Here is a 288,358-nt window from a genome sequence, read left to right as displayed (position 1 = left end):
AGACAGACAGACAGACAGACAGACAGACAGACAGACAGACAGACAGACAGACAGACAGACAGGCAGGCAGGCAGGCAGACAGACAGACAGACAGACAGACAGACAGACAGACAGACAGACAGACAGACAGACAGACAGACAGACAGACAGACAGACAGACCACCTCCACCATCAAAACCCTCCTCACAATACAGAGAGCGAGAGAGAGAGAGAACCAGATGAGACCAGTCAGAAAAGCGAGAAAAGTATTGGCGATAGACAACATTGCCTCTGTTTGACAGTTTCATTTTGAAACCCTATTGTTACAACCAATGTGTATTATATGAATCAGCCAAGCCATTGAAATACCACTCTGCATAATCTCAAACAACAAAACGGAGCGACGTTTCTCTGTGAGAAAGCAGCCAGCGAAAATAAATCCCTCCGCATTTGAGAAGAAACAAATTTACTTCAATCGATTTCCCCCTTATGTCGTTTACTTCTCCTGCATTGTCGTCCATCCATTCCACACATCTCGTACAAGCCCCTTATTCCTCACTCGTTTTCCTCTCTGTTGCTTTGACAGCCCAGCTTGACACGGAGGAGTCGTAACCTAAGCTGACATTTCTCTTTGTACGTCCAGTAAATGTACAAGTTCATTCTAATGAGCAGGAGGGGGTATTTTTCTTTGGGAAAATGCAGGTATGATTATGTAAGATTATTGTCTGTGTTTTCGCAGAAGGTTACCTGAGTTTATGGAACGTCAGATTTACTTCAGTCGGAGATTGGACTGTCTAGGAGGCTGTGTACATTCAGAGACATAGACCTGGTTAGAATACTTAAAAACAGCATCCTTTCTTCCTCCCTTCCTTGAAGTAATTATTGATCAAACACGGTGTCATGGACTCAAGCAAGGGCTTTCTCTAAGGGCTCTCAGAAATGTACACAATAGAGCAGAGCCATATATAGAGATATTTATATACAGAAGGCTATACAACTTTGCAATGGAGGATTGGGAGACATGTGCATTCAGAGACCTTCCTTTTGGTTCAGAATATCCATGTACTATCCAGTCACCTTAACATTGGGGAATTTCAGATGAAGAACCACTTGAGCACGTAATCATATGAGTACACTGTAAAAGTTCATTCATTCTGCTAACAACATTTTTTGGGGTGTAAACTCGCTGCCTATAACCATCTGAGTAAACCAATCCAAAGTATGTCAATACTTAAAGCAATAAAGTGACATCGCCCATATGGTTGCAAATACTTAACTGTTTCGTTTTTTTTAATTAACTTTTTGACACTAAATTGCATTATGTATTCTGAACTATCGGGATTGAAGTTACTTGAACATGAATATTTCTTTGTAGGAAACATACAAACGTCTTCAGTCTTCATTACACATTTTTGTCAAGTGTTAAGCAGTTCTGAATAGTAGTGTTCAGTTGTCATGTCTTAATGTTTAACGTTGTTTTTGGTATCTGACGACTTAGCAAGCATTGTTGAACACGCTACTCATTCTAGTAAGTTGTAAGCATTACAGGATACTGCATTAGCCTCTGTCATTAAGAGTGGTGCACATGACCTTCTTCGTCTTCTTCTGTACTGAAGTGTGAGGCCAGTCACAGCCTGCCTACTTTCAATTCTATTAATTATTCCTGTTCCTAAAATGAAAAAAGTGCACCACTTACTAACCCTACACCTTTATACCACTATTTCATAAACATAAAGGTCACCACACCATTAACTCTTCTGCAGTAAAATCTCGTACACCCAGGGACTTCTCTGCAGCTGCCACATACACTCATTAAAACCCCACCTCCCCATTCCACTACTTTGCTCCTATTTGCTCCTGCACCATGCCAATGGCCTGGGAGGACAGGATCACCACCTCTCAACACACCCTGTAACTCTTCTGATGTCAAATCTCATATACCCAAATACCTTTCTGCAGCTGCCACCGTAACATCTATTCTCTATGACTTATAGGTTCCATTTCTGCGGTACATTTGATAACCATTGCTATGAACGCTAAGAAGCCAACCTGACTGAAGCATAAAATCAGTCATTGCCCTATCCCTCTGCGCTTGCACAAATCTAAGTACTCACCCTTGACCCATCATCCTCCTCTACTTTCTTCACTGCCTCAGCATACGACACCTTCTGCAGTACTCTGACTCTGGCCACTTCCACCTGCCTCTATTGCACCGGGCTCTTCCCATCCTCAGCAACATGAGCACCCCAACAGTTGACACACACAACCTTGTCCACCAAAACCACACAATCCTCCGTTTTGTTTTTATACATATATATTTGTATTTTATTTTACCTGGTAAGTTTACTGAGAACACATGGTAATTTACAGCAACGACCTGGGGAATAGTTACAGGGGAGAGTAAGGGGGATGAATGAGTTTAGGATGAGGTGGTCATGATGGAATGAGGCCCAGATTGGGAATTCTGTTCCATGACCTTCTCACATTTCCGACATCATGGAATCCCCCTCCTACACACTGCCGCAACGTCACCATAAATGTTGCACCTGAAACTGCACAGTGGGTTCTCCCGAGTGGAGCAGTGGTCTAAGACACTGCATCTCAGTGCAAGAGGTGTCGCTGCAGTACCTGGTTCAAATCCAGGCTGCATCACATCTGTCTGTAATTGAGAGTCCCATATGGCGGTGTACAATTAGTCTGGGGTAGGCCATCATTGTAAACAAGAATTTGTTCTAAATTGACTTGCCTAGTTAAAAAATAAAATAATAATATTCTGCACAAATGCTCTAACAGGTTAACTGATATATCCTAACAAGACTTTGTCTAATAGAGACTGACTCAAAACTCAAAAGAACTGACAGTGACTCCTCTGTTTCATCATGCTCCCCACCAGGTCTGTCTTGCAACAAACAGTGGGCATCACAAACACCAGGAATTTTCAACTTCAATTGCTTCACCTCTACACGCTGCCCCAGAAAACCCTGCTTTTAACGGTGCTCTGTTCCTAAGAGCAAAGCAAGAAACAGATCTTAACCCAGGTTGCGTGACATGGAGCACCTTCTCCCTGTGAAGGGAAACACAAACAAATATCACAAGTTCACTACATGTTACCTTCACTGATTCAACTGCACCCAACTCCTTTCTCACCCACCAGAAACCACAAATGGATGCGCCAAAAGGCAAGGGTCCACTTTCTCAAAAAAATGTATTTATCATGTCTGGCGTCATTCTTCCTCAACACACATCTTCCCAGTACACTCGGCTCTTCTTCTTTTTCTTTCTCGCTGTCTATAACCACATCTAGCCGTTCACCACACTCTTGTTGCGCCTTCATCCGCTACATTGCTTGCAGAGCAGGCACTGATGGCGTTTCTCCAAAACCCAACTTCTGTTCCTTTGCCCAATATACAAGTCTGGCTTCCTTCACCTCCACACACATCCTTTGAGCCAGTTATCCATTCCCATATTGATGGTGGAAAATGGCTTGACTCATTATTGAATGTCAATTTGCTTGACGGTTTTGATATCCATTCATCATGATCAATTACACCTCATAGCACAACAAACTGCTTAATACTATTTTAGAAATATACTTTTCTGTCTTCAAACATTCATGCACCATTGTGTAAAAGTATGATAAAGTCCATTTTTATAAACTACCGACACTCCTCTAAAAACAGATTCACCTGGCACTATTAACGCTGCATTGTGTAACTTTTGGGGTGACCGACAAAAATTCACAGAAATGTGAGTCATAGATCTGTCATTCTCATTGAACGTAAGTCTAAGAAGCGGTAAATCTGTTCTATGTGTGCTTTTTCTAATAATTTTTTTCCAAGTTTCGTTTTTGCATCTTTTACTTTCGGTTTTGTACACCAGCTTCAAACAGCTGAAAATACAATATTTTTGGTTATAGAAAACATATTTCGCAGCTCTTTAGATGGTACAATGATTCTCTACACTATATTTGCTTGTTTTGTCACAAACTGAAATTAGACAAACTATAATAATTTTAGTAACCAGGAAATGGCAGAGCAACTTCTGCGTAATGCATCTTTAAGTATTCATAACTTCCAAAATGTAATGATTCTATATCAGCACAACACAGATAAATAAAGTGTTTTTTATTCAAATAGCAATGTCGACTACTACTTTATTATGTTAAGTAAAGACGTTAAACATAATAGAATCAAGTAAGAACTAGTTACTTAATAAATGTAAGATGAAATAATCATAACTTGTAAAAACTCTACTTTGGATTAGCAGAACTCAGATAAATAAAGTTAGATTTACTCAATGACCTAATATGTGTTAAGAATACTCAAAAGCATTCAATAATAGTAATCTGATTGAAATCTGAGTGAGTACCACTTCAATGATTTGAGTTCTACAGGCAGTTGGAGATGTTTGAGTAACCACTACTCAATTGCTTTAATGAGTTAGGCAATTACTTTCAGTGACCAGGTACTGATATAAATTAGGTAAGATAATATCATGTTTCCATTAGTGTATTAAAATGAGAGTTAGGATGATGTCACTCTATTTCCTTAATAATGAATCCAAGTGTGTGACATGGGTGAGGGGGCTGGTAACTTTATGATCAAACTTTGTTCTGGTTTCATCCAAATATCATCCAATTTCATGAAAAACATAGTTTTGACTGTTCGTGACCTTTAACATGTGTTGCACAGCACTATATCACCTCAGGAGGCCGAGGACAGCTGTCACTCCATGGCTTAACATTAAAATGACTGAGATAAGCAGGGACCAGGAGTTTTTCCTCACCATGTACTATAACCTGACCAGGAAAAACTCCAGGCCCAAATTATAGGGTATCTATCTCAATCAGGTCACATGGCCAGGAAAAACTCCTGGCTCTATGATCTTAAAGGCTGCACACATCCCAAACTCTATTGCACTGGGCCTTGAAAGGGGAAATCTGCAGTTGCCCCTTGAACTTATAAATTAATGCTATGTACCCATTGATTCTTGAAGAATATAACTTATAAATGCCTCGTGAATTTAGTTCAACTGTCATACCCCATCAGAACACAAAACATACGTTTTTAGAAACATAAGGTTTGTAAACAAAGTAAATTTAAACATACACTATATTGCCTTAAAACATGGTTAAAACTATCATGTTGATATCATGGATGGCCAGTCCTAGCATCCATAGCAGTGTAAATTAATTTGAGAGTAAGAGTGGTGGGTACATTTTTCTAGCCCCGTCCCTCAGCTTTTTACCGAAACAGGGTTGGGGAGTTCGCTTTTTTATTGTTTAAACTGCTGATGCCACTTTAAGTTTCACAGAAGTAGAAGTAATTAGAGTGAATCAGAATCCGTGATCTAATTTGGCCATGGATTGCTCTTGACCCAAGAGATGCTGCATGCATGCAGAGCCAGGGCCACAGCCGCCCTCCTTTGTTTTCAGCCATGGATGGCTCAGTTAGTGAGGGGAGGACTGACAGCAGTGAGGACGGCCTCAGAGCAAGTGTGTGTGCATCCCAAATGGCACCCGATTCCCTACACTCTTAGAACTAGTGGTGACTCGAGGAACCGTGAAGATCCTTAAGGAAACCCTGGAGTTTATCAGGGAACCATTTCTAGTCAATGGTTCATATTTGCACCTTCGGTTAATTCAGGGTTTCTTCTTCTTCCTTTAATGGTTCTTGGAAGATGGACTCTTGGAAGATTAGTCCAAATGAGGACTAAAAGAGATCCTAATAAAATCAAATGGTTCAATGTAGCAACGGATTCCTGTAGAAAGCCTGTAGTGGAGGCGTGGCTTAGTAGTGGTGTGGATTTAAGTATAATCTTTTTTCGGCCAACCGCTAGAGTAAATGTCACTCTTATTCATGTGTTCTGTCATCACATTATAAGGTTGAACACTGACAGTTTTATAGCTTTAATGACATCAACAGTAGGGTATGAATTCCTGTAGAGCCCAACTAAATCCCTAAATTGGAATTGTTACCACTATATCTACATTTGAGCAGATGCTCTTATCCAGAGCAACTTTCAGCAGTGAGTGCCCACATTTTCATAATTGTGAGTACTGGTCCCCTGTGGGAATCAAACCCACAACCCTAGTGTTGCAAGTGCCATGCTCTGCCAACTGAACCACACGGGACCACAAGTGATATTACGTTTGATACCGGAGCTCTGTGTCAAAATAGCTAAGCAGTTTATTTCGGACAGTATGCCGATGCTTGTATCATTTTATTAGAAGCACATGATCAATGACGTCCAGAGCTTCGTTACGTCAAACAACTACCTGATAGGTTTGGTAGAAGACAAAAAGGATACACTGTGCACGCGCTATGGCGTGTGCGACATCATCTATAATTTGTCTGTTCTGAATTATCTGACCAGAAGCTAGTGTACACTGTGTGTTGATCAATGCCTAGCGTAATGAACCTATTCTAGACACAATTGGTTGGAAATGCTCAACACTTCAGGAAGCTTCATTTTATCATCAGTAGTTATGACTTTATTACTGTATGTAGTTAGCAATATTAATATTATTAATACTATATTAGAATATGTAATATGCATAAATGTTCAAGAAATATTTTCAATTTGCAGTGTACAAACTAAACACGACGAACAGCAATGACATTTATGTTAACGGGTGGCCAAAAATAACTATTGGAAAGCCACGCTTCCAATAAGCCATGCCTCCAATCTGATAGGCTGCCACCTCTACAATATATTATTAAAAAGATTCAAAATTGAATCGCTCCCATCACAAAAAGGTTCCGGTTCAAACCTTTACACAGGGGTTCCTCGAAGACCCTTTTCAGAGGGGTTCCTCGAGGAACCTTTTTCAACTTGCAAGGTTCTGCCGGTGTGGCAACCCAAGAGGTTCTTCCAGGCACCTTTACTTATAAGAGTGTATATATAGGGCACTACTTTTGACCAAAGCCCTAAGGGTCCTGGTCAAAAGTAATGCACTATGTGGGGAATAGGGTGCCATTTAAGACTCTGCCTGTGTGTTTTGAACAACACTGGATCCCGAGGTCTCACTGGCCCAGATATGGCTGACTCCTCTTACTGTTCTGCACAACTAATCTCAGAGGCTGGAGGCCAATGAACACCGCTTCTTTCCACAATAACCCAACAACATATCTGTTTTTTTTACGTTTTGCTTCTTCTTCTAGGGTTGCGGCCTAAGGACTGAAATCGGTTTAGAGAAGGAAGGAGGAAATGCTTTCTCCAAATTCCCCAAACCCTGTCCTCCTTCTTTATAGTTTTCTTTACTTTCTTGCTCCTGATAATGAACCTGACCTTCACTCTTTTTGCTACTTGATATTTCAACACAGCACTTTGAATACACTGTCAGTATCTCAAGTACCTACCTTCAGAATTGCTGTTATGTCATTTCCAAGGCTTTTATTTTCCTTAATTCAGTGCATACATCCATATGTTCATGGAACAGTGGATATCCTGTGGACTGGGCCCTCTCTTGTCTGCTCGGTATGGCCATGATACAAACATCCACTGTTATAAAACAAGAGTTGGAGGCTTGAACACCATGGGCTGACACTGAGCTGCCAAGGAGGAAGCGGAAGACTCACACAAACATTTACATTGTGTAACATGACATTGCTATGTGTATACAGTACATACTGAATCATGAATGAGTCTGCGATAATGATAATAAATGTTTTGTGATAAATTCAATAGGAATAATTTAAACACTACAGTCCAAAAACAATGGGGGAAAAATAAGTATACGAAGCTTGAATTCTATGGACGTAACATTCATGTTATTCATGTTAATAAATAAAAAAAACGACAAGCCATATTGCAGCGCCACCATGCAGCACTGTGCACGTAGCTTTGTGAATTCATAGCCTACAGTGGTATGAACTGCAGGAAAAACCAAATATGGTCCGGCTCCTGCAGATACTTTCTCATGCTACAGACACTGTGAGACGGACCAGATGAGACAGGATGTGGAATAGTGCCAGAGAGGATGGTCCGTTATCGCCACCAACAGCAAGGGGGGTCAACTTACATTTAGAATTAGAAGCTAGGTACTAGCTAATCAAATCAAATCAAATCAAATCCAATTTTATTTGTCACATACACATGGTTAGCAGATGTTAATGCGAGTGTAGCGAAATGCTTGTGCTTCTAGTTCCGACAATGCAGTAATAACCAACAAGTAATCTAACTAACAATTCCAAAACTACTGTCTTATACACACAAGTGTAAGGGGATAAAGAATATGTACATAAAGATATGAATGAGTGATGGTACAGAGCGGCATAGTCAAGATACAGTAGATGGTATCGAATACAGTATATACATATGAGATGAGTATGTAAACAAAGTGGCATAGTTAAAGTGGCTAGTGATACATGTATTACATAAAGATGCAGTAGATGATATAGAGTACTGTCACGTTCTGACCTCTATTTCCGTTGTTTTGTATTTATTTAGTATGGTCAGGGCGTGAGTTGGGTGGGCAGTCTATGTTTGTTTTTCTATGTTTTGGGGCATTTCTATGTTTTCGGCCTAGTATGGTTCTCAATCAGAGGCAGGTGTCATTAGTTGTCTCTGATTGAGAATCATACTTAGGTAGCCTGGGTTTCACTGTGTGTTGGTGGGTGATTGTTCCTGTCACTGTGTTTGTTGTCACAGGATAGGACTGTTTTGCGGTTTCACATTTCTTGTTTTTGTTAGTTTGTTCATGTGAAGTTATTTATTAAAACATGAATCAAAACAACCACGCTGCGCTTTGGTCCGCCTCTCGTACAGACGAACGTCGTTACAGAATCACCCACCACAACAGAACCAAGCGGCGTGGTAATGGGCAACGGAAAAAGCAGCAGCAGGAGCAGCAGCAGCAGCAGTGGGAGAGGCTGCACTATTTGGAGAGATGGACTTGGGAGGAGATTCTAGACGGGAAAGGACCCTGGGCAGAGCCAGGAGAATATTGCCGCCCCAAGGCCGAGCTGGAGGCAGCAAAAGCAGAGAGGCGGCATTATGAGGAACTAGCACGGCAGAGCGGATGGAAGCCCGAGAGTCAGCCCCAAAAATGTCTTGGGGGGGGGGGGCTCACAGGGAGTATGGCTACGCCAGGTAGGAGACCTGAGCCAACTTCCTGTGGTTACCGGGGGGCTAGAGAGACCGGGCAGGCACCGTGTTATGCTGTGGAGCGCATGGTGTCCCCAGTGCGGGTGCACAGCCCGCGTATCGGCCGGGCTAGAGTGGGCATCGAGCCAAGTGCCATGAAGCCGGCTCTACGCATCTGGTCTCCAGTGCGTCTCCTTGGGCCGGCTTACATGGCACCAGCCTTGCGCACGGTGTCCCCGGTTCGCCTGCATAGCCCAGTGCGGGCTATTCCACCTCGCCGCACTGGCAGGGCGACCGGGACCATTCAACCGGGTAAGGTTGGGCAGGCTCGGTGCTCAAGAGCTCCAGTGCGCCTGCACGGCCCAGTCTATCCGTCACCACCTCCACGCACCAGCCCTCCGGTGGCAGCCCCCCGTACCAAGCTGTCTCTCCGGCCCATCCTTACAGGGGCTCCCTCCTCTCCAGCGCTGCCGGAGTCTCCCGCCTCTCCGGCGCTACCAGAGCCTTCCTCCTGTCCAGCGCTGCCGGAGTCTCCCGCCTGTTCAGCGCTACGAGAGCTACTCAGTCCGGCGCTTCCAGAGCCTTCCTCCTCTCCAGCGCCGCCAGTGCCGCCCGTCTGCCCAGCACCGCCAGTGCCGCCCGTCTGCCCAGCGCCGCCAGTGCCGCCCGTCTGCCCAGCGCCGCCAGTGCCGCCCGTCTGCCCAGCGCCGCCCGTCTGCCCAGCGCCGCCCGTCTAACCAGCACCGCCAGTGCCGCCCGTCTGCCCAGCGCCGCCAGTGCCGCCCGTCTGCCCAGCGCCGCCCGTCTGCCCAGCGCCGCCCGTCTGCCCAGCGCCGCCAGTGCCGCCCGTCTGCCCAGCGCCGCCAGTGCCGCCCATCTGCCCAGCGCCGCCAGTGCCGCCCGTCTGCCCAGCGCCGCCAGTGCCGCCCGTCGGCCAGGAGCCGCCAGTGCCGCCGGTCTGCCCAGCACCGCCAGTGCCGCCCGTCTGCCCAGCGCCGCCAGTGCCGCCCGTCTGCCCAGCGCCGCCAGTGCCGCCCGTCTGCCCAGCGCCTGTGCCGCCCGTCTGCCCAGCGCCGCCAGTGCCGCCCGTCTGCCCAGCGCCGCCAGTGCCGCCCGTCTGCCCAGCGCCGCCCGTCTGCCCAGCGCCGCCAGTGCCGCTGTCTGCCCAGCGCCGCCAGTGCCGCCCGTCTGCCCAGCGCCACCAGTGCCGCCCGTCTGCCAGGAGCCGCCAGTGCCGCCCGTCGGCCAGGAGCCGCCAGTGCCACCCGTCAGCCAGGGGCCGCCAGTGCCGCCCGTCAGCCAGGGGTCGCCAGTGCCGCCAGTCAGCCAGGGGCCGCCAGAGCCCCTCCGCCCAGAGGCGCCGCTGCCCCTCTGTCCCGAGCAGCTGCCCCTCTGTCCCGAGCAGCTGCCCCTCTGTCCCGAGCAGCTGTCCCTCTGTCCCGAGCAGCTGTCCCTCTGTCCCGAGCAGCTGTCCCTCTGTCCCGAGCAGCTGTCCCTCTGTCCCGAGCAGCTGCCCCTCTGTCCCGAGCAGCGGTCCCTCTGTCCCGAGCAGTTGTCCCTCTGTCCCGAGCAGCTGCTTCACCTCCGTCCCGAGCTGCCCCTCTGTCCCAAGCAGCCCCTCTGTCCAGTGGGGTCATTGAGAGGGGTGGGCATGGTGAGTAAGCCTCGGAGGCGGACAATAAGGCGGACTAAGACAATGGTGAAGTGGGGTCCGCGTCCCGCGCCAGAGCCGCCACCGCGGACAGACGCCCACCCAGACCCTCCCCTATAGGTCAAGGTTTTGCGGCCGGAGTCCGCACCTTTGGGGGGGGTACTGTCACGTTCTGACCTCTATTTCCGTTGTTTTGTATTTATTTAGTATGGTCAGGGCGTGAGTTGGGTGGGCAGTCTATGTTTGTTTTTCTATGTTTTGGGGCATTTCTATGTTTTCGGCCTAGTATGGTTCTCAATCAGAGGCAGGTGTCATTAGTTGTCTCTGATTGAGAATCATACTTAGGTAGCCTGGGTTTCACTGTGTGTTGGTGGGTGATTGTTCCTGTCACTGTGTTTGTTGTCACAGGATAGGACTGTTTTGCAGTTTCACATTTCTTGTTTTTGTTAGTTTGTTCATGTGAAGTTATTTATTAAAACATGAATCAAAACAACCACGCTGCGCTTTGGTCCGCCTCTCGTACAGACGAACGTCATTACAAGTACAGTATATACGTATGCATATGAGATGAATAATGTAGGGTATGTAAACATTATATTAGGTAGCATTGTTTAAAGTGGCTAGTGATATATTTTACATCATTTCCCATCAATTCCCATTATTAAAGTGGCTGGAGTTGAGTCAGTGTGTTGGCAGCAGCCACTCAATGTTAGTGGTGGCTGTTTAACAGTCTGATGGCCTTGAGATAGAAGCTGTTTTTCAGACTCTCGGTCCCAGCTTTGATGCACCTGTACTGACCTCGCCTTCTGGATGATAGCGGGGTGAACAGGCAGTGGCTCGGGTGGTTGTTGTCCTTGATGCTCTTTATGGCCTTCCTGTAACATTGGGTGGTGTAGGTGTCCTGGAGGGCAGGTAGTTTGCCCCCGGTGATGCGTTGTGCAGACCTCACTACCCTCTGGAGAGCCTTACGGTTGTGGGCGGAGCAGTTGCCGTACAAGGCGGTGATACAGCCCGCCAGGATGCTCTCGATTGTGCATCTGTAGAAATTTGTGAGTGCTTTTGGTGACAAGCCGAATTTCTTCAGCCTCCTGAGGTTGAAGAGGCGCTGCTGCGCCTTCTTCACGATGCTGTCTGTGTGGGTGGACCAATTCAGTTTGTCTGTGATGTGTATGCCGAGGAACTTAACTTGCTACCCTCTCCACTACTGTTCCATCGATGTGGATAGGGGGGTGTCCCCTCTGCTGTTTCCTGAAGTCCACAATCATCTCCTTAGTTTTGTTGACGTTGAGTGTGAGGTTATTTTCCTGACACCACACTCCGAGGGCCCTCACCTCCTCCCTGTAGGCCGTCTCGTCGTTGTTGGTAATCAAGCCTACCACTGTTGTGTCGTCCGCAAACTTTGATGATTGAATTGGAGGCGTGCGTGGCCACGCAGTCGTGGGTGATCAGGGAGTACAGGAGAGGGCTCAGAACGCACCCTTGTGGGGCCCCAGTGTTGAGGATCAGCGGGGTGGAGATGTTGTTGCCTACCCTCACCACCTGGGGGCGGCCCGTCAGGAAGTCCAGTACCCAGTTGCACAGGGCGGGGTCGAGACCCAGGGTCTCGAGCTTGATGACGAGCTTGGAGGGTACTATGGTGTTAAATGCCGAGCTGTAGTCGATGAACAGCATTCTCACATAGGTATTCCTCTTGTCCACATGGGTTAGGGCAGTGTGCAGTGTGGTTGAGATTGCATCGTCTGTGGACCTATTTGGGCGGTAAGCAAATTGGAGTGGGTCTAGGGTGTCAGGTAGGGTGGAGGTGACATGGTCCTTGACTAGTCTCTCAAAGCACTCTCAAAGCACTTCATGACGACGGAAGTCGTTTAGCTCAGTTACCTTAGCTTTCTTGGGAACAGGAACAATGGTGGCCCTCTTGAAGCATGTGGGAACAGCAGACTGGGATAGGGATTGATTGAATATGTCTGTAAACACACCAGCCAGCTGGTCTGCGCATGCTCTGAGGGCGCGGCTGGGGATGCCGTCTGGGCCTGCAGCCTTGCGAGGGTTAACACGTTTAAATGTTTTACTCACCTCGGCTGCAGTGAAGGAGAGGCCGCATGTTTTGGTTGCAGGCCGTGTCAGTGGCACTGTATTGTCCTCAAAGCAGGCAAAAAAGTTATTTAGTCTGCCTGGGAGCAGGACATCCTGGTCCGTGACGGGGCTGGTTTTATTTTTGTAATCCGTGATTGACTGTAGACAATGCCACATACCTCTTGTGTCTGAGCCGTTGAATTGAGATTCTACTTTGTCTCTATACTGACGCTTAGCTTGTTTGATTGCCTTGCAGAGGGAATAGCTACACTGTTTGTATTCGGTCACCTTGCCCTGATTAAAAGCAGTGGTTCGCGCTTTCAGTTTCATGCGAATGCTGCCATCAATCCACGGTTTCTGGTTTGGGAATGTTTTAATCGTTGCTATGGGAACGACATCTTCAACGCACGTTCTAATGAACTCGCACACCGAATCAGCGTATTCGTCAATGTTGTTGTCTGACGCAATACGGAACATATCCCAGTCCACGTGATGGAAGTAGTCTTGGAGTGTGGAATCAGATTCATCGGACCAGCGTTGAACAGACCTCAGCGTGGGAGCTTCTTGTTTTAGTTTCTGTCTGTAGGCAGGGATCAACAAAATGGAGTCGTAGTCAGCTTTTCCGAAAGGAGGGCGGGGCAGGGCCTTATATGCGTCGCGGAAGTTAGAATAGCAGTGATCCAAGGTTTTGCCAGCCCTGGTTGCGCAATCGATATGCTGATACAATTTAGGGAGTCTTGTTTTCAGATCAGCCTTGTTAAAATCCCCAGCTACAATGAATGCAGCCTCAGGATGTATGGATTCCAGTTTGCAAAGAGTCAAATAAAGTTCGTTCAGAGCCATCGATGTGTCTGCTTGGGGGGGAATATATACGGCTGTGATTATAATCGTAGAGAATTCCCTTGGTAGATAATGCGGTCGACATTTGATTGTGAGGAATTATAAATCAGGTGAACAGAAGGACTTGAGATCCTGTATGCTTTTGTGACCACACCACGTCTCGTTAGCCATAAGGCTAGTGTGTACTAGCTAGTGTGTACTAAGCTAGCAAGTGTTGTACTTGCTAACTAGTGTGTACTAGTGTGCACTATCTAGGTAGCTGGTGTGTGCTACCTAGTGTAGTGTGTACTAGCTGCACAAAACAACAGTGGTTGACATAGCACCCTGGGCCAGAGCTAGTGCGCCGTTTGGTATGTACGTAGCACACTGACGCCCTGGAACAAAGCTACTGACTCAAGCGATACGCGAGACCAACAAAAGTCCAGAGGTTGCACACGCATATTTGAGAAGCAAAAATACACTCTGAGATACATTCTGATGGCTTTGACCTTCGCAGACCATGTGGCGTAAATGCGTATAATCTTCCGATGGATTCTTCTCTGAAAAACTATACATGAAACACAATCCCATAAGAGAGCAATAGGTCTTAAAGGGATCATGTTCTGGAATCAATATTAATCGTCTCACACGACTCCCCCCCTCACCGCACTGCATTTCAATAGGCTAAAATGTATTTGTATATCCCTATATACTGTATATTCACTATGGGCCCTGGTCAAAAGTATTGCACTATGAATGGAATAGGGTGGCATTTGGGATGCAGTTGATTCAGAACTCAACTGTGTGGTTTGTACTGCATGCATAGAGGAGCCATGGGCAGGATGACTCATCATAGCCCTGGTGCTTACTGCTTAGCTCCGGGGACATTGTGTTACAGACAGCAGGACTGACTGTATCACTCTCCTCCTCTCCAACATACTCATAAACAAACATGTTTTCACCCGTGTTTATGTTTTCCAATGCATAGGCAGAATTAGTTTAGGATATGCAGTACTTATCAAACATTCAGTGGTGCATCAGTGATGATAGCATGGTATCCATTGTATCCAAAGCCAAAACACATATTTTTCAAGAAATGTCTATAAGTATCCAGTATCGGGTCCATAATGTAAAGCAAGTCTTGACTTCCTACAACCACGGAATAGCCCGTAAAATCAAACATTTCCTAAATAAAGTGAAGAGCATTTGCAAGCTGGTATTTTGGCTAATGTACAAACTCCAACGGAAAAGTCATAGGGCTAATGAATGTTTTGCCCTCACGTAAATCCAATGCCAAAGATTGATGTGCACAATTTGCTGAAGTGCTTCTAATGATAAAAAGAGCTAGGATGCACAGAACTGCACAAAACCTCATATATCATTTCAACAGCTTTGAAAAGAGAACCAATGCTCAGCTGTGCCATAGCTCCCTATTCAGAAACAGTAGCTCCAAAATAGGACAATAGCACTTCAAAATACAATTGCAGAATATTGCATAACAACGAACACACTGCTTGTACAAAACTCTATTCATTAGCCTTAGGCATGATTATTCCTCATCAAATACTACACAAATCCTCATTAAGGTTTTTAGTAGAGTGCAGAAAATGTTTGATTCGTTACAGCAGGTTATCTTTTTCATTAGCCAAAAAGATTAATCATTCAGTAACCACACACTTTAATAACAGAGGCTACGACACTTTCAAATAATGTAATTGCTACGACTGAACAAAACACGCACAGAGGCTAGGGTTTCACATATTCTGGTACAAAACAAAACGTGATAGAAACGTGAGTGGCATGACAATGAATCAATGTAGGTGTCATCCTTCAATGTCAACATCAACGACAACAAGGCAAGTTGCGAAAGCTCTTCTTTTGTAATAGATAGATGACAAATATACAGTACGTTGGCATCTGTATATATTAGCTCACTTGAGTCATTTCAACTCAATTTCATGAAAATGTTCACCATTGATTGTGTTCACACATGTACAGCATATGTTTGGGCAGAAAGACAAAGAAAGAAAGCCCTGCAAATGCTGTCTTCCACGCCAAACATCATCCAACATGATCAGCACAGTCGTTCGAGTCACATGATGTTTGATCCTGACAGCTCATCCGTATCCAGGGAGATTGGTTTAATTTCCATGCACACTCAAACATTCTAATGAGGATGTGCTGGAAGACACAGAAACAGTAGCGCTTGCTTTAGCACAGGCAGGCCTGCCAAGGAACTCAACTAATCAGCATAGCTATATACAGCTACATTCTCCCATTTACCTCTCAATGCAAGCTAGCAAGTTTCCATTCACTAATCACCTTTAGCATGACAAAGGTTGTGTGCTATAATTATGGCGAATTATGATGAAGTCACATGGTGGTAATTGTTTAATGTTAGTGTCAGTTGAGGAGGAAGCAGGAAAGCTCCCACTAATTTCACGAGTAGATGAGGATGGGGAGACAAGCTCAGCTCGCAGCTATAGATCCGGGCCCTAGACCCGAGCCGAGCGTGACAGGCCTGACTCGCGAAAATGAGATATTTCCCAAAACAAAAGGAGACAGAGAGAGAGAAACAGAATGTGCTGAACAAGAAGAAACTAGATTTAAAACCCCTCCAAATCCCAGTGATTCACGACAACACATGCAGAATTAACAGGATCAAACAGCATGTATAAACACGGATGCGTATTTTCACCACAATGTACTAGCTTCTAAAAAACATCACATTACATTAGCAATAGATCCAAATCAAAATCAAGACAGTGAAGCAAACTGGATAGAATTGCTTTCTCATATAAGGCTCCCACCCTATAGAGGCCTATATGCAAAAGATACGCCTGCACAAAGCAAAGAAAACAATTATTTGCGTTCACTGAGGTTTACATGTGAATACATACATAAATGCAGGACCATGCATCTCTTTAATATTATAATACATTACATTTGTCCTTCCAATAGATAAACTCCTGTTATGCAATATGAATGGTTCACATGTTGTAAATAGACGCGGTAATGCATATATTAGGGCTTTTAGCATGTCACATGCCCTCTGCAAAGCTGGTTTTATGAAGTATGATGTTTCTCCTTCCCCAAAGTCAATAATACTCCATGGGCAGGGAAAACCTCTAAATATTTCAAAACAGTTAGATCAAATGTTTGCAGTAGTTCTTGAACTGTAGTAATGTATCTCCTTCCAGATTTGATATGTTTTCAGTACGTTAGCGACAGTGAAATAGGGAGCACGTACAGCACGTACAGCACGTACAGCACGTACACTTGTTGCTTGCAGGGAGGTTTTCTTTCACTATATAACCCACAATCAGGGATACCCATTCAATTTTCATGTGACCTAAATATTCCTTTTCATCTGCTGACTAGATATTTTCCACATTTCTCCACATTTCACACCAGCACATCTACTGTGTGCTAGACTAAATTCATCTCCATAACCCAAGTTACAGTTAAGATGATAATCTACACAGACAGAAAGACGACTCACTGGTCTCTGGATGTTTAATCTATTGGGAAAAAAAGACAAGGCATTAGGATCTATCATTAGGATCTGAGTCAGAAACACATTCAGTGAAGATGATGACGATGATGACGGATGACTACGATAACAATGAGCATGACGATGGTGACATTTTGTATCAGACCCATTGATTTCCCCATCAAGATTTGGACAGCACGATGTGTATCATGGGAGACTTTAATCTAGCATGAAAGATGCAAGTAATCCTTGTGCGGATTATACCTAAACCAAGCTAAGCCAGCATTCTCCACTCATTCTAACATGCAAACCTCACCGGACACATTGCCTGCGCAGGCTTTAGTATTTTTTTTTACACATACATGTTATTCAATCATTTCACACACACACCGCTCGAACGTGTGAACGAGTGTCTGCGTAGCCAGGCGCCAAAGTACAAGAACTTGGGTCCTATTTGAGACGTGCCACGCTCTGCAGGCCTTACTGGATATCAGGAAGATACAAGCCCACGTGGATGCTTGAATGACAAACTGAGGAGAGATGAATTAAAGATAAGCAACAAAAAACGGACTAGGTTTCCCTTTTTATCTGTGGATTAATCGTCAGAGTTGAGGAACACAAGATTTTGCATGACTCCGGGTCAAAATTCTACAAAGAACCAGCTAGAAAGAGGACGACATGCGTGTCAGATAAAACAACAACCCAATGCTCATCTCCCAGGACAAACTAGCTAGGAACAGCTAGCTAGCTAAATGTCCATGAATGTCTCATGTGTGTTTCGACCAGCCCCTAAATGAATATAGATTAATAATTGGTTTTGATATTTTAACCTGATCGTGTCTGCTACGGATAGACAAAATCAACATGCACACGGACGCATGCGTATGGCCGGTGTAGTCAGCATGTAACTTTACAACATGGTAAGACAGCATAGGCTTGTCCACCATTCTCTGACCAATATCCACCCACAACCTCAGTCTTCAGGGTCTATGATATTCTGCATACCCCTAGCCTAGTCCCAAATCTGTTTGTATTTTAGTCAACTCCTCTATCATTTGCTGACATGTCATAACCTACGACAAGGAACACAACATTGGCTGAACCACGAGATTGATCTACCAAGCTAGCCTCCCCTTGACTGTGCCTGAGTATACACAGTACGTTTGCACCGACCATCCCCTGTGGCCAGTGGGTAAAACACCACAAAATGGGGCACAACTGGTTGAAATGGTGGCATGATAAAAAAAATGGTTGTAATGATGTCATTTCAACGTGTTTTGACCGCTGGGACAAGACAAGACTGATACACAGTCTCCATAGCCCCATAGCCCCATAGCCCCATAGCACCATAGCTCACCCCCCAAACTGATACATGGCACCCTAATCCAGCTTGCAGGTGAGGAGGACAGAGAACACCCATCAATCACCCTGACAGTGGCATCCCTCCCCATGGTGCCATTGAAGTCCATGTCTGCACACCACCACAGCAAGTAAATAAATAACAAGCCAAGTAAATAGACAGATACACAAATACTGTGGGTGAATAAATAAATAAAGTCGCCCTCCTGCCTGTCAAAATATCCTCTGCCTTTACCAGGTGAGAAGTGAGTGATTCTGCCCAGCCTAAATCCCCTGCAAGTTTGTGTAATGTATCTCCTGAAAAAAATATCCTTGTGCCCCTCTAAATCCCACATTAGAGAGAGAAAAATGCTGTTTAAATATGCAAGGCGAAACCTTTGAAGCATCATCCACAATTTAATCAGTTGACATTTAAAACGGAGATATTCTTTCTTTAAGCCAGAAGCATGGTGACATGGTGGCCTGGGGAAAATAAAGAGTGTTTAGTTGGTCATTATTGACAGATATCTTCTCTATCCATCACGCCCACATGCAAATCTATTGGGAAAAAACATCTGCTTGATCATTTGTATTCAAAGGCCTGAGTCCCCCATAATAGATATCAGCGTGTTAGGCGATAAATACAGCAACACATTTTCAAGGCCGGCCCCTAGGGAATGATAATCATCATCTTGTATTTTATAGCTCACTTTCATTCCAGCATCTCCATCTACCATATTTCCCTTTCCATCAACCACCCCGCTACACATATTATACATCATATTAGACAATATGCTACATTTATATTTGACCACACATATTTTTAGGGCCAGCATGTCTCTAAACGGATTTGAACAGCATCAGTCCAGCTGTTTTGTTATCAGATCACAACAGCTGAACTCGGCTGGTTTAATACCATAGTAGCTTAAAAAAAAAAATGACAATGAATTATGAATGGACATAAAGAGCAGAAAGGACCTTACACTTTAAACCTACATTAATCTTTAGAAAGGCAGGCAAAGCCTCTGGTGTGAAACCGATGCATTATTTCCCCTTCACACAGTGTTTATAACACACACATTACACACAGTAGGATGCAATGATCCCCACATTATCCTTCACTTACAGTATCGATTAGCAGTTTACACATTAGTCATACAAGACAGTAGGCTATAGGGTGCCTCCTGGTAAAGGAAAATAATTACCCTCTGGATGCTAGACCCTGGTAGAAACAGAATTACTGCAGCTCTATCCCTGGAAACATCGATAACTCTTAGACATGTATGTGATATTTTACAAAGGAGGCTGATGGAATCGGGGACGTTGAGGCCCCTGTCGTGCTTTATAGCGTCTTCTAACAGGCCGGTAATCGAGTGGCCTAGCTCCCTACTGCTTTGTACGGCCTGTGTGATGCATTGGGGAGGGTACAGTAACACAGAAAGGCCACAAAGAACAACACAATGGCACATCTGGCTTCTAGCAGAGCCACACACGGCTGTGTGTGTGATATGTTGAGTCATGAAAAGCAGAGCCGTATTCTCCCTTCACTTTCCTGCGCCGAGTAGTTTGTCTTGTCAAGGGCTGAGTCGTCCAATGGCAGCTTTCCATTTCCGAGCGCTTGTCGGCAAAGACCCTTTAACCAAGCTTTAATTAAGAGCTGGCTTACATATTTTTATTTTTTTTAACACTCAAGTTTGCAAAAAAAGGCTGCCTCAAATGAATTATTCCCCACCAAAAAGCAAATGTGTCAGAGTTAACAGAGTCAGATTATCAAATGAGGATCTGGGTGAGACTATGTTTTCATATCCATTGGCAGTCCATGAAAATGATACTTAATACCACTGAGATATACAAAGAATTTGATTCTTCATTAGAAGATCACTGTCATTTTTAAGGGTAGACCCAAGAGAAGTTCGCAGATCTGAGATAAATTCCTTTCCACCATCAACAAAATCAATGGGAAAATGCTTTTCAAAGTAACATTCAATGTAAAATATAAATTCACAGTGATACATGGATAAAAGAAAGGTTTGATTGTAATATTTTATACTGGCGGTAAATACCTGGGCCAAAGTATTCTTTGTATTCTGTGCTACACAGTTTCTTGTGAAACCACCACCATATAGTAGATGTTCAGTCAATGGCAATGAATGTCCTTTTACAGAAAGGAGAAAACAAATTCAAGAAGACCCAATAGACAATGTGATGAAATAGTCCCATTACTTTCATGACCACAAACGGCATGTTACTAAAATTAACATCATGTGATAGGTGATAACCATTGCAGTCATCCCTGGCCCATAGCTAAATGTGACTGACCGGCTCAAATCGGTCTTATGTAGCAATTTTTTGTAAACATTTTTTTTTTTACATTGGATAAAATTAGAGACTCAGAGCTACAAAATGGTTTAATAGTATATTATACACTGCATTTAAGGCATGCAAAATGTCCCAGTTAAAATCCCACAGCCACAGAGCAACCACTTCAATCCTAGCTCCATACAAGACAAGGTTGGGTTTTCCTCATTTTAGTCCTCCTCTCACTCCTGTCAAAATGTCATAACATTTCATTAAACACTAAACAAAACAAGACTGCTGTCACTGAAAGCAAACAAACACAGTGTTAGATACAAACTAGGGCCGATGTCATTTCTGGCCACGATCTATTCCTGACAACCTCCCATTATCAACATAAAAGGGTCTGTAATGATTGCATCCAGAGAAAACTGACAAATGCAAATAGATTGCAAGACCCATATAGTAACTGACAGAGACCTTTTGGGGTGCACTAATGACATCTCCGACATAATTAGTTGCTTACCCTTGCTATGCAAAAAGGCCCTCAAAAAGATTTTCAGGTCAACTGCACCTTCGCAATTTGGCTGTCTTGTTTACAAGCAAGCTTTCCATGATTTCAGCATCGTCTTTTGTTTTTCGCAAGCAACTGGGCTAAGGTCATTTAATAATTCTTTGAGACTGGCATAGAAACGAAGATGCTTAAATACACGTTCCACAAAAGCAGACGATAAAACAGTGAATGAATGGGAAGCCTTCAACACAATTAAAGCATACAACTCAATTCACTACCAATACATCTAGACAAAAGAGAAGCAGATTGGCAATTAGAAATTAATACAAATTGAATAACTGAAATATGGTTGTTGCATTCACCCCCTTTGTTTAGGCAAGCCTAAATTAGTTCAGGAATACATTTTGACATAACAAATCACATAATAAATAATAGGGATTGACATTATTTGTTCATGACTACTCCTTCCTCTATCCCCCATACATACAACATACAGTATGTAAAGTCCCTCAGTCAAGTATTGAATTCCAAGCACAGATTAAACTACAAAGACCAGGGAGCTTTTCAAAAGCGTCATAAAGAAGGGCAGTGATTGGTAGATGGGGAACAATAACAAATCAAACATGAAATATCTCTTTAAGCATTGGTCAAGTTAATAATTATGCTGTGGATGATGTATTAAACCACCCAGATACAACAAAGATACAGTCTTCCTTCTGAACTGAGCTGCAGCACAGGAAGGAAGCTACTAAGGGATGTCACCATGAGGCCATTGGTGATCGGGGCAGACTAGTCGCTAAGCTTGTCTATTGTTAGACCAGTGGACCTGTCTAACTTGGGTTTTTGTATAAAATAATAATTATCTGGATAATAATGGGGCCTGAAGGACTAAAATGGGCTGTTGTTGGGTCATTGAGGAAAATAATGGATCGGTGTGTTAGGTATGCCAGGGACGATTTCTGATCCCAGTCCGCCCCTGATTGGGGATTTTAAAACAGCTACAGAGTTCAATGGCAACATTGTAGTTATTTCACAATAATGACATAAATGACATAGTGAAAAGAAGAATACAATATACAGAATGCATCATGTATGCAACAAGGCATTAAAGTTATACTGCAAGAAAACATGGCAAAGGAATACACTTTTTGGCCTAAATGCAAAGCCTTATGTTTAGGGCAAATCCAACACAACACATTACTGAATAACTGCCTCCCTTTTTACAAGCATGGTGGTGGCTGCATCATGTTATGGGTGCGCTTGCCATCGGCAAAGACTGGTTAATAATTCAGGATAAAAAGAGAAACGGCATGGAACTAAGTACAGGCAAAATCCTAGAGTAAAACCTGCTTCAGTCTGCTTTACACCAGACACTGGGAGAGGAATTCACCTTTCATAAGGACAACAACCTACAACACAAGGCCAAATCTACACTGGAGTTGATTACCAAGAAGACAATGAATGTTCCTGAGTGGCCAAGTTACAGTTTTGACTTAAACCTGCTTGAACATTTTTGGCAAAACTTGAAAATTGCTGTCTAGCCATGACCCCAAACACCTTGACAGAGCTTGAGGAATTTTGAAAATAATAATGGGAAAATATTGTACAATCCAGGTGTGCAATGCTCTTAGAGACGAACCCAAGAAGCCTCACAGCCGTAATCGGTGGTGAAGGTGTTTGTGACATGTATTGACTCAGGGGGGTGAATACTTATCTAATCAGGGTATATTAGTGTTTATTTTTTCACAATTTCTAAAGAAATCTTTGATTTTATTCCCCCATTTTGACCTTAAAGAGTATTTTGTGTAGATCATTTACAAAAAAAATGACAATTAAATCTATTTTATTCCCACTTTGTGACAAGAAATCCAAGAGGGGTGAATAGTTATAATACCCACTGTATTGGGGAAGTACTATGAAACTGTACCTAGGGAAGAGGATTTATAGTTTTCTATTTCTTTTGATACAACATAGATTATCGGATGGAATCAAAAAAATCTAAACAAGTGTTACAAAACATCAGATTAAAGTTTGGGATTTTTGAACAGTGATCAAATCTCTTGACTTGGTCAAACATGAAGGCCAGATTGAACATGAAATCTCTGTCAGTGAAAGGAAAAAAACAAGTTTGCAAAATGTAAAATTTTATTTTCAAAAATTGAAGCAACAGATTACACAGTTAACTTTCAGCAAATGCAATCCTAATTTAAACTGTACTCACATTCGGGACTTCAAAATGAAAGACTCACATACTTACACACAATCTATCTATAATATACGAAAAATAATACAGAATAAATATTAAAATGGCCACAAGAGAAAACGTAAGTTATTGAAAACAATCAGTAGAGAGCAAATGTAGGGAAAGTATAAACATGACGGTGTGCCTGAAATGTTTTTTTCCTTTAACACTTTTTACAAATTGTGCAAGATTTCATACTAAGGCTCTGGTCTTGAAGTGACAGTTGTCTGAAGATTCACACACACGTGTCCGCACACACCCACACACACACACACACACACGCTCCCTGTGCTCTGAGCACTCTGTGGGGTGTACATTGCAAACCATTGCAGAATATAAAATGGGCTACTCTGCTGAGTGTACGACCTGTGATGCTTATGAGAGTGGACCAGCTTTTTTTTAAATGAACATGCACTTGACATTGATGTGAAAAGAATAAAGTACTTTTCAGGAGTGGATAAGAAAACCCAACAACTGAAAAACAGAACAATATCAGAACCATTAAGGCAAGAACACCTGGAGTGGCTTCAGCAATACTGTAACAATATTTCAGTGTTTAGGTAACATGGATGTGACACATTTAAGTATATCTTCACTGTCTTTTTTTAAGGTTTGTTTGTTCTCAAAAAACAAGTTTTTATCCAAACACCATGTAATCTGTTTTTTTTTTGTTTTTTTGTCAAATGTGAGCAGATTCTGAAAAATAACTACTCCAAACAATAGGGACTTATGGATCATACAACTACAAGAAATCATTTATAGATTTAAGTTGCAACTTCAAAACCACACATCATTATTCCCTTCATTAAGCCCCCCACCCCTGCCCCCCTCACCCCCCAAAATAAAAAAAGATATCACTTACATTAAAACCAATTTAATCCTCTTGTGAAGGTGTATTCCAACAGTTAGTCACCCAACATTGTTTTGCTTTACATACAACGAATGGGGTGTCATTTGCAAATTAAAGCATTCATTGTTTAGTTAGAGGGAAAACCAAGTTGTCCTTGCACCTTGCAATGCAACCGTTGATCAAAAAAAGCATCTTTACATCTTCTTTTTAGTGCAACTTTTAAATGTAAAACAATTCCAGTGACTCCTTAGAGGAAATGGTTTCTTAGTTTTCAGTTTTTTTTCACCGCAATCTTTTACCTCACTGAATTATCTTCAAAATATCCAAAGCAAGGGGTCAGTCCTTTGTTTTTGTAGTTTCACCATTTTTTTGTTCTTCTCTGCTTCTAAATTACTTTCCACAGCAGTTGTTTACTAGAACATAAACATAGGAAGGGTTCTCAGCTACCTGCTTATTCATTCCCTTCAACCTCCATGTATGATGTTCAATCACAGAACCAAGGGAGTGATTGACAGTCCAACTTCTGCCTCAGAAGAGAGGGAAGGAGTAGGAGGAGAAACAGGAGGATGAAGAGAAAGAGAGCTGTACAATGGGACAAAACCCAAATTTATGTCAATCAGTGGAGGAGTGGAAGGAAAAAAACAACCCAAGCCTTCATATAACGCAGTAGGGTTCCCTAGGTAACCTGGACTTTCTGCAGTAAAGGAGAGTGGTGCTGAAGCAGCGCCGGAGCTCCCTGTTGGAGAAGATGCAGATAAAAGGGTTAACTCCCGCCTGGGCGAAGCTCATCCACACCGCCGCGGTCAAGTACCCCCCTGGTACCGCGGGGCCCCTGGCAAACACCCTCCAATAGCAGGCCACTAGGTAGGGGCCCCAGAGCGTGAGAAAGAAGAAGGTCATGATGAAGAACATCCTACTTATCCTCTTTTCAGTCTTAAACTCGTCCAGCACCAGCAGGCGTCGCCGGCCCACTGCATTGCTGTTCTGCCTGATCCCCAGCAGGGTAGGCGGGGTGGGGCCCCTGCCGAACCCCGCCAGCCAGTTAGCCGCTGCTTGGCCGCTGGCCCCGGGGCCATGGAAGGTCCAGTTTTGGCTGACGGCAGGCACAAACTGGACTGGTTTCATCTTCCGGCGGTCATGAACGAAGAAGATTAGCTTGAGGTAGACAAGCTGTGTGGCCAGAAGGATCAGGGCGAGGAGCAGCATGAAGCCCAGGGAGTCGTTGGCTCGAAACGAGCGGTGCTGGAACGTACACTGGTCCTCCTCCCTTATGAAGGAGTACGTCCCCACGTCCAGCACCGGGGGAAAGGCCATGGCCACCGACAACGTCCACACCATGCAGATGACTGCCAGACACGTCCAGAAGGTGAGCCTCTTGGTGTAGAAGCGGTGGTGGGCTATGGCCAGGTAGCGTGTCACACTCACACAGAAGAGCATGAATGCTGTGTGAAAGCAGGACAGCACCCCCAGGAAGGCTATCACTTTGCAGGTAAGCGTGCCGTACGTCCAGGTGGAACCATTCTTGACGGAGGTGAAAACAAAGGGGAAGCAGATGGCGGAGCGCAGAATGTCCGAGGCGCACAGGTCCAGCAGGAAGTAGTACGGTGCGCGGTGCAGGCTCTTGTCTTTGACCAGTAGGATGGAGATCAGGAGGTTGCCAACGACGCCGACTCCAATGATAAAACCCAGGGATGTCAGTTTAAGAAACGTGGCGAGAGGAGAGACATTCTGCAAGATGTTGTGGTCCCCTGCATGGCTATAGTTCGCCATAGATGGAGGAGGGATCATAAAGATGTAGTAGCTTCAGCCAAGTATCATTATCTAGAGGCGGCAGGGGGAGGCGATAGATCCATTTGTTGTGCTTTGAAGCAGATTCCCGGCTTGTAAGCAGCCTCTCTTCTACGGCATCCTTTGTTCTTTTGTCTCATCACACCTAAAAATACCTGAAAAATACCAGTCACTGATCAGGATTCACTCATACTTTTTTTACATTGCATTGCACCCTCTAGCCTGTATCTGGGTGTATGATAAACTACAATTTCCCCTAGCCGTTGTCTTTTATTTTCCATTTTCAGTTGAATTGCTCATTGCATTAATAATGGTATGCAATCAGTACAGAGCAGTGCCCTAGCTCGAATAGTTAGTCCACAGATGAGCTTAATAAGACACAAGCATTAATCCTGGTTACAATAATATACTTTATTTTATGGGCCACCCTTTTAGAAATGACAGAATATTATAGAAAATACAAGAAATATTATGATAAGACAACGTTTTAAGTCACTATTAAAGGGGAAATGCATATCATCTTATGTCTGGTAGGAAAGGGGGTAAACAAAAGGGTTCCATTCGATGTTTGGTCGTTTTATTATGTCGTAAAACGTGTTTAACATTATGCAGCAAGAAAGCTGTTGATCACACCCAAAGACCCTGCAGAATTGATCTGACCAGGGGATGCTTACAATAAACTCTGCCTGTGTCTTCATGATTTGTTGAAAATTAACGGATATTGCATACAGAATAAAAAGCATCCATGTTTTTGTCTGATTAACAGTTGACTGGAATTACACGGCCGACGTTATAATAAACTATTCACCTGATTAAGGCGGTTTATTGACCTGGGCTTTTATCTATTTCCCAGCTCATCTTTGATTTTAGGCGATAGACTATCGAATCTCACGAGCATATTAACAAAGAACACCGTCTAGTCGAAATTATATTTGATACCCTATGAATGGTTTATTGATGCTTATAACAATGAGGTGATAAATCCAATTCTGCATTTCGATGCAAATGAATCACGAATTAAATAAACAATTCAATACTAGACAGCTATGCAAAAACATGGCATATTCGGTTATTTAAATTTTAATATATATCAAACAAAGGCTATTCGTGACGGTTATTTTCCGAATTATGTCATTATTGCAGAGATGCACTTTAAAGCATTATATATTCTTCGGATGAGCGTTATACGAGCGGTTCCCATGCATTTTGGTTATAATTCATTCGATTACAATATATATTTCTCACCGTTCACTGTTGGATTGAACATTACAGTGTAGCGAATCCGCACGTCCATTAGGCAGAAGAATTTCCAAGAACCCGCTATGAATTGAAGGGAATCCAAAACCACAGAAAATAAGCGAATAAAAATCGAAATAACTGCTAAGATATAAATTAAAAGCATACCTGTTGATATCCCTTTTGGTTTCCCTGGAGCGTATTTACATTGTAGAAGCCACTTTGCTGTAAAAAGCTTGGTTTGTTGCCTGCCTGCCCTTTTACCACAGTGAATATACAGTAAACGGAACAGACGGAGCATGCGCACGGATCCTATTTGTGATCCAAGACGTGTCTTGTCTCTTGTTGCAGCACTATAGTCTCTCGTGGCAACATCTGCTCAGTGGGTGCAGCATCACAAGTCCTCTCGTTACCTTCGTAAGTCATTATAGCCTACAGTGGGAGAGAGTGCGACCGGATCACTCATTCTGAGATTCATTGCAATAGATTCCCATTTCTGCATAATATGCGTTTAGGTTATAGTCGACCTATATAGCTTATCAATTCTACTAATCCTATATGCAGCTGCCACGTTCCTGTGCACTAGGCCTACACCCAACTCTAATTTAGAAGCAAGGATTAACAACAATCAATACCAGTACATGTAAAATGTGGTTTTTAGATAATGCTATATTACATTGCTACATGTATCATGTCATTAATTAATATGTAACAGTAACTGAGGGGTTCAACTAGGTGATGGTTCACCTAAGGCTAGACTGACTTCTCATATGTATAATTAACAAGCACTTCATACAGTATGTGTGTTGGTGTGCATGCAAATAGCATCTCCGTTGTAATTGTTGTGCTTTTCACTTCAAGGCTATGTCAGTAGAATACAGTGATGTCATACCCGACACCCACAGGCCACAGGCTATTGTGAAAGAATATTGACTTTCAACATCCATGCAACCGCTGAAATATTGTAAATCTTTCATTGTTTATGGATTGTTGGTATTTTTTGAACAGTGTTGTGTAGGCTTTTCTATAGTCTAGTTCAGGGGTCACCAACTGGTCATGGAGAGCTGCAGTGTGTCGAGGATTTTGTTCCAGCTCAGCTCCAACACATCTGCTTCAAATGACTGTGGTCTAATTATTTTAATTGGCAGCAGTGTTTGTGCTAGACTGAAACACTGCACTGCATCTCTCCTTTACCCCCTGAGCCATGGAGAAGGTTGTTTAGTATGGAGAAACTCAATACTAGTGTTCAATCTTTACACTGTCAATTGTTTTACAGCATAGAAGCTAAGGACATGACATTGATGGTTTAAATATTAGAAGGCCACAAATTCCCTTTTGTGAGCAATATAGAAAAGGACACTGGTCATTTACATGTATGTGTGAAATGAAGGGCCCATGATGCAATTAACAAAAGGTATTTATTCTCTATCAAGCAGATGTTTTAACAGTGTTAGCTATAAGAACGGTGAAAGCACTTCTGACAGAACACACTTTAGCTACTGTGCTTGTAACAGTTGACAGATGGCAATTCACCTGGCATGGCAATGTCAATATTTAATGAAAGGACAGATAATCATCACAATCTCTTTGGAGGGACATACATTATTCAGAGGTACAGTATCTGAAGATATTCAAGTCCAAGCAAAATCAAATGTTGTCATATTATGGTAACATAGCCTACTATGTATTGTCCAAAATGTGTCATGTCTCAGGGCCTTGGTCGTATTGTGATAGGCAGTAACCTACAGGTACATGTATGTTATTTGGTCCTGCAAATCCAACAGTGCGCATGCTCCCAGTTCCTGTTCTCAAATTCCTGGTTTTGTAGTTCGTTGTTTGTCTTCTTCATTCAGGCAACTTCGTACATTTCAGCAAAATAAGGCACACGACTCTTGTTCTGTCAGTCAAAAATGACCCAGGATAGTCAAGATACTGTAGACTGCGGAGAAACATTTCCGGATACAGGCCAGCAGCCAGTTCCTCGAGCCGTTTTGGTTTCTCAGAACTGTCCATTTCTCTGTCGTGTGTACCAGCCGATGCACGCGCAAACGCCCACCACCGATATGATAACCCCGAGCAGAAGTGCAACGGCGTCCCCTCCGTCAAATGCCTCCGCGGAGGGAATGAGCGAAACAAACATCACCAACAGCATCGCTAGAACTTTAGGGAGCTCGGGCATGGGAACCATGTTACTTCCAGTGCAGATCAGATGATTGCTGTGACGCACGACGTAGTCAGATGATATGGGAGCATTTCCTCATTCGTCTGTCGACCAATTAAATTGCTGCATTATTCCTTGTTTTGCCGCTCGTTTTCACTCTCAGACGGGATTTGAATAGTTTTGTTACACATTTACACTATACGTACCATGCAAAAGTTTGGACACACCTACTCATTTAAGGTTTTTTCTTTATGTTTTACTATTTTCTACATTGTAGAATAATAGTGGATACATCAAAACTATGAAATAGCACAAATGGAATCATGTAGTAACCAAAACAGGTTTAAAGAAATCAACATATATTTTAGATTTTAGATTCTTCAAAGTAGCCACCCTTTGCCTTGATGACAGCTTTGCACACTCTTGGCATTCTCTCAATCAGCTTCATGAGGTAGTCACCAGGAATGTGTTTCAAATAAGAGGTGAGCCTTGTTAAAAGACAATTTGTGGAATTCCTTTCCCTCTTAATATGTTTGAGCCAATCAGTTGTGTTGTGACAAGGTAGGGGTGGTATAAAGAAGATAGCCCTATTTGGTAAAATACCAAGTCCATATTATTCCAAGAACAGCTCAAATAACAAAGAGAAACGACACTCCATCACTACTTTAAGTCATGAAGGTCAGTCAATGCAGAAAATTTCAAGAACTTTAAAAGTTTTTCTAAGTGCAGTCGTAAAAACCATCAAGCACAATGATGAAACTGGTTCTCATGAGGACCGCCACAGGAAAGGAAGACCCAGAGTTATCGCTGCTGCAGAGGATAAGTTCATTAGAGTTACCAGCTTCAGAAATTGCAGCCCAAATAAATGCTTCACAGAGTTCAGGTAACAGACACATCTCAACATCAACTGTTCAAAGGAGACTGCGTGAATCAGGCCTTTATGGTCGATTTACTTCAAAGAAACCACCACTAAAGGACACCAAAAATAAGAAGAGACTTGCTTGGGACAAGAGACACGAGCAATGGACATTAGACCGATGGAAATCTGTCCTTTGTTCTGATGAGTCCAAATTTGTGATTTTTGGTTCCAACCCCCGTGTCTTTGTGAGATATGCAGAGTAGGTGAAGGGATGATCTCTGCATGTGTGGTTCCCACCGTGAAGCATGGAAGAGGAGGTGTGATGGTGTGGGTGTGCTTTGCTGGTGACACTGTCGTGATTTATTTAGAATTCAAGGCACACTTAACCAAAATCAAATCAAATGTTATTTGTCACATGCGCCGAACACAACCGGTTGTAGAGATTTCAGTGAAATGCTTACTTACAAGGCCCTTAACCTAGAATGCAGTTTTAAGAAAATACCTAAAGAAAAGTAGAGATAATAATAACAAATAACTAAAGAGCAGCAGTAAATAACAATAGAGGGGCTATATACAGGGGTTACCGGTACAGAGTTAGTGTGCGGGGGAACCGGTGTCGAGGTAATTGAGGTAATATGTACATGTAGGTAGAGTTATTAAAGTGACCATGCATAGATAATAACAGAGAGTAGCAGCAGCGTAGAAGAGGGGGGTGGACAATGAAAATCGGTCTGAGTAGCCATTTGATTAGCTGTTCAGGAGTCTTATGGCTTGGGGTAGAAGCTGTTGAGGAGCCTAGACTTGGCGTTCCGGTATCGCTTGTTGTGCGGTAGCAGAGAGAACTTTCTATGACTAGGGTGGCTGGAGTCTTTGACAATTTTTATGGCCTTCCTCTGACACCGCCTGGTATAGAGGTCCTGGATGGCAGGAAGCTTGACCCCGCTGATGTACTGGGCCATACGCATTACCCTATGTAGTACCTTGCAGTCGGATGCTGAGCAGTTGCCATTCCAGGCGGTGATACAACGAGTCAGGTTGCTCTCGATGGTGCAGCTGTCAAACATTTTGAAGATCTGAGGACCCATGCCAAAACCTTTCAATCTCCTGGGGGGAATAGGCTTTGTTGTGCCCTCTTCTTGTCTTGGTGCGTTTGGACCATGATAGCTTGTTGGTGATGTGGACACCAAGAAACTTGAAGCTCTCAACCTGCTCCTCTACAGCCCCTTTTCCTGTAGTCTTTAATCATCTCGTTTGTCTTGATCACGTTGAGGGAGAGGTTGTTATGTTTGCACCACACGGTCAGGTCTCTGACCTCCTCCCTATAGGCTCATTCATTGTTGTCGGTAATCAGGCCTACCACTGTTGTGTTGTCGGCAAACTTAATGAGGGTGTTGGAGTCGTGCCTGGCCATTCAGTCATGGGTGAACAGGGAGTACAGGAGGAGACTGAGCACGCACCCCTGAGGGGGCCCCGTGTTGAGGATCAGCGTGGCAGATATGTTGTTATTTACCCTTACCACCTGGGGGCAGCCCATCAGGAAGTCCAGAATCCAGTTGCAGAGGGAGGTGTTTAATCCCAGAGTCCTTAGCTTAGTGATGATCTTTGAGGGCACTATGGTGTTGAACGCTGAGCTGTAGTCAATGAATAGCATTCTCACATAGGTGTTCCTTTTGTCCAGGTGTGAAAGGGCAGGGTGGAGTGCAATAGAGATTGTATCATCTGTGGATATGTTGGGCCGGTATGCAAATTGGAGTGGGTCTAGGGTTTCTGGGATAATGGTGTTAATGTGAGCCATGACCACCCTTACAAAGCACTTCATGGCTAAAGACGTGAGTGCTACAGGTCGGTAGTCATTTAGGCAGGTTACCTTAGTGTTCTTTGGCAGAGGGACAATGGTGGTCTGCTTGAAACATGTTAGTATTACAGACTCAGTCTGTAATGTTGGTATTACAGACACTTTCTAGTTGGTCAGCGCATGCTCGGAGTACACGTCCTGGTAATCTGTCTGGTCCTGTGGCCTTGTGAATGTTGGCCTGTTTAAAGGTCTTACATCGGATGCAGAGAGCGTAATCACACAGTCGTCCGGAACAGCTGATGCTCTCCTGCATGTTTCAGTGTTGCTTGCCTTGAAGCAAGCATGGAAGTAATTTAGCTTGTCAGGTAGGCTCGTGTCACTGGGCAGCTTGCTGCTGTGCTTCCCTTGTAGTCTGTAATAGTTTGCAAGCCCTGCCACATCCGACGAGTGTCGGAGCCGGTGTAGTACGATTCAATATTAGTCCTGTTTTGATGCTTTGCCTGTTTGATCTTTTGTCGGAGGGCTTAGCTAGAGTTCTTATAAGGGTCCGGGAGAGAGTCCGCTCCTTGAAAGCGGTAGCTCTACCCTTTAGATATACTACAAAGTAGGTGGACACCTGCTCGTCAAACATCTCATTCCAAAATCATGACATTAATATGGAGTTGGTCCCCCCTTTGCTGCTATAAAATCTTCCCCTCTTCTGGGAAGGCTTTCCACTAGATGCTGGAACATTACTGCAGGGACTTGCTTCCATTCTACCACAAGAGCATTAGTAAGGTCGGGCACTGATATTTGGCGATTAGACCTGGCTCACAGTCGACGTTCTAATTCATACCAAAGGTGTTCAATAGGGTTGAGGTCAGGGCTCTTTGCAGGACAGTGAAGTTCTTCCACACCAATCTCGACAAACCATTTCTGTATGGACCTTGCTTTGTGCACGGGGCATCGTAATGCTGAAACAGGAAAGGGCCTTCCCCAAACTGTTGCCAAAAAGTTGGAAGCACAGAATCATCTAGAATGCCATTGTATGCTGTATGTAGCGTTAAGATTTCCCCTCACTGGAACACAGGGGCCTAGTCTGAACCATTAAAAACAACCCCAGACCATTATTCCTCCTCCACCAAAATTTACAGTTGACACTATGCCTTGGGGCAGGTAGCATTCTCCTAGCATCCACCAAACCCCGATTCTTCCGTCGGACTGCCAAATGACAAAGCGTAATTCATCACTCCAGAGAATGTTTCCACTGCTACATAGTCCAGTGGCGTCAAGCTTTACACTTGGCATTGCTCATGGTGATCTTTGGCTTGTGTGAGGCTGCTCGGCCATGGAAACACATTTCATGAAGCTCCCGATATACAGTTCTTGTGCTGACGTTGCTTCCAGATGCAGTTTGGAACTCAGTACTGAGTGTTGCAACCGAGGACAGGTGATTTTTACGAGCTACGCGTTTCAGCACTCGGCGGTCCTGTTCTGTGAGCTTATGTGGCCTACCACTTCGTGGCTGATCCCTTGTTGCACCTAGATGTTTTCACTTCACAATAGCAACACTTACAGTTGACTGGGGCAGCTCTAGCAGGGCAGAAACTTGACAAACTTACTTATGAAAGTCACTGAGCTCTTCAGTAAGACCATTCTACTGCCAATGTTTGTCTTTGGAGATTGCATGGCTGTGTGATCAATTTTATACATCTGTCAGCAACGGGTGTGGCTGAATTAGCCAAATCCACTCATTTGAAGGGGGGTCCACATACTTTTGTATATAAGGTACCAGTCAAAAGTTTGAACACACCTACTCAAAACTATGGGATTTTCTTTATTTTTACTATTTTCTACATTTTAGAATAATAGGGAAGACATCAAAACTATGATATAACACATATGGAATAATGTAGTAACCACCCCAAAAAAGTTGCCACCCTTTGCCTTGATAACAGCTATGCACACTCTTGGCCTTATCTCAACCTGCTTCACCTGGAATGCTTTTCTTGAAGGAGTTCCCACATATGCTGAGCATTTGTTGGCTGCATTACCTACACTCTGCGATCCAGCTGATCCCAAACCATCTCAATTGGGTTGAAGTCGGGTGATTGTGGAGGCCAGGTCATCTGATGCAGCACTCCATCACTCTCCTTCTTGGTCAAATAGCCATTACATGAAAAACAAATGATAGCACCACTAAGCCTAAACCAGATGGGATAGCGTATCGCTGCAGAATGCTGTGGTAGCCATGCTCACTACAGAGGGTAGTGCATATGGCCCAGTACATCAGCGGGGCCAAGCTTCCTGCCATCCAGGACCTCTATACCAGGCGGTGTCAGAGGAAGGCCCTAAAAATTGTCAAAGTCTCCAGCCACCCAAGTCATAGACTGTTCTCTCTGCTACCGCATAGCAAGAGGTACTGGAGCGCCAAGTCTAGGTCCAAAAGGCTTCTCAACAGCCTCTACCCCCAAGCCGTAAGACTCCTGAACAGCTAATCAGATGGCTACTCAGACTATTTTCATTGCCCCCCCCCCTTCTACACTGCTAATGTTCTGTTGTATACCTGTTGTATTCGGTGCACGTGACAAGTAACATTTGATTTGATTTTGGTTAAATGTGCCTTGAATTCTAAATAAATTAGGACAGTGTCACCAGCAAAGCACACCCACACCATCACACTTCCTCTTCAATGCTTCATGGTGGGAACCACACATGCGGAGATCATCCCTTTACCTACTCTGCGTCTCACAAAGACATGGGGGTTGGAACCAAAAATCGCAAATTTGGACTCATCAGACCAAAGGACAGATTTCCACCAGTCTGATGTCCATTGCTCGTGTCTCTTGGCCCCAGCAAGTCTCTTCTTATTATTGATGTCCTTTAGTGGTGGATTCTTTGCAGCAAATCGACCTTGAAGGCCTGATTCACGCAGTCTCCTCTCAACAGTTGATGTTGAGATGTGTCTGTTACCTGAACTCTGTGAAGCATTTATTTGGGCTGCAATTTCTGAGGCTGGTAACTCTAATGAATTCATCTTCTGCAGCAGAGATAACTGATTTGAATTGATGTTTTTCGAAATTAGTTTAGCTTTTGTGTGTTCCTTTATCTTCGGATGAACATTTTGCAGCGACATGCTGTTGCTATGGCATTCGTTCTACTTCTGTTATGGTCGACTGCTCATAGCTTTATTATTTAATTTAACAACTTTTGTCATGTAAAATACCTGTTCCATCACCATACACAATTTATATTCTTATATTAAATATATAATTCTTTTATTTTTCACAAACTATACTTATTCAGTGAATTTTTGAATATATTTTTTTACCTTATTCCTTTGCTTATAGTCTTTCAATATTCATCTCATCACACAGTGAACCAAGCTCATTAGCTAGTCTTGTTTGAACTGAAAACCTCAATTAGATAGGCCTATGTGAAGTGGAGATGAAGAAATGCACTCTGCACTATACGTTGGATGTGCGTCAATGTTTGTGAGTTTCCCTATGTTGTTTCACAGTTCTGAGGGAGAAATAGTCAAAGGAGTTGGCTACATTGACGTTTTCAAGGCTAAGGGAGAGAATGACAGCCACGTGTACAATATTAACTCCTCTGTGGGAAAAGGACTGACCAAGAGATGACATCATCAGAGGAGATGTGTCAAGTAGGACCTGGGTGAACCCTTCTGATGTTTCTTGACAATCTTGAATTATAGCCTGATCTTCTAAAAAGCATGTGGTTTGTATCTGTAACAATATTTATACCTCTTTGGTCATGAGGGCATTAAAAAACGTATGCCTTTTTAAACCCTGTTTGTGTCGCAAATACTTTACCTGTTGACCACAAATAGACTACACATGTTATGTTGTTGATATTGAACAAACGCTAGGCCCTACTATTGAAATCAAAATGGCTAACGTGAAATCCACACACACTAACGCACTGGACTTCGTATTTGATCAATGGGCAGCCAGCCTAGTTATGCTAATTTCGAACATGCCCCCATCCCCTGCTCTGCTTACTGTAGCCTATTCTTGTGAGATGAAACGCATTGAAACTCATCCAAATCAGTCATGTTTCCCCTAACTGACACGCTGTGCTACGTTTCACCTCGTGCCACAAATTAATTGGCATATGGTACGACGATGGTGCGGGAGTTTGTATATCTCTCTGCTTGCTCACGTGCGATGCCATGCTGCGGAGTTCTAGTAATTTAATTAGGATGCACCAGCCAAGCTAAAGTATTGACCTTTGCCATGCCACAATACTTGACCTGTTCCACCCCCGCTCCCCTCTCCTCTCCACCTCACCCCTCTCCCTGTGACACCCCAGCAGCATGCCACACACATACACACAAACAGATACACAGTTTTGTATTGCTATCCTTGTGGGGACAAAATAATTGATTCCTATTTTCCCTAACACCTAACTCTAAATCTAACACTAAGCCTAACCTTAATGCCAAACTCTTAACCCTAAAACTATACCTAACCGTAACTCCTAACCCTAAACCTAACCGTAATCCCTAACCCTAATTGTAACCCTAATTGTAACCCTAAACCTAACCCCTAAACATAAATTAGCATTTGTTCTCTTGGGGACCGGCAAAATGTCCCCACTTGTCCAAATGTTCCTTGTTTTACTATCCTTGTGAGGACTTCTGGTAGCCACAAGGATAGTTATACAAAACACACACACACATACACACATACCAGCAGCACACAGGGCCTGCAGAATTGATAACCCATGTGGAATGGTGAGCCTGGCATAGCGTACTGATGAGGACATTACAATGCAGAACATCATCCCAGAGAGATTAATGGTACTGTCCTGACCCGTTAGACAAACACTCTAATTTCTATATATTCGCTCATCCCCGGTGGTGATCAATTACCAGCTCCAGTGAGAGCCTGGGAGGCTGAAGGCTGGAGTGAGTGGTGTGGGATCTGGGGTGGTGTGAAGGCTGGCAGGGTGGAGGTGGTACTGCATTGTGGTAATTGTGTCAGTCCCCTAGTCCTGTCTTTCCTGTCCCAGCTGACCAGCTCTCCGACGGCCTTCAGATGGGCACTTGTCCCCCGGAACTGATAAAGCTCCAAACAGTGCTGGAATCCTTCATGGTCATCTGTCTGTCTGTATGGATTTAAGTACTTGCATAGTCATACATGCATGTGTGTGTGTGTGTCACTGGGCTCCATGGCTGTGATTGGAATGCATATTTAGTCATAGAATCCGCCACTGCCCAAACCACAGAGATTTTGTCAGAAATAGGATGAATTATACACAAAAAAAAGAGGTATAAAAGGACTCTTAAAAGTGATTGGTGCTTTTGTAGTGGCCTTTGGAACGGCCATTACAAATTCCTGTGTAGGCGGACATGACAAATGGATTGTCCTGTGGTTTTTGTTCTAATGTGTTTGATGTTAAATACTTAACAGGGCCTGAATCATTGGCTCAGAATTAAAGACGGGCAACTGGTCCTACGGTCCTTCTGAATTGCACCATGCCTGGACACGGACGTAAGGGATGTAAGACTTTGAATCGTGCAGGGATGAGGGATCTGAAACCATGCATCACAAACCTCTGAAACAGACTGAGACATACTAATTATCTAGTCGCACGCTATCTGTTTATGCTGCCTGTGAGGACGCTCACTGCTCACCAAGAGACCATCCTCCTAGCAATCCTTGACAGTTGAATAGCACTCAAAGGGTAATCGGTTCGTTTAATTACAATGTGAAATGATCAAACAACAGACTACATTTTTCCCCAATGGCTCCCATTTTCCAGGTTACAACGAAATGGCGTTCAGTTCCCAAGTTGGTGGAGTAAGTGTGAACCTTTTATGGCATTTATATGTTTGTTGTTTTTTTTTCAATCCAAACCACTTTGTTTTCTTGTTTTTGGTCGTGTTATGGACGATATGTATTTTTTCTTCAAACTAAGATAAATGACACCCTAGAAACATAGATGCACGGAGAGCCCTTTACTTGTATTGATGGACATGTTCTAAAAGCGAGTGATGAGAGTTAAGAAGTGTCTGTGTTGTTTATAAGTCGGCTACAGGCGCTGGAGGGGTAGTGTTTCTTCAGGAGACTACCGTGTGTATGCGTGCCCTCGTGGGTGTGTGTGAGTATGTGTGTGAGTGTCCCTGTGTGTGTGAATATATATACATACAGTACGAGTCAAAAGTTTGGACACACCTAATCATTCAAGGGTTTTTCTTTCTTTTTTACTATGTTTTACATTGCAGAATAATAGTGAAGACATCAAAACTATGAAATAACACAAATTTAATCATGTAGTAACCAAAAAAGTGTTAAACAAATCAAAATATATTTTAGATTCTTCAAAGTAGCCACCCTTTGCCTTGATGACAGCTTTGCATGCTCTTGGCATTCTCTCAATCAGCTTCACGAGGTAGTCACCTGGAATGCATTTCAATTAACAGGTGCGCCTTGTTAAAAGTTAATTTGTGGAATTTAATTCCTTTTTAAGACGTTTGAGCCAATTGTGTTGTTACAAGGTAAGGGGGGGGGGGGGGGGGGGTATACAGAAGATAGCCCTATTTGGTAAAAGACCAAGCCCATATTATTCCAAGACTCGCTCAAATAAGCAAAGAACATGTCCATCAACTTTAAGTCATGAAGGTCAGTCAATGCGGAAAATTTCAAGAACGTTGAAAGTTTATTCAAGAGCAGTCTCAAAAACCATCAAGCGCTATGATGAAACTGGCTCTCATGAAGACCGCCACAGGAAAGGAAGACCCAGAGTTACCTCTGCTGCAGAGAATAAGTTCATTAGAGTTACCAGCCTCAGAAATTGCAGACCAAATAAATGCGTCACAGAGTTCAGGTAACAGGCACATGTCATCATCAACTTTTCAGAGGAGACTGCATGAATCAGGGCTTCATGGTTGAATTGCTGCAAAGAAACCACTCCTAAAGGACACCAGTAAAAAGAAGAGACTTGGTTGGGCCTAGAGACACAAACAATGGAAATTAGACCGGTGGAAATCTGTCCAATCACTGCCAGTGATTTATTAAGAATTCAAGGCACACTTAACCAGCACGGCTACCACAGCATTCTGTAGTGATACGCCATCCCATCTGGTTTGTGCTTCGTTGGACTATCATTTGTTTTTCAACAAGAGACACACCTCCAGGCGGTGTAAGGGCTATTTGACCAAGAAGGAGAGTGATGGAGTGCTGCATCAGATGACCTGGCTTCCACAATCACCCGACCCTAACCCAATTGAGATGGTTTGGAATGAGTTGGACTGCAGAGTGAAGGAAAAGCAGCCAACAAGTCCACAGCATATGTGGGAACTCCTTCAAGACTGTTGGAAAAGCATTCCTCATGAAGCTGGTTGAGAGAAAGCCAAGATTGTGCAAAGCTGTCATCAAGGCAAAGGGTGGCTACTTTGCAGAATCTAAAATATATTTTGATTTGTTTAACACTTTTTGGGTTACCACATGATTCCATGTGTTATTTCATAGTTTTGATGTCATCACTATTATTCTACAATGTAGAAAATAGTAAAGATAGGGAAAGACCCTTGAATGAGTAGGTGTGTCCAAACTTTTGACTGGTACTGTGTTTGTGGGATGGATACCTCCTCATGTATCCTGTCGTAGCCTAAATGACATGGCATGATGAGTGAGCACAACCCTCTGCATCTGCATTTGCATTTATCTATCTCCATGGGAACTTTTCTTTTAAAGTCAGACAGACAGCCGGCTCTCCTCTTCATCTGGATATGTAATCTAATGTCAGAATGGCTTTATAGCTGGATAATCCTGATTATTCTCAAATGCCATATTTTGTTATGTTTTGAACAGTTGGTTTCTTTGTTTAAAAAAAAAAAGTAAAATAAATTATTGGACAAACAATGGATGCCCAAGAATATCAGTGACAGATTGGAGCTAATTCAGATTTTCTTTCAAATAATGAATTAACAATTTATTAGCGTAGCATGATGTACTGCATACCATCGTGGGTATTGTCGTTAAAGTATCAGAGCCCATTTGATATTCCTTACTGCTGCTTTTCAGTCATTTTTGGGGAATGAGGCTTGAGGGATTTGGAGGTGGGGAACAGTCTTCACTCTGTGGGTTAATGACTACAGTGCCCCTGCTACGGGAGACTGGGAGCTGCGAGGTGGAATGGGATTTCTGAGAGAGAGAGCGGATGCACAAAGAGACAGATGCTGCTGGAGATAGATTGTGCTCCCCAAGTGTGCTGGGTCAGAGAATATTCACTATTCCACTGGACTGGCTCAGATTCCTCTCTCTAAGATACAGTAAATGCATGGACTCTTCCATCTGCGTCTAGCCTCAGTCTTGCCTTCCATTCAGTCCGCTTTCCATAAATTAAATAAATACCTACAGAGAGATTGCTGCCGTCTTTCAGTTGACGTGCATGCTAACATGCTAATAGTGTAGCTGACAGTTTGCTCAGTTACATAACATAAGATAATTATGCAATATTATCTCCAGTCACTCAAGGAGCTTCTTGGGTTAACAGGTGGATAAAATTCATCTGGCTTAAATCCTCACCTTCACGATTTGCTTGTAATTCCAACATTATTTGTGTTTGCATACCTATATTGTATCCAAGTCACATTTGAATTAGGAAAATGATTGCCATCGTTGATTTTTATGTGTTAAATGGTTTGGTAAAGTGCAGAGAAAGGGCACCATCTCTGTGATATTTCTGTTTCCATGGTGACCCAGTTTCAATTGTCTCTCGCTAGTGGAACGCGTGCGCCCGTGCTGACCCCTTTTAAAGTTCACTGCATGTGGTAATAAGAATATCATGATTATCAAACGTGACTCGTACTGAATGCCCTTGGCTGTGGATCTAAACAAAATTATATATTTTTTTTATCTAGAAAACAATACCGTGCGTAACAACCCAATATGGGTGCTTTATAAAAGAAAATGATGCCATACACAATGATTCAATATGACTCCTTTATAAAGAACAAAATATATGACTTAATATGATAATAATAATAATAATTATTATTATTATTATAGTAATAATATAACCTTATTTTCACCCAAAAATATTTATATATATATACATATGGGCATGTAAGCCAAACAGAAGACAAAGAATGTCAAAGAAGGTCAATGTGGTCATAAAAAGCTGAGATACAGCTGTTGAAATATCTATTACTTGGACTAGGAGAGCCTAACCTGCTTTCTTCACAATGTTGTGTCTGGGGCGTTGGTGAGAATTTCTTGTTTCTCGCCACACCACTTGCTAATGCATTCCATTTTAACCAAAGCTCAATGGTCCCCGCTTTTAGAGATGGAGATCTCTGGTCTCTACTCGCTCTATTTTAGTAATCGTTCTGCCATAGCGGTTGGCAGAGCACGAGCAGGCCCGTCCCTTTCCCATGCATAATGTCTGATCACGCAGTAAACAACGTATTAGGAGACCATTTGATCTGGGCCAATTCCGCTGGCTCACTCACCTCAATTACTTTGCCTGGATGTCTGTGCTCAGGAATGCTTCTGTTCGGTTTGTTGCTTAATCGATGACTTGGCAGGAATCCCTCATTCTCTCCCTCCCCACACAAGAAGAATGGGTTATGATTACTTTACAATAATATCTAGTTTGCAAAAGGTCATTTGGGAGGAAAAGAGATGAGCATTGCATTGTGGCCTTTTTCCAAAAGCCATGGTTCTTTCGTCCTTTCCTTCTCTTTTCTCTCCTTAGCAAAACTATTCTCTGTTATTTCTCCGCACATGAAGATGTCGCAGCGACGACATAGGCCACCGACATATATTTGTAGGGGATCTAGTGTGAGCTGTGAGATGAGGAATGTGCACGGATGTCAGTTCCATTTACTTATGAAGTTGTAGCAGTGCATTTCCTGCAAATGAGCCATCAGCAGTTGTCAGGGGTGGGGAATTAACGATGCTGCTGATTACACTGCTGGTAATTACAGAGTGCGGCCAAAGCACTGCTGTGTCAAAGCTGCGAGTTATTTTTTAAGCTTACGTCTCCTCTTTATCCCAATGACCTGGAGCAGCTAATGCACTGCCAAAGGATCAACAAGGATCAAAGTGTCCACTTGGGTGAATGATTGGCCCAGAGGTATAGGCTACTGGAGTGGAGACATTACTTGGGATTGGGAGGTCCTTTGGCTATAACCTGAAAATGGCAGATATAGGCAGAGATTAGTTAAGCACAGATAGGCAAAGAATTCAATATTTGGAATCCATTTGGACCTTTGTTTATTAATCAATCAATCAATCAATCAATCAATCAATCAAATATAAAGCCCTTCTTCCATCAGCTGATGTCACAAAGTGCTGTACAGAATGCAGTGCAGGTGTAGAAGCACGGTGGCTAGGAAAACTCCCTAGTAGGGCCAGAACCTAGGAAGAAACCTAGAGAGGAACCAGGCTATGAGGGGTGGCCAGTCCTCTTCTGGCTGTGCCGGGTGGAGATTATAACAGAACATGGCCAAGAAGTTAAAATGTTCATAGATGACCAGCAGGGTCAAATAATAATAATCACAGTGGTTGAAGAGGGTGCAACAGGTCTGCACCTCAGGTGTAAATGTCAGTTGGCTTTTCATAGCCGATCATTCAGAATATCTCTACCGCTTCTGCTGTCTCTAGAGAGTTGAAAACAGCAGGTCTGGGACAGGTAGCACATCCCGTGAACAAGTCAGGGTTCCATAGCCGCAGGCAGAACAGTAGAAACTGTAACAGCAGCACGACCAGGTGGACTGGGAACAACATCATGCCAGGTAGTCCTGAGGCATGGTCCTAGGGCTCAGGTCCTCCGAGAGAGAGAAAGAAAGAAAGGGATACACTATGGCCCCGTCCTACGATACCCCCGGACAGGGCCAATAGGGTGTTATCGTTGTTATTTGAGTGTGAATACATTTGATAGAATGATGTTCTCTAGTATCATGGTTCATTAGATGTCCTCAACTTGTCAATTGCTCAGTACACTTCAAAGATACCATTACAAGTCAGGAGGAACAGTTGTGATGTGGTCATTCGAATTCTGTCAGTGCTCTGTTGGCCTTGGCAACAAGGACTTTCAGGGACGAAGGGGGGATCAAAAAAACAAGAACACCAAAACAAAGCGAGGTAAATCAATAAGGCAGTAGGACATGACGGTTTGGGAAACTTGGGAGATCGGAGAATTTCAAGCTTTGTCGTCATCAGAGGGCACACTGCAGTGTTTGTGATTCCCAATAGATTGTGTCTCAGAAAACAGAACAGGGTTTAGAGACAAACACATGACTGGGACTCTATCAGTATAGCAGATTATAGTTGGGGACTGGAGAAGGCGAGGATAGAAATTGGAGAGTAGGTTGTATTGATGTTGTTAAAGACCTTTCTATTTCTTTGGCAGTTTTTTTTTACATTCACTATTCATTGCACAGTGTTCAATCATTATTTTTTATTTATTCTTCATTCTGTCTTCACCTTTTATTATTTTTCGTTCTTCAACTTCTAAAGGAACTGCACCTAGGCTATTTATTTTTGATTTCGACCGACTTCACAATTTCCAAGTTTGCGTGTACTGTAAAGAAAAACCAAAAATTGTGTAAACCTAAAGATCATCATATCCTCAGTGTCAGACAGAACCAATCAATTCAGTACATCCTACATACAGTACATGGTGTCCTGTTTGGATCAAGAGTTCTTTGTAGGGATTGTTCATTCTGAGCAGCTTCTACTGCAGTAAAACCTTGGGTGATGTGTTTGACAAATGGCATTCTGAATGGTCCTAACAAGAGGCAGAGCTCTGATTAGATATTAAGTGTAGGGAGTGGGGAGAGGGAGGAAAGAGGGGTTTGAGGAATGAATGACATCCATCTTATTGTCAAATGGACAGTGGACATAGAGGAGTATGACTCAGCTCTCTCTCTCCCTCTCTCTCTCTCTCTCTCTCTCTCTCTCCTCTGATAGGCTACATGCTGTGATGATGACACCGTCCTTACTGGACTGACTGGTCCCACTGAAGAGGCTTACATAATGGGAGAGAGAAGCTAATCAAACCTAATGGCGTTGTCTTAACCATCATGGAGGAAATAGGCCCAGTTCACTGTGACGTTTCTTTTTTTTTATGTCAAGTTCTGAGAATGATGATGTTTGAAGTTGTATTTCCCTCTTAATTGACGCAGGGAATGCGGGACTAGCTTACTTTATTAGCCTGTGTTCTATTGTTTTGATGTCATGCCAGGATAGGATTTCATCAGTTCAGCTCAGGCCGTTATTGTGAGCCCAATTGAGTGTATGTGTTTACAAGAACGCCAGGCAGCCTTGTACTGTATTTGAGGCGATGCTCATTTCCGTGTGAATACCAAACCCGAATAAATGGCATATATTTCCATTGGTTGAAATCACACTCTGGCTCCTCTTTTTTGAACGCCATTAGGCCCATTCGCTTCACACTGCAAATTGCCACGCACACAACAAACACCATAGCAATGTTCGGCAGCCTAATAATTTCTTATGGGAGAGGCAAAAATGAAATATGCCACGTAGGGGAATAATGAATAGTAAAATAGAGCAGTTCTTTAACAGCAGAGAATTTCCACCATCTTTGAGGTCAGGCTAATTTTTGCCTGGGAGGTGCATAAGAATAGAATTTCATGGAAGAAGAAGGGCGATTGGCACAGGGCATCCGCCTTCACTCGGTTACTCTCTGTGGTTTGGGGCAAAGTGTTATGTAATGGCCCTCTCAGTATCCTCGCCTCCCATTGGTCAAAGCAGGCAGGGGAGGGAGGGGCCGACCAGGCCAGCTGTCATTGTGTGTGTGTTTGTGTGGGTGAATACGCTAAGGTTCTCTTTGATGGTGATGTGTGTCAGATGTCAGATGGGGACATGGGAGCGAAGCAATCTCCGGGATTTAATAACATAATCCTAACCACCTCATGAGCAGAGTGGAGGAGAAGTTCTCTTTGGTTTCTAATTTAAAGTCACGCAACCAACAGAAAACTATCATTTTCCCTCTCTCTAATTGATTTTCTTCTGTTGTACCTTGATTTGTATGGCAACGCCGTCCTTCGCCTGGGAGATATGTTTGGAATACCATTAATTCATGAAAATGAAATACAACAAAGATTTGGATTTATCTGTTTGTTAGGCTCTGGCTTAATGATTTCAAACACAAGGCTTGCATAGATTTCCAGAGCTTTGCCATTGATTTTGCTTGTAATTTACAACCTCTGAAAACCTTCGGGCTATTTTCATCATTTCCTTTCTATGTATGTCGAAAAATGCGAAACAATGGAGAAAACAATTACTGTTCACAGTTTTTGCTTTAAAATTACTAAGAGTTTGAAGGAAAAAAATATATAATTCATGAACCTGAGACAAGTTGGAAAGAGAAATGTTTTTACAGTATAATTTCTTTCAGCGAATTGATTCAAGATTAGAATCTTGAACACTTTTAAGGAGCAATAAGCAGTTGAAACACTGAGAAAGCGTTCTCCCCACCCCTGTTTCGATAAAACGCTGAGGGATAAATTGAACCACTCTCAAATTCATAGACAGAGCTATGGATTCAAGGACTGACCGTTCATGATGTCAACATTATAGTTTAACCATGTTTTGAGCCTATATAGTGTTTGTTTACATTTGCTTTTTATTTTATTTTTACAAACCTTACATTTTGGGTTCTGATGGAGTACAACAGTTGAACTAAGCTCATTTACAAGTTATATTCATCAATAATCAATGAGTACATATCATTGATTTATAACACATTGATGTAGAAGCCATCATTGTAAATAAGAATTTGTTCTTAACTGACTTGCCAAGCTAAATAAAGCTGAAATAAAAAAGAAAGAAAAGAAAAATAACTTCAGATTGCCCTTTAAATAAATACTAAAATCTAAACTGAGAACATTACGAAGAGCCAACAACAGCTGTTTAGCCTTGTGTTTGACCTCGGGTCTCCAGGGGGAAATCCTGGCTTGGGCCCAAGTCAAGGCCCAAGTTACATGCTCTGGGCTTGATCTGGAGGGCTGCACCCCTGAAACACACACACACGCACGCACGCACGCAAGCACGCACGCACGCACGCACACACGCACACACGCACACACGCACACACACACACACACATGCATGCATTCACACATGCAAATACACACACCCCCCCACACACACAGAGGTATAGGACGTGGGGAAGGACTCAACCTTGAAATGTAGAAAACCAGAAGGAATTCACTCCCTGAATTGGCTGCTTGAGTAAGCTTGAACAATCCTTCAACCCTTCAATGCTCCTTTACAATGTAAGGGAGGAATGACACCCTCATTCACATGTCCCGGAAGGAATGTCCCGGAAGGAATGACATGACACGGCAATGGATGGTGTTGACTTTCTGATGTTTGACAAGACCAACGACAACCCATGCTTGGAGAACTTATTCAAACACAAGACACTCCTGCTCGATAGACCTGCACCTATTTCTCTTACAGTCAAAAAGGAAATCCAGCCATGTCCCAAGAAGGAGACTTCGATTTCGTACGTTTGAAAATGTCCCCAGAGCGTCGATTTACAGTGGGGCAAAAAAGTATTTAGTCAGCCGTCAATTGTGCAAGTTCTTCCACTTAAAAAGAGAGAGAGAGAGGCCTATAATTTTCATCATAGGTACACTTCAACTATGACAGAAAAAATTAGAAGAAAACATTTCAGAAAATCGCATTGTAGGATTTTTAATGAATTTATTTGCAAACTATGGTGGAAAACAAGTATTCGGTCAATAACAAAAGTTTATCTCAATACTTTGTTATATACCCTTTGTTGGCAATGACAGAGGTCAAACGTTTTCTGTAAGTCTTCACAAGGTTTTCACACACTGTTGCTGCTCTAGAGCAGTGATGTTTTGGGGCTGTTGCTGGGCAACATGGACTTTCAACACCCTCCAAAGATTTTCTATGGGGTTGAGATCTGGAGACTGGCTAGGCCACTCCAGGACCTTGAAATGCTTCTTACGAAGCCACTCCTTCGTTTCCCGGGCGGTGTGTTTGGGATCATTGTCATGCTGAAAGACCCAGCCACGTTTCATCTTCAATGTCCTTGCTGATGGAAGGAGGTTTTCACTCAACATCTCACGTTACATGGCCCCAGTCATTCTTTCCTTTACACGGATCAGTCGTCCTGGTCGCTTTGCAGAAAAACAGCCCCAAAGCATGATGTTTCCACCCCATGCTTCACAGTAGGTATGGTGTTCTTTGGATGCAACTCAGCATTCTTTGTCCTCCAAACACGACGAGTTGAGTTTTTACCAAAAAGTTATATTTTGGTTTCATCTGACCATATGACATTCTCCCAATCTTCTTCTGGATCATCCAAATGCTCTCTAGCAAACTTCAGACGGGCCTGGACATGTACTGGCTTAAGCAGGGGGACACGTCTGGCACTGCAGGATTTGAGTCCCTGGTGGCGTAGTGTGTTACTGATGGTAGGCTTTGTTACTTTGGTCCCAGCTCTCTGCAGGTAATTCACTAGGTCCCCCCGTGTGGTTCTGGGATTTTTGTTAACCGTTCTTGTGATCATTTTGACCCCACAGGGGGAGATCTTGCATGGTGCCCCAGATCGAGGGAGATTATCAGTGGTCTTGTACGTCTTCCATTTCCTAATAATTGCTCCCACAGTTGATTTCTTTAAACCAAGCTGCTTACCTATTGCAGATTCAGTCTTCCCAGCCTGGTGCAGGTCTACAATTTTGTTTCTGGTGTCCTTTGACAGCTCTTTGGTCTTGGCCATAGTGGAGTTTGGAGTGTGACTGTTTGAGGTTGTGGACAGGTGTCTTTTATACTGATAACAAGTTCAAACAGGTGCCATTAATACAGGTAACGAGTGGAGGACAGAGGAGCCTCTTAAATAAGAAGTTTCAGGTCTGTGAGAGCCAGAAATCTTGCTTGTTTGTCGGTGACCAAATACTTATTTTCCTTCCTCTGTGCTCTGATAGTTGATTTAAACAGTGCGTCGTTTTTTATTATTTTGTTTTCAGCCTTTCCCAAACCACAGTGCTGAGTGATAAAAAAAATAGACGTTCATCCGCAATACGTCGAATTTAAAAGGGAAACTATGAGATCTTGCTGAGGAAATCAAGAAGCCGATGCTTTTCTCAACCTGATGATCAGCTCCAACTTACTGTTCCATATTAATGTTCCATTTACCTTCATTCCATCCGAGTAGTAGCCTAGATGTATTTATTTTATTTTATTTATTTCACCTTTATTTAACCAGGTAGGCAAGTTGAGAACAAGTTCTCATTTACAATTGCGACCTGGCCAAGATAAAGCAAAGCAGTTCGACACATACAATGACACAGAGTTACACATGGAGTAAAACAAACATACAGTCAATAATACAGTAGAAACAAGTCTATATACGAGGTGAGATAAGGGAGGTAAAAGCAAAAAAGGCCATGGTGTCAAAGTAAATACAATATAGCAAGTAAAACACTGGAATGGTAGATTTGCAGTGAAAGAAAGTGCAAAGTAGAAATAAAAATAAGGGGATACAAAGGAACAAAATAAATAAATAAATAAATAAAATAAATACAGTAGGGAAAGAGGTAGTTGTTTGGGCTAAATTATAGATGGGCTATGTACAGGTGCAGTAATCTGTGAGGTGCTGTGACAGCTGGTGCTTAAAGCTAGTGAGGGAGATAAGTGTTTCCAGTTTCAGAGAGTTTTGTAGTTTGTTCCAGTCATTGGCAGCAGAGAACTGGAAGGAGAGGCGGCCAAAGAAAGAATTGGTTTTGGGGGTGACCAGAGAGATATACCTGCTGGAGCGCGTGCTACAGGTGGGTGATGCTATGGTGACCAGCGAGCTAAGATAAGGGGGGACTTTACCTAACAGGGTCTTGTAGATGACATGGAGCCAGTGGGTTTGGCGACGAGTATGAAGTGAGGGCCAGCCAACGAGAGCGTACAGGTCGCAATGATGGGTAGTATATGAGGCTTTAGTGACAAGACGGATGGCACTGTGATAGACTGCATCCAATTTGTTGAGTAGGGTATTGGAGGCTATTTTGTAAATGACATCGCCGAAGTCGAGGATTGGTAGGATGGTCAGTTTTACAAGGGTATGTTTGGCAGCATGAGTGAAGGATGCTTTGTTGCGAAATAGGAAGCCAATTCTAGATTTAACTTTGGATTGGAGATGTTTGATGTGGGTCTGGAAGGAGAGTTTACAGTCTAACCAGACACCTAGGTATTTGTAGTTGTCCACATATTCTAAGTAAGAGCCGTCCAGAGTAGTGATGTTGGACAGGCGGGCAGGTGTGGGCAGGTGCGGGCGGGTGCGGGCGGGTGCGGGCAGCGATCGGTTGAAGAGCACGCATTTAGTTTTACCAGGATTTAAGAGCAGTTGGAGGCCACGGAAGGAGTGTTGTATGGCATTGAAGTTTGCCTGGAGGGTTGTTAACACAGTGTCCAAAGAAGGGCCAGAAGTATACAGAATGGTGTCGTCTGCGTAGAGGTGGATCAGAGACTCACCAGCAGCAAGAGCGACATCATTCATGTATACAGAGAAGAGAGTCGGTCCAAGAATTGAACCCTGTGGCACCCCCATAGGGACTACCAGAGGTCCGGACAGCAGACCCTCCAATGTGACACACTGAATTCTATCAGAGAAGTAGTTGGTGAACCAGTTTATGCAACATTTCCAACAACAACCTGGGGCAGCGGTGCACTGGTGTATATTGGAGTATTGGGGAATTGGCCTACACCCCAAAAGCTGTACAGTAGCTAAAATGTGGGTTTGGCTTTGTCCTTGGCTCAACCTGCCCCAAAACGGGTATACATTTGCATGCATTAGCGATCTACTGTGGTCTGCCCGCCCCCACCACACAGCCAAGCCTGATTAATGATCTATGTGTGCCACCACCTCTCTAAGCCTCTCAGCACAGCTAGCTCAAAACACAGTCACACACACACACACACATACACACACACACAGACAGACAGACAGACACACACACACACACCAATCCACCCACTCCTCCCACTCTTGCTCCTGCACCTGCTCCATCAATGCCCAGGGCTGCATTATTTCACATGTAATCACAAGCTTTCTTAAAGACATCTTCACTCAACAGCTGTGGTGTTATCCAAGGGTTCTCCCAGACACCAAACGGCTGTAGTTTTCAGTTTACTCTGGTTCTGAAGACTGAATTGATGAGTGATGTAACACAACAAAGAGCCTATGCTATTTCAAAGATTATCAAGTGTACACATGCCAATCCTTATTTTGTCCGAAATGGCATTGCAAATAGCATAGAAGCTATTCTGAGGTCTTTATTTGCTATGGTCTAGTACTTCTCTAATTAGTTTCAATATGATATACTGACAAACATCATCCTCGGTGTACATGTTCTATCTTCTAGCTGACTGGTGATGGACATCAGTCACATAAAAATAACATTCACATCCTGAAGCAACAATCAGATACACCATCAACCTACAGTGCATTATTTACAGTACATCTAAGCTACATACGTTAGCCTAATGTCAGAGAAGAGGTGATGAATATTCCCTCCATTGAAAACATTAGCAGAATAAACAGCAGAGATCAGAGAGGGGCTGGTGTTATGTAGTGTATGTGTAGTAGCCAGATGGATTGGCTGCTAAATCCAGACAAATTGTGAGTGTGTCGGCCATTTGGAACGAGCGTTCGCAGTGAGCCCCCGTGCACACACAACCAGTCCTGTTGCGTTTATTAGCTATTTGACATTCAGACAGGGGCGGAGGAGAGGGGAGAGAAATGGAGGGAGGGATGAAGGGAGGCGGGGGAGAGAGGGGTAGCCTTTGAAACCCCCAGACTCTCACTGCATATGCTAGCTGCCATTGGTGGAACGGTCTCTGTGTTCCTGATAAAGATTTCATAGTCTGCAGATGGCTCCCGAGTGGCGCAGCATCTAAGTCACTGCATCTCAGTGCAAGAGGTGTCACTACCGTCCCTGGTTTGATTCCAGGCTGTATCACATCCAGCTGTGATTGGGAGTCCCATAGGGCGGCGCACAGTTGGCTTTGGCCTGAGTAGGTCGTCATATAAGAATTTGTTCTTAACTGACTTGCCTAGTTAAATAAAAAAATAAAAACATGGAGAGAGGATGCCTCTGTTCTGCTCCCCTCGCTATCTTTCATTCTCCTCTGTCTCTAGGTCTCACTCACTCTCTCCCTCACACTCTGTCTCCCCTCCCTCCCTCTCTCCCTTGAGCCTTAGTGCGCCTGCCTGTTCAAATAGGAATCCCCATCCCCCTTTCAAAACGAGGGCAGGTTCATTTCTGGTGATTCACAAATGGAGAGAGAGCCGGAAGATGTGCTTTGAAAAGGGCAGTTTCTTTAATATATTTCTTGTCAGCCGTCCCCATGTTTTCTGTGCCATTGGGATAGTAAAGGAATGTCTTTCAGTTTTATCATCATCTGTGTGGCACTCAATTCTCACTGGATTTGGCAGGTCTACTTCACACTGAGATTAATGTGATCTCTATCACTCTCCTCTGTGGTTGTAGATCATGCCATGAACTGCAGTAGGTCTTGTGAAGTGTGTGAGAGAGAGAGAGAGAGAGAGAGAGAGAGAGAGAGAGAGAGAGCGAGAGAGGGAGAGAGAGAGAGAGAGAGAGAGTTTGTCTGTATGTGTGTATTTGTGTGGCTATGCATCTATTTGTGTATGCATGGATGTGTGTCTGTGTGTGGGCGGGGGGGGGGGGGGGGGCTGCTACGGAGCGCAAGCAAAATAGACGGATGTTTGTCTGTTCTTTTAGTGTGTGTTGACACCATCTTCAAACCTGCAACGGACCGGAGAACAACATGCAGTATAAGCGACCTGAGGACTTCATTGATTTTAGAGTGAGTTATATACAGTAGGTCCCCACTTTCTCAACTAATCTTCAAAAATGGCTACCGGCCAAGATGAAAAACCTCCCCACCTTTCCTCCTCCTCCTAGCAGCACCACAGGGGTTATTCCATCTTTCTCTCGTCAAACTCTTTTCATCTCAGTGGGACTACACCTGAACCCATTGACATTAATGCAAATAATTTCCGATGTGTAATGCTCTGTTAATGTGTCTAATGTCTTGTGTGCATAATTCACACGGCGGAAGTGAATGAGACACAGCTCTACGTCTTGCCTGCTCAAACGTTCCATCTACGTCGAAGCAGATCGCATGCAGCCCCATGGAGCGACCTAATCGCTAGCTTTTACACCGATTCAATGCAAAGACAGTCACTATGGCAACACATCAGTCCTGCATGTAGAGTCTTTCCGGGCACCCTTGCGCTGCTCCTAGACGAGGTATAGGGTCGCTGTAAGCTTTGTGATATGTTTGCCTTTCCATAGCTTAGTGGCAGTTGGGAGAGAGGCAACTCATTTCCTAGACTTGTCTCGATGCTATTGCTTCTTCATTTGGGAGTTATGAAACCATTCAAGGCTTTAAATGGGTTTCAATGAGGTGTGTTGAAGTTGAAGATTGGTATAGAGATACTCCTAAAAGGCACAGCCATGTGTTCTAATTGTGGCTTACTTGGGACAAGATGCTTCCTCTGTATTGTGAGTGAGTGAGTGAGTGAGTGAGTGAGTGTGTGAGTGTGAGTGAGTGAGTGAGTGAGTGAGTGAGTGAGTGAGTGAGTGAGTGAGTGAGCTCTTTACAGTGAGCCGGCTCGTTCGGCTCAGCTCACCAAAAAGAGACGGCTCTTTTGGCTCCCAAACGGCTCTTTAAAAAAAATATGTGATAATATGCGACAGCGATAGTTTGACTATGATTGGTGTTAAAACAATTCTACTTAAATTATTACATAAAATCATACTCTACCTTAACCACAATGTATTTAAAAATGCATTGGTTTGTTTTTTTTACCTTTATTTAACTAGGCAAGTCAGCTGTAGTGTCTTAACAATTAGTACTTATTTATATAATAAGAAAGACTCTGAATACAAGCAATTGAACTGGAGCTTCACATTTACTCAAACGAGTTAGTACCAGAATAACATAAAACAACACTGCGCATGACCAAGGGTGCTCCATCCTTAAAGGGGACATCAGTAATTAACAGAACATAACATTCCTTCTCTTTTACAATCAGAGTTACTTTTACCAAACCACAACTGAAACATTTCCCAGAACTTGTTGTAGTTATTTTGCATCTTTTAATTTGAACTTGAACAGTTCGTTTTTGTTTGTTTATAAGTCTAGTCTGTCTGGTGGACGGTGCCTTCGTTCTGGGTAGCGCCTCGGATTGTCTGGAGGCTCCTGAACATCCTCAGTGTGTGCTTGTTCCATTATAGCTTCTGCTATAGCAGCACCTTCATCAACACATTCCCTTCTTTCAGCCTGGGGTCTCTTTACTGCCCCCACCCGTCCTCTTCAGTTCCCTGTGTGTCACTCTCAGGATCTCTCTGTGCCTGTTCTCTTTCGATTGTTGTGCTGTTTTCCATGGAATGCATTTGGTTAATGTGATGCCGCCACATTATGTCTGGGCTCACTTGAACCTGGTAAGTTCTGGATCCTGTTTGTGTATGTACAGTCCTTCTTGTCCATTTCCCTCCCCTTCTGTAGTCTCGCACCATCACTTCCTGTCCTGTTTGGAGATGGCACTCCCAGCCACCGGAGAGCATCTTGGCTTGTTTGTTCAGCACTTCATTACGCCTGTTTGGCTTCATGATGTCCAGCTGTGTGCGGAGAGGCCTCCCGAACATCAGTGCGGCTGGGCTTTCATTTGTCGTGGCATGTGGGGTGATTCGGTAGGAGGCCAGGAACTTGGCCAGTTTTGTTTGCAAAGCCCCTGCAAAGTCCCTTCGTCTCGTTTTGCTGCACGGAGTCCTTGCTTTAGGGTTTGCACAAAGCGTTCTACCAGCCCATTTGTGGCAGGGTGGTAGGGAGCTGAGGTTGAGTGTTTGATTCCATTTACTGACATGAATCTTCTAAACTCGTCACTTACAAAAGCTTGCGCTTTGTCACTTACCAGCTGCAGTGGCAAACCGAAGCGTGCAAACGTTGTTCTGAGACACTCTATCGTCTGAGCGGAGGTGGAGGAGTCAGTGCAAAACACCTCTGGCCATTTGGAATGGGCATCAACTATAACCAGAAACATGTGCTTTTCAAAGGGACCAGCGTAGTCCACATGAATTATCTGCCATGGCTCTGCGGGCCATTCCCCTGGGTGGACTGGGACAGGAGCAGGCCTGTGAAGGGTTTCCAAACATCCGCTACAGTTCTTCGCCATATTTTCTATCTGTTGATCCAGACCGGGCCACCAGAAGTGGCTCCTTGTGAGCAGCTTCATTTTGACAATTCCAACATGACCTTCATGTAGTTGCTGCAAGACTAGATGTTGGCATTTCTGGGGTATCATGACTCTCATTCCCCACATCAAACATCCTTGGTGCGTTGTAATTTAGTTTCTCCGCTGGAAATACGGAGTCAGCTCCTTTCTGCCAGTAGCTGGCCATCCTGACATGGTGTAGGTGTACACTTTTGACAAGGTCACATCTTTCCTTGTCTCCTGTTTGATAACTGTGCTTGTGACCGGTAGGGCCTCGAGCTGAGCGGTATGGAACATGTCCACTGCATCCACCCTCCTTTGTCTTTCTCTTGTACACATATCGCTGTAACCTGGCTGCTGTCATTGCCGGAATACCTTTCTTTGGACTGAAAATGGAAAGCAACGGCTGGTGATCTGTAACCAGTGTGAAACGCTTGCCATATAGGTATGCGTGGAATTTCTTGACGCCCCACACTAGTGCCAGTGCTTCTTTGTCGATTTGTGAGTAGTTTTTCTCTGCATCATTCAATGTTCGTGACGCAAATGCAACTGGCCTCTCTGACCCATCTTTCAGTGTGTGTGAAAGGACGGCCCCTAATCCATAAGGGGACGCATCACAAGCCAACTTCACTGGCATTTCAGGGTCGTGATGCATCAGGGCATGTTCAGATGTTATGAGCCGTTTTGCCTCCAGAAATGCATTTTCACACTGCTCTGTCCACTGCCATGTCCTATTCTTTTCCAGGAGCTGATTTAGAGGCTGGAGTACTGCTGAAAGGTTTGGGAGGAATCTTCTGTAGTAATTGATCAGTCCCGTGAAAGATCTCACTTCTGTGATATTTTGTGGTCGTTTGTGGTCGTACCACTGCCTTGATTTTGTCCTGTGTTTTGTGCAATCCAATGCAGTCAATTTCATGTCCACAGAAGACAATCTTGTCTTTGAAGAACTCACACTTCTGTAAGTTTGCCTGTAGACCATACTCTTTCAGTCTTTTCAGGACCTCTTCCAGGTTAGCCAGGTGCTCTTTTTCGGTGCGTCCTGTTGTGATCATGTCATCCAGGATACACTGGGATCCTGGGATTCCTTGCAAAATCTGGTCAATAGTTTGTTGCCAAATGGCTGGAGCTGATGCAATGCCAAAAACCAGGCGGTTATACCTGTATAGACCTTTGTGTGTGTTTATTGTCAGGTACTGTTTGGAGCTCTCTTCAACCGGTAGCTGCAGGTGAGCCTGTTTCAGATCGATTTTACTGAAGTGTTTCCCACCAGCTAGTGCAGCAAAGATGTCATCCAGACGTGGTAGGGGGTGTTGGTCCACATGCAACATTGAATTCACAGTTACCTTGAAGTCCCCACACATTCTAACAGACCCGTCTTTCTTCACAATTGGAACTATGGGTGTGGCCCATTCGCTTCTGTCCACTTTCATCAGGACCCCTGTATCCTGCAAGCGATCGATTTCCGCTTCCACCTTTGGTCTCAGGGAGTATGGAACAGATCTGGCTTTGCAGAATTTCGGGGTTGCGTCATCTCTTAGTACAAGTTTTGCTGTGAAGCCTTTTACTGTTCCCATCTGATCACTGAAGACTGTGTTGTATTTCTTCTGCAAGTGTTCCAGTGTTTGGTCTGTACCATTCTCTTTGGACTGGAACGTGTGGAGCATATTCAAGTCACACCAGTTCAGCTTTATTTTTTAAAGCCATTCCCTGCCAAATAATGGGGGGCCAGTTCCAGGCACCACATACAGCTGTAACTGCTGTGTTTGCCCCCCATAACGCACTCTGACCTGCAACGCCCCCAATGGGCTCAATCTCTGTCCAGAGTAGGTCTTCACCAACACATTTGTGTTCTTCAGCTTGATAGCCTTGAAGTGCTCATTGTAGACGGTAGTGAAAATTATAGACACTGCAGATCCTGTGTCCAGCTCCATTTTGAGGGGTTTGCCTTCGATATCTGGTGCCACCCATATTATGCTACTGCTGGGAGAAGTCACTGTGTTTAACTCCATTGTACCAATTAATCGTTCATCTGAATCACTGCCACTGTTCTCTGCTAGTGCATTCACAGACCCTTTAATTTTCTCAGTTTTCCTTTTGTGACTGAATTTTGCTTTGCATGCTCTTTGAATGTGCCCCCCTTCTACTGCATTTGTGACAAATTTCGTCTTTGAAACGGCAGTCCTCTGCTCTGTGACACCTGTTGCATTTTTCGGCGACACGGGGACGCTGTCTGCTGCGTGAAAACCTGTGCAGGGAAATTTGTGACAGGTCAGTACTTCTTTTACTTTGCAACCCAAATACATATTTAGTCGCGATTTCCATAGCCCCAGCAATTTCAACCGCCTTTGCAAACGTGAGCTCTGATTCTGTGAGCAAACATTTTTTGAATGTGTTCATGTTTCAGTCCACAAACAAATCTATCCCTTAATGTGTCATTTAGGTTCTCTCCAAACTGGCTATGTTCAGACAGTTTCTTCAACTCTGCTACATACAGTGCCTTGCGAAAGTATTCGGCCCCCTTGAACTTTGCGACCTTTTGCCACATTTCAGGCTTCAAACATAAAGATATAAAACTGTATTTTTTTGTGAAGAATCAACAACAAGTGGGACACAATCATGAAGTGGAACGACCTTTATTGGATATTTCAAACTTTTTTAACAAATCAAAAACTGAAGAATTGGGCATGCAAAATTATTCAGCCCCTTTACTTTCAGTGCAGCAAACTCTCTCCAGAAGTTCAGTGAGGATCTCTGAATGATCCAATGTTGACCTAAATGACTAATGATGATAAATACAATCCACCTGTGTGTAATCAAGTCTCCGTATAAATGCACCTGCACTGTGATAGTCTCAGAGGTCCGTTAAAAGCGCAGAGAGCATCATGAAGAACAAGGAACACACCAGGCAGGTCCGAGATACTGTTGTGAAGAAGTTTAAAGCTGAATTTGGATACAAAAAGATTTCCCAAGCTTTAAACATTCCAAGGAGCACTGTGCAAGCGATAATATTGAAATGGAAGGAGTATCAGACCACTGCAAATCTACCAAGACCTGGCCGTCCCTCTAAACTTTCAGCTCATACAAGGAGAAGACTGATCAGAGATGCAGCCAAGAGGCCCATGATCACTCTGGATGAACTGCAGAGATCTACAGCTGAGGTGGGAGACTCTGTCCATAGGACAACAATCAACAATCACTCCCAGCCACCTGGGAGACACACCAAACATGTGGAAGAAGGTGCTCTGGTCAGATGAAACCAAAATTGAACAATGCAAAACGTTCTGTTTGGCGTAAAAGCAACACAGCTGAACACACCATCCCCACTGTCAAACATGGTGGTGGCAGCATCATGGTTTGGGCCTGCTTTTCTTCAGCAGGGACAGGGAAGATGGTTAAAATTGATGGGAAGATGGATGGAGCCAAATACAGGACCATTCTGGAAGAATGATGGACCTGATGGAGTCTGCAAAAGACCTGAGACTGGGACGGAGATTTGTCTTCCACCAAGACAATGATCCAAAACATAAAGCAAAATCTACAATGGAATGGTTCAAAAATAAACATTTCCAGGTGTTAGAATGGCCAAGTCAAAGTCCAGACCTGAATCCAATCGAGAATCTGTGGAAAGAACTGAAAACTGCTGTTCACAAATGCTCTCCATCCAACCTCACTGAGCTCGAGCTGTTTTGCAAGGAGGAATGGGAAAAAATGTCAGTCTCTCGATGTGCAAAACTGATAGAGACATACCCCAAGCGACTTACAGCTGTAATCGCAGCAAAAGGTGGCGCTACAAAGTATTAACTTAAGGGGGCTGAATAATTTTGCACGCCCAATTTTTCAGTTTTTGATTTGTTAAAAAAGTTTTAAATATCCAATAAATGTCGTTCCACTTCATGATTGTGTCCCACTTGTTGTTGATTCTTCACAAAAAAATATAGTTTTATATCTTTATGTTTGAAGCCTGAAATGTGGCAAAAGGTCGCAAAGTTCAAGGGGGCCGAATACTTTCGCAAGGCACTGTACGTAGTAACACCCTCCCCCTCATTCTGATCTCTCTTGTGGAAACGAAAACCTTCCGCGATGAGGAGTGGTTTAGGTGATCGGTGATTTTGCAAAATCTCCACAATCTCTGTGAATGTTTTATTTGAGGGCTTCAGAGGGGCAGTCAGATCTCTTAGCAAACTGTACGTATTTGGGCCCATTACACTCAACAACGCTGGTGCTCTCTTGTTATCAGCAATGTCGTTTGCAATGAAGTACTGTTCCAGTCGTTCAATGTAAGTTGCCCAGTTTTCTTGCGTGTCATCAAACACATCTATTTCCCCGATGATAGCCATTCTCTTTACCCCCGGCTCCACGGGTCTTTGATCTGCCTACCTCGTTCTCGTCAGCTCTCCCCTCGTCGTCACTGCTTGCCAGCTGTTGTACTACAGGGTCAAAATCGTCCTCCCTTCCTACGAGCTCCATCTGTATTCGTGATGCACACTGCAGGTAATCATCCTCGTCGCCATTGTACTGTCTTAACACTTAGTACTTATGTATATAATGAGAAAGACTCTGAATACAAGCAATTGAACTGGAGCTTCACGTTTACTCAAACAAGTTAGTACCAGAATAACATTGAACAACACTGTGCATGACCAAGGGTGCGCCACCCTTAAAGGGGACATCAGTAATTAACAGAACATAACATCAGTTAAGAACAAATTCTTATTTTCAATGACAGCCCAGGAGCAGTGTTCAGGGACAGAAAAACAGATTTTTACCTTGTCAGCTCGGGGATTTGATCTTGCAACCTTTCGGTAACTAGTCCAACACTCTAACCACTAGGCTACCTGTCGCCCCTCTCACACTCTCTCTCCCTGAAAAAGAATGCTGCAGTTCCCACAAATTGAAATAAATGTAAAAAAAGAAGGAAGCTATCACACATGTGCATTTAAAGTATAACTTTCTTTATGTATATAAACAAAATGCATATGAATGTAACAATTCAAAACGAATACAATCTGAACAACATAATAATATAATGTGCAAAACTGCAGCATCCCACTTAAAACATCAAACTGGTCCCCCTTTTCTCTCCCTTCTTTATTGCCATGTTATAACCAGCAGCACACAGCTATGCTGGCCATATTTTGCTTTTATGAGAGATTTGCATTCAGAAATGCAAGCTGCCTCCCTTTCGAGGGCTGATGCGGTTTCTTCTCTCAGTAATTATTTGTCCCGTTTTCGAGAAGACCCTCTCAGAGGGAACGAATGTGGCCACTATGCAGAGTCTCCCTGTCATGACTTTAGTTTGGAGGGGCTCCTCCAAATAGGATCAGACCTGCATTATGACATCTGCTGAGGGATTCCTTCGTGCTGCATCCCCAGTTACTCTCTCATCAAACAGCATCTAAACAGCAGACATTTGTGGCACTACTGCTGGTGCTTCTGCTCCATCTGATCCCTCTTCTTCCTGTTGCCCTGTTGCCCTGGTGCCTGAGCCAGCTGACTGCTGGGGCTGTCCCTCCCTGCTGCTGAGGTTATTCTTTGAAGAGCCTCATCAATCGCTCTGGCATCACTGAAGGCTAACTTCTTTAACCTGGGTTCAAGTGCAGCAGTTTCTGATAGCGATTATATTCCATTCTGTGGAACTTTCTGTCCGTTGAGGAACATAGGGTGTCCATCAACACTGTCACATGTCCTGTGGTTACATTTGCTTCTCTCTGGCGGCTGGCTGTGATTCGCCGCAGACCCTTACACAGGAGTATTATTTTTGAGGCTGTCACATAGCTGAAAAGAGAGAACAGTAACTTATTAGTTCAGGTTCATGTTTTGTCTACTGATACTACATTCTCATCTACTTATCATATACATATATAATACTGGATTAAATAATGATGTAGTAATAACTGGGTTCCAGGACTCTCCACACCTCCTCCACCACCTCCCATTCCTCTTGGGTCAGAGCATTAACAGGTGCATTGACAATGGCCAGGGTAGAGAGGATGGCATCCGTATACTTAAGAAACCGCATCAACATGTAAAATGTTGAATTCCACCTTGTAGTGCAGTCTTGTTTAGGCCTCAGCTCAGGGATCCCCATCTGGCGTTGTGTAGACTTTAGTTTTTCAGCACCTACTGTGCTCCTGTGGGAGTATTCCACAGCTGCTTTCACTTTGTCCACAGTGGGATTCATCACCTTCAGAGCACCTCTTACAATCAGGTTGATTGTGTGGGCAAGACATGGATGATGGGTCCATTTAAAAATGTTTGTGGCTTTGGTTATGTTAGCTGCATTGTCGCTAACACAACAGACCACTTTTCCATCTACTTGCCATTCTCTGGCCACTCTCAACAGTTCCTCTGCCAAGTTCTCTGAGGGGTCTGTCGCTGAACTCAAAGCAGTCCAGAAGACAGCTAGATATCGGAAAATCTTCAATGAAGTGACATGTAACCAACATGTAAGAAGTGGTTACCCTTGATGTCCAGCAGTCAGTGGTAAGGCAAACTGCAGTAGCTTTTTGGACTCTTTCCCACACTGCAGCCTGTGTGCTCTCATACAGCTGTGGAATAAGTGTTTTTGAAAGGGTTTTCCTGCTTGGAATTGTGTACATTGGATTTAGACTGTTGCTATAATTTCTAAAACCTCTGTCCTCCACGATCGAAAATGGCTGGAAATCGGTGGCAATCATTTTAGCCAATGCAATACCAATTTGGCTTTGTTTTGCTACAGACATTGGCATAAACTGGTCCAAAAGAAGACTGCGTTGTTGTGGGTCGCGAAATATGCCTACTTAACTGAGTGGATACATCTCCACGTGTGGAGGTGCTGGCTCCACCACTATCACTAGCAGGCCCGCTAGTTTCTCAAAGCTCCGCTACAGCTCGTTTGCGAACGACCCATCACTAGAGTGAGTGAGTGAGTGAGTGAGTGAGTGAGTGAGTGAGTGAGTGAGTGATTGCACAAATGGGTGAGTAAGAATGAATGATGGCAGGAGAAACAAAAGGGGGGAGTAATTGAGGGAGGAATTGAAGCAGCAATTCACAGAAACTGACAGCAACAGGCCGAGGTCTTGTTTCCCCTGGCCTGTCACTCAAGTCTGAAATCAATTGGTGTAAAGCGACAAGGAAAACTGCACACCCAGAAACCTTGATCTACTCTTCACATCCCCATCACACAGTAGCCAGTGCCTAGAGAACCGAGCCCAACCCTTTCTCTGACTATCTCCTTGTTAGAAAGATCTCTGAGAGTCATGGCTAATTTCACACTGCCTAGATCAGTGGAACACAAACTTTTTATAGTCCCGTACCCCTTCAAACATTCAACCTCCAACTGCGTACCCCCTCTAGAACCAGGGTCAGCGCATTCTCAAATGTTGCTTTTTGCCATCATTGTAAGCCTGCCACACACACACACACGATACGATACATTTATTAAACATAAGAATGAACGTGAGGTGTCAACTCGGCTCGTGGGAAGTGACAAAGAGCTCTTATAGGACCAGGGCACAAATAATTACAGTGCCTTGCGAAAGTATTCGGCCCCCTTGAACTTTGCGACCTTTTGCCACATTTCAGGCTTCAAACATAAAGATATAAAACTGTATTTTTTTGTGAAGAATCAACAAGTGGGACACAATCATGAAGTGGAACGACATTTATTGGATATTTCAAACTTTTTTAACAAATCAAAAACTGAAGAATTGGGCGTGCAAAATTATTCAGCCCCTTTACTTTCAGTGCAGCAAACTCTCTCCAGAAGTTCAGTGAGGATCTCTGAATGATCCAATGTTGACCTAAATGACTAATGATGATAAATACAATCCACCTGTGTGTAATCAAGTCTCCGTATAAATGCACCTGCACTGTGATAGTCTCAGAGGTCCATCAAAAGCGCAGAGAGCATCATGAAGAACAAGGAACACACCAGGCAGGTCCGAGATACTGTTGTGAAGAAGTTTAAAGCTGGATTTGGATACAAAAAGATTTCCCAAGCTTTAAACTTTCCAAGGATCACTGTGCAAGCGATAATATTAAAATGGAAGGTGTAAGATTAGTGGAATCTGTGTGAGTAGCTGGACAGGTAGGATGACTGACAGTGAAGGTGAACAGGTCATGTGTCAGGTGACAGAGGAATGGATGAGACTTAGGCAGGAATTCCTTTAACCATAAAGTGGTATATTTACTGAGTAGTCTGTGCTGCATCACAAAGGAACAAATAACATGTATCCAATCAGATTCATAATCAAAGATCAAATCATATCATTCATTATTAACACAAGTTAGGGAGGTCAACAGTTCAGTTCATTAAGTCAATAGTAATCATCCGCGAGTCATTTAGGCTCGTAACTATTTATCATAAATCATGAAAGAATACAAACAGTGAATGGTTATGCAAACTATAATCCCCATCAAAGTCAATCAGTTAGCAAACAATGACGTTTCTCATTTCACTCTTTCAATTGTCTTCATGTGTACATATAATTCATTTCAATACATATGAACCATATCGATTGCATAATTGGCCTATGAGGATCCGTAGGGCCGTGATCATTGACAATTCACATTACACAATATGTTTGAAGCGTGCGCTCCAAGCCGCGCTCCGCGGTAAAACCTATAAACAATAACTGAATGGCCCACTCTCCCGTGGTCACAGATAATTCAGATGAAAGGTAACATAGTTGGTGGACTTATGTGGATTCATGGACGCACAGAACTTCTGGATCAGATGGAGTTAAGGAAGAGAAAGCAGCGAGATCAGGCGATGGCAATTTCCTCCTTTTATGGAGTTGAGATCTGTCGGACATTTCCACCTGACCTAATTAAAGCGCCCCTGGCCCAGCTGAGTAAATGGCAATGAATTAAATGAGTATTCCACCAACTCCATGTGCCTTTTCTACAGAAGGAGTATCAGACCACTGTAAATCTACCAAGACCTGGCCGTCCCTCTAAACTTTCAGCTCATACAAGGAGAAGACTGATCAGAGATGCAGCCAAGAGGCCCATGATCACTCTGGATGAACTGCAGAGATCTACAGCTGAGGTGGGAGACTCTGTCCATAGGACAACAATCAGTCGTATATTGCACAAATCTGGCCTTTATGGAAGAGTGGCAAGAAGAAAGCCATTTCTTAAAGATATCCATAAAAAGTGTTGTTTAAAGTTTGCCACAAGCCACCTGGGAGACACACCAAACATGTGGAAGAAGGTGCTCTGGTCAGATGAAACCAAAATTGAACTTTTTGGCAACAATGCAAAACGTTATGTTTGGCGTAAAAGCAAAACAGCTCATCACCCTGAACACACCATCCCCACTGTCAAACATGGTGGTGGCAGCATCATGGTTTGGTCTGCTTTTCTTCAGCAGGGACAGGGAAGATGGTTTAAATTGATGGGAAGATGGATGGAGCCAAATACAGGACCATTCTGGAAGAAAACCTGATGGAGTCTGCAAAAGACCTGAGACTGGGACGGAGATTTGTCTTCCAACAAGACAATGATCCAAAACATAAAGCAAAATCTACAATGGAATGCTTCAAAAATAAACATATCCAGGTGTTAGAATGGCCAAGTCAAAGTCCAGACCTGAATACAATTGAGAATCTGTGGAAAGAACTGAAAACTGCTGTTCACAAATGCTCTCCATCCAACCTCACTGAGCTCGAGCTGTTTTGCAAGGAGGAATGGGAAAAAATTTCAGTCTCTCGATGTGCAAAACTGATAGAGACATACCCCAAGCGACTTACAGCTGTAATCGCAGCAAAAGGTGGCGCTACAAAGTATTAACTTAAGGGGGCTGAATAATTTTGCACACCCAATTTTTCAGTTTTTGATTTGTTAAAAAAGTTTGAAATATCCAATAAATGTCGTTCCACTTCATGATTGTGTCCCACTTGTTGTTGATTCTTTACAAAAAAATACAGTTTTATATCTTTATGTTTGAAGCCTGAAATGTGGCAAAAGGTCGCAAAGTTCAAGGGGGCCGAATACTTCCGCAAGGCATTGTATACCAGGAGCTGTGCCAGGCTCGCCACATCTGTTGACTCATCCAACTGTAACGCATATAATTCACTGGCTTGTTTGCGAAGCAGTAATTGTTTCAAAACATATTCTGCCATGTCACTGATGCGTCGTGAAACAGTGTTGTTTGATGAAGACATTGTCTGTATAGTTTTTTGGGCCTTTTCCCCCAGCATTGTCCCAGCCATATCCGCAGTAGCAGGAAGAATTAAGTCCTCCACAATAGTATGGGGCTTGCCTGTCCTAGCCACTCGGTAGCTCACCATATAAGATGCTTCTAGCCCCTTCTTATTAATGGTATCTGTTGCTTTTATTCATGTCTTACTACTCGAAAGTCATCTTTATTCTCGCTCAAAAAAATCCTGTGGCTTATTTTTCAAATTGCCATGTTTAGTTTCTAAATGTCTGTACAAGAGTGAAGGTTTCCCGCGAGAGAGTAACAGTTAATGTGATTGGATGTTCATTATTTGACGAGGCTACCTGTATTTGGCATTGTGTTGTTATTTCGCTGAACACTAGAGGGTTTAATTTTATTTTTGGCCGTGAAATGAGGGCTACTCAGGCGAGAAAAAATCCAAGAGGCCTAGAGTATACAGTACAGGCCAGACTTTTAGCATAGTTTCAGAGAGCATGAAAGGTAGTGAAGGATTCAGTGAAGAGCAGAATGAGCAGAAGCTCAGAGGGCAGAGGTGAGGCTGAAAGATGGCTCAGAGCTTGGCTTGACTACCATGGCTTACATGACTGGTTGAATAAGATTTTTTGATAGTTCATTATTGTATTTTAGTTGTATTTGTTACTGTTCCATGATACAGATTCACACAAATCATATCATATAAACCATTGTTAAACGTACACCAATCTACCGCACGTTTTAGTAACCCAGAGCCATCCTTACTTTATCTGCTGACTACGCATTTCCACTTCACAACTATATTTTCTGCCTTCAGATCCTTATCCTACTTCTTCATTTCAGTCTGGTAAATCTAAATTGTTCCCATGGCACTATTTCCCTCAAGCATTCTCTCTCTCCTTCCTTCCTTCCCTCCCTCCCCCTCTCTCACTCTCTCTCTCTCCCTCCCTTCCCTACATTCTCTTTTTCTCCATCCCCCCTTTTCTCTCTCATGATGCAGTGCAACATGACAGTAACATGTTCCCACTCAGCCCACGTCTCCTCCCGAGTCAATCATGGGCCTTCCCAATGTCTCTCTCTTTTTCGGGATGCCTGTCTGGGATCAGCTGATGAGCGTGCACACTCATAAAAAAGGACAAGAACACACACACACACACACACACACACACACATACAGAACAACCAGACCAACAGGCCCTGCTAGCCTTGCTGCTTGAGCCCTTATCGGCTGATGTTGTGAGACAACACAGATGTTTGGGCTCATTATCATCCAGCCTTCAGAGCCCATGATGTTATGTGTGTACATGTTTATGATGTCTGTGTGTAATTGTGTGTGTGTTGCGTAATAAAGACAGTTAAAAAACATAATTTACGTGCTGCACTCACCAGACATAGAAGCACACACACACGCACACGCACGCACGCACACACACACACACACACACACACACACACACACACACACACACACACACACACACACACACACACACACACACACACACACACACACACACACACACACACGCACACGCACGCGCGCACACACACACACACACAAAACCCTTACATACATACTGTCATGACATTACCTGTCTTGGCCAATAACCACACCATCCCCAGTTCAGGGACATTGTCAGTGGGTTTCTGCCTGTCACAGAGTGATGGCAGTAGCTATGGCACGCAGACCCAGAACTGTGCAGCGTGTATGTTGGTTGGAGATGGAGTGTGTGCTGGAAGTGGTCTCCCATTGGGAGCACTGTGGAGAGAGCATTAATCAGGCCCACCAGGACCCCTCTCATTGACAGGGCCCACTACACAGGGGGCCTGGGCCCCAACACTGCCACACTGACTCCCTGACTCCCTGACAGGCTGGTGAGAACTGATGGAGCACCATATGGCACAACAACCATACACTCTGTCTTTTCTCTCACTCACTCACTCACTCACTCACTCACTCACTCACTCACTCACTCACTCACTCACTCACTCACACTCTCTCTCTCTCTCTCTCTCTCTCTCTCTCTCTCTCTCTCTGTCTCTCTCTCTCTCTCTCCCTCTCTCTCTCTCTCTCTCTCTCTCTCTCTCTCTGTCTCTCTCTCTCTCTCTCTCTGTCTGTCTGTCTGTCTGTCTCTCTCTCTCTCTCTCTCTCTCTCTCTCTCTCTCTCTCTCTCTCTCTCCCGTCTCTCTCCTGGAATTGGAAATTGATTGCATTACCTAGTGCTTGTCCTACAAGTTACAGTGTTTTACAATACAAGATGTTTAGAGGTTTTATATTGTGGCGTAATGTACGGTCACATTTCAGTCACTCAGGTCCTGGGAAATGTGTGTGGGGGTAAAAAGAAGGAGAAGGAAGATGGATTTCATGACGGGGGCCGTGTTTTGTGAGGCAGCGATAACAAAGCATTACTCAGTGGCACCTGCACTGAGCACTGAAACATTGTGCGGATGGTTGTGTAGCTGTTCCACAGAAAATCAATCAGATCCAGGGTCACCTCCTAGTCGCCAGGCAGGGAACACAACAGTCTTTTCCTCTTATCCCTCACTCTATCCCTCACTCGATCTTTCCTTCTATCTCTTCTCTTCCTCCTTCCTCCTTTCTCATCTATTCCCATCTCCTTACTACCCCACTTTCACCATCCCTTCTTCCTCCCTCTGTCATCTCCCTGCTATGGGCCTAGTGGTGAGGGAAGAAAAAGGGGGGCACGACAGGATTAATGCCAAGGAGTGAGTGAGGGGAGAGAGGGATGGAGGGAGGGAGGGAGGTGATAGAGAGGGGCAGCGCTGCTGCTAATGACCTTCCCCTTCAGGAGAGAGAGAGACACAGCTCCGCATCCCAAATGAAATCCGTTCAGGTGAAGCGGTCAGTATTGTGTTGTGTCTCAATATGGGACTTCGCTCTGTGTGAACTTCCACAGGACACACTCACTCACACACAGACAGGTAGGCAGGTGCAGAGGATTGATCTAGCACACACACACACACACACAGTTTCACTGGGACGAAAGAGGGGGGCACGACAGCCCAAGCTATCTCTGACCACGAAGGATTAATGCCAAGGAGTGAGTGAGGGGAGAGAGGGATGGAGGGAGGGAGGTAGGTGATAGAGAGGGGCAGTGCTGCTGCTAATGACCTTCCCCTTCAGGAGAGAGAGACACAGCGTCGCATCCCAAATGAAATCCGTTCAGGTTAAAGGGTCAGTATTGTGTTGTGTCTCAATATGGGACTTCGCTCTGTGTGAACTTCCACAGGACACACTCACTCACACACAGACAGGCAGGCAGGTGCAGAGGATTGATCTAGCACACACACACACACACACGCACACACACACACACATGCACACACACACACACACACACACCACACACACACACACACACACACACACACACACACACACAGTTTCACCTCATCTCTGAACTTTGGATGAATCACCCAGAAATCACCCCTTTCTGTCCAAGATTCTCAATCTCGCAATCCTACTGTTCTGTATATTGTACCCAATATTGCATACTAAATGTGTCCTTTGAAAATTTCAATTAAAAGGCTTTACGTTATTGTGGTTAACGTTGTGTCAATTCTACTTTAAACTTAAAAAAGCAAATATTACAATGTATTAATAAACATAATACTGTTTTTCAATTCACAAAGGGATTAACGAAAGCTATTAACATATTTTGCATGAAAACAGAACAAAACTGTTTTGAAGCCAGGCTCAAATATCTGCCTCAGGCCATTAGGAGCAAAGTCTCTGTGATTGAACCCTTCTGTCACCTGAACGCTATGCCAACATCAGTGCACAGCTGTCCATGAAGAAGTGTAGGACAGCAGCCATTACTAACCCAGTGCCCTCACTGTTACACGTTACTCTGGCATTTAGGTCAATCTGGCTTCTATGGAACTTCTGGTTTTTAGACAGATCTAGGGGTTACATTTCTACAAAAGGCTGTAAGATTATCCACACACTGTTATGGGCTTTGGGGTCATCCTCAACAGAACACCCTGTTCTTACAGTAACCATACGTTAACCATTGGGGCGGCAGGTAGCCTAGTGGTTAGAGCGTTGGACTAGTAACCAAAAACCAGATCCGTGATGAAAACCTCAGACTGGGGCGAAGGTTCAACTTCCAACAGGACAACGACCCTAAGCACACAACCAAGACAATGCAGGAGTGGCTTCGGGACAAGTCTCTGAATGTCCTTGAGTGACCCAGCCAGAGCCTGTACTTGAACCCGATCGAACATCTCTGGAGAGACCTGAAAATAGCTGTGCAGCGACACTCCCCATCCAACCTGATCTGCAGAAAAGAATGGGGGAAACTCCCAAAATATAGGTGTGCCAAGCTTATAGTGTTATACCCAAGACTCGAGGCTGTAATCACTGAGTAAAGGGTCTGAATACTTAAGTAAATGTAATATCTTCGTTTTTTACTTCGAATAAATTTGCTAACATTTCTAAAAACCCGTTTTTGCTTTGTCATTATGGGGTATTGTGTGTAGACTGATGAGGGAAAAAAACATTTCATACATTTTAGAATAAGGCTGTAACGTGACAAAATGTGGAAAAAGTCAAGGGGTCTGAATACTTTCCGAATGCACTGTATGTATAGGGGAAAGGTAACTAAACATCAGGATGTAAGATAAACAGCAGCGTAAATTAAGACTGTATGTGAGTGTGTTCGTGTGTGTAGATAAATGTGTGTGCATGTTATGTGTGTGTTGTAGTGTCAGTGTGTGTGAGTGTGTCGAGTCCTGTGAGTGTGCATAGAGAGCGTAAATACAAGGATCGACTCAGTCCGTTTAGCCATTTTGTTAGCTACTTAGCAGTCTTGTGGCTTTTGAATAGAAACTGTTCAGAAGCCTGTTGGTGTCAGACTTGATGCACTGGTACCGCCCGTGGTGCGGAAGCATAGAGAACAGTCTATAGCTTGGGTGGCTGGAGTGGTTAACAATTTTCTGGGCCTGTGTGTGTAGACCATTTTAAGTCCTTAGTGATTTGGACCCCCAAAGGAACTATAAGATCTCGACCCACTCCACTGCAGCTCCGTTTATGTGGATGGGGGCTCGCCCCCCCCCCTCCCTGGTCTTACTCACGTTAAGGGGTAGGTTGTTGTCCCAGCACCACACTGTAACATCACTGACCACCTTCATGTAGGCTGTCTCATCATCGCCGGTGTCGTGTCGTCAGCAAACTTGATGATGGTGTTGGAGTCGTGCGGTCCTTGTGGATCTCTGATTAATCTAGGGCCTGGGTGATCTATGGTGGCTCTGTGGCTGTCACAGTGGACTTGATGACAAAGGGACAGACAGGATAGCCAGGGCCGTACAGGGGTTTTATGAAGAGTTCAGGCCGGGCCAGGGCAAGTGCCCCGCGGGACATTTCCTCAGGAACGGCTTGTCTCCTTGCATTAGGAGCCCTGGCTAAGCCGTGGCTCACAAAAACAACTTATCATGATTCACTCACTTGCTAGAGCCGTTGCTGCCATTGAGAACCTCGGGGGACCTCGGCTCAAACCCTTCCTCTCCTGCCTCCCTCCCTACCGCCCTGCTTCCTCGAAGCTCATCGAAAATGCTGCTCACCAACAAACCCACCTCATTTCCCCCTCACACATCCTCCACCTCATCCCCTCGTCCCTCTGTTTCCTCTCCTTCTTATACCTTATCGTCGTGACATGAAACAAACACACTTGACACTACTAAGGATGACATAAACAACATTGGATCACTTTGATGCCTGCTGAAGATAAATGCAAAGCAGCTTGAAGCATCATGATGAGTGCTATAGTCTAATACCCCACTGTCCAGGCATACATACATACATACATACATACACACACACACACACACACACACACACACACACACACACGCACACGCACACGCACACACACACACACACACACACACACACACACACGCACACACACATACACACATACATACACACACGCACACACACATGTACTTCCGGCGCCGACAGAGATGGCCGCCTCGCTTCGCGTTCCTAGGAAACTATGCAGTGTTTTGTTTTTTTACGTGTTATTTCTTACATTAGTACCCCAGGTCATCTTAGGTTTCATTACATAGAGTCGAGAAGAACTACTGAATATAACATCAGCGTCAACTCACCATCAGTACGACCAAGAATATGTTTTTTGCGACGCGGATCCTGTGTTCTGCCTTTCACCCAGGACAACGGAATGGATCCCATGCAGCGACCCAAAAAACGACTCCTAAAAAGAGGGAAATGAGGCGATCTTCTGGTCAGACTCCGGAGACGGGCACATCGTGCACCACTCCCTAGCATTCTTCTCGCCAATGTCCAGTCTCTTGACAACAAGGTTGATGAAATCCGAGCAAGGGTAGCATTCCAGAGGGACATCAGAGACTGTAACGTTCTTTGCTTCACGGAAACATGGCTCACTGGAGAGACGCTATCGGAGGCGGTGCAGCCAGCGGGTTTCTCCACGCATCGCGCCGACAGAAACAAACATCTTTCTGGTAAGAAGAGGGGCGGGGGCGTATGCCTTATGGCTAACGAGACATGGTGTGATGAAAGAAACATACAGGAACTCAAATCCTTCTGTTCACCCGATTTAGAATTCCTCACAATCAAATGTAGACCGCATTATCTACCAAGAGAATTCTCTTCGATTATAATCACAGCCGTATATATCCCCCCCAAGCAGACACATCGATGGCCCAGAACGAACTTTATTTGACTCTTTGCAAACTGGAATCCATTTATCCATTTATCCGAAAAACCTTGGATCATTGTTACTCTAACTTCCGCGACGCATATAAGGCCTTGCCCCGCCCTCCTTTCAGAAAAGCTGACCACGACTCCATTTTGTTGATCCCTGCCTACAGACAGAAACTAAAACAAGAGGCTCCCACGCTGAGGTCTGTCCAACGCTGGTCCGACCAAGCTGACTCCACACTCCAAGACTGCTTCCATCACGTGGACTGGGACATGTTTCGTATTGCGTCAGATAACAATATTGACGAATACGCTGATTATGTGTGCGAGTTCATTAGAACGTGCGTTGAAGATGTCGTTCCCATAGCAACGATTAAAACATTCCCTAACCAGAAACCGTGGATTGATGGCAGCATTCGCATGAAACTGAAAGCGCAAACCACTGCTTTTAATCAGGGCAAGGTGACTGGTAACATGACCGAATACAAACAGTGCAGCTATTCCCTCCGCAAGGCTAGCAAACAAGCTAAGCGTCAATACAGAGACAAAGTAGAATCTCAATTCAACGGCTCAGACACAAGAGGCATGTGGCAGGGTCTACAGTCAATCACGGACTACAAGAAGAAATCCAGCCCAGTCACGGACCAGGATGTCCTGCTCCCAGGCAGACTAAATAACTTTTTGCCCGCTTTGAGGACAATACAGTGCCACTGACACGGCCTGCAACGAAAACATGCGGACTCTCCTTCACTGCAGCCGAGGTGAGTAAGACATTTAAACGTGTTAACCCTCGCAAGAATGCAGGCCCAGACGGCATCCCCAGCCGCGCACTCAGAGCATGCGCAGACCAGCTGGCCGGTGTGTTTACGGACATATTCAATCAATCCCTATACCAGTCTGCTGTTCCCACATGCTTCAAGAGGGCCACCATTGTTCCTGTTCCCAAGAAAGCTAAGGTAACTGAGCTAAACGACTACCGCCCCGTAGCACTCACTTCCGTCATCATGAAGTGCTTTGAGAGACTAGTCAAGGACCATATCACCTCCACCCTACCCGACACCCTAGACCCACTCCAATTTGCTTACCGCCCAAATAGGTCCACAGACGATGCAATCTCAACCACACTGCACACTGCCCTAACCCATCTGGACAAGAGGAATACCTATGTGAGAATGCTGTTCATCGACTACAGCTCGGCATTCAACACCATAGTACCCTCCAAGCTCGTCATCAAGCTCGAGACCCTGGGTCTCGACCCCGCCCTGTGCAACTGGGTACTGGACTTCCTGACGGGCCGCCCCCAGGTGGTGAGGGTAGGCAACAACATCTCCACCCCGCTGATCCTCAACACTGGGGCCCCACAAGGGTGCGTTCTGAGCCCTCTCCTGTACTCCCTGTTCACCCACGACTGCGTTGCCACGCACGCCTCCAACTCAATCATCAAGTTTGCGGACGACACAACAGTGGTAGGCTTGATTACCAACAACGACGAGACAGCCTACAGGGAGGAGGTGAGGGCCCTCGGAGTGTGGTGTCAGGAAAATAACCTCACACTCAACGTCAACAAAACTAAGGAGATGATTGTGGACTTCAGGAAACAGCAGAGGGTACACCCCCCTATCCACATGGATGGAACAGTAGTGGAGAGGGTAGCAAGTTTTAAGTTCCTCGGCATAGACATCACAGACAAACTGAATTGGTCCACTCACACAGACAGCATCGTGAAGAAGGCGCAGCAGCGCCTCTTCAACCTCAGGAGGCTGAAGAAATTTGGTTTGTCACCAAAAGCACTCACAAACTTCTACAGATGCACAATCGAGAGCATCCTGGCGGGCTGTATCACCGCCTGGTACGGCAACTGCTCCGCCCACAACCGTAAGGCTCTCCAGATGGTAGTGAGGTCTGCACAACGCATCACCGGGGGCAAACTACCTGCACTCTAGGACACCTACACCACCCGATGTTACAGGAAGGCCATAAAGATCATCAAGGACATCAACCACCCAAGCCACTGCCTGTTCACCCCGCTATCATCCAGAAGGCGAGGTCAGTACAGGTGCATCAAAGCTGGGACCGAGAGACTGAAAAACAGCTTCTATCTCAAGGCCATCAGACTGTTAAACAGCCACCACTAACATTGAGTGGCTGCTGCCAACACACTGACACTGACACTGACTCAACTCCAGCCACTTTAATAATGGGAATTGATGGGAAATGATGTAAATATATCACTAGCCACTTTAAACAATGCTACCTTATATAATGTGACTTACCCTACATTATTCATCTCATATGCATACGTATATACTGTACTCTATATCATCGACTGCATCCTTATGTAATACATGTATCACTAGCCACTTTAACTATGCCACTTTGTTTACATACTCACCTCATGTATATACTGTACTCGATACCATCTACTGTATCCTGCCTATGCTGCTCTGTACCATCACTCATTCATATATCCTTATGTACATATTCTTTATCCCCTTACACTGTGTATAAGAGAGTAGTTTTGGAATTGTTAGTTAGATTACTTGTTGGTTATTACTGCATTGTCGGAACTAGAAGCACAAGCATTTAGCTACACTCGCATTAACATCTGCTAACCATGTGTATGTGACAAATAAAATTTGATTTGATTTGATTTGACATACACACATACACACACACACACACACACACACACACACACACACACACACACACACACACACACACACAGTCTTCTGGGGTATACCCTGGGCTTTCAAAACATATTGGTCCTATGCGCTTTGTCCACAAGCATATTTTTAGACAAATCATCTCACACGGTGTTGGCTTAGGCTAATTATCAGTGAAAGTGGTCCCACGCAAACAGTATTAAATGCCAAGTGGCAAAAGCAAAAGCAGAAGCACTAGCTGTTTCTCTGATGTGCAGCCAAATCCTGTGCAGTGTTGATTCAGAGGGGGACAAAGTGAGACGAGAGAGAGAGAGAGAGAGAGAGAGAGAGAGAGAGAGATGAAGAAAGATACTGTAGAGGGAGAGAGGGGGGATAAAGAGAGAGAGAGAGAGGTGTGTGGGCCAGCTTGGTCCCCAGTCTGTCAGGAGATCATCGGTCTGCCCAGAGAGCTTGACAAACAAGCCTCTGTCTGTCTCTTATGCAACCTCGTGTCCTCAAAAGTACTTGATTACTCACATATACCTAACAACACGCCAGATAGTTATATTATAGTTCAAATAGGTCTTTATGTCTTTAAATAAGCCTCATGATTATTCGTGTCAAGGATTTCAGTTCACATGAGGTTAGTGTGTTATGCTCATATTACATAATATATATTTGCATTGGGAAGGTTTCTGACGCTTTGTTACTTCACCGCTGATTAAAAACTTGTGCTGCAGTTCCATCTGCTGGTGGTAAGGGTGAATTGCACTTTTATTTGGAGGATTATGGCTTTTGGGTGCATTGTGGTAATTTAGGCATATTTGTTAAAAAATGTAACCTATATTTAACTAGGCATAAACCAGGTAATAAAATAAATAATTGTGTGCAGATGTCACTAATTCAGATATTTCTGTATATATATTAATATATATATATTTAAAAAAAGCAAAAAAAGAAACGTCCTTTCACTGTCAACTACATTTATTTCCAGCAAACTTAACGTGTGTATATGTTTGTATGAACATAACAAGATTCAACAACTGAGACATAAACTGAACAAGTTCCACAGACATGTGACTAACAGAAATTGAATAATGGGGGGGGGGGGGGGGGTCAAAATCAAAAGTAACAGCCATTATCTGGTGTGGACACCAGCTACATTAAGTACTGCAGTGCATCTCCTCCTCATGGACTGCACCAGATTTGCCCGTTCTTACTGTGAGATGTTACCCCGCTCTTCCACCAAGGCACCTGCAAGTTTCCCAATATTTCTGGGGGGAATGGCCCTCACCCTCACCCAGTGATCCAACAGGTCCCAGACGTGCTCAATGGGACTGAGATCCGGGCTCTTCGCTGGACATGGCAGAACACTGACATTCCTGTCTTGCAGGAAATCACGCACAGAACGAGCAGTATGGCTAGTGGCATTGTCATGCTGGAGGGTCATGTCAGGATGAGCCTGCAGGAATGGTACCACATGAGGGAGGAGGATGTCTTCCCTGTAATGCACAGTGTTGAGATTGCCTGCAATGACAACAAGCTCAGTCCGATGATGCTGTGACACACCGCCCCAGACCATGACGGACCATCTATCTACAAATTAATCCCGCTCCAGAGTACAGGCCTCGGTGTAATGCTCATTCCATCAACGATAAACGTGAATCCAACCATCACCCCTTGTGAGACAAAACCGTGATTCATCAGTGAAGAGCACTTTTTGCCAGTCCTGTCTGGTCCAGCGACGGTGTGTTTGTACCCATAGGCGACGTTGTTGCCGGTGATGTATGGTGAGGACCTGCCTTACAACAGGCCTACAAGCCCTCAGTCCAGCCTCTCTCAGCCTATTGTGGACCGTCTGAGCACTGATGGAGGGATTGTGCGTTCCTGGTGTAACTCGGGCAGTTGTTGTTGCCATCCTGTACCTGTCCCGCAGGTGTGATGTTCGGATGTACCAATCCTGTGCAGGTGCTGTTACACGTGGTCTGCCACTGTGAGGATGATCAGCTGTATCTCCCTGTAGCGCTGTCTTAGGCGTCACAGTACGGACATTGCAATTTATTGCCCTGGCCACATCTGCTGTCCTCATGCCTCCTTGCACGCAGATGAGCAGGGACGCTGGGCAGTAGAAAAGCCTCTTTGGTGTCCTATGTTTTCATATCTGTGACCTTAATTGCCTACCGTCTGTAAGCTGTTAGTGTCTTAACGACCGTTCCACAGGTGCATGTTCATTAACTGTTTATGGTTCATTGAACAAGCATGGGAAACAGTGTTTAAACCCTTTACATTGAAGATATGTGAAGTTATTTGGATCTTTGAAAGACACGGTCCTGAAAAAGGTCAGTTTCTTTTTTTTGCTGAGTTTATACAGTTGAAGTCAGAAGTTTACATACACCTTAGCCAAATACATTTAAACTTAGTTTTTCACAATTCCTAACATTTAATCCCAGTAAAAATTCCCTGTCTTAAGTCAGTTAGGATCACCACTTAATTTTAAGAATGTGAAATGTCAGAACAATAGTAGAGAGAATGAATTATTTCAGCTTTTGTTTCTTTCATCACATTCCCAGTGGGTCAGAAGTTTACATACACTCAATAGTATGTATAGTATTTGGTAGCATTGCCTTTACATTGTTTAACTTGGGTCAAATGTTTCGGGTAGCCTTCCACAGGCTTCCCACGATTCCTCCTTACAGAGCTGGTATAACCGAGTCAGGTTTGTAGGCCTCCTTGCTCACACATGTTTTTTTATTCTTCCCGCAAATGTTCTATAGGATTGAGGTCAGGGCTTTGTGATGGCCACTCCAATACCTTGACTTGTTTTGCTACAACTTTGGAAGTATGCTTGGGGTCATTGTCCATTTGGAAGACCCATTTGCGACCAAGATTTAACTTCCTGACTGAGGTCTTGAGATGTTGCTTCAATATATCCGCATAATGATTCATGATTCCATCTATTTTGTGAAGTGCACCAGTCCTTCCTGCAGAAAAGCACCCCCACGACATGATGTTGCCACCCCGTGCTTCACGGTTAGGATGGTGTTCTTCGGCTTGCAAGCCTCCCCCTTTATCCTCCTAATGTAACAATGGTCATTATGGTCAATCAGTTGTATTTTTCTTTCATTAGACCAAAGGACATTTCTCCAAAAAGTACGATCTTTGTCCCCAAGGTGCAGTTGCAAACCGTAGTCTTGCTTTTTTATGGCGGTTTTGGAGCAGTGGCTTCTTCCTTGCTTGCTTTCAGGTTATGTTGATATAGGATTCGTTTTACTGTGGATATAGATACTTTTGTACCCGTTTCCTTCAGCATCTTCACACAGTCCTTTGCTGTTGTTCTGGGGATGATTTGCACTTTTTGCACCAAAGTACGTTAATCTCTAGGAGACAGAACGCTTCTCCTTCCTGAGCGGTATGACAGCTGCGTGGTCCCATGGTGTTTATACTTGTGTACTATTGTTTGTACAGATGGTACCTTCAGGCATTTGGAAATTGCTCCCAAGGATGAACCAGACATGTGGAAGTCCGCAATTTTTTTTCTGAGGTCTTGACTGATTTCTTTTGATTTTCCCATGATGTCAAGCAAAGAGGCACTGAGTTTGAAGGTAGGCCTTGAAATACATCCACAGGTACACCTCCAATTGACTCAAATTATGTCAATTAGCCTATCAGAAGCTTCTAAAGCCATGACATCATTTCTGGAATTTTCCAAGCTGTTTAAAGGCACAGTCAACTTAGTGTTTGTAAACTTCTGACCCACTGGAATTGTGATACAGTGAAATTATAAGTTAATTAATCTGTCTGTAAACAATTGTTGGAAAAAATATCTGGGTCATGCACAAAGTAGATGTCCTAAACGACTTGCCAAAACGATAGTTTTTTTTTTTACAAGAAAGGATCCTAGAGTAAATATATATATATATATATATATATATATATATATATATATATATATATATATATATATATATATATATATAATTGTAATTAAGCTTGTGTACTATAAACTCAATAAATCCACTTAAAGCTGTGTGAAGTAGGCCTAGTCCTATAAATGGCAAAACCGGACATGATCGATCTAAAAATATCATACAAAACCTTGACTAGGGGAACAACTTAGCAGGAATGGATGACCCAAAACCATGAATTTACTCTAGGATTCTTTTGAGAAAATTCCTCGTGACACAGACATGAGAGCAAGAGAGAACGAGAGAGCATTTGGGGTCAAGACAAGAAGCCTTCGCCAAATCTGTACAGAAACGTATCCCTGAAAATATCTCTCACATGATGGCTACTACTGTCCAATTATAGGCCACTCTCTTTCACTCACACATGTCCTTTTTATAGCTGCTGCTGAGGGGCGTGTGTCACGCCCTGACCTTAGTTATCTTTGTTTTCTTTATTATTTTGGTTAGGTCAGGGTGTGACGAGGGTGGTTTGTTTAGTTTTTGTATTGTCTAGGGGGTTTTGTATGTCTAGGGGTTTTTGTATTGTCTAGGGGTTTTTGTATTGTCTAGGGGTTTTTGTATTGTCTAGGGGTTTTTGTATTGTCTAGGGGTTTTTGTATTGTCTAGGGGGTTTTGTATGTCTAGGGGTTTTTGTATGTCTAGGGGGTTTTGTATGTCTAGGGGTTTTTGTATTGTCTAGGGGGTTTTGTATGTCTAGGGGTTTTTGTATTGTCTAGGGGGTTTTGTATGTCTAGGGGTTTTTGTATGTCTAGGGGGTTTTGTATGTCTAGGGGTTTTTGTATTGTCTAGGGGGTTTTGTATGTCTAGGGGTTTTTGTATTGTCTAGGGGGTTTTGTATGTCTAGGGGTTTTTGTATTGTCTAGGGGTTTTTGTATGTCTACGGGTATATATGGTTGCCTAGATTGGTTCTCAATCAGAGGCAGCTGTTTATCGTTGTCTCTGATTGGGGATCATATTTAGGTAGCCATATTCCTTGGGTATTTTGTGGGTTGTTAGTCTATGTTTAGTTGCCTGTTTGCAATAGTCATATAGCGTCACGGTTCGTTTTGTATAAGTTTTGTTCAGTGTTCGTTCTTCCATTAAAAGAAGTATGTACGCCTACATCGCTGCACCTTGGTCTCCTCTTTATGACGACCGTGACAGCGTGTGAGGTGGGATGGTTCTGTAAAAAATGACTCTTTGGATCAACCTAAAAATATAGATATTCAACTGGTTACATGTATTAGCTATATTCAATTGAAAAAAATCGGAATATTTTGAAAACAAATATATTATTAAATTCAACTGTTTTATTTGATTATTACCAAACCTATATTTGAAGATGCAACCTATTTCTTTCAACACTCAACTTACTTTTCTCCTTTGGTTAAACCTAATAAACAACAAATATAAAGTCATATTTAATGTAAATACAACCCATTTTTTTATATTGTTTCAAGTTCACTTTTAATTTGTAATTACCTATCCACGTTTTTTAAATTTGGTAACAAACAATTAAATACATTCCCTGTAGATCAAGAAATGAAGTTGGTTCAATAACTTGAAATAATGTTTCCAAACATAAGACGTTTAGTAGCCACAATATTGAAACCAAGCACTGGCTAGCTTAACATAGAAAGTTTATAAGGCTAATTAGTATCACATGCACTTATGAAATGGTCAATATAGTTTAAAATTTGAATAAGGAAGACAATAGACCACAATCACTCTCAGGGGTGGGTAAAAATAACAAACTGAAAGCCACGCTCCATTAAGTCACGTCCCCAACACTTCTGATAGGCTGCTGTCACTACATTGCCCCCACCACTATTCAATGCACAAAAGGGTGTTGAAAGCAATTCAGAAGCTTTCATTCAATTTAAAAAATCACATTGATGTTTCGAATTTATTTGATTTCAGACAAATGTTATAGAATAGGTTGAATGAAGCAAACCGTACTTTTCAATCATTATAATCATTAAAAGCACTTCAGATTAACAACAGCATCGATCCACATTTTACACTGTATTTCAGCCTAGTCATTATATCTATCATGTGATTTGGGTCAAAGCCAACAACCTTTGGTCAAAGACCATTTTTCTTCCTATGGTGGCTCATCTTTTGGTGTCTCTGTGTGTGGCCAAAATGGCATCCAAGCTTGGGTCAAGGTAATCAAACATGCATTTGGACTGTGACCTCTGCAGAGCCATCAAACAATCAAAAGGACAATATAGGAACAAGGTGGAATCATATTGCACAGGCTCGGACGCCCGTCGCATGTGGCAGGGGCTATAGTCCATTCCGGATAACAAAGGAAGACCCAGCCATGATCTACTCAACGATGCCTCTCTACCAGACAAACTGAATGCATTTTATGCACGCTTCGATAATAAGAACACAGAGCCGTGCACGGGAGCCTCAATTGACCCATGGGACTGGGTGATCTCGCTCTCCGAGGCCGACGTGAACCTTAATCAGGTCAACACCCATAAGGCCGCGGGGTCGAGCGATATTCTTGAACACGTTCTCAGAGCATACGCATAACAGCTGGCAGGCATATTCATGGTCATTTTCAACCTCTCCTGGACCCAGTCTGTAATCCCCACATGTCTCAAGCTGACCACCATCATTCCTGTTCCCAAGAACTCTTAGGCTACCTGCCACAATGACTACCACCCTGTAGCACTCACATCTGTAATCGTTAAGTGCTATGAGAGGCTGGTTATGGCACACATCAACTCCATCATTCCAGACACCCTAGACCCACAATTTGCACACCGCTCAACAGATCCGTAGACGATGCAATCTCAATTGCACTCCACACTGCCCTCACTCACCTAGATAAGAGGAATACCTATGTGCGAACGCTGTTCGTTGACTACAGCTCAGCCCCACAGAGGTGTGTGCTTCGTCCCCTCCTGAACTCCCTGTTCACCCACAACTGCATGGCCACACACGACTCCAAAACCATCATTAAGTTTTCTTACGACATGACGGTGGTAGGCCTGATCACCGGTGACCATGAGACAGCCTACAGGAAGGAGATCAGTGACCTACTGTTTGGTGCCAGGACAACAACCTCTCCCTCAATTTCAGTAACTTTTTTAACTCTACAAAAAAATTGCGGCACCCCCAACCTTAAACTACTTCCCATGGCTATGGTTGTAGCCTAGTGAGCTAAAAATGTACACTGCTCAAAAAAATAAAGGGAACACTTAAACAACACATTGTAACTCCAAGTCAATAACACCTCTGTGAAATTAAACTGTCCACTTAGGAAGCAACACTGATTGACAATACATTTCACATGCTGTTGTGCAAATGGAATAGACAACAGGTGGAAATTATAGGCAATTAGCAAGACACCCCCAATAAAGGAGTGGTTCTGCAGGTGGTGACCACAGACCACTTCTCAGTTCCTATGCTTCCTGGCTGATGTTTTGGTCACTTTTGAATGCTGGCGGTGCTTTCACTCTAGTGGTAGCATGAGACGGAGTCTACAACCCACACAGGTGGCTCAGGTAGTGCAGCTCTTCCAGGATGACACATCAATGCGAGCTGTGGCAAGAAGGTTTGCTGTGTCTGTCAGCGTTAGTGTCCAGAGCATGGAGAAGCTACCAGGAGACAGACCAGTACATCAGGAGATGTGGAGGAGGCCGTAGGAGGGCAACAACCCAGCAGCAGGACCGCTACCTCCGCCTTTGTGCAAGGAGGAGCACTGCCAGAGCCCTGCAAAATGACCTCCAGCAGGCCACAAATGTGCATGTGTCTGCTCAAATGGTCAGAAACAGACTCTATGAGGGTGGTATGAGGGCCCGACGTCCACAGGTGGGGGTTGGGCTTACAGCCCAACACCGTGCAGGACGTTTGGCATTTGCCAGAGAACACCAAGATTGGCAAATTCACCACTGGCGCCCTGTGCTCTTCACAGATGAAAGCAGGTTCACACTGAGCACATGTGACAGACGTGACAGAGTCTGGAGACGCCGTGGAGAATGTTCTGCTGCCTGCAACATCCTCCAGCATGACCGGTTTGGCAGTGGGTCAGTCATGGTGTGGGGTGGCATTTCTTTGGGGGGCCGCACAGCCCTCCATGTGCTTTCCAGAGGTAGCCTGACTGCCATTAGGTACCGAGATGAGATCCTCAGACCCCTTGTGAGACCATATGCTGGTGTGGTTGGCCCTGGGTTCCTCCTAATGCAAGACAATGCTGGACCTCATGTGGCTGGAGTATGTCAGCAGTTCCTGCAAGAGGAAGGCATTGATGCTATAGACTGGCCCGCCTGTTCCCCAGACCTGAATCCAATTGAGCACATCTGGGACATCATGTCTCGCTCCATCCACCAACGCCACGTTGCACCACAGACTGTCCAGGAGTTGGCGGATGTTTTAGTCCAGGTCTGGGAGGAGATCCCTCAGGAGACCATCCGCCACCTCATCAAGAGCATGCCCAGGCGTTGTAGGGAGGTCATACAGGCACGTGGAGGCCACACACACTACTGAGCCTCATTTTGACTTGTTTTAAGGACATTACATCAAAGTTGGATCAGCCTGTAGTGTGGTTTTCCACTTTAATTTTGAGTGTGACTGCAAATCCAGACCTCATGGGGACACTACGTCACCTCAAAATCTACGGGTAGAGCTCGGAAATTCAAGCCCCTTGGGTGCTGCCATAGACTTACATTAGAAGTGCCCATCCAAGAAGGCTCGAGGTCTTTGGCCACAGATAAAAAAATATGTCAAATCACGCTATATCTTCTGTAGCTTTGATTGGACTGATCATGTTAACATCATACTTTCAAAATCTTAGCTAGCAAGCTAGACAAAAGCAGTCATCATCAAGTCGACAATCTACTGACAAATCCTTTTCAATCTTTGTCATGTGAAGATAAATGATAGATAAAACATATCGGTACTCATCGGCCATTGGACATAAACATTACACAACAAGTTGTAAATCGTAAATCCAACAATGAGTGCTCAGGCGCAACTGAAGCCTCGGGCTCGATCCCAGGCTGTGTCACAGCCGGCTGTGACCAGGAAACTTATGGGACGGCGCACCAATGGCCAAGCATCGTTTGGGTTGGGGGAGGGTTTGGCCGGCCGGGAGTCTCATGCTACTCCTTGTGGCGGGCCGGGAGCCTGCAGGCCGACTTCGGTCATCAGTTTGATTGTGTTTCCTCTGACACGTTGGTGCGGCTGGCTTCCGGGTTAGAGTGTAGTCAGCTGTGTGTGTAGAGTGTAGTCAGCTATGTGTGTAGAGTGTAGTTAGCTGTGTGTGTAGAGTGTAGTCAGATGTGCTGTAGTCACATGTGCTCTGGTCAGCTGTGCTGTGTGAACCCGTTGCAGCCAGTGCCACTGTGCTTTCCAGATTCTGAATCTGTCCTCCTTGTTCTCCTGTAGGCAGAACCAGGCTGGGTTGGACTAGCCGGACTCGGGCAACTCTGTGATTGCTCCAAGCAGTTTCCTGACGAGCAGCTCCAACTATGCCAGCCCTGGACTCGGATCAACGCCAGCCCACCAAAGGTCAGCAGTCACAATGCAGCAGACTGGATCAAGTGACTCTCCTTACTGCAGTATCAGTCAAACCACTGCTTTATTTAACACTCAAAGGTGAGTACGTGCACACGCACTAACACACACACACACACACACTATCTTTCACACTCTCTCTCTGTCTTTATTTCTATTTCTCTCTCTCTCACACACACACACACACCTACATTCACATAGTTGCACATAGAATACTTCCTTCTGAACTCTGAAGGATGTCAGTGTGCTTTATCAGTTTATTAAATGAGGTCACGAAGGTGGATGATGGGAATGCTGAGTCAACAATAGGAATACCTAATTGTATGTGCATGACCTGCATGCATTTTAAAAAGCGACTGAACACACCCCGATTCCGACGGGGAATCTGAAATTTCAGACGGAATCTGACATTTCAGAATTCGGAATTGGAATCTTGCATGTGACAAGATTCCAGTCTTTGGGATGTGGTTCTATCTGGCAGTTACTGATGTTTGTCCCCCATGAGACACCATAGGAACAAAGTCAGAATTACTTCCTCAAAATAGAAAGAATCTAAGATAATAAAAAAAATCTGTAATACATTTTTAGGTTTTTGAAGAGGAGGATTTATTCACGCTATCTTACATCTAGCTAAGGTGTTTGGTGCAGTATTTCTCAAGTAAAGCCATGCCTGCCAGATCTTTCAACGCCTTGATAGGTATATTTACGTATCAGATAACCACATCATAATGTATTTTATAGCAATCTGTCAGTTGATGACACAGTTGATGACGTGGCACGCAACCATTGGTTGGTGCATGCAATGTCTGAGCAGGGGATTGTGGCCATTGTCTGCAGTACGATTGGTTAAAGCGCAGCTGTGTATCCCGTGTTAGTGGGCAAGTGAGCATTATTTTGAAATCAAAACCCAACCCTCAAGTAAGTCACGATGAACCCACTCACAGTACATCACCTGCCAACTCTCCTGTGATTTAGCACTAGCGGCCCTCTATGGTTCGTCTGAGGACAGCAAGCACTTTGGGACTTGGGCAACGGAAGACATATCACGTCCACCACTTTACAAGAAGCTATTGCAGTGGACTTTCTGTTTCTTCATATCATGATTAATAATACTCAGGAAAACGTTTTTGTGAAACTTTAGTGGAATTTCTGAAAACATTTGCAGGAAAAATGTAGTCTGTCAAAGTCAAATACAGGACTTTTAATGGAAAGACAAAGCCACAGAAATCACACAACTTATTATATCATCATCATCATCATCATCATCATCATCATCATCTCCAATCCTTACAATGATTAAATGGTGAAAAAGTGCAGTCCATTTGACCTTACTGTCTGTAGGCTACAAGTCTGAGAAAGATAGGTCAGATAGGGGCCAGTAAGTGATCTCCCAGGATCAGAGAGATATTGTAATATTATGTCTGCCTAAAGTATACTCCAGCCCAGTCAACTGCTGCCAACACGGATGTGTGACTTATACATTTCAAGTTCACTACAGAGGAGCGACATGATGACCATACAGATCAGCTAGTCTAAATGAAAACATTTGAACTACTGTGCAGCAATGACTATGCAAGGCACTCTTTAGTCAGCTTCTAGAGCCGAGGAAAATCTGGACAGCTTTTTCTTGAAGCTCGTATGTTATCGTTGTTGAGAAAGAAAAAAAAACTTAAAATAAATAAAGAAAGAAAGAAACTTCACTTTCAAATCTCCAATGCCCCACTCGGTTTAGCTAACCCTTTTTGTCCTCTATTGGAATAATGGATTTCATTCCCCTTTAATAACTTTGGTACATTTTCACCTTTGATATTGGGCCCATAAAACACTGCAACAAACTTAAACAAATCATGGTAACTCTATATTGAGTTGCTCTCATACCTCTGTTGAAACACTGTCATTATGCTGGTAACAACATTGTATAAACAACTGCATTATAATTACAATAGCTAATACTGAAGTACTATGTACGGTAACAATAATGTTGCCACAGTAGAAATGACAGTGTTACTACACAGGTATAAGAGCAACTTCATGTAAAGTGTTACCCAAATCATACACACACATGCGCACGTGCACAATATTATTATTTTATACACACAAGCACTTCATCTCTCCCCATCTATTCTGTCAGTCCCTGTCACGCGTTGCCTATCTGCCACACAGCACCACCAATACAGTGAAAACAAGTAGAGGCCAAAGCACACTGGGAAATTATACACAAGAGTGGTAAAGACAAACACTGCTACCAAAAGGGCATAAACCAATGCTCTGGTTACGCTACTGAGAGAGAAGAACACCCTCAGCCATGCCAAGACGCTGCTGGCAGCATCCTCCACTTTCTCTGAGGGAGGAGGGCTCGTACGGCTGCTGAGGGTCTCCTGATCCTCCCCTAATGACGATAGGTTTTGGGTTGACCCCTTACTGAATCCTGACTCACTCCCTTCACTGACCACTGTGTTAAATCTTGTGCTTAGAGATGATGAACGAGAGAAGACAGTTGTACCTCTGTTTGAAAGAGGTACATCTCCCATAGAGGGCTCTGCATTGCTACTGGGTGTAGTTTGGCTACGGCCTGGTCTCGGTGGAAAGGTCAAATTGGGAGCTGTACGTGCCTTCATGAGAGAATCTACCTCGGAGTCTATGTCTGTCACCACTTTCTGAGTGAAGCGTTTTGGCTGATGGATCGGCACATTTTGAACGACTTCAGGCACGTCTGACAGTTTCTCCTCTTCCTCATTGTCTTGTTCGGCTAAAGGACAATTATCAACCGACTGCAAATATAGCACCTCTTCTAACGTTTCCTCATTCAAACCTTTCTGTTCTCTGAAATATTCATCTTCGCCCAACTCTACCTCTTTTCCCAACCATTCTTTATCATCCTTCACAATAAGTTCTTTTGACCCTTCTGACAACTTTCCATTTTCATCTTGTCTTGGACATTCAACGTTTTCCATTGTCACCTCATGCTCTCCTTCCTTTTCCGTTGACACGTCCTCACTCTCATTTCCAGTGTTTGCTGTATCGTCCGTTAAGTCCTCCTCTTCCTCCTTCGCTGGAGTTTTGAAACTTATTTCTTCATGTATCTGTTCGGTGTCTCTCTGTCTGGACATTTCGGGCATGACATTGTCTGTCTTTTCCACTTCTCCTGTGGTCTTTTCCCTATATACTTCAGGCTCTGGTAGGTTGTTTGTTGATGATTCTTCATCCATATCAATGTCTCTGTATAGCTCCTCTTCATTTAGGCTCTGATAGATATCTTCTTCTTGCCTTGTATTTGACCAGAATCCCACTTCGTGTGTTTGGTTGGATCTGAATTCTTCAACCTCTTCTAGGTTGTCTCTGTCTCTCAGTTCTTCATCAAACTGACTCCGTCTGAATTCCTCAACCTCTTCTAGGTTGTCTCTGTCTCTCTGTTCTTCATCAAACTGACTCCGTCTGAATTCCTCCAATTCATTTGATCTGAATTCTTCATTGAGTGTTTGGTTCGGTCTGAATTTTTCAGCAAATGTCCGGTTCGCTCTGTCTATCTCTTCATCCTTATGATTCAGGCGCAATTCTTTGTCTGTATCGCTCCGTCTGTCATCTTCTTCGCCCTGATGGTTTGGGGAGAATTCCTCTTCCATCTCAATTTTGTTCGGTCTTAATTCCTCTACCTCAGTTTGGTTCCAGCTGAATTCATCATCGAATGTTTGGTTCAGTCTCGATTCCTCTTCATCTTTTTGATTTGATCTGAATTTCTCTGCCTCTGATTGTTTTGGTTTTAATTCATCTTCCACTGTATTAAATGGTCTGATTCCAACTTTGTCTGATTTGTTTGGACTGAGTTCCTCTTTGTGTGTTTGTTTCAGGCTTGATTCTTCTTTTTCTGTTTGATTGAGCCTGAATTCATCTTCATACGTTCGACTCGGCCTGAATTCTTCAAACTGTGTTAGGTTCAGTTCTAAATACATTCTCTCTCTTTGGTTCATTCTGAATTCATCTTCCACTGTCTCACTCTGTTTATGCAAAACGTCTCCTGTGAGGTCTTGTGTGAATTCTTTTTCCTCTGGTTGGTTCGGCCTGAATAGCTCATCCTCTTTGTAGGCCTGTGTGAATCCCTCCTCCACTCCATAGCTCTGTGTGTTTGTTTTATCCTCTGTCCTCTCTCCGACTGTCTCCCTAAATGTCACAGTATCATCAGCTGCTTTGTGCACATTGCCTTTAACCTCTGCTTCCACGTCGGAAGAAAGCGTCTTGTCTTGCCTTTCTCCCTGCCAGATTCTATCTACTGCATTGGCATTCTGAGATTCTGCCATTGCTGTCATATCTGTTGTCTCAGTCTCCCCAGAGCTTGTTACCGGCTCTGCTTTATATGGTGTGAAAGGCTCCTCTTCTCTTCTTCTCCCCCCCTCCACATGCTCGTAGCACTGAGCCGTGCTGTCAACAGAGCCCCCGACCACCCTTGCAGCACCCGAGGGAATGGATTCCTGTAGAGTGTATGTTACAGGGATAGCCTCTGACCTTTGGGAAGGATCATAAACCAACGCTTTGTCGTCTCTGGGGACGGTGACACCCGAGCTTGACAGTGGCTCCTTGGCAATGACCACAGGCATCACATGATCGTGAGCTCCCAACGTCAGTTCATCTACTGTGCAGTCTGTGTACCTTCGTGTATTTGAGTCCAAGTCATCCTCCAGCTGGTTCTCGACATTTGAGGATGTCTCAAAATCCTCCGTTTCAATTGACGGGCAAACTGAAGTTGCTGACTGTAGCCATTCAGACTCTGGCACACTGGTGGTATCTTTGGGATCTGTGCCATTGAGAAAGGCTTCCCACAGATCACAAACAGAGGTTTGCTCTCCCAGATTGTCCTCTGACTTGTCTGATGTGAGCTGAGCTGTGGTCCTTGTTCTAATCCAGTCATCCTCATCTGGAGTCCCCACACGCACGTTATCTTTGCCCCAGTCCAGGGATAGTAGGGGTATCTGGTGGTATGTCATTATTTGAGGGGTATCATTGGTTTGTTTCTGCTGGCGTGATCGTAGGAGACTGGAGGCGCTGTCCCCTAGGGGTTTGATTCTGATGTCAGGCAGTAAAGGTGGTTTCTCCAGTCCATTATGTGGTAGCCCATTGGAAATGTGTTCCCGTCTTGCTGCCTGCTCTCGCTGAGAAAAGCATTCCTGCACTCGTGCTGAACGGGCCGCCCTTCGCCTGCTCCTCTGACTATCCCCCTGTCAGTCAACAAGAGAAGGAAAAGGTCATATTTAGGTTTGGACTTACTTAGTTGCCTACACTAAAATGTGTTTTAACATCTGATCTAACAAGGACTAATATAAAACATATTTTAACTTATTGCAATAAATCAAATATGTAAATGTTGTAGAATATTGCAATGAGATTGGAACTTAGGGTGCAATACCATTTTTTTTTTTTACATACTTGCCCTCAGCATTTACCAGTAGTACACATGACTGCAATAAAAGAACGTATGGTATGCTCTCAAGTATCATGTAAAATGCCTCACAGCCTCCTCACGTACAGTAGGTTACACCGACTCACGCGTAACTAGCTGTACAGACATACCTTACTGCAGAAAGAGCATGGTTGGTAATGATACTCAAACACGTATTAACTATCTGTATTTTATGGTGAGAAATGTGTTAAATACTATTTTCTGTAAAAATGTGTATGAGAAAGTAGCATAGCACCCCACCCAGGACATATCAAAATGTTTGTCAGCCCTTTAGTACAAATGATTGACCTCACCAAATGTTTGAGATGGTAATCCTCACGATGCAAATTAGGGAGCAGATGCTCTGCGTTGTCCACCGTTTTCCTGCCAGCCCCCTCTGCTCTATGTGTAGCTGAATCTGGAAAAGAAATGGCTCAAAGACTCAGATCCACAAGCATGGTGTTCAGATTTCACAGACATAATATGAGCGATGCACACCTGGTGCGTCTGTAGTGGTCTCCAAGGGGTTCTCCTCAGCGCTGTTCATCTTACTGTCAACAGAGGAGAGATCAAATTACATGTGTAATTTATAGGGCAAAACAATACTGTTATGGGGTAAAAAAAAGGAATAGTGTTCCTCAAGAATCAAAACACAGGTTGTTAAGCTTTTGGTCCTAAAGTAAAAAAGGAAACCTGTTTTTTTTTATATCCCCAGTCAATATCAGACGTAATGGAAAGATGGAGTGACAGTAGATCCCCCGACACTAGATCACATGGGGAGCTATTTGATACGGTATTCTAGCACAATGGAAATCTCTGATAAAGCTAACTCCAACAATCCAACAATCATGCACAGGTGATCCATCTAGAATGATAGAGAATACTTATATATAAATGAATGTCACACTAATAATCAAATGTTTTCCTATTTCACTAAGAGATAATAATATGCTTTAGGGCTATTACTCAATTTGCTGGCAGAACTACGACTTGTTTGTAATCTTATGGTATAGTGATTAATACTTAGTTCTTTAATACTTCAGTGATAGTGTGTTTCTACCGTTTACTGTCAGCAGCGGGAACAAGAATAGGACCGGGATGACTCCTCACCTGTTGACTTTCAGACAGCTTCTCTTCTCTCTCCAGTTATTTACTTCCTCTAGCTGAGCCTCCATCGCTGTCAGGCCTCTGCCTCCCTTTTTGTGGCAGAACAGCACGTAGTTCATGTCCCTGTTGTTTGCCCAAAAAGTTCCCATCGATGTCTCGTATCTGAGGCAGAACTCCACTTTGGTGCCCTCCATCGCAAAGGGAGGCACGAGGGTAAGCCTGAACGCAAACCTGTCCGTCGTTCCATCGCTGGAGCCCGGGACGTACTCAGCCAGCAGGTCAAAGCTGGTCTTCCAGCTATCCAGAGTGATCCGGATATAAAGGGATTTATTGTAGCACAGGTTCACCACCCTGATAATTCCCCTGAGCGCGGTGGTGCCAGGAAGTAACTCAATACTCTCCAGCTCCAGCTTCTGATCCTGGAGTCTCTGTTCGAGTTCCTCCGGAGACGAGGGCACGGTAAACAAAGATGACAGGTAATACTCGTCCGGTTCTTTAACTTTGACCTCGGGCTCCGGGGGGTCAACGACCTCTGCCCCCGTCAGGTCTGTACTGTCAAACTCCTTGACGTACACCAGATCTAGACCGAAGGCGTCAGCAAAGGACACCTTCCTACAGATGACGGCCGGGGGCTCGGGCTCCGAACCATCTGACTCGTCCGACTCGTTCATGGCGTTTTTCTGTGGGGGGAGGCTTCCTCGCTCCTCTTCCTCCCTCACTCCCCCCTCTTTAATATCCCTGCTGCCCCAGGTTCTGGTGTCTGGAGCCTCCATGAAGTTTGAGGGCCCGAGAGGCCTTGGATCGTCTGCAGACAACAGTGGGCTGACTGTCTGTCTACATTGGGAAGGGAGGACAGAACCAGAGCGCTGTGACGACACTCGAGAGGACGTGACTTGACATATGGGGTCCAATTACAGCTGAATATTGTGGTGTAAGCCAGGCCTATTAATAGGTCTCATATAATATGCTAGTCTGGCCCCTGCAGTCATCTGTCACAACATAACGTCTCTCATATCTGTTGCAATAAAGAAATATACCAGTATATTATAAAATATAACAAATTTAAGACAGAGGCAAACATGTACAGTCGTATGAAAAAGTTTGGGCACCCCTCCTGAGGCTGCATAATAATTTACTCTGTCATCACAGAAAATGACCACAGTGGCATGCCATTCATTTTCTAATAAAAGCTGAGTACTGGGGTATTGTCCAGACAATGATTTTTAGTGTAGCAATATTAAGTTGTATGAAATTAAATCAGATGTGAAAAATAGGCTATGCAAAAATGTGGGCACCCTTGTCATTCTGTTGATTTGAATACCTGTAACTACTTAGCACTGATTAATTGGAACACACAATTGGTTTGGTGAGCTCATTAAGCCTTGAACTTCTTAGACAAGTGCATCCAATCATGAGAAAAGGTATTTAAGGTGGCCAATTGCAAGTTGTTATTCTCTTTGACTCTCCTCTGAAGAGTTGCAACATGGGGGCCTCAAAACAACTCTCAAATGACCTGAAAACAAAGATTGTTCAACATTATGGTTTAGAGGAAGGCTACAAAAAGCTATCGCAGAGATTTAAGCTGTCAGTGTCCACTGTGAGGAACACAGTGAGGAAATGGAAGACCACAGGCACAGTTCTTGTTAAGGCCAGAAGTGACAGGCCAAGTAAAATATCGGAGAGGCAAAGGCGAAGGGATGGTGAGAACGGTCAAAAACAGCCCACAGACCACCTCCAAAGACCTACAACATCATCTTGCTGCAGATGGTGACACTGTGCATCGTTCAACAATTCAGTGCACTTTGCACAAGGAGAAGCTGTATGGGAGAGTGATGCGGAAGAAGCCTTTTCTGCACACACGTCACAAACAGAGTCACTTGAGGTATGTAAACGCACATTTGGACAAGCCAGCTTCATTTTGGAATAAGATGCTGTGGACTGATGAAACAAAGATTGAGTTATTTGGTCATAACAAGGGACGTTATGCATGGTGGCAAAAGAACACAGCGTTCCAAGAAAAACACTTGCTACCCACAGTAGAATTTGGTGGGGGTTCCATCATGCTGTGGGGCTGTGTGGCCAGTGCCGGTACTGGGAATCTTGTTAAAGTTGAGGGTCGCATGGATTCCTCTCAATATCAGCAGTTTCTTGGGAATAATGTTGAAGAATCAGTCACAAAGTTGAAGTTATGCCGGGGCTGGATATTTCAACAAGACAACGACCCAAAACACTGCTCAAAATCTACCCTGGCATTTATGCATAGGAACAAGTACAATGTTCTGGAATGGCCATCCCAGTCCCCAGACCTGAATATCATTGAGAATCTGTGGGATGATTTGAAGCGGGCTGTTCATGCTCGGCAACCATCAAACCTAACTGAACTGGAGATGTTTTGTAAGGAGGAATGGTCCAAAATACCTTCATCCAGAATCCAGACGCTCATTAGAGGCTATGGGAAGCGTCTAGAGGCTGTTATTTTAGCTAAAGGAGGCTCTACTAAATATTGATATTATTTTTCTATTGGGGTACCCAAATTTATGCACCTGTCTAATTTTGATTTGATGCATATTGCACATTCTGTTAATCCAATAAACCTCATTTCACTACTGAAATATCACTGTGTCCATCAGTTATTTGATAGATCCAAATTAAATTGCTGATCCAAACACCCAATTATTTATGAATGGAAATAATGGAAATTGTCAGGGGTGCCCAAACTTTTTCATACGACTGTATATTGAACTCATCTGTGCAGATATATTAAATAACAGAATAAGATACATTTGCTTTCAATTACCGATGGTGGACGGTGTTTATGGTTCCTCAGACCGCAAATGTTGCGTGCAGGTCACTTGCAAGTGTCGATGAAGTCCTTCAGTCATGGATCAAAAGTGGAGCCAGGGCCAAGTCTCAATCCTCAACAATGGATTCCTCATCTGTCCAATACCCTCTTGTCATCGTATTACTATAATTCCCCAAGTCTCAGGTTAGTGAGGGCAAGGAGATAGGACTTGGAAAATAAAGCAAATTCAGGGTAAATTATTGTATATTAGCCAAGCTCTCCCTGGCTCTCAAGCAATCACCTCTCTGATTTTGATGTAAGAGTAACATCTACTTTGTGTAACGGCCGTTGGTGGAAGAAGGTGAGGACCAATGCGCAGCGTGGTAAGTGTCCATATTGATCATTTATTATCACGAGAACACTAAACAACAAAGGAGAATGAACGAAACAGTCCTGTCTGGTGTAGACACAAAACAGAAAACAATCACCCACAACTCAAGGGTGAAAAACAGGCTACCTAAGTATGGTTCTCAATCAGGGACAACGATTGACAGCTGCCTCTGATTGAGAACCATACCAGGCCAAACACAGAAATACCAAATCATAGAAAAACTAACATAGACAACCCACCCAACTCACGCCCTGACCATACTAAAACAAAGACATAACAAAAGAACTAAGGTCAGAACGTGACACTTTGTAAAATGACATTTTCATTCCTTGAATCTGGTCAGATAGGAGATGTAAGTATACCTGTAAATCTAAGATACCCCTTTCAATAGGCTGTAGGCCTAGTTATACAATACAGCCCAGGTATGTAGACCGGTTTCACTCTGAATGGATTCTTTGTGCAAGGTTGTTGGGGCTAGATGGATTTTTTTAGTCTTGAATTTGCAGGTTTTGTTTTCAACATTACAACAAAGCAGTGAATTGGTATTTCTACATAAAATGTCATGAAACTGACATGAGTATGATATTTACTGTACTGAATAATCAGATCAGTAGATGGCAGTGTATGACTAAAGCCTGATTTCATCCATGCCCAAGTACTTTGATACGGCATGAGGTCATCTATTCAGCACACCATGTTTTCCCTCAACATATATTACTTTTTATCGCTTATATGCATTTCAACATCATCAAATGCATTAGGTTAGGTAAAGTCAATAATATCTAGATAAACAACACACATTTATTAACCTGTTATAAGACATGCAGTACATACCTGTGACCCGTGTGAATGGAATACACTAAACTACCAGTAAGTGGCAGCAAAGCACCATTTTCCACACATAAATGTATACGTTTTTTTTTTATATACTTCATGACATCCAAAATGATCTTTCCTCCTATTTATAGAAATTATGATGGAATGCTCAATCTCACTTAGAATCTTCAAAAATGTCATGGAATTGGATCTTTTACGAAAAATGTATTGTATTTTAAACACTTTAAAGATTTAAATCGTACTCGTTGATACCGTTTATAAAATCTATAAGAATTTATTTAATTTTGAATGTACACTATTCCCTTTTATATATTTATCATATCTGCACATACAGATTAACTAGTGTGAATTGCAAGTTTGAAATTGTTTACAAGTTTGACAATGATATGTAATTTGTTTTTAAATGAAGAGTATTGTTCATTTGTTGTGCATAACAAAACGGAACAATAAAATACTAAAAGCATATCCCTAACATTTAACATTTAAACAAAGCAGATGTTTGAACGTCACATTGAAAATAATGTACCTTCTTTTTACACATAAAAACGGATGCAAATTATTTCAATCAAGCTTTAAATCAATACAAATTTGTTTCAGTTTCATTACGCCGACTTTATAATTTAAAATATATATACGTGCATTAGGAAAAACGTGTTTTTCCTGTGTAGGTAAAATAAACAATTTTCACCCAATATTTTATCTATAGGAAGAGTAAATAAACGTAACATACAGCAGGACAGACCTTGAACGTCAATCTCTTCGGTCCACACCGGTCAATGTAGGTTCATTGCAGTGAGGAGTAGACAATGCGTTATAGCAAATAGCTTTAACATTTATAAAGGTTTAAAACAATAAGATATTTCTTAATATATTGATGTCTAGCATTGGTCCAATTTTAAATGTTTACAAACAAGACTGATCAAACTGCAATGGCACAATGATGACTATTAAGTAGATTGATCACACATCAATAGATCAAACGATCAAACGTCATCACCATTTACATTCCAACATTAGCCATATGTATAGCTTATTCTGATGAGTTTGTGTGTTTATCTAATCTCATCATGATTCATAGCCTATTTTAACATATTTATTCTGCACATGAAAATATAGTAAACAGTGGGCCTATATAAATTCTCCTTTCAAAAGAGTTAAATGAACAAAAATATATTAACAAACCGTTAGGCTATATATTTTTGCTAATGCATTTTCTTTGCGCTGACATTACCAATATGCACCCTTATTTGGGACTGATTAGTTTGTAAATGTGCTCTAAACGTTTTAGTAATTGCTGTTTTGTTGTCTACATAATTTATTTCCATGGTGTGCACATTCCTTCCAAATAAACATCCGTGTTGATGCTCACATTGATTAATATCTGTTTAAGATCAGTAGGTTAGTCTACAAGTAACAATGCATATGTTTATTATAGAATAGATTACACCTTATTAGGATATTTAAATACTTCATTTTTCACACTATTGTCTTTCTCCAGTGGCCAACTGTATAGATCTCGGAGCTGGCTTCATCTGGAAACACGATTTACATGGAAATGTGACTGTTTGCTTATCTTTGACTTCCAAAAAGGAACATACACATAACTTGCAAATAGTTTTTTGTTTACATAGCAGGTGGACATGACGTCACATGGGGTCGTAGCACTCCGAAAAATAACAAGATTCAACTCCGGGTAAGTGCCTACCCCTGGGGCTGCATTCTAATAAGCTAGTCCAAAATAGTTCGTGGAATACATCTTGATGTATTGAATCGCGTTGCAAAAACAAGCTACTTCTTCGCATTACGCGTCATGCGAGCGCATTCAAACAGGACTCAGTGTACAGCTTTTTCTGTTACATTAGTAATAACAGCAGCATTGACTGAAGACAGCAGGAGCGCAAAGACAACCCTTGTATCTCTGAGTGCAGCGCCAACGGAGGAATATTTGAGCTTTTATTTACTCTACGGCTTGTTGTTCATTTTTTTCTGCTTTATGGTTACTTGTACAGTCACGTGTGACGATTTCTTGAAGCTGAACGTACACCGACTTCTTCTCACCTGGAGGCTCTTGTTTTCCTATTGGAAATAACGCTGCGTTTTGGTAAGTTTGAACCAAAGTGTTTATTTCTTTCCACCCTCTTGAGTGTCACTGATTCTCTTTATCGATTATTGCTGTCTACTAACTGAAAATATGAAGCCATAGTTTGTGCGGATGATTGTGAACAACTTCAAATCCTCCCAACAACTATATATTGCATATGTATATATATATATATTTCATGTTTGTTTCTTGCCGTGTACGTCACACAATAGTCTGCTGTGCTTTTTCGTTGCCAAGGACCCTCATGCAACACTGTCCGGCGTGTGCAGCCAATAGGGAGGATAGAACTCTTCTATAGATGACCACTGACTCGCTGAAGCCGACATGCAGCATTGTATCCTATGCATCTTTCATTTCAGTATATCAGAGATGGAACTACGTATTGCCATTAGCACTAAATACAATAAAACGTTATGAAAAACATTTTTGCGTAAGTTGAAAAGTCAGATAGAATAGTTGTGGGCAACTAGTTGAAAGTAGCCTACCAAATTCAGAGATGCATTAACTTATTCTGATGTTTTTGATCTACTCATAAAATATCATATTGGTTAGGTGTAGTAATAAAAAATAAAAAATGTCATTCATTCACTGGAATTGAATCTCAAAGTATTCTCATTTAAATGTAACAATGAAAGTTTGAAATGCAGATACATTTATTTTTGGCCATTGTTCCAATTATAATTTGGAAAGTACTGCATTCACCACTATCATATTAATATGCAATTATTGGAAAAGTATTTTCTCTCAAACTGAACGTTATTCTATTATAACTGATTCATTGATAATAATGTATTGCAATCTAGTTTACTATCTGTGGTAATGAGAATTATTTTGTAGTGTCGTTATCAGTTGTGCCACAATTCTTACTATTATCATCACCTATGCCTAATACTACTATAGTACTATTACAGTAACTTACTGTACTAGTTTACTATTAACCAATGTTCCTTTTACACTACAGCTACTACATTACTACTGTTGCTGCTCAGACTACCAATGCTTAAAATGAAGGCAAACGTATAATAGTATAACTAGTTGTTGATGGGGATGATGATGAAGATCAATGGTTAACACCTTACCGTTTACATTCTTGCTCCATTCCTAGCTACAGCATATTCCATATCTTCATAGCCCAGGTATAACATGAGAGACCAGTTTCAGCATTATCCTCATAGTTCTTAATGAGCATGATGGACTTGTAGTTTGGACGATGGGTTTCTACACATCGGTTATGGGCCTCCCTAAAAACACTGGAAAGTACCTCACTACTTTAGTTAGCACTGCACCTAAATCGATAGCCTAGGTGTAGCTTTTTTTCTTCTTCTAGAAACGCTAACAAGGTGCCCTCAGTGCTGCACCCCTACGCATGCCCTTGGATCAGTTTTCACCCCTGGTGGCTTAACAGGACTGGACCCATTTGTTCAAGCCGTGGGTGCACAGGTGTTCCCCAGCCTGAAATGCAGGTGTGCTCCACTGTTTCATCACTCAACACTTTTGCCCTTCAACGCATGTTGTGAAATGTTTTAGGACCATACCCTATCAGCCCCTTGTTTGGAACCTCTGTAATCATTGCCTGGTAGGAACTATATAAGTATGTAGCTATAGAGGCCCTGTTTCAGTGCTTTTTAGTTTGTTGTTGAAGTTTACTTTTGGGAAAGTAACCTAATATTTCACTCTGCTGTCTGCATCAAGGCTATATGGTTGAATGTGGACAAAGGGTATCTGGCCAGCATTAGTAGCACGGGCCACTTATTATTGTGCCACTCTGCATACATTTTCTGATTGCTGCATTTATCATTTTGCGGTTTGCTGCTACATTATGGTAATATGAAAATGAATGTCCTCCCAAGGATTGATAAGTATACATTTATCATACCTTTTAATCATTTATCAAAATTGAAGCTGCCATATTTATCTTTTTGGGCAACCTGACAAAAAATCACATAGAAATTTGAGGTATAGATCTGTCATTCTCATTGAAAGCAAGTCTAAAAAGCGGTAGATCTGTTCTATGTGCACCAATTCTATGCTTCCGTTCTTAAATTTCGTGTTTGCATCTTTTAGTTCCGGTTTTGTACACCAACTTCAAACAGCTGAAAATACAATATTTTTGGTTATTTAAAATATTTTCCACAGCTGTTTAGATGGTACAAGGATTCTCTACAATCTAAAGTATACATTGTTGTTTTGTCACATAAGCTCTATTTAGGCAAACTATTAGAATTTTAGCAAACAGGAAATTGTGGAGTGATTTCTGCATATTGCACCTTTAAGTTTAAGATTTCAGCCAACCAGTCACAGGTTAATGCAAGATGTATGCTAGTAACTGAGAAATAGTAATGACTTGTACTGTTTTGCATATATATTGAGTCTTAATTTAAATAATCAAAGGACATGTCATGTAGTGCAATCTGTATTTTGAATAAAGTACACATTGTCTTCTTTTCATTTAAAAACAAATACCTACTTTTTCCTTTAACTGAACTCTAGCCTCTCTCTTAGCTTTTGTATCATACCACCACCCATCCCCCAACATCTTATTTGTTATAAAACTGGCAGCTTGCTCAACCTTAGAGGTGTTGCTCTGTTTTGGGGGGAAATGGAACAACAAAAGGGTGGAGCACCATAGTTTCATTTGTCTAAATATGAGCCCTGTACCCTGTCTGTGTTTTAATGTATGGGCATGTCAACTCTGCTCTCTAAGTCTAATGGCAATTAAACTGGAAAGCTCTCTGTTTTTATCCTGTTAACTCCATAGAAATGTTTCCATGACAACCTCCATGCAAGTTAAAGCAACCAGAGGTGATCAAGTCTTTTTTTTCTCCCTCCCTCCCTCCCTTCAGTAAGAATGGAATTTGTTTTGACAGTTTTGGCCTTTAATGGCACTTTTGTGCTGCGTGAAAGTATTTGTTTACCTGGATCATGTGCTGCTAGCTGTCAGCCTAGAAGAGATTGACTTCTTAAGATAAAAGAGTATATAACATGCTTAAGAGGCCCCCAGGCACTGTAATAATCCCCATAATGGTAATGGTGTTTTGTGTGCCCCAGTAACTAAGAGGCCGAGAGCTCAGACTTTTTTAGTTACCCTCTGGGTCACTTCTATAAGCTGGACTTTCTGCTGTTGTGGGTAAGAAACACTGTGACTTTTGGCCAAGAAAAGCTTTATTGGGTGGGGTCTGAGGATATGGATTAAACTGAGATTGCAGTCTGACTCAAGACTTAAGGCTGTGTTAAGTGTTGTCTTTGAAACAAGTCTCAACCCCGACGTGTTTATTTTCCACTGAGCGTTTGTTTGACTTTCCGGACAAGTTTGAAGGAGTGTCTTATTGCTCGTTGCGTTATGATTCATTTTAGAACGATGGGATGCTGATAACCGTTCTCACTTGTCAGTTTGAAACACTTGCCAATATTTATATTTATGTATCACAGTCCTAAATGCCGTGTTTCTAAGATAGGCTTCTAAATATCACCTTGTACGTCACCATGCCACGATCTCAGGGTTGTTGCTCTACAAACAAATGACCCAAAACATGTGAACTGCAGGTTCAGCGGGTTCCCAAAACCTCATTATGACTCCTGTACTTTGACAAAGAATAGAACCTGCAAACTGCAGCCAGACTTGTGACTGATGTAAACAAACTTGCTTTACCACTAACCAACAAAGCATTGTTACCATTGCAGTCTACCAATGCAGTCCTGCCGTATCGGCAAAGGTCTAGCAGTAGATGCTTGATCATGACCTTGACAATTGAACCACCAGTTGACCCTTTAAAAGGCCATTAGTTCTACCTGTTACGTGCACTTGCTGCGTTTCAACCTGCATTATCTATGAAATTGTGCGATCTCTCTTTTAGTGGTTTGATTGCCAAACGAGAATATTGGATCACTTCTTGTTCACATTTTCCCCTGTTTTGTGCAGCCAACACTTGTTTACTCTACATGACAGGGATGACAGTCCTCAGTGGCCTGGAGTGGTGTCACACCTTTTCCCCATCCCTAGCAAACACAACCGATTAAAGGAATTTCATTTAAAACGGAAGATCATGATTAGTTGATTACCGGAGTCAGGTGTGTTAGCGGGGGCTGGGGCAAAAGTGTGACACCAATCAGGCTCCCGAGGACTGGAGTTGCCCACCCCTGCTCTATGCTATGGACACAGCGGTGTAAAAGAATGACAGCTTTTGCGTTTCTTTAAGCCACGGTAGGATGGAGAAAGAAGGGACAGTGTATTGGGCTGGTGTGAAAGAATGTGTTGTTTGCAGGGTCTTGCCCTGAATCAAAGATGGATGGTCACTCATAGTGAACGGCAAGGTCGCCATCACTCAGGCGAAATCTGCCACAAGCCTGTCTGTGTCACTGTAAACAACTACTCACATCAGACAGATTGACTCCACTAACTCTACAATTGTTAAACGGTTAATTAAGAAACAGGTCACGCTCACAAAATGGTGGAATAAGTCATGTCTAGATCTGAGTGCTAGCTTCACCTTACAATCTGATTATATTGTTGGTAAAATGAACATGGCTTTTTAAACATCTGGGGCTCATTGAAGTTCTAGGGAAAAGGGAGGGAATGGCTAGTATTGATTTGAAGCAGGCATGTGCTGCTCAAACAGCAGGAACACAAACAAACACGGACCTTCCTCTCACTGGTGCTGTGTGTCTCTGTGGACAATTCTGTTGGGGAGAGAGAGAGAGATGGCAACAACAAAAAAACGGTTTATTTCAAACATGTTGTAAAAACACAGGATTTGTGAGGGTAATGCTTTTTGACAGGCACATTAGGCTGCAGAAAGAGCATCGAGCTCGGGGCTGGGGGCATATGGTGCTGCCTTCTGCCGGCGTTGCTCTACAACAAGTTACAACACTCTGGCAGGGTCACGACTGTCTCAGGTTTGTTCCTTCTGTCTCGCTGGCTCGTCAAAATAAAAACAGCCAGGGAAAAAACAATAAGGCCTTTACAGCTTTTGTCTTTCAGAAATACGTGGACACGTTTTAAAGGACAAACATGACATTCTTGGCTATGATATTTTACAGTGATATAAAAGGGAGGCAATTTTCTGAAATATGCCCTAGCTATTTGTTGTTGTGTTTTTGATATCATGGCCACATTATAATATCTACTGCATGTTGGCTAGTTGATTAGATCATAAATGTCTCTAAGAGTCCTATTAGCACATTCTAATACTTTTAATACTTTAATGATTGCCAATGAATAACACAGAGGTGACATTACAAGCTTATAAGCTATTTACTAGCTATTAGTAACACTTCGTACCAACATTTTGCCCGCTATAGAGTTTCCTCAAACGTGTACTTGGACAGTAGGCCTAGTCCTTTTGTCATAGGGCCATAGTTTTATTTCCTGTAATTTCAGAGGGATGTACTTGGGCATGATGAAGTGAGATGCTGACGCAGTGCTCTGATTAGAACAGAGGGGATTGGTTGAGAGTAATTACAGGCTACTGTGTTGCTTGTAGGGTTTCCCCTGGATGACAGGGCCATGAGCCTTCATTCAGCCACTTTTATAAAAGAAATGGCCACAACATATGGGCAACACAATGGTTTATTTTTATGATATTTGATGGGTGGTTTTTGATTTAGATTGTCACTTCTGGCAACCAGCAAGGCAGATGGTGTAGACTTGAGTGCCCATCAGAGCCTAAATACCTTCGGGCAGCTGTTGCTAATAAACTTTTTTTTGTGTGCATTTTATTCCTTCTAACATGGTTTAGGTCAAGAGGAGTCAAACCTGTTACAACACCTGTTTCTGCATATGTAAATCTGTTGTTTTGTCATTTCATTAGACAAGAAAAAAAGGCAGAGGTCCCTCGTGGTTGCAAACGCGACTGGCACTGGGCCCACTTGGCACGGTACAAAGACAAAAGGGAACATACCAAGAGAGAGAACGAGGGATGGAGGGTTTCTGTAGGGAAGCCATAGGATGCCTCCTCTGTTGTAAGCTCTCTATCTGGAAGGTTGCCTGCAATTCTGAGGAGAATGGAGTGGGTCCCAGAGACTACTGGACAAGGAAGAGAAGGCGTTCTCTCTGTCTCTGTCTCTGTCGCTCTCTCTCCCTGTGAGAGTAGCGATGAGGCAGGACATGCCCAGGAGCCAATGACTGGCACACGCGTGGCTGCCACGCGCCACACGCTTCCCTCCCGACCCACCCATCATCTGGTGTGCCCCTGTGGCTCTTGCCTCTCAACCACATGTGCCAGGGTCTGCTTGGACTCAGGGGGGCTAATTGTTCTTTGGTAAACCTAACGGCATGCTTGTTGGATCCCGACATTAAAACCGAGACGGGAATGAAGATCGTGATCTTTTTAATGCAGTTATTTGTCATGAAGTCTTGAAGCTTTCGTTTATAATCTGGTCTGTGTAGCTGAATGTAACAAATGCACCATGAAATTAAAGGTTATTGCCTGAACGTTGTTCGAAAGCTTGGAAGATTAGTGTTTCTCTGTGCAGAATTAGAGCAGGGAACTTGATATGGCTCATTCTTGCATTTGGATGTTATGCTCCTTGAGAGAAATGGACTGACATGCGTCCAGAAACAATGTTTATTGCCTTGTCTTTCCATCGGTCCTCCATCCTCTGGTGATAATGAGGTATTTGAGGCACTTAATGTTGAAGTGTTGCTGATGTTGATGCTGTGAAGCCAATGTGTAATAGAATATATTCTATTCCATCCCACTCTATTCCACTGTCTTCAGTATTCTTGACAGACCTGGGGTTGTATTGGCCCCATGCAGTGAGCTGGTCTAATGTGGCCCTATAGAGCCACTCCTCCAATAGCTGTGGGTTGTTCTGATTTGTAGCACTTCCTCTTTCCCTTCACACAAGCAGCCAGACAGGCAGCATTAAAAACAGGCACAAACCCCCTCTGATACAGGAGTTCATTAGAGATGGGCCTTTGATGGGCAGCCTTTTTATGTGACTACGGTTTCAAATACCTTGATGTAGAAGCTTAAGAATCCATTGTGCTGTAAGCCTTCCTTTTGATGCGACTTATTTAGATCTGCATAGTAAATCAAGGAGAGTAAATAACGAGGCAGCAGATGGAAGCAAGGAGATAAGGCCCCGGCCGAACAATCACATTTGTATTTTGTTATGATGTTGACAGCAGCTAAAACTCACTAATCTAGCTCCACTGATCTGCATTTCAAAGAAATCTCATTTAGCAGCGGGGAGGATAAAGTTCTTCTCATTGTGTCCGTTTTATTGCGTTCTTCGTTAATTTATCTGCTGGCAGATTTAACGCTCGCCGGTGCTCGGGGAGGAGAGAAGAGAGAGCGGCGTGCGCTGTGGCGGTGGCGTTGCAGAGAGATGGGGTCTTAAATTCTGTGAAAGCGGTAACGTCTAGACTGCGAGCCCAGGGTAATTACACGTCCGGTGATGAATGGAATGAGTTTGAGGACTCATCTTTGTTCGGGGGCCTGAATTGCTCGCCTAACACCGATAAGGACCATTTGGTTCCCTGTAGAAAATATTATTGCCGGTGACTTTTCCATAATGCCCCCCCACCCCCACCGCCGTAACACAAGGATGGTATTTACGTTAAAGATAAAATTATTGTGTACAGTAATCTGACTTGTTAGCATAATGTCCCTCTTTCATCCCCAGACCCTTCTATAGCTGCTGTGGAGGTATTTCTGCCCTCCATTTTAAATAGTTTATCTTGACTAAGTGCAGCGCTTTATGTAAGTAGCCAATGGTATTATTAGGCCCTTTGAATGCTTGAATGCAGACTGTATTTATACGTTGATAGAATTTAAAGATCATTTTTTTGCATTTAGGCTAAGCATAAAGATATGTGTGATATTTGTAAATCTCTTGAATTGGAGGTCACATAGACTAATAGCATTCTTGTTGCTTTTCCTCTGAATAGAGTATTACATCTTCACAGACCACCGCGGTATTGAAGTAAACTCAGCAAGTCATTTTGGATGAATGGAACATTAACTCAAAATTATGTTTTTATCCAACTTATAAGGATGTTGCATTTTACTTGAACGTTTATTCACACAAATATAGCTAAGTGTTAAGTAGTTTGATGCAGATTTGGTGGTGTGTTATTAGTCTTTTATTACATGTTTACTTCGCCTTCATGCTAGTACTAAACAGTATAGTATTTTCTTTTGAAATACATCAGTACTAGAATAGATGATTGTGTACGGTAACAGAAACATCACCATGCCTATTTTCGCAATAGACAGTACAGTAGATGGAAGGGGAGATTTGTATCCTCTTCCCACTGCATAAGTGTTACACGGCAATCTGTGTGTGCACTGTGCAACACTTCTTTCCCCAAACTCAAACAGTAAAAATAATGACACTTGGCAGGCTTTGTTTTCCACGGTGCTCTTCGGGCTGAGGGCTTTTTTTGTACAGTTCAGAGAGCACATTCTACTGGATTCAGCAGTTGCTGGTTGCCTACAGGGGTCAATTGGAATTTGGGAAGGAAAAAAAAGAAAGAAAAATCTACAGGAACGTCCAGGCTAGGCCATTGGTCCATGTGTCTTAAGTATCAGAGAGAGAGAGGCTGCTTGTAAAACGCTCGCTCAACGACGAGGGGAATTGAAATGTTGCGAGGGGTCAAGCGCTTAAGCACGATGTATAGGCATTAAAAGCTTCTGGGAGGTTATGTGGCTGCAGTTTGTAATTTATACGGTAATGTAATCAAATATTACAAACTTTCGAAAGATGCATGTGAAAATAACAGATTGATGATTGAGGATTGTTTGATACAGAATTGCAGTTAGGTGTATTATAGGGACATGGAACATGTCATTATTGTCATTAAAACCTGTATTACTGGTTGATCATTTGATCCTTCAAGACACTGCTACCTTTTGTTTGGGGAAGAAACACTTCACATATATTTCTTTAATGTGTGCTGTACATTACCTAAATTCAGAAGATCACCCCTCATCTTTCTTGCACAGCCACACACCCACACACACACACACACACGCACACACACACACACACATACACTCGCATGCACCCACAAGTACACCCCTCCTTTTTTTTGCAAACTTCACATTTCCCTAATATAGGCTACTTATCATAATGAACAATATCTGCAAAAGGCCTGCGATAAGTTATAGGTATGGTCGGTGTTGATAATTTTTGGTTTATCGTCCCAGCTCTAACATGTACACACAGGTACATATTCACTCACATGCATATAGTCATCTAACAGGCAAATCCAGTTGTACTTTGTTGTTCCCAAGTTTATTGCTTTCCCCTAAAAGCCATGCTAATAACACTCATGTGAAAGAAAACCTACCCACATTTATCCTGTACATGTTTGAGGCAACACCATTTACAATTTACTATGTGAATTGGAAACTTGGTTGATAATGTTTTACTGTATGGGAACATGCTTTTGAGTAATGATTTCTCTCTAATCTGCTCTCCCTCTGCAGATCCTCTACAGACATCTCTGGACTGGAGTCCTTCCCATCCTGAGACAGACGGACAACAACCACACGTTTTCACCCTCAGGGTAAGTACTATAGCACAACCTTTCATGTCCTGTCAAAGGTTTTCTGCCTTTGGACTGATGAGGCAGAATTGGACAATTGTAACGTGCTGTGGGTAACTGTGTAACTATTAGTGATGCACCGATTTTACATTTTTGGCCGATACCGATATCTGATATTTTCCTTGCCGATAAAACCTGATACCGATAACCGATATTCAAAAGTTTTGCGGCCTTTTAAGCATTCTAGTACAGTTAAATAGTTAACACACACACATGGACGCAGCGGTCTAAGGCACTGCATCTCAGTGCAAGAGGCGTCACTACGGTCCCTGGTTCGAATCCAGGCTGTATCACATCCGGCCTTGATTGGGAGTCCCATAGGGTTGCACACAATTGGCCCAGCGTCGTACGGGTTTGGCCGGGGTAGGCTGTCATTGTAAATAAGAATTTGTTCTTAACTGACTTGTCTAGTTAAATAAAGGTTACACACACACACACACCACACTGACCAAAAAGTTATTTAGTTGGCATTTACGTATGTCCACATTACCAGTAAAACATCATCAAAACCTATTTCTTTCACTTACTTGCTGTGCTGGTTCATTGTTCATTTGTTCAGTTGTTTCATTCTCAACCAGGGTTTCTATGGAATGCCGTTTGGGTCTTTGCATGTCAAATAACACTATTTGACGTATCTTATAAGCTTGTTGACCAATCAGGACCTGAATATGACTGCACGTCACATAATAATTTAACGAGTTCATTCATTTTTTACGTAGTTATTACACATTGATTACACTATCACTCGTATTTCCTATGTCACAACGATTCATCGATACGTATGCTATGATGCTGGTAAAGTTGTCTCGCGCACCTACAGTGATGGTCATAAAAAAAGCTAGCTAGCTCATGGATGCAAACAATGTTCTTCCCCACAAACATAGATAGCTAGCTAACTATATACTGTAGCTAGGTGTCATCATCTAAAATAACCCTAATTTATAAGACAGTTCTTATTTGATTAATGGTGGTCGGACCCATCTATGTGAAGCTAGCCACAATAAGGATTAGCCACAATAGTGGACTTTGCGGTTACCCTTCAAAATAAAAGTATGTCATTGGCAGCGATGCAAACGCATACAAATAGTAGAATTATGCCATAATTGAATAGATCATGCACGAGGTTGGAATGTTGTTATATAAAATTAACAAAAGACAATAATTTGTTAACTTGACAAAAATCTGTTGAAATCACACTGGATGTATTATAATTTAGAATTGCTTTGGGGGCATTCTTATGTCACTGTACAGCCTTACCTATGGATTGTGGATCAATGACATGGGGTCTCAGTCTACTCAGTGACACCAAGAGAACAGTAGGATCGTAGCTCTTATTGCGAGTCTCTGAAACAACTGTGAATTGAGCCACATTTATTGTCAACCTATGTGTATTGAACACTATTCTCAAGGAAAAACAAAACTGTGTGGATGTTTTGGAGTCTGATAACTCTGAGGAGGACGTTGGGGTAAAATATCTTGAGTATTGAGTAGACTGTTACCCCATTTCATTGAGCCCCAATCCTTAGGTAAAGCTGTACAGTGCAATATGAATGTCAATACACACAATAGGCTGACTGGGGAGGTAATTTCACACAGTCACAGTCCCGCGATAAGAGCTACAACGCTAATATTTGCATAAACTCTTCACAGTTGTGTTCTGTGGGTGTCACCGAGTAGACTGATACCCTGTTTCATTGCTTCACATTCCAACCTTGTTTAACATTATCTAGTCTAAATATGGCATGATTCCAACAATTGTAACCTTCTGCATCACTTTCAAAAATGTACTTTTATTTTGAAGGCAAACCGCAAATTCCACTATTGTGCCTAATCCTTATTGTGGCTAGTTTCGAAACACATAACCTGGTCAGGTCGAGCCTACCTAGACAGATGAAGCTAGCTGGCTGCTTATAACATTAGCTTTGGGCAACAGTGTAGCTGGCTAGCTATTTATTTACATGAACTGAAGTTCAATTTCAATAGGCAAAAATCAAGTGGCTACCTAGCTAAGCTAGGATTCCTAAATCATTGCTAAGAGTAGTGAAATTGACTGCAGTTTCTACTGGTCATTGTTTTCAGGCTGGTTGTATTGGGGCTAGCTAGGTACCAAGCTAAAGCTAGCTAGCTACCCCAGAAGTTGCGGTCAAACAAATAACGCTTTATTACCAACGCAGTATTGAAAACACATCATTCGTGGCTGGTGTTTGCTTGTTTGCAGACTTTTTTGTACAGCTTGACAGTGCTACTTATAGTAGTGGTGGCGCTTGGTTTGCACGTGCAAATTCAGAACACACAACATTCTATAATAGAACTGTGTTATTTGACTTGTCAAATTAAAAGCTTATTTAACGGGTCAAATAGTGTTATTGTCAAATAATGTTATTTGACGTGTATCTTTTTTGACTCGCAAAGACCCAAACAATGTTCCATAGTATGTTGTGAAGCTAATAGCAGTGACGCTATTACTGTGTAACTCCGGTAGGGCAACATCTGAACAATAGCGCACTTGGCAACGTTAGTGTGTACCGGTGCTTGACCAGTCGCGAAAGCCAACGTCACCCACGACAGAGAATGGTTGATTGTCAAGGGCAATGAATTCCATTATCTTGGCGTTTTTACTCTTTCAAATGGCTGCTCGACTTGTTGACTGCTCGATCTACACAGCAGACGTTGTGGGCTAGGTTAGGAATGCTGTATTGCAGTTGTAGAGCAAAATTGTACGTCATGTACCTACGTTATATAGGTATGCACGTCACCTTTCACATCAGTTTTTGACATCGGCATTAAACTAGACATCGGGCCGATACCGATGTTGGCATATTTAGCTAATATAGGCCGATTCCGATATGTTCATCGATCTATATCGTGCATCCCTAGTAACTATACTTAATATTTCCATTAATCTCAGAGGCGTCATGCATTGCTTTTTTTTGCGAGTGGGCACTGATGGCCAAATCTTTGATTTAAAATAAAAAAATAAACATAAAATAAACTATAATTTCTCAGTTTTCAGTGTACAAATGGATGAAACTTGCCTCTGCCTCCTCATTTTCAATGGGCATGACATCCTTAATCTTAAGGACAAAGGTGTTTAATTTTGCTGTGGTTTTAAAAAAACTTGTACCTGGGTAGGAGTGTTACTGCTATAGCCCAGCTGAGGCACAGTTACCACCGTAGAATATAACAAATCTTCATCTATCCACCATGATAGAATTCCACCTCTGCAATGAAACCTTTCAGGTTGTGCCTGTTTGGTCTTCACACTTCATAGCCTTCCAATCTACTGTAGCTTTGAAGTTATGATATGTATTAGATTCAACCAATGTGGACTGGGAGGAAGGATATCGGAAAGTCTTCTTCGTGAATGTTGGGAAAGTTTTCTAGACACCCATGTTTAATTGAGAATGACCTGTCCTAACACATCACAATAAACAGAGATCATTAACACTAAGAAGCTTGAAGTGTTGGAATGTATTATGTGTACATGCATGAAGGTGGTGTTGAACATGCACCAGAATGTTAGCTCATAACACATGTTCATTTGTTTAGGATGAAATATGCATCGGCTGTGAGAAGAGCACCCACATTCTGAAGTCCAAAGTGGTGAGTCACAGTCTTTTGCTCAAATCTCCTGCATGCCCCTGCGTTGTGTGTTTGCTCTGGTTATTATCCGATCAGAACAGTCACATTACTGCCAATTCATAATGAGGTCAGCTCGAGGGATTCACGTACACTGGTCTTTTGAGGCTTGAGGTACAAGACGAGACAACTCCTGTGAAGTGACGAAGCTCACTCAGAACTTCAAACTGAGAAGTGTCGATGCATGAATCACCGGGAGACACTGTTTATAAGTCAATCCTCCGTGCACAATTCGACATACAGTAGTAAGTGAGAGGTGCGTGTGCATGCTACAGTACTGTAACGTCACCCAGTGGCAACACACACACACAGTTTGCACAACTCAGAGCTTCTGTAGTCCCCTTCGATTCCCCTCTATGAGACGCTCAGCTTCTGTATTTGAAGCCCCTTTAGATTCCCAATGAGATGCTCTACGAGACATCCAACGGTGATAACTGAGGCAGTTTGTCGTCACCAAGTCAGTACAAAACGAGCCTAAAGAATCCCAGCCAGCACAGTAAGTGTGACACACACTGATTATGTGACTGCTACTACGGCGGAGGCCTGCCGTCATTACTAATGTGTCCCCACAGCAGCCAGACTGAGACAGACACACAGGTGGTGTCTCAGACTGAACAGAACATTGCCAGACGGTAAACTGCAGTAGCGATGGGGAGGAGAATCCTCATCGTGAGGGGAATGAGGGAATGGAATTTTAGCTGTAATTGGATGGGAGATAGATATCGAATGCTAACTTGACAATGGGTGATTGTTCAGTGAGCACAGAACAGTTGAAGTGAATTGCTTTGCAGGTAAAATCAAGTAGTCCTCCATAACTTCTCCACTATCAATTATTAGTGTAATTAAATGTATGTTGCATATATTATAGAAGTCACCCCATAAAGTCTATTTATCTCCGTATTCAGCTGCAGAGTTTTGCCTTTTGAGGTCCAAGTATGATTCAAGCGAGGCAGCTAGGAGCCAAGCGGGGCGAGAGGCTGGGTTAGGGTGGCTCAGCTCAGCTGTAGGCCTTAGCCCACATCCCAAGAGTCATCTTCACAAGACTAAGCAGAACCGAGATTCCCTTCCCTCTTCTGCCTAAAAGAGATTTGAATATTAGTTTTTAATTTGTTGAGTATCCCATTTAAATCTTCAAAGATGAAAAACTTTGAAGTATATCTGTTCTGGAACAGAAGTACTCTAATCATCCCAAAGAAGTATAATTGACCTAACTTTCGCATGACTGTAAATGTACACATATATACAATCTACAGCAATTAAAGCATATCTCTGGCTAGTTTAAAGAAGCAGGCCACAGACGGATGGCTTTTCCTCAGACTTCCAATTTGGAATTGATTTCTAGTTATAGATCAGAGCTTCTGTCATTTCATTTCCAAACCCCTAAAGGGTTTTCTGAGCCAAGGAGCCCGGCTGGCTTCCCCCTGAGTAGGAGAGGGTAACCTCCACGGGTCTTTACCCTGGACACCCTGGCTACTGGGGAGGGAGAAGAATCAAAGGGACTTGAGTCGTCCCTGTTGGCAGGCTCCATTGTGGGTCTGATTTGGGATTGGAGGGGATGGGGATGGAGATCAGGCTAGCGCCCGTTTTTTTAATCTTTATCCACCATTAACCCCGGCGCCCAGTGTGCGGCTGGGATCAGGTCATTGGTCAATCCCCCATTCAGAAACACTCCGGAATATTTCAAAGTTAAGCCCCGTCTACAACAAAAAAAGTATTACTCATCAAACGTTCACTTTCTCACTCTCCAGTCCTTCCAAGGATCTGCCTGCCTCTCGTTCTTCCCTTCCTTCTTATATTCCTCTCTTTATGGTTCACTGTTTTGTATTCCCACTTGGAGGGGGAAAAAGTTTTGGAACTTCCCCAAGTTTCCATATTCCAGTTTAATGAGGTTTGGTTTGGGGTCTGATAGTGTCATGCCGTGAGCAAATTGGACCAAGAGTGGACCCACGTCCTACTCTTTACAACTCTTTGGTTGGATTAGGAGTTGGGAGTTTTTTAAAATAAGATTCTGGAATTGTACTTTGCCTCACAGGAAATATATATTCACACCTGATACATCTATTTTCAACCTTCCCCTTGTCCTTCACTTGGTGCAAGCACACCATGTGTAACCTATTGCTTCTCTACAGTATGTTCCTTCAGTTTCAAAAGCCTAACAAGGTAGACTTTAAAAATAAAATAAAAACATTCAAATCTGCTTTATCAAGAAAGACCTTGGCGCTGATATGTTATCTCCTTACCTTTTCGATCCATTTTGCTTGTTCCAAGGTTTATTTGCCTCTCCTCCTGCCTGTTCAGAAGAGGAGTAATGAGGACCCAGAATGAAAAGGAGAAGAGGAGTCCAGAATAGATAGAGAGTAGAGGAGTGTTTGTCTGGAGTGGACAGTTGCCATGAGAATAGAGTTACAAAAGGGGGTGTCTCTACCTAGCTGCCATCACTCCTGATGGAGAAGACACACTGACTCAATGAGATTATTGATCCAGAGAGGAAAGGAAGGGGGTATGCTAATCAACAGTGTGAATGGCCGTGGATGCAGTCTTGGCGGGCGGCTGGTCAGTCAGCCAGTCTGTGTCTCTCTAAATGTCTCAAAGGCTGAGCAGATCACACTGGGGGTTGTGGCCCCTTATAGACTACTCATAGGAAAAACTATAGGACTTAAGTCCACCTCCCCATTCAGCATGCATTGGGTCCCTGCTTGCTAAGTACTTTGGACATGACTGATGGCGGATATTGTACGCACAATCGTCATTTTTTTAAATAAACGAGACACATCTAGTGTTTCACATGTCATTCTTTCCCTCTGACCTCGTTTGGAAAGAGCCTTGGTGCGGAAGCCCAGACTGATGGCATGTTTCCAAGTGCCTGAGATTATTGTGAAACAAAACCCTCAAAATGCATGACATCAGAGCGGCTTGACATCGGTTTGAACTCGTTATTTCAGGTGGGAAGAATTACGAGTCGCTTCAGTTGCAGGTGATCGTGTCCAGTGAATTGGTTTCACATAGTTGCACGTTCTTTGTGGCAGGTCTAATGTTGATTATCTCGACAGTTTGAACCTGTGTGTTAATCGCCGCAGCATTCAGGAAACACAGTCATTTTTCCCAAACGTATACAAAGCCTCTGTTGTTATCTTTTGCTATCTGCTTCCTTTGAATTACGATAGGTGGGGATTTGTCAACACAATGTTGACCAATCAGGTTGATAGAATGTATGTGTTTTATGAATACATGTGCTCCTCCTAGCTCCTTAAATATAGTCATAAATCAATATATGTGCAGCGCAGAAAAGAATACCCATGACCCATTTTGAATGAACTGTGGCTGAATCCTATGTGGAAGTTGAACCAAAGTGAAAACATTGTGTAAATGATGTCATAAAATAAATACACTATTAACAGCAGTTGGTTTCTAAGAGTCATACATTTTTATAGCTTTGAAGCAATGGAGTCTGAAGGATTCCGGCCTCCTGTGGTGTTATAAGACTCTCAGATTATTGGAATAATTGGCCACAAAGAAGGTTCATATAAATGTACACGATAATACGTGTGTTCAGTTTCACATTTTGTATATTATGCAAACTTTTTTTTTTTTTAATACTAATCCAAATTGAGTAATTATTCACCAACACCACCAGGTTTACATCTTTCATTTTGATCTTATACGTCAGTAGTTGTCCAAAGTGTAACACCTTTTTGTTTTGAAACAATAAAGAAAGCTTAAGATGATTAAGATTACAAATTTGGCATCAAACTGTAGCGTTGTGTTGGCTCTTCAAGTTAAGATCCTGTAGATAACTCTTATTTCACAAGCTGTTTCTCCTTGCTTCAAATCGAGCCCCAGTCACAGCCGTTGCAAAAGCTTTGACCTCAGAGGCAACAAGCCAACTGCTTTGTTCATTACGATCATTTGATCGGGGCTTGAAAAGAGATGCAGAGGGGAGGAAATACTACAAGCGCCTCGAATCCCACTTCCCTGTCCACAAACCACAATCCAAGACAAAATGTCACGTGCTACCTTGCTTTTCCCAGGATGGGAAGAAAGCGTCTGTCTCTGTGTCGAGACGACAAGCCGACAACTCGCTTGATTTGGGTCAGAACCCCGACAGGAGTTGGAATGTGGAATCTATATATGTTGACAAACTTGGCTACCCCTCTGAATGGGGTTTCTGATTACACCTCATCATGCGTGGGAATTTCAGCGTGTCCCCAGCCCTCTCCGAGAGGTGCCTCTCGGGCAATCATGTGGTCATACTACCTGACTCTGTGCTGCTCAGAGTGCAGTTGACAAAAACAGCCTGAGGCACATCATGTGGAAAAGATTCAGTCTGCATACATACATCCTGTCTGCAGCACCTCTCCAGTTAAGTGAATGAAGCACCAGGCTGTCTGTTGGTCCTGCTCACCTGTGAAGGGAAATGGTGTGTGTGTGTGTGTGTGTGAGTGTGTGTGTGTGTGTGTGTGTGTGTGTGTGTGTGTGTGTGTGTGTGTGTGTGTGTGTGTGTGTGTGTGTGTGTGTGTGTGTGTGTGTGTGTGTGTGTGTGTGTGTGTGTGTGTGTGTGCGTGCGTGTACTTGTGTGTTTTTCCAACTTTCCCCCCTAGAGAGCCTCTCAGTTATACTCTGCCGCAGCAGTTGAGTTCCACTCCTTCTCATGTCATGTAAAATGAAGGTCCCGGTCAGTGAGAGCTTTCACTTGTCAGTCATCCTGAAGAGGTCCTGGGGTGTAGAGCTGCTCGCCTGTGTTTATTGTACACTTTCTCGACCTTACTTGTTTGTTCCTTTCTTTCTCTCTCTCTCTCGCTCTCTCTCCCACGCTTATCTCATCCTCTCTCTCCATTTTACCCACTCTTTCTCTCTTCCCTCCCTCTCCCTCCCTCTAACGATCTCTAGTCTCCCTTCTTCCCTTCACTCTCCTCCCTCTGTCCCCTTCTCCCTCCCTCCCGCTCTCCCTCCCTTTGTGTTATTAGAGCCCTCTCACTGCACTCGGTTGCTTGCAGCTCAGCCTGTCTGCAGCGTTGCTCCCTCCGCTGCACCTCGCAGAGCACACACACTGCTGCGCTGGCTTTAACGCAGACTGACGCCGCTGCCATAGGACTGATTGAAATTCGTGTCTCAAAGTTGCTAATGCTCACTGAACCATTTTATTGAAGATAAAGTAAATAAAATAGGTTGCCATATGAGAATTCTCTGGAATAGACTGGAATGATCTGGCAGGTAAAACACACTCACTCACAGGCAGGCCGGCAGACAGGCTCACACGCACGGATGCACACACGACCGCATACGCGTACGCGCACACAAACACTCACACGCACGGAGTGTGAAGAGGTACTATTGGCTCATGGAGTTTTGTTGATGGACTGGGTGGTGGAGGCGGGGTGGTGATCAGGAGGTTTGAGGGAGAGAGAGGTATTTTCTATGGCTCAGGAATTTCACAAGTCCAATGTTTTTTAAGAAGCTTTGCAGAAAGCTAACAGTTTGATTTAAAGCCAGTTCCAGGGAATGCCACCTATACATTCACAAACTATAGATTGTACGGTACAGCGTCCTTGTCTAGCCCATACTTTTGCGATGAGGTACTGTACATACGTATGAATGTATGGTATGTGGATGAATGACTATCCTAAATCATTGTATGCTTAGGGTGGATGACACGTGTATTGCTAGCATGCAGAAGTATTTGCATGAAAAAGGAGAATGTCCTCAGGGCTCTCATCTATTTGTATTTTGTTGGTTAGTGGCAGGAAACTGTCCCAAACCAAATAGCCCCTGACGACAGTCTCAACTGTGTCGTAAAACTCTTATTGACTGTAAATACAGAGTTTTTCCATTACTCTTCAACTTGTGCCTACACAAACAGCCCGAAGGCTGCACGTCAGCCAAAGAAGTTCATATCATTTTTTTTCCTGTTGAACTTTAAACCTCCTTTGCCTTTTCTTTCCCATTAATATTTCAATATATTTTCTGAATAGATGGACTAAGTGTGTCGGTTGAATCCCTGACCCAGTCATTGTTACTTCAGGCTTAACCAAATCACATCAAAATGATCATTGTGTTCATTTCTTAAACTTCTTGTAGACCACTATGGACCCCTCGTTTAAAGAAGCTAGCTACCTTTCATATTCTCAACCAGAATGATGTCCAATTCCCCTTGTGTTTGATACGATTCCTTTCTGCACTGTAAAGTGGTATAGGTGACAAGGTAATACTTTTGCCATTGTGCTCAATAATAAATATTCTTCCAGGTCTTACTCAGTTGGCTGCTCACGAAAGAGCGTTTGGGCTGTGTGTGCATTGTCGCAAGGCGCCGGGGTCATTGGGAATTCAGTCTCTCTTGCTTTTGTCAAATATTTCTGTGCTGTGATAGTTTTCTCATTTATTTAGTGAATAGTTGGGGGTGGATGGAGAGAGAGAGAAATAGTTTTTACATTATGTAAATGATGGAATGGGTCTCATAATCTCACATGTATTCAGCATAGCAGACATTGGACCCTGTGATACTGCCCTCCATTTTTACCATTGTTCGCATTTCACCCCTCTTACTGTTCCTCTCAATGGCTGTACCAGGCTTTAATCCAACCTGCCTTTCCAATGACAATGTTTACCACCTATCATTCAATAAGAGACCGAGAAGAGCACAATTGCCTTTGTAAGTAAATGCTACATGAATGCACCCGAGCCAGCCACAGAAGAAAGGGATTGTTAGCGGTATGAGGATAAGGTTGAAAGGAAAGGTTAGTTTGGTGTGTGTGTGTGTGTGTATGTGTGTGTGTGTGTGTGTGTGTGTGTGCGTGCTCGTGTGTGTGTGTGTGTGTGTTAACCCCTCACATGTGTTAACCCTTAAACCGTTAAAAGGCCTAGAACTCTTCAAGAAGAGGGCTCCACAAGGGTTCTGCAGCTGTCCTCATAGGAGAACCCTTTTTGGTTGAAGGTAGAGCTCTCTGTTGAAAACGTTCTACCTGGAACCAAAAAAAGCGTTCTTCAAAGGGTTCTCCTATGGGGACAGCGAAAGAACCCTTTTTGGTTCTAGATAGCACCTTTTTTTTCTAAGAGTGTGTAGTTCCACGTAGGCTAGACAGCAGCATATGTTTCTGGCATTAGCTAGAGATTAACCTGTACAGGCCCTTTGGAAAGTTGTCTGTCTACGGAACAACAAACGGACATCACAACATCAGGTGATTATTGCCTGTAAGTAGGGATTAGATTGTAGATGTTGACAGTTAATTGGCCCTCCGCATGTGTGTTTAATGCACCTTTGTATGGATCAGACACACTAAGGCACACAGGCCAAAGTGTCTGCAGGCACATACTAGAGTAAGCCTCACCACCAGTGTCCCTCCCCTCCCGCCCCTTCCTCCGTTTTTACAGATCACATATGTCTTTATGTTTCCCGCCTGCCGCGTTGTCGTGTCTCTTTCTGTTTGTGAGATTGTGCATTATAAGTGAGCTAATGAGGTTTCTAAATATAACGATTTGTTCAGACTCCTACAGTGTGATGAAGGCCAGATGTTTGTCTTGGCGTGTTCTTTTTTCTCTCTTTTTTTTCATAAATTGTTTTCCCTTCAAGAGTCTTGACAGCATTAAAGATTAGCACTACAGTATAGCTGCTAACAACCATTAAGTATTTTCACCATTGTGTCACACAGTGTTTCTCAGTGTTTCTCTCCACCCCCCCACCCCCCCCCACCCCTTCCTTCGCGCCGAAGCAGGGAAAATGAAAAACAATCATTCTGACCTCTGGCGACCCCTTTGTGACGCACAGTCAGTTAAATGGTTTGTAAGACGTTTAATTACCAAATGGTATAATCGTTATTCATCTCATCATTAGATGTATGATATTAACTGAATCGCCTCCCCTGAGTACTGTGTTTCACAGATCAATAGATTTAGACAGGGCTGGAAGGAAGGGGGAGGTTTAAACACTGGATATGAACAGACACTCTTTCTCTCTGTGATACCCTCACTCATTTATTTATGTAATTAGCTTTTATATAGGTTTAATTATGCAAATTGTCATTCCACACTCGGGGATGGCGGCAGTGTCTACACCTCGTTTTCCATGGTCTATACATCCTGGAGTGCATATTTTTCCGGGTGTAAGGACGTGTAACAATGGGCAAGGTTATGGATTTTCATATAAAACATTTGATTCTCTTGTTAGTTGGAATTCTTACGTTGCACTGTACACACAATACAATTGATATGAGCATTGTTTTGAAGGCATTTCATGATTCTTAATTATCTGTGTCCCCAAGAGGTGCTAAGAAACGCTTACTGTTAGATAGTGAGCATAAACCAGTGTGAATCTGGTAGATTGGGGACCTTGGTAGACTGGGGACCTATTCATTGGTTGCACCTCCGGCACTTGGTTGCGCCATGCCGTGGTTATGAGCGTTCTTAAGCCGCCCTCCACCATAGTGGTGCTCAAGAATCGTAATAAGCCCAGGCCGATGACTGTTTCATCTAAATCACACTATAGTGCTTGGAAATACGATGACATTGCTGAAGTAGGCAAAATATTTAGTAGGAAACAACTTCGCCGTCATTATCATGTCGTCAAAATGTACTTTAGACAGATGTCAATCAAATCAAATGTTATTTATCACGTGCGCCGAATACAACAGGCACCTTACGGTGAAATGCTTAACCAACAATGCAGTTTTAAGAAAAAAACAAGTGTTACGAAAGTATTTATTCAAATTAACTGAAGTAAAGATATATTTTTTTAAATAACAAATAATTAAGGAGCAACAATAAAATAACAATGGCGAGGCTATATGCAGGGTGTACCGGTACAGAGTCAATGTGCGGGGGCACCGGTTAGTTGAGGTAATTGAGGTAATATGTAGGTAGAGGTCAAGTGACTCTGCATGGATAATAAACAGAGAGTAGAAGCAGCGTAAAAATGGGGGGTGGGGACAATGCAAATAGCCTGGGTATCCATTTGATTAGCTGTTCAGGAGTCTTATGGCTTGGGGGTAGTAGCTGGTTAAAAGGGCTTTTCGGACCTAGACTTGACGCTTGTCATTAGCTAGCAAAGTTTGTAAAAAAAAATTGCTAGCAATGCTAACGTTAGCTAACTAAAATCCGATGGCCTCACATTATACTGCATCTAAAGTCAATCTGCCGACATAAACGTGAGACAAAAGGTTTCTCCAAAAATGATTTTCCTCCGTTTGAAATGTCATTGTATTTCCCAGCCACTGTTATGCACTTCTGATGAAATCTTCAACAGCGCTCATTGACAATCCATTGAGTAGAAATATCTTGTGCCTTCAACTTCCACTGGACTGTATTAACACCTTCACGGTCTACTGAACAACCCATCTGTACCGGCTATATCTGTCTTCTATCTTTCGTCAGATTTATGAAGATGTCTATTTCAAAAACCTCTGAATACCTGTAAATATGTGCAAGTCAGTCAGTGGTAAATATCTATTGTTGTTAACACAAACACTGATCACTACAGTGAAGGCTTAAGTATCTATTACTGTTACTGTCAGAGCCCTAATCAGAAGGGGGGGGGGGGGGGGGGATCTGTCTGTCTTAGCACTTGAGGAATCCTCAGAAATTTCACTTGATGGCACTGTTTCCTTTTTCCTCCTCTGCGCCCCCGGCCAAAGCAACAGGGGATTTTTTTTATGTATGTTCCGCACGCTCCAAAAGAGCCGGGATCCCTCTTCTACTCCTGAGGCAGAGTGGCTTTCCCTATCTTTATCTATGGCTCAGGGAAACAAGTTAAGGAGGAACTCTCACAAACAAAACAATAATTGAACTTGTTAAAAGGTAGGTTATTATATTACTACAAACCTGATAGTTGAGTATTAGTGTGACATATACAGTATAGTTCTGGCCTCAGGCTTGTCTTATTTCAGGTGCCTCACTGAGTGTAAAGGAACAATTTGTTTATTTATTGGATGATATTTTCGACATAATGTTCTTAAAAAGTGTTAATGATGTATCTTAAACGCTGATATGAACATTGTTTCCTTAGCGGACCTCTTATCCGTCTGCACCTCTTCAAAGATGAAGCATAGCCTGTTACACTTCCCAATTGTTTGGTATTTCCCAAGCATTGCCAATTCCTGAATTCCAGGAATGTTCATTTTCAATATAAATCTTTTACAACAGGAATTCCGTAGTTATTCACCCGTTTAAATTAATTAAATTAGATTCCTCTGACGCTGCCAGGCGTTCCGTTGATAATTGCATCAACCAGGCGGTAGATCATAAGGCTGAGAGTGTTTCTATGGCTGCAGCAGTTCATTTAAAACCACATCTTACCTACCGTCGCCGCCACACTTGATATACTGGCAACTATCTGTCGGTAGTGTTTCAGTAATGGCCTCCACGCATTTTGAAAGCCTCTAATTCTTTGTTCTTTCTCTAACTTAAAAGTATAAAATGCTAAACGCACAATGGCTGAGAAAGAGTAAGTGTTCAAGAAGAGAGCTATTGACCTTTTTTCCCCCCTTTTACTCCTGATCCTGTCAGAAATAAAGTGAGGGCACCTCGTTTTCCAGTATGAACCAAACTGAGTTTAAATATGGGGTGGTGGTTTGGGACCGGGGTGGGGGGGGGGAAGAAGATATCATGTGCTCCAAACTAAATGGTTAAGCATAGCATTCATAGGTGCTCCTCCTCATAATGCTCCTCCATGTGTATGAATACCCTGCATCAAGGCGATATACCATAGTGAAAAATAACCAGGTATGTCGGTAATATCTGCATCATAAATAAAGGCGGGAGTATAATTGAGCCCAAATCATTGCGTGGGGGGGAGGGAGGGGGGAGGGGTCTCCCCATGGTGGAGATGAAAAATGGGGATCTGTGTACTGGTAAATAGATAATCACACAAAAGTAATTGAGGTTTTCAAACCCCAATCTACTCTGCCAGCGTGAGCTCGTTTGCATGTTAATCACGGGAGTGATTCCCTTTCCCTTCATCGCGAGGAAGTCCGCACACTTTCATAACCAGCTTTTAATTGCATTTCAAATGTCACAGAGGTGGAACACATGTAATTTAGCCATAACTGTGTCCAAATTAATGGGCACTACAGAGCCGTTCCGTTGGAATGGGCTGAAATGAGACCGGCTGTTCATTTTATTTAGAGATGCTTCGCTGTAATATAAGTGTCTCAGGGGCATCTTTTGACAAGTACGCCTCGATATTTATTTGCGCGAAATCAAACGTGAACTCCATGAAGCTGTGTTGTATGTGTCTCCATCTCGATGATCGCCACTCATTGGGAACCGTGAATTGAATGCGATTAAAAGAGAGGTGAAAGAGTCAACGTATTGGGTTTGAGTGGATTTTCTTTCATCGCCAGGTGTTCTTTTGCGTATAAATTACCAAGATGATGTTTCCATAGCACAGCTTAGAGCACTCCGGAGAGGGAAACCTGCAAAACAGACCTATTTAATTTTTCATAGAAGAGGACCATCAGGAGCAATAAGCCAATATTCCTCTTCCCCCCTTTTTTCCAGATGCTTTTTCCAACCCTGCATCTTTCCAAACCGAGCCCTTACATTTTCCCCAGAAAAAAACAGCGGCAGCACTGCCGAGACCTACATGAAAGGAAGGAACTGTTGAAATGTTAATTTTACCATCTGCTGTTGAGGCCTGCTACCTGTTTGGTGTGTGTCCCCCCCCCCCCCCCCCCCCGCCTTCTTTAATTCCCAGTAGTTCTGTTCTGTTTTATGAATGTGCTGGTATTCTGGATGTTTGAAGTTTGGGGATCTCAGAGCACGACTCTGACTGAAGAGGAAGAAAAAAACGGGTAAAAAACAGAGCGCCACATGGAGTGACAGTCCGATTAGCCCTCTTTCTCAAGTCCCAGTGCCTCCTCCCAGTCTCCCTCCTACCTGTCTGTCCCCTGATCCCAGTTACACTGTCTCTCCTCCCCAGTAACCCCCCCCGTCTCTCTCTCCCTTTCTCCTCCCTTTTCTCTCTCTTACCACTCTCTCTCTTCTCTCTTTCTCTCTGAGTCTTAGTGTCTTCAGGGACCCATTTAATGTGTTTATCTAACTGCTTGGGATTTTAATCATTAGTTTACAAGACCCCAAACACCCTTTGTCTAATAATGCTTTCTTTGTAACACTCACACAGTCTGCGTAGCTTCCTGTAAGCCTTATAAACCCCCTGAAAAATAAATCATACAAAGCCAAATGTAAAAAATCAAATTCCTTTCAAAACTGTTCGTCTCCCTTTTTTTCCGGTAAAAAGTTGACACTTTTTAAAACGACATTTCACCAGGTTTTGCTATAAGGTTTTTGCCAAATGGACAGATTCCATTGTGAGATTTGATAGTTGGCAATTAGGGTGAGACATCCTGTGTGCAGAGTTGCTTAGCATTTTCCTTGGCTGGGATCTGATTGTTTAGTCTGCTCTCATTGTGAACTGTTTCTGAGCAGCAGTTGACGGTTGTTTGCAAAGTGCTAGGAAAATGTGAGAGGAGGGCAGGGGCTGTGCTGCGCTTTCTCTTCTAGTTATTTATTTTTCCCTGTCCTTGGAGCTTGGAAATCTGATTTGTGTTCATGTTTCTCTATTCTTTCTGAGCGGTTTTTAAGTGTGGCTGCTGAAATCTAGACTTTGTATGACCTCACTGCACGGCCTGTATTTCATTAATGACCAGGCCTGTGGTTTGGGAGGAGAGGAAAATCTTTCATATGACACCGTCTTGCATTAGTGCAGAGCAGCAGCTGCAGAAACCCCCCCCCAAAAACATCACATTTTGTGGCTTTGAAAGGTGTGAAAAGTTCACCTCCCTAAAGCCAGCCTTGCATTTATAAGTGTGCGGTGTGTTTTCAGAAACAGAACTACTGTAAATAAAAAGGCGTCTATTAATGACTCATTTGTCTTTCATTTCTTCCCGGCATCTTGTCAAGTCAATAGGGAAGAAGATGCCTTTCAAAGTAAGATGTTTCCACGCACACTTTGACGTATTGGACTTCAGAGAAGCCACCTAAAATAACAAGCAGGTTTTCAACAGAAACTGGGCTGTCAGCATTTTGGCATTGAACCGTATCATTTTGTGTACTTTAAGTACTTTAGGCTCTGCGTGGTCTTCTTGTACAAGTGGGTTGTTTTGTTTCTTTTTGTGCAGTAGTGCCACATCTGGCTTGTGTAGCATTTCTTCACAGATTGATTTGCCAGGCTTTGTTGGAAGCGACTCACGCAAACCACTCAGCAATTGCTCTAAAAAGCCATTCGACAATACAACAGACTCACTTAGTGAACCTCTGCCCTCTGTGCTCTCTCGTCCTAGCCAAACTTCCAGACACTAGACTACTGTAACTCTGTCGGGTACCTTGCAGGATATTGAATATCCAAAAAGAAACCCCAGATTTGTCCGGTCCGAACAAAGAGCCCTTGTGTCACCTCCCCATCCTCTCTTTAAACCAGAGAACTGTCATCATCATCGTGACACAACAAATGCTTTACCTCACTGCCATTAGATACCATGTGCATATTTTCCCAGATAATTCCTACTATCATTCATCATCAAACACTCCCCCTATGTGTGTGTGTGTGTCAGCGTGAAGTGTTCCGTTGTCAGTTTGGAACAGGGGAAGGAGTTTGGAACAGCAAAGAAGGCTGCGTACCAAATGGCACCCTATTCCTTTTTTTATAGCACACTACTCCCAGAGACCGCATTGGCCCTGGCCAAAGCTAGGGCACTATAAAGGGAATAGGGTGCCATTTGAGAGGCATCCCCAGAAGATGGAGGGAGGTTGGTTAGTCAGTGAGGCTCAGTGGGTCTGAACAAAGGAGGGATTACCTAATAGTCCTGCTATGTATTTGAAGTCTGAGTCTGCTGTTTGTTTGGGGAGGTGCAGGGTGGATGGGATGGTGGGATGTGCTGTGAAACATCTCTGCAGCAGCTGATGGGCACTTTTAAGCTGTCAGAAACAGCCCCATCTGCCATCCATCTTTCTCAATAGATAGGAACAGGCTTCGACGGGGCAGGGCAAAATAGAAAGGGGATAGAAAGTTTAATGATGTCAGAATGTTCTCCTCAAGTTAGTACACCCTCTAAATACAGTATAATTGGGTGTCTGTGTTGTAAATTAAAACCCACCCAGATAATAACTTCACAACATCGTCCCAGTATATGACTGTAAACTGCGTGAGATGCACAATCCAATAACTATTTTGGGATCTGATGCGAGAGGATCTGTAGTGAGAATGGTCTCTAAATGCATGTAAACTAACTCATTAATCTAATGTTTGTAAACACAAACATTTTCGATTGTCACCGAAAACGATGTTCCCTATTACGCAGAGATGAAGTCTGTCTCAGCAAAATATCATCAGCTTGTCGTAAACCATTTAATTGCATGCCAAGAGAGTAAAAACAAGCCTGTGGAGAAACACAGAACGCATCACACGTTTGTTGTAACTGTTGGGGACTTGGGAACGACTTAAGTTAATTGCTTTAATTAAGTGTTGGGTTTTCTTGGATTAACCTTCACAGCACCCCATTTAAAAATACATCAAAAGTGATAGAAAAACACGTGTTCTCTACATGAGTCAAGAGTTGACTACAAGAGAGGGTTGCTTTCGTTTGTGGGCAATTTCTACAAAATGAGGGTGTTCACTGAGTTATGTCCATTGTAGCGTACACTGCACTTAAAAAAAAAAAACTCCTTGAGTTTAAGCCACTCAAATTTTCTCCGACAAATTTCGAAAATATGACCTTTCTCCTTGTCATTTTGAAACCAACCATGTTACGGCGTGCACGCCGCTCTCAAGCCCACCATCAATTTCTGTCTTGATAAAATTGTGCGCCTAGTCCCACTTTTAATGCCATCGCCGTCTGCTTTTCCCTCCACTCAAAGCCCTGAATGTGGACAGCTTTTAAGGTAGTGAGGAAGAGAACTGGTAAGTGGCTCATTTCTCCAGCTAATGTCTTTTTATTGCAACTTTAATAGCCTCTTTATAATAAACTATCATGTGTTCCTCCAACTGTCCTCTTCATACGTTGGCCGCCTGGCTATGGCTAAAATGTGGTCTGAAAGTCATTGTGACTGTACCTTTTTTTAAAAAAAACACAAAATCAATGACATGTTGTTTAGCTAGTTACACCCGCTCGGTCACTCTGTGTTCAGGCAATTGTCCCAATGCCAAATGAAATGTCCGTGTAATAATTGCAGTAGGTGACTATTTTCAAAGTGACGTTCTTCTTCATTCACTGTCCCACCCTGCAAGATGAGTCTCTATTTGTTTGTGGTGTATGCCCATGGATGGTTGGCAATCTACCACATACTTGAGCCCACCATACAAGAGTGCACTGGAACGAAACAGGTAGTCATTGAAAAGCAATGTGGAGCTTATTGCCATTCCCGGTATTTTCAATTGGATGGAACATTGGAGTTTTCATTGACATTGACATGTTTCCGGGAAAACCATCAAAGTGACTTCTAAACTCCACCAAAGTTCAGCCAAAAACTTGTTGCTTGAAAGACTTTTTTCATTTTCCGAGGCAAATTGCAGAGCATCACACCGAGTCTCGAGAAGTGTGCCACAGAATCATCTACCAGAAGTAAAAATTGCCACTTGCATATACTGTCTTTGACCGAGGAAAGCCTTAACCACTCCTGAGGAAAATGTGCCGTTTAGAAAGATATAAAGAAGTCATTTTATTACGAGGTACATCTCCCTCTCAGAAGTGATTTCATTTCTCCTTTCAGCCTCCACGGGAGCCTTTATTTGATCTCATATTCCTGAGTTTAACTGCCTCAAACCAGCCGGCCTCAGTTTATTTTCATTTGGAAAACAAATTTTCTGCTGAAGAGGAGGTGGAGGGGGTGGTTGTGGCGTATATCTGGGAACTGCACGTTCCTGTATCGAATGTAAACGTCCCGTTTACAGAGCGACTTTTCACGCTATTGGATTGTTGGAAACCAAACCAGACGGAGAAAGAAGCTTGATTGGTGTGTTTTGCCACGCTCACAATTGAATCCCTATCTCCTCCTTCTTCCCCTCCCTCACTTCCTCCCTTGTGAATGCAGAGTTTTAGGAGTCCACCTCCACTTCAGGATTCAAAAAATGACATTCCGCAAAAGTTTCCAGACAAGCAACCACTGTACCTTCACTGAGTAAATTCTTTGAGACTGTTGACCAAAAGTTGACCGCCAGGTGCGGTAAAATAGAGAGAGCTGGTCCAGCATCTCAGTTCCAGAACCTCAGGTGTGTGTTTGCCACCAGCCTGAGTGTAGAGCTTATTATAAACCAAGACTTAACAGAGCTGGCATCCCACCAGCTTGCAGGTCCTCTCTGACCCCCTGGCCTTTTTCACAAACCCCCCCGCCTTGGGTCTCTACAGATGTCCAGCTGGAGTAGCTCTCCTCCCTTTCCTGCCTCTCTCTCCTTCTCTCTCTATCTCTCTCTCTCTTTCTCTCTCTCGCTCACTCTCTGTCCCTCCCTCCCTCTCTCTCATTCCCTTCTTCCCTTCCACACCTCCATCTCCAGAAATCATCTTTCTCCACCTGCAACACCTACGTCTTCTTTAAGCCCAGACTGATGACAGCACGATGAAAACAGTTTTTTTGCGAGAAGTGCAGTTTCAGAGCCCGGAACTCCCACTCTCCTGAATAGTTCCCCTTTTTTATTTGGGTAGCCTCCACTGGGCTCCGCTCCATTCTGAGAATTACCTCCAGATGTAATTCCTATCCCGCCCTCGCCGAATTAGTGGCTAGTAAAAATTAGGTTTAAATTAGCGGCGGTGTGGAAAACGGTTCAGTTAGAAATGTCCATATAATGACTTTATTATTCTTTGGTGAGATGCCATTTTTCCGGAATTAATTTAAGTTTTCTTTTATGTAATTGGTGTCCGGTTGAATGGTATTACTGTCATGAATGGATGGCCTCTGTGTGTCAGTGGTAGTTCAGAACAGTGAGGTGAGTGGAGCTCCAGTACCAGACAGGACAGATCTATGTACCACTGAACTGCTGCTGATAGCACTGACCTGTTAAACACCATCTAATCTACCGTCTATATACACTGAGTGTACAAAACAATAGGAACACCTTCTTCATTTTGATTTGCACTCTGTTTTGCCCTCAGAACAGCTTCAATTCATTGGGACATGGACTCTACAAGGTGTAGAAAAGTGTTCCGCAGGGATGCTGGCCCATGTTGAGTCAAATGCTTCCCAAAGTTGTGTCAAGTTGGCTGGATGTCTTTTGGGTGTTGGACCATTCTTGATACACATGCGAAACTGAAGGTGTGAAAAACCCAGCAGCATTGCAGTTCTTGACACACTCAAACCGGTGCGCCTGGCACATACCTACTACCATACCCCGTTCAAAGGCACTTCAATCTTTACTCATGCCCATCCACCCTCTGAATGGCACACATACACAATCCATGTCTTAATGGTCTCAAGGCTTAAAAATCCGTCTTTAACCCGTCTCCTCCACTTCATCTACACTGATTGAAGTGGATTTAACAAGTGACATCAATAAGGGATCATAGCTTTCACCTGGATTCACCTGGTGAGTCTATGTCATGGAAAGAGCACTCAGTGTGTATCTATGTTACCAAACTAACTCCACTATATGGAATCTACAAACTGCTTCTACTAAGTTGACAAAGTAGAGGCAGTTTGTGGTGTGTTAAAATGCAGGTGCTGCGGCCTTTTGATTTTCACTGGACTTAGTCTTCAACTCTCGTTTAACAGCGTAGCTACGGTTATGTGAAGACTATGGGAAGCCGTGGGATCCTCAGCACACGGTGTGTGAAGGTCAGAAATGGCTTTCCTATTTATCTCTAACGGGAAATACATCTGGGGAAGCGGGCTATTGTGTGAATCCTTAACCGTTCTCTTTCATCTGATGACACCTTGCCAGGCCAGGAACATTAAAACCCAATATCCATGTATTTTTCAATGCGAGTACGAATCGAATTCAAATTGCAGCCTTTACAATATGATAATATCTACGGTGAGAAAAGGGGAAGTTGTCTGCTATGCTCCTAGACTTTCATCTGTCTCCAATCTGCTGTATAATAGGTAAACTGCTGTGAGGTGCACTTGCTTGTTTAAATTTACCCACACAGCCGAGCCTTTGATTTCATCAACGCGTCTAATTCAAATACGTCTTTTGAAGAAAACCTATATTTTAAAGGGAGAGAGGAGAGCGGGGCGCCGAAGAGCCAATTTAACCTGGAGTGTCTGTCGCATTCTCCCCCAGTTTTTCTGTTTGAAGTGCCCGGTCAGCTTGAACTGTCTGACTTCTGTCATTTCTATCTCTTTTATTTTCCTCCGCTGCAGCAGTAACATATAGACTTCGGTTCCCCTGCCTGCAAGCTGGGGGCTGGTGGAAGAGAAGAGAAGGGAAGGGGTGCAGCTAGGCAGGCAGGTATCATTAAGCAGCTAGAGGAGAGAGAGAGAGAGCTGAAGCCAGTGGAACGGCGCTGAGTGAGTGCTGTACGTGGCTCCTCGCGGAGCATGTTGATATTTCTGTCCTTATGAATGTGCAGCCGGGTTTATTTTCAATAGGAACTGAAGGCTGGGCAGTTCCACCTCAAGCTGCTTTTTCGGCCTGTTGATATTGAGTCAAGCAAACACTCACTCTGGGATGTCCTGTTGGGCACCGGGCCAAAGTCGCAAATGGAAGTCGAATGTGAGACTCCAATATAGGGGAGGGAGGGAGCCTAAAGAGAGGCAAGCGGCCAGCCTAGAAGGTTAGGGTTGGTGAGCTGCCCAGTGACCACCAGTTTAAACTATTCACTTAACAGCTCATTTTTAGCCACTGGATGGAAGTGGCATACTGTAAATCTTGATTAATACACTGAGTTGCTGTCTCGATCTGTTAGGCTACGTCTCTGTGAATCTGAATGTCTTTTTTTTCCTCAATACAGCTGCTTGGCTCAGTCGGGGCCGGCTCCTGCTTCTCTTTTTAGATGAATGACTGATTAAAAACATATTCTTGCTGTTGTGACTGTGGCAGCTGCTCTCTGTCTCTCCCTTTCTCCCACTTCTCCCTTCATCTGAAATATCTATGCAAATATGTTTGGACACTATCATTATAGGCTACTTAATATGGATTTCATTAGGGATCGTTCTTAGCAAGGCACAGGGAAGTTGCCATGGATACTCCAGTGCTTAAGTACAGTATATTAAAAATATTCAGCCTCCTCTAATATAATCACTGAGCTCTAATGGTCCATTTTGGCCGCATTCAACTTGTTGTGGGGGGGGATAAAAGGCTTAAGATCATTATGTCTTGTTAATGTGTTTGTGTATACATGCAGTATAACTGTGTTTTTCAGTTTTGCTTTTGGAAACGTATCATAGTGACATGAAGGTGGTCTGTTGGTAGATATACTAATAGGGATGCTCATTCTATACTGCAAAATAAAAATACTGCAGGTGTCTGTCTGTATGCATGAAGTCCAACTGTCAGTACCAGTGCAGTGTGTTTGGTGTTCAGGAGAGGCACCGTACATTCAGCTGATCACTGCATATTGTAGCTCTGGTCTGGTCTGGTCTGGTTTAAAGGGGAGGGGAGAGGAGGAGTGAATTCATGTGGATAACCCTCCATGCAAAGTGAACATCATGGCGTTTGGGCAAAGGGCTGAAACAAATACACACTCTCTCAGTCACTGCACACACAAGCCGTAGGGCAGGGGTCATAAAATAGATTCAACCGCCGGCTGATTTTATTCTTGAGTGGATGGTCGGGGGAGGCGGAATATAATTACAAATCATTTGTAGACTGCAAGAAGCCCAAACAGATATAATATTTGACTACAACATAATCATTTCAAACCTTGCTTACATTTGTATATGATCACGTGTCTCTCTATTATGCGTGGGAATACTTGGGAACGGATTTCCAAAATTAAAATCACAAGTCAGCTGTGTTCCTGTTGTTTTTACACTCCAACAATGAAAATTCTAACAACAATTTTCTTTTTATATAAATATTTTTTTAGTCAGAAAACTTGGAGGGCCAAATAAAACCACCCACAGGCCAAATTCGGCCCATGGGCCGCCAGTTGGGGAACCTTGCCATAGGGTCTTTTTTTTCTATCTTTCCCTTTCTCACTCTCTCCATCTTCCTTTCTCTCGCTCTCTCTCTCTCTCTCTCTTTCTCTCTCTCTCTCACTCTCTCTCTACTCCAGACTCATTCCGTCGCTGGGCCCCTTTTTAATGCATTTTTTTCAAACGCAGCACCTCTAAGTGGCAGTTCCACACCAGTGTTTTCCCCTTCCCTTTTAATTTCCATTTGTTTCAGCGTTGAAGTGTTTTGGCCACAATAAATCATTCTAATGGTGGGTAAGGTGAAATAGGCTTTGTGTATCTCTGTGTCAGCCCTGAGCCCAGGCAGCTGCCTGTGAGATTGACTAGCCCAATGGCGCTGGTGGTGATGGTGGTGGTGGTGGCAGCGGCCATGGTCTCAGTCTCCAGCGTGGAAGTGTGGAACGTGAGGCTCTTGACACTGTCTGATGGCCCCGGGCAACAAGCTTTGTGTCTGCTTTAATTGAAAATTAAGGGTTGCTATGGAAATGATGCCATCGCTCCGAGATAGAAACCTACACCACCACTGCAACTGCCATAGTTATTACCATCCCCCACCCAGGCACTACCCTCCTCTCTACCCCCCTGCTACCCACGTCTCTTCTTCTGCCACGGTGAAGGGACGCTGGTGGCGTTGTTTGTCCTTATTGACCTTGGTGGTGTGAAGGACTGGAAGAAATACAGGCAGAAAACACACAGTGAAGTGTTAGTGATGCACAGTGTCTTGTTGTTCTCTGGCTGACAATGTCAAGGAGGGTGGCTGGGTGGCTTTTCAACGCCCAGAGCACTGTCTTGTGTTTTGTCTTTTTAAGGATGGCCCTCCAAGTGGTTTATGGGGTGTTGAAGGAGCATCGTAGCCACGTGGCTCAGCGTGTTGAAAGTAAAATGGGTGTAATTGCTCGGCCTAATGTTTGCGCTTAAAGCAATTTAGAGCATTGAGACAGTTGTGTGTCGCTAGCCGTTTCTCAGGCACAGCTCCCTCTTGATCTTGTTAAGTGTTTACCACGCTGCTTCAGACAGTGAAGGCAAATGAAAATGTTAAATCTTTTTGGCCGCTGTTTCTGTTTTAATAATGATATCATACAGCTCAAATCTTGCCGGTTGGTATATAATGTGCTACTCAGAGCCTGTTAAATCATGCCAACTGCACTGCTCCGAGCTGTGAGTTCAAGTGGTCTTATACCCTGAGTTAGAGGCTGGATCTTTAACTAAATAAATCTGTCATGCCTGCCTTGGGTGCATCTCTCGGAACATGAAAGTTCTTGCTCTGCCTACTCTCACTGTCTAGGCGTGCATGTTTGCACGCGTGCGTGTGAATTTGTGCCTGTTTATCTTTGTTTATGCTGTAAGGAGAGTTTCACCAGACTTAAACACACACGCACGTACGCCTGTGCGCGCACACACACACACACACACTAGCACACACACTATCACACACACTTGTGGGGACACGTGTGTTTCTGGTCTGGGGAAGCCTGTGTGAGTTGTACCAACCCTTTCCTCCACATCAGCCTCCCCTCCTCTTGTTTCAGTGGTGTCTACACAAACACAGCCAGCCAGACGAAGCCTAGGATTAAATCTCCCAAGTCCATGTGGTGTTGTGAGCTGGTAGCAGATGGACTTGCTTTTGCATCTGCTGTGTGCAAACTGGGCTTTGTACTGCTCTCTTGGGGGATACCGAGACTTTCTTCTCTGCTAGTAGATTCCTGTCTGCTGGAGTAGCTAAGGAAAACATCTGTGGCATGCAGGAGAGAGAGGGAGAGAGAGAGAGAGAGAGAGAGAGAGAGAGAGAGAGAGAGAGAGAGAGAGAGAGAGAGAGAGAGAGAGAGAGAGAGAGGGAGAGAGAGATAGAGAGAGAGAGAGAGAGAGAGAGAGAGAGGGAGAGAGAGAGAGAGAGAGAGGGAGAGAGAGAGAGAGAGAGAGAGAGAGGGAGAGGGAGAGAAATAGAAAATTAACAAACAGCATTAGTTCAAAATATTCCGTCTCGTTTCTGCCGGTGTGTGTTGTTTATAGTACAACAAATATGTGGCAACGCTGTAGCTGGCAGACAGAGAGGACGGTTGTTCTTTGGCTCCGATTAACCATCGCTAAATGATGAAATGCACTGTGCAAAAGACTCGAGGCTTGATGAGCATCTGTAAAGACAAATGTGTCTTTTGTGGAGTGGTTGCGAAGCTTTATCTGATGCGGGCGGAGGAAAAGCTGTGAAAAACTTGTCTGCTGTTCTTTTCTCCCCTTGTCTCTCTCCCCTCCGCTCGAATACTTCATCTGAAAAGAGGCATTTTTTTGAGTTTCGCCAGGCTTGCAGCACATTGTTGCAGGCTTGCCCTGAAAAGGGAAGGCAGAGGCATATTAATCGGAGTCGTGAGAGCTGCATGGCAGAAGAGGCCGACACTCTTCTGTAACTGGTGTTTTCCTGAGGAAATAAGTGAAAAAGTCACTCACTGTTTGGAGATCACGCCTGGTCCGCTGCTGAACCTTTGCCACTCCTCACGCATGCTACGCAGAAAGAAAAACACCCCCCCCACCCCCCACTTACCCCCTCCCACCCCCCTGCCAACTCCTACCACCCCCTACTTCCCCCTACCCTTGCAATCAAACCGCTGATTTTTGTGTACGATTGGTCCTCGGGTGCCAAAACAATCAGAGGGGATGCTTGACGGGTTTTAATTACCAGATTTTGAAGTGCAATGGGTCTTGGACGTGAGCAGGCAGAGGTGCTCTCTCACAGTAGTGTCAATACTGCTGGAAATACCTTTTTGATGATGTCTTTGACAGTTAGCGTCAGCTAGTTTTTCTTTCCTCCTTTTTTTTCTCTCTCTTTCCCCCTCTCCCTGAAGCTGTTTTCTACCAGTGGCATTTTTCCCCCCTTGATGCGCCGTTGTTAATGCTCCGAGGCGTCTAAGAATATCTTCAAATGACTCTTACGCGGGGGAGTGGAGTTCTCTCTTGTCATTGTTTCAAAGGTTGGTTACTTTCTCTCTCTACTTTATTAGCAGTTTGTCTCGATGATTTGTGTTTGTGAACATATCTGTGTGTATTCGTACATCTGTGTGGTGTGGTCTGAGGGCAGTTATCCAGTAATAGATAGAGCGACGGGTCTAATTGTTTTTAAGAGCTCTCCTACTCTCTCTCTCTCCCGGAGCACAGTGCACAGAGCCGAGGCTACAGGCTGCTCTGCTACACTCGCTCTCTCCCACTAATCCTATTCTGCCTGTTTAGACAGCGACACAGAGACAGAGACGCTGAGAAAGGCACTGAGCTGTGTTAGAAATAAAGCCAGGCACACATACCTCTCTCCCAGGGTGTCCGAAAACGCTCCATTTCAGCTGCGGTTCTCCCTCAGCCGGTTAGTTAGTTCCCCTCGACGCGCCGCCAGGTAGGGATGCAGGCTGTGCCGGCGAGAGCTGAGGCAGCTCGCTCGTGTGTGCGTGTGTGTGTTTGTGTGTGTGTGTGTGTGTGGGTGTGTGTGTGCGTGTGAGAGAGAGAGAGAGAGCGAGAGAGAGAAAGAGAAGGAGAGCTCCTGCAAGTAGCAGATGTGCGTTGAGAGCGAGCGGTGTGAGAAAGAGTCGCCTCGCAAGCGTGCAGACGAGGCACGAGGGGAGACCCGGCTCGCATCCTGTGAGGAGTCAGACGCTCTACATGTACGCGTGTAAAGGTCCCCACACACACACACACACACACACACACACACACACACACACACACACACACACACACACACACACACACACACACACACACACACACACATACACACGCACACACACACACACGCTGCACTCACTCTCACACACTCACTCGCTTACCCTCTCACTCACTAGCCAAAAGCAGTAGTAAAAATTATTATTATATTTTTTTTAATTGTTTTTGAAGGTCACTCTCAGATCAGAGACCAAGCCGTAATAATTGTAATGTCTTCAAAGGCAATAAAAAAGGAGAGCGAAATGATAAGTAGTGTTTTCAAGTAATTGTGATATATTTCATCAGCGGTCGGCAGGCCAGGTGTATGATGGTCTAATTATGTCCTGTGTGTCAGGAGAGAGAAGGCACTGTGTCTAGGCTATACATTTCCATGTTGTGCACTTTTTTCACTCCCTCTCTCTCCTCTCTCTCTCTCTGCCTGAGAAGGCAGGCAGCAGCCCCCCTCTCTCCTCTCTCTCGCTCTCCTTCTGATCAGCTCCTATTGGGCCTGTCTGAGAGGGGCTGCCTGTTGGTAATTGCCCGGTGACAACTGGAAATGATAGAATAATTGTCAGGAGGGCCGTTTTTTAATGGGCGACGGGGGCGATTTAAGTATGCATGAACAGGGCTTCGAGAGAGGCAGGGAAGAGCAGTGGCGGCGTTGTCTTGTTTATGATGCGAGCCTCTATAAACACAGTTGGAGTGATGACACAGATAGAAGCCCCTCTCCCCCTGTGACACCCCAGTCTGCTCCTCACCACTGCAAACAACACCAACAGCTTTCCTTCTCTGGCCACCAGACACTGTCTCTGACACTACTCCTCACCTCCAGGTAATAAAACCAAGGAACTCCATCTTCATCCATCCTTTCTCATCCTCCTCTCCACGCACCTCTCTCTCTCTCTCTCTCTATGCTATGTTTTATCGGTAGGAAGGCGGGCTGCTCGTCTAGTATTTAGCTGCTGTACTGTGGCTCGGGTTGTGCTCTGTGTGTTTCCGTGGGTTGTGCGCTCATGTGCTGGTGGTTAATTGCTCTTGATGAGTGAATGGTCGGGCTGGTGATTAGTGTTTGACTGTGGACCCGAACATGCTGCTTTTCGGAGCTCTTAGCCGTCTTAGCTTTGTGTCTGCCTCTTTCTTTGACGTGTGCCGTTTGGGCTGCTGTTTAGGATGTTGTGTTGATGTGGAGTTTACTGCGTTACTAATGGGCAGATGATTGACAATTAAAATCAAGAGGTGAAAGTAATGTTTTTTTTTTCGGATGAGATTTTACTGGTCTTGTGGTGATTAAATAGAAAGGGCTTCCCCGTCACCGGGATTCTTTATAAGCTAATAAAGATCAAATGTGAACGAGTTGCAGATATTTGTTTTACTAGGGGGGGGGGGTCTTTTATTTGGATTTATTTAGCTAGATAAAAAAAAAAATGTGCAAGGAAGGATCCTAAACTTTATAGGGTATATCTCAGAACAGCATATCTGTACAGATCCAGTCCTATAAGACAGGAGAGAGAGGGAGGGTCACTGAAATTATAAGCGGGCGAAATATAATTATCTTTATCAAAGGCGTGTGAATAATTTGTTTACTTAAATATTCATGACATGGAGTAAAGCATGGTATTGGGCTATTGTGAGTATATTATTAACATTTCATAGGTCTTTGTGCTGGAATGCGGATAGGCTTCCTCTTCATAATTTAATACCCAGATGCATAATGAGCTATGTGATTAGTTCACGTGGAGAATTGGCCCAACTCCATTTTGAAGGCAGATAATTTACATTGTTCTCCAGAGTCCTGAATATAATAGGTTATTTAGTGCAATAAAATTAAATGCTACACATTTTATATTTCAGCTTACAAATCCCCATGGCGATATTCTGTTTTGGAGATTTTTTTCCCCCCCTCTCCTTATTCTTTATTTCTATCTGTCTATCTCTCTCTCTCTCTCTCTCTTTGTGTCTCTCAGAAACAATGAATTTTGAAATTGTTTAAATAAAACACATGTTTACCTACATGTTTTATTTAGAATGCACCGTGGCCAATTAACACTGTTCATTAGCAGAACTGAGTATTTGTTTTGAAAGTTTAACCAATCACTTTGTTATGCTAATTGTGATGTAATTTAATTTGAGTCCCGTAATGATGATGCCGCTATTATCCACATAAATGATGCAGTTAAGCAGCACCACGCTCATTTGCATGTGCTTGAAGGGGAGAGCTGAAACGAGGCGGCTCCGGTATCACTTTGCTGTAATTTTCCACCTCTGTTCACTCCCGCCCTTTGGATCGTCCCGGGCTGTCGTTGGCTATTGATGATCAGCACCATTATCAGATTTATATATTTTGTTTTATGGCAAAAGAGGGTGCCAACTGATTCCTAGAATTGTAGGATGTGGAAATTAAATAATTGAGAAAATGCAAATGATTCCTAAATCGACGTATCAAACGTTAAGTGAAGTCTCCATAGAAATGATTGATTTGTATATATTTTTTCTTCTTCTTCTTTTTTTTTTTGGGGGGGGGGGGGGCAGAGGGAGGGAATGGGGGGGGGGGGAGTACCTCCTTGAATTCACATTTGCACATCAAAGTGGATCCTTTGTTGGGCGAGAGCTTAATTTTGTATCTATTGATTCCATCATCCATGGTTTGGACATTATGCAGATGGGGTCTAGAGTGATTAGCTGGCTGTGTTTAAAATGTAAAGTAGCTGTTGTAGCTGGTACTGTAGTGGGGCGGGTAGCTATAGCTGGTAGTATTTTTAAATCAATTCCTAAAAATCCTGAGAGAGGCAGGAGTGATCTCCGTTTGAAAACCTCCAGCTGGCTGTTTGGTGTGTGACTAAGCCACTGTTAAAGACTCCCTTTTATCTGGGTTTGTCCAGGGTTAGACTCTGGTCATTTTCTTCTGAAAAGATGATTTTTCTCCTGACCAATTTCCCCTGTTATGGACCTAATTGGTTACATAAATCTTGTCTCGGTATGAATGAGAAATGTTGGGGTCTTGTCAAGTGTAATCTTCACCCTTATTTACCAATTCATTAAGATCTATCGATGCAGGACTGGTGAGGGGGAATGACAACATAAATCAGGCCGTGGACATAATGACCCTAATCAGCCAGAAATAACTGGAAACGTCACAATGAGCTATGTCTCTGTATCGCTCTGGCTGGATCCCTCTCTCCTCGCTGCGGCTCTGCCTGCTGTCCCTCCGTCCGCTTTGCCGTCATTCACTCCTCTGCCCCCCCCCCTCACCTCCCCTCAGAAGAAGCCGTAAGCAGCTCTCTGTTGCTTGCATCAGTCAGGAAGTCCCATCTCACCTCACAGCTTGTTTTGTCTCAGGCCCCAGCAACAAAAGCAGACCATGTCACGACAGATAATTACATCAGAAAAATGCAATGAGAGATGAAATATGCGTCGGAGGATTTGGGTAAATAGTCCCTGGTAGAAAGATGGACGTACAGGTTTCCAGCCACCGGTGAAAGTTCTTTCTTCCCTGCTTCATAACGCTGCTGCGTCCTCTCTGTAGATATGATTGGAGCAGACAATGGGGCCTTCTATTTTATAGGTCAATTACTCGTGATTAAGCGGGCTATGTTAATTAATGGGAATTTCCCAAAATGCAAACGAGGGCCTAGCTTGATGAGCTTTCGTCACTGTCTGCTTGTGGTCGCCCACTTTCGTGCCATCTCCTCCTCCTCACAGAAGGAGGTGCTTGATGGGTAAAAATGTAAATGATATGGGAAAAGCTTAAGAGGAGAACTTACGCACTAACCACACATGAGGACTTAGAATCTCCTCCTCCCGTCAGTGCTCTGCTACTGTGTAGTACAGACCCAGAGGGAGATAGAGAGAGAAAACACTCTCCATACACAGACAGGTGTAAATCTCCATTGACGTCCGGAAACCTAAAGAACGTCGTGGATTTTCATCGCAGATATCATTAAAGACCAAGTTGAATATTTATTTCCCCGGGAACTTTTTTATTTATTATCATTGATTTATATTGAGTGTTTTCATATTTAAGGTGATTTGTAACCAATTGGTTAATTAACTGGAACAGTTAGCCATTGTTTTGTATATTAAAACACACTGTCTTAATGGAGTAAGACTGAATTATTTAAATGTACTTTAGGACATTTAGTACAGTGCAGACCTCCTTGGTTACATTGGCACAATACATACATGCGCACACACACACACACACACACACACACACACACACACACACACACACACACACACACACACACACAAAACACACACACATGCTCCCAGACACTTACACATACTTGCGTACTCTCCCCTTTATCTCATTCTTTCTGTCTCGTCTTCTTAATGTAAACAGAATAGAATTAAGTTCGGAACATTCTCTCCACAGAATGACTGGGAACGACTATTTATCGTCAGCTAAAATGATGAATTGAAATATGACTGAGGTTTTCTGAGCATGGTCTCATTGTGCTGCCGATAATGACGTGTGATACCGTTTCGGGAGAATAATGTTAATCCTAAAAAAGCTAAGTCTATTATTCATTCATATTCATCCCTTTTCCCATTTTTTTTTCCCAACCCCTGATTTTGTAAATATGATTTCTCCCCCCAAAGCAATCTCATCTTCTCGTTCCGTTGTGAGTCACTTTGAAATCCCTTTATCTGAAAGAGAAACCCTTACCATTATACACAGGTTTTTAGAAATAGTCATTAATGCTCTTTATGGTGTCCCTTCAGTGCCAAAAAGGAAGCTTTTATTTTCTGAAGCGGCTAGGTCTGCTCTGACTTGCCTATACTTAATCTCCACTAGTGTAGCTGTGTTGAACAGAACTTCAGCAGTGGCTGTTCTCTCCCTGATCCTGGCTCAATGCTTAGGGCTCCGGCAGAGGTAGCAATAAACCACAGTGACTTCCTTGGGCTGCGAGGGGCGAGGAGCTTCGCTAGCGAATTACACCTCAAGTACAAACAAGCATCTTGGTCACGTGTAAGAGTTTATGTAAGCAACTAGCTGAGTGGTAACATTCAAATGAAATAAAAATGTTTTTTTTTAAACTTATTTCTTTAGATTGTTATTTCAGCTCGGGGTTGGTGTTATCATTTTCTAAGTGCCAGCTCAAAGCCAGTGTTTTAAGTGGTTGATATCTGTCATTTTGATTTATTAAGCAATCTTAAGTGTTAAATATTTGAGCGTAGCCAGGGCCCGGCACTTCTTTATTTTGAATGCGTTGTAACTTATGGCAATGATTAATTAATTTCACTGGAGCACAGAATATGTGATTATTTAAAACGGTATCCATGTCTTGACTTGATCTGAACTGAAGGAGCCAACAGACGGTGAAATGTCATTTTTGTATTATTTTTCCAGTGAATGTAACGTTAGGAATTCCTACTACCTGAACTGTGAACTGATAATGAATAGACTTCTTGGATCACGGAGTTAGTGGTCAATTTGGTTTCTGAAATGGTCATCAGGCTTCTTTAGACTGGAGTGCTGTTTCATATACAGTATCATGAAGGCACAATGAGAATGGATCAGTGTTCCTGACTGCAGAAAGACACTGCAGAGTGGAATCCTGAACACTCAGGCTATTTGAATCCTGGGCAAATCTCAAATGACACCCTATTCCCTATAGTGCACGACAAAGTCCACTACAAAGTAGTGCACTATATAAGGAACAGGATTTCATAAGAGATGAGGCCTATGTGACACCCTGCCACCTCAGTTCAGTTTTGGGGCAGATGGAGACCTTTATGTGTCAAATAGGGGACAGTATAACACAGCACAGATAGATAGATGGCCAGTGTTGTGTGTTTGGTACCTGATGAAGAGGGAGACATGTTAGTTAATGAGGAAACATTAGAGGTTAAAGCATGGTGAATGTGTGTGTGTGTGTGTGTGTGTGTGTGTGTGTGAGTGTGAGTGTGTGTGTGTGTGTGTGTGTGTGTGTGTGTGTGTGTGTGTGTGTGTGTGTGTGTGCGTGCGCGCATGCCTGCGTGTGCGTGTGTGTGTGTGTGTGTGTGTGTGAATTGTCTCTGTCCTCCCACATCAGTAGTCTCACTACAAATTCACAATCTCAGCCCGGAATGCGTTGTCAGGATTCTGTCTGTGATTCTTCACCTGATGGAAAAGACAGATTTGCACGGCGTAAAATTCAAGAGCAAACATTTACTCAGCCGGAGAGGAGTAGCAAGCAAGTCACTGTTACAGGGGGAAATAGACAAGAAAAGAGAAGTGACTTTAAAGATTCGCAAATAGTGTGTCTCTCTCACTGTATCTCAAATGATTCTCTTTCTATCAGACCCCGTAATAGGAACGTTGAAGTCATCCGTGATCTTTGACCTGCAGACGGATAAAATAAAGAGTTCCGTTTTCTCTCACCATCTCCCCTTAAACACTTTGTATGACTATTATTTTCCCTCCCTAGCTGTACACCTATAGTATTACCAGTGAATTGTGCTGGCAATAACAGTCTGTGTCTGTGTAACTGATTCATATAATATGTGGTCTGGTACTCCTCATTGGAAGATTATGGCTTGAGGAAATGGCATCAAATAGCTGGTGTGTTAAAATGCAGGACACTACCAATTTAAGGGATGTCAAACACACAGGCAAGGCAGACATCCCCGAGCCTTATTCACTCACTCATGCACTGTTCAACTCCTCCATAGCCCATAGACTCTGGATAGCGCTAGTCCAGTAAATATTGTTACTCTGGGTGGAGGACTAGATGCTTCCGGTCTAGTTGATTCTAGGACAGGCTGATCCCAGGGCAGACTGGTTGGTACCCCCGAGGGGTATGGAACATGGGAGAAGACCTGCGATAGACATACACTCACATACACACATGTACGCCTAATGCACACAGACACGCACACACCGATACACACTTACCCTCTGGTGCCGTACGTTGTCACTATCCATCTCCCTCAGTGTGTACAGTGAGCCCTGACACTCCGGCAGTCACCACCACAGTCCGATCCTCTCTCTGTGGTCTGCAGCCAGGGTGGATCTAATTGACATTCTAATTGGCAGATTTGAATGCTGCCTTTAGATGGCTAATTAATTTGTCTCACCGCTGTCATTAAGGTTAAAGCACCATCTGATCTCTCAGAATATGATTAGCATATATCTGCATTGTCATTATTATCATTATCATCGGTTAGACACATGCACAGATTTTTGTGGAGGAGGGGGAAATTCTACCATTTTCATGATTAAGATGGTTATTGTATTAATGTTTTGCATTTCCTTGATTGAAATGATAATATGATTCTCCCTTGTTTCTCGTTTCAGCAACATTTGATAGGTGGATTCACTTGCTTTTAACCCTATTTCTCATTCCAGTTCAGTTTCTCTTATGATTTATGAATCATTTTCAAGTAAATTACACATAGTAAATTGAACCTGTCTTGTGAGTTAATAAAAATCGAATCGGTTTAATTTCAAATTCCCCAATTTTGAGTTGAGTTAGGTAATGCTTCTCATTGTATTAACATGTCATTAACATATCCTTATTTTTCCCTCATATATCTTCAAGTTTTCCTCGCATCCATCGCCCTTCCCAAAAAAATCTCCATTCGAATGTTCATAAAACCCTAGTAAAGGCAATCAGGCAGTCTTTCTCTGAATATTTGAAACATTGGGCATGTAAAATGTATGCCTAATTTGAATACTTATTAGCCGCCTGATCTCGGCTGCTGCTTTGTGTTTCTTGGGCTGAGATTCATCACTGGTTTGGGTGTCACACATTGTGCCAGTCTTACCCTCTCCGCTATGTCCTTCTCTCTCTCACGATGCGCTCTCTCTAACACTCTTTCTCTCTCTCCCCCTCTATCTGCCCCCATTTCATGGTCTCTCCTTTTATGTCTCTCTCTGTCCCCCCATCTCTCCCTCTCTCCCTCCCCCCTGTCTCTCTCTGTCCCCCTATCTCTCCCTCTCTCCCTCCCCCTGTCTCTCCCTCTGTCCCCCCATCTATCCCTCTCTCCCTCCCCCCTGTCTCTCTCTCTGTCCCCCCATCTCTCCCTCCCTCTGTCTCTCTCTCTCACACCACTAATGTGGCTGTGCCCTGTTTTAACAGGGAGTGTTTGTTCATAAGCACGTCTTGTTCACTGCTTATTTACTGTGGCCGGAGCAGCTGTCACCCTGCTCTGTGTAACTCCTGCTCCTGTTTGTTCTGCCCGTATCCTGTTTATCCTGCACCCTGGACATCCTTTAAAGACTGTCTGCTGTTAGCTGGCTTTGTGGCTGGGTCTGCCCCTCATCACACAGTTACACAGCCTGGCCCTGTCATTCGAATGGCATTTACTGATGTGGGAAGGTGGTTATGTTAGAAGCAGAATCTGTTTTGTTACCTGAACTGTGAATTGATAATGTTTGGTTTCTGAAATAGTTATCAGGCTTTTGAAGACTAGTGTGCTGCTGTTGTATATACAGCGAGCTCCAAAAGTATTGGGACAGTGACAAATTTTTTTGTTCTCCAGTACTTTGGATTTGAAATGATACAGAGACACACAAATATCATTCCCCAAGACATGCTAACCTCTCGTCATTATTCACGATTCATTCAGGATTATCCTTAGTCATGGTAGTATCCACATTAATGTAGAAGTGTTTAGAAACATATTCTATTCTTTTTTACAATAAAAGTGACTCCAAAATGACACAATACATTATTTACCATTAATTTCTATTGGGCACAAAATAATCTGAAACACAACCAAAACAAACAGCAAATGCATCCCACAAGCTTGATGTAATCATTGCATGCTAGGAATATTCGACCAACTACTACACTTTTAACTACTTTAATACACATATAAGTGAATTTGTCCCAATACTTTTGGTTTCCTTAAACTTTGAAATGGTTCACCCAATATGGATAAAAATACCCTCAAATTAAAGTTGACAGTCTGCACTTTAACCTCATCGTCATTGAATCATTTCAAATCCCAAGTGCTGGAGTACAGAGCCAAAACCACACCACTGTCCCAATACTTTTGGAACTCACTGTATCATACATGGAGATGGGATCTGTGTTTCGACTCAAGAAAGACACACTGCAGAGTGGCGTACAGTCTATGGGCAAATCTCAAATGACACCCCACCGTGCCTCCTCAGTAGTCCGTTTGTGGGCATTTGAACCTGTATGTGTCCCGTTATTGACAGTATAACAGAGGAAATCTGTATCCCACCAGATAGAGATGGCCAGTGTTGTGTGTTTGCTGCATGATGAAGAGGGAGACATGCTAGTTAATGAGGAAACATTAGGGGCTGTTAGAGTATCCCTTCTAAGGTCAATGTGTAGTGTGTGTGTGTGTGTGTGTGTGTGTGTGTGTGTGTGTGTGTGTGTGTGTGTGTGTGTGTGTGTGTGTGTGTGTGTGTGTGTGTGTGTGTGTGTGTGTGTGTGTGTGTGCGCGCGCGCGCGCGTATGCATGTGTGTGTGTGCACTGTGCACGTACGTTTGTGCATGTGCAGGCATGTGTGAGTATGTGCTTGTGTGAGGATGTACATGTATGTGCTTGTGAGTGAGTGATTGAGTGAGTGAGGATGTATAGCATTTCTTTATCAGCATTATCTCTCAATCTAAAATCAGTCATGGTACAGGATGTTCTGAATCAAAACTTTGTATTAATTGCTCAGCCTAAGCATGTGACACAATTGGTGTATTTAATTTCAGAAAGGGAAGGAGGGCAGTACTGTACCACCGCAGATATAAAAATGGATATTATTTGAATATGAATAACCATACATAACAATTTGAAATATAATTATTGCATACGGACTACATTAATGGTATAGACATGATATTTTATTGAAGCGAAACTGAAATATTAATCCGCAAAAATGATACATTTGAATGATTAGGTACTACCTTAATTAATATGCTAATTAGGGAGAGGCTGTCAAGTAGCGGGGCCCCGTCAGAGTGGCATTAGAGATGCAGAACACACCTCGAACAGTGTGTTTGTGTTGGGTCAGTCAGTGTGACTTATTTTATTTATTGTGAGGATTTCCACTGATCCTGGGCAAGATTCCACATTGCTCCAACCAAGCATTTATGCAGGGAAAATTATTTTAAATTATATTTAAAAAAAATGTATTACAGGAGAGGAGGTAGTATGCATAATTGATGCTGTTTTTAGCACAATCATTAGTGATATTCGTGATATATATTATTTTTTTTCTCGCCTTCATCTTAGCTTTTCATATCTAATAGATTGCCGGTGAAATTAGTTCAATATCTTAAATTTATTTGCCCATGTTCACATTGCAGGCTTAAGTCTTCGTCTCGTCATCTCCCACTGTATGGTTTGATTGCAGTGCACGGACCAGTTTAATTGTGTCCCGTGGAGAACAGCAGTAAATGTTTTAAATGTCACCAAAATAAATTAATATTTGAGGTTTGATTAAAAAAGAAAGAAAAAAAATCTAGCCAATATGTGACATATGAGCTTTTTCTCTATGGAAGCCTCGGAGGCACATTTTATTTAGACACAGCTAAGGGAGAGGAAGCCTATTATATCATTTATCACCGGGTGATACCATGTGATTTGGATCCCACCTCCTCCTCCTCCTCCTCCTCTACCACATTTTAATTTTGCATGATTAGCTGTGCGTCATTAAGCAACTTCGTTCAGACGAGACTCGCACTAAAATCCTGACAGAATCAAGACGGGGAATAGTTTAGGAGGGTCTGTGTCTGTGTGTGCCTAGACAGGGTGAGGATATATCAAGTGAGTGAGCATGTAAAAAAGAAAGAAGTGTGCGTGTGCGGGCATGTGTGTGTGTGTGTCTGACTGCGTGTGTATTTGTATATATTTTTATGCTTCCCTTAGAAAAAGTATTTCTGTATTTAAAAAAATATATAATACAGTCATACATTAAGTGTCCCATACACATATATTCCCAACATGCGCGTAATGCAGCAGAGGCCCTATTTGTGCCTAAATTCTAGTGATTAAAACACTTATCACGTTTAGACTCTACACCTCCTTTACAAAGAGACCAAGAGGACGTGCATCTCTTTGTATTGCTTCATTTACACAATGAATGCATAATTCCTCCTGCATCACCCCCTCCCCCTCTTAAATGCTTTAATTTGCAGAGGGACCGGCGTTGATAATAATGGGAGCTTCAAAAAAAAAAAGGGGGGGGGGATGAAAAGAGAAGAAAAAAGGGTTGTAACAAGAGCCTTAACTGGTGCCTCTTAATCACTTCTAGGTTTTAAGTCATGATGCAGGAGTCGGCCACAGAGACAATAAGCAACAGTTCAATGAGTCAAAATGGAATGAGCAGCCTGAGCAGCCTATGCAGCCAATTAGATGCTGGCAGTAGAGATGGAAGATCAAGCGGTGACACGAGCAGCGAAGTAAGCACAGTCGAGCTGCTGCATCTCCAACAACAGCAGGTAAGTTGTGTTTCTCCTGCACGTCACAATGCCCTACTGCTAGCACAGGGGACAGGCACTATTTTTATGGAGATGACACTGTGTGTTTAGTATAGAAATAAGGTTGTGTTTTTATTTTTATGCATTTTTTTGGGGCGTGTTTACGACTGTTTTTATTGATAGTTGTTGATTGTGTGGTTGGGCATTTATGCGTTTGATTTTTGTCATGTTGCTGTTGAGGAGTACTTGTCTGGAGGTCGTGTAGTGTAGTTGTTGCTGGTGTTTTATTGTGTTTTCTGCTGTTTTTATTGATATTTGTGTGTGTGTGTGTGTGTGTTGAGAGCTCACTTCAGCTGAGGCCGTGTGTGTGTGTGTGTGTGTGTGTGTGTGTGTGTGTGTGTGTGTGTGTGTGTGTGTGTGTGTGTATGTGTGTGTGTGTGTGTGTGTGTGTGTGATCGAGAGAGAGAGAGAGAGAGGGAGCGACGTACAGAGCCGGCTGCCGCTGCCGTTGTGTGTGAGAGCCCTGTGTGTGGTTGTGAGAGCCGTGGCTCAGCTGTAGCCACCAGAGGGCCTCCTAACTCGGTCCTAAAGCCGCCCACTCTACTCTGCCACATCCCCGGGAGGCCTTTGACCAGGACACACTTCTTTAAAAGAACCAATCTCCATGATCTCTGTTCTGACTGCTGTCTCTCATCTGGCCTGTGGAATTAACAAAGAATTCATACATTTTTGTTGTGTAAATGTATGTGTGTTTTTATTTAATTTTCTGTTGATGGGGTTGACTTTATTGGTTGCTGTGTGATATTTAGATGTTGACTGGGGCTGTTGTGTGGGAGCTGGGAGAGTCAGGCGCTGTTGGGGAGAGGAGTCAAGTGCTCGTGTCTTTTCATGGTGAATGATGGCTTTGACAGTTTGCCAAAAGAGCAGCGGTAGAGGTCGGGCTGTGCTTAAGGAGGCCAACGCCGCGGGTTTGGAACAATGCGTGTTTGCTTTTGTGTTTGGAACCCTGCGAGTGTGTGTTTGTGTGTGTTTGTGTGTGTTGTCTACTTGTAACAGTGTTCGTTTTTTTTGCTGTGAGAATGTTTCTATATTTTTACATGTGTGAGTTTGTGTCTGTGTGTGTCCGTGGTAGTGTGTGTGTCCGTGTTAGTGTGTCCGTCAGTGTGTGTGTCCGTGTTAGTGTGTGTGTACGCGCATGCTGGTGGAGGCAGCTGAAGCCCTGTGGTTAAGTTGTGCCGGTGTGTGTGTGTCTGATGGTGTGTGTGTGTGTGTGTGTGGGGGGGGGGGGGGGGGGGTGCAGCCAGTGTAGCAGAATGAGGCATGTCCTGCAGTCCCCCCCCCCCCCCCCCCCCCTCCCTACACCACGCCTAACCCCCCTGCCCCAGCTGGTGATTACAACAGCATCACGACACCATCGCCTCACCCCCTATTCATCATCACACTGCCTGTCTCTCTCCCTGCAGACGGCTGATTGGGGTCAGTTCTCTCCTTCTCTCATTATTCTTTTATGTTTTAACCTGTCCTACTGTGGAGGACTGCAGATACACACTGACCGTATATCTCACCATAGGCCTATATCGTGCCATAGGGCCCTGTGTGCCAAGGGCTGGAAATCTATCTGCGCTCATTCACTAGTGGCGGGTGTGTGGAGTAGAATGGAGGTGCTGGGACACATTTATATAAAAAAAATAAGTCAAAAGAGTAGAAACAATAGTCATCTATTTGTAAAAATGTTTTTATTTCACTGCCATTTTACAGACGTACTGTTATTATTTTCTAAAATATATTATCATATTATAATGATGTTTCATGTTATTATTTCACTATGATGATTTTCTTCTAGCGCTTAAAATCGCTTCAGTCTAAAACGCGAGAACAGATCTTCTAACTTTAGTCAGAAACTCATTTACTGACAGAGGAAGTCAGAAGCCATAAAAGAGAGCCACGGAGGGAAAGAGCAACGCAAGCATAAAGTATCCAGTTAAGTCGTCGAGACGGACACGTTGTGAAGGGGAAATGTGGAGCGATGTGACAATCTTCTCCTGTAAAGAGCAGCTTTATTTCTGTGGAGAGACAGACACATTGAAATGAGTGGTCCAGCTAACAGGTCTCCCGAGTCCCTTGTGCTGTTAACTTCACACACTTCCTGTTCTGGGCGCTGGGCTCACATCGCTCTCCCTCTGGTCTGGTCTGTCTGTATGGAGAGGATACTTCTACCTTGGTTAGTATTGGTTAGCATAAGCTTACAGTTGTTTGTGTGTGTGTGCGTGTGTGTGTGCGTGTGTGTGTGTGTTTTAACGTGATTTAGGTATGTGCTGATTTTTATCCGTACATACAGCACAGATTGTACTATACCATGTGTGCATGAAAATGCTTATCTAAGTGTATTCCAGCACTTTTGAAGAGAGCCTGAGTTTAATTCTCTGACATACTGTATTGGGAATGACATTGAGTGTTCCAGTGGGCATAAAGGGAGCTGATAGAATCTCCAGTCTCTCATCATGGTGCTAGAGAGGAGGATTAATAAGCACCGATGAATTCCCCACTGTTCCTTTGGGTTCAGCTGTTCCACGGTCATCGCAAACACACCACCGACAGCTATAATTAGAAAGACAGTATTTTAGCATTTTCTCTTTTTTTTGTGTTGATTTTCTTGAAGGACGCAAATCAGCTTTTTTAAAACTTTTTGGCCAAAAGGAGGGGGGAGAAGAAAACAAATTGTATTTATATGTGTACATTTTTTATTTTTTTTATTTTTAAACTTTTCTTCCCCAATCAAAAACAAGATAGCCTTGAGATGGTTTCCATGCTTGCGTTTGCATTAATAGGAAGGGATTAAAAAACATTTCACTAAACAGGTGGATCGCTAAGGTCAATGTCATTGCCAAGTAATAAGCCTTTCTGAATAATAAATAAGTCCGTGTCACAGCTGAATTTCAATCACACATTATGTCATCCTCTCATCACCATATTCCCAAGGTCTCCCCTAAATAGGCCTAATTTGATTTCAGATTGTAGATGAGATGTTCTGTGTATCTGATTGCAATTTGCCAGTTAGGCCCAGGTAGCCACACACTGATACATGTTACATTCAGCCTAATTACTATGCAAAACCATGATGATAAAAGCACTCAGAAATGTTGCTCGCGTGTTTTTTTAAATTAATTAAATCAACCTATGAGGCTGTGGTCGTACAAATGTATTAATATGCGATAAAAATGAGTGTACATCAGTGCTCTGCATTGATCTGCTGGATCCATACCATAATGTACTTTAATGGAGCTGTTAGTTGATTGCAGTGGCCTATAATCTATATGGACCTTATCAGGAAAATGGATGACTGTAGAGGAAGGAAAGGAATATTTATTATATTCAGATGAACTGTCCTGTTATGTACGGAGGCCAGGACCATTCACCTCAGCTCTAGTCCCCAGGCTGTCCCATACCAGTTTATCTGTCACCAGTACCTGATGCTCTGCCAATTTAAGGATTCCACACTTTCTGAATGGATTTACTGGCTTATTTGAAATAAATCACTCTTGTTTGAGCTATTTAAAATTGTGCATTTCCATATTTGCGAAATGTTTATTTGGCCAATTGTAAAAAAATATATATATATAAAAACAAATCCCATAACACAAGGTGTCTTTTCACATCTGTGGTTCCATCTGCGGCTCCAGTGCCACTGTGTTTGTGAACATGTGTATGTGTGTTATATACATTATGGGAACATCAGCACGTTCCTTACTGAGAACAGAGTTTAAACAGTCACTTAGTGTGTCTGGCCTCGGCTTGTTGGTTTTCACAAGTAAACACTCTCCATCTACTGCTGCAATACTAATGACAGAGAGCTCCCCCATCAGCACCTAACAAACAGACCTCTCTCTATGTGTGTGTGTGTGTGTGTGTGTGTGTGTGTGTGTGTGTGTGTGTGTGTGTGTGTGTGTGTGTGTGTGTGTGCGCGTGTGCGTGTGCGTGTGCGTGTGTGTGTGTGTGTGTGTGTGTGTGTGTGTGTGTGTGTGCGCGCGCGTGTGTGCGTGCGTATCAGGTGTGCAGGGGGCCACTGGGAGTTTTAATTACTGTCAGTCAGGAGGATGCAGGCTCGAGACGCTTGTACACAACAGCTTGCCAGGGCTTCTGTTTTCCTCACAATCCATATTCTGGGTCTTTGCCTATAGGGAAAATGGTGGAGGTGGAGGTGGCAGTGATACATTAAAAAGTCACTGTGATGTGATGCTGGATGCTGTATATATCTGCTCCATCCCAGCTCATCAGGACAAACAAAAAGAAGGATCCCCCCCCTTCAGATGCAAATCTGGGCTTTGCCCTTGAGCATAATTGAAAGGCCTAATCACCCTGGTTCTCTCCCCTCTGGAGCCCGGTGAGGGAGGTGACTCTCATTTGCACTCTTACACAAAGAACCTCATTAGGTTTATCTTTACAGACTGGCCCGACTCGAGTGTGTAAATAACACACCTCACCGTCAGTCTACCACAGACTACACTGTGTTTTCCCCCAGGTTATGATAAAGGGTTTCTTCTTGAAAATGGACAGTTGGAAAGAGAAGGCTGTTGTCTGTAGTCATCGTTCTAAATGGAGATAAGAGTGTCGGTTTGAAAGGCAGAAAGTGACAGGAACCCACAGTTTATGTCTTACGTATTTCTTTTTTTTTCTCTCCATCACTGTTTCCACAGTCGAAGGATGGCCCGTGCCTCCCTGCTCCATGCCCCACTTATTTATAGTGGGTATAGCTATACATTTCATTTAGAATATTTCACTACTATCTCCCAGACGGTCCCTTAAGTACTGCACATACAGCCTGACATATAGACTCGTCCTTCTCCCCTCTATGTCGATGACACTCAAGATATAGGATGTGAATGACAGACAGGACGACGTTGCTGCTGTTTGCTCCCCTCCCCAGACAAAACAGGTGTATTATTCTTTTATCTTTCTCGTCACCCCTCGCTTCTTCTTCTTTTTTTTCCCTGCTTTAAACCTGGAGTGTCCATCTGTGTTTAAGACACGTTACATGTGGCTTCATGGAATTTACAGTGTGGCTCCCGCAGTAACTCCATTTCACGTCCTGGTCTCCTGAGACCCACGGAAATGTCAAGCTGCAAGGCTTTGAAAGAGAGACGAGGAGGAGAGAGGAATGGGGATGGAGGAGCGGGGGAGAGGAGAGAGACAGAAAGGGAGAGGAGTGAAATCTGCTGGAAACAAACACTTATGAGCATTTTATGCTTGAGCAGCTGGGTGCAATTGTGAGAGGTGCGCGTGTGAGCGCTGCGCGTGTGAGCGCTGCGCGTGTGGGTTGAGGTGCACCATGGGTGGAACACAGCAGGTCAAGGGCAGGGGGGAGGACGGGGGGGCCTGGTGGCAGGAGAGTGTGTTCACCGTGTCACCGACGGTGTCACTGCCCACACACACGCTCATGACAAGCTGCCACTCTCTCAGAGAACATGTGGTGATAAGGTCCAGAAAAGTAGTTAGCATTATATTTCTGAAGGTGCCATATTATTACGTGATGTTATGGTACTTAGCATTAGCAAGATGAGAGTAAGTGTAGGCTACATCCAAAACAGTAGTAGTGCAGCATTCATCTTACTCCATAGTGCTAGAATACTGCTAGGACTGCTGTAGGTTAGAGCCAGTGATTAGAGCCAGGGTTAACCTCTCTTTATAAATAAGACCCAGCCAGCCAGTGCAGGTCAGGATCAATGGCCACTTCACAACTCATTTCCTTTTATGCCTCCTAAACCGCCCTGCTCCGCTCCCTACGACCGGGAAATAAATAGTGCTCGATCCATAGTCCTGGATCCGTAAAGCCCCCGGCTATTGCTACAGCTCAATGCCCAACAATAATTTATTTGCAGATGGCTTTTTTTCGTCTCTCTAAGAATGCATCGCAGATTTTTCACCCCTTAACAATAATTGTATTGAAACAGGCATTCTGTCATTGTTTGTTGCCCACTCCCCTGTCATTGACTAACAATAGACTAGCAGGTCGTTAATACGGCGAGGTGGAGTGGCCAGTCACTGAAGGTGCATACATAATGCCTGGGTTCGTGATGTAGAGTATGCTGGGGGGAAGGAAGTTAAAAAAAAAACTACGTCCTTAAAGATGCAGTTGTAGAGAGTAATGCATTGCCGCTTGCCTCACACAAGCGATTCCCCAAAGCAAGTGGCTTAGACGTTTGATAGCCTGCGACACCGCTATCCATTTAACAGAGCTTAAAAATAACACATATGCATATGCCCTACGTCTTAAGCTGACAACCAAGAGGCAGGATTTGCTAGAAGGCAGCTTTGGAGCGTTGTGAATTTAACAAGCATGTCTGGTATTACAGTTTCTCTCCGCTTTGGCCATGAATAGTCACAAATCAGCCTCCGAAACGCCTGCCTTGCAGTTGTTGTTTTTCCTTCCCTCCTGTAACAAATATTAAAATGATCCAAATCTTGTTAAAGGGATGACTAGAAGTAGGCAGCTCCAGTGTCCGCGGTCCTTAGCCCTTTTCTTAACCCCAACAGTTTCCACAATCCGTTGACCAAACACCAGATGTCAGCTAGCAGTCTCTGCTTCTTATGTACGAACACTATCAGGTGACTCCAACCAGAATCTTCCTCCTGAATATGTGAATGGTCTGTTCCCCCCTGAAAGCTGTGGCTGGAAGCCTGCTAAGGGAAGGGATGCTCATCATCCACCCACAGCCTCCCAACCAACGCTGTATACATATGTAGTAGGGGCCTTTTTCCTCTCTCAGCCGGCTGCTCTTCTCCTCTTCAGGGCTTTTCGAACAAACGCAGTAAATAAGCCCGGGCCTCACCTCGACCAAATACCCAAGAGGCTTTTCAAACAGACATACATGTCACTTAGCTCTGGCTTTACGGTCTGCCTTTCTCACTAGCGGGCTTTCGTTTGAAGCGCCCCTTGTTGGTCCAGAGGCCTTAGCCGCTGACGTTCCCGATCCATTTCCTCTCCTGTCATTCTGGCCCGGACGTCTTCATCACTTCGTCAGCCATTCTGGGTGTCTCTTTCGTCTCCTCTCGTCTGGTCTCGCCCCAGTTTAAGGGAGGCCATATGGAGGTAAGAGTAGAAGACCCACAGCAAAGGACCCCAGCCTTGCAGACCAGCCAGACCCTCTAAATGAAGCTGTTCTCTGTTCCCCCATCCCCAGCAGCCTGCCAGTCCTCATCAAGGCCCTAATCACTGGTTATTTACCCGCACTGGGACAACTTAACTGGGGTTGAATTGATCAGTGAGAGCAGTGGGAAGCTGCTTCGTTGTTTCAGCCTGATAAGGGAAGGCTATGAGCATATGCAGAACATGCTTTGTGGTATGCGTAGCAGCGTTTCAAGCTCGAGTAGACACTAAGCTGATATTGGGTTTCACGCTTGAGTCTTTGTGCACGAGGCACCAATGAAAATGGGACGATTTGATTGTTTCTGCATATGCATTTATCAGAAGTTTACATGATAAATATACATTAGCTGAGTGACTTGGCCATGCGTGGGATTGTTTCAGTGATATTGCTGCTTTATGCGTTCACTTTCACCTGTTTGGACTTCATCATCCAATTCCCTATGAAAATGATAATCGTCATTTGCACAAATGTCAAATTTTTGTACCCCAAACGAGTTTCTGTCGTTTGTCAGCCATGGGCTTTTGTCAATGTTGTTAGAGTGCAGAAATATTGCTTCTTTGGTACAAGTTTTTATCATCCTCATAATTTCACAGTTGACTTCAACATCGCAGTGTGTTTATCACTTTCTGTACGAACTTTAACTACATTATAGGTTCAATAGCATCAAAGATATACAATGCATGATCATCTGAACAATGTTGAGGATTGAGACTCTTACAGTATGAAATCATCCCCCTTCCCCTTTTTCTATATTTCTATGCAGTAGCTCCTTCCTTCGCTATAAATTATCTGTCATTTCTTTTTGATGTAGATTCAAGTCAGAGGTTTTTTTAATAACCAGTGTAATTGTGCCGGCCTTGTGTGGAGTGCTGTGGAGGGAGTGATCATGCTTTTGGCACATTTATCAAAGCCTTAAAAAAAAAAAAAAAAAAATGCAAAAAGCCCCCGCTTCTCACATGGACACACTAAGTGAGCGACACAGTGATACATTTTCTTGTTAGGAGAAATTACATCCACTGACTTGAGTTACTTCAGCATGAAATTGAAAAAGAAGCATTGCTCCTGAATTTCCATTCTTGATTCAATGAAAGATGTAGATTAGACCCGTTGGATAGGGGAGGAAAAGAATGAAACTAAAGAAGTATGACTTTTTTCACGCTAGGAGGTTATTCTTATGAGCGTGTTATAGGATGCCGGTGGAAAAGGGGCTTTTTGTTTATGGGAGCAGGGGTATCGTCAGCCAGGTAGTGGTCCGAAACAAATATATTTCACGTTGTTTTTTTTCCACCAGTGTGTGTGTGTTTGCGTACGCGCATGTGTGTGTTTGTGACTGCTTGTGTCTAGGCCTGCAGATGTGTTCACTGGTGTGTGTGTGTACGTCTTTATCAATGGGGCTTGTGCTCCTCTCATTTCCCACCTTAACCATGCACAACTCTCTAGACGGAGCAGTGTGATGATAGCGCTTCCAGAGCTATAGTTCCTCTCCTCCTCTCTCCCTCCCAGCCTTCCTCCACTTCCCAGCCTCCCTCTACCGCGGGCGGGCAGGCAGGCAGGCAGGCAGGCAGGCAGGCAGGCAGGCAAGACGCTGATTGATAGACGCGGTGTGTCAGAGAGGAGAAGATAACTGTATCTATCGCAGCTCACTTAAAGGTCAGACACACGGAGTAATTGGAATATTCACAAGACAACTGGATGAGATAGAGTGCTGGGGATGGTACGTGAAGAGAAGGAGGTGTTGGAAAGCGTAACTCCATAAGCAGGGAAACAGTTGACGGAGATGCATTGGCCCTCCACGGCTAGATGTAGTGGCCATTAACTTCAGTGATCTTTGGTGGAACCGGGCGTTCATTGAGATTGGGCCCCGGAGATCCATCACTCTGGCATCTCGGATGGGCCGGAGGCTCTTCCCATAGAGGCTAATGACAACACAGGACCCAAGTAATCGAACAGAAAACAACCACTTTCTGGCCACCTACAGTAGGTGAAGGTGTGCTGAGCGAATCAGTGCACAGTGTTGTCTTACTAATTCTTTCCCTGTTGTTTGTGCCGCCATTGTTGGTGAATTGGCTACAAACATGAGAAACAGCCTAGCCCAATACAACTGCTATGTGCGCTCTATATTCCAGCCCATACACAGTACTAGCCTAGCTCCACACTCAGCCCAATGGCTATTGGGTTAGTCATGCAGTCATTAAGGTTAAGTCATTTACAGCTAAGGTCAGAGTTGCATTTAATCGACCCTGGAGGTAACACTTACCACACAACCTGAGCCCCAGCCAGGTCCAGACTCACTCTATTGACCTGCAGCATGAGAGCCTCCGAGGGGGTGTGATCAACTGGCTACAGCAAAGCACACTGGAGCTGATTATCCCCGTTGTCTAAAAGCTCAATTTCTGTGGAAAGGAAGAGGCAAGGTTTCAATCTACTTAATGCCAACGAAAGATGCTCTTGTCATTCATGGACAGTATATGATTCCTGGTTAAGTCCACTTTGGTTGATACCCAATGATAAGCCATAGGGTTGTGTCAAGGTGATTTGGTAATGATGGGTGTTAATGGGGGGGATTAAACCCGCAAACAAGCACAAGGATAGTTAGTTAATAAAACAGTCAGATATGGGCCCAGGCCTGTTGTTGGCATTGGTAACAATGAGTTGGATGTGGTGAAGCTTTACTCTCATATTTCATATTTTCATTTCAGTTAGATTTTGTTTACAGTCCTATTATGACTCGAGGTTTTTGGCAGTGTAGTGTGTGTGTGTGTGTGTGTGTGTGTGTGCGTGTGCGTGTGCGTGTCCGCATGTGTGTCTCTGTGTCTGTGTCTGTGTGTGCATGCATGTCTGTGTGTGTGTTTATCATTTTAGGCATGTGTATTCTTATTGACATCCTGCACAAACACATCATCTTCCGTCGATGCTGTTGAAAGGTTCCCTGCACTCCTGTGCCGTAGTCAGAACGCTCGTAGCCTCCGGCCGTCCACTTTGGCGTGGGAGCCGCTTAGTAACTCCCCGTCATTAAAGACAGACACAAACAGAACACTGATGGAGGAAAACAACTTCATTCTGTCTTCCCCTAGCGCTCAGAAACACACACGTTTTAGCTACAATCCATTGCTTTCCAAGCATTGCTGTTTCCACTGGCCGGCCCTGCTCTAAATGAACTGTAGATGCTTTTAATGCAACGTTCCATAGTAAGTATTCTTCCAACTGTGTGATGTTCAGCCATCTGGAACTGTGAAAAGGAGATGGATCATAATCACTTGAAGGGGGAATCAAGTGAATCAAGTGTGTGCCTGAACCATTAAGAAGAGGTAGGGTGCAGACAAACACAGGCATGCACATACACACACACCCCAACACATATACTGTATACCAAGGGGGGGGCAAAGTACAGCTTGCAAGACATAAAAAATTTCCCCCAATTTCTAGGTATCCAATTGGTAGTTACAGTCTTGTCCCATCGCAAAGGTCGAGAGCCGTGGTCGAGAGGCAAAGGTCGAGAGCCGTGCGTCCTCCGAAACAGCCAAACCCAGCCAAGCCGCACTGCATCTTGAGACAATGCTCGCTTAACCCGGAAGCCATACGCACCAATGTGTCAGAGGAAACACCATACACCTGGTGACCGTGTCTGCGTGCTCTAGAGCTCGATGGGACAAGGAAATCTCGGCCTGCCAAACCCTCTCCTAACCCGGACGACGCTGGGCCAATTGTGCGCCTCCTCATGGGTCACGGCCAGCTGTGACACAGCCTGGGATTGAACCCGGGTCTGTAGTGAAGCTTCAAGCAATGGGATGGAGTGTCTTAGACCGCTGTGATTTTAATTGATTTTAACCAACAATTGGTCCCCCCAAAAATGCAGCCCTCCGTTGAATTTCAAAATCCCGATGTGGCCCTCAAGCCAAAAGGTTTGCCCACCCCTGCTGTGTACACACACACTAAGCATGCACGTACGCACGTACACTCACACATACACTCTCTCTCCACACACCTCCCTCAGGTGTAAGTGAAAGGCAGTCTCTTCTCTTTTTCATAGTAGATTGTGGGAGCTTTCAGTTGTTCAGCTTTAAAGGACTTCCCTAAGACGAGCAGATAAAAGAGCTGTCAATGGCCCGTGAGTCACCTTATCTAAACCCAGTGATATATGCTGCAGTTGAAAGTGAAGGCTTTACTAGAACCACCAGAAGAGAAGCGGGATAAATATAATTTCATAAGGGAAGAAACAGGGAAGAGATGCATCGAGACGATGTCAGGTGGTTCTCTGACTCGCTCCCAGCAGTGTGTTTTATGTGGTGTATAAGTTCACCTCACAGGTTGCTGGCAAACTGTAAACTATTATGCGCGCTCCATAGACACGATTTCCTTGTATTTGCACAGAATATCCATGACAGTATCTGCAGGAGGTGGGAAGTGTATGAATGTTTGTGGTTGCAGTGAACGATGGCAGGCTCGCTTTGTTTGGTGTGTTATTGCTGGCACCGTTTCTCTCTCCGCCAGGGCGGATGGATAGAATACTCTCTCTCTCTCTCTCTCTCTCTCTCTCTCTCTCTCCCTTCCTTCCTCCCTCCCTCACTCCCTGTCTCTCTCTCTCTCTCTCTCTCTCTCTCTCTCTCTCTCTCTCTCTCTCTCTCCCTCCCTCCCTCCCTCCCTCCCCTGATGGGCTGAGCAGACCCATGTTTTGTCTCTCTCCCGAGCTGGGAAAATAAGTGTGAGGTTGCACAATGGAGCAGGATTCCATATTTTCTACCCCCCCCCCCCCCTCCCTTCCCCTATAAGTGCACAGCTTCCTGGGGTAGCAATGACTGAATTCATCTTCCAATTCACTGGGGAGGGCTGAGCTATGCCGGCTCTGTTTACAGTGGCAGAAAGTTAATATAAATTTTCATCAGAGGGGGAAGTTTACACATATGATTCTATTTGTCCTTCGTTATTAGCACCTGAGTCTGGGGCTGGGGAAGCATAATTGTCTACAGACACAGGCCAAATAGATGCAAGGGGAAGGCAAATAAGCACACCCCAAAATCATTTCCATTGTTTGTGTGTTACAATCCCTCGCCCTGGGATTCTTAATCTAGAGGATCAATAAACAAGGAGAGAGAGGGAGGAGGAGAGAGAAAGAAGGGAAGAAAGAAAGAAGAAAGAAATTGAAGGAATTCTTATAGAGAGAATTACTGAGTGAGAGATAGAGGGGGGATAAAGATAGAGAGGGAGGGAGAGGAAGAAACAGACAGAACGAGAGAGAGAGAAACGGACGTAGAAATAGAGAGAGAGAGAGACTTTTGCTCTGTTAGTAGTGAGTCGTGGCACCAGACGGAGGAAGCAGAGCAGAGCAGCACACAGAAGCCCATTGTTCTGCTGTTTAGCTCGCCTCTCCGTCCTGTGGCTGAAGCAGATTCTCAACGGACTGCTCCCTCGCTCTCTTGCTCTTTCCACCTTTGCAGACTCTGTTGATTTATTGACTCATACATACAAATGCTCATTACTCCCACATCCTCTCCCCCACCTCTACTGCTCAGGTGTGTGTGTGTGTGTGTGTGTGTGTGTGTGTGTGTGTGTGTGTGTGTGTGTGTGTGTGTGTGTGTGTGTGTGTGTGTGTGTGTGTGTGTGTGTGTGTCCCTCTCTCCACAACAACCGTAGAAAAACACTATCCTCTGATTCCACAACAAGCTGTTTTTTTTCTCCCAAGTATGAGACAATGGCATGATTTATTTGTGTGAACTCTCTCTCCCCTCCCTCCGATGCTGATCCACCAACTCACTGACTTTTGTTTACCTCTTGTTTGTTGGGCCTTAGTCAAGCTCTCCGCTCCATGCATCTGTGTCCTCCGACTCTGCTACAATTTGTTCCTGTAACTCCAGTCTGAAAGGTGTCGTTATTTTCCCGTAATGGTTTCTATTCTGAGGAGCCAGTCAAGCAGAGTGCAGGCGAATCCCCCTGTATTGTGTTGGAATGGGCTTTGTGCAGCTGGGGGTGATAAGGGAACCACTGCCAGGTATTGTTGAAGCCACTGGTGCATTACTGTTCTGGGTGACCTTTTATGAAAGGGATACAAATCTTTCAACTCCTGCTAGTAAGTCACTTCAGTTAGGGGAATCAATACGAGGATACACCAGACAACCAGACAGAGGCTTTGGTCCTGTGTCAGACTAATTGGACGATTTTGTGTACAGAATATACAACACACTTTGTATGCAGATGTCATTCATGCGTCTGTTTTCCTGTTTGATCCAGTGAAAGACTTCAACAGGATTCCAATTCCATCGTTACGACGGCACCAGGTCACACTTTGCTTGTTTTCATGAAAGTCCATCCACTTCTGCATTCATGAACTGTGTAGAATGTTTTTATCCCCCTCTTCATCCCGCCAGCCCCTCCAAGGAAGCCTTAGCCTCTGTTCTATCCTGAATCCACTTACATAACGCAATGTGGTGTCAATATTTTGCTGTGTAGTGTCAGGCCCTCCTATGCTATCTCCTGCAGCCGTACCGCCAGCAGGCCACAATCCAATCAGCCCCTGTTTGTTTGTTCAGCTTAAACTGTTTGTGCCTTGTTTTCCATGGCATGCGACTCCCCTCTCTCCCCTGGCTTGAAAAAGTGTTGCACTCGTCTTTTTTTGTCCTCCCCCTCTGTCTGTTGTCTAGCTGTGTTTCCCGGTAGCAGTGAAGGGAGGGTAAGTGGAGATAAGCCCAGGGTCTGGTGTCTAGTAGGACATGTCTGCTTGGAGATGTTCTGGATGACAGAGTCTTGTTGAACAGCAGCCCTCTGCTCTGCACAGAGGCTGCACAGAGGATGGGGACTACTGTTAACACACACACACACACACACACACACACACACACACACACACACACACACACACACACACACACACACACACACACACACACACACACAGTAAGGAAGTAGCATCATACAGGTACTCTACATTCTTTAATGACTAGAACGTCCACCACCTGTGCAGTTCAGGAAGTGACATACCCAATCCAAACACAATGTCACGGTTCCTTTTGATATACCGTAATTCTGATTTCAGGGTGCATTTCATACAGTCACTAGTATACGTATTGGAACGAGTGGCATTCCTTCAGATGACTTATTTCTCCCTGGCCTAAGATAAAAGCCAGCCACCATAAGCAATCTGTAGATTTGTAATGGTGTGGCCAGTCATGACGAGCCGCTAATGTATTTCATGCTTGTTTAAGATGTTGGAATCTCCCCCCCTCCCACACACACACACATTCCCCCCACAAAGGTGCATTGTGATGTGTTCCTTATTACCTCTCTGCATTAAGTCTAAACACAGGCTGTGGACTGAGGGGGGGGGGGGGGGATATGGCTGACATGTGTTTCTTTAGGCTGTCTCTCTCCTCTTTGCAGTGATCTCTGCACGCCTATTCATGTAGCAGGGGGGAGTGCCTGTGTAAACATTCTAGTTTCTCCCTCCGTTTCGCATAATAGTTGCCTGAATTCATTTCTCCTGACCTGGCTATCTGAAACCAATTACACCACATCCATTTGGGCTGAATCTTATTTTCCTAAGGATCAGTCGGTGGAGCCGTAGCCTTTTCTCTGTGTGTGTGTCTCTGTACGTGTGTGTGTGTGTGTGTGTGTGTGTGTGTGTGTGTCTCTGTATGTGTGTGTGTGTTTATTTTTTTTGTCTTCTATCCCCAGCGATGGATATCAACATCAAATATGCTGTTCTGAGTGCCTTGTTATTTATGTTAGAGCCAGAGCTCTTTCGCGGGCCCCTTACAGCCGTCTCAAGAATGCGCGACATTGTTCTGTTTATACAGTGTGTGCATTAACAGACAGGAGATGTCATTTTCCGTGCATAGCAACCCAGGTTAAATAGGAGGACAGCTCTGTATGTTTTGTCTGTGCGCCGTTGCGAGTCTTCAGCAAAAACTTTTGATGACTTTTCTTGGCATGCCTGCTTTGTATAGTCAGGCGGAGAAGAGAAGAGAAGAGAGGGGGGAGAGAGCTCTGTGTGTGTGGAGTTAGGCCAAGTCTATATGGATGGTGAAAACGGATGGCTGCTTTCCCCCAGTAACGACGGAATATTCAGAAATTCTGACAGTAGGAGAAACGTAACCTCGGTAACGCCAATGACTTTCCTGTCAGTTTTAAGGCCTCGCAAACTCCCGCGCTGCTTCCCGAAAGCGGGGCTGTGTTGATGCGGAGTGCGTGAGAAAAGTACAATTCTAGATTGTGACCAGAGTTCTCCTCTAATAAGCTTGAATCGAGTTGAGCTGTACACTCCCAGTCGCAACGCTGTCAGGGCCGATATCGGAAGCACCATTAAAATGGCTCATTCCCTGTCCTGTTCTCCTCCTCTTCACCTCTGACCCTTGTCTTGTATTGAGTGACTTTCTTGTCTCTGTTTTTCAACAGTTCAGCAGAAAACAGTCCATGTTGATGCCAAGGACAGAGAAGCATTTCCTCCTGCTGATTCACACTGCAGAGGGCAAACCAACCCAAGCCACTCGGTAGTGGTTCTGTTTGGCACTGTATTTTGAATCAGGCATCAGTGCTGGACTTGGGTTTCAGAAAGTAGCCCAATTCACTGTCAAATGTAGATTCGTTGGAGCCACATTTTAGTACTACACTGATTTCTTGGGAAGTCTCGAAGCCGGGGAAAGTTGTTTATAGTGTTCACATTTGCTCCGTCACACAAATGCGATCATCATCATTTAAAATCGGAAACCAAATTTGAATTTCTCCTCATTCTAAAAGCCCAAGCAAAGCGTAGAAAGACCGACAAACAGTGACAGAGGTAGTACTGCCAACCCTGGTAGATGTTGGTGATTTTTTTGAGTTTCTTGTGAAGTAAAAGGCCATGGCTCATCATACTGGTGGGTTTCAGCTGAGGCTGAGGCTGAATCTGAGGCTCGTCCTTCTGAGGTAGACGGATCAATGCAAGTTAGAACCCAGCGCCACTGCATTGTGTTTGTTTACCTTGGTTCAGCGCGTCTGGCTCCTGTGAGCCTCCAGCAGACAGACTGGCAGCCCCAGCCCTCCCCGGCCCCAGCCCCCTTGCTCTGTCTTTTCATAATTGATCAGGGGGATGGATGGCTGCCGTCCCAGAGGGTTAAGACGTGGCAACCCTTGCTCCCTCTCTCTTTCTCGCTCTCTGGCTCTTCCCTCTCTCTCTCTTTATCTCTCTTTCTCTCTCTCTCTCTCTCTCTCTCTCTCTCTCTCTCTCTCTCTCTCTCTCTCTCTCTCTCTCCATCTCACTCTTGTCCCTCTCTCATCTGTCTCTCTCCCTCTCTCTTCTCTCCCCTGTTTGCTCAGCATCTCAATGTACTAGTTCAAACATTGTTCACACCAGCTGGCAGTGCAGTGCCATATGCACATCCTGTCAAAGCAGCTGTTGTCATGGATACTGGCAAGCACCAGGAAAATAAAACAAGGCCCCATGATTCTCAGGGAGGAAGAAGTGTCACTCTCCATCTGAAGGAGATTTGTTTTTTCCCTTCTTCTTCTTCTTCTTCTTCTCCTTCACTCAAAAATAAACACCTGTGAAGGTGTTGTGTTGTTTTTGTGTTTTTAACGGTATGCTTCTGTTTTATTTTTGGAAGGATATTTATTCTACAGTATGCTGCTGCCATCTGCTCTCAATGGCCTTTCTGGCATATTGACTTTCGTCAGATGTAGCCTTGAAGCAGTGGAGGAGTAGGTAGCCATCATACCCTATGAGTTTTGTACTTGTCAGACATACAATACACTACATGGGCTTCGGTTGTATCTTCTCATCGCACCCTGAAAGTGTCTGGGAAATCAAGCCTGTCTATAAATCTATCAGTCATGTCTAGGTGTTGATGATAAATGTTTAACATTTCCGGAGTGTGATTTTATAATTCTTTCTGCCATATGTAAACAGCATGTGAGCCAATTTCATCTGGCAGAGAAAGGGCTTCTCTCTCTCTCTCTCTCTCTCTCTCTCTCTCTCTCTCTCTCTCTCTCTCTCTCTCTCTCCCCCCCCCCCCCGCTCTCTCTCCCCCCCCCCCTCTCTCTCTCTCCCTTCCTCTCTCCCTCACTCCCTGTCTCTCTCTCTCTCTCTCTCTCTCTCTCTCTCTCCCTTCATGCGCATAAGCAGCGTTAATGCATAGTGTTAAACCTGGCCTCCTAGTTAATTCACTCCAAAGGTAATCTGATGTTGATTTTGTCAACTTTAATTACGGCTTCTAGGAACACTCCACATCGCCTGCCTCTACTTCAGATTGATATTATGAATATGCAAATGGACTAGTAATTTGCCGAGAAGTGGGTATTTCAGTTGAGCACACACTAGACAGGTCAATTCTACTGACGCCTTGCTTTTTTTTTTCTCCAACTGCCTCTTCAAGGGTGCTTTAGACAAACTGTATTTATCCTTGATCATGGCTCTGTGTGAATTATCACAAAAATGGATCTCTGGCGTACTGTAAGCCATGTCAGAGAGTGTCGCTGAAAATATTGGATAATATTTCTTGACAGATTTTGGCTAATTTAATAGCTTTTATGAATATTTTCAGATGTTATGGTTGGTTGTCATCCCAAATAAATCTAATGTTTCGCTTTTTTCTCTGTCTCTCTCTTCTGTTTTTCTCCCCCTCTCTTTGTCTCCCCCTCTGTCTCTCCCCCATCCCCTATCTCTCCCTGCTCTCTCCCCCTTGTCTCTCTCTCCCTATCCATGTTCTCTTCTCTCTCTTCCTCTCCAGGCCCTACAAGCAGCGAGGCAATTACTCTTACAACAGCCAGGCAGTGGCCTGAAATCTCCAAAGAACAACGACAAACAGCGTCCACTGCAGGTGAGCAGCATGGTCACTAATCTCTTAAATCCATCCATAATACATGCTGTCTCGGAAAGAAGATTTCCTCTGCTCCACAAGTGTGTTTGATTTGGCAATGCAATTCTGGAACCTGTCATTGGAATTCGCAAACCTGGGACAGCCTGTCCTCAAAGCAAAGCGAGCTGTTTTATACACAAGGAAACAAATCGATTTGTCAGCCTCTGTTTTACCAACTGTCGGTGGTCAAATCTCCACACATTGTCTTATTTTTATATCTTTCACCAGATGTAATATAATTAGGGTGGGGGTTAAAGACGATAAAGTATCCTGAAGCATTTTTTCTTTGTGTGAATATCAAAGTTATTGTATGGAATGAAACGCAACGATATGAAACGCAACGATATGAAACGCAACACTTTTCCACAATTGACCCACACTATTGCAACGCCACCAGGTTCAGAGGTGACTTGCTTGCACAACACGTCCGATTGAATCCAGGGGTTGTTAAAGGCAACTCCTTTTAACTAGCTGTCATTTTGCCTTATAGCCACGGTCTGTTTTGGTTGTCGGCGATTTCCATGAAGGGCACAGTCACAGTCACAGAAGGGCACAGTCTGCTCCTTTCTTCCTTCCCTCCTCCCTTTATTCTCTCCTTTATCCCGGTTTATTCCTTCTCTCCATCCACAGTCACACGGGGATCTATCACTCCGCTCATTTAGTCAACAATGAGACGGTTATTTGCTCTGCTAGCTTCATGGTTACGTAAACCCCCTTGACATCTGCGACTGCTTCTCAAGTTTTCGTTTTTTAAGGGTTAAAATTGAAGTGCGAGAGTGTGTGTGCCCTCCACTCGGCTAATAAGTGCTATCAAGGAGCACTGGTTTACCTCATTACTACCCCTGTGCATTTAATGAGAGATGGGGAAAATTGGCTTTAACCTCATCGTTAACATTTTTCGCAGAGTCTTAACAATGGCGACACCTTCGATTGGAGTCACACTCCTGTGTACCTCATTACATGGTGGCGAAAAGATAAGGTGCAAGCAACGCCCGTCGTCACACTTTCTTTTTCATTGAGATAATTCAAGTCGAGGACATGTGCCCGTGTCGAGAAGTGTTAATATTATCAGGCTCGTTCATTCAAGGATCATTTTTCTTTCGTGTTTCACGCAAAGAAATTAGCATTACTGGCAGTTTGAAGATATGAATTGTTTATCAAACAAAAGCAGTCTATTCTCTACTTCTATACAGTATTGTTAGGTCCATAGCGTTTCACCAGTTGGGCGTACTGCATACAGAAAATAATGGGTTTCACAACCCAGTGAGTGATCTGCAAATTGCAAATTGTGCAATACTTGTGAGGAGTGGGGAATAGTATTGGATGGGGGGGGGGGGGGGGGGGGGGGGTGAGTCTCTGTGATAGCGCCAGCAGCAGGTCCATGACCGATCCACGGGCTCTAATAACAGCAGAGAATGGTAAATATTGAATATTTACATTTGCTTACTCCCATCCTCTCCTCATGTTAGCGATATGAATCAATATGAATCGGGGGCCGTGTGAGCAGCGTGTAGTGACTCTAGTTAAATCCAGCTGTTGATCGGGGCCTTTATTGACGTCGTCACCTCTTTGTTTTAAGTTGTCCGGACGGAAAGTCTTTGTAGAGCGGCAGTAGGCTAGCCCGTTGTGTTCAGGTGTGTATCAACTCGACACCACGTTGCTTTGATTGTTGCTTTAGCTGTGCGCTTTTATTTCCCGAGTCCGCCATTTTGACTTGTCTTTCTATTGTTAATGATGAATATTTGGATTGTTTCAAAACGCACGATAAGTAGTGCCGTATGTATGCTGTACGCGATAATGCAACTATTCAGGGCCCACATCACCCAAGAGATTCGTAATAACACTGTCAAATGTTCATATGGAACGCTTTTGTGGGACTGTTTCGCCGATCTTCCAATTGAGTTTACCCAACAATCTAGCTTTATTTACCTGGATTAACAAGGCCAAAAAGCTCCATGTCTTCCACGCTTCAATAGTACCTGTCTTGATTGAGTCACCAGCGAAACTAACTGCATGTGTTCCTCTGCAGGTATCAGAGAAATTGATCCCCTTGTCTTATTAAAGCAGCTAGAAACATGGAATGGATTAATATGAGTGTGACAGGCCTGCTTACTGCTTATACGCTTCTAAGTCACTGATAAATCCCAGCGTTTTCCAGTATTTAAGAGCAGGGAAGACAAATACACTGTAGATTATTTAGTACACAAGCATATAAATGCATCAGCTCGCTATTTTAATTACTTGTATTAACGGCTAAAGGCTCGCGCCTGACTAATTCTATCCGGTGGTTCATCGCGGTGTTGACGCGGCGACACAAGCTGCTTTTCCACATTTGCGTAATGTGACAGGTCTATCATTACCCAGTAAGCCCATGGGAGCGCTCAATAAACACCTATTTCTCCCAGTAAATCCCCTCGCCTTCACCATGCTGCTTACAAGGATTTCCCAAGGCACACAACACCCTCTCGTCTCTGTTCTACTGTTATACCCTCCCTCTCACTGTGGCAATATCTATCTCCCCGAACGCATTTATACACTGACATTTGGAATACAAATAAAGAGACGGGCGAGATGACGAATAGGGAAAGGAGGATTACCGAGGCCTTTGCAGTCTGACAATTGTTCTCCCGAACCAAATCACCATCTCAAGTTGTCAGACGCCGTCGATAAGGCCCTTGTTAGTTTGTTTGTTTTCTTTTGTCTGATTCCCTCCTCCCTTGATGTGGGCTGGGCCCTGGCCGCCTTAGCGATCCACCTGGGACGTATGTGCCTTTAACACGCTGGGTACACCACAAAGCCTGGCACGGTGACACACGTGTGCGCTGAACAACGATGGCGCCGCGCCGTGTGGTAGGCACGTTAGGTGTTTTCGGGGGGGAAGGGTTGAGTAAACAGCTGTATATGGGCTGGATCAGCGTGTACATGTCAGGGAGTGAGGGGCTAGGACATGTCACATTGATGAACACAGCATAAAGAAGATGGGGGGTGATCCGCTGACCTCCTCTGAAGACCGTTGGAAAGGGTTGACCAAGCCCAACACACACACACACACACACACACACACACACACACACACACACACACACACACACACACACGGTGTGAGAGGCGCATTAACGAGGTGATCGCACCGCACTGTAGATTAACAAAGGAGGTCTTCACTCTGTGTGTCAAAGACACCCCGTGGTGGAGTAGCTAGCTAGGCCCTCCATGCCTCTTCAGATTATGCAACCCAGACAATAGATCAGTGCCAGAGGTTAAAATTGGATTTGCCCCTCAGCTCTATTAGCATAAAAGACATCGGAAGACTCTCTAGCCCCTCCCCCGTTGACTTTCCCTGACTCTCTAGTAGTTGACGGTTAACCATCAGCCATGCAGAACCCGAGCCGTGACAGGTGTTTTCGAAAAGCAGTTTCTCTTTAATGCAATGTTGCCAAGGAGTGCGTCAACCAACACTATGTCGTGTTTTTAAGGCAGTTTAACGGTAATGACACCAAGTATCATGCCACCAAATCCACCTGGTGCGAACATACAGTACAGTGGTTGAACTCTGAACCGTGTAAAATGACTGACTGTTCCAGGTTGGCTGTTGGTTGGTTTTATGGATGAGAGGAGCTGTATTATAAATATGATGTTGGCTCTTGCCTTTCTACGTGGTTTAGTGACTCCAGATCTGCCTCCCAATCAGACCGTGGGCACTGGGCCATCCTGAGGGTGTCACTGTTTTAAAGGTCGCCGCCATACATCTCATCACAGTGAAATATCCCTACGCCACATTCCTTAACATTCATCTGACTATAGTCCCCCATCTGGAACACGGAACACTGAGAAAAGGCTACAGAGACATTGGTGGATAAGGTAGGAAACGCAGGCTGAGGATTGTATTTTTACATTTACATGTATTAATATCTATCTGCTCTGCATTCCCCCTGGTAGTGGTAGGATCTCAAAATAGGAGAGAGAAAAAATTATCACAGCGGAAAAACATTTTGTTATTATTCATGAAGAAACCTTCTGTTGACTCTTGGAGAAGGAGGAGAAAAAAAAGTGTCAGCACATTTTTACTCAAACACCCTCGGTGACTGCATGCTTTTGTAACAAGAAAACAAGATTTTATTCCTCCCCCCCCCCCCCCCCATCTGTGTTAGTTACACACACCTACAGGACAAGATTGCTAAATTGCGAGGACAGAGGAGGTTCATCATTGTGATGCAAAAGAAGTTGAAATATAACCCCAAGGCGAGCGGCGGCAGAGTAGAAAAACATGAAGAAAGTGCTACATCCCCAGACCTTTGATGTAGCAGCAACAAATGTACCTTCTGACAGAAGATGCATGGAAGCAATAAGCGAGTTATACCAGACCCTTACACATGCAATCTGATTATTCTGGCCCGGGTGTTAATTGGATACTACCTGGCAGATCTGATACGAGTAGCAGCCCTGGTGGTGGGAAGCCTTTCCAAGTGATGAACTATAATTCACTGAGCTGCTTGAAGCACTTGTAATTTAGAGCGTGTCATTTGATGAAGCGGCTGATCCAGTGGTCTCTGTAGTACCTGGGACATCACAAGGCAGACTTGCTGTTCCCTCCAAGAGTACCAGCTACTACGGCACACCAAGACAACTGGTAGGAGACCCGTTCGGAAAAACCAACTGGGAAAGACAGTACAGTGTGCTAGTGTGCTAGTGTACAGTGTGTCTGCTCCTCTCCACTAGCCACTGGAGGCTATAAACACTATTATAGACACTGTTGTAATGACATATTACAGTTGCACAGTACATGTCCTCCGCTTTATCAATGAAAAGGGAATCAGGGTTATCTATACAGAGATTCTAAGATATGTTTTGAAGGACCCCTGAGCCTACCATAAACCCCCCCCCCCAACTGTTTTATTAGATTACTTCATGCCATTGGTGTCTTTATGTTTTGATAGATTGCATGTCCCATACTGTGCTGATTTGGGAAAACATTTTCTAATTTACTTAGCTCTAGTCCTGACAATCTGGAGTAGTGATCTCCTAATCCGAAGTGTGTGTGTGTGTGTGTGTGTGTGTGTGTGTGTGTGTGTGTGTGTGTGTGTGTGCGTGTGTGTGTGTGTGTGTGTGTGTGAGTGTGTGTGTAACACTATGTCCACTTCTCTGAGAAGTTCTGAAAAGTTAGCAATGCTTGCAGGTAGGGAAGGAGGCCTGGGAGGAAGCCTTGGTGGTCTGGCTGTGAAGTAGCCCCCTATCAATAAGAGCCTTGCCACCATTGGCAGTAATTGGTTAGTAAATGAGCAGTGTCAGCTGAAAGGGACTGGAGGGGTCAGAAGTTCAGCAGCTCAGAGGGAGTCTGTAGTTTGGGGCCCATGGCCCCTGGGGAGCCCGGGATTGAGATGAATTAGTGGGGGACACTGGAGGAATTTCATCCTCTCTCTCTCTCTCTCTCTCTCTCTCTCTCGATCCTCTCTCTATCTCTCTTCTCTGGGCTGAAATGGGTCTAACACCTTAATTAACACTGAAGCTTGTCTCTGCCAAGCAGCTCAAGTAATTACCACCTTACGCCCCTCCATTTCTCATTTTATTTATCTTAACAGTATCTGTGGCAGCACTGAGACCGTTTAGCTCGTGCTGAAGAGACCCTAACGTTATTCACTCCATTCACTCTCCCATCTCCGGCCCTGTTTATGCCTCAGTCCCACATCTAATCGGGAACTTCCCCCACTTATTACCGCTAAGTGAATTCTACCGAAATTGAGAGAAATTCACGTCTTTTTTTTCACCCCTTAATTGTTTAAGTTTTAACTCTGACACTGTGGGATATCTCCTACTCCGGCCTTTAGTGTAATTTGATTTGGTCATAAATCCATTGTCCTAAAGATAAGCCCAATTGCGTATAATGTGCATTCATCTGCCCATTGGTCCGGTTCGATGCAGAGAGCCACCGAGCGGCGGTGCGTTTTTAATCGCACAATTCTCAGTCAAATCAAACAAAATACGAGGCCTCTCACCGGAAATAAACCGCAACTGCTGCCTTGGCGGAGTCTAGAGGTACCTGATCACTCCTCTCCGGAGAAGAAGTTGACCTTTTGCAGCCGTGAAGAGGTTTGTTTCGTTCTCTGGCACGGAGTGTGACGAGCGAGAGAGAGCACCTTAATGATGTGCTTGTTCTTGTGAGGGGCAGCCAATGTTTTCTCATCAGGATCCAATTTAAAGGTCCTTTGTTCTGCACTCAGACTTTGGACCTAAGCAGCAAACCACACGCCCTCCAAAGTTCAAGTTGATAGTCGTCGTCTTTCCTGTGTGCCTTCCTCAGCTTTCTTAAAGGAAAGGAAATAAAGAAATAGGGAGCAAACAGAGAGCGCCCGAGACCCACTTTGATTGCCATACTGTGTATTGTTTTGTTTATTATCATGTTAACCCACATACCAATGACATGTTGTGTTACTTTTTGAGGATTTGGAGTAGGATCATTTTGGAACATGCCCATTTGGGAACAATTTGCACATACCACAGAGGTAGCAAAACTGCACTTCAAATCTATGATACTCTCCCACTTAACATACTGCTTGACTAGTTGGGCCCAAGCTTGCTTTACAACATTAAAACCCATTCAGTCTGTCTACAAACTGGCTCTCAAAGTGCTTGATGGAAAGCCCAATAGCCATCATCACAAAGGCCAATCAGACTCGTGAACAAAATCCCTAGGTGTGTATTGCCGCTTTCCATGTTTTCTGTAGCTCGTGAGGTGCGGAAACACTGTTGCTTTTATGTATTTTGTTTTGTTGCTTTTTGCGCTATTGCTCTGTCTGCGTGCTACGTGTTGCTTGTTCTATGTTTCTCTGTCTGCGTGCTACGTGTTGCTTGTTCTATGTTTCTCTGTCTGCGTGCTACGTGTTGCTTGTTCTATGTTTCTCTGTCTGCGTGCTACGTGTTGCTTGTTCTATGTTTCTCTGTCTGCATGCTACGTGTTGCTTGTTCTATGTTTCTCTGTCTGCATGCTACGTGTTGCTTGTTCTATGTTTCTCTGTCTGCGTGCTACGTGTTGCTTGTTCTATGTTTCTCTGTCTGCGTGCTACGTGTTGCTTGTTCTATGTTTCTCTGTCTGCGTGCTACGTGTTGCTTGTTCTATGTTTCTCTGTCTGCGTGCTACGTGTTGCTTGTTCTATGTTTCTCTGTCTGCATGCTACGTGTTGCTTGTTCTATGTTTCTCTGTCTGCATGCTACGTGTTGCTTGTTCTATGTTTCTCTGTCTGCATGCTACGTGTTGCTTGTTCTATGTTCTCTGTCTGGATGCTACGTGTTGCTTGTTATATGTTTCTCTGTCTGCATACTACGTGTTGCTCATTGTTTGTCTGTATTGTTATTGTAATTGTTTTCAATAACCTGCCCAGGGACTGCGGTTGAAAATTAGCCGGCTGGCTAAAACCGACACTTTTGCTGAAGCGTTGATTAATGTGCACTGTCCCTCAAAACTCCAAATATATATATTTTGAAACATCCATTTCTGTTATTTCCGTCCTCCCCAGTTACCAACCTCAAATGTAGCCAATTTTCAAATCATTTAAGAATAGATTGGTAATGTAGTTCCTTTGGCAGACAGAGGAGCTACTGTAGCTAGCTAGCCTAGCGTTGTTGGATATCATGGTGGTTGTCTGATCCTGTGTGTGAGAGGACCGTTCATTGTCTGCCCGTGTTTATGACGGCGACAGTCCCTGTAAATGCTCATTAATTTTGTCCCTTCGTGGCAAAATCATTTCGAGGAGAAGCAATTCAGCCTCTGTTCCTTTCAATTCACTGCTCTTGTCAATCAAGCGGCCCGGGCTGCGGTATCCTGCGGAATGGAGGTGTTATATTCCGGCAATTATCATGTCATATACTCGAAAATGTAAATGAACGTGTGTAAAATTAAATTTATGGGTTGTCAGTGAAGAATAAGAACCAGGAGAGCAATTACTTATCGTCTTTCATCTTGGAGGCTCTGATACGTCAAGCAGAAAAGCGTGCAGTTAAATGCCTGGAATTAGCATTGTGCTGGGGCTTCAACAATGAACCGAGGGCCGGGGCCTTCCTCTCCTCCGCCTCGCCTGCCTCTCTTTTTGTTTGGGGAAGAGCGATGAAATGAAGATGATTATCATCCATCACTCGCTAGCTAAAAAGCTAATGAAAGCGGGAAAGCCACTTCCGTGACTTCATTTGTTGCCTCTTTTTCAATTTTCGGTTTTGAATCCCCTCGTTTTCCTTGTCAGGATGTGTAGGCTTTTTCCCTGGCTTGTTGTTCAGATACAGTATTATCCCCATCCTGTACAACTGGGCTAGTAATGCATGTATATGCACTCCTTACAGAACACATGGTGTTTAGTGGTGTAGTGATTCATTATATGATATTGTATGGTTATGTCTTTTCACTATTTACATGTTTACATTTTTTTTTTTTAACAGACTCACACCAGGTTCCCCTTTCGTCAACCCCATTAACCGCAGGATCCTCATTCAAGCAGCCAATTAATGGGTTTTAATGAAAGCATTGTCATCCTGTCCACCACAATTCAACGGGGTGGCCCCCAGGGTAATTGCAAGTCTCCGATGTATCTTAAGGTTTAATAACACTGAAGGTGGAAGCACAGCGCGTTTAGTTACGTGCAGATGTTTCATTTGTGACTTGTGTTGCTTTGTTCGGCCCCTTTCTTTTGTGTCTGCTTAACGAAGTGCGGAAGAGAGTGAGGCTACTGCTATACCACAACAGCCTTCACACACACACACACACACGCACGCACGCACACACACACACACAAACACGCACGCACGCACACACACACACACACACACACACACACACACACACACACACACACACACACACACACACACACACACACACACTCTCTCTAAGACCCTAATGAACAATGGTGTCCAGTCTAGGATTTGTTTGAATACGAATGTGGCGGTGCGGCGGGGAGTAGGAGGAGGAGGAGGAGGATGGGGCTGGGGATGGAGTTTGACCTTCAGCTGTGATTTTCAGTTCATCAGGATTAGTCAAGCTGGGCGATCAGGAGCGCTAATGCATAATGACTTCTAAAATGAAAAATGTGTAGTGACCATGCAAATGTCTCAGCTAATCAAAGAGGGGAACCTGGGCCGAGGAGAGGAGGGAAGAGCAAAACAAGGACGTGTCAAGGCCTGAGAGATGGGGGGGGGGGGGGGGGGTTACAAGGAGAGATGTATGGAAAGTAATCAAGCAGCTTGATTAGACAGCAGCGTTTCACGTTAGGGGGACAGGAGGGTCTTATTGGCCCTTTTTGTCATGCCGTCGTAGTATACTGTCATAGCGACTATGTGCTAAACGATGTCGCAATTAGCGAGGGCTATGGAATGGCCACGACTACTTCCTAAAAGATTCATTATAGTCCCATTCTTTAAAGATGCCCGCAAGAGGTTTAATCAGTCTTATCTTAGCGTAAGATACTGTTTGGTAGACTATTCTGCATCTGCAATGGTTGGATGTGTCATATCACAGCCTGTGTAATAGAATATTAAAATGCTCAAAGCCCTTACAGTCAAATAACACTTTCAGATTAAACCGTGGCCCCAACAGGTGAAAGTGAAAGACTCTGGGGAGAGTTTCAAATTCCTCGGTTCACCCGCTTTGAGTTTTTGTTCCAAACTTCACTGCAGCGTGGAAGAGTAAACAAACTCGTTCCAGCGTTTGTTTTCATTCCAGTCATTGTAAAAAATAAAAATGAATTAAATACCAGGCATGAAGAATAAAAAAAATAAAAAGTGATATAAACAATAGAGCTACATTCCCCCGTTGCTATGTGCTCATGCAGGCAATCAAAGTGAGAAGCAATGAAAAGTTGGCTCTTTCTTGCTTTGTTATTGATCTGTGGTGTTAGAAAGTCACTCTCTGCTGTCTTACAAGACTTTGGCTGAGAACAATCTGTCTTTGTTTTGTTTTGGGGAAGTTCTCTCTAGCAGTCTTGACAGCAGCTAGTAGTCGAATGTTTCTTATCACCTGAAAAAAAATGTCACACGTTTTTCAAAAGGACACGTCAGTCAGGAGAAAGAATTGAACCTCTGGCTGCTTTTTCCTGAGAATGAAGAAGTAGCAGAAGTTCTGTGCTCTGCAGAAAGGCAGCTGGTAATTCCACTCTATAAACAGAATTGTCTACTAGCACCAATCGCTCTTTTCCTCTCGAAGAAAGCTTCTCTAAGAATCATCTCCCTCTCTGTCTCTCCAAGGCTCTTTCTGAGTGATCTCCAACCCCAGGGTCTGTCTGGGTGCTTGCATGCTGATTGTGCATACCAAGTGTCCACTTCAACTGTGTTATTTTAATCAACTTTGGAGTTGTGCATTTTCCTGCTGTTTCGCAATGGCCGCCACTGATAGGCATGCCTAAGGCGGTTCAAGGGTTCAGCTAATTAGGGTATACGTCTATTTAAATCCCTCTCTTCTCCCAGCGGGCGGACTGTCAAAAATAAGGCAAGGAAACACAAAGGCACAGCACCCATCCATCCTTCAGCACAGAGTGCCTCAGCACAAGGGTGACGGGAGACATGCTTTCTCTACCTTTTGGTCCCCAATTACCATGCTCCCAGTGGGCTCTGAGGCCAGACCTGATGAATTCTCTCTCTCTCTCTCCCTCTCTCTCTCTCCCTCTCTCCTCTCTCTCTCTCTCTCTCTCTCTCCCTCTCTCTCTCTCTCTCTCTCTCTCTCTCTCTCTCTCTCTCGCTCTCTTGGTCTCTGTCCTTTACTCCCTCTCTTTCCTCTCTCAATGTACCTCCGTTGCTCCCCCCTTCTCTCTCTCTCTCTCTCTCTCTCTCTCACCCACCCTCCAGGTGCCGGTGTCGGTGGCCATGATGAGTCCCCAGGTGATCACCCCCCAGCAGATGCAGCAGATCCTCCAGCAGCAGGTCCTATCCCCTCAGCAGCTCCAGGCTCTGCTCCAACAGCAGCAGGCTGTGATGCTGCAGCAGGTACCTAACATATACACACACACCTAGTAGATACACACAGGGAGACACGCACAGTAACACACCCACCAACACAATCACATACACACAGAGAGACATTCACCTAGACATACACACACACATAGTTACATAGTCATATGCGCACAGTTACATGCATATGGTCACATAATGCCTGCACACACACACACACACACACACACACACACACACACACACACACACACACTGCCTGTGTAGCACTGTATTCACAAAACACTTAATGTACAGTACATCTACGCTCGCTGCGCCCTTGACACAGTTATAAAAGAGAGACTAGAAGTGACGCACTTGACCACGTCACAACCAATTACCTGTATCCCTCCGAGGGTCTATTTCCTGTGAGCCCTCGGGAAAGGTAAAAGGTGTCAGGATAGAGACATAGTTACTGTAGTTATGAGGAAGTCAATGAAAGAGGGGTGGAGCCAGTACAGGAAGTGAGACAGGCTGGGTTATATGTGGAAGGAGCTGACTTGTAATTTCATCATTACTTCCTAGATAGACGACAGCGAGGAAAGCTTTAAGTAGGGAATTACTGTTTCATTAACTACCCTCTTTAGTGGAATTTATGAATGAATTAAGTTTCAGGAAGATGTCCCATGCAGGCTCTTTTATATTCTTTATAAGACTTTCATTTGCTCTACTGTACCTCCTCTATCTTCAGGAGTCACTGAGAGTCGCATAGACAGCAGAGAGTGGATGTTATGTGTGATGTGTGTTAAACGCCTTTCGTTTAGAGTGATGAATCCGTTCCTTTGAGTGTGCTGCATTCACTTTAAAGCATTTCAGTGCCTGTCAAGACATTAGACCAAAAAACTGTATACTAGTTAATATGATTAATTGTGCCCCCTCCAGTACTGTGCGAGGCCATTTAAAGTCCATATGGAGAAGACATGGCGGGAGAGCGAGACTACAGTATGTGTCCCCCCTCCCCCCCCCCTGCTAGAAAATGAATCAGATTATGTATGGCACTTCAAATATGTGTTGTACGTAACCAACATGTGTCGGTGTTGTCGTGGCACCTCATTTTCAACAACAGCAGCAACAACAAAAACCACACAAAAAAAAAACAACGACAAACAAATGAATTTACAATGTGTCAGAACCTCGGCGAGTGCTCTTTTTGCTGCTCTAGTATAGAAACAGATTCCTCGTTAGCTTTACAAACACATTGCTACAGTATCATGCCATATGATCAATATACTCTGTCTCAGTAAATCGACGCTTTCCACTGCCCAAAACGACACACACCGTACCAATGAAACCAACAGCAAAAAAAAGAGCATTTGCCAATGTCTATTTACATAGCCAGAATATAATATGGACATTCTCCTAGGTTACCTGGAATATTTTTTTAATCATCTATCTCTCTTTCTTCCCCTCCCAGCAACATCTGCAGGAGTTTTATAAGAAACAGCAGGAGCAACTACACCTGCAGCTTTTACAACAGCAGCACCCTGGAAAGCAAGCAAAAGAGGTGGGTATCTGTTTCAGACCCGTAATGGCCTGACAGTGGAAGTGGGAGGGAATGTGTGTACAGGGAAGAAGTCTAGATGATGTCTGTTCTGGCTGTCTCACTCAGTTCGGTCTTCAGGTTAGCAGCCGTGGTTTGGGGGAAACCTTCCCGTGTTCCTGGGATTCCACAGACCAAGCTAGCTAATCCAAAGCCAGTGTTCTCTAATGTTAGCTAATGGTTCACCCAGTGTTACCGTATGTGCCTTTGATGGACAAAGCACTGACACTTGTTACCTGCCGCTGGGGGAGACTTGGGGAGAAATGACGAGGGGGGGGGGGGGGGGGTTCTCTCCCTCCTCCTAAAACATGTAAATGGATGGACGTGACGTTAAATAGCTCAAAAGCCCGGTTTGAGCCGAGAGAGAGGGACCGAGTCACAGGGTCTGCTGATTAATGAACTGCTTCTGTGGGTTTGGGCCGAGTGCGAGGAGCAGAAAAGTTAGAGTGTGACGCGCTCATAAATCACACTGACAGCCCGCCAGTCTACCGGGCGAGGCTCGCAGTCTGTCACAGGAGCCGAACATCGTAGCACGCCGCGCGCCGTGCCGGGGCCAAATCTAAACAACACTTGGGGAAGCAGTTAAATTGACCAGGAAACGGTATCGCAGGCACCTTTTCCCAGACACATCTCTCTCCCTCTCTCCCTCTCTCCCTCTCACTCTCTCCCTCTCTCCCTCTCACTCTCTACCTCTCTCCCTCTCATTCTATCCCTCCTCCCTCCCTCCATCTCGCTCTCCCTCTCTCCCTCTCACTCTCTCCCTCTCTCCCTCTCACTCTATCCCCTCCTCCTCTCTCCCTCTCACTCTATCCCCTCCTCCCTCCCTCTCTCTCTCTCCCTCTCCCTCCCTCTCTCCCTCTCACTCTCTCCCTCTCTCCCTCTCACTCTATCCCCTCCTCCCTCTCTCCCTCTCACTCTATCCCCTCCTCCCTCCCTCCCTCTCTCCCGCTCCCTCCCTCTCCCTCTCTCCCTCTCTCCCTCTCCCTCTCTCCCTCTCTCCCTCTCACTCTATCCCCTCCTCCCTCCCTCTCTCTCTCTCCCTCTCCCTCCCTCTCTCCCTCTCACTCTCTCCCTCTCTCCCTCTCACTCTATCCCCTCCTCCCTCTCTCCCTCTCACTCTATCCCCTCCTCCCTCCCTCCCTCTCTCCCGCTCCCTCCCTCTCCCTCTCTCCCTCTCTCCCTCTCCCTCTCTCCCTCTCTCCCTCTCACTCTATCCCCTCCTCCCTCTCTCCCTCTCACTCTATCCCCTCCTCCCTCTCTCCCTCTCACTCTATCCCCTCCTCCCTCCCTCCATCTCTCTCTCTCTCTGTCCCTTCAAGCGGCCCATTATGTGGACCGTACAGGAAGCTGCTGCTGACCTCCCGGAGGCTTTGTTTCTGTTTGGATTTGTGAATAGAATTTTCAGCCCTCCGTCGCCATCAAATATGGAATAGAAATCGCTCCCTTATTTCTCCAGAGACGGCGGGTCCAATCCACATGACTTGCTCCATTATGCAGTCTGTTTTCCAGTGAGCGCATCACAAGTTTCGCCTGCCCCCCCCCCCCCCCCCCATCCCACCCCCCAGGCTAGAAAGGAAAGGGTCTTCCACTGCAGCTTGTCTCTCTGTGAAGTGTGACTTCCTCCACATATATCCTCAGGAGTGTCTCTCCACAACTCGATGGCCACCTTGGTCTTGTGATTCTTGTCAAGAAAAGCAAAACATTTATCCTAGACTCTCCTGTAATAACAAGCCTTTCCTTGAGCGAATTAAAACAAATTGCAATGGAATCTGATAGCAGAAAGATAGTGGAGGAAAAAGAGAGGCGGACAGAGAGAGGGAGAAAGAGATAAAGAGAGCAGGGAGAGAGCGATGTGGAGGTAACAGAGCCAGTTGTATGATAGCTCCAGTACCTCCCATGTTTCCTAATAGACCACCAGAGATCTCATCAACAGCCCACTGAGGACTAAACATGTTTAGCTGTGAAAAAGAGGTGCCATTAAACTGGTAATGAAGTCATGCTCAGTTCTTGGCATGTTTACTGTTATAGAAACGGATTATACCATGGTGATACACAGTTACCTGTCTTGATCGACATCTGCAATAACATCAGCTTCTAGCTCTGATTTACTGTTGTATTTGTGTCTGCTGTGGGATAGTACTGTCATGATTAAGCCACAAGAGTCTGGGCGTTTCCCCCCCCCCCCTGTTTTTCTGTGGTTGCTTTGGCAGTTGTTTCTTGTTGTTGTTGTTGATGTTATTGTTTAGCTCGGGCTGTCTGGCTGGCCCAGTGGTAAACAGGGTTGGGAGCGTGGGGCTGGGGGGGTAATGCTGGTGTACTCAGTTGCTGTAAATCTCCCAGCGAAAATCTGTAAATCTCGGCCCCATAAGCTGTAATAGACCATCAGAAAATGCAAGACAATTAACTATCAACTGTGGGGGGGGGGGGGGGGGGGGGGGATTACCAGGGCTTAATATCATACAGAAAACTCATCTCATCGCAGTCTGGAGGGGAGAGTGCAGTCTATCAGCCCAGTGTGCCTAGCTATGCCTCGTTCAGCAAGAGGAGGAGACATAATAGAACAGGAACTAGGCATAAAAAGGAGGCGAGGAAAAAGAGAGAGAGGAGAGAGGAAGAGAGACAGGCAGTAGTTAAGATCATGGAAGGAGCATCGGCAATGCAAGTATCCTCGTCGTCGGTGTTGGGCGCCCACTTTCTTGTTAATTTGTGTAATTTGTGCTCCTTTCCTCCTCCACTCCTCCTCCTCCTCCTGCTCCTATTCACTATAGCAACAGCAGCAGCAGCAGCATCAGCAGCAGCTCGCCGCCCAGCAGCTCGTCTTCCAGCAGCAACTCCTCCAGATGCAACAGCTCCAGCAGCAGCAGCACCTGCTCAACATGCAGCGCCAGGGCCTGCTCTCCCTGCCCCCGGCCCCAGGACAGGCAGCCCTCCCCGGGCAGACCATGCCACCAGGTAAAGGGGTGGCTGAAGGGAGTGAAGTGGGAGAGGAGGGGGAAAGGGAGAGAGCCTGTGGCTTCAGGGGCTTCTGGGGCTGGGGGGCTGTAGCGCACGTGACTGCCGGCGGCCACACCACTCTATCTATCTCTCTCGCTCTCTTCCCTTTTTGTTTCTACCTCTTTCGCTCTCCCTCAGCTCTGCCTGTCTCTCTGTCTCTTCCCGTTGTCTGTGAGTGTTTTTTTTTCTCTCCCTCTATTCCCTCGCTCCCTGCTCACCCCTCCCTCTCTGGGTTGTTGTTGTTGTTGTTGTTTACTGCCTGTCTCACAGTAGGCAGCAAAGAAAAGAGACAAGAGGAGCCGCTTCCATTTTCTCTCGCCTCGCCAAAAAGTAAACACGTTTACCAAAATGGCAGGGGATAAAAACAACAACAACAACAACAACAAGAAACAAAATGAAGGGGGTTTAATTACCAGTGTGGGGCTGAAACAAAAGAACAATGCTCCGTTTATCTAGCTAGATAATATCATTTGTGCTAACTGAATTCTGCTTCCTCTATGAATGTAATCCAGTGGCAGCCAGTGTGGATCGATGCCCATGGATCCCCTGTAGATTTCATTGTAACACTGCATTCTTATTAAGCAGAACCGCTGACAAGAGATCATCCCAGTTAATCTCTCAGTGTAGCCGTGTGCCATTTGGTTAAAAGACTAAGCCTGAGCGGTGTGTCAACAAGTAAGTTAGTACTTGTAGGCAGTAAACGGGAGGAAGTAATTTGTGTTGGTTTGCGATGACTCTGTGTTTACGTAGTCTACAGTACATCATCTCCGGGCCTAGTAGTGATTGTGTAAATGGATTGTAACTGTGTTGGTCCTCTGTTTCTCCCCTCTGCCAGCTGGACTGAGCCCAGCGGAGCTCCAACAGTTGTGGAAGGACGTGACCGGCGGCGGCCACAACATGGAGGACAACGGCATCAAACACGGCGGCGGCGGCCTGGACCTGACCACTACCAACTCTTCCTCGACTACCTCCTCTACCCCTTCCAAAGCGTCACCTCCCATCTCCCACCACTCCATCGCCAACGGCCAGTCTCCCGCACTCAATTCCAGAAGGGAGAGGGAGCGAGAGAGGGAACGGGAACGGGAGAGGTACGGAAAGTGAGCTACTCGTCCGCCACCCACTACACAACACATTGTAGACACAAAAGTTAGGACGCACAAAAAAGCTTGTTGTCGGCTGGTAGCTGTTTGTTGTTTCAATGGCTTTTAATAATGTACAAATACATTTTATAACTGTCTGTAGAAACTCCTGATCAAAGTATTTGCCCCCCCCGTTTAGAAAACGAAAAAAAAACAAAAAAACGTATTTGTTCCTGCCGGGTTGAACGTGATGTTTTGTTTGTTTGTTCAATAGTTTATTAGTGTCTTGGTAATATTCAAAAAGCAGCCTCGGCCTCCCTAGGGACAGCGTAGGATGCTATTGAACACAGTTACTTACACCATATCAAAAGCAAGGAGACGAAGACACCGGCAGCAATACACAGCTGTGCGAGCAGAAAGCGAAGGCAACCACCTCGTACATTAAGTATTTAGTGGCTCCATCTTTTGAAATTACCTTGCTGCTCCGCTTGTCATGTAAACAAAACACGTGACGCCAAGGTGGTATTTTAGAATGTTTGTCCTTGTGATGCCGCCTTTGTATGTGGTTCCGACTGGAAGAAAACACTGTTCACACATGTCTATCTGGTTCTATGCATTATTCAAGGCTCTTTCCTGCGATATATTAAGAATGTGGCGCAGTGTAGCGGTGTGGGGAGACATCGGTTGGGCTGGATGTGTTGCATAATTGGTTTAAAGTAGATGCTATCTGCTACCGCCACTAAAAGGGGGCTTGAAAAATATATCTTTAGAAGGCAGATGTTCCCCTAGAAGAGAAACAAAAACAGGAGGAGGAGGGAGGGGAAAGAGAAAACACTTTTTTATCTGTTAGTGTCCCCCGAGGGGGGGGTGTGGCGTCTCGTAATGATCGAACACGGAGTATTGTCAAGGAGAGATGCTTACTAACACACAGTGGATCGATGGAGGGAAAGCCTGCCTGTAGAAACCGTGTGTGAGCTCTCACACACACACACAGACACACACACACACACACCCTCCAACCCGCCAAATACAGAAACAAGTGGAGCCGAAAGGTTAAACCGTCACTTTTAATAGGATGTGCTGTCTACTCGGGGTCATAACTTATTTGGGTGCCATTATCCAAGCAGAACCCCCTCTTGTCCTCAAAATAACATAAATTACGGAGAATATTATTAATCTCGTGATGAAAATTATATGGCCGTCTGGATTTTTCATGTTTACTTGAAAGCCCTCCGTTGATCGCTTTACAAGAGGAAGAAATAGGGGTCGGGGGGGAAAAAGAAAAGGAAATTGGTCCCTCTATGAATGGGTTAGCTGGATGGTTTTTCACGCGTTGCTTAGGGGTTTGCAATAACACTGGATCAATAATCAGATGTTAACCATATTGCTTGGCCACCCGCCCTCATCTTTTCTCCCTTCTGTTATTAGGAACACCTTAGTCCCTTTATAGTGCACTACATTTAGCCAGAGTAGCAAGAGCCTCATGGGTGTCCAAAAGTAGTGCACTATATATAGGGAGTAGGGTGCTATTTCAGATGCAGACAGTAACTTCCATCCTTGGCTTAATTAGGCTCCTTCCCTCCTCCTCCTCCTAGCATCCTTGGCAGGTGAACTATTCAATAGAACAGGGCTGAATTGACCTGCTTTGACCTGCTTGTCACTGATTGTAACCTGACAGCCACCAGCAGCCTCAAGCCATTATGGCTTTTTTGATGAATCTGACGCCAGTCTACCCTTCTCTCTCTCCTTCTCTCTACCTCCGAATCCTTCATTTTTTTCTCTCTCTGTCTCTCTCTGTCTCTTTCTCCCTCTCTGCCTTTGTCTCTCTCTCTCTCTCTCTCTCTCTCTCTATCCATCCCCCCTCTCTCTTTCTCCCCGTTCTCTTTCCCTCTCCTCACCTCTCTCTCTCTCTCTCTCTCTCTCTCTCTCTCATCTCACTCTCTCTATCCATCGCTCCCTCCTTCTCTCTCCTTTTCTCCCGCTGTCTCTCTCCCTCTCTCTCTCTCTCTCTCTCTCTCTCGCCCTTCTCTCCTCAGCTCATTACATGAGGAAAGCGGAGCCTCCCACTCCCTCTATGGTCACGGGGTGTGCAAGTGGCCCGGCTGCGAGAGCGTCTGTGAGGACTTCGGACAGTTTTTGAAGTAGGTCTTATTCTGAGAATGTACTCTACGAAGTGTCTTACTCACCTCCCCTTTCCTGTACTCACCAACCTCATATATCATCATGTCTTAGCTTACACCGTGAATTTACTTCATGACTGTGCATTACGTTACAGTCTCCTATGTTAATACAACAAATTTTAAAAAAAACGACAAGCTCGATGACAGGTGCATTTAACAACCACGGGCCAAGACAACGGCCCCCGTGATATCCGATGAAGCTTTATGTCGCCCAGCCAAGCGCCTCTCGTGCCTCTTTCCCACAGCAGAAACGTTGTCTTATGTTCCATGGTATAAAAGTTGCCATTCATCAACTAAGATGAGCTTAGCTGCTGTACATATTTTGTTTCTCAGTAATGAAGCCGCAGAGGCCTATTCTGGGTTATTTTCCACAGTACCACAGCGGCTCTTTGCGAGCTTAATCGAGGGGGGGCCCAACAAAGAGATAAACACGCTTGCATCTCAGTGGGGATATTTGAACGTGTAGATTGTATAGACTGTCAGGCGGCTGGCTACATTAACTCTAGATGTAATTGATCTCCGATTTACACCCAAATCTCCTCTTCAGCGCGAGTTGCCTGATAGGCTGGTGTTCAGCCTGATAGACTGGTGTGCCTGATGGCCTCAAAAACTAATGGCAACTTGTAAGGACGCGCAGGGGGCCCCACAATGGCTGCATTCAGTGTTGTCATGGCGCCTGCGGATGGACTGAATGAACTCTTCATGCTCCATCAACAATTTAGTTAATTAGCTCATTTGTAATTGGTCTGCTTTGTTGTCTGGGATGTTAGTGGGGGACATCAAAAGGGGAAGGTGTTCGCTAGTGCCATAGATTACAGGTTATCACGTTGCCACTCTGGAGGAGCGAGGCTCTTTCTCTCTCTCTCTTCATTCGAAAAGAGAGAAAAGGGGGCCGAAGCGTTCATTGGAATATTCTAATTAGATTTGTAATTAACTGAGAAATAATGATCGCGTGGAGCGTTTTCACGGGTGTAAATGTTCATGTAAATCCCACACAAACTCTTTTGAAATTGGGATATTGTTCTATTTTGGGGAGGCGGATTCTTCCTTTACATTACAGTGCTGTAACTCCATAACAGTGGTTATGTGATGACATGGAAGCCCACTAGGGCCAAACCAGAGTTGTAGGATTTAGGTCAGGCAAAACCAAAGGCAGTAGCTTGGTTAATTATACAGCCGTCTGTAGCACCAGCATGTGCATTAGGGCTAATGTGTGTCTGTGCAAAGAGAAATGACTGAAAGCCAGACTGGCTTAATATACAAAACCTCTACAGACCCCACAAGTGAGACAGACAAGACATTTCATGTGCATTATATCAACGCCTCTGTTCAACGGACAGGCCAACAATAGACGCACCTTTGAATTCATTATTTCCAGGTGTATTTATATGGATATGATGTGCTTCTCCCCAGGGGAAGATGCACTACGTGGAGCAGCATGGTGGATGTCACGAGCAAAGATTTGCTCGGGGAAAGGCAGTATAGTCAATACTATAAGGTTACATTATAAACTGGGTGGATTGAGCCCTCAATGCTGATTGGCTGACAGCCGTGGTACATCAGACCGTATACCATTGATATGACAAAACATTTATTTTTAGTGCTGCAATTATGTTGGTAATCAGTTTATGATCGCAGTAAGGCACCTCGGGTGTTTGTGATATATGGCCAATATACCACGGCTGTGGTACAAGGGCTGTGTCCAGGCACTCCGCGTTGTGTCGTGCGTTAGAACAGCCTTTAGCCTTGGTATACTGGCCATATACCACACCTCCCTTATTGCTTAAGTATATTCTGGTGGAGACCCTGGAGCAGAGGAGAAGTGTACCTTGCAGCTTGAGAAAGATGTTGGCTGTGTGTGAGACTGCATGGCTATAGCAGATTAGTGGTCTATAGTCATGCACTCAGTTCACTTTCTTATTGAATCCACCCGCTACTGTACATTGCCTTCCATGTAAACACGGCTAAGTATGTTTACTGTATGTGTCACGCTCTGACCTCAGTTCCTTTTTTATGTCTCTATTTTGGTTTGGTCGGGGCGCGGGTTGTTTTTCTATGTTTACTTTTCTATGCGTTTGGCCAGAGGCAGCTGTCTATCGTTGTCTCTGATTGAGATCCATACTTAGGAAGCCTTTTCCCACCTGGTGTTTGTGGGTAGTTGTTTCCTGTCTTGTGTTTTCACCTTTCAGGACTGTTTCGATTTTCATTTCTTACATTCACTTCGTTATTTTGTATTTTCGTGTTCTGTGTTAATAAATGATCATGGACACTTACCACGCTGCGTTTTGGTCCGATCCTTCCTACTCCTCATCCCATGAAGACGAAGATCGTTACAGAACTACTCACCACCAACGGACCAAGCAGCGTGGTAAGGAGGAGTGCGGTGAAGCGCACGGTGTCTCCAGTGCGCGCTCATAGCACGGAGCGCTATAGGCCAGCCCCCCGCAAGTGCCATGCGAGAGTAGGCATCCAGCCAGGGCGGATTGTGCCAGCAAAGCGTGTTTGGTCTCCGGTGCGCCGTTTCGGCCCACGGTATCCTGCGCCGGCTCTGCGTACCATGTCTCCGGGGCGCTGGGAGGATGCTGTTCGTCATATGCCTGCGATCCGCCCGTGCCGGGCGAATGTGGGCATTGAGCCTAATGGAGAGGTGCGAGTGGTAAGCACCAGATCTCCAGTGCTCCCCCACAGCCCGGTTCGACCTGTGCCTGCACTCTGGAGGGGCCGGGCTAAAGTGGGCATTCAGCCTGGAGGAGTGGTGCCAAGGCTGCGCACCAGAGCTCCAGTGCTCCCCCACAGCCCAGTTTATCCGGTGCCTCTTCTATGCACCAGGCCTTCTGTACGTCTCCCCAGGAGGGCCCTGTGGCAGCCCCACGCACCAGGCTGTCTCTACGTCTTCTCCTTCCAGAGTCTCCCTCCTGTCCGGAGCCGCCAGAGCTGCCCGGCAGTCCAGAGCCGTCCGTCAGTCCGGAGCCGCCAGAGCCGCCCGACAGTCCGGAGCCGCCAGAGCCGCCCTCCTGTCCAGCGCCGCCAGAGTCTCCCGCCTATCCGCCGCTGCCAGAGTCGCCCTCCTATTCGGGGCCCGCTGCAAGGGTCCCCAGTCCGGGGCGGCGGCAAGGGTCGCCGCTCTAGAGGCGCCACCTAAGTGGGCCAAGACTAAGGAGGAGTGGAGTCCACGTCCCGCGCCAGAGCGGCCAACGCGGATAGATGCCCACCCAGACCATCCCCTATGGGTTTAGGTTTTGCGGTCGGAGTACGCACCTTTGGGGGGGGGGGGGGGGGGGGGTGTCACGCCCTGACCTTAGTTCCTTTTTTATGTCTCTATTTTGGTTTGGTCAGGGCGTGAGTTGGGGTGGGCATTCTATGTTGTTTTTCTATGTTTTCTTTTCTATGCGTTTGGCCTGGTATGGTTCCCAATCAGAGGCAGCTGTCTATCGTTGTCTCTGATTGAGATCCATACTTAGGTAGCCTTTTCCCACCTGGTGTTTGTGGGTAGTTGTTTCCTGTCTTGTGTTTTCACCTTTCAGGACTGTTTTGATTTTCATTTCTTACATTCACTTCGTTATTTTGTATTTTCGTGTTCTGTGTTAATAAATGATCATGGACACTTACCACGCTGCGTTTTGGTCCGATCCTTCCTACTTCTCATCCGATGAAGACGAAGATCGTTACAGTATGGACATCTTTATAGCTTAGTTTCTCATTTAGGTTAGGGCATAGGTACACAGTAGGCTATAACACATGTGACTGTATATATTCTTTAAGAACCGTGTAGAAAAAAAGGATTGCACAGATATACTTTACAGTAGGCATATACTTTACACTAGTAGACTAGAAAGAGGCGTTGCAGGCAATTCTCTGACAGCCGGTATAGTATTTTAAGGGACCCTGCTTAAAACAACTGTCTTTACAAAACAGCCTTAAAGATTCTGGGTGAGACTCCACGTCGTTGCATCCAGCCTGCGAGGAGTCAGGTTCATGTACTGTAACCGGCACATGGAAACAGACAGCAACAAAAAGACAGCGTGATCCTGGCAGAACAAAGATGGCTGCTTGTCTGCCTTGCCTTGGAGGAGCTATCGTCTGTGTCAGGGAGAGCCTTTTAATGTTTTCGGAGATGCCACTCATCTCCTCGGCAACAGCCAGGTACACACACACTTTAAAAAGGTTTACATAAAATAGGTGTCAGAATCAAATGGCACTTTAAGACGAGAACGCGAGGAAGGGGGGAAACCTAGGTAACCTGATGGTTGGTTGCTGGGGAGGTATGAAACACAATATCATGCAGCGGGCGCGTTTAGTCATCTTTTGTTGTGTTGCGGGTAGGAAACTTGTCAAGATCAGCATTTAATAGCTCTTCAGTGTCTCTTTTATGTGTGTTCACCTGGAGAGCTAGCCTAGAGGTTGGCTGGCACGTTGTGTTAGCTCTGTAGTTCAAATGTAATATTAGCGTGGGAGTGTTCGGGGGCGGGGGGGGGGTGTCGGGGGCGTGTGTGGGGGCCTGTGCGTGCATGTTGATGCATGTAAATGTATGTGCTTCGAAATAGTTTTGAGGCGCGTGTATTTTCAAGGTTTGGCAGGAATGAGAATAACTAACTTCACACACAGATTTGTTCTTTTAGATTAGTCTTACAGTGATATGTATACATTTGCGGGCATGGTACAGTACTCTACAGTGCAATCAATGCAGAAATATTTGATTCATTCACATCACATACCTTTTAATACTCCATTTTGTTTACTATTATTGATTATTGATTTGCTCTCCCATCTGTGATCTCTCACACACACACACACACACACACACACACACACACACACACCCGAGAAGAGTTAGTCACCGTTTGATTATCATCTCCAATTAAACATCCTTCAACCCGTCAGCCCATGTATATTCATACCCACCATCCTAACCACCAGCATGCCCCGACCGCCAACCCCTCAGAGCAGGGTCTCCCTAAATCGATGCACCTTGCCGTCTACACAGACAATTTATCTGCCTCCTCACTTAACTCTTCCCCTCTCCCCCTCCGACGCCATGTCCCCCTCTTCCCCCTTACCCAGCAGGCAGTAGCGTCAGAGAGAGACATGGCAAGCGGAGAGAGAGAGAGAGAGAGGGGGAGAGAGAGAGAGAGACGTTAACCTGACCGCGAGTGTCTCTAACCGTTGCTTAATTAAACCCACAAGGCAGTAAGAAGTCCCCGGATAGGCCCCCTTAGCGCTACTCTGCCAGACGTCTGGCTGGGTGTGACAAGACCTTTAAAACTGAGGGCATTACATTAGTTATGCATATGCCGCTGTCTGGTCTGGTGTGGGTCTGCAATGTGTGTTTGTGTTACTCTGCGCCATGCTAGACAGCCAGGGAGGATGGAGGCCCCGGCCTAGCTAGCATGAAGGGTCTGGGTCGACGAAGCTGTGATAGGACACATGGACAATTAGGCACACCATACTGTGTGCTTGAAGGTATATTAGCAGGCTCTTAGAACTCTCAGTGTATAACTTCAGTATATTGTGTGTATATTTGTCTTAGTGGTCAGTGAGGATACAAAATGGACAACATAATATGATACTCCATAGGAATAACTATCCCAAAGTGTATAACAGCCACTTCTCATAAACTAGGAACCTTTGCTTTGTTTTTGTCTAGAAAACCCTGCTATACTGCTATACTGTATTAGTGTGGCCTCTCTGTCCCTGAATCCCTGCATCTGTCAATCTCCCCAGCTCTCCCTCTTTCTTTCTGCCTTCCTGTGCTATTGGACCCATCACATTGGTTATTCCCCTCTCAAAACAAAAATCAATATGCCTGTAAAGTGACCCATAAATTATGTGGTGGCTCCAGAAATGTTTGTTCAGAGCTGTCTTTGTGAAGGCGTCCGGCCTCTCTTCCCTCGCTCACCTCTCTGTTTGTACTGCTCTGAGTCTGACTGGGCCCGGCTCATTAGGGGATATTCTGGTGACGATGACGGATAACCTGTCTCTCTCTCTCTCGCTCTCTCTCTCTCTCTCTCTCTCTCTCTCTCTCTCTCCCTCCTTCTCTTTTTATTCCTTGTTGTCTCTCACTCCCTCTCTCACTCTTTCTGCATCTCTCGCTGTCAATCTCTCTCCGTCACACCATCTCTCTCTTTCTCTCTCTCTCTCTTTCTGTCTCTATGTCTCTCTCTCTCTCTCTCTCTCTCTCTCTCTCTCTCTCTGTCTCTCTGTCTCTCTCGCTCTCTCTCTCTCTCTCTCTCTCTCTTACACTCTTTCTCTATTTCCCTCTTTCTTATTAATGCATAATAGCAGAGCTTGCCATTTGAATATTTCAACTGCAGGCCATAATCTGTTTGTAATCGCCTTGCTAACTGGCCAGTAGGAGAAGAAGAGGAAGACAAAAAAGGGATCATTTGAGGAAAAAAAATGGTCGGAGGAATATCGAGAGGCCTTCTGCAGCTAATTCACAACCTCTCCCCTCCAACAGGAGAGAGAGAAAAAACACAGGCTGCTTGTCTGTCGATGAGAGGGAAACTTAATAAAGATTTTTTGTATTTTTTTGTATTTGGTAATGAAGGATCTTCAGGGATAGTGGGCCAGCCCACTTGGTGCTTTTGAAGTAGCTGTAATTTATGACACACGCCATACATCAAGTGCATAAGATAGCATTATGAGCATTGAAATGAAAAGGGTATTTGCAGCATTAGTTCCCTCTTCCTGCGAGGGACGTGATTAAATGATTAATGAAATGCCCCTTTGCATGCGCATTCTGAAACAGCAATTAGACACGGGCTGGAGAAACCCACCAGTCCAGCCTCTCCCCCTCCTTTTAATGCTATCTCATTCCTGATTCATAATGGAACATATCTGAGCATTAGACCTGAAATGGTTACAAAAGCATAAAACAGGAATGAAATTGGAATGGTTTTAAATGTGCCCGGCCATAATTGAAAGGTACTGGGCTATTGTGATTACAAATGTCCCATTCCATGCTTTGATTGGCATACTAAGGCAGGCTGGCGACTACGTTTGTATTGTTTAGCATTTTGCTGTTAAACAGTAAATAGGAAAAGACTATAAATATAATATATGGTGAAACGTGTGTGTGTGCATGTATGTGTGTGTGTATGTGTATGTGTGTGTGTGGTGTGCGTGTGTGTGTCAGAGAGAGCGATTTAAGCTCCCACTAATGCACTGGAGGCAGTGCTGTAAATGATCATTGAAGGGTCTGCAAGCTAACCTATAATTACAGGAAAGAATGTGGCAGCTCTGGCATTTCATAACCATGTCTTCTCAAAGCCCGCTTTGTGAGTTTGTCACCAATGATAATTCAGATAGAGGCTCATTACCGAACATCACAACACTTTAAAAAACCTTTTTCGCCTTTGTAGCGTGGTGCAGGGAATAAAGGTCTATTTTAATGGCGAGGTTCTTTTGTGTCCTGCAGACAAAATCCAATCAAGACGAACCGTCATCAACTGTTATGGCTGTCTGCTTTAAAAAAAATTCTAATGAAGGAGATACAGTCTGCCGCTGAATAAATGCTGAATAAATGCCCACTTTGGAAGGGGAGCATTTTTAAAATGTTCTCAACGTTAAATTGCCTTTATTGTTTTCTGTAAATGAATTGGATACAAACCCATTGTGCCAGACCAGCATCTTTTATCCTCCATAGAGTAGTGCTCTGGGTAGTCACTGACTCCCATCCACACTACAGAGGGCCTATTGTCATATTGGAGATGCTTTCACTGTTTTATATCAGAACCACATGCACCAGTATTACATATCATTTCAGAATGATGTTGACAACAACAACATCATAATAATAATAATTTATGATAATACATCATTTAATAAATGATCATAATAAATAATCACATTTTTGCATTTTAATAATTTAAATTACAATGCCTGATTTTATGAATTTGTATGCATATAACATCATTAACGACTTCCCTCCCTCCCTCCCTCCCTCCCTCCCTCCCTCCCTCCCTCCCTCCCTCCCTCCCTCCCTCCCTCCCTCCCTCCCTCTCTCCCTCCCTCTCTCCCTCCCTGTCTCTCTCTCTCTCCCTGTCTCTCTCCCTGTCTCCAGGCACCTTAACAATGAGCATGCTCTAGACGACAGGAGCACGGCCCAGTGTCGAGTCCAGATGCAGGTGGTACAGCAGCTAGAGATACAGGCACGGCTCTTTTAGCATTATTACATTGCCATTGATTTCTAATTCATTTCTACGTGCCTGTTTGTGTGGCCGGCTAGGACAAAATGCAGCCCACTAAGAGGTGGACACAAGCACACCTACCAGAAGCTTATATAGCGAGACCTAAACAAAGGAATCCTTGGGCCCGCACCAAACCCATTGTGACTGTTTTAATTGAATTAAGGATGTGCTTATTTTCTCTCCTTTCCAATTAATAACGGAGTGCATCTCTCCCCTTTCCCTGCATGTTAATTAAATGCACTTTGCACCTGACGAAATCTCCTGAAGAAGGGAACTATTTTTAGTAGGTGGAGCGTGACCTTATTAGCGTGTCACTCTGTCGAGATAATGAGTCCGGTGATTGAACGACATTATTACTCAGCATCCACAGCATTCCCACATTGCACTGGATTTACACCACAGCTGTCTATTTTCTGTACTGCATTTACACTGTGGTGCTGACAGTCAGGCCTGAACTCTTCGAGTTCTAAGTTCCCACACACTCTCGCCCTCTCTCTCTCTCTCTCTCTCTCTCTCACACACTAAGCTGGCTTGATGCTGATCTGAATGCTGCCCAAGCGTTCCACTCCGACAAAACATCCAGTTTTTATGTTGTTGGGGTTTTGGAGGGTCTTAGAACAACAAAAAAATAATTATTATTATTTATATGTAAAAGAAAACTAAAAAGTATTGGGTTTTTTTCTTTTCTTTTTTTGTTGTTGCTGACACCCAAAGCCGCCGAACCTCGTGTTTACAGTGTGACCAATTACCAGTCGGCGTGTGCTCTTTTACGTCCTTCCTCGCCTCCTTTTTTCCCTTCACTCCATCCCTGAGAGCCGTCACTGGTAATGAGGCCCAGTTCAGTCTAGTCCAGTGTTGCTGGATGCTGCTGCCGCTGTCTTCGTGTTGTAGCTAGCGCAGGAGGAGTGTAGTTCAGTCTGTTCACACTGCCTGGTCCCTGTCACTCCCAGTGAGTTAGATTGATGATAGCAGATTGCAGGGCCACTAACTGGACCTCCAAGGGAACAGGGGGGAGCATGGAGGCGGGCCTGGCTGGCACTCTGTTTGAAGGACCCCTTCACCTCTTGGCAGCTGTTGGCTAGGGTCCATCTCTCTAACCGTGTCCACATGACTTTGAGGAGGCACTCAAGACCCTCTAATTTAGAGCCTGAATAGCTTTTTTGCTGTCAAAGCATCCGTGACCTAAATTCTGCTATTGACAAAAAGATGAAGCGCTATTTGTTTTCCCTGACCTCTTCCTCTAACTTCCCCTTGCCCGACACCACCACCACCAGCAGCAGAAATGTTTTGTCTCTCTCTTCTCTTCTCCTCTTCCTCTCCTCCGCTGGTTTGGTTTAAGTCTGTGTCTTCAAGGCAGACTTAGCTAGGAGCCCCAGACTGGGCATATGCAGGATTCATTACAAGAGAGACAAGCTCGATAACAAGATGTATTACTGTTGCAGTCTGGGGAAAATCGCTCGTTTCTAAAACTGTTTTATTTTCTCTCCCTCTCTCCGCTAACAGCTTTCTAAAGAACGTGAGCGTCTTCAGGCGATGATGGCCCACTTGCACATGCGGCCCTCGGAGCCCAAGCCATCTCCAAAACCTGTGAGTGCATATTGCTCTATATACAGTAAACAGGGTTTGGCTGAATGAGCCCCAGCAGATGAAATGAAACAGTTTAACCGTCAGCAGTTAAAATGGATGGAGGGATGATAGAGGGATGATAGTGGGATGATAGAGGGATGATAGTGGGATGGAAAGGCAATACCAGGTTACACATCTCCCATCAGATACATCTCAGTCTATGACAGAGAGGACAATAGAGCCGGGCGTGTATTAAATCACAGGCTCGAGTCCTTTGCCAAAACGCTGGGCCATTTCATTGTGATAGATATAATGGTCAAAACAACCTGTTAGCACCACAGTCCAAAGCAGCACTTAAAGTCGAGTGAGAGAAATGAGAAGATGTTTCATTTGGACAACAAACATCTCAACTGATAGCTGTACTGTTAAAGATGATGAGCAATGAAATAGCCCAGTAATAAGTATGCAATAAAATGGGCTTATAATGGATATAAAATCCTACAAATATGGGTAAAAATTGCCTAAAATCTATTTGACACTATTTCACTTTAATATATATTTGCTTTGAATATGGATACACTCACAATGCAAATATATTTAAATTATACACCCAATTTTAAATATTGCATTTGCAAAAACAATGCATCATTTTTGTTAGTATTGTTGGCCTAATTTTTAAAGCAGTTTAAAAAAATTGCCAGTAGAAACATTGTCAGTATGTTGTTGCTGCTTAGTAAAGTGTCTCATTTCAATGGGATAATATTCCTGCTCATCACCTCTCATCATATAAAGTAGAATCACAAGATAGAATAATTATCCTGCAAACCCGTCAGGAATCGTCTGCTTTCCTCCAATTTATTATTCAATCACTTTTTCCCCCCATTTTTTTTTTATCTTCAAAACTCCAGCAGCTTGGTTACATCTAGCCTAATAAAGAATGTTCAGGACTGTAATCCAAGACTGCATATGAATGAATAATGTTAATGAAGTACTGCATTACATAAACCGCACATGGAAGAACTGCTAATTGCATTTGATGATGCGTAATTCATACAGAGATCCTTAAATGAACAAACTCTCTCCAGCTTCAGTTTTAAGGCTCCCCCTTTTGGAGAACTAGAGAGGAGCGTAGTTATACTGTAGATTTTGGCATGTGAGAATGGCTACATGTGTATAATACGTGTTATATGTGAAAAAATGCATAGTTCCACCGCAATAGGAGATGGGTAATAGATATCATCATAGCATGGGTTTACAGCCCGAACATGGTTGGGGTTGAAACAGCCCACATATTTGATAAATATTAATAGTGTGAATGTATTGCCGGCTGCTGAAATGAGTCTTGTTGGTTCATCACTGCAACCCTTAACAGCTATCAGTAGCCCAACACAAGGTGTTCCTCGCGCTGGGCGCACTGTCTATTATATGACCCCATTTACTCTCTGAATGGCACTTCATTAAATGTTACCTTTTGGCCATGCCATGGATGGATGAAAATCAAAGTTACCAAGGCTGCAGGTCCCTGAATAATGAGGTTTTTTTTTCTCTCTCTCTCTCTCTCTCTCTCCCAGACCCAACCTTGAATATATATATTCAGATGAGCAGAGAGGTGGCAAAGTGCTCATCCCTGCCTCTCATTCACTCTTCCTCTCAGTTAGGGCTTTAATAAATTCCATTTTGCAAATACTAGGATTGTATGCCTGCAAACATGTTACGCTTGTTGCCGTACCTGGTGGGGGGAGCGGAGGGGGGAAAAAAAGAGGGAATCTTAACACTATAAATATACATGTGATTACACACACACACACACACACACTTGATAGGATTTATTATGGAGTGCATTTTTGCTATGTTTGACAGCGTATCCAAACCCTTTGTGGGTCCCTGTGTTGAACATGTAACACATAATGACTGTTCACAGTGTTGCTGGGGCTGTGTGGTGTGTGTGTGCGTGTGTGTGCGTATGTGTGTGTGTGTGTCTGATGCTGTGAATGAATGGGGGATTAAGTAGGAACACACTTTAAAGACCTGGTTGGTTTGGTGCCTTGACCTGTTATGAATTATATGGAGATTTCTGTATTATACACATCCAACACACTCTTTTGTAAGCTGTTGTAGGGGGGGGGGGGGGGGGGGGGTGGCAATATACATTTTCCTTTTCAATTGTCATGCTAGTTTACTGGCTGTACTGTGTTCCACAGTGACAGTTGCTGTAGTCTAGTCTACCTTCCTCCCAAAAGTAGTAAAGCCTTTCTGTCTCAGACAAGGATGGTTATGACTTGTCCATCATCATTATTATTCCATAATTCAATTACTTAATTAGCACGTGAACATTTGAATTCATTATCAGCTGATGTGCATGTTTTTGAAACTTACACTCGTCAGTCTTAGATTCATTCCTCCTTCCACTCTGCGGTAGAGTAAACTTGTACTAAGGCCACAGCTAGCCTATGCAGTAACTCTGCAGTCCTATGGAAAGTTCTTCTCTCTTCTGACTAGTTTGAGTTGATCTAATACATAACAATAAATATCACTTAGCAGAGGCTTCTATCCAAAGTGACTTGCAGCCATATATTTTTTTAACGGGTGGTCCCGGGAATCAAACCCACCATCCTGCCGTCGCAAGCACCATGCTCTACCAACTGAGATACAGAAGTACTGATGTCAGTATGACAGGCCATACTGTTAACTAGCTGCCAGTCATCTCAGCCCAGACAGTCCCTCCCAGTATCAGCTCATTAGCTTTAAGTGGTGCTATAATGATCAGCTGAAAACCATAGATGCACAATAGTCTTTCCAATCTGATCTCATTGCATTTATCAACACACGCTGTCGCAAATTATTGTTGAGGCCTCTCGCTCTCTCTCTCTCTCTCTCTCTCTTACAACCCTGCTCCCCTTTCAAAGTGATCTCTGTACACTTTAATTCACAACGCTCACAAGCATTCCACTCGCCCCATTCGCAATTAAGCCAATTTGGTTTGAATATGTAATGATGTCATTTCCATTCCACCTAAATTAGCACAGAGACGCAAAGGTCAGTGTGGAACTTTCCACTCGGTTGGTTGGAACCCCTACAATCACATCACATGAGCCCAAGTAAAAAAAGGAAATACAAAAAGAGGGAGAAAAGCTATGTGGATTAGTGATGGGTTTCAGTTAGCGTTAGCGGCGAGGTAAAGTGACACTCTCTGGTCGGGTTTCAAAGAGGAAAGAAGCCGCGGCCACCAGGCGCATCGCTTTTGTTTTGTATCCAGGAAAGGTCAGGGTTGCCTGTGCTGTGGCCCGGCCAGCTGTAGCCATCTGTAGCCAGGTGGTGGAGGTGGCTGTCTCTGGCTCTCTCCCTACCACAGTTTAGTACACACTACATAGTGAGTTGTCTCTATGTGGGCTAGAGATGGTGGTTGGGATAACACGGAGGGCTGATCATGAGATCATCTTTTAACAGCGTGTTCGAATAAGAATTCTTATGATACAATTGTATCCTTTAATTTGTGGAGATTGGCTGCTTCCTCTAACGCAGCTTATTAGTGGAACCACAGCTGTAGAACTGTAGAGCGAATCCACTCTCATTTGTCAGAGAGCCCCTTCTGATGTAAAACCGTCTTTCTTTCTCCCTCCTGCCTCTACTTCCTTCTTCTCGCCCTCAATCATATTTCTCTCGTCTTTCTCTCCCTCGCTCTCTTTCCCATGTTCTCTCTTCCTCCCCCCCCTTTCTCTCTCTCCCACTCCACCCTGTCTCACCCTCCTTCACTCCCTCTCCTTCCTTTCCTCGCTCCCTCACCCCTTTCCTCCTTACTCAGCTGAACTTGGTATCGAGCGTCACCATGTCGAAGAACCTGCTGTCGGTGTCCCCTCCGAACGTACCTCAGACCCCCACCACGCCCAGCGCCCCCGTGACACCCATGTCCCAGGTGCCCCAGGTGCCCTCCCTGCTCAGCGCCGCCAACGTCCCCAGCATGGGCGCCATGCGCAGACGTCACTCCGACAAGTACTCCATGCAACTGTCTTCAGGTAAGAACCTCTACACTAAGCCCAGTCACCTAGAGTTATGATCATTAATAAAGTTGGGTTCATTGAGTTTAATTGAATACTGTGTTGGACATTCAATGCATTGTCACTATTGGTTGTTGTTGTACAACGGCACAGTGTTTATTCCAATATGGAATGTTATATTTAAAAGCAAAAAAAAAAGCCTCTGTATAATCAATCTATATGTAAATACACCAGAACTTTTCCTGAACGTAATTATTACATGAATGTTAATTAAGTTTGAACGTAAGATGTTCTATGTATTAAGCTCTTTGCATCTGTCTTTGATGTTTATATTTACTCTCTGCTATTTAGTATCAAATATGCATGAATTATTCATGTTCATACAAAATATCTACATTGATCTAATTTCATATGGATGAATTAGTGTTTAAGATTTCTCATGAGAGAGATTAATAAAAATTATATTTTGTTAGACATGGAAAATGCTGATTTGATATGTGCTGCCCTCCCCTCCCTCTTCTCTTCTCTTTCTCTCCCGCTTTTCATTTGATGAAACCCTGCACTAATTCCAATACCTTGAAGAATAAAATTTACCAATTATTTCAGGTGGTGACACAGTATTTATTTTTCCAGAGATTGCCCCAAACTATGAGTTTTATAAGAATGCCGATGTCAGACCGCCATTTACTTATGCAACCCTCATAAGGCAGGTGAGTGGGAGAAAAAATAAATTAACTTTGCCTGATTAGATGTAAATTAATTGCTGCTTGAATCGCAGGCAGCTCTGAGAGTGTGTGTCATGCCGCCTAGTTAGTAAACCATTATTTGATGTCGTCTCATTTCAGGGTATCATGGAGTCAGGCGACATGCAGTTAACGCTTAATGAAATCTACAGCTGGTTCACGCGCACATTCGCTTACTTCAGACGCAACGCAGCTACTTGGAAGGTACCTACCCTAAACCTACTCTTACAGCCTTAGAGTACACTACTTCCTCATTCAGAGACACCTCTTTGTGCCATACCTGCAGTAAGAAAAGCTTGGAGGAACATTTATTTACTTGACACCAACAGATTAGTATCCCACTCCCCTCTCTTTAACCTGACCTCTTGAATAGAGTGAATTTTTCCAACCTCTTTCTCTCGGATGACAAGTGAAAGAATAATTCTGCCTCTGATATCGTTTTCTAATTTGGTGCAGTGGGGAGGAGTGGGGCCTGGCACGCTAATTACAATACAGCCACTCAATCATCAGCACCTTTTGTTACCATGCACCGTATTACTTCTCTTCCTGTCCCTCCCCTCACTCTATATCTATCTCGCTCTCTTCTTTCTCTATCTTTCTCTCTCCTCTCTCTCTTCCTCTCTCTCCCTCTCCATCCCTCCTCCTACACACACCCAGCCTCTCTTGCATATCATTGGTTAATTAGTCTGAAAGATGGCTGTTTGCCTAGGGAGGCTTGGGCTGTGGCAGGGGGTTTTGTGTTTAGTGTCTGGCCCGTGTGCTCCTATACACACACCATAGCTCATAGTGGCGGGCTGGTGGCCGCGTGTCCGACTGAGGGGTTATGGCCGTTCAGCCGGAACTAAAGGAGACCCAAAGTGAGAATTAGCCTGTCAGGGAGAGAACACACTTCATTTACCAGGACAAAAGGACTCATTTGTATCTCTGTCCTATACAACTATCATTGCCTGCCTCTCTAACACAGTTAAAAATGTCTTCTTGATGCATCTGTTTTTGGGGGAAGTGTGTGTGTATGTTGCTGATAAGTATATTCCCTCCCTCTACCCCAACACTACACGTATCTGTGTTTTATTCTCACCCACCTTAAGCATAATTCGTTAGCCAGTAAGAGCCAGTGGCCATTGTGGATACTCAGGAGGAGGAGAGGATGGGGGGGGGGGGGGGGGGGGGGGATCAGGATACATCCACCTCTCATCAGCATGCAAAGCATTTCAGAGAACTAGATTTAGCAAAGTGAATTAATTTGGATTTGGGATGCAAATGATGTCGGCGTGTGATTACTGATCCACAAGGGTGTGCTGCAAAAGACTCCGGACTCTTCCGGATTGTCACACAGTCCTGTGTGTTTTTTTTAAACTTGTTTAGTCAATTGTTTTATCACTAACTGGTCTCTCTCTCTCTCTCTCTCTCTCTGACACACACACACATTAGATTTTTTGGGTGGCCCGGTCATGATATAGAGAAGTGGGCACAATGGGCATTAGAAATATCTCAGTCCCTCTCTCTTTCACAATAACCTAGGTGATATATTTACATTTTGAGCTCCCACATTTCTTTTGTAAGGCGTTAGAGAGATGATCTGTGACGGGCTTGTCATTTGATTAACTGAGAGAACTTCTTTTTTTTTTAAGAAAAATAAATGAAAGGTGATTTAATATCTGAGCTTGGTCTCATCAGCTCTGAGACTGGAGGATCCAGCCTCCACTCTGCTCCTCACTCCCCAGCAGCTTATTAGATCTAACTGTAAAGCATGCATAATAAAACTGCTCATTTTCTCATTAATATTAAAATGATCATATTCAAAGCCATGGGCATTAAGATCAATCAAATCCTGGGATTTTCAGGTCAGATGCGAAGATCTGCTTCTGGGCTGTTTTTTTTCCCCTTTTCTTTAGAGAACCTCTTTTCTTAAAGGGAAAAAACTGTATACCTCGTTGGGAGAGTAATGCTTGTGAAAGCGGACAATATTAAAGCAAAGGTTATTATTTGTAGGCTTTCTGACGCATGTTTTAATATTGATTTATCTGGAATGTCGGGGAAGAATATTGTATTTCTTTTGTTGATTTTCTTTTTTGTATATATTTCATGTTTGCACATGCATGCAGTAATGCATGCATGTGTTAATGCATACATGTGTTAATGCATGCACATCTCAGGTCATTTTGATAGCAACACTTTGCTTTAAGGGTATGTGACAATATTACAACAAAAAGGTGTCCAGATCTGATCATTCGTTTGACTCCTATCTTAACAGCATGCACAGACTATTTCAATATAGTAGACATCCTCGTCAGCCTACCCCAAAACCACCTCACACCCACAAGTCGTACCTTCTCACACCAACCCCCCCTCCTCCTCTTATCCCCCACACCTCATATTGTCACCGGGGTTAGTGGTTAGCCACCGGATGGGAAGGGCCTCAAATCTGTGATACTGTCATCATCTTGAGATACTGCCATTAAGACCAGAGCAGAGGGTTGAGGGCTGCTGCTGCTGCTGCTGCTGCTACTGACATCACCATTATCACCACAGCATTACCACTTCTGTCACCAAAAGCCATTCGCTATGCTGATTACCTCCTCTCAGCCTACTTACTCTGATTGATATGTACTGTGTGTGACTTGTAAGTGCATTCGTACTCGTACTCGCTTTTACTAATTAAATCAATGGTGCGTGAATGTTAAGAATTTCAACAAAAAAAAAAATCTATTTCCCTTCGCTTCTTTCCTTCCTTTCTTAGGTGGATAGTAAAAAAAGAAATCAAATGGACTCTTTCCATAACCTTTCCCTCCTTGTTTCCATCTGTAGAACGCCGTTCGCCACAACCTCAGTCTGCACAAGTGCTTTGTGCGCGTGGAGAACGTGAAGGGGGCCGTGTGGACGGTGGATGAGATGGAGTACCAGAAACGCAGGTCTCAGAAGATAACAGGGTACGTTAGAGCAGAGCTGTCACTCTAACTCCCCACCTAGTCCTAGGGCCTGTACCGTATTACCACTAATAATCAGCCATTTTTAAATATCCCTGTAATACAGGTCTCAGAAGATAACAGGGTACGTTAGAGCAGAGCTGTCACTCTAACTCCCCACCTAGTCCTAGGGCCTGTACCGTACTACCACTAATAATCAGACATTTTTAAACAGCACTGTAGTACAGTACACGGTGTCTGTTCCAAGGCCTGCCGTTCATTCTAAAGTGATTTAATGTCACAGCTATTAGGAGAAATAGGTATTTTACCATGATGTTAGATACTTATTTGTTTATGTTGGAATATGCCATTTTGTAAAAATAAGAATGTTTATTTCAAACTGTTTTGTGTATTTGTGTTTCCTGGTGTAGAAGCCCGACGCTTGTGAAGAACCTTCCCTCCAGCCTGGGCTATGGAGCTGCTTTAAACGCCAGCTTACAGGTAAACACACAGTATTAACCTGCGATTGCTCTGTCAGATCCTGTGCGCTAGACAACATGTGACTGATTCCCCTCCATTGTATCGTGGGTACTATAGCCTACAGCTGTCTATGTGTGTGGTTTCTGTGTGGTTAAATGGAAGTAGTTCTTAAGACCTCAGCCGACTGTATTGTATGTTCATTAGTCAGCAAGGGAAGATGCAGGAGAAAGTGGCTAAAGTTGAGTGGAGGGTCTCACTCTCCTCCCTCTCTCCTCCCTCCTCTCTCTCCCTACATCTCTTTCCTCCTCTTTCCTCTGGTTGAGATCAGTGAGAATGGAGGCCACCCTGTGGTTAGAGCAGGCACCAGCTCTTTCTTTCTCTCCAGCTTGAATACAGGCTCAGATTGATAGCAGCCGCAGCAAATGCCAAGGCATTTGCATGAATATTTATCCAAGCCGTCATAAATGATTTGGCTTCATACTGTCGGGCCAGCCAGCAAGGTGCTCATAGCCAAAACGTACCATTTTAATCGCAAATGTAACTTTAATGCGCAGGAGGCAAAAGTGTCAGGAGTTCTATCTTATTATGGAGGTAACGTTTTTTTGTCTGTTTAATGGTCATCGAAAGCCAACGTGGTGATATCAGTGAAATCCAAAATATTTCATTATGTGGAGTTATATTGAGTCGAATAAACCATCAGCGAAAACTGTTCAGTGATGGTTGCAAACGATCCAATCATTAGTCATTTACAGCCTATAGAAAGCATCCGGTAATTGTCGTAAAGGAAAACTCCACCCAAAAACTCTCTTTTGGTATTTGTTTCATTAGTTCATTGTTGATATTGTCCCAAAAATGTTTTGCATGTCAGCAAGTCAAGTTTTCAAGATATACAACTTTCAAAATACAGCTCCCCATAGAGCTCCCCTGTTTAGCATGATAGCTTGTTAACAGTCTTTACTAGTATTATCTGTATTTTGAAAGTGATATACCTACCTATAAATTTGATTGCTGACATGCAAAACATTTTGGGACAATATCAACAATGGACTATTGAAACAAATACGAAAAGATAGTTTGTGTGAGGTTTATCTCAATGATGGCCTATGATCTGAATACCTTTTTGTCTCTTAACTTCCATCACTTTCTCCCTCTCTCTCTCTCTCTCTCTCTCTCTCTCTCTCTCTCTCTCTTCCTTTTTCTCCCTTCGCTCACTCCCTCCCTCTCTCTCTATCAACCACCCCCCTTTTCTCTCCCACTCTTTTCCTTCCTCTCCCCTTCGTCTCCCTGTCTCTTCCTCCCTCCCTCTCTCCCAGGCGGCGCTGGCTGAGACCTCCCTGCCTCTGCTGGGGAACCCTGGTCTGATGAACAGCAGTTCGTCTGGCTTGATGGGAGGCAGTCCTCATGGTCTAATGGGCGGGAGCCCCCCTGGTATGCTGGGCGGTAGCCCCCATGGATTGATGGGTGGTAGCCCACATGGATTCATGGGCGGGAGCCCCCATGGGTTGATGGGTGGCAGCCCCCCAGGAATGATGGGTAGCAGCCCCCCAAGCCTGCTCCAGTCCGACTTGAACGGATCGCTGGATCACCTGGACACCAACGGCCACAGCAGCCCTGGAGGATACTCCCCACAGGCACACATGTAAGTAGCACTCAGTGGCTTCTCGTTGGTGGGGATGCACGCACACACACACACATTAACGCATGCACACACACACCTACCTCAGTGTGTTCACTGTAACACAGAGAGAGAGTTGGTGACAGACCTCCCCCTCTGTTCCATGTACCAGATGATACAGTGGCAACAGGGGATCCCCACTCTCCCCATAGCTGTCTTTTGTTAGCATCATAGTTTGTTAAAAGTCTTTACTAGATTATAACATAGTGGGAGGTTTTTGGGGACTAATTTGATTTTAGTGCTAAATTAACAGAGTATTTTGGCGGTTCAAAGAAATCTTCATTTCAACGACACATTATGCCACACCTGAGGTGAGCTTTACATACATGGCTGTCAGTTGTAACAGTTATAACCTATAAAAAGACGATGATTACACATTCGGTTTGAATTACTCCAATGTCTGCATTGTAGGGGTTTAGAAGTCATATTTTATTCAAGACCGTCCATATTAATATTTAGCAGCTAACTGTATCATTAATTACTTAAAAATCTTTGCCTTCTCTATCTTTTTTAATGGAGCCCAGAGAGAGAAAGAGGGCCATTAAAAATGTATGTCATGTGGATTTCAGGAATGTGTATGTTACAAATGTGCTCTCCCTCCTAACCAGTGATGTCACACGTGTCACTGTAGTCCATGTTTACCTAGCCAAAGATAGGAAATGGAACACCAAGGGCGTTGTATGTGAAGCTACTACTTCCTCCATCTCCCACACACTTCCACCCCCCCCCCATTTGAAATCAATGATGCAAGCCCAGCCACAGTAGCTAACTTGCTAGCCATCTCTGGAGTAGCACCGGGAATTAAGCCAGTTCCGTATCGAAGAAGGGGACTGACTGTTCTGAGAGGAACTGGCCTAACCCATACATTAATTTGTTTGGATGTGTTTATTCCTTTCGGAAATGGGCCAGATTGGGGGGGGGGTTAAGTGGGGCATATCTGCAGTGCCAGACAGAATCCCTGTGTATCCACTCCCCCAGGCTGTTTAACTTTTAATAACGGACAGAACAGGAGACTCTCTCTCTCCGACGGCCTCGCCTCAGTGTGAGGGGGTGCTGTGGAGGCTGCCTCCACTACCGCTCTCCGCCTTTACACGGCCACAACATCCTCAAAATGGAAGAAATGTGTTTTTATGAGTGGGTTCTCTGGGATGCACTTAATAATGAAGGGAGAGTAACACTAACTAAAGAGTACATGGCGTACCAGCCGGTCCTCAGGAGAGAGCGGGGAAACTTCACAAACCAAGTGAATCGAACAATTAGACAAACCTTTTTCCCCCACTTCTGGAGGTTAATGCTATCAGCCAAACAGCGACTCAGATAGCTCCAGGCATGTTACCATTTATGTGTGTGTGTGTCCCCTCAAGGGTATGCTTAAGAGGAAGAAAGGACTAAAAAAGACAGGAACTAGATGTGCTAGCTAGAATTACAGTACAGTTGGATGCTGCTTAAGGACTTCAGTAAAAACAGTTTCACTTAGAATAAAAGAGATTTAGATTTTCAAAAATGTACGCATATTGACCACAGTATCACATTGTAAAATTAGTGAAAAAATTTACCCACAATCCTTTGTTTTTTTTATGCTGCATTGTTATGTAAGGCCATTAAGTTGTTGTATGTACTTTATATCACTCCACACTCCTTGATAACCGTAAATGATCCATGTTCAGATGCTATCATGTGTGTCACTCTGTCCTCTGATCGTCCCCCGCCCCTCGTTAACATACGACACATAGCTAATGATGTTATTTGCATCCCTGCCATGCCTCATGCAGAGCGTGATTACCAGTGATCATAATCTGCCAGTGATGGTGATGAGTCTCTGTCCAAGATGCACTTATGAACCACACACACACACACACAACACACACACATGAACTTCACGCACACACACATAGCTGGTATTTATCAGACACAGAGCCTAGGCATTTAGTCCAGACTTCATAATGCCAGCTAGCCATTAACGAATAAATGACTCATCCAATGGTTCTCTAATACAGTGTAAAGCCACAACGAGGACTAATCATTTTTCTTTTTTTCATTCTCCAACCACACAAGCATGTTAGTGGTTTATAATGAATACAAATGAAAGCTATGAGCTATGCCTGTGATGATGAGGAGAAAGGGTTGTGCTGCTGGGTGTCTAATGGCTGTATCACATCCGGCCGTGATTGGGAGTCCCATAGCGCGGCGCACAATTGGCCCAGCGTCGTCCGGGCTTGGCCAGGGTAGGCCGTCATTGTAAATAAGAATTTGTTCTTAATTGACTTGCCTAGTTAAATAAAGCTTACATTTAAAAAAATATATATATATTTAAAAAATGGCTGTGCTACTGACCACCATCTGGTCCTGCCTCATTTGTCTCCCGTTAAGATGAATATCGTCAATGTAGCATGTTTGTTGTAACATGTTAAATACAAATGATTTATTACAAAGCTTGAGGGAGATCACCAAGGATTTCAATATACTTCAGAAAGTATTCACACCCCTTGACTTTTTCCACATTTTGTTGTGGTACCAGGAGGGATTAAAATGGATTTCATTGTCATTTCTTGTCAACGATCTACACAAAATACTCTGTAATGTCAAAGTGGAAGAAGATTTTGCCTGTGCTTAGTTTTATTCCGTTTCTTTTTATCCTTAAACACTCCCTAGTCCTTGCCGATGACAAGCATACCCATAACATGATGCAGCCACCACAATGCTTGAATATGAAGAGCGGTACTCAGTGATGTGTTGTGTTGGATTTTCCCCAAACATAACGCTTTGTATTCAGGACATAAAGTTAATTCCTTTGCCACATTTTTGTTTTACTTTAGTGCCTTATTGCAAACAGGATGCATGTTTTGGAATATTGTTATTCTGTACAGGCTTTCTTCTTTTCTCTCAGTCATTTAGGTTAGTATTGTGGAGTAATTAAAAAGTTGTTGATCCATCCTCAGTTTTCTCATGTCACAGGCATTAAACTCTGTAACTGTTTTAAAGTCACCATTGGCCTCATGGTGAAATCCCTGAGCGGTTTCGTTCCTCTCCGACAACTAAGTTAGGAAGGACGCCTGTATCTTTGTAATGACTGGGTGTAGTTACACCATCCAAAGTTGAATGAATAAATTCACCATGTTCAAAGGGACATTCAATGTCTGCTTTTTTTATACCCATCTACCAATAGGTGGCCTTCTTTACGAGGCATTGGAAAACCTCCCTGGTCTTTGTGGTTGAATCTGTGTTTGAAATTCACTGCTCGACTGAGGGACCTTACAGATAATTGAATATGTGGGGTACAAAGATGAACTAGTCATTCAAAAAGCATGTTAAACACTATTATTGCACACAGAGTGAGTCCATGCAACTTATTGTGTGACTTGATAAACACATTTTTACTCCTGAACTTATTTTGGCTTACCATAAGAAAGGTGTTGACTCAAGACATTTCAGCTTTTTATTCTTTATTTTTAAAATTGTTATTCTAAAAACATTATTCCACTTTGAAATGATGGGGTGTTGTATGTAGGCCAATTTTAAATTCAGGCTGTAACACAACAAAATGTGGAAAAAGTTAAGGGGTGTGAATACTTTCTGATGGCACTGTATAGTTTTTTTTGTAAAAACATGAATTGGGAGAGATATCAAATACTTAATATCAAAACATATGTCTATTGATTAGAGTGGTAGCTCTGAATATGAATATTGTTCATTGTTTTTTATTTACGACAACAAATTAAATTCAATAAATGTGTTACCAGATAACTAGAAAGAGTGAATAGAAATGAATCCCAGATAATCGTTTCATCCCCCTCTTCTCACCTGGAGGGGAGAGTTCTGTTTATTCTGGTTTCTCCTCTTGAGTGTGTGGGTTGAGAAGGAAACAGAAATATTCATCACGCCGCCTAGCATCCTCGAAAGGCAAAGCATCTCCTTCTAGCTACCACATCTGAATATGAATTTATTTTGCTATAAATATTAAAGTAATCTGTACCTTTTAAAATTATTTTCAAATTCAAAGTTCCTCCTGCCATTGATGAAGGCAACCCAGGAGATGGCTGCCAGACACATTCTAATACTTGATAAGGATTTTTCTTGCTCTCTCTCTCTCTCTCTCTCTCTCTCTCTCTCTCTCTCTCTCTCTCTCTCTCTCTCTCTCTCTCTCTCCCTCCCTCTCTCTCTCTCTCTCTCTCTCTCTCTCTCTCTCTCACTCACTCTCTCTCTCTCCCCCCTCTTAGTCCACAGGGATTCCCTGATGCATCTGACGTGTCAAAAATAATTAGGTTTTGTCAGATTTATCATCGCGCCACAAACCCTTTCCCTGAGTAGGGCCCCGGATCATGTTAAGCCTTGTTTGTGTGTGACAGCGTTATTATTCTTGTTAGTAGCCCAGCACTTCCGCCCATCCTCTCTCTGTTGTACTGGAGGGGAAACGTCCCCACTTCCCCACTCGGTCCGGTGTTTCAGTGTTTTCACACTGCCTTTATTGACAGTGGCTAAAGATATTCATTCATTTAGAGTTAAAAACATGTATCATGTATGTCCGACTGAACTGCCGGGCTGAAGCTGATTAATGGCGGAGACTAGCTGCAGGTTTTTCCCTCTGGAGGAGCGACACGCACGCCCCTGCATATTAACGACGCATTGCACTTTCTATTAACCAGATAAAAAAAAAGCTTGACTCCCCTTGCTCCAGGGGACTAGAGGGGATGATAAATTCTCCATTATTTAGTATGCAGTGTGTTTTATATATATATATTTTAAGTCAACCAGGTGTCATCAGTAAACTCTTGATGGCCAACCATGTCTGGGTGTAAGCCATTTTCAAATTTTTGTCATAAAAATGTTGATGCAATTGCTTACAGTGGAAGTGATGTTTCATGTTGAACTATCGTTTCACAAATACCATGGTTGTTGTTACACGGTGTTCAGCAATGTAATGCCAGCTTTGATATGTTTATGATAATTCAGGCTGATTTCAATTATTGCATTCAAAATGTTTTATGTTTTCTCTGAAAAAGACATACTGTAGGTTTATTATGTGGAATATCTTTGGGGGACCCGGGTACGATCCCGGGCTGTATCACAACCGGCCGCGATCGAGAGTCCCATAGGTCGGCGCGCAATTAACCCAGCGTCGTCCGGGTTAGGGGAGGGTTAGGCCGTCATTGTAAATAAGAATTTGTTCTTACCTGACTTGCCTAGTTAAATAAAGGTTAAATAAAATACAAATAAATATTGAAGATACATTCTGTAGAAGAGGGAGGCTTATTTGAGTGATTTATTAGTCGTTTTTTTCTGGTTCCTTCCCCTGTTAATTGTGCTGAGGGGCTTCTCCCTCACAATCTTTCTAATTACCTTTAACAAATAGCAGCATGATAAAATATGTGACCAGGGTGAAGAGTTGATACCCTAGAGCCTTGTACGCAAACAACTCAGATATTCATAAGAGGATCTCTTTGACTTCACTGCCGCTGTAGACCCCTGTCTGCAGCTCACTGATGACCAACCACCGGACAGGCAGAGAGACAGGTTTAGTTCATAGCTGTGTGCTCAAACACCTTGGTAGTGCATGGGTGAAATCCAGGCTTGTGGCACTCATTTTAATTTGAACCCAGCCTAACTTCTCACTTCAATCATAGTTTTTGTGTTTAATTGTATGGGAGTTCACACATTCACCACTGTATAGCAGTGGCTTCTACCTGGGTGAACTATGGGACTAAGGCACGTTGGTGGAACTGTATCACTGTATCAATTTCCTACTCGGTTATCATATGTCTTTATGTATACAATTATAGACAACATATTTCATAAATTCCTTTCCAGGCCAGCGATCCACGTCAAGGAGGAGCCGTTGAACATGGACGACGATGACTGTCCGATGTCACTGGTGACGACAGCCAACCACAGCCCAGAGCTAGACGACGACCGGGAGCTGGAGGAGGGAAACCTATCAGATGACCTGGAGTGACTACTGGAGTCCCTCCCACTACTACAGGCCCCTCCCTCCACCTCCGTCACACTGTCCTCCTACCTGTTTCCTCACAGGCTGTCCTCCTAGAACCTGCTAGAATCAGAACCACTCCTCACCCAGAACCAAACAGAACCAACAGAACAGACCACAGCTGACTCTCCTCCCTCCCGACCCGCGGACTGGAGTATTTATTGAGCATGCATCCGGAAGACGAGGCCCAAAGGAACTCTTTGTTGCAGCCCTATGGGATCCCTGACTGAACATGACAGGCATGAGATGTCTGGTTTTTAAAACGACTTTCAGACCTGTTTCATTAAGATGGCTTGGCCACTACATACACACAGACACACACAGAGGCTCATGGACGGAAAACGACAAAAACACGAGTCTGGGAACCCGTTCTGTAGAAAGCTAACGGCCTCATATACTGCCAAAAAAAAGATGTTTAATTTTGTGAATATCAAAAAACCCTCACAGTAGTTGTTGATGTTAGAAACAATTGCTGGTTCAATTCAAACGTTGTTGCTCTGTCCATCATTTGCACAGGAGTAGTATCAGAAATTAGTGTCACTGTTGTATGTTGCAAAAATTCTAAAAAACGGTTGTTGTTTTTTTCTTCTTTTTGCGTTCTACTTTTTGTATTCTGATTTCTGGCACCACCGACTGTAAATGCCATTTCCTATTTCCCAACAGTAACAGAAGCACGGTATCAAGACTGTTGCAGCTGTCAAAAAAGTAGGCTTCCAGTCTGAACCTGTTTGTGATGAAAAGTAATTAACGTGACATTAAGTTTGAATAACGTAACTGTTTGTGTAAGCACCAACCAACACGGGGGAAAAAATGCATTTCTGCATATTCTTCTGCTGTTCTCCTTTACCTCCTTGTTCTAAAGCTTTGTCTACCTGCAAACAGTCACAGGCAACAGCTAGAAACCAAAGCCAACACTATCAATGGCCAATAGCTTAGACAGAAGCCACCAGACTCTTTGGTCAGCCTTCTGTGACTTTAACTAGTATAAAGAGAAGCTTTCCGCGAACTACCTTCTAAATAACCTCTGGGATCGTTTCATTTAGCCCTGTACAAAGATGATTCAAGAAAAAAAAAAACAAGATTTTGATGTGTAATTTGATAACTTGTAGTGTCCACTTGGAGTTTAGGGCGAGAGAGGAGAGGAGATGTGACATGTGACTACAGGCGATGTGATAGGGACTGGTAGAGAGCAGCTCTACTGTAAAAGTGGATCATGACCAAAATGAACATTTGTGTGTTCAATGGAAGTGCAGAAAATTGTGTTGTTGTGAAAGATTCTTTTTTGATTTTTGATTTCTTTTGTTTTTGTCTTTCCGTCACCCATCATGTCATAGTTTTCTCTAATCTAGTGAATATGTCATGTTTAGTGGGACTGTCAAATATGTCATGTCTTATTTCCGTGCGGTTTCTTTAGAGCCGCGTTTAAAACCGAAACTGGAAACATAGTAACCAAACATTTAAAATATCTAGTAAAGCCAAATAAGTCATAATTTCAAGTTGATATGAAATGATGTGGCTTGGTTATCACATAAAAGCAAATAATATAGCCATTGTAGAAGAGGGATATCAAAGGTGAAAAGAAACATTTTCTAGGTGATATTTGCTTTATTCTATAGTTTAAATACTTCATTGTCTAATCCATAGCTTCTTAACTATATAGATACAGTCAGTGTGGTAGCACAGGAGAAGCTATCTTTAACTGCACTGCATTCTGTATAGGGTAGGCAACTTGTATATCACATTTGGGATTCTAGTGGCGGGAACAGAAGTTAGTGATTGTCAAAAAATATATTTCATTTCTCTCAGCTAAATGTCATCTAGAAAAGTGGATGTTGTTGCTTTAATGGTCATTTCCGTTTTCAGTCAAACCAAAGTTACACAAAATTCTGCCTCTGGTTATGGGATAGACACTCTAGAAATGACACACACAAACCCTTTCAAAGGCACACACACACACGCACACGCACACACACACACGCGCGCGCAGTCCTGTGTGTTTGGTCTGCCAGCTTTCCTGGTCCTTGTTATGGTAACCTTCAGATGCAGAAAAACAGATACTGTCAAATAACTGACTGAGTTGTATTGTATTTTAACTATCAGTGTGTGTCTGCTTTGTGCGTATGTATGGAAACATACTGTGCATATATGTTGTTTTCAAGTGTTGTGCCAAGCCCAAAAAGTTGGCTTCTAGAGCTTAGCGCACTACTACGTACATAACCAAACACACATGCATAACCCAAACACACGTTACACACACAGTCATGCCAGTTCCACTTCAAGAGGGTGCTGGGCCCAGGAACAAAGGCTTCTCCCTTATGTACTTTGACGGAGTCAGCAAAAAATGACTTGGAAGACGACGTTCATAATAATCTTATCACACCAAATATAAAGGACACGGCGTCTTTCAACAACAACAAAAAAAAAGGATTCTCCCACTTAACCCCAAAAACGAAGGCTTTCTATAAAAATAAAAAAGGTTCTACCTCTGCACAACCAATTCTGAACAATTAAATGGCAGATTGCACGTCGAGTTATTAGAGAGCCACAAGAGCTGTTACACTTTACTCAACGGACACGGCTCGACGGACAGTTTACATTCCTGACGTCAGACACGGAAGAAGATTAGTATTGTCATAGGTTGTCCTCAAACATTTGTAGAATGATAATGTAAAAATACCTTTAAGGGAATATTGTGTTTTAAAATGCATGTCTAAAATAATTTGGTGGACTGGAAAACAATCATTAACAAATAAAAGATACTGTAAGACATACAAATGATCAGGAGGATGACCTAAATGTAAGTACAATGCATAAGAATGCGTACCTCAACTATACTGTTTGGGAAGGAAAAACTGTCAGCCACAGAATGCATATTACCTGTAGATTTTGCATGGGTTTTGTAAAAATAACAATGTCTGAAATAGTTGCTTGCACATAATACCAGAAAGATCCCAGAACTGCAATCTGCTCCTCCACTAGATTTTAGGATTGTCTGGATATTCTGGGATGATTTTGTCTGTATTTTGATAACTGTGCATACTATGTAAAAATGTTGGTGGACCCATAAAATTTACCAGACTTTTTTCTAAGCGAAGAAAAAGAAAAAAAAAATCGGTGTTTCTTTTCTGAATTTCATGATTTTTTTTTTACTGTTCTCTCATTGCTCGCTAAGAATAGCAAACCTGCTTCTTCTGCATCTGCTTTGCGTAGCTGTAAGGCTTAACCTAATGTGTGTATTTATTGCTTGTACCTCTGTGCATACTTTATGAAGCATTATGTCTGGCAGTTGAGTCATGTATACTTTCTACTACTATCATTCTCTAATAATTGGGAATATGATCCCCCTATGTATACAGTAAATTGGGACTGTAGCAAACACATATGTTTATGTAATTAGTGAATACCTTTTATGTTTTTTTTGTTTTTGTTGTATTCCTTTATGATCGAGGTGAACTCATTTTTGATACCTTCATTACCGTGTACTGTGTCCATGCGTTAAAGATTCTCTGACACTAGAAGGTCATGGTTGAGAATTGTAACAGTCGTTATTATTTTCTGTATTCATGGCTTTTCACTGCTGACTAAAATAAAGGACCAAAACTAGGATTTGAAAAGCAACTGTCTACCTCCAACTTCAGGGAGTTCTTACTTTTTTTGTACACATATACATTTTATATTCTACAAAGGCGCAACCATGAAAGATCGAGCTGGCATTACTCTTTTAACGTTTCAGGACTCTGCTACTTCTGAGAATGACAAGGGGGGAAAAAAACAATTCCATTTTAATGTGTGTGTTACAAGGCTTTGTTCCAGATTCTAGCACCGAGAGTCTTGTTTAGAGGACTGGGACATGTGGATCCATAGGCAGAGCCCTCTGGAGCCCACCCCCTGGACCAGTAATGGCTCAGGGGCCACGTGTTCAAGCCACCCTTTGATCAAGTACAACCATGGCCCAGTACACTATTAGGCCTGTAGTTACTGGAGAGTTTATCATAAGCCTTGACTGGGGGTAGTTTATCCAGGGAATAGCATACGGTAGGGATCAACAGAGACTCAGAAGAGAAAGGGCATATAACATGCTTTTTATAAATGGCTGTTTATGGTTATATTCCAATGTTGCTGTTCCTTCTCATTTTTCAAACCAATTCTCGATGGAGATGTGTTGACTGATGCTATAGAATAAAGAACAGTATGGATGACAAACAGTGGATAGCTCAACTCATCCCAGCTAGGTTACACCTTGTCGGTCATGGAGCGCTCTTACTGACACGCTCATTGAGATTCACACTGAGTCCACCATGACCAATATGTCCCCATTAGCTCCTCTGTATTCTAAGGGCTCGTTCACGTTCCAAAGAGTGGCCAGGGACATTCTATCTGGGATGCTTTGAATCATGTCCGCTGGTCATTTAATGACAACTCCAACCCCGTATGTTATTTTCTCTATGTGATGTCCCATGAGAAGTCAATTGGAGAACACACACACAGTCCCCCCCCCCCCCCCCCCCATGACAGCCTGAGCCGCAACCATGCCTGCTGTTATCTCCCTCAACGGCGTTCCAGAGCATTACCTCGCGAGGCACACTCGTCTCTCGTGCTATTTATGCACTTGGAAGTGTCTGCGAATTCAAGTGAGGAGTTGCAACAAGGACGGGGCCTGTGTACTACACAACATCAGAGAGAGCTCCCGCATTAAAGTGTAAGGCAACGTTACAGACCCCTCTTTCAAAGACCATGAAATAATAATGTGTTGTGGTTAGAGAGGTATCCGTGAGTCACACTGGCTGCTTTTCATAAAGTGGAGTTATTTACAGTGCGATGAATAAAAGAACGAGGTAGTGGTGCAAACCTTTTCCACATGAACGCTGGGAAGAGAAGTCCCTTTTTATATCCAGAGGAAAAGGAGAGAATTCTCTCTTAAATAGGTCAGAGTTCATTTCTAAACTCCTTTAGAAGGAGCGGTGCACTGGGTGAATGTAGCAACACCTTTATAGCCACACACTGGAGGCGTACCTACTATAGAACTACAGTACATTTTTGACTAAAAAATAGATTAGAACAGTTAACATTGTTAATTGTGAATTCAAAAGTTACTTGATCCTTTTAGTGCTTGTAGGATACTGACTTTATCCTTCAAGTGATTGTGTGTCATTTGAGCTTCGGTATTAGGCCTAGCAAATGAACTCCATCCAGCTACATTTAATTTAATTTCTAACACTGACCAATTAGGTCAATTTAGGCCGTCTCCTCCTGGGACGTTGCAGTAAATATCTCCAGTCACACGTTTATTGATTGAGCGTCCGTCCGAGGACTCGTCTTCCTCTCCTCCTCTCCTCCTCCTGGTCTGACAGTGTGTGTCAGCTCTCCAGAATACCCTCACCCCCAGGCTGCAAAATTGCCTGCTAAATAGTCAGAGGCAATGGCGACGCTAATTGAGATCATCATTATTATAATTGCGGGCCCTGAAAAGCGCGTCTTAAATAATTTGCATTGCTCTCGAGTTGATATTGGACTCAGTGCAAAAATAATTGCATAGCTCCGAGGCACGTTTGGGTTCGGCACTCGTTTTTCTAGCGGTGCCAGTTTTATGCCATGACTCCATGTTCCGTAACGGACGCGGTCACGCCACTCACATGTTTGTCCTATCAGCAGCACAGAGCCAGACAGAGCTCTGCACTGTTTCAGTTATATTAGGCTGACAAATGCTTTTATTAATGAAGTCTATACAAATGATACAATGTCTTGCCATGATGCAGTATTATGTGATAACAGTATAAAATGGTATCAGTTTAGTTGAGACTGATAAGATACCCTTTAAAAATAACAGTTTTCACCCCTTCTTGTTTCACTGTTTATGACAATTAAATTAACAGTTTTCAATTTTATCGTATTTGCTCGTAATGTTATACAGCGTTGCCTCTGTGGGGCCAAAAACTATGTGGCCCATAGACATTCACAAATCATGACATCAGTGGGTCCTGGGGTAAAGGTACATTTTACTTCCTGTGGATATAATGGGCTGTAAATGAAGTAATGCATGCTGGAAAAATGCATATTTCTCCCACTGAAACAAGGGATTAACCGAACAAAGTGGTGAGAAACTGCTGATATTCATGAATTCTTGCCTGTGGCATATCCAGCACCTACCACACACACACATGCACACACACGCACGCGCACACGCACGCACACACACACACACACACGCACACGCACACACACACACACACACACATACGCACACGCACACACGCATACGCACACGCACACACGCATACGCACACGCACACGCACACACACACACACACACACACACACACACACACATGCTCAAAGCACAAATAGTGAGACTCCATAATGACAGTAATGAATATTATATGGTAACATGATATCGTTCAGTAATTGTTTTACAGCTGGTTATTCAGACAACAACAACACATTGAGGCAGTGGGTAAATCTCAGACTGTAAAATGAGAACACATCAAACATGAATGAATGAGAATCAGATGAACTAAATCCGCTTATCAACAACATCCAATCCCTTCCACATAAGTATTTTACTGCACGTTATTACTTATAATATATCAACATTTGAGCCTGATAATGTGAAAGTGGCTGGAGTGATATGGCTCAAGGACCTCCACTATCAATTTCAATCCATTCGGTGGAAATCAGATCAAGACCTAATTGCCAATTCATATGAATTTATTAAGGAACGATTTCAATTACATACCACCGCCATTGAGTTCTGATGCACCAAATTAAATTAGGACACTCGATTGTATCTCCGTCTTTAAAACCAAGCCTATTTAAGTCTGGCATTTTTCTGCTGGAACTTCTGAGGAGGAACTTTCTGATCGGTCTTGGCCCCCTGAAAAAAAATGGATGAAAAGGGGGATGAAAAAAACCTGAGGAGAGGAGTAAAAAAAGACAAATCTAGCATTAGTGGGGAAAAGTGGGTTAAATCACTTACTGAAGATTTTTAATGACATTTCAGTGTTCCTCGTATAATTACTCTTCATCTAAGATATCCCATAACGATGTTGGACAGTCTCGGTTCAGGCTCGCTGGCTCGCTTCATTAGCGTGTCATTCCCATTTCACATCAGAAGATTTAATTGTAATGCTGAATATGCACAGCTCTCCACTGAAGCCCTAATCAAAGTGGATCCACTTGTATTATTCATATCAGAAATCGGCCTGCTTGCAATTTTTTATAAATAAAAGAATACAGATGCATAAATCAGCTGTCATTTATTAGCACAATGCTGGCATATCCGCTAGACATGCTAACTCTAACCCTTCTATCTTTCTCTCTGTTCCTCCCTCTGCAACATTTATCCCCCCCCCCCCCAAAAAAAAAAAATTGAGAACGAAAAAAGGGGGGAAAAATTGCATTAAATACACATACTAATTCCTCACATGAAGTAATCAAATTACAAAGTAGGTGACATTGGGCATTGGAATTCAAATGATTGGCAATAAGAGAATGAGAAGGGTGCATGCATGGAGAAAATACGAAGGGATGGGGCAAGGACAGGGGGAAGAAAATGGGAGGGATGTGGGACGGACAGGAGAGGAGGAAGAGAAGAAAAGAGGGAAGATTAAGGATTTACATTAAATGGCAAATACTTTTGTCCTGGGAAGGAAGAAACAGTGGCTTTGAGGTGGGATGAAGACTGTGTCAACCCCCCCACACAGGTTCTGCTGACCAACCATAAAATACAGCTAGCTGTGTTTAGATTCTTCTGTCAGTCATGCATCCTGTTCAAGTGTTATCCAGATGGGCCAAAGCCTTTTATATTAGTGAAGAACACTGCTGATCTGGATGGCACACAGGGTGAATCAGAGGAGGATTTGAAATGGCAGGTTATTGTGACTGAACTATGAAGATTAGAGAAAGAGGCATTTTTGGAGAGATTAACCCCTCATTATTATTTGTCATCCACATCAATAAAAATGCTTTGTATGCGTTTGGCAGATATCCTCAGATTGGAAATTATGCTTATTTTGGAATAATTCACATTACCATTTTTCAGATCTAAGCAATTCTAAATGCAATCTTATCAAAAAGCCTCACCAATAATTGTCTTTAGTAATTCTTATGATTTTGTTACTCCTATTTCTTAAACAACAAAGTATTTACGTGCAAAATATTGACAGTATTGTCACTGATCTACACTTCCCTTATCTACACTTCACAGTTGCGTTTGTCATGTCACCTTTATAAAGCAATATGATTGGCTTCTCCTCCAGGTCAGATGGCACGAGTCATTAACAGTAGCCATGGCAACGCTGAGCCAATCAGAGCCACATTCTCAGCTGTTCTTCGTCTGCTACTTAGACCTAGGAGGCTTCTCACCTGCTCATCTCACCTCTACACACACACACCAGGGATGGTTAGCAGGATCTGAATTCTGAAGTATTGCTGGATTTTTTTTCTCCCTGGTCATTATAATAGATTGATTAATCACGCCACTGATTGGCCATATTTTCCACTCACCTGGTGTCCCAGGTCTGAATCAGCTCCTGATTAGAGGGTATAAAAATCTGCAGTGTTTCTGACCTTGAGGTCCAAACTTGAGAAATGCACTGCTAGGCTAGTTTCATGGACTATAGGCCTATACATTGAACACAGTGAGTGTTAAAGTAACTGTCCAGTCAAAATCTCACTTGTAAAAGTTCATATTCTGTTAACTCATACCCAAATAATGTTGTTGACTCATCTTATAGTTGTGTTTGTGGCCAAAGCATAAATTAGAGGGGGAAAAAAACACTTTAGAAACCCCACCCTAAACTTGTATCTACATTTTAACAAATGTTTGCTATTTCCTCATAGAGCATGGTGTCATCCTCCTGAGGAGGACAAGCTGGCCAATCAGCGGTCTACTTGCATGAATATTTTTGATGACCGGTATATGCCCAAACCATTCTGTTGTTAGGGTACGCCCAAACCATTCCAACACAGAAAAGCTGCTTTAAGAAGTTTACATACTTAATTACAAATTCACTCATATTGTAATTAATTACAGGTCATAGTTGAAAGAAATCTGGAAAAACTGGACAGTGACTTTAAAAGAGAAGCACATCCTTTATGTGTTAAAAAGTGCCATTGATTATTTAGAACATGAGGTTCCTATGTGACGTTCATGTGTTCATGACCGGATAGGAACTCTGATGTTTTATCTACAGTAAGTTGGGAAGACGGTGTAGAGTACTGTACAATTGAATCAGGCTGCCAATATCAAACATCATCGTCATGCCAACAAGTAACAGGGGAATTTGGCATTCCTTTGTGAAGAGCTCTTGTACCTAAGCAAACTATCTGTGTGTACTGAGTGATGAAAGGGGGAGTGCTTTTACCACAGTGACGAGAGAGAGACGGGTAGAGAAAGAAAGAGAGGAAGGGAGAAGGAGCGCCAGTCCAGCACAGGTCAGTTATGAGTTTGAGGTATCTCTCCCATACCCATTATACAGTGAAGTGTCATGGCGAGGAGCAGTGATGATATTCACTCCAATCTCTCCAGTTTTCCATTCCAAACCCCTTTGATCTGTTATTTGCATTTTACTGCCCATGGGGCAAATATTATTTGGAGGAGATTTTCTTCTTTACCCTCAACACACCCAGCGTACCTGCTGGGGCTTGTAGTCATCCCCCTTCTCCCTACTTCTCTCTCTCTCTCCTCCCTCCCCACCCGCCCTTTAATGGCTACTTTCTCAGTTTAGCCCGGGATCGAAACAAACAAATCCAGGGGCGAGAGGAGGCAGGGATTCAATCTTCCCTCTTCACCTTCCATGAACCCCGGAGCATCCTGTACAAGCCTCCCAGACAGCAGTGCACGACCAGAGTGAGTCTGACAACATGGATCCCCCTGAGGAGGGGAGGAGGAGGGCAACCCTTGGCTGAGTGATTCAGGTATAGAGGTTATGGAAGCCTGCACTGCCTCTTCTCTTTTTTTTACAGCAGAATGGGCCCGGCAGAGCCGAGCTGAGCCGAGGTCTCTCGGTATGAATGAGTATGTGTCTCCTGCTGTCTTTGTATCCAGCCCTGGCTCTGTGTGTCTGTATGTCACACCTCTTCTAGATTAACACCATAGCAGTCCGGGTCTAGCTACAGCCCTCGTTGCATTTGATGTTTTTAAACAATTTATATTTGTTATCATATCAAAGAAGGAGGCGTGTGGTTATCAAAAGCGCGAGGAGAACAGGCTGCCGAGGGCTATTCCAGCATCGCGTTCATTCCTTATTCTATTTTATCTTTCTTTTGGTTTTGACTAATGTCAGTAACAGCTACCGGTAATAAACTGGCTTGTTAGGGTTTTGCTGTTGCCTCCGAGCGCAGGCTTTGATACATTGTCAGCCCTATTTGGCCATGTTTCCTGATTACCGTATACCCCGACTGCATGTTTATTGATGGAAGTGAATAAAGCACAAGCGAGCTGACTTCCACCACGGCTTCGTTTTAAAGGAGACGTTTCCTTTGATGTGAAAGTGATACATTGTCCCGGCAAGTAAACGTCTGGTGTGTGTTATAATGTCAGCTGTGCTTCAAGGCCCCCCCCCCCCATGCCGAGATTGGTGTTATACCTTGGAAATGAGCGATCGTTCACTGCTGGTGGGGTACAGACACACAACAGAGGCTTTTTCTCGGACTGCAGACTGATCTCATTTCAACTGTATGAACAAAAATATCAATGGGGCAAAACCCTGTCTCTGTGTGTGTGTGTGTGTGTGTGTGTGTGTGTGTGTGTGTGTGTGTGTGTGTGTGTGTGCGTGCGTGCGTGCGTGCGTGTGCGTGTGTGTGTCTTGAGCCAAACTGTCTGTCAACAAATGATCTTGTTGTGTGTCTTCCCCTTGGTTTCCTCCTTAGTGACATGCTTGTGCCTCCGTCTCTCTCTGCCTCCACAGACAATGGCCCTGTACTGTATACGATCCTCTCTGTCCCTGTGTCTGTCTGTCTCTCCACTCCGCTGAGCCCAGACTCGTGTCAAATCAAAGTAACATCTTGAAAAATCCAGTCAACATAGCCCTACAAACAGCAAGGCTCCTGGTTTTGTATTCATATATTCAGGTGTACATTGTATCATGGTGCAGGCCGTTCTGTTGCTCGGGAGACGAACATGGCGATTCCCATCAAAATTTGATGTATTCATTTATAGTCACTAGTAAGTCTGTTTGTTTACAGATAACGGTGATGTTTACCAGGTCCAGACCTGCCAGGAAGGAGTGACAACACACATGCAAATAGGTGTCTTATCGTACAAGTGGTCGCCTATATACACACCTGCAGGTCATATATCTTCTGGCGAGTCTCCTATGTACGGTATGTATGTCTCCACAACTCCTACATTCTCATTCTCCAAATGCTCTCCTTCGTCTCTCTTCTTCTCTCTCTCTCTCTCTCTCTCTCTCTCCCCCCACCTCTCTCTCTCTAACTCTCTCTCTTGCTCTCCCTCGCTCTCTCTAGCTCTCACCACCCTCTCTCTAGCTCTCCCTCCCTCCCTCCTCTCTCTCTCTCTCTCTCTCTCTCTAGCTCTCTTTCTCTCGCTCTCTACCTCTCTTTATCTCTCTCCCCCTCTCTCTCCCTCCCTCCCTCCCTCCCTCCCTCCCTCCCTCCCTCCCTCCCTCTGTCTGTCCCTCTCCATCTGTGTGGCGGTCTGTCTATCAGCACACACACACCTGAGAGAGGCCATGACAGTAGCGCCAGGTTGAACACATAAAGGCTGGTGTGTGTGTCGCGGTGTCAAGAGCCACAATATAGCCCAAACGCACGGCTGTCACAAACACCAGATGTGCCCGGTGTGAGAATTATTGGCTCCCTCTCCTCCTTTCCTTCTCTCTCAGTGTATTTACATCCTTGTTTAGTGTCATCTTCCCAGGGTCAAAATAAAGTGCTTTTGCCCGGGGCTGGCTCCGAGGTTTGTGTACCACTGTGTTTGCTGAACGTTCGCACAGCCTGGTTCCTATCCTGTCATTTTTTTTCAAATGAGTTATTATAAGATACCCGATGGCGGTCTCACTTGCAGCCTGAGCAGATCTGGAATAATATGTAAATAGAGAGTACTGAAAGTTCATTTAGTGCATTCGCAGACGGCTTACTAAATCAGGAAGGGGAGCCTCCCCTTGTTGGCCTCCTCTTGTGACCCCCCACCCCCTTTCTCTTGCCTGGCCCACATTTCCCGTTGTGCTCTTTTTTGGATTCGTCCCAAAAACTCCTTCCGTGTCAAAATGCATTACGAACACCAAAACATTTCTGTTTACAGCATCACGGTCGTGTCAATTAAATCTGATAAATTATTCAAACATTTATCTTCTCCCTTGCTTGGGGAATTTTTAATCAAGCTTCGGTATTTGCTTTAAATTAACACTGTCAAGTGTGAATTTGTGTAAAATCCCTCGTATCATTAAAGATTTATCAATTGAAATCTGTTTGGGTTTATTTTGCTGTTAATTGGCTAGCAGGCGTATGGAGGCTGACTGGGGCTCCATGTTCCATGCCTGCTGCTGCAACAAGTGGCTCAGAGCCAGAAGCTAGAGCCAGAAGAGGCATTGCAGTGGGAGGACAGATGTGAACCACATGTGAGGGGTTGGCATGCAGGTCACATGAGGGTCAAATGCCATAACGGCTCTCTCTTTCTTCTTCTTCTTCTCTCTCTCTCTCTCTCTCTCTCTCTATCAGATTCAGATAGCTTTTTCGGCATAATGTACAATTTGTAGATATTGCCAAAGCAGTATAGTGGTACAGCATTTCAGTAAATACAGTACAATGCAATGAGGTTAACAACAAAATGAACATGGATGATGGTTGCACTATGCATTACTTGTAAGTTATATGCAATGTAAATACTTCAGGGAATTACATGTTTTAATTCCAATGTATCTCTCTCCCTCTCCCCCTCTCTCTCTGTTTGTGTTTCTCTCTCTCTGTTTGTGCCTCTTCCTCTCTCTCTCTCTGCAGATCACACCGTCCGCTCATTCCTGCCCAAACGTCTTACATTATGTGTTGTGTGTTGTGCAGTGTACTTCTTACACTTGGCCTGTTTGAAGCAATATCAGTGGTGATATGTTTTGACAACATTTCAAAACCCTTTGCTTTGTAATGCTAATCTCACTGATTCAATAGGAAAACACGGACACATGCTAAATGGATAGCTGACGGATGGTTGAAGTCTTAAACACTGATGGCTGGACTCTACGCTCGTGAAGGATAATAATATTAACTGGTTGTGATGGAAGTGTTTTCAGGGTTTCACTGGTTCCTCTCGCCGCTCGGACCCAGGGTTCATTGTCAGGGCTGGATCACAGTCTCCGTGTGCCCCAGACCTGCAGCTCACATCTGGCTGCAGCGCGGCTCCTGCACCACTAAACGCGGCCAGGTGTTGGCCCACAGCGACGCTCACGTCTTCAGGCTTGCAGACGCTGATGTAATTGCTCTTTTCGTTGAACTGTAAAAAATGAAAAGTCAGATAGACACAGAACTGTGCGTGCGTGTGTGTGTGTGTGTGTGTCTGCATCTGTTCATGCCTGCGTCTGTTTGTTTCCGTGCCTGTGTGTGTTATTTGTGTGTTTCTGTCTCTATGTGTCATGCGAGTCCTCTCCCCAGAGAAACAAGGCGGCCTTGCACCACAGACGGGAGGCCTGCTTGCTTTTAGAGATGATATGAGGGCAAGATCAATTAATGTATTCATGATATTTATATATTTAAATATATTTATACGGGAGTAACCCATAGGGGTGGTGGCCTCCCATCTTCCTAATGATATGCAAATGGAGTGTAATCCTTAATGTTTTGTTCTGTCTCAAGTTCATCCCAATGTGTTCAATGGGGTTGTGAGTGACACGGTAGACAGCAGACAGAAGACGACTAGATGACTGGCCTATCCAATAACGCCACGAACACTTGATGCAATGGGTAGTTAGAAATCACAAAGGAGCTTCCCCAAAGCAAATAGCAAAACAACCATTTCTAATGCAAAGTTATAGTAAGAACATATTGAACTGTAATTTGTGAGTTAAATGTGTTTTATATTGACTGTAATTAAGTCTCTTATCGATGGGTTGTCTTATCTCCTTTAATATGAAACCGCGTCATAACACACGCACACGCGCGCTCGCACGCGCACACACGCACAGCCTCATCAGGATGCTGAAGCAAACCCTCCCAGGTTAGCCACATAGGGAGATATAATTAATCGGATCTAATCTTCATTTAACTGGAAACCACAGGGGTCTCAGACAGGTAATGCTGCATTCATCGCCTGGTGAATTAAGGTTGTTGTTGTTCGTTTTAAAATGCAAGGCTCTCAAATCCAAATTTCATAGGGGGTTATTATAATAATCATTTAAAAAATAAGCTATTGGCTCCAAAGTCAAACATCAAAATATCAAAGGGGTTTAGAACTGTCAACGTTGAATAGGTATTAGTTTGTGGGACACAGTATCGTCTTAGAGTGCTGCCCGTGATGAATGTCCTCTTGGTGAGACTGAGCTGTTGTAGTGTTAGTGTACAGTACAGTAGCTACAGTATGTGACAAGGTGAGAACAGGTCACCATGTTGGCTCCCCAGCCTGGTCCCAGATCTGTTCGTGCTGTCTGACCAATAAAAGGCCATAAAAGTTGACAAAACAGCACAAACAGATCTGGAAACAGATTATTTTACTGAAGAACAGGTTAGCCACATCTACATTCCTCTGTCGCCATGACACTGGCAGGAGATAAGCGCCGAACAGAAACAGAGCTGGAACAGACTCAAAAGTAGTGCACTAAACCCCAGTATTCGGGGTCCTAATTTGTGTCACACTTTTGGCCCAGCCCCAGCTACCACACCTGACTCCAATAATCAACTAATCGTGATATTCCATTTTAGAATGCAGTTAGTTTAATGAGCTGTGTTGGCTAGTGATGGGAAAAAGTGTGACACCACTCTGGCCCCCGAGGACTGGAGTTGCCCATCCCTGATACAGGGAGTATCAGACACAACCTGGAACAGACTCTGCTCTCTGAGCTGTGTGAATGGCGGCAGCACTGCAGATAGCATCAGCCAGCAGTCATTTGTAATGTCAACGTGGTCATTGAGGATGTTTTCCAAAGAGCCTCCTCTGCTTTCTGATAAGATTTGTCCAGACTGTTTTTCAGTTCTGTTCTGTTTAACGTCCTTCCATTTCTAGGAACACGTGAGCAAAGGTACTGTAATTAACAAAAAACATGGTTTTGCTGAATCAGCCGAGGATATTCATGTTTACCTTATTGAGTTGTTCCCTTAATATTAATACATTTTTCAGTTCGCACTGAAATAAGAATGTATGATTAAACCTCAAAGTTATTTTGCAAGTGTATTTTTTAATTATGGTTAATATCATATTTATTGTATTGATTTGGCAAGCTGATTGGTGATTTATCGTTTACCTTCTCAAATCCTAATCCTCTTTAGTAATGCTGACATTTGGAGAATTCTTGATTTACATAATTAGACATCTTTGATCTGAGATTTGTGAAATCCCCTCTTTCTCCCATCCTGCCTTGTTTCCTTCCACATCTCACAACCTTCACATTAATTCTGTGAGTCCTTGGCTTAGATTTGACATTTGAAAAGGCATGTTTGACTGTATGAAAATAGAAAAATAGCATCATCACATTCTGAATGGATACAGGGCAACTCAGGCTTGTATTTACATGAGGTGGCACAGGCACACACTCAATCGCACGCAAGCACACGTAAAAAAATACGTACTATAGACATATAATCACAACACTGGGCCTGACGGCTTTAAATGGTATAAAGATGCCTGTGGACGTATTTCCCCTTTAACTGAGTTGTCAGTCTATGTTGGGAGCAGGGTCCTCTATGAGCCATAGAGAGAGAACACACACACACAAACATACACATACATTTCTACTCGAGGAAGGAGACCACAGAGAGCTCCAGTACTTTATTGATTTTTAGGTGCACTCCTCTTATTCTTCCCAGAGGGTGCTGAGTGGTGCTCATCGGACACCTACCTCAGACTGATCCCATGTCAGTGAGACCAATGCCTTCTCAACAGGCCACCCTTTACTATTCTAACAATACCCATTCTACCTGTTTGTCAATAATATACAGCACTGAACGTCAAAGGCAACTGATATTTTTCAATGGCAAACTACGGCAAGGTGTATTTGACCGGCGTGCGTAGTAATGGCCGATAATGAGTTGAGAAGGAAGACATGGTTGGGGAATTTGGATGAACCTATAGGTGCTTAAAGGTTTATTTGGGATTTTAGAATTCTAGTCTAAACAAAGTGCTTGACCTGATTCTACAATCAAGGTAGACAGCCATCCGGGGCACTTAAAATGTCTCGGCAGAACACATCAAACAGTCTAAACAGGAGGTAGCTAATTAGAAATTCCCTAATACTGTTACACTGTCCACTATTGTGCCAGCTATTCGTACCAAGCCATCTGGATGTTACACCATTTCAACATTGATGTCATTGTGTCTCGCCTTTAGCTTGGTTTGTCTTTAATTATTGTCAGAGCCGCACACAGAGCCAGACCTCATCAACTGGATAAATATTTGACTGCTGTTCCATACAAATTGCATTGGGTTTATTTTATATCTGCACAGCCAGCCAAAGCTAGACACTGTGGATTGGCTTCTTTGCAGGTGACCACAGTCCTCCACATGAGGTAAATTAAAACCCACATTTATTAAAAATGTGATATTTCTTCACTTCCAGATTTGCCTTATTTAATTATAATATATGTCAAAGTCTAATCTGAGGCTTATGCAGGGCCATTCAATTAATCAAAAATAGGCAAAATTGTAGTTTTGTGGAATATTATGGCGGCTTCACAGCGTTGTGTATGTGTGTGTGTGCACGAATGCGTGTGTGTGTGTGATGATACGCCTCTAGTCTTGCCCTGCTGCACTCAGGGGGGTACACTAACAGGACTCTGGGGTATGTGTTTGGCACTGTGTGAGACGGCTCAAAGCTGGACACACAGGCTGTGTGGCGTCACGCCTTCCCAAATAAGTAACCTACTGTGATTTTTTTAGCCAGTGTCTCCACTGTATATCTTTGGCTTAGGTTTATGCTAATGATATGTCTCTGATGAATCAGAAAGATCCAAATATTGTGATGGTGTTCAGCTTTGAAAACAAAGTCAATCAGATCCAGCCAAGGACAAGAAATAGAAAAAAACCTGCTCAAAACTTTAAAGGGGCAATCTGTGATTGCCACATCCATTTTTTGACTTTTTTTATATAAACCCACTGATTCTTGAAAAATCTAACTTATGAATGCCTAATGAGCTCAGTTCAACTGTTATACCCCATCAGAACCCAAAATACAAGCTTTTTTTACTCCGTTGTTTGTAAATAATATACCGTACAGTAAATATACACAACATGGTTAAAACTATACATTTGATATCATGGATGGTCTGTCCTTACATCCATAGTTCTGTCAATTCATTTGAAAGTGTTCACATCTCCTCAGCCCCATCCCTCATCCCTTTACCAAAACAGTGGTGGTGAGGTCGCTTTGTTGTTGTTTGAATTGCAGATTGCCCCTTCAAGTTAACAAATCGTATATTTTATTTGAACAAAAGCCGAGAAGAGTTTTTACATATCTTTGGTTTGCATCGCAACAGTCATACCGAACATAGACTAGATGTACTGTACCTTCATCACGTACCACATCAGCTGCGACACACTGTCCACATCAACATGCAAGCTGTAGCTCATCAAAGAATGTTAACACGAAGAGGAATTAGCAACACAAACCCTCACATGACAAACTTTCCGTAACCTAGAATGACATGTATTTAGCACGTAGTCATACATTCCTCTCTTACTGTGGTGTCATTTGACATGTTGCTGGTCTCACTCTGCTGGTATAACTCTGCTGCAAGCTGTGAAAGTGGAGGAACTGGCATGAGAGCTACAGGCTGCTGGTAGTAGGGGTTAGCGAGGTTGGTTAAGTGTGTGTGCGTGCGTGTGTGTGTGTGTGTGTGTGAGTGTGCATTTGCATGTGTGTGTATGTGCTTGTGTGTTTGTATCTGTGTTTGGGGGTGCTGATGAGTGTTGCAATGATCCCCAGGGCCAGGGGGTCCAGTTCCACTTTTAAAACTAACTAATTCTGACTCAGATTAACTTCTTATTCACTCTTAGTCTCTGCTCATCTGTATCAACAGCAGAAAATTAGTGCAGGACTGCGATGGATTGGATTATATGACACATGTATCTGTGGCTTGGGGTAGAATGTCAACAAGGTTAAATTAGCAGCAGATGGGCCTCGACTTTGATCTTTGGATCCCATCATCAGGAGCTGTCAGCCATATTGTTATAGCCTAACTGTCACGTTGTCCTGCTGCTGTACATGTGGACTATGAGTCGTCTGGCCTTCGTTATCATCATGAAAACCTGCCGAGCTGTCTTTTGTTTTTTAAACATTGGTTTTCCATCAACCTCTCTTTTGCTCAGACCAAGGGCCATTCTTTTGTTTTTTTATTGGAGAGAGGGATACATATTCATGAACTCATGGCTAGTCTGACCCGGTGTGAACATTTGCTACTGATTATGTGCATTCTTCACTCATTCCAAATTTTGAGTCCAGATGTGTCCAAGGCAAGCGGAGGAGCAATATTACTCAGCTGCTCACTTCTTCTTCTTCTTCTTCTTCTTCTTCTTCTTCTTCTTCTTCTTCTTCTTCTTCTTCTTCCTCTCTACCTTCCCTTGAGGCAGCTGGTGTTTGTTTGCATTTGAATCACCAATCAATTATAGTAATTACCCAACAGTGCTGATCACCAGGAAACTTGTTTTTTTTAATGAGTCTCATGTCTGTTCATGTCACATTTGTTTCAAGCAGACAGCTCCAGACTAGGCTTGCTCTGTGAAAACAAAGTACGTCTCAGTGTCTGACAGTGAGACCAATAAAAGGGTGCAGAGTGTTGATCAGAGAGTATTTCAAAAGCCGTCAGAAATGACCATAATGCTGTTAATCACGCAGGGCGTCAAGGGTCACCCAATGTCACGGTCAGCTTGGTCTGTGGATGGCTGGCATTTTGTCCTCTGTTAGCATCAAAGCTCGACGTATTAAGTTCATCTCATTCTAACCATTGACTTCCTTGTGAGTTTCTTTGAAGGTTTGATCAGTTACGGGTGTGTATTGTGGCTGTGCCGTGGTGTTGTGGTTCAAAGTGTCACCTTCTCATTTCGCTTGGCCATTAAAGTCAAGACGAGGACCCGGGTCCGTCGGTAAGTTTCACATTTCGATTCCAATCACAGCGCCGAAGAATAAGCTCATTAGGCATAATTACAGGTTTCCAGTTCTACCGCTTTTCTTTTACACCGTTTGGTGTGAAACTTTAATTCCATAACAAAAACCAAATGCTTCCACCACAGGCCGCTGGTGAGAGCGATGCATAAGGACCATGGTGTACCTCTTAGTTAACTAGAAGTACATCAGCAGGTCCTAGTTTAGGGCTATTCAACTCTGGGCCTTGAAGTTCTCCTCAGCACTGCAGGGTTTCCTTTCTTTCCCTCTAATCAGGGACTGATTCAGAGCTGAGAATGAGTGGACTTTCTGGGCAATCAATGACATTAATCCATTAATCAACCAATCATGAACTTCCAGGAAGAGAAAAAAACAGCATGAGGCCCAGATCTGAATACCACTGACATATTTCCATCCCCTAGCTTTGAACAGTTTGTTCTTACCTAGGAGCACCCACATAGCCTACTGTAATTAAGTGACACTTTTCTCATTTGGCTTGTATTGTCATTGATTATCAGTTAGGAACAAGTTGCAAAGCACGTGCCTTGACTCTCAGACAGAGTGGGCCTCTGTGGCAAATACAATGTATACATGTAGTACCAGTCAAAGGTTTGGCCACACCTTATCATTCAAGACTTTTTCTTAATTTGTACTATTTTCTGCATTGTTTAATAATAGTGAAGACATCACAACTACGAAATAACACATATGGAATCATGTAGTTACCAAAAAAGTGTTAAACAAATCCAAATATATTTGATATTTTAGATTCTTCAAAGTCGCCACCCTTTGCCTTGATGACAGCTTTGCACACTCTAGAAAAACAAATGATAGTCCCACTAAGAGCAAACCAGATGTGATGGCGTATCGCTGCAGAATGCTGGTTAAATGTGCCTTGAATTCTAAATAAATCACTGACACCGTAACCAGCAAAGCACCCACACCATCACACCTCCTCCTCTATGCTTCACGGTGGGAACCACACATGCGGAGATCATCCGTTCACCTACTCTGCGTCCCACAAAGACACATCGGTTGGAACCAAGAATCTCACATTTGAACTCTTCAGACCAAAGGACAGATTTTCCACCGGTCCTTTGCTCGTGTTTCTTGGCCCAAGCAAGTCTCTTCTTATTATTGGTGTCCTTTAGTAGTGGTTTCTTTGCAGCAATTCGACCATGAATGCCTGATTCACACAGTCTCCTCTGAACAGTTGATCTTGAGATGTGTCTGTTACTTGAACTTGTGAAGCATTTATTTTGTAAGGAACGACGCTGCAGAAGAGCAGCAGGTACGGGGAGTTGACATTTAATTTGGAAAGGACATGCAACAGGACAGGAACAGTGTCACACCCTGACCATAGTTTGCTTTGTATGTTTCTATGTTTTGTTTGGTCAGGGTGTGATCTGAGTGGGAATTCTATGTTGGATGTCTTGTTTGTCTGTTTCTGTGTTTGGCCTGATATGGTTCTCAATCAGAGGCAGGTGTTAGTCATTGTTTCTGATTGGGAGTCATATTTAGGTAGCCTGTTTTGTCATTGTGGGTTGTGGGTGATTGTCTATGTTAGTTGCTTGTGTCAGCACAGTTCTCATTATAACTTCACGGTCGTTATTTGTTTATTGTTTTGTATAGTTTGTATTCAGTGTTCAGTGCTTTCTTTAATTCAAATATAATCATGAACACATACCACGCTGCATTTTGTTCCGCTCCTTACGACGATCGTGACAGAGTCAGAACTGGGAGACACAAAGACAGACGACAATCAATACAGCAGCGGGGAACAGAGCTGGGAAACAAATATAGGGGAGGTAATAAACAGGTGATTGAGTCCAGGTGAGTCCAATATCGCTGATGCGCGTGACAAAGGAAGGCAGCTGTGCGTAATGATGGTGGCAGGAGTACATAATGCAGGGCAGCCTGGCACCCTCGAGCGCCAGGGGGGAAGAGCGGGAGCAGGCGTGACAGTACCCCCCTCTAGGGGCGCCACCCACCGTCCCACCTGTGCCAGCCTGACGGGTCGGCCGAGGCACAGGCACTGGACAAGCCGGCTGGGTGTAAAATCCCAGTGAACCGGCTGAGGCATAGGAGCCTGACGATCTGGCTGAGGTGTGAAAGCTTGTCGATGTGGGAGCTTGTGGGAGTAGGCGTGACATATTTTGGCAGCCATCTGAGGTGCAGTTAACTTTAATGAACTTAAACTCTGGATCTTCTTTCCTGTGGCGGTCCTCATGAGAGCCAGTTTCAACACAGCGCTTGATGGTTTGTGCGACTGCACTTGAAGAAACTTTCAAAGTTCTTCACATTTTCCTTATTGACTGACCTTCATGTCTTACTGTAATGATGGACTGTCATTTCTCTTTGCTTATTTGAGCTGTTCTTGCCATAATATGGACTTTGTTTTTTAACCAAATAGGGATATCTTCTGTACCACCCCTACCTTGTCACAACATAACTGATTGCATTCCAGGTGACTACCTCATGAAGCTGGTTGAGAGAATGCCAAGAGTGTGCAAAGCTGTCATCAAGGCAAAGGGTGGCTACTTTGAAGAATCTAAAATCTATTTAGATTTGTTTAACACTTTTTTTTGGTTACTACATGAATCCGTGTGTGTTATTTCATAGTTTTGATGTCTTCACTATTACTCTACAATGTAGAAAATATAACAAATAAAAAACAACTGGAATGAGTAGCTGTGTGCAAACATTTGACTGGTACTGCATTTCTATATCAGGACTCTATAACTTTCTCTAAACAGTGTGTCTGGGCTGCATGTTGCAATGTTTACAACATTATAACACCGGATGGATGTCCTTTTATCACTAGAGTAGCAGCGGTGGTGACAGATAGTTTTGCTTCATTTTTTGCACTGTAAAGTAATGTGTTTTGGACAGTGGACTCACTGAATAGGGATTACTGACTGGCTTTGTCTGGATCCTTTCTACTCCAGCAATCAGGCAGGCTGCCAAACAAACAGATGAAGTCAATAGAGACATTTCCTGTGTCTTCTGAGATGTGACTGCAACAGATGCACAATGCTGACACGGCGCTGACACGACACTGACACAATGTGACAACCTGCTGTGATGTAGTGTGTACACAGAGGATTCCACCTCGACTTATTTAGGCGCTGATACCGCACATGATCACACACAAGATAGTGTTTGTCAGTGTGTGTCACTCTCTAAAAAAGGCAGGGGAGAATAGATTTTGCAGTGTAGTCTGAATGCGTGAAAAATCACTGTCTCAAAGAAGAAGCTGAACTTGCGCAAGAAGATATACATCCGAGATACAGTATTTGAGTTATTTGCAGTGCACAGCATTCAATCTTTGACTTGTACAATATCCATTCCACCAAGATCTGTGGCCTATTACTTTAATGCAATTTTTGCCATTTCCGTTCCCAGTTACCATCCATTGAAACACCCCAAACAGACAGGGGCAATAGCTTGGAAGCACAGCAACCGTGGTTTGCCGAGTTTTTACCTTTAACAGAGTATCTGTATCCAGGTAATTACCATCTGTGGGGCACGAAGGCCCACTGTGATTACAGATGAGCCCAGTAATAGATTCAACACTTAGAAACAGGGAATGCTGCGTTCCACCAGTCCGACTGCAAGGTGGGTAGATATCTGCAAGATGGATTATGTGGGGTTTGTGAGTTCAACATTGACACAGATTCATCGTAAATCATTATGCCAGAGACCCGGAGTGATTTCTGCATTAGGAGCAGAAAATGGAGTTCACCCAGTCAATGAGGAGGGCATATTTCACATCAGTCATCCCATTCTCATGTTACATTTCACTTCTGTTACCAAAATGGTTCATGGTAGATAATAGCAATCAGCAAGATACTGCGCTAACAAAAGGCCCTATACGGATCCTGCACAGAGGCCACGGCATGGGGTGCTATCTGTGTTTAAAAAGAAGACAAAGTTCAAAACTAATGTTGAACTGAATAAATGCATGTCCAATGTAAACGTTTTGAAAACAGCGTGTTGTCTCTTTAAGACATTTGGCACAGAGCTGTGAGGACAGTTCCCACTAAGCACGGAACGACTTTTGGACGTCTTTTTTTGGTCCTGTCCGGACTTGCCATTTTTTTGGGAGGTCTTTTTTTGGTGTGGTCTGGACAGGCCTTGATTCCAATGTCCACGGCTGTTGCTTTTTGGTGCGGTCCGGATCATATCCGAACCAATCTTAGACGTTGTTCAGATTCAGATTTGGTCTGGACTGGCCTTGATTTCAACATCTATAGACGTCTGATCTCGTCCAGACTAGCCTATATTTGGCCCAAACATAGACGTCTATAATTGATTCAGATTTGCTTCACAAGTTTGGACATCACAGTACAGTACAGTAGAGCACAGCAGAGTACAGTTCATTACAGTACACTATAGGAAAGTACAGTTACAAAAAGTAGAGTATGACACAGTACAGTACATTAGAGTACAGTACAGTAGAATAAAGTACAGTATATTATTATAATGTACTCTACTGAATTAAACTGTACTGTACTCTACTCTACTGAATTAAACTAGTCTGTACTACTGTACCATACTGTACTCTACTGAACTAAAATCTACTGTACTGTACCATATTGTACTGTACTCTACTCTAATGAATACAAATACAAATAAAAATCAAATCAATATCAAATCAAATGTTATTTGTCACATGCTTCATAAACAACAGGTGTAGACTAACAGGGAAATGTTTACAGGTCCTTTTCCAACAGCGCATAATTAAAGATAAAAAATATATATAATAATAGAAATAGTGACACAAGGAATAAATATACAGTGAATAATGAATAACAATAAAGAGTAAAAATAACATGGCTATATACAGGGAGTACCAGTATCGAGATGATGTGCAGGGGTACGAGGTAATTGAGGTAGATATTGTATCTACATATACAGTGCATTCGGAAAGTTTTCAAACCCCTTGACATTTTCCATATTTTGTTACGTTACAGCCTTTTTCTAAAATTGATTTAAAAAAAAGAATCCTCATCAAACTACACACAATACCTCATAATGACAAAGTGAAAACAGATTTTTTTGAAATGCAAATTTTGTAAAAATGTAAAACAGAAATACCTTATTTAAATAACTACCCTTTGCTAAGTGACTCGGAATTGAGCTCAGGTGCATCCTGATTACATTGATTGTCCTTGAGATGTTTCTACAACTTGATTGGAGTCCACCTGTGGTAAATTCAATTGATTGGACATTTGGAAAGGCACACACCTGTCTATAAAAGGTTCCACAGTTGACAGCGCATGTCAGAGCAAAAACCAAGCCATGAGGTCGAAGTAATTGTCCTTAGAGCGCCGAGACAGGATTGTGTTGAGGCACCAAAAAGGGTACAAAAAAATGTCTGCGGCATTGACGGTCCCCAAGAACACAGGGGCTTCAATCATTCTTAAATGAAAGACGTTTTGAACCACCAAGACTCTTCCTAGAGCTGGCTACCTGGCCAAACTGAGCAACGGGGGAGAAGAGCCTTGGTCATGGATGTGACCAAGAACCCAATGGTCACTCTGAAAGAGCTTAGGAGTTCCTCTGTGGAGATGGGAGAACCTTCCAGAAGGCAGCTCTCCACCAATCAGGACTTTATGGTAGCGTGGCCAGGCGGAAGCCACTCCTCAGTAAAAGGCACATGACAGCCCATTTGGAGTTTGCCAAAGGCAGCTAAAGGACTCCGACCATGAGAAACAAGATTCTCTGGTCTGATTAAACCAAGATTGAACACTTTGGCCTGAATGCCAAGCGTCACGTCTGGAGAAAACCTGGCCCCATCCCTACAGTGAAGCATGGTGGCGGCAGCATCACACAGTGGGAATGTTTTTCAGCGGCAGAAATCAAATCAAGTTTTATTTGTCACATGCGCCGAATACAACCTTACAGTGAAATGCTTACTTTCAAGCCCTTATTCAACAATGCAGTTTTAAGAACTGGTACAGAGTCAATGTGTCTGTGCGGGGCACCGGTGTCGAGGAAAATTAGGTAATTATGTACATGCAGGTAGAGTTATTAAAGTGGCTATGCATAGATAATAAGAGAGTAGCAGGAGTGTGGGGGGGGGCAATGCAAATAGTCTGGGTAGCCATTTGATTAGCTGTTCAGAAGTCTTATGGCTTGGGGGTAGAAGCTGTTTAGAAGCCTCTTGGACCTAGACTTGGTGCTCCGGTACCGCTTGCCATGCGGTAGCAGAGAGTCTATGACTAGGGTGTCTATGGAGTCTTTGACAATTTTTAGGGCCTTCCTCTGACACCGCCTGGTATAGAGGTCCAGGATGGCAGGAAGCTTGGCCCCAGTGACGTACTGGGCCGTACGCACTACCCTCTGTAGTGCCTTGTGGTCGGAGGCAGAGCAGTTATGCAACCAGTCAGAATGCTCTCAATGGTGTAGCTGTATAACTTTTTTCCTGAGGACCCATGCCAAATCTTTTCAGTCTCCTGAGGGGGCATAGGCTTTGTCATGCCCTCTTCACGACTGTCTTGGTGTGTTTGGACCATGATAGTTTGTTGTTGATGTGGACACCAACGATGTTGAAGCTCTCATCCTGCTCCACTACAACTTGATCACGTTGAGAGAGAGGTTGTTGTCCTGGCACCACACTGTCAAGTCTCTGACCTCCTCCCTATAGGTTGTCTATCATTGTTGGTGATCAGGCCTACCACTGTTGTTGTGTTGGCAAACTTAATGATGGTGTTGGAGTCGTGACTGGCCAGGCAGTCATGGGTGAACAGGGAGTACAGAAGGGGGCTGAGCACGCACCCCTGAGGGGCCCCCTGTTGAGGATCAGTGTGGTAACTGTGTTGTCACCTAACTTTACCACCTGGGGGTGTTCCGTCAGGAAGTCCAGGATCCAGTTGCAGAGGGAGGTGTTTAGTCCCAGGGTCCTTAGCTTATTGATGAGCTTTGAGGGCACTTATGGTGTTGAATGCTGAGCTGCAGTCAATGAATAGCGTTCTCACGTAGGTGTTCTTTTTGTCCAGGTGGGAACGGGCAGAGTGCAATAGAGATTGCATCATTTGTGGATTTGCTGGGGTGGTATACAAATTGGAGTGGGTCTAGGGTTTCTGGGATAATGGTGTTGATGTGAGCCATGACCAGCCTTTCAAAGCAATTCATGTTCCCAGATGTGAGTGCTACAAATCGGTAGTCATTTAGGCAGGTTACTTTAGTGTTCTTGGGCACAGGGACTATGGTGGTCTGCTTGAAACATGTTGATTGAAAATGTTTCACAGTTTGAAAATGTCAGTGAAGACACTTGCCAGTTGGTCAGCGCATGCTCGGAGTACACGTCCAGGTAATCCGTCTGGTCCCGCGGCCTTGTGAATGTTGACCTGTTTAAAGGTCTTACTCATATCGGCTACGGTGAGTGTGATCACACAGTCGTCCGGAACAGTTGATGTATGCTTCATTGTTGCTTGCCTTGAAGCGAGCGTAGAAGTAATCTAGCTCGTCTGGTAGGCTCGTGTCACTAGGCAGCTCGCGGCTGTGCTTCCCTTTGTAGTCTGTAATAGTTAGCAAGCCCTGCCCACCCAAAGGGCATTGGAACCAGTGTAGTATGATTCAATCTTAGTCCTGTATTGACGCTTTGACTGTTTGTTTGTCTTATGGCATAGCAGGATTTCTTATAAGGGTCCGGGTTAGAGTCACTCTCCTTGAAAGCGGCAGCTCTACCCTTTAGCTCAATGCGGATCTACAGTGCCGTGCGAAAGTATTCGGCCCCCTTGAACTTTGCGACCTTTTGCCACATTTCAGGCTTCAAACATAACGATATAAAACTGTATTTTTTGTGAAGAATCAACAACACAATCATGAAGTGGAACGACATTTATTGGATATTTCAAACTTTTTTAACAAATCAAAAACTGAAAAATGGGGCGTGCAAATTATTCAGCCCCCTTAAGTTAATACTTTGTAGCGCCACCTTTTGCTGCGATTACAGCTGCAAGTCGCTTGGGATATGTCTCTATCAGTTTTGCACATCGAGAGACTGACATTTTTTCCCATTCCTCCTTGCAAAACAGCTCGAGCTCAGTGAGGTTGGATGGAGAGCATTTGTGAACAGCAGTTTTCAGTTCTTTCCACAGATTCTCGATTGGATTCAGGTCTGGACTTGGCCATTCTAACACCTGGATATGTTTATTTTTGAACCATTCCATTGTAGACTTTGCTTTATGTTTTGGATCATTGTCTTGTTGGAAGACAAATCTCTGTCCCAGTCTCAGGTCTTTTGCAGACTCCATCAGGTTTTCTTCCAGAATGGTCCTGTATTTGGCTCCATCCATCTTCCCATCAATTTTAACCATCTTCCCTGTCCCTGCTGAAGAAAAGCAGGCCCAAACCATGATGCTGCCACCACCATGTTTGACAGTGGGGATGGTGTGTTCAGCTGTGTTGCTTTTACGCCAAACATAAAGTTTTGCATTGTTGCCAAAAAGTTCAATTTTGGTTTCATCTGACCAGAGCACCTTCTTCCACATGTTTGGTGTGTCTCCCAGGTGGCTTGTGGCAAACTTTAAACGACACTTTTTATGGATATCTTTAAGAAATGGCTTTCTTCTTGCCACTCTTCCATAAAGGCCAGATTTGTGCAATATACGACTGATTGTTGTCCTATGGACAGAGTCTCCCACCTCAGCTGTAGATCTCTGCAGTTCATCCAGAGTGATCATGGGCCTCTTGGCTGCATCTCTGATCAGTCTTCTCCTTGTATGAGCTGAAAGTTTAGAGGGACGGCCAGGTCTTGGTAGATTTGCAGTGGTCTGATACTCCTTCCATTTCAATATTATCGCTTGCACAGTGCTCCTTGGGATGTTTAAAGCTTGGGAAATATTTTTGTATCCAAATCCGGCTTTAAACTTCTTCACAACAGTATCTCGGACCTGCCTGGTGTGTTCCTTGTACTTCATGATGCTCTCTGCGCTTTTAACGGACCTCTGAGACTATCACAGTGCAGGTGCATTTATACGGAGACTTGATTACACACAGGTGGATTGTATTTATCATCATTAGTCATTTAGGTCAACATTGGATCATTCAGAGATCCTCACTGAACTTCTGGAGAGAGTTTGCTGCACTGAAAGTAAAGGGGCTGAATAATTTTGCACGCCCAATTTTTCAGTTTTTGATTTGTTAAAAAGGTTTGAAATATCCAATAAATGTTGTTCCACTTCATGATTGTGTCCCACTTGTTGTTGATTCTTCACAAAAAAATACAGTTTTATATCTTTATGTTTGAAGTCTGAAATGTGGCAAAAGGTCGCAAAGTTCAAGGGGGCCGAATACTTTCGCAAGGCACTGTAATCCATGGCTTCTGGTTGGGGTATGTACTTACAGTCATTGTGGGGACGACGTCATCGATGCACATGTTGATGAAACCAGTGACTGATGTGGTGTACTCCTCAATGCCATCGGAAGAATCCCGGAACCTATTCCAGTCTGTGCTAGCAAAACAGTCCTGTAGCTTAGCATCTAGGTCATCTGACCACTTCTTTATTGACCGAGTCACTGGTGCTTCCTGCTTTAGTTTTTGCTTGTTAGCAGGAATGAGGAGGATGGAATTATAGTCAGATTTGCCACATAGAGGCAGAGGGATTAGGTATTAAAAAAATGGTATTACGAATTTATGTTTCCCTGCATTAAAGTCCCCGGCCAATAGGCATGCTGCCTTTGGATGAGGCTTTTCCTGTTTGCTTATGGCCTTATACAGCTCACTGAGTATGGACTTAGTGCTAGCATCGATTTGTGGTGGTAAATAGACAGCTCCGAAGAATATAGATGAAAACTCTCTTGGTAAATAGTGTAGTCTACAGCTTATCATGAGATACTCTACCTCAGGCGAGCAAAACCTTGAGACTTCCTTAAATATTAGATTTTGTGCACCAGCTGTTGTTTACAAATATACACAGACCGACACCCCTTGTCTTACCGACGGTAACTGTTCTAGCTTGCCGATGCAGAGTAAACCCTGCCAGCTATATTTTATCCAAGTCGTCATTCAGCCACTACACTGTGAAATATAAGATATTACAGTTTTTAAATGTACAGTTGGTAGGATATTCATGATCGTAATTTGTCTATTTTGTTATATAATGATTGAACTTTGGCTAATAGGACTTTTGGTAGAGGCAGGTTACACACTTGCCGTCGGATCCTTACAAGGCACCCCGACCTACGTTCCTAATTTCTCCGTCACTTTCTCCTGAGAATGACGGGGATGTGGGCCTTGTAGGGTGTCTGAAGAAAATCCTTTGCGTCCCACTTGTTAAAGAAAACATCTTTGTCCTGATATCCAGAAGCTATTTTCATCATAAGAGACGGTGGCAGAAACATTATGTACAAAAATAAGTTACAAATAATGCGAAAAAACACACACAATAGCACAATTGGTTCAGAGTCCGTAAAAGAAGACTGGGAGACTAGTCAGGATTGAGGGAAAGATGAATGGAGAAAAGTACAGAGAGATCCTTGATGAAAATCTGCTCCAGGGTGTTCAGGACATCAGACTGGCGTTAAGGTTCACCTTCCAACAGGACAACGACCCTCAGCACACAGCCAAGACAACGCAGGAGTGGCTTTGAATGTCCTTGAGTGGCCCAGCCAGAGCACGGATTTGAACCCGATCGAACATCACTGACAAAACCTGAAAATAGCTGTGAAGTGATGCTCCCCATCCAACCTGTCAGAGCTTGAGTGGAATTGCAGAGAAGAATGGGAAAAACTCCCCAAATACAGGTGTGACAAGATTGTAGTGTCATACTCAAGCAGATAAACTTGATATTTCAGTTTTTTATTTTTAATAAATGTGCAAAAATGTCTAAACCTGTTTTGCTTTGTCAATATAGGGCATTGTTTGTAGATTGATGAGTGAAAAAACGATTTAGAATAAGGCTGTAACGTAACAATGTGAAAAAAGTCTGAATACTTTTCAAATGCACTGTGGGTAGGGGTAAAGTGACTAAGCAACAGGATAGATAATAGATAGTAGCAGCAGTGTGTGTGTGTGTGTGTGTGTATGTTTGTAAGTATGCGTGTGTGCACATGTTGTGTGTGGCCGTTTGTAGTGGGTGTATGTGTGTGTTGGGGTGTCAGTGTAAGTATGTTTGAGTGTATGGGTAGAGTCCAGTGTGTGCATAGAGTCAGTGCAAGAGAGTTCAAATCAAATCCAATTTTATTTGTGACATACACATGGTTAGTAGATGTTAATGCGAGTGTAGCGAAATGCTTGTGCTTCTAGTTCCGACAATGCAGTAATAACCAATGAGTAATCTAACCTAACAATTCCAAAACTACTACCTTATACACACAAGTGTAAAGGGATAAAGAATATGTACATGAAGATATATGACTGCGTGATGGTACAGAACGGCATAGGCAAGATGCAGTAGATGGTATCGAGTACAGTATATACATATGAGATGAGTAATGTAGGGTATGTAAACAAAGTGGCATAGTTTAAAGTGGCTAGTGATACATGTATTCCATAAAGATGCAGTAGATGATATAGAGTACAGTATATACATATGAGATGAGAAATATAGGGTATGTAAACATTATATTAAGTAGCATTGTTTAAAGTGGCTAGTGATATATTTTTACATCAATTTCCATCCATTTCCATTATTAAAGTGGCTGGAGTTGAGTCAGTGTGTTGGCAGCAGCCATTCAATGTTAGTGGTGGCTGTTTAACAGTCTGATGGCCTTGAGATAGAAGCTGTTTTTCAGTCTCTCGGTCCCTGCTTTGATGCACCTGTACTGACCTCGCCTTCTGGATGATAGCGGGGTGAACAGGCAGTGGCTCGGGTGGTTGTTGTCCTTGAGGATCTTTATGGCCTTCCTGTGACATCGGGTGGTGTAGGTGTCCTGGAGGGCGTCCTGGAGTTGTCCTGGAGGGCAGGGGAGTTAGTGCAGGTGGTCCGCGTATCCATTTGATTAGCTATTTAGAAGTCTTGTTTAGCAGTCATATGGCTTGACTGTAGAAGCTGTTCAGGTTCCTGTTGGGTTCAGACTTGGTGCACTGGTACAGCTTGCAGTGTGGTAGCAGAGAGAACAGTCTATAGCTTGGGCGGCTAGAGTCTTTGACAATTTTTTAGGCCTTTCTCTGACTCTGCCTGGCATAGAGGTCCTGGAAAGCAGGGATATCGGCTCCAGTGATAAAACTCTACTATACTGTACCATACCATACAGTACTGTACTCTACTGTTCAAACTTGTGAAACGTAGCCTAGACGTCTATGATTCGTTCAGATTTGGCCTGATCAGAAACAAAATGTGGACTTGTTTGGGGGCGGGGCTTATTAGCATAATACCCAACATGCTTTACAAGTGTTTTTGTTTTCCATTTACATTTGGTCGTTCAACAGGCAAACATATCCAGAGCGACATACAGTGTGTTCAAGGTAGATAAACAACAAGACATCAAAGTCATAGCAAGATTTTTTTTTTTTTCTGTAACCGTTATTGAGAATGTTATTGTAGTTGAAGTGCTCGCTAGAGCGTGATGGGACAAGCACATCTTGACTGGTCAAACTTTCCACTAATCTGGATAATGCTGGGCCAATTGTGTGCTGCCTAATGGGTTTCCTTGTCGCCTGGGATCAAACTTGTGTCTGTAGTGATGCCTCAAGTACTGCGCTGTGCCAGTTGGGAGGCCCTATGTGTGTGCTTGTAGATACATATTTAGGGGCAGGCTCTCAACTAGAGCCTGCCCCTCTTACCCCTTCAAAGTAGGAGAATACAGCACCTTCAGAATGTATTCACACCCCTTCACTTTTTCCACATTTTGCTGTGTTACCAGGTGGGATTAGAATAGTTTTTTTTTGACTTTTTTTTCTTCAACAAGCTACACAAAATACTCTGTCAAAGTGGAAGATAAATTATAACATTTGTAAAAAAATATATATATATTTTTATGTAACTAATATAGCTTGATTAGATATGTATTCGATACATGTTAGAATCACCTTTGGCAGCGATTACAGCTCTGAGTATTTCTGGGTAAGTCTCTAAGAGCTTTGCACACCTGGATTGTACAATATTTGCACATTATTATTTTTTTAATTCTTCAAGCTCTTTCAAGTTGGTTGTTGATAATTGATAGACAGCCAGTTCATTCCAATTTAAGTCAAAACTGTATCTAGGCCACTCAGGGACATTCAATGTCATCTTGGTAAGCAACTCCAGTGTATATTTGGCCTTGTTTTTTTGGTTATTGTCCTGCTAAAAGGTGAATTTGTCTCCCAGTGTCTGTTGGAAAGCAGACTGAACTAGGCTTTCCTCTAGGATTTTGCCTGTGCTTAGCTCTATTTCCGTTTTTTTTTTTATCCTAAAAAACTCCCTAGTCCTTGCCGATGACAAGCATACCCATAACATGATGCAGCCACCATCATGCTTGAAAATATCAATAGTTTTACTCAGGGACGTGTTGTGTTGGATTTGTCCTAAACATAACGCTTTGTATCCAGGACAAAAAGTGTTTTTTTTTGCCACATTTTTTTGCAGTTTTACTATAGTGCCTTGTTGCAAACAGGATACGTTTTGAAATATTTTATTCTGTACAAGCTTCCGTCTTTTCACTCAGTCATTTAGGTTAGTATTGTGGAGTAAGTACAATGATGTTGATCCAACCTCAGTTTTCTCCTATCACAGCCATTAAACATGTAACTGTTTTAACGTCACCATTGGCCTCATGGTGAAATCCCTGAGCATTTAAAAAAAAAAGTATCCATATTTTACCAGGTAAGTAGACTGAGAACACATTCTCATTTACAGGAATGACATGGGGAATAGTTACAGGGAAGAGTAGGGGGATGAATGAGCAAATTGGATGCTGGGGACGATTAGGTGGCCATGATGGTATGAGGGCCAGATTGGGAAGGTTGGGGGCACCATAATTGGGTTGAAAGGGCTAGTGGTAATGACTGAAGTGGAATGGGTGGAATGGTATCAAATATATTTTTAAAAAGTCATTTGCTCCGTTCTGGCCATTATTATGATCCGTTCTCTCCTCAGCAGCCTCCTATGCCCTACTCTTACGACAACTACCATGGGTTCTTTATTGACCACAGAGAGTCAGGACACTCGTTTAACGTCCCAACCGATAGACGGTTTCCTTCCTCTCCAGCAACTGAGTTAGGAAGGACGCCTTTATCTTAGTAGTGACTGGGTGTATTGGTGCACCATCCAAAGTGTATAAATTAATAACTTCACCATGCTCAAAGTGATATTCAATATCTGCTTAAAAAATATATATACAGTACCAGTCAAAAGTTTGGACACACCTACTCATTCCAGGGTTTTTCTTTATTTTGTACTATTTTCTACATTGTAGAGTAATAGTGAAGACAATGAAATAACACATAAGGAATCATGAAGTAACTAAAAAATTGTTAATCAAAATATATATTTGAGATTCTTCAAAGTAGCCACCCTTTGCCTTGATGCTGCTGGTAATTCTCTGATCCACCTCTACGCAGACGACACCATTCTGTATACTTCTGGCCCTTCTTTGGACCCTGTGTTAACTAACCTCCAGACGAGCTTCAGTGCCATACAACTCTCCTTCCGTGGCCTCCAACTGCTCTTAAATGCAAGTAAATCTAAATGCATGCTTTTCAACCGGTCGCTGCCCGCACCTGCCTGCCTGTCCAGCATCACTACTCTGGACGGTTCTGACTTAGAATATGTGGAAAACTACAAATAGCTAAGTGTCTGGTTAGACTGTAAACTCTCCTTCCAGACTCACATTAAGCATCTCCAATCCAAAATTAAATCTAGAATCGGCTTCCTATTTCGCAAAACAAAGCATCCTTCACTCATGCTGCCAAACATACCCTTGTAAAACTGACCATCCTACCGATCCTCGACTTCGGCAATGTCATTTACAAAATGACTCTACTCAACAAATTTCCTTCCAGTTCTCTGCTGCCAATCACTGGAACAAACTGCAAAAATCACTGAAGCTGGAGACTCATATCCCCCTCACTAGCTTTAAGCTCACAGATCACTGCACCTGTACATAGCCCATCTGCAAATAGCCCATCCAACTACCTCATCTCCATACTGTATTTATTTATTTTGCTCCTTTGCACCCCAGTATCTCTACTTGCACATTCATCTTCTGCACATCAATCACTCCAGTGTCTAATTGGTATATTGTAATTACTTCGCCACCATGGCCTATTTATTGCCTCCCTTATCTTACCTCATTTGCACACACTGTATATAGATTCTCTTCAACTCTGTTATTGACTGTATGTTTTGTTTATTCCATGCTTAACTCTATGTTGTTGTATGTGTCGAACTGCTTTGCTTTATTCTTGGCCAGGTCGCAGCTGTAAATGAGAACTTGTTCTCAACTAGCTTACCTGGTTAAATAAAGGTGAAAAAATAAAAAATGACAGCTTTGCACACTCTTGGCATTCTCTCAACCAGCTTCATCTGGAATGCTTTTCCAACAGTCTTGAAGGAGTTCCCTCATATGCTGAGCACATTTCCTTCACTTTGCGGTCCAACTCATCCCAAACAATCTCAATTGGGTTGAGGTTGGGTGATTGTGGAGGCCAGGTCATCTGATGCAGCACTCCACCACTCTCCTTCTTGGCCAAATATCCCTTAAAAAGCTTGGAGGTGTGTTGGGTCATAGTAAAGCAAAGCACCATCACACCAACTCCTCCATGTTTCACAGTGGGAACCACACATGCGGGGATCATCCGTTCACCTTCTCTGTGTCTCACAAAGACATGGCTGTTGGAACCAAAAATCTCAAATTTGGACTCATCAGACCAAAGGACAGATTTCCACCGGTCTAATGTCCATTGCTTGAGTTTCTTGGCCCAAGCAAATATCTTCTTATTATTGGTGTCCTTTAGCAGTGGTTTCATTGAAGCAATTCGACCATGAAGGCCTGATTCATGCAGTCTTTTCTGAACAGTTGATCTTGAGATGTGTCTGTTACTTAAACTCTGTGAAGCATTTATTTGGGCAGCAATTTCTGAGGCTGGTAACTCTAATGAACGTATCCTCTGTAGCAGAGGTAACTCTGGGTCTTCCTTTCCTGTGGCGGTCCTCTTGAGAACCAGTCTCATCATAGCACTTGACCGTTTTTGCGACAGCACTTGAAACTTTCTTGAAATTTTCCGCATTGACTGACCTTGATGTCTTAAAGTAATGATGGAGTGTCATTTCTCTTTGCTTATTTGAGCTGTTGTTGCCATAATATGGACTTAGCCCTATTTGGTAAAATACCATCTTCTATATACCACCCCTACCTAGTCACAACACAACTGATTGGCTCAAATGCATTAAGAAGGAAAGAAATTCCACTATTTAACTTTTAACAAGGCACACCTGTTAATTGAAATGTATTTCAGGTGACTACCTCATGAAGCTGGTTGAGAGAATGCCAAGAGTGTGCAAAGCTGTCCTCAAGGCAAAGGATGCCTACTTTGAAAAATCTCAAATATATAATATTTAGATTTGTTTAACACTTTTTTGGTTAATACATTATTCCATATGTGTTTTTTCATAGTTTTGATGTCTTCACTATTATTCTGCAATGTAGAAAATAGTAAAAATAAAGAAAAACCCTGGAATAAGTAGGTGTGTCCAAACTTTTGACTGGTACTGTATATTTATCTATCAATTTATCTACCTTCTTTGTGAGTCATTGGAAAATCTCCCAGGTCTTTCTGGTTGAATCTGTATTGGAAATTCCCTGCTTGATTGAGGCACCTTACAAGATACCTGTTTGTGTGAGTTACAGAGATTAGGTAGTAATTCAAAAATCATCTTAAACATTATTATTGCACAGAGTCCATGCAACTTATTATTTTTTAAAAAAGTACTCTTCAATAAGTTTTAAACTTCAGTAGTGATCAGCCTAATAGTTAGATAAAAACTATTTGAGTTGTGTGATGACTTGGAGGATGCTCTGCCACATGATTGGACAAGGTGCATCGATGGATATCAAGATAGGTAATACTATTCAGAGCAAAAGAGCAGCAGCTATACTTCGAGGACACTTTGTTAAGGATACAGTCAAGTGGCAATAGTTACCACGTCAAAGTTTACTTCTCCAACATTTTCCCATGGTCCTTAGACACACTGCACACGAACTCTCTAATTTCTGCAGCTGGCCGAGCATGCGCGAGTGGCTTTCGGGAATCCGGATATGATGAAAATGTTTTAGTCCAAACTTTTTTCAAGCGAACCAGCAGAATGTCGATGACATTAGGAGTAATATTTCAACTTTTCCCGCGCGAATAGCGCGATAAACGGAATCATTGGAAACGTTTTGATAACTTTGGAGATATTTGAATTTACAACTCGTGCGGAATTTTCCAACGAGAAGGCGTTTCACTGTGGAGGAGGGATGGGAGTGAGTCAAACTTGAGACAGGGAGTTGTCATGTTTGTAAGGTACTTATCAACAAACTTATTATACATGTTTACATAGTATGGCTTATGATTTATTCGATAATAAATAACCATATTTATACATTTAAACGACTTAGTTTAAGATTTACTTTCCGTTTCTATAGTTTATGTAATGCAGTAAAGTGGGAAAATTCCACTTACTTTTAACGACATTGTGGTTTGACGTCACTCATACTCTGCTCTCAATGAGAGAGAACCAGTAACTTGCTCATTTTCGTTTACTTGAGTATAGGTTTGTTACTCAAGTCTACATTCAAATTCCCAGGGTTGAAGACTAAGGAGGAAAAGGAGGCTCATCTTTATCTGTCGCGTATCACTCCAAGAGGACTGTCTCATGTCCACTGAGACCGTCTTACCTCTGGAAGGGCCTGCTGGGCCAGGGAAGGACCTTCAACAGGAGACAAGTCCTCTTCTTCCAAACTCTCACGGTATGATATTATACTGCATATAAGGGCTGACAACATGACTGTTATGCAATTGTTGTTTATTTAGTTGGTGACTGGTGTTGTACTTGTGCTCTACATCTCTTCCACTTTCAATTAACACTGTTGTCAATTTACCATTGCTGGGATATTCCATCAATAATAACTTGGTCAAGATGGGAAATTAGTCATCATTGAAATCATGATCTTGTTTTCCTTCCATGTCAGAATCCATCAGTTCACTCAGAACAATAATAACAACCAACATGAACCCATTCCCTCTAAATTATATTCCTGTCGTTTTGCCAGACATCAGTAGCTATACACCAGCATTAGGCATGATAATGTTTTCATTATTTCACAATAAAGATTGAAGGAACGCCTTGGTGACTATTAGCAGGAACCACAGCCAATTATAGTTTTTAATTAACTTTCTAGTTGCCCGTAAGATTATCACATGTAAAATAAGCTTGGCCCCGTTTTTTTTCCCCCTTCTTCTTTCAAACAGCCACTGAACCGTTACCCATCCTATTTATACCAAGCATCATTACAGCACTGTCAAAAATAGCAAAGTAGGACAGAGTAAGCAATCACAGGGACGGGTGGCAAATGGATTTTCGCTGGACCTTCAAAGCCTTTCTCAGTTAAGACTGGATTTCCCCTCTCTCAGGAGGCTGTAGATGTTCTGAGAATAGGCTAATTTATTTCTAACTGTAATCACTAAATACAGCGATGCATCACACACTGCTACTGTAAGTGTGCATCGATCTGAGAGGGAGGGAGTCACACCAAGACTAAAGACTTGCCATCTATCAGCCCCTGCCTCTGGCTAAGATTGGGCCGTATCTCTAGAGCCACTGTGGCTCATTTATCTATCTTCCATTGCTTACTAAACAGAGCGACAGCATTACAGGCCTGCAACAAATACATCATCCGGCTAAGGAAAATAACATTTGCCATGTTGTGCTGAGCCATTCATCACCTTCATTTCCAGAACAAAACAACATGAAAAGGGCTATGGTTACAACCAAAACATAAAATGAAGAAGAAAACAAAAAACAGGATCTGGTCTGAAGCAACCGGGAATTTGTTTTTTCAACTATGCCATAAAGATTCCCTGACGAAAGCCATGCAGCCTAAACGCATGAGAAATGTAAAACTTTGTTTCCATTGAGTATGCCATACAAATAAAGGCATTTTAATTAATTGTATGAAGAGTGCCTTGGTTCTCCTTTCTTTTTGTATGTCATAAAGGCATTGTAGATGTTTTTTGTTGTTGTAGCCTATTGGCTAAACACAGCAGGAATGGAGATGGCACTCTTGCAATGATCATTTAATGTACAGTATTTGATGAGGGAACACACAGTACTAATAACGTCACTCAGAGAGACGGGCTGACCTTTTGCATAGTTATTGGAGCAGGTTTTTACCTACATACGTTTTTCAATGTAGATGAATGCTGTTTTTATGGCTCTAACAACCTTGGCAGGTAGTGCACAGCCGGGAGTAGAGAAAATTAGATCCAGAAATCTGGCATTGGCTTTTACCTGAACCGCCTTGCTCCCAACTCTGTTGTGTAACCTTTCGACAAAGGAACGGAAAGGGACAATGTTTTCTCTGGCAAAAATAAGGCAGCCCTGGCTTGGCTTGGCTTGTCCTTCTGTCTCTGGAATTAGTATTACGTCCACCGAAGTTGACCTTCTCATCACCTTTTACATCTGTTTCTGAATAGAAGTACATAATGCATCTTTATTTTGACCAGTTGAGTTGTTCAACGGAGGGCATGCAAACAATCTGTTTGTCGTGCTCTCCCTCCACCCTTCTTTTTAGGCTAAACAGTTGTTCAATTTCTTATGTTGTGTGCTTTGATCCTAGATGCTTGTGGCAGTAACGAATCATCTGAAACTACAAACCCATCCAGAACATCGTGTCCCAGAGGCACGTCCATTGAAGTACAAAGTCACGTGACGGGGGAAAACCCTACCTATTGTGACCCTGTTCGAAGTAAGTGTTACAATGAGGGGCACCTCAGGAAATCCTGCTATTACGTGTTTGCCCAGATCCTCATCTGTTACTTTAATGGGATCCACACAAAACACAATACCTAACAATTGTACTGTACACATTGACAGAAACAATGACAGAAATACTCTAAACATGTATAGCCTTGTGCAGTAGCCAAGCCCAGCTATCTTACCTGAGTAATGTTTTTGTCATGACCATGTTCTGTCAGAACCTTCGGACTTGTCATAAACTGGCATCATCAATCAACACTTGTCACTGCTAGGCCCTGTGGCAGAGTGACGTATGCCTGTTGACAGATGGTCCCTCTGAAAAGTCACCCTCCCAGTTTCAGAGAGAAATGGCAAGATGGTATTGAAGTCTAAATAAATAACATGGGATGAAGTAACATGCACGTTCTCTCATTCTGCCATAATGACGAATAGTTGGCATGTTTCCCACTGGTTGCTCTTCCAACCCTTCAGCTTTCTGTAGTGTGAGTGAGGAAATCCTGTTGTGGTTTGGCTTTGACTGTCTAGGCCCACTTGTTTCACCTTTCAGTGCACTTAAATCATTTTAGAAGGCACGTATAGTGTTTTAGTGTGTTTGCACTGTAGCCATATTTAGAGTGAAGCAGATAACATGCTTAGTTCTCCTTATTTGTGAAAAGAAATCTCCCTTACTAGCGCTGACTTTGCTGATAGCTACTTTGTGGAAAAAATATATACTATTGACTGATATGTGTTTGTCCCACCTAGCTATCTTAAGATGAGTGCACTAACTGTAAGTCGCTCTGGATAAGAGCGTCTGCTAAATCAGGGTTTCCCAAACTCTCTGGTGGGGGCCCTGATTCAAATAATCCAAGCTTGATGATGAGTTGGTTATTTGAATCAACTGTGTAGTGCTAGGGAAAAACCTAAATGTGCACCCAGGGGGGCCCCCAGGACCGAGTTTGGGAAACCCTGTACTAAGTGACTAAAATGTAAATATGCTACCTGGTTGAAATATTCAGTTACTAATGAAAGGAGAGAAGGGGCCATAGCAACAGCAAAGCAATCTGTGGTTATTTTGCAGTTAAGGTGATACACACTTGGTTGTTTCCAAACCCTTTACACTCATACCAGTATATGGGTTGAAAATGTCACTAATAAGCGTCTAAATTGGAACATAGTGGCTGTACAGTAACATGCTATACATGACGTCAGAGCTCTGGCTATGTTCTTCACAGCGCTGTATGGATTTCGACTGGCGGGCATTCTGAACTTGAGCACCGTGCTCGACAAGAAGAGTTGAAGGCTGTTCTTTGAATCATTAGAAGTGCATTGAAATTGCTTAGGAATTGTGCACACTTTGGAGAGGTGTGTGTGGCCACTTGGGGTCACCAGTTAGTCCTCAACCAAACCCCTGTCATTTGTTTGTCTTATGATGCACCGACCCCACATTTTCCAGGAATAGTCTTATCATGTTACTGAATGTCTCCCGTGTATTTTCAGATTTCGTTATCAACAAATGCGGCAACATGTATAGAAAATCAAGTGTAATGGTTGGATTCAGTCTTGTCTGGTGAACTGTTGTATCTTTACCTTTAGTGTAATAATTGTCCCATTATCGCCAAACTCTTCCCTTTCAACTGCTACAATGGTTATGCATTTCATATTTCTTCTGTAAAACATTTCAATTCCCACAAGTGTAAAGTATTAAGCAATGTAAATGCTTCCTCATGCATCATTGTGCCCTTTTGTTCATCAGAAATAATAGGGGAAACTAAAATAAATTGATTGGAAAGTTCTCACTTTTTTTTTTTGAATGGAAAGTACATGTCACACCCTATTTACAACTCTGAGTCCCACTGAGTTAGAACTGTGATAATAGAAACAACCTGTTCTATTCTATCCAGAATGTTCTGCCAATTCACTACTAACCAATCTCTTGTCTTCAAGTGTCACTATTAACCCACTCACAATGACTCTTACTGCTTGTCATTTAACCTGCAAAGTTTGCCAAAGCAATATTTTACACTTAAATCACACTGCTTTAGCCTCTTGGCAAAAGTAAATCTCATTACCTCAAGATTTACCGTTTTGAAACAGACTTGATTATCCACGTTACAGGTCCGAATAGTACAGCAGTAGAATCAGAAAAAGCAGCAAATCCAACTCCTCTAAACCCCTGTTGTTTGCCACTCCATAAGGAGAGTGTGGTTTCCAGCAATGCTAATAGCAACAACAACCCGATTGCTTCCATCCATATAGTTGTGGTTAGAGGATTGTTTACATTCTGACACAGTAGCTCTTTGTTTCTAGAATGTTCAACTTTTCCTGGGCGCCTTTTCGGTCTTACGCTAATGACTTGCCATTGGTTTGTTTACTGGAGCAGCTTCGAAAAAGGATTTCGAAGCAAGAACTTGTCAAACCAAGGTAGCTACTGTAGCTAGCTGGTGTAGGTAGGGTTGTGATGGTCATGGAATTTTGGAGGATGGTTGGCCACACTTTCCACCTGGCTACCCCAACCCTGGTAAGCAGCTCTGCCACCCCGTGCAGCAACTGGCCTAAGCCCCCCCTGCTTCTCTTTCACCCAAATCCAGACAACTGATGTCCTGAAAGAGTTGCAGAATCTGGATCCATACAAATCAGCTTCCTAAAATTATCCTCTGCCATTGTCGCAACCCCTATTACTAGTCTGTTCAACCTCTTTCGTATTGTCTGAGATTCCTAAAGATTGGATTGCGGCCGTGGTTATCCCCCTCTTCAAAGGGGTAGACACTCTAAACCCAAACTGTTACAGACCTATATCCATCCTGCCCTGCCTTTCTAAAGTCTTTGAAAGTTAACAAACAGATCACTGACCATTTCGAATCCCACCCTACCTTCTCCGCTGTGCAATCTGGTTTCCGAGCTGGTCACGGGTGCCCCTCAGCCACGCTCAAGGTACTAAACGTATCATAACCGCCATCGATAAAAGACAGTACTGTGCAGCCGTCTTCATCGACCTGGCCAAGGCTTTCTACTCTTGTCAATCACCGTATTCTTATCGGCAGACTCAATAGCCTTGGTTTCTCAAATGACTGCCTTGCCTGGTTCACCAATTACTTCTCAGACAGAGTTTAGTGTGTCAAATCAGAGGGCCTGTTGTCCGGACCTCTGGCAGTTTCTATGGGGGTACCACAGGGTTCAATTCTCGGGCCGACTCTCTTTTCTCTGTATATATCAATGATCTCGCTCTTGCTGCGGGTGATTCCTTGATCCACCTCTACGCAGACGACACCATTCTGTATACATCTGGCCCACTAGCGTCCCACCTCGACAACTTCCGGTGAAATTGCAGAGTGCCAAATTCAAATTAACAATAAATATTCCTATAAATATTTAACTTTCATGAAATCACAAGTGCAATACATAAAATAAAGCTTAACTTGTTAATCCAGCCGCCGTGTCAGATTTGAAAAAGGCTTTACGGCGAAAGCAAACCATGAGATTATCTAAGGACAGCGCTCAGCACACAAAACATTACAAACAGTTAGCAGCCAAGTAGATTAGTCATGAAAGTCAGAAATATCAATAAAATTAATCACTTACATTTGATCTTCGTATGGTTGCACTCACAAGACTCCCAGTAACACAATAAATGTTTGTTTTGTTCGAAAGTCCCTCTTTATATCCAAAAACCTCCATTTGTTGGCGCATTTTGTTCAGTAATCCAATGGCTCAAATGTGGTCACGAGGCAGACAAATTCCAAATAGTATCCGTAAAGTTCGTAGAAACATGTCAAACGATGTTTCTAATCAATCCTCAGGTTGTTTTTAGCCTACATAATCGATAATATTTCAACCGGACAATAGCGTCGTCAATATTAAAGAAAAACAAGAGGCATGCTCTTGGGATTGCGCACCAAACAGGTTGGGGAAATTCCAATGGCCTCTCATTGAAACTGATCATTCTCCCTCATTTTACAGAATAAAGGCCTGAAACAATGTCTAACGACTGTTCACAGCTAGTGGAAGCCATGGGGAACGGAAACAGGGTCCCATCCCTTTAAATGGTGGATAGGCTTTCAATGGAAAAACACCCATTTCAAAATAATAGCACTTCCTGGATGGATTTTCCACAGGTTTTCGCCTGCCATTTAAGTTCTGTTCTACTCACAGATATTATTTTAACAGTTTTGGAGACTTTAGAGTGTTGTGTTTTCTATTCCAATCTATCTATCTATAATTATATGCATATCCTAGCTTCTGGGCCGGAGTAGCAGGCAGTTTACTTTGGGCACTCTTTTCATCCAAAATTCCGAATGCTGCCCCCTATCCCAAAAACGTTAACAAACTTCCAAACGAGCTTCAATGTCATACAGCACTCCTTCTGTGGCCTCCAACTGCTCTTAAACGCTAGTGAAACTAAATGCATGCTCTTCAACCGAATGCTGCCCGCACCCTACCGATCCTCGACTTCATTTATGTAATTTACAAAATAGCCTCCAACACTCTACTCAACAAATTGGATGCAGTCTATCACAGTGCCATCCGCTTTGTCACCAAAGCCCCATGTACCACCCACCACTGCGGCCTGCATGCTCTCGTCAGCTGGCCCCCTCTACATATTCGTTGTCAGACCCACCTGCTCCAGGTCATCTGTCTTTGCTAGGTAAAGCTCTGCCTTATTTCAGCTCGCTGGTCACCATAACAACCACCCGTAACACGCAATCCAGCAGGTATATCTCACTGGTCATCCCCAAAGCCAACACCACATTTGGCCGCCTTTCATTCCAGTTCTCTGCTGCCAATGACTGGAACGATTTGCAAAAAAAAAAAAAAAAGACTTACATCTCCCTCACTAACTTTAAGCATCAGCTATCTGAGCAGCTTACCGATCGCTGCAGCTGTACATAGCCCATCTGTAAATAGCCCACCAAACTACCTACCTCATCCCCATGTTGTTTTTATTTACTTTTTTTGCTCTTTTGCACACCAGTATTTCTACTTGCACATCTATTACTCCAGTGTTCATTTGCTAAATTGTAAATATTTCGCTACTATGGCCTATTTATTGCCTCGCCTCCTTAGTCCATTTGCACACACTATATAGATTTGTATATTGTGTTATTGACTACTTTTGTTTATCCTATGTGTAACTCGGTGTTGTTTTTTGTCTTTGCTTTATCTTGGCCAGTGCGCAGTTGTAAATGAGAACTTGCCTACCTGGTTAAATAAAGGTGAAAAAAATGTAATGTATGTAATGCACTACTGGCAAGTAAAATGCATCACTTTCATCTAAAAATAACAGTTTTAATGTAGTAGTTGCAGTCACCCCCCACAGACTGAGTGTTTGGGGAATATGAAAGTGAGGGAGAAGACAAATATCCTTTTGAGGGAAAGGTACAGGAACATGTTTTAGTCACTTCAAATAATGATGATAACCTAATCTGTGTATAGAGGTTCTGTTTAGCAAATTGAATGGAAATAAAAATATTTTGAATATACAGTTAGCTTGCAGAATGCAATGTTGGATATCCAGGGCGAGGAGCTGATGAACACTAAACTGGTCTGGTTGATTCTAATGAAGCCCTGACTTACTGAAACAGGAAATCATCTGACTGACCACATAGTGCCAATTTATTCCTTTTTTTCTTTCATCCCTCTGTCCGATTTCCAACTTGTTGGGTACCCTAGGCTGCATGTGATTTGTCTTGGTCTGTTGTTTTTATTAGCCTGAATCAAACAGAAAAGCTGGCGCTTGTTACTTGAACATGTTGTCTTTGTCTTAAATGGTAACTTTGACCCCAATTTCAACCTTTGCCCAAACCCTTCCCCCCCAAAATAATGCATTCAGGTGAGAAGTTGTGGTTGGGGGGGGGGGAATGCTCCTAAATATTAATTTTGTGGTTGGGTAAACTTAGTTGTACCTGATCCCAACACTTTCTCACTAAAACATACTTACCAGAAGTCCACTGGCAAACTCTGATAATACAATTCTGTGCATTGCGAGTATATTAGGCTCTAGACAGTTGGCTCACAGTGGTAAGGCGCTGAGTTCTTTATCTATTGCCACCTGCGGTGTAAGTTCAAATCCCCCATGGGGCACAAAAAAAACCTATGAAATGTGGACTCACATTTATTGCGTTCTTGCTTTGGAAAGAAAAAAGTTCTCACCTTCAAAATGAAAATTAGGGTCTCAATTAAATTTGCAGTATTGAAGTAGCTCTTTTTCCAATGGTCAAATTAACTCTCAGATCGTTCTTGGGTACTGTATGAAAATCTACAACTACAATCAGGGCGACCCCTCACAGGTATGGTTTCACTTTTCAGAATTAAAAGTGTATGGGCACAGGAAAAATATCTGCCCTTTGTGGGATTAGAACTCACAACCAGTGAACTAACAATGAGCTGTTTAAGCAGACTGCCAGTTATAGAGATTGGGAAGCCTTGAGGTGGTACCACTCAGCACATCTAGAAGGGAGTGTATTTCATACTGAACCCGTCCATTGAGATGACATAGAGGAACCCTCTCAAGGTAGAGTTAATCCTCTAAAGTCAAAAAGAGCTAGATTTTCTACTAAAAGACCAAAATATCACTGTTAAAATTAATACCGGAATTGACGAGTTTCACTACAACTTAGCTGAAAACATCTGGTTTTCGCTGAAAAAAAGTTATTTAATTACTTACTCTTTAACAGTTAAACTTGTTTATTTAGCTCAAGTTATTTCTGACCTTTTTTAATATGCAAAGTGTAAAGGGCATGTATCTTCAGGTCACTGTTTCTTGTTAGAGCCCTTCAACTATAAGGCCCCAGTATGTGGCAGCTAGCAGGGTCTTGTGTGGCTCGGCCCCTAGGGGAATAAACTCAGCTGATATCTTCTCCAGGCGGCTTTGGCTCTGCAGGTCCGGGCCTTAAATAAATTGGCATGATCTAACGCCAGTTTTAGGTGTTTAATCGCCACATTATTCACTGTGATTGTCAAATAGTTGGAAGTGCTCTCTCCGTGGATAAAGAGACGTGAGGTCAAATGACATGGCTGTCGCCTTGAAAAGAAAGACATTAGTGTGGCCTTTGTGTGAATCCCTGATTGTGCTTTTACTCGGGAAGCTTCAAGGTTATTACCCGGGTGTAGAAATGACCTTTAGGAAGTTTAATATTTGACACTTCCAATGGTAGATGTATGTTGATGAATTATTGCTCCGCTGGTGGATGTTGCAGAAGAGCTTTCTTCTTGCTTATTGATGCCTCAATATAGCATCTATGAAATGAATGCAGAATAGTGGGACATGCAGGTATCGTCAATGTTTTGAATAGTGTTGTGTAAAGATCAGTTAGACCCAAATGCAAAATGTGACATCCTAGTTAGTATACAGGGTAAGGTCCTGTGAACTTCAGAAACTTTTTTATCTATTTATTTATATATATATATATATAATAATAAAAAAATGTCTTTTTTTTGTGCTAGTATTTCTGCCAAAAAGAACAGCATGGTGGTTGTTGTTATCCAAGAGCTAAATCTTTATTGTAATCCAGTAGACCCCCGTCTATACTGAAAAAATGTCTAAAGCAAGGGCCCATTTAAAAACAGAGGTGTAATTTTCAAGTGATTACTTACCAGTGGGTCATGGAATCAAAAACAGTATAAATAGGGTGAAATGGTAGCACAGGGGTTGATTAAAATGGCCATTGTAATTCTACCTCTGTGGTAATTATTTCCTCATTGTCTTGCTGTAGATGGATTTCATCTGGGAAATTTCAAGCATTCCAATTAGCTTTTCCAGAAGTGTTGAAGCCTATTCATTGTGGATGTTTTAAACAAAAAAAGAGATTAGATACAGTGCCTTCGGAAAGTATTCAGACCCCTTGACTTTTTCCACATTTTGTTAGGTTACAGCCTTATTCTAAAATGCGTACATTGTTTTTTTCCCCTCATCAATCTACACACAATACCCCATAATGACAAAGCAAAAACAGGTTTGTAGACATTTTTGCTAATAATAAAATGAAAAATATATCACATTTACATAAGTATTCAGACCCATTATGCAGTACTTTGTTGAATCACCTTTGGCAGCGATTACAGCCTCAAGTCTTTTTGGGTATGACGCTACAAGCTTGGCACACCTGTATTTGGGGAGTTTCTCCCGTTCTTCTCTGCAGATCCTCTCAAGCTATCAGGCTAGATGGGGAGCGTTGCTGAACAGATATTTTCTGGTCTCTCCAGAGATGTTAGATCAGGTTCAAGTCCGGGCTCTGTCTGGGCCACTCAAGGACATTCAGACACTTGTCCCGAAGCCACTTGCATTGTCTTGGCTGTGTGCTAAGGGTCGTTTTCCTGTTGGAAGGTGAACATTTGTCCCAGTCTTGAGGTCCTGAGCGCTCTGGAGCAGGTTTTCATCAAGGATCTCTCTGTACTTTGCTCCGAAAGACATGCACTGTCAACTGTGGGACCTTTTATATCGACAGGTGTGTGTTTGCCTTTCCAAATCTTGTCTGATCAATTGAATTTACCACAGGTGGACTCCCAAGTTGTAGACACATCTCAAGGATGATCAATGTAAACAGGATGCACCTGAGCTCAATTTCGAGTCTCATAGCACAGGGTCTGAATACTTATGTAAATAAGCTATTTCTGTTTTTATTTGTAATAAATTATCAAAATATACTAACAACCTCTTTTTGCTTTGTCGTCATGGGCTATTGTGTGTAGATTGCTGAGGATTTTTATTTAATCCATTTTAGATTAAGGCTGTAATGTAACAAAGTGGAAAAAGTCAAGGGGTCTGAATACTTTCCAGTGTATGCACACCTCCATTTATGTACTGAAATCTCATACACAAGTATTTCTAATATGTGGATATCAGATATCACTGTCATAATTCAAACACACAAGGTTTTTGGCTATGGAGAACAAAAGAAACAAAGACTATGGAGAACCAAAGATCGATTGTTTTGCACTGTTGGAGGGAGGATTTGAGAACTCAAACAAATTCAAATTATTGTCAGTTTTTCTAATAATAGTAAAACATACAGGCCTAGATCGCATTCCCTAGTTTACCTGTCTTCTTGGAGCAGTCAGAGCAGGTGTACACAGAGCTCCATTGTATCAACTCTACTACAAAGGCTCTGCTGCATTCCCTGAACAGTAATGCCCTAGTGCAGCTCCACTCTGTTGGCTCCCAAACCAACCCCACAACACAGCACAGGGGTAGTGCCTTGGAGCAGAGAGAGGGAAAGATCTCTCGCTCTCTCACACACACACACACACACACACACATAGGGGCCCACTTCAAATGAGAGCGGTGCAGGGGGGATTACTTGGCCTCTAACAGGGTTTTGGCTCCGACATTAAGGTTAAAACCCTTTTCTATTACAGAGATCTCGAGTGATGTTGCCCCCACGGTGTTTGCAGGTTCACCACCTCTCTGGTAGGTCATTCTGTCAGGGCTCTGATCACTGGACTGTGACTGGGGACCTGGCTGGGCTGGCTCCATTCAGACACAGTGCAGACGGCGCTCTCCGGCTAGAGCTGAAATCAATACGGCCGTCTCCGTTAAAAACCCACTCAGAGGCAGACTAGCACCTCTGTCCCCTAGTCTGATCACACAGCTTAAGGCCCTGATTGGCACCTATGAAGACAAAGACCATTGACCCACAGCTGTCCCATTAGCTCTGGTTAATGCTCAGATTGATACTGAGCAAATAAAGGAACCATGTCTATAGATATTTTTTATAGACTGACTGCCCCATACAGACCCTATACCTGCTGGCTGTTTTGGACGGCTCAGTTTTGCCTAGTTTCTTTTGTCGTTTTTTGTTGTTGCTGTGTGTTAATTTGGAAATGATTTGTCCTCCTCAGGTGCTGTTAGTACAGTAATGTCCTCCCTCCAGATGCATTGCGCCCCGTTTTGAATTTCAAACAAGTCAGTTTCCTGTGGAACTTGTGGCTAACTTCAGCAAAGAGATTTTGAAATTGGTGGAATCTGTGAGTCATCGATTTCAACTGAAATTGAAAATACTTCCTTACCCATGCCCCCCCCCCCTCTTCACTCAACTTCTCTGTTGCTTAGTTTTGGTTTTGAGTCGTCAGAGAGAGGGTGGAGCATTCTGCGAGTATAGAGTCTGGTAGCTCCCCTAGGCCTGCTCTGAGTCACGTCATCATTGTTCTTTCTAGAAAATGTGGTCGCTGCCTGTGTAAAGCCTAAATCTGTGCAAGATGTGCACTTTCTCAAACTTGTGAAGACATTTTTACATTTGATTTTACTACATTCCTCTTTTGCTCTCAGATGGAAACAGATTGGGGGAAAAAAATGGGGATTTGATAAAGCTTAAGATAGAATCACAGCGCAGGTCTTTTTTTCTATCTTAGATGAAAAGGAGGGAGAAAAGTGTCATTCTGCTGCACTCAGGTTTTAAGGCTGTGGTGGATGCCCTTGATCTGTTCTGTTATGCTACATTAGCACCACTCAAATTAGCAGCACACTAAATTCTACACAACACAAGAGGGGGAAATAGAAGAACTTCAACGCTTTTGGCATTTGCACAATGTGAATGATTTTCCTCTGAATGTGATTAATTTAAGAGAAAAAGGCAGCTCATTGGGTGTTTTTAATGATTTAGATAGCAGCCAGACATTCATCTCACCAAATGTTCCGTTTTGAAATCGAAGGATAATTGATGATCGGCTCCACCTTCCCCAAGAGCGCCTGAAAGGTTCAGGTCGTCGAATCAAGCTCTTGTCTTTCAAGTTGCCTTCTCCACTGTAAAATGTAATTAAGCAGAACAAGGTCCGAAGGGGTTATTTTTTTTACCCCTCAATCAGCGGCGAAATTACCAAATTTGAAATTAGTAAATCCCAGACGCCCTGCTTTCTTGTCATTGTTATCAAGAGCGTGAGAGCGAGGCAGTCTAAAATGAGGAAGGAAAGAGAGTGGAAACAAGGGAAAGAGAGGATGGCTCAGAATATTAAAACACCCAAGTGTCAGATCACGACAGCAGGTTACATTTGAAGACCTAAATTTGAATGATAATTTGTCACAGAGAATTAAGTGTGCCACGGTGAAAAAGAGCTGAGTAATAGTGACTTATTCCTCATTCAAAACGGCAGGAAAATAAGACATGAGTGTAGATATGGGTGTTTCTCCAGGAATTAGATTCTATATTATACAATACCATCAGAATAGAGGATAGGGGGGCTAATAGAGTTAATACTTCTGTCACATCACATGTCACATCCTGCTGATAGAGTATCCTATCAGAGAAGGTAATTTAGTTCCCTCAACAGGCACAGATGGCCCATCGCCACTAGGCTAAGATGAATAGAGCTGTGATCAGTTGGAAGGTTACTTTTTTTTTTAGTATAGGAGTGATCTGACATTACCACGACAACCACCACAGAGTCATCCTGAGATTGTCACATGTTTTATTCTGTTGAAGCAAGATACATTTCCCCTAATTAGTTCTTAGCTAAAAAGTATTGTCATTGTTTCTCATTTAGTTTTTTTGTTTTATAAATATTATATTATAATCAACCAATGAAGTCCCTGATATAAATACACTCAAAAAGACACATCCAGTCTACAAGCTTTGGGCTGTGACGACTACGGATGCGTTCACACAAGCCGATCACAGCCTGAATGTCTTCCTGCTATACTAAAGTTTTTTGGTGAATGCTGGTCAGTCTCCATTAATTACAGTTTGACTAGGCTAGTTGGACTAGCTTATCCAGGCTATTCTAAGCTACAGCACCCTAACACTCCCAACATTTTCGCTAGATTTTGTTTTATTTCATCAATTTGAATGCAATTAAAATGCTTTTTATTTTACGCCAGATACTCGCAAGTACATTGATCACAGCCTGGGTTGTGTTGAGTTGGGGTAGTCGAAAGGACAAATCATGATGATTCTGCCATTGCTTGTCCCTTCCAGCAACCTGTCCTTCGACACAATAAAGGAAGTCCTTGTCACAGAGTTGGAAGGTCAAACTGTAAATGAGCTTTGATATTCCAAAGGAAAATTTAAAGCGGAGCCTTTGTAATAACGTTCATGGTGCTGTCCCCCCCCCCTTCTCTACATATAATTCCCCTGGTTTTGCGTCTATAAATATGGGAATGGGAGATGTATAATTTCAAATGAGAAAATATATCCCTTTGGATTGAGCAGCCCAGCTAGCCAGACATTACAGGGGTGTTTGTTAGGAGGGGAAACGCCACCCCAGGCTGTTTAGGGGATGATGAGACCGCTGCTAGGTCATTGGCACATTCACAAATTAGCATTTCGATCAACCAGGTATAAGGCCAGAACATGTACAGAAGACATGTTTATAATATGTACATATGTAAAGAGTACAAAGATAAACAAACACGTTACTGGAAGAATTACCATTTTAAATGTCTTTCGTGTTTTTGAATTGGATTAGTTTACATCTTGTTTATCATATTTGTATTATTTTTCCTGTGAGTATTCCACTTTCCACAGTGCATTTTGACTCGCTAACCACAAGCATGGTGTAGCTAGCTAGCTATTAGGAGATGGGGCTGGATGGATCTGTTTAGCCTGCTGACATGTGACATTTGAATAACTAACTGTATGTTACTTATGATAGGCATCCTAATAGGTCTCTGCAAACAGAACTTGTTCTCTCTCCCCCCATTAATATTAAAAAGGATTGAGCCATAGAAACACCACTCTAGTTTTTGCACTCCTATCCAGCTCCTGCCTTACCTATGACTTATAGTGTAGTGATGTGCAAATTAGAATTTCCAAGCTGCCCTGTTTTGACCTCTTAGTTATATTTCCGGTACCTGAACTATTTTAGAATTCTTGTTTATGCAGCACATTTGAGTTGATGTTCATACATATTCCTCTGTCTTCCTGTTGGGTCCGTGTGATATGCTCCTTGTCTTCTGGGTGCAATTTTGAATTCTTCCTATAGGACCTCTTTTTTTTTGCCACATAAAAAAAAGTAGGTGTTTATACACAGTTTTACATACAGAGTGATCCCGCACACAGACCGTAGCGCTCTCTAGGCGCAATGGCGCTGCGGTCCCCATGGCGTCGTGTACTACTCACTGAAGACTTGGTGACAAATGGCAATTATATTTGTGTGTTCTTCATGAATCCATCAAACACTGGCCTTTTTAAAAATGCTCCCAAGATATTTGAGCCTGTCAGATACAAGGGACCAAATTGGGATGCTGCTTAGACAGTCAAGAACCACTCACCCCCCAGTTCCATCTGATATGTTTGACAGCCTGTGTAGAGGACTACTCCATGTATTATTCAACTACAGATGTACACTCTCAACAGTTGTTGATGTGTTAGAAATAGGGTGGTTAGAAGTCCAATTGGAAGTGTTTCCCCCCCCTCCTTTCCTAAACATGGTGTTTTAATGCGATCTGTCAGGTTGTGTATGTCCACCAGCTCCGAACAAGTTTTTGTGGTAAACCACACAACTGTTCAATTTTAATCGCTTATGATTATTTCAACTAGCGGGAGTTGTTCCTTTTTTTTATGGGGGATATGTTTCCTTGTCCGGATAGGAACACTGACTTTGCAGTGCATTTATATTACATAGGCATTTATATTGTATACCCAGTCTATAGAGTATACAGTTCTTATCCAAGTTGATGTTTAACTGTTATTATCTATTGCTGCTAGTTCTATTTCTCTATTATTACCAGAAGTAGTTCTACAGTATATTCTACTAGCTGGCTTGGTTCAGTGTGGTTACATGGTTCATCATGCCATCATCTTTGGCAGGATCATCGTTACCGTGATCAATGATTATGAATATTACCCTGTTCCTGTCCATTCATCTTTGTCTCCCATTGCTTTCACTGGATAAAAATAAAACTTGGTCTCCACGAGACTGGGAACCTGTCCTTGGAAATGTGTCTTCGTAGGCTCGCAGTTGAACCACTTTCTAGGCTTTCTAGTGTGTCGGAAACCCGAACCGCTGCTTTTTTATGCGGTGGTTTCCTAATAACTATTTATACTTTGTAAATTGAAAGCTTGACTTTCTTCAAAGGGAAAGGTAATTATGCTGGCTGAGGCAGAGAATAGACAGACTGTGGGTTGGTCGTTTGTGGATGCCTCCATGACCTCTGTATGAGAAAAGAGACTGCTTTATTACACAAGCTGCTATGGGTAATTTATTTCATAGGCAAGTGTCGTCTTTTAGACCAGAGTGTGGCGTCACATAGTCCTGCCTACATACTGTGTTTGTACCTACCCAGTAGGCTACATCAGTAAAGGGTATTGAGCTGAAGAGAACTTATTATATATTTTTTAATGATTAAAAAAATGGTTAGTTAGTCTTGTCTCTTTGCTGCAACTCCCCTACGGACTTGGGAGATGCGAAGGTCGAGAGCCATGATTCCTCCGAAACATGACCCTGCCAAGCCCCACTGCTTCTTGACACACTGCTCGCTTAACCCGGAAGCCAGCCGCACCAATGTGTCGGAGGAAACACCGTCCAACTGACGACCGAGGTCAGCTTACAGGCCCCCGGCCTGACACAAGGAGTTGCTAGAGCACAATGAGACAAGGAAATCCCGGCCGGCCAAACCCACCCCTAAACTGGACGAAGCTGGGCCAAATATGCGCTGCCTCATGGGTCTCCCGGTCACGGCTGGCTGTGACACAGCCTGGGATCGAATCCGAGGCTGTCGTGACGCGGTGCAGTGCCTTAGACCGCTGCGCCACTCGGGAGGCCAGCTTAAGATAACTTTTGTACTAGTTATAGTATGGTTTGTTCGTTGCTGATTCTGAATTCCATTGTTAAAATGTGTCTTATTACAGAATAGATTGTTGATGTTCACTATATAAAAACAAAGTTGATATCTCACAAGTTCCATGTGGATATTTGTGAAAGAAAACAAGCAATTGTTGAATCTTCTTGTTAGCCATCCGTAGTTTACTAACAATGTCACGTAAAAAGCTGTCAAATCCATCAACCTGGGTTTAAATCGGAGCATAATGAATTCTCCTTTGTGCCAACCAGTTGTCTAATTCAAATTGCATAGAAATCTGATCCCAAAAGTCTATATTTGTTTATAGAGGCGGCGTGCGGACCGCTGTACGAGGAGACAAAGCAGTGTCTGTTTTTAATTGCATTGTTTTACATCTACATTCTCGTCAGAGAGGTCTCCCTGGGTGCTGAGTGTGTTGTAAAAAAGAGGTGGGCTAGAACTCGATTTTCCTTTCTCTTGTTAACAATAATTGCACTAGTTGGTGAGCAGACAGGAAAGAAAGAACGAAAGAACAGGCGTATGCAGATCGCTGTTTGGCGCATCCACTTTGACTTGGAGAAGTTCAGGTACAGTAGTAGCACTCTACAAATCAACACTACATCGTGTGGCTGTCACCAACAAAGTTCCCCTAAGAGTGTCGTATTGCTGTACGGGCCGCCGCTTGTGCAGCACTCGCACCCTAAAATGCAGAGTTAGTGAAAAATAAAAAAAAGAGATGAATAATTCAACAGAGATCAATAAGTCACCGTGCTGCTACTTCGCTCTCCTTTCTGATGCAGATGGAAGGTAATGCAGGAGTTATCTCCCTGTAGAGCTGGATGTGCAGGAGTCTCTTCTCCTTCTTCCCCTGGAAATGTCACCGCTCCCTTTATTTTATCAGATGGCCCGACATTCATTCGTTCGGTGGTTGACTCTTCATGGCTGGCTGCTGCCTGTCACACGTGGAGCGACTGTAAGAATGTAAAGAGCCAGAGCTTTGAGAATGGGGAAGGGAAATCACTACTCTACTGTAGCAGGGGCAGGAATGCAGGATCAGTCTTTCTTTTAACTCACCTGGGTGCTTCTCCAAGAAAATGCTTGTTCACTCACTGTTCACCTACAGGGATACTGTACTGTGTGATCATTTGGGTGTGTGAGGGTTGTAAATCCTCTTCAGTTCTCCTTTATTTGTTAAGGTTCCATGATGGCAGTACAAAAAAAGGACACTTATTGAAGGTTTACCCTCGGGATTCCGGTATCCGTTCTGATGGTATCAAAACAAGAAATCTTGAGGGTTACAAAAAAATGGTTCTTAAGTGACTTATTTGATACTTGTCATGAGCACCCAACATAACAAAGACAGTCAGTACCTTGAACGTTCTAAACAGCCTTCTCATACTCAGAATCTAGCTGTAAAACCTTAGTAGAGAATAAATGGCATGTTCTCAGTCAAACATGCTGAAAGCACAATAAGTGCTCTCTAACTGAAAAGAGAGGAGTGTGACATTTTAAATAACTTTCCCCATCCAGCTCAACCTCAGCCGCTGCCCCAGCCAACCGCCTCTGCGCAGGGAGAGCCCGACGAGGGAGAAGATGCTGCTTCTGACAGAAGTCAAAATGGCCACCAATCCTCCACCGGCCTGAGTAACGGCAATGGAATCCGCCGGCAATGTTCCTGTGGGGCGGAGCAGCACAGGAAGCAGCACCCATCGCCCGGCGTCTCCCAGAAGATGCAGAGCCAGCTTCGTTCCAGCCTGTCGGTCAACAGCGACAGCAGCAGACGGAGTAAGGGAAGCTCCACCGGATCTCACAAGCCTGGGACGTTACCAGAGGGTGAGTTATAAGTGCTGGGCGCCGACTGTACACACACACTCTGTCTTATATAGAACACACTCTCTCACTAGGAGGTAAGTACTGTGCTCCAACTTAAGGTCATTAGAGTCACTCACAGACTAATAATCACACAATGAACACACATCCCTCATCTGCTTGGCTTGACTTTCCGCTAGCACTTCATCAACACCTTTAGTGCAGGTCTTCCACCATTAACATTCCATTTGTTCGAGAGGACAGAAAAGACGGTCAAAAATGGACAGATTCTCTCGGTTCTCTTATTTTAATGATGAAAGTGTACTTTCATTTGGTCAAGACCTGCTTAGTATGGCTTTATTTTCCTCAACAACAACCGAAAGGATGTATTTTAGAATTCAGGGGGAGCCATCATTTTCTCAGGTGTTGTGCGGCGGTGAGTGCAGTAATGAATTGGTGTTCTGAATGACTAATGGTCAGTAAGGTGTGACCTTCTAATGAGGATGAGCCGCCCAGGGTGCCTGCTAAGTGTCATCCCTCCTTCCATACCTCCCTCCCTCCCTCTGCATGGGCCTATGTCTGTCCTCCAGTCTCCAGCCTTACTGTGGCTCCTCATTAACATTGGCTCTGTCTGGGAGTCACACACGCATCCTCTTTTTACCTTGTAACAGCTGTCTGCTATCTGTTATCTGCTATCCATTATCTAACCTGCCTGCTGCTCCTTGCTTATCATCGCCTCGTCTCTGACTCCTCTCGCTTTGTCTTTTACTTTGTCTTATAGAGGAAGAGGGAGAAAAAATAATAGATAAGTGTGAAATATGTGATACAGTGTGCTCTAAAAGTATTGGGACAGTGACACATTTTTTATTATGTTGGCTCTGTACTCCAGCACTTTGGATTTCAAATGATATAATGACTGGGGTTAACTTCTTGACGCTACCCATCCCTTTCACAGGATCATTTTCGTCAGCAACCGTTGAATAGCATAGCGCAACAGTCAAATAATATTACAAAAAAATATTAATATTCATGAAATCACAAGTGCAATATTGCAAAACACAGCTTAGCCTTTTGTTAATCCACCTGTCGTCTCAGATTTTGAAATTAAGCTTTACAGCGAAAGCAATCCAAGCGTTTGTGTAAATTTATCGATAGCATAGCATTATGTACACTTAGCATCAGGAAGCTTGGTCACAAAAATCAGAAAAGCAATCAAATTAACCGTTTACCTTTGATCTTCGGATGTTTTCACTCACGAGACTCCCAGTTACACAACAAATGTTCCTTTTGTTCCATAAAGATTATTTTTATATCCAAAATGCCGACGTTTGTTTGTCGCGTTATGTTCAGAAATCCACAGGAAAGAGCGGTCACGACAACGCAGACGGAAATTCCAAATAGTCTTCATAATGGCCACAGAAACATGTCAAACGTTTTTTATATTCATTCCTCAGGTAGTTTTTAAAATATATATTTGATAATATATCAACCGAGTGTGTAGGTTTTTCAATAACAGCGGGAGGGACAATGGCGGCTTTACTCTGTAGCGCAAAAACTCACTCTGAGAGCCCCCACCTATCCACTTACGCAATGTGATCTTTCACGCTCATTTTTCAAAATAAAAGCCTGAAACTATGTCTAAAGACTGTTGACACCTTAGGGAAGCCAGAGAAAAAGGAATCTGGTTGATATCCCTTTAAATGGAGGATAGGCATGCATAAGAACAGAAGGGTTTCAAAATAAGAGGCACTTCCTGATTGGATTTTCCGCAGGGTTTCGCTTGCAATATCATTTCTGTTATACAATATTTTATACAATATTTTGACAGTTTTGGAAACTTTTTAGAGTGTTTTCTATCATAATCTGTCAATTATATGCATATTCTAGCATCTGGTATTGAGAAATAGGCTGTTTACTTTGGGAACGTTATTATTTTTCCAAACATAAAAATAGTGCCCCCTAGCTTCAAGAGGTTAAAGTGCAGACTGCCAGCTTTAATTTTAGGGTATTTTCGTCCATATTGGGTGAACCGTTTAGAAATTACAGCACTTTTGTACAGGGGGCCAAAAGTATTGGGACAAAATTCAGCTATCTGTATTAAAGTAATCAAAAGTTTATTATTTGGTCCCATATTCATAGCATGCAATGATTACATCAAGCTTGTGACTCCTACAGACTTGCTGGATGCATTTGCTGTTTGTTTTTGGTTGTGTTTCAGATTGTTTTGTGCCCAATAGAAATGAATGGTAAATAATGGATTTTGTCATTTTGGAGTCACTTTTATTGTAAATAAGACTGATGTTTCTAAACACGTCTTCATTAGTGTGGAGGCTACCATGATTATAGATAGTCCAGGATGATACCCTCAAATGAAAGTTGACAGTCTGCACTTTAACCTTGTAGTCATTGTATAATTTCAAATCCAAAGTGCTGGAGTACAGAGCCAAAACAACAAAATACTTTTGGAGCTCACTGTAAAGTCTGTTTTAAATGAATTGGGGAATTTGAGATTGTTTGTCTTCACCAAGGTTAAGCTATTTGAAATATGCAGCAGGCTAACAAGTTATAGAGTTCCCTATAAATAAAAGGTATGATACAAGTTAAATATTCACCAATGATGTATTCCACAGGCGTCATGTTTTTCTTCCATGTCTTAATTGGCAAAGAAAAATAGCAGCAACAGTTCAATAAGTCTCATTACAGCTTTTGTGTTGGTTATTCTTCGACTTGTGTTTTCTAAATCAATATGTTCACACTCAAGTATTTATTTCCCGGCGTATAACAGCAAGCTGTTGTGTTTTAATGTTTACATGGATTACCATAATCTGTTTGCCTGTGAAATTAGCTACTAAACAGCCCCTATGAACACTAGAAGAATAAAGCTCCACTGGAAGAGAACCTAGCTCAGGGGATTCTAGAGCAGAGCATTCTTGGCACATGTTCTCTGGCACTGAAATGAAGCTGTGATAACAGTTCTGTGTACGCTACTGACTGAAGAGTCGTTTACCGCTCGTCTTTTAGTCAGGCCGGGGTTCGGTTGGGGCCTTGTGTGGTTTTTATTTGTTGTGTAATCAATTATGATTTGAACTCCTTTTTAAGTCACATTCAATACTTTTTAAGGCCTTTGTGGTGACTAATTTGGAATGCTTTCTTTGCGCCAAGTTCACATCTTGGTTTGTCTGTATATTCCCCGTAGCCACAAGTTTGACCCTCATTCATGCATTATGGACTTGCACTCTAAAGACTACTGCATGGGGTGGGCTTCTCCTCTCAATTGCTATCTCTCACCCTCCCTCTCTCCCTCCCTGTGCCTGGCAGGCAGCTAGGCAGTATACTGGCCCTCCACCCAACAGTCTCTCTTCATTTGAATGTTTTCGCTTGGCTCGATGGTGTGCACCCATTCCAGCTTGTTTTATGTCATGCTGCTCCCTTTGGAGTTTTTTCCAGATGTCTCAAACTATTTCCTCTGAGGCGCTCGCCGCTGTTTTTGGCCCTCCAGAATCTGGGCATCTTCGCCGCGGCCTGACATTAAACATGAACGCTCTCTCACTGAGGCGGTGTCAATTTGTGCCGTATTTTTCTTTGTGGTAGGAGAGATGTCTGGCGTTCTTGTGTACATGACCCAGCCCCCCTCGCCCCCTTCTGTAAGGTTTTCACTAATCGCTGCTGTTGAATTATACATCCAAGTGAATTGCTAACTAAGATGCCCCAACTGCTTGATGCTATGGACATTATTTAGATCATTTTGTATCAGAACATAGTGTACTGTGCTGGTACTAGCTTAATTATCGTAAAGCGTCTTTCAAGGTTTTAGATGCTTTGAGGTTTCATCATTTGACATTGGCAAAGTTCTGCTTTTCGCTTTCTCTAGTAGTACAGAGTTTTAAGTTCTAGAATACGGTGCACAATAATTATGAATGTTTTTTTCAATAACAATCATTTCAAATGCGGAAATATGATACTTTTGTTCTAAAGTGTCTCTGTTGTAGTTGCCTATGATAATCAGCGTTCAAACATCTTGGTGAACCCGTTTGTATCGTTTCATGTTGGCATTCTCTGATTTGTGTCCAGTACAGCGCTACTGGTCAAGCTTTGTGGCAGTCAAAAAGGAGCCCTGTCTTTCTGACAGGCTGAGAACGTCTGATGAAAGTTATGCAAAGACACTGATTGTACTGGCATTTTTCTATCCATATCAATGTCTTGCATCTCCAAAGCTCTGCTGGGCCTTGACTACAGTGTGGGTAGAGGTGCATGCTCTGGACGATTTTATTTAGGGACGATTTTTCAAATTTTCATAGCAATCGATAATCAGCATTTTTGGACGCAGAGTATGGCAATATTTAGACTTAGGGTTGCCACCCGTTCAATAAAATACGTAACGGTTCTGTACTTCACTGAAAGAATAAACGTTTTGTTTTTCGAAATGATCATTTCCGGATTTGACCATATTAATGACTTAAGGCTCGTATTTCTGTGTGTTTATTATATTATAATTAAGTCTATGATTTTATATTTGATAGAGCAGTCTGACTGAGCGGTGGTAGGCAGCAGCAGGCTCAAGCATTCATTCAAACCGCACTGTCCTCTGTTTTCCAGCAGCTTTTCGCAATGCTTGAAGCACAGCTCTGTTTATGTCATCAAGCCTATCAACACCTGAGATTAGGCTGGCAATACTATAGTGCCTATAAGAACATCCAATAGTCAAAGGTATATGAAATACAAATGGTATAGAGAGAGAGAGAGAGTCCAATAATAACTACAACCTAAAACTTCTTAACTGGGAATATTGAAGACTCACGTTAAAAGGAACCACCAGCTTTCATATGTTCTGAGCACGGAACTTAATGTTTAGCTTTTTTACATGGCACACATGGCACATATTGCACTTCTCCAACACTGTTTTTGCATTATTTAAACCAAATTGAACGCGTTTCATTATTTATTTGAGACTAAATAGATTTTATTTATGTATTATATTAAGTTAAAATAAGTGTTCATTGTTCATTCAGTATTACAAATATATATGTAGAAATCGTCCGATTTAATCGGTATCGGCTTTTTTTGGTCCTCCAATAATCTTTGTTGAAAGGTCATAATCGGTCCACCTCTAGTGTGGCGGGGAGAACCTTCACGGCTCCTTGCATGGTACAGAAAACAGCATGTCAGAGTAGATCTGTGATTTAGTACCCATGACTTATTACAAAGATGTCTCTCCATTTCAACTAACATTGTTTAAAATGCTTGCATGTGCTTTAATTATTTGAATTCTACCTGTTCTTTACTTATTGTTTTGCCTAAATCTGTCCATCCATCCGTCTTTTTATTTTTTTTTAACTGTGTACCATCTGACTTTCATGTAACGGATGTTAGTGCATGACATCACTTACATTCTGTAAAATGTTTTAACACCACTGAACAAAAAAACGGAATAATAAATTCCACAAAATAAAACAGCTGTTTTATTGGTGAAATAGAGAAGAGGGTTTTCCATCCGTTCATTGGAAAACAACAGTGATCACCAGACACGTAAAAGGTCTACAGAGGTTAAATGTTAATCAGTGATGAGAGAAACGGCAGCATTAGCACAACAATTTGCCAGGGAGAAGAATTCGGACTTTGCTAATCAGCTTTACGTAATCAAGTCTGTGCATTTGCATGATAATGCCCCAATTATTTAGAAAGCTGCTAATCAAAACCCAAAAGTGGAATTCAGTCCCTTTGGAATTTTCCCTGATTCCATTTGGCTCTACTTCCTCCTCCCTGCTTAGTCAGCAACTTCTACTCAGCTTGCACTCTCTCTTATGCACCTGAATACACACACACACACACACACACACACACACACACACACACACACACACACACACACTATATACTACAATATACTACTGTTGTTCCAGTTCATTCTGTGGTTTCATCTGTTTTGTCAGTCAATAGTGATAGTCTTATCTTGACTTATTTACTGTAAGGACGTTATTATACTGTACGTGTCAAAGTAATTGGCCAGTCTGATTTGTGACTGTATAACTGCCTGAGCCCTGCTCAAGGCTTCTGATTACAAAAGACCAGGGATTAACTCGCTCTGTTCCAGGCAGGGGTTTTAATCAGATTTTTTTCCCCCACTGGCTTTTAAGACATTTGTTTTTGTTTTCTTTGTATTTGATCATGCTTTGTGTGGTTTTCTGTGTTTTTCATCCATCCTTCATCCTTTTTCATAATCCTCCACCCGTCTCTATGGACATGGTGTGTGTTGGACCCAGACTGCTGTGTCCACTGCATCCTGGCCTGTCTGTTCTGTGAGTTCCTGACCCTGTGCAACATGGTGGTGGCCCAGGCTAGCTGTGGCACCTGCACCTCGGAGGCCTGCTGCTGCTGCTGCTGCGCTGAGGACATGGGAGATGACTGCAACTGCCCCTGCGACGACATGGACTGTGGCATCATGGACGCCTGCTGCGAGTCCTCCGACTGCCTGGAGATCTGCATGGAGTGCTGTGGCATCTGCTTCCCCACATAGGAAGGACCATGATGGCGATGGGATTGGGAATGTTGGCCGTAGTGCTACTGCTACCTGTACTTTACGCTCCAGCAGAGAGGGAGGGAGGGAGAGGAAAAGTGTGTGTGTGGGCCAATTAGGTGTGTGTGTTTAGCATATGTGTGTGTGTACAAGTGCGTGCCTTTGATTTAAGCCCACACAGAGAGATCTATTAATCTACACTGGGCCTCTCTGCCAACATGGCCAAGCAGGGGCCAAAAATAGTTTTTATAAATGCTTTTTGTTACGTACCACAAGTATAAACATGCTTTATGAAAAAAAAAAAATATTTACCAAAGTGTGTGTTTAATTTTGACCAATATGTTAATCAGCTCTTTAAAAAGTATTACCTTAGATGCCTTATTGGATAGGAAGATCATCTCTATCATTTCAGGAATACTGTCCGACTGACATCTTTGCCTTGAAAGTTTTCTTCTTTTTTCACTACCAAAATGTAAATTCCTGACACTAAACCAAAGGAATACATGTTCTACCTTGATATTTAGCAGCCTTTTAGTGTGTTTAGTCAGTACTGTATGACACTGTAATAACTTTTTGTTTTTTGGGATGTGTTTTTCCTACTCATATTAATACACCTTCAATTAGAGGTATACAAACTACGAGACACATTCGTGAACAATGTGTAACAACAGAACAGCCGTAGTTATAGTCCATATCTACTGTAGTGTGCAAAATTATACGTATTGAAAAGCTCCATGTAAAGAAATATTGGAAAGCTTCATGTAAAGAAAGTTTGAAGATCAGCACTAAATCGGGTAGATTAGTGTATACCTTTTCTGTTCATGTATTTAATCCAGATATCAGTTTTTGTTCTGTAACATTTCAACTATGTAAATAATGTACGTGCTTTGTAGGGCACGTTTTAGTTGTCTTTCGGATTCAAGTGTGCTTGAGTTACTTACAAAACTGCACAAATGGGGAGCTCCATTATGTATAACCAATGCTAATCTCCGACACCCACAACTAAAATCTCTGTTGCTTGTCGTCGCATCCCAGAGTCTTTTGGAAGATGTTACGAAACCATTTCTGTTACGTAGTCTGTCCACGAGAGACTTCTGCTAATATCTACCTGTATCAACAAATCTCTTTTGAGAAGGATTGATGGATGACAGGCAGGGTTAACCATAGGGTTAACATGGAGTTCAAGGACATCTGGGTTGTCAGGCTTTGGAGTATGCTGCCATTGCTGTTATTAGATCAGAGGAGATTTTGATTTAGGCCTACCGTCAGCAGTTCACTCCAGATATGAGTAGTAGTATTCTTGTCTGATTGTTGGCCTGATATAACTAATGATTAATGCACATTTGAGTTATACTGTAGCGTGTGCCCTCACGCAATGTTAAAGCCATATTGTTGGAAATAATGGTTTTAGTCTATCCTGAAGACCATCACCATGGTTTTCACCTGTCAGTCTTTCAAGCCGTGAATTTACTGGATATACATTGGAAATACTGGCTTCCTGGAATATACAAGGGATGAGAAATTTTTACGACTGGTGAATTGCGCAACATTTTATCATTGTCATAACATTTTGTTCCCTACAATCATTGTTTTATATTGTTGTCAATCAATTATTTGCTCAGTCTTACGCTCCACTTTGATTACATACTGTACGGTACGACTGTTAGTTCTGTGATGTTATTTAGCATGTATTTGGGATACTGCCTCAGTATTACTTGTTCAAATGCACTCTTTAGTAACAGAAAGTGATAAGGAATTAAAACATGGCTGACCCTGTTTGCCATAAGCGGCTTTTGGATTACAAGTGAATGACTCGCAACACAATAAGAAAATATTCTGGACTGTCAGATTCAGAGAAGAGAATCCTAAACTAATGAACAACATTTTTTTTTCAGCAGATTTTTTTTTTCTTCTGTGTATCAAGTTGAGTTTGGTGAATCACTTTCTCAGTCTCAAAGATTTGCTTTGATGTTGTTTTAGTGATACTTAACACAGGGACTCATTAGTGTGTTGCTTTTCTAAATGGCAAAGTTCCTTCACTTCACACCATCAAAGATCATGTGCTGTCAGATCTTAGGCTTGCTTCTCTAATGGTGGATTGTCATTATGTTTAAAGGAGTTGGAAGGACACCACCGCAGCAGATAGTGTTCAGTCGCACTCTGTATGAAACTAAGCCGCAGACCTCTTAACATTTGTATGATTAACTAACGCGGTCTTTCTCTGGATATTTTCTTCTGGCTATACAGGCCTATGAACAGGAACAACACTAGATAATGTGAAGACATAGTATTTACATGTATTTATCTTTTTTTTCCCTCTAACTGTAGTATGTTTTTATATTCTGTCCACTAGTTGTGTATATGATATACTGTACCGTCTTCACCTTTTCCATCTTCTAGAATACCTCTTTTCACTGCATTTAGCATACAACACAGTTTGTAGGTTATTGTACATTAATTCAGAATCATGTCTGAAATAATAAAAAATATAAAAATAAGAATGAACATTGTAAATTTGACTTTTTATCGCTTGTCTTCAGATTTGCTTTGAGCCATTTTGTAACAATTCCTGGCATGGAAGCAGATCCCTTGGCACTTTAGCCAACTGTTTTGTCACTCCTTTTCATGCCATACATAGCATTGGCATGAGATTAACAGGATGAACACATGGCTACAGCACGAAACGATCTGCTCGTAAGCTACCAGTATGTTATACATACAGTGCATTTAGAAAGTATTCAGACACCTTAACTTTTTAACATTTTGTTACTTTATAGCCTTATTCTAAAATTGATTAAATGTTGTTCCTCATCAATCTACACACAACACTTCATAATGACAAAGCGAAAACAGGTTTTAGAATTTTTTGCAAATGTATTAAAAATACAAAACACCTTATTTACGTACGTATTCAGACCCTTTCCTATGAGACTTTCAATTGAGCTCAGGTGCATCCTGTTTCCATTATCCTTGATGTTTCTACAACTTGATTAGAGTTCACCTATGGTCAATTGATTGGACATGATCTGGAAAGGCACACACCAGTCTATATAAGGTCCCACAGTTTACAGTGCATGTCAGAGCAAAAACCAAGCCATGAGGTCGAAGGCATTGTCCGTAAAGCTCCGAGACAGGAGTGTGTTGTCACAGAAATGTATGCAGAATTGAAGGTCCCCAAGACTACATTGACCTCCATTATTAAATGAAAGGACTTTGGAGCCACCAAGACGACTAACCGCCCGGCCAAACTGAGCAATTGGGGGAGAAGGCCCTTGGTCAGGGAGGTGACCAAGAACCCGATGGTCACTGACAGAGCTACAGAGTTCCTCTCAGTGGGTGAACTTTTCAGAAGGACAACCATATCTGCAGAATTCCACCAAGCAGGCCTTTATGGTAGAGTGACCAGAAGGAAGCCTCACTAAAAGGCACATGACAGCCTGCTTGGAGTTTGCCAAAAGACACCTAAAGGACTCACGGACCATGCGAAACAAGATTCTCTGGTCTGATGAAACCAAGATTGAGCTCTTTGGCCTGAATGCCAAGTGTCACATCTGGAGGAAACCTGGCACCATCCTTAAGGTGAAGCATGATGGTGGCAGCATCATGCTGTGGGGATGTTTTTCAGCAGCAGGGACTGGGAGACTAGTCAGGATTAAGGCAAAGATGAACAGAGCAAAGTACAGAGAGATCCTTGATGAAAACCTGCTTCAGAGCGCTCAGGACCTCAGACTGGGGCGACGGTTCACCTTCCAACAGGACAACGATTCTAAGCACACAGCCAAGACAACGCAGGAGGGACTTCGGGACAAGTATCTGAATGTCCTTGAAGTGGCCGAGCCAAAGCCCAGACTTGAACCAATTGAACATCTCTGCAGAGACCTGAAAGTAGCTATGCATCGACGCTCCCCATCCAACCTGACAGAGCTTGAGAGGATCTGTAGAGATGAATGGGGAAATCCCCTAATAAAGGTGTACCAGCTAGTAGCGTCATACCCAAGAAGACTCGAAGCTGTAATCGCTGCCAAAGGTGCTTCAAGAAAGTACTGAGTAAAGGGTCGGAATACATATGTAAATGTGGCGTTTCATTTTTAAAATACATTTGCATTAAAAAACGTCCATTTTGTGGTATTGTGTGTAGATTGAGGAAAAATACAATTGAATCCATTTTAGAATAAGGCTGTAACAAAATGTGGAAAAAGTCAAGAGGTCTGAATACTTTCCGAATGTACTGTATGGCATATGTACATCCTTATTTGGTGGGCAGCAGTCAATGTGTGGTGGTCTCTTTGTGTGTGCTCTCTGACCAACTCTATTAGCTTGTGTACTGTAATTGTACTGTCCGCTTTCCAAAATAGTTATGAATTGGCAGGTACTATAATCCCTCAAATGGCATATTTTTTTATAATATTTTTTTATCAATGTTTAGTGTAACAATGACACCGGTGTGTAATGTGGGGGGTCAGTAGTGTGACTACAGCACAGGTTCTCTGGTCAATGATACACTGCCTGTTACGCTACCGTCCTCTTTTATCTTCACCACAATTCATCACTCATAGACAATGGGTTGTCTATGTAGTACGGCTCAGTGTGGTTCCCCTCTGCTCTACTCTCTATTAGAGAGCCTCTCACGTAGACGCAGCGGAGGAACATGGAAACACGGCCACCAACACTCGGCGAGGTCAGCAGGGACCATGGAGAGCAATGCCCTGACCTTTGACTGACACAACCTCCTGTTAACCTCTCAATTAACCCCTGCGCCTAGCCCACCTGGCGATTGGGTGATGATGGCAGGCGAACCTGCTGCAAGCTAACAGAGATAGGGAGGATCCTTCCCTTTTGTCATTTTCTGCCTGGATACACACTGCCCAGGAAATTACCATCTTATTTCACTAATGCATTGTAAAATATTGTCCCCGGCCCCCGAAACGCCTTTCCTTTCTCTATAATCACATAGGAGTTCTTTTTTCACTCTTTTTTTCCTCTCTCTTTTTTGAGAGGAAAATATGTGAAAACCCCAGGTGTGTAAGTGTGCGATGACCTTTTCACAAAGTCACCCACCTTTCCCATCCTTTTAATCAGTCCCCCTCTGTTCCTGGCTGTGCGAGTGCCTGTAATGTCACAATTAAGACACATCCATTGTTTCTGTTTTCGGTCTTGAAATTTGGTGCTTCTTGGACCTGGGGTCATCTCTCAATATTAAATAAAAGTGCCTTACCACCCCTCCTTTCTCTTCCTCTCTCTCTTGCGCTGTCTCCTTTCTCTCTTCTTTCTGGGTGGGATGGAATTGTCACTCAGAAAATGAATGTCTGCTGCCCTTAGCCATGAGAACAAATTTATACTGTCACTTTTTATTGCATAAAGGGATGGGGCTTTTAATGGTGTTTAGTTGCCTCATTTTCACATTAGAGGTAGGCTTCAGTCACATATTGATAAGATTAACCATACTGATAATTATAACTAATACAAGTAATTTGATAGGAACAAGAGGGTGGTTGCATTACATGGCAATTTACCGCATAGGACCGTGTCTTCCAAATGGTCCAGTTATAGTACTCGTCATTATGTTTAGCGTTAGTGTGTTTGTGCTTTTGTACTGCTGTCCTTTCAGCCCGTGCAAATGAAACCTCTTTACCTGGTAATTAGAACAGAGACGCAGCATGTTTGGTAAAAAGACACATCTCATGTTCCATTTCACTTATGAAGCTTGGGTATTATTTTATGCTCTGCCATGGCTAGGAACACCATGCAGCCCAGTGATGCACCTGCTCCGAACATCACATGTGATGATGCATAATGCAAGCAACGTCCTTTCTTCTCAGAGCCTGTGTCAAAGTTTGAAGGACTCCCGCTATTTAGGCTTGTAGCGCGGTATAAAAATAATATGAGGCAGATCTTTCAGAGGGGGTAAGCAAGATGGAGGGGGAAAAGGAATGGAGTTCAAGTCATGTCACTCTAAATTAATCTCCTCAGGTAGTGGCCCCATTAGGGTTCACACACGGGCCCGGTTTACTATGCAAATGGGGTCATTACCTGGAGAAGTTAATTGACTCTGACACAGGGCCAGAATGGTGAAACCATGTGATGTTTATTTGCTTGTTATGAAAATGCTTGAGAATATGGCTTGAGTCTGCACACATGAAAATTATATTGATGAAAATATTGTGGAGAAGTCGCGTTAAAGGGATATTTTAAATTAGAAAATTTGCTGTTTTTTTATTATCATTTTGATGGATGATCATTTATAGAAATGGCTAGATATCTGAACCTTTAATAGATGTATTTTTTAGTAGCGATTTGATGTATGTGCATTTAATGATGTATGAACACTTATATTTAACATGAAATATTCCACCATCACCTCACATAGGATATCACACGTTTACAAATAAATGTATTATCTTTTACAAAAATGCAATTTTTGCTCTTTTTCTAAACCACAGTTAACTACAAAACAGACACCCAGGAATTAAATGTAAATGGTTAGATTTGTATTTTTTTCCCCCTTTTGCACAGCAACGTGTCGTTCTACTCATACCCTAAATATTTGAAGATCCCCTTCACTAAAGCTTTGCTGCTGTATGAGGGCATCTCACTGTGCTTAATCTTTCTGTTACCTGGAGGCACTGAAGACAACATGTAAAGACAGCAAGTGCCATGCGCTTACGAAGATCACGAGCTGAGCCCAAACCTGCCAGAGGAATGGGGAGCAGAGGTTCAAAGTTTCTGCCACTTGACTCTGTGAAGTGGGGACTGACAACACCTGCCTGAGAGATTGAAAGGAGGAAATGAAGGAAAGAAAGCAAGGAGGGATGGAAGGAAATAGGGTAGACACAATGAGATGTTTTCAAATAATTTCCGGTCGATTGCACAAAGTGTTCCCCACCCGTTACAGCCTTCTAGCCCCCCACACCACCCTCTGTGAGTTGTATCTGTAAGTAAGCATGCATGTAAATGGACCATTTGTATCAAGACCTGTCAGCTTGTTTCCTTTGTTTGGGGGATGTTTAAGACTGGGCTGCGGGCTCAGGCCTCTGCACTGCAAGTGAGACATCATACTAAAGTTGTACACTTTCAACTTTTTTTCCTTTCCAAAGGTAATGGACCGTGGGAGAGGCAAATTGAGAAGGACGTGTGGAACAGAACTGCCTGTTTGTTTGCTTGTACACGGTCCTTGAACTATAAATTAGATGTCACCATTGTTACCTGTCATTTACTGATGTGGATGTATTGTATTTTCTCCCCGGGTCGCTGGTTAGATTTTTTTTTGTTGCTCTTAACATGACTTAAATGAACGGCTCCAACTGGCCTCCAGTCATCTCGTTGGGATTGACAGTTTGTTTGGAACGCTCAGTGCTTGCTTCATTATACTCCGGTTATTTACAACCAGGTAATGCTGCCATGCTTGTCAAAGGTACGTAACTAATGCAGACACTAATATCAGATATGTACAGTGCGGTATCCCTCAGGACAGTTGCCTTGGGCCGTTTCTGTTCTCTATTTTTACAAATGACACCTGTAAAACGTAAATTAAACGCAGTCTCAAATAGCTGCCAGTCCCTTTCTAATAGCTCGGTATTGCCCCACGTTTGAGCTAATAAATTACTTTTAAATAAACGCTGGGTTTAAATGAATTGTTTACGATGTTACCATGATTTGTTACCATGATTTGTTACATTAAATAATTCAGTAATGACAGCAATAATCAGTTTCTCGCCAGTGAGAAACTGCTAGCCATTGGCTGCTAACAGCTGAGAACTGCTAGCTAACTGGCAAGCACAAAAACAGTCAACAATTGGGGAGTACAGACTCCTAGAAATCATCAGATCTCCCTCTAGTGGCGAAAGTAAGAACTTAAATGCACAGTCAAAGATGTCAGGTCAGCAGCATACCACCCTGCATCCCACTGCTGGCTTTCCTCTGAAGGTAAGCAGGGTAGGTCCTGGTTGGTACCTGGATGGGAGACCAGGAAGTGGTGTTGGGGGGCCAGTAGGAGGCACTCCTACTGGCCAGTGGGATATTACTCCTAAAATAATATCCCAATACCCCACGACAGTGTGATTAGGGACATTGTCCTTTGTAAGGTGCCATCTTTCGGATAGGACGTTCAACGGGTGTCCTGACACTGTGGTCACTAACGATCCCATGGCACTTAACATAAGAGTAGGGATGTTAACCCCAGTGTCCTGGCTAAATTCCCAATCTAGCCCTCATACCATAATGGCCACCTAAGCTTCCAATTGGCTCATTAATCTCCCCCCCCCTCCCCCCTCTCTGCTGTAACTATGCCCCAGGTTGTTGCTGTAAATTGTGTTCTCAGTCAATTTACCTGGTAAAATAAAACTGCTGGAATTCAACAATGAACTATGCAAATAAGCAACAGCTTTGTGCATTAAGGAAATAGACGCCTGGCTTAAATAGAAGCCTGTCTCTAAGCGCCTGTTGTGTTCAGTGATTTAAGCAAATACATGTCTTGGCTATTAATGGAAGTTTTACAGTATGGATGCTGCTGATTGCACACTCTACACATCAGCACCTACAGCCAGTGAATTCATTGAGACTCTTAGCAAGGAGTTACAGTCAGTGTCCGAATGGGTAATTAACAATAAACTGGTCTTAAATACATTTAAAACCAAAAGCATTGTATTTGGTTCAATGCATTCTCTTAGACCTAAACCTCACCTGGAGGTTTGAGTAAAGGGTGTGACCATTGAACAAGTTGAAGAAGCTGAACTTTTTTTGCAAATGTGTAATTAAATATATACTTTGGCAAACTCCAAGCGGGCTGTCATGTGCCTTTTACTGAGGAGTGGCTTCCATCTGGCCACTCAACCATAAAGGCCTGATTGGTAGAGTGCTACAGAGATGGTTGTCTTTCTGGAAGGTTCTCCCATCTCCACAAAGGACCTCTAGAGCTCTGTCAGAGCCTTTGGCTTCTTGGTCACCTCCCTGACCAAGTCCCTTCTCCCCCGATTGCTCAGTTTGGCTCTAGGAAGAGTCTTGGTGGTTCCAAACTTCTTCAATTTAAGAATGATGGAGGCCACTGTGTTCTTGGGGACCTTCAATGCAGCAGACATTTTTTGGTACCTTCCACAGATCTGTGCCTCGAAACAATCCTGTCTCTGAGATCTACAGACAATTCCTTCAACCTCATGGCTTGTTTTTTTGTTCTGACATGCACTGTCAACTGTGGGCACCTTTAATATAGACACACTCTGTGCCTTTCCAAATCATGTCCAATCAATTGAATTTACCACAGGTGACTCCAATCAAGTTGTGTAGACATCTCAAGGATGATCAATGTAAGTCTCATAGCAAAGGGTCTGAATACTTAGGTATTTCTGGTTTTGCTTTGTCATTATGCTGTATTGTGTGTAGATTGCTGATGATTTTTTTTTTTTTTTAATCCGGGGGATTCCAGGAGAACGCTACCTGCCCCAATGCATAGTGGCAACTGTAAAGTTTGGCGGAGGAGGAATAATGGTCTGGGGCTGTTTTTTGTGGTTCGGGCTAGGCCCCTTAGTTCCCGTGAAGGGAAATTTAACGCTACCGCATACAATGACATTCTAGACGATTCTGTGCTTCCAACTTTGTGGCAACGGGGGAAGGCCCTTTCTTGTTTCATGACAATGCCCTCGTGTACAAAGCGAGGTCCATACAAAAATGGGTTGTCAAGAGAGGTGTGGAAGAAGTTGACTGGCCTGCACAGATCCCTGACTTCAACCCCATCGAACACCTTTGGGATGAATTGGAACGCTGACTGCGAGCAAGGACTAATCGCCCAACATCAGTGCCCGACCTCACTAATGCTCTTGTGGCTGAATGGAAGCAAGTCCCGGCAGCAATGTTCCAACATCTAGTGGAAAGCCTTCCCAGAAGAGTGGAGGAATGTTATAGCAGCAAAGGATGGACAAAGTCCATATTAATGCCCATGATTTTGGAATGAGATGTCCACATACTTTTGGTCATGTAGTGTATGCATATTGTGTAAAAAAATAGTAGTTTTTCTTGGTGACCTTCCAATCTAGAACTCGTATTTTTTATTTTGAATTTAATATCTTACGATGTTCTTGTCTGTAACTGTTCTGTACTTTGTCACGTATTTGTATATTTTATGTGGACCCGAGGAAAAGTAGCTGCTCCATGTGCAGTAGCTAATGGGGAGCCTAATAAACTAAACTAAACACAGACAATGGCTTCTTTTTAAGATTGTTCTTAAAAATACAATCTTCACTTTATTACGTAGCCTATTCAGATCACGCATTACTTTGCTCCCGTTTTTATTCAATAGTAAACAGGCAGAATGTAGAAATTATTAAAGGTTCATGATACTATGTAGATTCTACGAAGAATCTACATAGTAACATTAATGTTAATTATGTCTTCTACCATATATGACTATGACTATCCTGATAGGAGGTGGAACATATTTAATGGTGTATAATAACAAAAACATTTGTGTGTGCTTGCGTAGATACACACCTGGTTGGCGTTACCCCCCCCCCCCCCCCCCCCGAATAAGCCCAGCGGAGCTACTATACACAGGCTGGTAGTTAAGAGAGCGTAGTTTACCTCCTTCCATGCAGAAACAAACATGGCCGGATGGATAGAAGGTCTTAATACTACCAGCTCTGTGCTGCTATAGGACTCAAATTTCCGCTTGGAGCAGCCCTCTTCGCATTGAGTTAACATGACTGACAAGTGAAGTCTCATATACACAGAGGAAAGCACACACACACACAGCAATGTGGCTGCACATTGCATTTATTCACACAGAGATGAATAAATGCCTATTATGGTTTTAGTTGAGATTCATTGTGATAATTGATCAATCTGCGTATACCTATTGAGTCGTTTCGTACAGCACTTTTAACAATGCATTTCAAGTCTTTCAGTCTCGCTGTAACAGAGATACCACCTACTGTAGGCACACAGGTAGCATTCTACACCTGAGACTCTTTCTCAACTCACAGATGCATAGCCTTGATGTGTTTGTTTCCTTGTCAACCTCTTAATTGTCTCATCCGAAGTCAACAACTATCTCTGTTTACATCCTTGTTTACCAACCATTCAGTAACAACCTGTCACTGTTACACACAATGGCTTTGTTGGTGATGGTGAAGTCAGCCCCATAACCTGAAGAAGGAATCTGCAGGTTTCATGCATGTGTAACCTAGGGGAATAATAATATGTGAGATACTTTGCAGGTGTATGTGTATCGAAACACCTGCTGCCTTCACACTTGGGACAGACCTTTTTGTCACAACATACTTGATGAATATATACAGTGTTCTATGGTCCCGTTAGTAGTACTGTGTCAAAATTATGTTGATCTGAACTCTGTGACCCAGCCTCTTGCGTGATTGTTTGTCAGTGCTCTGCAAGCGTTAAAACTAATTTCTGCGTTCAAGATACTTCAAATATTGGTCTTTCATGCCGTCATCTCTTTTTCAATTGTGTATTTTATCATCTGTTAATCAGTACCTCATCTTAAAGTATTCTATATGTTTGCTGTCAAGTCCTTGACCCTTCAAAACTAACCAGTTAGTTTAAAACCTGGTGCATGCTTCTTTTAGATGACAAGCTGCAGCTACGGAGACCGTATTGTGGGGAAGAGAAGGTTTCAGATATGTTCCAGGTGATGAAGTGTTGATATCTGCCCTTAAAGAAGATGTGCCCTTAAAGAAGATGTGCCCTGCGGACATTCACACAAATGTGTGTCTGTCTCCCCTTTTTTCCCTCACCCCATCCTTCAAAATTCAAACGCACATAACAAAGAGAAATATTCCTCATGTCTGTCTGGCAAGAATATTCATGATTCGACTTCCAGGTTAAAAAGTATATTCAAATGTGCCTACATTAGAGCATGTGTGGTTGTTAATAAATTAACACGTGGCAGAAATAATTCAGTTTTAGCGTGATGCTCCTCGGCGCAAGCTGTCAGCTGTCGCATTGTTCCGGATTGAACGTGATGCTGAGGCGGCAACACAGTGCAGTGAACTGTGATGTTTTAGTGTACCTAACTCTTAACTCTCAGGGCTCAGTCTTTCTGACAGACACGCACACCCACTGAACTGTGATGTTTTAGTGTACCTTACTGTTAACTCTCGGGGCTCTCTGCCTCAACTCCTGCCTTTTTGCATTAAGAATTGCTTAAGAAGGTATGAGAGTGTAATATTCCCCTTTCTCTGAATGTTCTTATGAATGCTTGTGTCTGGTTACAAACAGCATCCCACAGCCTTGTTCATGCACAAGCTATGCCTTTATGCAAAGCAAAATACTTTTGTGGATCTGCAGCTGAGATTTGTTGCCAGTCCAGAGATATGTTTGTGTGTTCCTTAACGTTACAAGCGTAAATTTCAGCAATTAGAAGAGTCAACGCATAGTGAACAGTAAGAGCTGGGTGTTTTTCCCTCATCGGTTGCTGTGGCAGCCACACTAAGCCCCTGATTGTAGGAAGCTTTAACATTTTGACGTGCCAGCATGGTGTGACGCATGGCACTTCTCTTCTACATCTCCTCGCTTTCTCCCATCCCAAAGATTTACATAGTGGAATCCAGGGACTGGCACCGTGTGACAATCTGTTTGTGTAGCTCTAGGTGCAAGATGTGTTAGATGTCAAGTGATTCACTGTAAGTTTTTAATAAGCAGCATTTGTTCAATCTCCTGTTTAAACATTCCTCTTGCCATAGCGACGTATCCTTAAAGACTATGGCCCTATCTTTTAATTAACTCTCTGGCTAATGTGCCACTTAATTGACTAATCAGGAGATTTTGTTTTTTCTAATTTACTTGAAAACTATCTCTGGTTAAGCTTTTTAATATCTGCATGACGGGAACGGATACTTACCGGTGCCTCTCCAAAGGGGAAGGCCTACTGTAGCAGGGGGAAAACAAAGTACAGTTAATTCCTTATCAAACTCTCTTGGTTCTGACACAGACCGCTAACAAGGCCTAGGTGTGATTGTTGGGCATCTTTTCTTAAATGCCTGTGCAGTTTTTAATAACAAAAGCTTCATGTTCTATGCAGTGCTTGAGATTCTTGATATTGCACTGTTGTTGTGGTTTTGTCAAAAATCTGATATACACTACTAAGCCATACAGTTCCTTGTTGGATTGCATTTAAATGTTTTTATTATAGTTTTTGTTTCCTTTTACGATTTAACAACAATGCAATTGAATTACATTTGGCATTAAACAATAACTTGACAGACATGAGTATACAGAGCACCCGGAAAGCACCCAGACTCCCTGCCCGCCTGCACCTCGCCACGCCACAGCCCCACTCCAAGAAAACAACCTAATCCATTCAAGAACAAGGCTGCAATGCAACAAAATGCGGAAAAAGTCAGGGGGTGAGGGGAGGGAACACCCCCCAAACGCACCTCACACACAAAGATAGAAAAGGAAACAAACTTTACATTTTTCACCCACAATTCCCCCTCCCCCATAACTATTACAACAAAAGGAAAAATGTTTTTTTTTAAATAAAGAAATCCCTACCCCTACCAGTTATCTATGTATGTCTGTAGTCTATTAGGCCATAGATTGCATTTAGAGGTAGAAGTGTATTCTCTGTGGCCGGTAGTGAAACAAAAGGCTAATTCAATAGTAACTTTTTCCAGGGGTGTTGCCAACATTCTCTGAGAACATTACCCGGCAACCTGCGATTCCATTTAACGTTCCAGTGAGGTGTATGTTTTCATTTACTTGATACATTTTGAAGTGGTAAAAAATGTTTTGTCCTGAAAGAACTGTAACATTTTGCTCTATGTTTTGATTTCTGAATGTTTTTTGTCCGTTTGAAATATTATGGGGCGGCAGGTAGCCTAGTGGTTAGAGTGTTGGACTAGTAACCGAAAGGTTGCAAGATCAAATCCCCGAGCTGACAAGGTAAAAATCTGTCATTCTGCCCCTGAACAAGGCAGTTAACCCACTGTTCCTAGACTGTCATTGAAAAAAACAATTTCTTAACTAACTTGCCTAGTTAAATAAAGGTCAAATAAAAATTGTTTACACTTTGTTGATATTCTTCTTCACCTTCTAAAGTGCTTGACATGTTCCCCTTTTATTGACATTTCTACTGTATTATACAGCAGCTGGTAAATATACCAATGACAGATTCCTGCGGACAGCAGGATTGTCGAGAGGCCCGTGAGAGAGCGAGACAGTCTCCTTTTATAGAGGAAATGTAGGTCCGGCTTAGTGTCATGTTGCGACATGCAAAGGTTGTGATTCAATGGAAAAGTGGCGTCACCGTTGTTTGATAGGATAGCAGAATGGAAAGGCCTGTAAACAATGACTCATCCTGCTGCTCCTAGCTGGGGAAGGAAGGAAGGAAGATCTCCTGTCTGTGCTGCTGCAGCCTCCAGTCCTCACACAAGAGTACAGGAGAGCAAAGCCAGGCCACACAAAGACAATCAGGACTCTATTTACAAGGCTCCGTCACCCAGGGGATTGAGCTGTCTCTTTCACACACACATACACACACATTCACATGAACACACTTTCATACACTGACAGTGGCGTCGTTAGGCCTGGGCTTTCCCGAAGCTTTCCCGGGTCCAGCCCCGAATGTTTTGATGGTCCAATAGTTATTATAGTTTTTTTTATTTCAGGTTGATGCAAGCTTCCATACATGCACATCACTTATGCAATGCAGTATTTACACTGGAAGAAAATATAAACGCAGGGTTGGTTTCATGAGCGGAAATAAAAGATCCCAGAAATGTTCCATATGCTAATTTCTAAAAATGGCACAAATGTATTTACATCCCTGTCAGTGAGCATTTCTCCTTTGCCAGGATAATTTGTCCGCCTGACAGGTGTGGCATATCAAGAAGCTGATTAAAGAGCATTACACAGTTGCACCTCATGCTGGGGACAATAAAAGGCCATTCTAAAATGTGCAATTTGTCACAACAATGCCGCAGATGTCTCAAGTTTTGAGGGAGTGTGGAATTGGCATGCTGACAGCAGGAATGTTCTCCAGAGCTGTTGCCAGAAAATGTTATGGTATTTTGTCTACCATAAGCCGCCTCCAACATTGTTTTAGAGAATTTGTCAATATGTCCAACCAGGCTCGCAACCAATTGGATGCCAACTTTTTGTGCATATGGAACATTTCTGGGATATTTTATTTCACTTCATGAAACATGAGACCAACACTTTACATCTTGCGTTTTATATTTTTGTTAAGTGCAAGTACATATAACTACATACAGTGCATTCGAAAAGTATACAAAGCGAGATCCATACAGAAATGGTTTGTCGAGATCGATGTGGAAGAACTTGACGAGCCTGAACAGAGCCCTGAACTCAACCCCACCGAACACCTTTGGGATTAATTGGAACATCAACTGCGAGCCAGGCCTGATCGCCCAACATCAGTGCCTGACCTCACTAAGGCTCTTGTGGCTGAATGGAAGAAAGTCCCCGCAACAATATTCCAACATCTAGTGGAAAGCCTTCCCAGAAAAGTGGAGACTGTCATAGCTACAAAGGGGGACCAACTCCTTATTAATGCCCATCATTTTGAAATGAGATGTTCGACGAGCAGGTTTCCACATACTTTTGGTAATCTAGTGCATGCATAATACTTATTTTCTACATTGTAGAATAGTAGTGAAGACATCAAAACTATGAAATAAGACATATGGAATCATGTAGGAACCAAAAAAGTGTTAAACAAATCATAATATATTTTATATTTGTGATTCTTCAAATAGCCACCCTTTGCCTTGATGACAGCTTTGCACACTCTTGGCATTCTCTCAACCAGCTTCACGAGGTAGTCATCTGGAATGCATTTGAATTAACACTTGTGCCTTGTTAAAAGTTAATTTGTGGAATTCTTTCCTTCTTATTGCATTTGAGCCAATCAGTTGTGTTGTGACAAGGTAGGGAAGGTATACAGAATATTTATATTTGGTAGAAGACCAAGTACATATTATGGCAAGAACAGCTCAAATAAGCAAAGAGAAATGACAGTCCGTCATTACTTTAAGACATGAAGGTCAGTCAATCCGGAAAATGTCTTCAAATGCAGTTGCAAAAACCATCAAGCACTATGATTAAACTGGATCTCATGAGGACCGCCACAGGAAAGGAAGACCCAGAGTTACCTCTGCTACAGAGGATAAGTTCATTAGAGTTACCAGCCTCAGAAATTGCAGGCCAAATAAATGCTTCGCAGAGTTCAAGTAACAGACACATCTCAAGATCAACTGTTCAGAGTCGACTGCTTGAATCAGGCCCTCGTGGTCGTATTGCTGCAAAGAAACCACTACTAAAGGACACCAATAATAAGAAGAGACTTGCTTGGGCCAAGAAACACGAGCAATGGACATTAGACCAGTGGGAAATTGTGGCCTTATATATATATATCAAAGAACGTGACATACACGTTCATCATGAAGATTCTAAAATCTAAAATATTTTTTGATTTGTTTGTTAATTTTTTTGGTTACTACATGATTCCATATGTTTTATTTCATAGTTTTGATGGCTTCACTATTATTGTACAATGTAGAAAACAGTAAAAATAAAGAAAACCCCTTGAATGAGTAGGTGTGTCCAAACTTTTGACTTGTACTGTATGTCACGTTCTTTGATATATATATATATATAAGGCCATATATTACTTTTCCATATTGGTACCACAGAGCAAATATGGATATTCTGAAAAAGTGAGCAGGTTGACCAGGGAATGAGGTGGAGAGGGCAGAACAGCAGCAGATTTAACCACATGTTTGTGCAGGGTTGGTGGTAGCTTACTAGCTAGCTAGTCTCCCTCAGCATAAGGGTTGGCTAATGATTATAAGCTAGCATTAGCGGTCAGCATCCATAAGCTATTGGGTCAGTCAGAGGTACTTAACAGTATATTTAATGAAAGGGCAAGCTAAGGATGTTCTTGATAAGTCATGCTGTTTTCTTTTCTATAGCCAGAAAGAGAGTGGCCGGATTTGTGGTTAGATTGTAGGTGAACAATACATTGAAAACACGTTGGTCATTCAAATGTAATCTCAGAGTCTCACATTAGCTGGTAGAACTGACGAAATTAAATGAATTATAGAATTTGCAGGTGAGGTGAATTAGCTATTAAACCAATTGTTTACTTTTACACTGCACAACAATGACAGGACAAGAGAGGAGGGTAAACAAAGACCGCAACAGAAGAAGGCAGACGAGAGACCGCAACAGACGACACAAAGTGATGTAGAGTGGCAGTGGAATGGTTTGGGGGGTTTTGGCAATACACTGTAGATGTAAACTCAGCAAAAAAAGAAACAACCTCTCACTGTCAACTGTGTTTATTTTCAGCATACTTAACATGTAAATATTTGTATGAACATAAGATTCAACAACTGAGACATAAACTGAACAAGTTCCACAGACTAACAGAAATGGAATAATGTGTTCCTGAGCAAGGGGGGGCGTCAAAAGCAACAGTCAGTGTGGCCACCAGCTGCGTTAAGTACTGCAGTGCATCTCCTGCTCATGAACTGCAGCAGATTTGCCAGTTCTTGATGTGGGATGTTACCCCGCTCTTCCACCAAGGCACCTGCAAGTTCCTGGACATTACTGGAGGGGAATGGCCTTAGCCCTCACCCTCCGATCCAACAGGTCCCAGACGTGCTCAATGGGATTGAGATCCGGGCTCTTCTCTGGCCATGGCAAAACACTGACATTCCTGTCTGGCTGGAAATCACGCACAGAACGAGCCGTATGGCTGGTGGCATTGTCATGCTGGAGTCATGTCAGGATGAGCCTGCAGGAAGGGTAACACATGAGGGAGGAGGATGTCTTCCCTGTAACGCACAGCGTTGAGATTGCCTGCAATGACAACAAGCTCAGTCCGATGATGCTGTGACACACCGCCCCAGACCATGATGGACCCTCCTCCAAATCGATTCCGCTCCAGAGTACAGGTTTCGGTGTAATGCTCATTCCTTTGACGATAAACACAAATCTGACCATCACACCTGGTGAGACAAAACCGTGACTCATCAGTGAAGAGCACTTTTTGCCAGTCCTGTCTGGTCCAGCGACGGTTAGTTGATGCCCATAGGCAACGTTGTTGCCGGTGCCGGTGATGTCTGGTGAGGACCTGCATAACAACAGGCCTTCAAACCCTCAGTCCAGCCTCTCTCAGCCTATTGCAGACAGTCTGAGCACTGATGGAGGGATTGTGCGTTCCTGGTGTAACTCAGGCAGTTGTTTTTGCCATCCTGTACCTGTCCCGCAGTTGTGATGTTCGGATGTACCAATCCTGTGCAGGTGTTGTTACATGTGGTCTGCCACTGCGAGGACGATCAGCTGTCCGTCCTGTCTCCCTGTAGCGCTGTCTTCAGCGTCTCACAGTACAGACATTGCAATTTATTGCCCTGGCCACATCTTCAGTCCTCATGCTTCCTTGCAGCATGCCTAAGGCACATTCACGCAGATGAGCAAGGACCCTGGACATCTTTCTTTTGGTGTTTTTCAGAGTCAGTAGAAAGGCCTCTTCAGTGTCCTAAGTTCTCATAACTGTGACCAAAATTGCCTACCGTCTGTAAGCTGTTAGTGTCTTAACAACCGTTCCACAGGTGCATGTTCATTAATTGTTTATGGTTCATTGAACAAGCATGGGAAACAGTGTTTAAACCCTTTACAATGAAGATCTGTGAAGTTATTTGGATATTTACGAATTATCTTTGAAAGACAGGGTCCTGAAAAAGGGCTGTTTCTTTTTCTGCTGCATTTATGTGTTCCAGAAGTATGGAGTGTTTTAGAGTAGAGACCCTGGTAGGTATCCTAGTGGTTAGAGCGTTGGGCCGGAAACTGGAAGGTTGCTGGATCAAATCCCAAAGCTGACAAGGTAAAAATCTGTCGTTCTGCCCCTGAGCAAGGCAGTTAACCCACTGTTCCCCGGGTGCCGAAGATGTCGATTAAGGCAGCCCCCTCACCTCTCTGATTCAGAGGAAATGCGGAAGACACATTTCATTCAGTTGAATACATTCAGTTGACAACTGACTAGGTATCCCACAGTAGCTACTGTAATTACATACAGGTAGTGTCTGCTGTGGAAGGTGTAAGTGACCTTAATGTATTGTATTATAATATTTGTGGAAATATGATAACTGAAGATATGATGATAAAAAACTTTGTAGATATTGTCTCTCAATGTTCATCTCAAAGTGCACCAAATTCATGCAGTAGAAATACTGTGGGAGAATGCCCCAGGACCCCCCTACTGGCTTTGGGCTAAATCCCCAATGTCTTCTGATCCTAGAAACGCCCTGTGCACGGATAAAACTCACTTCTACATATACATTTATAATAGCACACTGACAGTCATGCATAAACTCAGTGAAAGAAGCCGCCATACAGACACACACAGATATGCAAACAGGAAAACACACACATAAACATACAGAAATCGGATAAATAATTAAACCTCTTGTGGCGGCCTTCTCTCAGAACCACTGTGATACATTAATTGGGTGAAATTAGCATGAATTAAAGCAAATAAGTGTAATGTAATTTATTACTGATCAAGCGTAGTTTAGCAGTGGAAGGCTTCCGATTTCCCTCCAGATTGCTTTAACAGCTATAATGCATTTCTTAATTTACTCTGTGGAAGAAAAA

General features: G+C 43.4%; 5 protein-coding genes across 32 annotated transcripts; 2 read left to right on the top strand and 3 right to left on the bottom strand.

Annotated features, from left to right (window-relative positions):
- Nucleotides 1–23,376: 23,376 nt before the first annotated feature.
- LOC110500240 (putative G protein-coupled receptor 85) lies at nt 23,377–27,797 on the bottom strand. 2 transcript variants are annotated; one of them, XM_021577489.3, is made up of 2 exons: nt 27,534–27,797; nt 23,377–26,284 (listed from the first exon to the last, which is right to left on the bottom strand). In XM_021577489.3, the coding sequence occupies exon 2, from the start codon at nt 26,127–26,129 to the stop codon at nt 24,996–24,998; it is 1,134 nt and encodes a 377-aa protein (XP_021433164.1). In that variant the 5' UTR covers nt 26,130–26,284; nt 27,534–27,797; the 3' UTR covers nt 23,377–24,995. The 2 variants fall into 2 exon arrangements, with proteins under 2 accessions (XP_021433164.1, XP_090070407.1); XM_090214281.1 differs by having other exon boundaries at nt 27,375–27,672.
- A 967-nt stretch (nt 27,798–28,764) lies between these two features.
- On the bottom strand, nt 28,765–30,051 carry LOC149973022 (small integral membrane protein 30). Its single transcript, XM_090214280.1, has one exon. The coding sequence runs from the start codon at nt 29,551–29,553 to the stop codon at nt 29,365–29,367; it is 189 nt and encodes a 62-aa protein (XP_090070406.1). The 5' UTR covers nt 29,554–30,051; the 3' UTR covers nt 28,765–29,364.
- Nucleotides 30,052–84,573: 54,522 nt separating this feature from the next.
- Nucleotides 84,574–90,790, bottom strand: LOC110500239 (uncharacterized). Its single transcript, XM_021577488.3, has 4 exons — nt 89,929–90,790; nt 89,317–89,369; nt 89,133–89,236; nt 84,574–88,597 (listed from the first exon to the last, which is right to left on the bottom strand). The coding sequence occupies exons 1-4, from the start codon at nt 90,696–90,698 to the stop codon at nt 85,493–85,495; spliced, it is 4,032 nt and encodes a 1,343-aa protein (XP_021433163.3). The 5' UTR covers nt 90,699–90,790; the 3' UTR covers nt 84,574–85,492.
- Nucleotides 90,791–95,556: 4,766 nt separating this feature from the next.
- Nucleotides 95,557–210,190, top strand: foxp2 (forkhead box P2). 27 transcript variants are annotated; one of them, XM_036957644.2, is made up of 20 exons: nt 95,557–96,036; nt 105,471–105,550; nt 109,139–109,192; nt 144,147–144,333; nt 162,152–162,241; nt 173,099–173,236; nt 174,125–174,184; nt 174,657–174,746; nt 177,551–177,734; nt 178,612–178,864; nt 180,892–180,996; nt 189,098–189,185; nt 190,728–190,811; nt 194,593–194,803; nt 195,419–195,495; nt 195,631–195,732; nt 198,337–198,458; nt 198,866–198,935; nt 200,228–200,553; nt 206,395–210,190. In XM_036957644.2, exons 4-20 carry the CDS (start codon nt 144,157–144,159, stop codon nt 206,537–206,539), a joined length of 2,322 nt encoding a protein of 773 aa, XP_036813539.2. In that variant the 5' UTR covers nt 95,557–96,036; nt 105,471–105,550; nt 109,139–109,192; nt 144,147–144,156; the 3' UTR covers nt 206,540–210,190. The 27 variants fall into 27 exon arrangements, with proteins under 27 accessions (XP_036813539.2, XP_090070394.1, XP_090070403.1 ...); XM_036957641.2 differs by having other exon boundaries at nt 95,635–96,036; nt 195,392–195,495; XM_036957643.2 differs by having other exon boundaries at nt 95,635–96,036; nt 178,612–178,873.
- Nucleotides 210,191–242,820: 32,630 nt separating this feature from the next.
- On the top strand, nt 242,821–271,233 carry mdfic (MyoD family inhibitor domain containing). The gene is made up of 5 exons (XM_021577487.3): nt 242,821–243,265; nt 243,549–243,711; nt 245,581–245,709; nt 261,940–262,242; nt 268,479–271,233. The coding sequence occupies exons 2-5, from the start codon at nt 243,618–243,620 to the stop codon at nt 268,730–268,732; spliced, it is 780 nt and encodes a 259-aa protein (XP_021433162.1). The 5' UTR covers nt 242,821–243,265; nt 243,549–243,617; the 3' UTR covers nt 268,733–271,233.
- Nucleotides 271,234–288,358: the final 17,125 nt, after the last annotated feature.

The sequence above is a fragment of the Oncorhynchus mykiss genome, chromosome 21 (assembly GCF_057628025.1).
Source record: "Oncorhynchus mykiss isolate SJ-2025 chromosome 21, ASM5762802v1, whole genome shotgun sequence".
NCBI classification, from domain to species: Eukaryota; Metazoa; Chordata; class Actinopteri; order Salmoniformes; family Salmonidae; genus Oncorhynchus; species Oncorhynchus mykiss.
This window is presented reverse-complemented; position numbering and strand designations above follow the sequence as displayed.

What these genes read in the sequence shown, in the direction of transcription:
- LOC110500239 (XM_021577488.3), bottom strand. Translation starts at nt 90,698, where the DNA reads ATGGAGGCTCCAGACACCAGAACCTGGGGCAGCAGGGATATTAAAGAG. An exon ending in GACCACTACAGACGCACCAG is followed by an intron (nt 89,237 to 89,316) that starts GTGTGCATCGCT and finishes TTTCTTTTCCAG; the next exon opens with ATTCAGCTACACATAGAGCA. An exon ending in ATTACCATCTCAAACATTTG is followed by an intron (nt 88,598 to 89,132) that starts GTGAGGTCAATC and finishes GTTGACTGACAG; the next exon opens with GGGGATAGTCAGAGGAGCAG.
- LOC110500240 (XM_021577489.3), bottom strand. Translation starts at nt 26,129, where the DNA reads ATGATCCCTCCTCCATCTATGGCGAACTATAGCCATGCAGGGGACCAC.
- foxp2 (XM_036957639.2), top strand. Translation starts at nt 144,157, where the DNA reads ATGATGCAGGAGTCGGCCACAGAGACAATAAGCAACAGTTCAATGAGT. An exon ending in TACAGCAGCTAGAGATACAG is followed by an intron (nt 189,186 to 190,727) that starts GCACGGCTCTTT and finishes CTCCGCTAACAG; the next exon opens with CTTTCTAAAGAACGTGAGCG. An exon ending in CTTTAAACGCCAGCTTACAG is followed by an intron (nt 198,936 to 200,227) that starts GTAAACACACAG and finishes CCTCTCTCCCAG; the next exon opens with GCGGCGCTGGCTGAGACCTC.
- mdfic (XM_021577487.3), top strand. Translation starts at nt 243,618, where the DNA reads ATGTCCACTGAGACCGTCTTACCTCTGGAAGGGCCTGCTGGGCCAGGG. An exon ending in TCTTCTTCCAAACTCTCACG is followed by an intron (nt 243,712 to 245,580) that starts GTATGATATTAT and finishes CTTTGATCCTAG; the next exon opens with ATGCTTGTGGCAGTAACGAA. An exon ending in CTATTGTGACCCTGTTCGAA is followed by an intron (nt 245,710 to 261,939) that starts GTAAGTGTTACA and finishes TTCCCCATCCAG; the next exon opens with CTCAACCTCAGCCGCTGCCC.
- LOC149973022 (XM_090214280.1), bottom strand. Translation starts at nt 29,553, where the DNA reads ATGGTTCCCATGCCCGAGCTCCCTAAAGTTCTAGCGATGCTGTTGGTG.